Here is a 288,358-nt window from a genome sequence, read left to right on the forward strand (position 1 = left end):
CCCGAGTATAAGCCGAGGGGGGCTTTTTCAGCCTTAAAAAGAGGGCTGAAAAACTAGGCTTATACTCGAGTATATACAGTAATTAAAATGTGTTAAAAACATAGATACACAAAAGATTATCAACAATACAGACAAAAATCAGATGAAAGCTAGGCATGGTCTAGTTTTAGTTTGACAACGTCTTTGGCCTTCTCTGCCAAAGATTTCTGGTCTCTTGCCAAACGACAGCTGCTATCATTCCATAGCATTGACCCATAACAGTTAAAGTGGTGCCAAACTACATTAATTCCACAGTGTAGATGCACCTTGGTCAGACCTCAAGAAGTAAACAAAAACTGGATTTCTTCCCCTAAAACCAGACTTTGCATCTGTTATTCATTAACCCTTTCTCTCCTGGAAAAAAAAGACCTCCCAATGCAGAGAAATCACATTCCTTGCCTTTGCCCAGTTGAGCAACTGCATTCAGAGCCCCAAGACGGATCTTTGTGCTTATTTTTATAAATATTTAGTAACATTTGGGACGGAAACATCCCTTGGAGCTCTTTTCTAAAAGACAAGTGGAGTCCAGAGTTTGCCATTCGAAGAAAAAAAAAAGAAGCAAAATGGTAAGAAAAATATTTTGGACACCTCTATGTGCCTACATGAATTTTAAATTGGTGATTGGATAAACTTGATGCCATTTAAACATCCACGGTTCAATGGTAGAGAGTCCTGGGAGTTGTAGTTTGACAAGGTTTTTTGCCTTCTCCATCAAAGCATAGCATTGGATGGGCATCTTTTAGGTGTGCTTTAGTTGTGTCTTCCTTAATGACAAAACAGGGTAGGGCTAGATGACCCTTGGGGTCTCTAAAAACTGCTATGACTCTATAACTTTGAGTTGCTGAGATTAGACCTCTTAAACATTAGCAAGAAACTCTTCAATATAATGGCTTTTTGAGATGTGAATAATTACCTTGGAGGTTGGTGTTTATAGGTATCATATCATCATAAGGCAAAATATGAAAATTTCATGCAATAAAATTTGAAAAATGTTCTGTTCCTGGTTTGAAAGTTTTATTTCTGGGTTGTTGTATGTCTTTCGGGCTGTGTGGCCATGTTCCAGAAGCATTCTCTCCTGACGTTTCGCCCACATCTATGGCAGGCATCCTCAGAGGTTGTGAGTTTTATTTCTGTTTAATTGTGTAGTACTGACTTCGAAAGTACCAGTAGTTGTTAGACTCCAGAAACTTTGTTTTTGAGGCTGCCACAATATAGGTTGAATTGGTTGAGGCTTGATGAAATTCAATGCAAAACTACAGCAAAATATGCTGCACAATATTTAGGAAAACAACATTTTTGCAGTTTAATAAACTTTTTCCATGTTTTTACGATAGAACCAATTGGGAAATGACATTTACAACCCAGGAACAAAATTCAGGTAATTTTTTTTTCCATGTCAGGAACAACTTGAGAAACTGCAAGTCGCTTCTGCTGTGGGAGAGTTGGCTGTCTGCAAGGACCTTGCCCAGGATGTTTTATTATCCTGTGGAAGGCTTCTCTCATGTCATTGCATGGGAAGCTGGAGCTGACACATGGGAGCTCACCCTGCTCCCTAGTTTCGAACTGCCAACCTTTCGGTCAGCAGTCCTGTTGGCACAAGGTCTAACTCATTTCGCCATCCATTGTATAACATAGTGTAATGGATGTTTGAGATGTGAATATTTTGTTGCAAAGAATAGGAAGATGTATTGGATCATCACAATGCAAAATATAAGAGTTGCCAACACAGTGTGCAATACACAACTCACAAAGACAAGGAAGAAATTGATTTTGGGTGAATTAGTGCCTGTCACTGGGTTTTTGGAGGCTGAGAGAGTGTGACCCACCCAAGACCACCCAATGGGTTTCCATAACTGAGCAGGGATTCAAATATCCTCGTCTCTGGAGTTGTACCCAAAAGCTCCAACTACCACCTCGTGCTGACTTTGAAGCATGTCTTACCTGTGCATATTATTGTATGGTTGTTTTGCATTGCATCAATTGTTCCAATGACAATATTTAATGTATGCAGCAATACTCCTTGGTTGTCATTTTTAGGGACATCCAGTGCTGAGATCCTCTGGGATCCTACAGGCATCTCCGAGCTGCTGTAGTCATAGAATCACAGAATTCTAGAATTGGAAGGGACCTCCAAAGGCCATCCAGTCCAACCCTATTCTGTAATGAAACAACACACAGGGATGGCTATCTGTCAGGACAACTTGGATTGTGAGTTTCTTGCATTGAAGGAGGAAGTTGGACTGGTTTGGCCAAGGAGTTCCTTCCATCTCTTGTGGAATTGGAGTCTCCTTCTCTGGAGGTCTAGATGGCCATCTGTCAAGATAACTTGGATTGTGTGTTCCTGCAGGGCAGAAGCGGGGATGGGACTAAATGGCCATTGGGGTTCCCTCCAATATGATTATATTTCTTTCCATTAATTGGTATCTGTGGTTATGTCAGTACTCATTTATTTGGTCATGAAGGCGATGTCCAAAGTATTATGAAGCATGTAGCTTAATTTGATTAAAGGAATGGATTATATTAAAACAAAATAGATTATTAACCTTGGAAGGCCGTGAGCTTAGATTGGGATGGCACGATTATATTTGGTACAATAAAAGGAAAACTGAATATATATATTTTTTGTAATCATTATGTAAGAGCTTCATTGATAAAAGTTTGGGAGAAATACAAAGATAGATTTTATAATAAAACGCCACTATGGATTTTACCAATAGAATCAAAACATTAGAGGGAACTAAGCACCGAAAATTGGCTAACATATCAACAAATATTAAAAAAGACAACAGAGAATTAATAATCAAAACACACGCAGAAATCAAACATAAAGACATAACTTGGTATCAATATTACCAAAGAATTTGTTTAAAAAAAGGAATGGACTTTATGACAGATCTGTCTTTTCTATAAAAATTACTATTAAAAATAGAGAGCTGGAAGAACAAAAAACAACAAAGAAACCAACAAAAAAGATTGGGAAGTCAACCAATTTATTATATATTTTTTTCATTTTTCATTTTTTTCCGTCTTTTTTCTTGTTTTCTCTTCTTTCTCTCTCTTTTTTTTTTTGCTCTTTTCTTTCTATAAGAATAATTGTTCTCCCACTTCCGATGTACAACAGCAAAACAAATAAAAATTATTTACAAAAAACAAAACAAAAACAAAGTTGGGAATCCCGAAGTGCCCTCACCTTCTCAGGATGAATAGATTTGCCAAACAACCGTGGTCCCTGTGATAATCTAGAGAGATTTTCTTCTCTTGTGTTCTTCATGTTCCAGGTTCACGGCCAAAGCGGAGTCCGGTTCCAGAACTGGGCCAAGACCTATGGCTGCTCTCCAGAATTATATTTCCAGCCGACAACCGTCGACGAGATCAAAGAGGTCAGTTTCCAATTAGTGTGGTCTTTCTTGTTGGGCAAGTATAATAATAATAAATTTATTACTATTATTATTATTTTATTGTATGACACAGCAAACAAGATAGACATGCTGGATTTTGTATCACAAAATCACAAGTCGAACTCTTCCCAAGTGTCTAGGACTGTGTGATGTATTTTCGGATGATGCGTGCAGATCCCAGCAGGGTGGCCTTTTGCAGTTGTCAGATCGTAATTTTGTCAATGTCTACTGTTTCCAAATGCCGGCTGAGATCTTTTGGCACGGCACCCAATGTGCCCATCACCACCGGGACCACCTGCACTGGTTTCTCCCAGAGTCTTTGAAGTTCAATCTTGAGGTCCTGATAGCGGCTGAGTTTTTCCTGTTGTTTTTCGTCAATGCGACTGTCACCTGGGATGTCGACATCAATGATCCAAACCTTTTTCTTTTCCACAACTGTGATGTCTGGTGTGTTGTGTTCCAGAACTTTGTCAGTCTGGATTCGGAAGTCTCACAGTATTTTTGCGTGTTCATTTTCCAATACTTTTGCAGGTTTGTGATCCCACCAGTTCTTTCCTGCTGTGAGGTGGTACTTGAGGCATAAGTTCCAATGAATCATTTGGGCCACACAGTTGTGCCTCTGTTTGCAGTCTGTCTGTGCGATTTTCTTACAGCAGCTGAGGATATGATCAATGGTTTTGTCGGTTTCCTTGCACAGTTTGCATTTTGGGTCATCAGTTGATTTTTCGATCTTGGCCTTGATTGCCTTTGTCCTGATGTCTTGCTCCTGGGCTGCAAGGATCAGGCCTTCTGTCTCCTTCTTCAGGGTCCCATTCGTGAGCCAGAGCCAGGTCTTCTCCTTGTCAGCTTTTCCTTCAATTTTGTCAAGGAACTTTATATGCAATGTTTTGTTGTGCCAGTTGTCAGCTCTAGTTTGTAGTGTGGTTTTCTTGTACTGATTTTTTGTCTGCTGTGCTTTGAGGAGTTTCTGATTTTTGACTTCAATCAAAGCAGGTTTATTATTATTATTATTATTATTATTATTATTATTATTATTATTATTATTATTTACCCACTTCTCTGCTCGAGGTGGTTTACAACATAGCTAAAAGCATAGAATCATAAGCATTATACAGAATACACATCTTAAAATGTATTCCTACGAAATATACACATTAAAATGAACAGAATAAAGATTAAAATATATTGAACACAAGACATGAGTTTACAATTCCTAGTTAAAACTGACTGGGCAGGCCTGCTGGTGGAGATAGGTATTCAGATGTGTTTTAACTGGCATCACTGTGGGCTCCACCAACTCCAAGAAAATCAGAAATTTGTTGCTTTCTAAAAGTTTTAAAGGAAATTTGCACTTCCCAGATGTTTCCACAAACATGCATACACGCCAACCATTCACAGATAAAAATCGGGACACAGGTGACCAAGCAGTCTCACAAAAGTAATGGCAAAAGTAATTAATGAGGAAAAAATGCAAACCATGAGAGGCTACAACAAGGATTTGTTTTTGCCAGGAAAGAGCAAGATTCTTCTTTCTCCTTTCTTCCTTGGCAAATTTGCACTTACAACTCCGGCCCCATCTACACTGCCATATGATGGAATTTGAAACTGCACTGTATGGTCAGAGTAGATTAGTATAATGCCATTAATGCGGTTAAGCTGCGAGATACAAGTCTATGCTGATCATATAATGTACTTTCAAACTGCATTATATGGCAGTGTAGATGGGGCCTGAGTTTGCTGAAACGGCAGTCTGGGGACAGAAGGAGGAATATAGGAGGAGGAGAGGTGATAGCAGATTGACTAGAATTGTCCCTACCCAATGTGGATTGCTCCTGAAATGGGGTGTTTGGGAAAGGGTTCAAGGAGTGCCAAAAACATCCCTGAAAGTATGCAGACCCCAGATTGCCCTTTGCGTGCTCTGATCTCAGCTTTGTCCAAATCCGTGTGATTGCAGATCTTGGCCCTGGCCCGCCAGAGGAGCAAGAGGGTGAAAGTGGTGGGAGGCGGACACTCTCCTTCGGACGTGGCCTGCACAGAAGACTTCATGGTCCACCTGGGAAGGATGAACAAGGTCCTCAAGGTACCAAGAGCAAACGTCTTGGGTGCGAAAAGCACCGTAGTTCAGAGTAAGAACCTGTTAGTGATGAAGGTGTATTGGTAAAATATAATACTTGTATTGGAAACTATATATTGAATGTAATCATGTTAAGAAATAGAAATAGGAAAATATGTAATCACCAGCAGATTGTGTGCCTATAACCAAAAATACACTCTGCTCAGCAAAACAGATCTCTCCCCATAAGAAAGACCAAAGTTCACTCTGAGTGCCAGGGACATATGTTAAGTGTCAACAAGAATAGATAAGCTAATGGACAAAAGACAAATTAAGGCTTTTTGGGATGTCAAGATAAGACCTGGCGCCATGAGGGGAGTGCTAATGGCCCTCTGATAGCTAAGAGAAGGGGGAATTCCTTAATTAATGAGAACCCCTAAAAGCTGAGATGAGAATTCCAGAGATAAGGCTAATGGAGGGTCAGGGGTCTTGAAGTAGTCTATATTTTAGGAAAATGCAAAGATAGCTTTGTAGTTAAGTGCTGAGTAAGACTTTTTTGACACTAATTGGTGATGGATAATACCTGTATGACGTAGATAGAGGCAGACCAAAATAGTATATAAGGATCTGTGTTCCTTTGTCTGGGTACCTTCGCTTTCCTGATTACAGGGGAAGGCATTTTCTATATTGCTTATTCTCACTGGCCACTGAGATTAAACGTCATTTTTTCTACAGCCACCGGAACTCTCTTTGTCTCATTGCCTCAAACCTTTGTCTGCCATTTCATTAGCACTCACTATCCAGTTTTGGAAGATGTATCACTTGAGAATTGATTCATAGAATCGTAGAACTGGAAGAGACTGCTACGGTTTTTGTGTTATGTAGTGAAATGTTTAATTCATTGTTGCTGTGTAAGTGTGTGTATTCGCTCCGGTAAGCATTCCAGCAGTCAAGAGGTTAATTGCAGAGAGCCCTGATTTATGGCTAGAAGGGCAAAGGATCAAGACTCGCTTCATCTGAGTGGATGTTCCTGCTTCATGCCTAAGAGAAGATTACTGTTCCTGGATCTTTGAAATCTTTTGGCCTTTGTTCTTTGGGATCTCTCGTCTACTATTTTGGCTTATGGAGTTGTGGATTCTTATGGCTTATGAACTATTGGATTTCTATTAACTTCTTTACCGCCTACTTTGATTTATATCTGCTTTTGCTCAATAAAACTACAAAAGACTTTCTCCTGTATGTGACTGGGTGTCTATAGCAAGGTGAACTATTCTGAGGTGCTACAGGTTGCTTGCTACCTAGGGGAATCTTTGGTTGGTCAGCTTCAAAGCCTGGCCGCCTTCTACTGAAGGGACCATAATTGTCTTACACTACCAAGGTAAATCCTTTGTTGGTCTGGTTGAATTGCACTGAACAGTCTTGCAGCTTCAGTGCCTAGCTGTGCTATATCTGGGGGAATTCTTGTGTGGTGAGCTGGAGTATCACCTTCAATCAAAGAGCCCCTTTGAAGCCTGGCTATTTCCTTTGTAGAGGAATCCTTGTTTGGCCAGCTTGAATTACACTGAATAGTCTTGCCGCTTAAAAGCCTGGCCACTTTCTGCATATGGGCTTGTTTCTTTTCTTTTTTGATGGTTACTCCTTGGACAGTGATTAGTTTTGTGGCCAAATTTGGTGTGATTTCACCCAGTGATTTTGTTGTTTACTCGGTCCTAATTATGCACCTTACATTTATATATATATACTAGCTGTGCCCGGCCACGCGTTGCTGTGGCGAAGTCTGGTGGTATGGGAAATAAAGTATTGAGGAATTGGTGGTAGTTAAGGTCAAGGGTAAAGGTTTTCCCCTGATGTTAAGTCCAGTCGTGTCTGACTCTGGAGGTTGGTGCTCATCTCCATTTCTAAGCCGAAGAGCCGGCGTTGTCCGCAGACTCCTCCAAGGTCATGTGGGATGACTACATGGAGCGGCGTTACCTTCCCGCCGGAGCAGTACCTATTGATGCACTCACATTTGCATGTTTTCAAACTTCTGGGTTGGCAGAAGCTGGGGCTAACAGTGGGGGCTCTCTCCGCTCCCCCAATTCAAACCTGTGGCCTTTCGGTCCAGAAGTTCAGCAGCTCAGCGCTTTAACACGCTGCGCCATCAGGGGATATTATTTCCTAAAGGTTGTGAATATACAATATTTCTGATTGGTTGTTGTATAATATGATGTTTTGTTGCTTAATTTGTATAACGATTACCTAATTTGATGTTTAATTGGCTTTTCCTGAATCCCTTCTTATTATCCAACATATTCACTTATCCTGCCGGCCAGTTTACGTTGTATAAGTGAGACTCTACTGTATATTTCTAATCTTAAATTATCTGCTTAGAACTGGATTATATGAGGCTCCTTCTTCACAGCTGTATAAAATGCACACTGAAGTGGATTATATGGTAGTGTGGAGTCAAGATAATCCAGAGCAAAGCAGATAATATAAGATTATAAATGGGTTATATAGCTGTGTGGAAGGGCCTTGAGTCTACACTGCCATATAATCCAGTGCAAATTAGATAATCTGTGGAAGAAGTATAAGTGAGGCCTAAATCTGCCTGTCCCCTAACTGAAATCTGGCTGTCCCTTGGTTGCTAGGCAACCAAGTGGGCAGAGATTAGCCCTCTAAACTGGCAGCAATTGGATAAAAAAAATTATTGCTCTCCCTCTAATTAGGACTTTATTTTTCTTTTCTTTTTGTTGTATCAACCTTGAGGCGTGGATGATGGGTTGTGTTGTCAAATTTTGAGGTTGGGGGGCCTGTACTTTTGTTGTTTTGTGAATTGCCGTGATGCCATCACTCTTTTATATATATAGATATATATATATATATATATATGGCTGGAGTTGCACTTAATGTACTTGTTCTGACTTAGAAACAAATCCAACTTAAGAGCAAACCTACAGAACTTCTCTTGTTCATAACTTAGCTGCTGCCTGTATAAAGAATTGCAAAGAATTTGCAGGTTGTCCTTGATGAGGATGGTGGTTTACAACAGTCCGTGTCCTCTAAGGGCCATCTAAACTATCCTTTGTCTCTTCCAGGTGGACAAAGAGAAGAAGCAGGTGACGGTGGAGGCAGGGATTCTGCTCTCGGATCTGAATGTGGAGCTGAGCAACCATGGCTTGGCGTTGCCCATGTGAGTACAATGCAAGATCTCTGGATGTAGTCAAGTTCTGAGGATGCATCTACACCAGGTTTGAGCAAACTTGGGCCCTCCAGGTGTTTTGGACTCCAACTCCCACCATTCCTAACAGCCGGTAGGCTGTTAGGAATGGTGGGAGTTGGAGTCCAAAACACCTGGAGGGCCCAAGTTAGCCCAAGTTTGCCCCAGACCCATATATCTCCCCATAAAATGCAGATTGAATCCTTCACCTGGATTGCACTCTTCTTCTTTTTTTTTTTGTAGCTGTGGCTGCAAATGAGTCTTTTTTTAGAATCGAATGCAAATTCCTCTAAGGGCCTGACACGGAGATAAAAGGAGATATTTAATCACAGAAAGACTTAATAAGATTGACTTTTAGCTTAGAATATTTTTTGGGTTCAGGCTGAGGTTATCCTCAAACAATTACAAGCCTCCGAGCGAACACCGGACCTGCCTTTTCAATGGGATTGGGGCTGAAATTGGGGAGAGGAAGCACCATGGAGTCTAGCGGAGTCTCCTTCTCTGGAAGTTTTTAAACAAAGACTAGATGGGCATCTGTCGGGAGGGCTTTGATTGTGTCTTCCCTTGTGGCAAAAGGAGGTTGGACTAGATGGCCTTTGGGGATCCCTTCTATTTTTGGTGCTATTTAGACTTCTTGGGAGTCCAGTGTCATATCCTTCTACGAAAGTTTTTAAAAGGAGTTTGGAGTTCACCAGGCATGGGCAAACTGTTAATGTGGGATTTGTGTATTAGTAGTGTTTAAATGAAATTTGTGTCTGGCATGTATTGCATATAGGTTGCATCATCCAGAGTATGCTATAGTCTGTAAAGAGTTAATGACTGAGAAGCTGTGTTGACCTTGATGAGTGGCTGAAACCTGGGGAGTATCCAGACTCAAGTGTGTTTGTACATTACTGATTGAGTCAGTTGAGATCTTGCTCTGTTCTGAGTTTGTGTCTGCCTAGAGTGAAAGCCAAGCCTGTGTTCGTCTGCAATTCTGTTTTGTCTTGTACAGTAAAGCTTTGTATATATTTTTTAACATCGTTTCTGACGTCTCTTCGTTCTGCGCTCCATTGACAACATACAACTGCTGCTACGCTGCGAATTACTCTGACACAAACTTCGGCCCTCCAGGTGTTTTGATAATGTTTGATAAGATACAAGGCAGTAGGGAAAGCGTAAGACCCTATAACACAGGCATGGGCGCCTTCAGAAACCACATAGTTTGCCTACCGGTTGAACCGCTCCTGGCATCAGGCATGGGCAAACTTGGGCTCTCCGGGTGTTTTGGACCTCAATTCCTAACAGCCTACCAGCTGTTAGGTATGGTTGGAGTTGAAGTCCAAAACACCTGGAGGGCCGAAGTTTGCCCATGCCTGACTTAGGTTATGACTTCCACACCAAGAAGCCTGTTGATCGAACTGCCGGCATGTTTTTCAAGGGCACCTTTTACCTCCCCGCTAGAGCAGTACCCATTTATATACTCATGTTGCAATTTTCGAACTGCTAGGTAGGCAGAAGCTAGGTTGATGGCAGGAGCTCACCCCGCCCGCAGCTTGAACTGTCAGCCTTCTGGTCGGCAAAATATTTAGCTGACAATTAACCTGCTGTGCTAGCCACGGTCCCAGGTGGATGTTAGTTACGTTTTATTTTATCTGACCATCTCATTCATTAATTTCACATTGTTTTAAATTTTATTATGCTTAAGCTGTTGTTTTATTATTAGACTGTTGTATGCTGTCTGTTGGTATTGAATGTTTACCATGTGTAAACCACACTGATTCCCCATGGGAGATAGAGCGGTATATAAATAAAGTTTTTTTGTTGTTGTTGTTGTCGCCTTCATAATAGCAACCCTTATTGATCAGCATCTGTTTTATTGGGTTCAGCCTAGGAGCCGTTTCGGACGTCGCGGCTGCCGGGGTCATTGGAACGGGCACACACAACACCGGCATCCGCCATGGCATCTTCTCTACTCAGGTTATTATTATTATTATTATTATTATTATGTTTATGTTTATGTTTATGTTTATTATTATGTTTATTTATACTCCGCTTTTTCTCTCCACAAGGAGACTCAAAGCAGCTTGTTGTAAGACTCCGAATGGTCCCAAATCATAGGAGAATTCGAGGCACAACAGCTACTAGTTATAGGCTGAACATACTTTTCAATTATTTATTTTATTATTTATTTTATTTTGTAATTAATTTGAGACAAATACAAAACCTGCATACAAACGTACAAATGAACAAAGTTAGAAATACTTTTTCACAAATAAAAAAAATATTATTCGAAACATAAAAAAACAAGAACTACAAAGCATAATCTATGTTACTTAATCTAAGGTCTTTACATTATCTATTTGATGGTTATATTCTCTCAGTTTTCTATTCTCATTACATGAAAAATATATTCTCTCAGTTCTCTATTCTCACTACATGAAAAAGAACCATTGATACATCGGGTTGCTGTGAGTTTTCTGGGCTGTATGGCCATGTTCCAGAGGCATTGTCTCCTGACGTTTCACCCTCATCTATGGCAGGCATTTTCAGAGGTTGTGAGGTTCTGCAAGTACGCTCATTTTCATAAGCAAATCTCCTTGTGTTGAGTCTTTCCATCTTTGGGCAGAGATCATTCTAAGACTCCTCATTGTATTGCTAGGGAACCCAAGGACCATTTAGTGCAATGCCTTGCAGGAAGGCACAATCCAAGCCCTCCCAACAGATGACCATCCATCCAGTCTAAAGACCCCCAGAGAGGGAGGCTCCACTACCATCCATTCTATTGTGATGGAAAGTTCATAGATTTCTAAAATCAAAAGAAACTCCCAATCAAGTACCCTTCTTCCATGGAAGAATCCACAATCCAAGCCTTCCTGACAGATGGCCACCCAGCCTCTGCTTAAAATCCCCCAGAGAAGGAGGCTCTAGCATATTCCAAGGCATGATATTCCTTTGCCAAACACCTCTTGCCATCAGGAAGTTCTTCCAAATGTTTTGTTGGAATCTCTTTTCATCCAGTTTGAATCCAGTAAGAGCTGCTGGACGATTAAAATGACTTATTTGGAGGTGGGTCATCTCTTCTTCTTCACAGAAGTTGGATGGACCTCTTTCAGGAGTGGTTTAGTTGTGCCTTCCTGAAAGCTGGACTGGGTGGCTTTTAAGGTCCGTACAGTTCATAAGATTCTGCCAATCCTCAAGATCTATAACCTCAAGATCTATAAGAGTCTATGAATCTTGGTGATTGAAGGGACCCCCAAAGGCTATCCAGTCCAACCCTATTCTGCCATAAATATAGTCTAGCGATTAAGTCCCAAAATCTAGCTATCAAGAAACTCTTCCAGATGAAACTGAGAAGATAGTGGGACAGAGGGAAGATCTTGACAGCAGGGTGCGAGTGTGGGTGGGTTTCTTCAAAACCATCGATCAACAGCTCCGGATCAGCACCCTGATGAATTGGTGAACTTCTGCCCTCACCAATTCCTCTCCAATGTCGGACTGCTGCTCTCGTTCTGAGTAGCAGTACAGACTCACAGACATCTGCAGTCTGAAGTTCAAACACTTATTTAATATTTACAAAGCATATTTACAAACAGCAAAAGCCATCGCTGGAAGCAGGCATTCTTCGTTTGCCTCTCGGCTCGGCACACACAATCCAACTGATAAGAAACACATTCCTCAGTTCATGAGTTCCGGCCAGACAGTTCAAAACAGACACTGGGCCAGGCTGTGGTGCAGGCTGTTGAGCAGCTGCAATAAATCACTCTGACCATGAGGTCATGAGTTCGAGGCCAGCCCGTGGCGGGGTGAGCACCCATCAATTAAAAAAAAAATAGCCCCTGCTCGTTGCTGACCTGGCAACCCGAAAGATAGTTACATCTATCAAGTAGGAAATAAGGTACCACTTATAAAAAAAGTGGGGAGGCAAGTTTAACTAATTTACGACCTGGAATGAGGGAGTGCCATCAGAGTGGATGATGAAGCAGCTGCTCCCCCCTGTGGCCAGAATCGAACATCCCCTCAGGAGAAGGTTAAATTGCCTCTGCGTCTGTCTGTCTCTGTCTCTGTTTGATGTGTTGATGGGCATTGAATGTTTGCCCTGTGTGTGTATAATGTGATCCGCCCTGAGTCCCGTTCGGGGTGAGAAAGAAGGGTGGAATATAAATACTGTAAATAAAAATAAATAAATAAACTGTACCCCATATTTTGTGGGCAATCACTCAAGCAGTCTAGCGATTAACTCCTGCACTGCTGAAATGCTTTGCTGGAAGCACAGTTGCAAAACACCAAACAGTTTAACTTGATATAACATTTCAACCTCAAAACATAAACACACACTAACAGATCTAACAGGGTGATAAACATACGTTTCACCCTTGGTTTCTAAATCCTTGGCTAATGTTTGCTTTCCAAGCAAGAAGGAACCTTTCTCCACTTGTTGCCGATGCAACTTTGATTTAGCGGAGAGAGAGAGAATTACTGTTGTCCTTCATAGTACAGAGTTAGCTTGAGGCAGGACTTTTAAAATGCACGGCTCACGCTTCCCGATCCCAAAAGGAGTAATTCCCTAAAAAATATTTTCAAAAGAAGGAATGAAAACAGATTTGTCGCCTGAGCGAAGTTGATGGCGAGGGAAGAAGGAAAAGAACGACCCAGATGGCAATTTGACAGAGAGCAGGACTGTTGGAAGCCGTGCCTAGATTGAATGTGACAAGGAAAGCATTTTTTTGAAAAATATAAGCATAAATATTTGTCTTGCTCAAAGCATTCAGAGGGAATATGTGTCCCTAAATATGGGGGGAAATATAGTCTTTTATATCACTAGTTTGATCTCTGAACTTCTTGGTAGCCCTGGTTTGCATTAAAAATAGTTCAAAAAAATGAAAGTTTAAGGCTTGCAGCAACACCATAATTAAAATTCTAAAAGATATATTGTCATGAATACTTTTTAAAACAGAGGTTCTTTTTACTGCAATTTCAGTGTGAGAGGGTATATCTGAACTTTTACACTTTTAACATCTGGACAGTAAATAAAGAACAACACTCTGAAAATAAGGGTATTCCAGACAGGACATGGAGCCCTCGGTGGCGCAGTGTGTTAAAGCGCTGAGCTGCTGAACTTGCAGACCGAAAGGTCCCAGGTTCAAACCCAGGGAGCGGAGTGAGCTCCCGCTGTTAGCTCCAGCTTCTGCCAACCTAGCAGTTCGAAAACATGCAAATGTGAGTAGATCAATATGTACCGCTCTGGTGGGAAGATAACAGCATTCCATGCAGTCATGATGCCAGCCACATGACCTTGGAGGTGTCTATGGACAACACCGGCTCTTTGGCTTTGAAATGGAGATGAGCACCAACCCCCAGAGTCAGACATGACTGGACTTAACGTCAGTGGAAACCTTCACCTTTACCTTAATAGACAGGAAACAACCAGAGCCAGCTAACACCTCCCAACAAAGGATTCCCCCAGGGAGGAAACAACCACGCTTTGAAGCTATAAGCCCATTCAGTGCTAATCAAGGTGACTAATTCTCCTGGGGGAGAAGAGCAGTATATAAATTAAATAAATAAATAAATACAACATTCATACTTGCCTCCACAAACAAAAACTCACTTAGGATGATACCACAGCAACACGTGGCCGGACACAGCTAGTACATCAGATATTTCATTAGAGTATCTCGGTTTTTAAAAGATGTCCAAAGACTCCAGAGAAGGAGATTCCATTGGACTTCCAAGTATTCTACTAGAATCGGAAGGGACCCCCAAAGGCCATCCATTCCAACCTTTTTCCGTGCAGAAAGACATAATCCAAACCATCCGGACAGATGCCTATCCAACTTTTGCATAAACATTTCCAGAGAAATAGACTGCGCCAGACTCCCAGGGAGCATATTCCCTTTTGAATAGTTCTTACCATTGGGGAATCTTTCCTAAGGTTTAGGTCAAATCTCTTTCCTGCAATGTGAACCTATCCAGAGCACATCCTGAGAACATCATCACATGTTTGAAAGTCTATTGAGGAACAATAGGGTTGACCATTTCCGCTCCCTTGGCAGCCATCTCTCCACAAAAGTCAACATCGACACTGAAATACAACACCGCCTGAGCTCTGCGAGTGCAGCATTTTTCCAAATGAAACAGAGTGTTTGATGATTGGGACATCCTGTCAGGACCCAGGCTGCAGAGCACCAATAACCATACGCAGAGGCCAGAATCTATCTAATATCTTTATTAAAGAAATATATAAAGTCAATAAAAACAAGTGTGGGATATAGTTCAGAAGTAGACCTTTCAGGAAAGGTCAAATATAGTCCAGAAAAACAATGTCCAATATATGATATTAAAGTCCAAAGTTATAATCCACTTCACCGAAACACACACTATTTGGCAAGCAATAGTGTGGGGAACTGTCCATAGTCTTTGAGGCTTAAGGTAAATCCGAATCAAGGGAAACAAGGCTGGAATCCGAGAAGCAGGGTCCGTGGTTTAAAACGCAAGGCAAGGCAAAACTTGAGACTTGGCAAGGTCCAACTTGAAACAAGGCAATCGTGGAACAAGAACTGAGTCCATAGAAATCCGTGGAACAAGGCAGGGCTGGGAACTTGATTCAGGAGCTGGGAACTGGAGTACGTAGTCTACACACGATCTCACTCCTCGAGCTGACGAATTGACTCCGCAAGGAATCCTTTGTGGCCAACATCTATATAGGATCTTGTTTTCCCGCCAAAGCACACTTTCTCTGGGGAACAAGAACCGAAACCTATACTGTCCAGATGCAGGACTCCTTAAACTTTCCCAAGGGAAACAGACTTAATCATCTAATTGTCTGGCAGCTATCCTGGCACTCCTGCGAGTCGCCTCGCGATTGCTTCTATCTTGATTATAATAAAGGCGGCGAGAAAATGGGGGAGATTTCGGCTCAAGGCTTGTTTGGCTGTCTTCTTGTGGGCAAACATCTTGCAGCTGCAAGGGCTCCAAATCTGGCAGAAACGGTGGGAAACCCAAGCTTTCCTCTTCATCTGTCACAACAGTACTAGGAACGGGACTACATGGCCCATGAGACATCACACATCCGTAGAGAGACCAAGGTGCTTGTTTATAAAGCCATTGTCCTCCCAACCCTGCTCTACGCCTGCGAAACGTGGACGGTCCACAGATATCACACCAAACTCCTGGAGCATTTCCATCAGCATTGCCTCAGGAAAATCCTGCAAATCTCTTGGGAAGACAGGCAGACAAATGTCAGCATGCTTGAGGAAGCAAAGACCACCAGCATTGAAGCGATGCTCCTACGCCATCAACTCCGCTGGATTGAATGCCACGTTGTCCGAATGCCCAAAAATCACCGTCTCCCAAAGCAGTTGCTCTACTCCGAACTCAAGAACGGGAAACATAATGTTGGTGGGCAGGAAAAGAGATGGAAAGATGGGCTTAAAGCCAACCTTAAAAACTGTGGCAGAGACACCGAGAACTGGGAAGCCCTGGCCCTTGAGCGCTCTAATTGGAGGTCAGCTGTGATCAGCAGTGCTGCGGAGTTCGAAGAGGCACGAACGGAGGGCTTAAGGGAGAAACGTGCCAAGAGGAAGGAGCGTCAAGCTAACCCTGACTGGGACCGCCTTCCACCTGGAAACCGATGTCCTCACTGCGGGAGAATATGCGGGTCAAGAATAGGTCTCTCCAGCCACCTGCGGACACACCTCCAAGACAATAGAGATGGAAGACAATTGTCCTCAAACTACGAGGGATCGCTATGTTCAGCTTGGAAAAGAGAAGACTAATATAGATCTACCTTTAAATATTTCAAAGCCTTCCTTTCATGAAGAAGATGGGAAAAGCTTGTTTTCTGCAGCTCTAGAGACTCGGACACACTGGAGCAATGGATTTGCATTAGACGATATTCCACCTAAACATAAGGGAAGAACATTTTGATTGTAAGAGTTAATGGGTTTTCGTAGAAGTGAGTGGAGACTCCTTCTCTGGAGCCTTTGAAACAGAGGCTGGGTGGCCATCTCTGCCACTGTCACTGTGTTGTTGTATGTTTTCCGGGCTGTATGGCCATGTTCCAGAAGTATTCTCTCCTGACGTTTCACCCACATCTATGGCAGGCATCCTCAAAGGTTGTGAAGTATGGAGAAACTAAGCAAGGAAGGTTTATATAGATCTGTGGAAAGTCCAGGGTGAGAGAAGAACTTAGAGCATAATATACATAATAATGTTAACAATAATACAAATACAGTAAAGTCTCACTTATCCAACATAAACGGGCTGGCAGAATGTTGGATAAGCGAATATGTTGGATGATAAGGAGGCATTAAGGAAAAGCCTATTAAACATCAAATTAGGTTATGATTTTACAAATGAAGCACCAAAACATCATGTTAGACAACAAATTTGGCAGAAAAAGTAGTTCAATACGCAGTAATGCTATGTAGTAATTACTGTATTTATGAATTTAGCACCAAAATATCACGATATATTGAAAACCTTGACTACAAAAATGTGTTGGATAATACAGAACGTTGGATAAGCGAGTGTTGGATAAGTGAGACTCTACTGTAATAATACAACTGATGACCAAATTCAGTCAGCTGTAGTGGCACACAGTCATAACTTACAGAGTAATAACTTACAGAGTAGTAACTTACAGAGTATAAAGATTTATAGACTGCAATCATCCGGATTTAAATGCTACACAGAGCAGTTTTCAGTATAAAACATATATCAGACATATATCAACCAGACTCCAACTAAAATTTGTTAGCGACACAGTATGTGTACATTCAGTCTCTCCAAAATGGTATGTAATATGCTGTGAAACTAAATATATCAGTGTACAAATCAATTGGCTCAAACCTGGCTTAAAGTCAAAACAAATCAAAGTCTCTGTAGTCTTGGAGCAATTCTATAGGACTCCTCAGGATGTAAATGCAGTCAATTAGCCGTAGCTTCAGTTTGTTGACAATAAATTCAGTTTTTCAGAGATAAGCTTCCAAATAGGTGTTGCAGTCGTTTGCAGTTCCCAGCCAGGAAGCCCGGTCAAATAGATGTTATTTTAGAGTGGCTGGCTGTGAGCCGAAGTAAGTCGTTTACATAAGCTGTTTACTACTGGTTTCCAGGTTTACTCCAGTTTCAGTTAACTCTTCAACCCTTTATTTGAGCCAATTGATTTGTACACTGATATATTTAGTTTCACAGCATATTACATACCATTTTGGAGAGACTGAATGTACACATACTGTGTCACTAACAAATTTTAGTTGGAGTCTTGTTGATATATGTCTGATATATGTTTTATACTGAAAACTGCTCTGTGTAGCATTTACATCCGGATGTTTGCAGTCTATAAATCTTTATACTCTGTAAGTTACTACTCTGTAAGTTATGACTGTGTGCCACTAAAGCTGACTGAATTTGGTCATCAGTTGTATTATTATTTGTATTATTGTTAACATTATTATGTATATGATGCTCTAATATACATATTGTGTTCTATGCTTTGAATCATATTTCTCAGATATTGTTTAGAATAGACAGCTGTGTTTAGTTATTATTATATAATGCCTGGTTGATTCATGTCTGGAACACTCTGAACAAAGGATGCCCCCAGGCAGGAAGAAGCCGGGAGATGAAGCTATTCAATGCTAATTAAGGCATCTGAGGATGCCTGCCATAGATGTGGGTGAAACATCAAGAGAGATTCTTTTGGAACATGGCAATACAGCCCGGAAAACATACAACAACCCTGTGATCCTGGCCATGAAAGCCTTCGACAACACATTGCTGTCACTGTGTCTTTCTGCATGGCAGAAGGGGCTTGGACTAGATGGCCTTTGGAGCCCCTTCCAACTCTGGGATTCTGTCTATTCGTGATGTAGGTCTTTAAGCAGAGGCTGGATGGATACCTGTTGGGAGGGCTTAGATTGTGTCTTTCTGCATGGCAGAAGAGGGTTGGACTGGATGGCCCTTGGAGTTCCTTCCAACTTTCTAATACTATTTATTTATTTATTTATTTATTTATTTTCCAATATTTATATCCCACCCTTCTCACCCGAAGGGACTCAGGGCGGCTTACAACACTGGCACAATTAGGTGCCTATACAAAATCAATCAACAATACATAAAATCTGTTAAAAACTATTAAATACAGTTGGGCCGGGCTGTGGCGCAGTTGGCTAGTAACTAGCTGCAATAAATCACTACTGACCGAGAGGTCATGAGTTCGAAGCCTGGATCGGGTTAAGCCTCCGACCATTAAATAGCCTGGCTTGCTGTTGACCTATGCAGTCCTGAAAGACAGTTGCATCTGTCAAGTAGGGAAATTTAGGTACGCTTTATGCGGGAGGCTAATTTAACTAATTTACAACACCATAAAAACTGCCAGCAAAACACGAGGAAAGGAATGAGGAAGTACAGCCACTAGTGGACAGTGAAGCAACAGCTCCCCCTGTGGCCAGAATCGTGAAGCTGGAAAAAAATGTTAAATGCCTCTGTGTCTGTCTATATATGTTGTTTGTCTGTTGGCACTGAATGTTTGCCATATATGTGTTCATTGTAATCCGCCCTGAGTCGGATTACAGGTGGAATGTAAATACTTTAAATAAATAAATTAATTAAATGCAGTATAAAATTACAGAATCTAAATTTTAAAAATACGTATGCTCAGATCCATTCGTCTGAAAACCTCATGCTTTATCTATAAGTCAGTCTGTATTATAGTTATATTGTTCCATGGATCAGGAGGCATCTGCCCTTGAAAACTACAGTTTATATGGAAAATTACCAGTCTGGCTCCTCCACAGAAGTGGGAATCATGTGGAAGTGTATTTAGTCACACAATTGATGATAAGATGATAAAACTGCTGTCACATTAGCAGTCATAACTTCACAGCTATGGCACAAACAAGAGTTTTACATACTTTCTATGATGTGTTGACAGGAATGCGAGACAGTTTTGTTCTGGGACCCACACGGAATACATCACGTTAACCTAGATCAATGATGGGCAACCTTTTGCGCTTGGTGTGTCATAATTCACCAAAAAACCTAGCATAACTTGGGTGGTGTGTCACTTCGAGAAAAAAACCCCATAATTTCGCAATATATATAGTTTAAATAACAAAAATATATAATTGTAATATATAACTGTATTCAATAAATCAAAAACTATTTACTGCCATTATTTCCATGTACAACAATCTATGGTACCTCTTGCAGTTTCCACACTGATTTCTCTCTATTCTAGTTTCAATGTAGTCATGAGCAAGGAATATAATAATAATAATAATATAATAGTAATAATATGATAATATACTACAATAATAATAGAATTATATATATATATATATATATATATATATATATATATATATAAATGAGTGATGGCATCACAGCGACCCACAAAACAACAAAACTACAGGCCCCCCAACCGCGAAATTTGACAACACAACCCATCATCCATGCCTCTAGGTTGATACAACAAAAAGAAAAGAAAAATAAAGTCCTACTTAGAGGGAGAGCAATAATTGTTTTTATCCAATTGCTGCCACTTAGAAGGCTAAGCTCCGCCCACTTGGTCTCCTAGCAACCCACTCAGCCCAGTGTTAATAAAAGAATAAACAATAAAATAAATACAAATAATACAATAAAAATAATTAAAGCACTAAAAAATTAATACAATAAAATACTATAACAAAATAACTAAAAATAATACAACAAAATAATAAAATATAATAAATAAAAAAGATAAGTTACAATAAAATTAATAAAAAATACAAATAACATCAAATAAAAATTCCACAACAACTTTTAACCAATACCACCACCACTTTGCCACAGCAATGCATGGCTGGGCACAGCTAGTATATATATAAATGTAATGTGCATAATTCCCATGGAGTAAACTACAAAACTACTGGACCAAATCACACCAAATTTGGCCACAAAAGACATAGTCATCCAATCAATCTGCATGCGGCAGCGTGTCAGCAAAAATGGCTAGGCGTGTCAGTGCTGACACGCGTGTCATAGGTTGGCCATCACTGACCTAGATTAAGGTTACATCTACACTATAGAAGTAATGCAGTTTGACAAAACTTAAACAATTATGGCTCAATGCTATGGAATCCTGGAAGTTGTAGTTTCCCTTCTCTTTGAGTTTCTTTGAGTCTCCTTTGTAGAGAGGAAAGGAAGGTTGTTGTGTGTTTTCTGGGCTGTATGGCCATGTTCCGGAAGCATTCTCTCCTGACATTTCGCCCACATCTATGGCAGGCACCTCTGAGGTTGTGAGGTATATGGAGAAACTAAGCAAGGAAGGTTTATATAGATCTGTGTAAAGTCCAGTGTGAGAGAAGAACTCTTTTTCAGTTGTAGGCCAGTATGAATATTGTAGTTAATCACCTTAATTAGCATTGTGTAGCTTCGCCTCCTGGCTTCTTCCTGACTGGGGGCATCCTTTGTTCAGAGTCGTTAGCTGCCCCTGGTTGATTCATTTCTGGAACACTCTGAATAAAGGATGCCCCCAGGCAGGAAGAAGCCAGGAGGTGAAGCTATTCAATGCTAATTGAGGTGATTAACTACAGCATTCACACTGGCCTCCAACTGACAAGAGTTCTCCTTTCACCCTGGACTTTCCAAAGATATATGTAAACCTCACTTGCTTAGTTTCCAACAAACCTCACAACTTCTGAGGATGCCTGCCATAGATGTGGGTGAAACGTCAGGAGAGAATGCTTCTGGAACATGGCTATACAGCCGGAAAACACCCAACAACCCTGTGATCCCGGCCATGAAAGCCTACGACAACACAAAAGGTAGATTATAAACAAATATCATTATAATAATTATTTGCAAAAGTGTGATTGTGCCCCATTAAACTACAACTCCCAATTTCCCATAGGATTGAACAACAACAGTTAAAAGTGTTGTTGTATGTCTTTCGGGCTGTGTGGCCATGTTCCAGAAGCATTCTCTCCTGACGTTTCGCCCACATCTATGGCAGGCATCCTCAGAGGTTGTGAGGTATGGAGAAAACTAAGCAAAGAGGTTAATATATATCTGTGGAAAGTCTAGGGTGAGAGAGGTCAGTATGAATGTTGTGTAGTTAATCACTTAAATTAGCATTGAAAAGCTTATCTGCTGTCTTCTTCCTGCCTCTGGGGCATCCTTTGTTTAGAGTCGTTAACTGCCCTTGGTTGATTCATGTCTGGAAATCCTCTGTTTTCAGAGTATTGCTTTTTATTTACTGTTCTGATTTTTGAGTTTTGTAATACTGGTAGCCAGATTTTGTTCATTTTCATGGTTTCTTCCTTTCTGTTGAAGTTGTCCACATGCTTGTGGATTTCAATGGCTTCTCTGTGTAGTCTGACATGATAGTTGTTAGAATGGTCCAGCATTTTTGTGTTCTCAAATAGTATTCTGTGTCCAGGCTGGTTCATCAAATGCTCTGCTCTGGTTGAATTAGTCTGCAGTGCCTTTCATGTTCTTTGACTCTTGTTTGGGCAATGCTGCGTTTGGTGGTCCCTATGTAGACTTGTCCACAGCTGCATGGTATCTGGTAGACTCCTGCAGAAGAGAGAGGATCCCTCTTGTCCTTCGCTGACCGTAGCATTTGTTGGATTTTCTTTGTGGGTCTGTAGATAGTTTGTAGGTTGTGCTTCTTCATCAGCTTCCCTATGCGGTCAGTAGTTCCCTTGATGTATGGTAAGGACACCTTTCCTCTGGGTGGATCTTTGTCTTGACTCTCCTGGCTTGTTCTTGGCCTTGCAGCTCTTCTGATGTCTGTGGTGGAGTATCCAGTTAAAAGTGCTGTCAAACCATCTCCGCTGTAGAGTTAATGCAGTTTGACATCATATTAGACACAATATTATCCCAAGTGAGGTCTGGCCAATGCAGAATGGAGTTGGACTATGACTTTCCTCAATGGAAAGGAACTACCACATCAGATGGTTCCTTTAAAGTTCAGATTAAAAACCAGAGCGGACAGTCCGAACCAATTGGGGTTCAGAAGCGACTGGTGCATCCCTTTGATTCCTAGGCACTTTCGGTGGCCCAGGCTGGCCTTTTCTATCCTCAACGCTCTGGATTGATTCTCTTTCATTTAGGTATTTTATGGACTTGATTTTGACAGCGGCTCATGCATTTCGAGCCATTCGGGATGGGCATCCAAGCTGCCTTCTTCCTCTTTTGTCTGGCTATTGATCCCCTGCTCCTTTTGATTAGCTTTCTCTCTCTTTCTCTTGCAGTTCCCTCTCTTTTACTGCCTTCCTTTGTCATTTCTGATCATTCTCCCATTCCTTTGTGCCTCGAAGAGGATCCATCCCTCACCTTGAAAGGCAGCTAATCCATCCCACCAGCCAAGGCGGAGATGATATTAATCACATCGTAAATAATTACCGGATTGTCCCATCTAAGTACACCCACCACAGATCCAATATACAAAAACCTCACATTTCGACGTTGACGAGATCTTAGACAGATAACGCTAAAGACCTTGCAAAACTATAATTCCCAGGATTGGATAGCATTAGGCCACGTTAGTGGAAGTGAAGTCAAACCTAAGTATTTTCCCAATGCAGTTGCATCCATATCCTATGTTTGGATATGCATATTATAAATTATTATGCTTTATTTTATTTAATAAAAGAACATTCCTAAAATAAAAAGTGATACAACAGAGCATAGGATAATTCTGCCTGAAATGCAGGCATTTATATTCTACCATCTAAGGAAATACATTAAAAAAGTATTCTTAATGTACTAAAAAGCAAAAATATACTATTCTAGGAGTAAGAACATGATTTATTACTAGCCTTAATGAAATATAGACTTATCATAAATGCACGTTATATTATTCTTCTATATCTCTCTGCTAACCAAATGATGACATACTGCTTGGAAATCCTGACTATTTGTAGTATTATTATTATTATTATTATTATTATTATTATTATTATTATTATTATATTTTCCAACTGTTGTACTGGAACAACAATGATTGTTTAGTTTAACTTTAACAGTTTTTGGCAGTTCTTTGTTGGAATATTACTAATGTCAGCTGCTTCTAACCTAGCGATTTTACTCGAAGTGTTTCATGCCAGTGCTAATGCTTTTTTGCTTTTGCTTTTTGGTGTGTTTCTTTGCCAAGTACTTTTGCATTTTTATATCGCCATTTGTTCAGATTTATTTATTTTATTTTTTATATAAATATGGACACTTTAGCTTTGTTTTTGGTTTTTGGTTTTTTCTCTCTCCCTTTTTTGATCCTTTTTTAATTGCAGTTTTCCTACTTTCTATGCAATCAAATGTTCTCACTCTTTTGATGTTAATTTACTCTATCTTATAAGGTAAAACTTTGATTAAAATATTTTAAAAAATGACATAAAATTAAATCTGATGAAAAATTCATGTTGGGTTGTGTTACACGAATATGATGCAAAATGTGTAGACTATACAGTAGTCCTCTGTAATGTAATCTTCGTCATATTTTTAAAAGTTGACGTGATGGAAAAAAATAATACATATTTAAAATAAAAAAGAAGATAAAATAAATAAATAAATATCCTATGTTTGGGTGTCAGTACAGTTGTGTGCCTTTCAGAACACCATTGTGTACATTGCAGCTTGGTGGATTATTTCAAAAAGGAAAAAAATCATTTCAAAATGTAAATCAGTAACAACAACAGCATCAGTTTAGCAGACCAGAAGCTTCTTGAGCACAGCGATAGAGCAAATGAGCTTCAGCAATTACAGGAGCAGAAGAGTCAAGCTTTAAAGGTTACAAAAGACTTGACTCAAAAGAACTACATTTATATAGAGGAAGGTTAGGGTCTAGCTATCTAGCTATTAGGCATGTCCTATCGATGAAAAAAATGTTTCAATTGTCATTTCTAAAGTAGGGGGTGCTTTGATATAGAAAGTATTTCCGATCTTTTCACTCCGAAATTTCAGATATTTCCAAAAATTCGTAATGATTCTAAATGTTTCTAAAATGGTGGATGCGCATGCGCAATTGCCAAAAAAAAAAAAGGAACCTGGGGGGGGGGACTTTTACAGGGCTCTCCTGCCCTCATTTCTTGAGCTATCCTCATCAAATTTGCAATGCCCTTGCAAGTTGTGCAAAGATACTTTGAAAACTAGAAATTCCCTTGCTATATTTGTAAGCAAGAAAGACACTGGAAATCAATGGTGTCTCTGGCTATGTGATCCCACAAGCCTCAACCCAATGCCTTCAATTAGAAATGGACCAGTGACCACCACGCCAAGCAATGCCCTGGCAAGGAGTGCAAAGATACTTTGAAAACTAGAAATTCCCTTGCTAAGAGAAAGAACCAGCAACAAAACCCTAACCCTTTCTCCAAACCCCTCTGTGGGAACAGCCAGACCGGGCCCCTTCACCCTCTCTCTCCCTCCAGACACGAGGCTTGCTTGCTCTCCGTTTGCAGACCACCACCCTCTCCACGCAAAGCCCAGCCCACAATGGCTCGCCCGGGCTACACAACGGGCTTTCATGGCAATCGTCCTCGTGGACGCAGAGGACCCTAGCCCCCACCTTTGCATCCATCGTGGAAGCTTCTGATTGGCCCTGGAGTGGCAGCCATGTTAGGCTGCGCTAAGCTCCCATTCAAGGTAGATTGCAGAAACAAAAATATTTTTTAAAAATATATTTTTAAAAAATTGGGGGGGGGGGGGGGGGGGGAATTAACGAAACATTAAGAGACAATTAGAGAATGGGCCAATGATGGTTCAAAATATATTGCCGGTTGCGCCATGAGACAACATATCAGAATGCGTCTCAAAAAGCGAGAACAATCTGATATCAATCCGATATAAGATTCAAAACGATTTTTTGGACATACCTACTAGCTATCTTTCTCTCTCTCTAGAGACGTCTTGTCTGAGACACTTGGAAAGTGTCTGATGTGTGATGCAATACAAAAGCCAGCACAGTGATCTTGTTTGTTGTGTATCAAATAATAATACTAATAAATAAAAAAATAAAACTACATCACACAGTCCTAAACACTTGGGAAGTGTTTGACTTGTGATTTTGTGATACAAAATCCAGCATATACATCTCGTTTGCTGTGTCATACTGTGTTTTTATGTCATAATAATAATAATAATAATAATCATAATAATCCCTTCTTTCTCACTCATTCCTTCTCTTTCTTTCTCTCTGTCTCTTTCCCTCTCTGTGTATGTCTCTTCTTTCTCTCTGATTCCTTCTCTCCCTCTTGCTTCCTTCCTTCCTTCCTTCCTTCCTTCCTTCCTTCCTTCCTTCCTTCCTTCCTTCCTTCCTTCCTTCCTTCCTTCTCTGAATCTCCGTCAGTACTCTCTCACACACACACTCATTCTCTCTCTTTCTCTTCTGCTCTCTGTTTCTTTTTCTTTCTTTCTCTGAATCTCTTTCATTTTCTCTCACCCCCCCCCTTCTCTCTATCTCTTTCTCTTTGACTTTTTCTCTCTGTGTCTCTTTTTCCCTCTCTGTGTATCTCATTCTTTCTCTCTGGCTCCTTCTCTCTCTCTTTCTTTCTTGCTTTCTCTGAATCTCTTTTGTTCTCTCTTATTCCTTCTCTCTCTTTTTCTTTCACTCTTCTTAATACTTCTCTGTGTCACTTCTTCTCTTTCTATTCCACTCTTTCTATCTCTCTCTGCCTCTTTCTTTCTTTCTTTCTTTCTTTCTTTCTTTCTTTCTTTCTTTCTTTCTTTCTTTCTTTCTTTCTGTATCTCTATTTTTTTCTCTCACTCCTCTCTTTCTTTCTCTGTTATCATGCTCTCACCCTTTATCTCCCCCTCTCACTTTCTCTCAATAACTCCTCTCTCTTTGTTCTTCCTCCTTCTCTCTATTTCTTTCTTTCTTTCTTTCTTTCTTTCTTTCTTTCTTTCTTTCTTTCTTTCTTCTCTCTGTCTCTTTCTCTCTCATTCCTTTTCTCTCTTTGTCTTTTGTTCTTTCCCTTTATTTCTTTCTCTTCCTTCCTTCCTTTCTTTCTTTCTTTCTTTCTTTCTTTCTTTCTTCTCTCTGTCTCTTTCTCTCTCATTCCTTCTCTCTCTTTGTCTTTTGTTCTTTCCCTCTATTTCTTTCTCTCACTCTTGTTTTCTTCTCTTCTTTCTTCCTTCCTTCCTTCCTTCCTTCCTTCCTTCCTTCCTTCCTTCCTTCCTTCCTTCCTTCCTTCCTTCCTTTCCCAGAATGAGAAAAAGACTCCCAGTTCTGTCCATTGCAATGTAGGGAAAAAACAAAAACTGCCTCTCTCTTTCAGTTTCTTTCTTTCTTTCTTTCTTTCTTTCTTTCTTTTCTTTTCTTTTCTTTTCTTTTCCCACAATGGAAAAAAGAGTCTTGGGTCTGTCTGTTGCAATGTAAATAGACAGACAGGTAATGGCAAACTTTGGATGCTTGATTTTCTTGCTGTCATCCTTCTTTCCTCCCTTCCTCCCTTCCTCCCTCCCTCCCTCCCTTCCTCCCTTCCTTCCTTCCTTCCTTCCTTCCTTCCTTCCTTTCCCAGAATGAAAAAGGAGTCTCACTTCTATCCCTTGCAATGTCCATAAGTGTGCAGGGAAAGGACAAATGCTCTGCTGCAATTTTTCTCCCTTTCCAGTGTGATTTCCCCAGAGCTTGCCTTCTCCTCCAGACCTCTTTGACCCAAGGAAATTATCTATTTGGAGAACATGTTCCAAAGCCGCAACCCTTTGAAGAAGAAAAAGGCCTTGGAGCTCGTCATTCTCCCTTGTCTTCTCTTTCCCAGGCGAGAAAGGAAATACAATGGGAGTTATTATTGTTATATTTATTTAGACCCTACTTTATCTCTCCCGAATGGGACTCAAAGTTATGGCAGCTCTTAAGGCAACTCTCTCTGGCTTTTTTTTAATCATTGAGCAAATTTAATATATTGTGTTGTCAAAGGCTTTCATATATGGGTTGTTGTGAGTTTTTCAGGCTGTATGGCCATGTTCCAGAAGCACTCTCTCCTGACGTTTCACCCACATCTATGGCAAGCATCCTCAGAGGTTGAGGGATCTGTTGAAAACTAGGCAAGTGGGGTTTATATACCTGTGGAATAATGTCCAGGGTTGGAGGAAGAACTCTTGTCTGTTGGAGGCAAGTATGAATGTTGTTGTTGTTGTTGTTGTTGTTGTTGTTGTTGTTATTATCAATTTTATTGGGAATAAAAGAAAGAAAGGAAGGAAGGAAGGAAGGAAGGAAGGAAGGAAGGAAGGAAGGAAGGAAGGAAGGAAGAGGAAAGTAGGGAAAAAGATAAAGAGAAGAAAGAAAAAAGAAAGAAAAATTTAAAAATACAAAAAATGCAAAAATAAAAAATTGGAGAATAATAATAATAATAATGTTGTTGTTGTTGTTGTTGTTGTTGTTGTTACTTCCTTCTTAGTAATGGTAATTAAATTTTTGTTCTAATGAAAACACTTCAACCTTTCATCTGTTTATCATTTTAAAGTCCCTTTCTTGATCTCGCAGGTGGTCTTTGTTGTCTTTTCCATTTTTCAAATTAAAATCTTTGTTTTATTTTCTTTTAGCCAGTCCTTGAAGAGAGTCCAATCTGTCATTATGATAGTCTTTCCTTGAGATTTATATACTAATGTTATTCATAATATCCACCATTTTCTCTATCCAATCCTCTTTTATTATTATCATTAGCGACATTTATATTCCACCCAAAGGGGACTCAGGGCGGCTTACAAGTTATATGTATATACAATATATTATACTATTAGCATGCTACAGTATAAGCATTAAACATGTACTATACGACTATATTGCAATATTATTAGTAACATTACATGTAATATATAATATATAATATATAATTAGAATCATAGAATCATAGAATAGTAGAGTTGGAAGAGACCACATGGGCCATCCAGTCCAACCCCTTGCTAAGAAGCAGGAAATCGCATTCAAAGCACCCCCGACAGATGGCCATCCAGCCTCTGCTTAAAAGCCTCCAAAGAAGGAGCCTCCACCACAGCCCGGGGGAGAGAGTTCCACTGTCGAACAGCCCTTCTCACAGTGAGGAAGTTCTTCCTGATGTTCAGGTGGAATCTCCTTTCCTGTAGTTTGAAGCCATTGTTCCGTGTCCTAGTCTGCAGGGCAGCAGAAAACAAGCTTGCTCCCTCTTCCCTATGACTTCCCTTCACGTATTTGTACATGGCTATCATGTCTCCTCTCAGCCTTCTCTTCTGCAGGCTAAACATGCCCAGCTCTTTAAGCCGCTCCTCATAGGGCTTGTTCTCCAGACCCTTCATCATTTTAGTCGCCCTCCTCTGGACGCTTTCCAGCTTGTCAACATCTCCCTTCAACTGTGGTGCCCAGAATTGGACACAGTGTGATTCCAGGTGTGGTCTGACCAAGGCAGAATAGAAAGAGGGGGAGCATAACTTCCCTGGATCTAGACGCTATTCCCCTATTGATGCAGGCCACAATCCCATTGGCTTCTTTAGCTGCCGCATCACATTGTTGGCTCATGTTTAACTTGTTGTCCACGAGGACTCCAAGGTCTTTTTCGCACACACTGCTGTCAAGCCAGGCATCGTCCCCCATTCTGTATCTTTGATTTCCATTTTTTCTGCCGAAGTGAAGTATCTTGCATTTGTCCCTGTTGAACTTCATTTTGTTAGTTTTGGCCCATCTCTCTAGTCTGTCAAGATCGTTTTGAATTCTGCTCCTGTCTTCTGGAGTGTTAGCTATCCCTCCCAGTTTGGTGTCGTCTGCAAACTTGATGATCGTGCCTTCTAACCCTTCGTCTAAGTCGTTAATAAAGATGTTGAACAGAACCGGGCCCAGGACGGAGCCCTGCGGCACTCCACTTGTCACTTCTTTCCATGATGAAGACGACGCATTGGTGAGCACCCTTTGGGTTCGTTCGCTTAGCCAATTACAGATCCACCTAACCGTAGTTTTGTCTAGCCCACATTTTACTAGTTTGTTTGCCAGAAGGTCGTGGGGGACTTTGTCGAAGGCCTTACTGAAATCCAGGTATGCTACATCCACAGCATTCCCTGTATCGACCCAACTCGTAACTCTATCGAAAAAAGAGATCAGATTAGTCTGGCATGACTTGTTTTTGGTAAATCCGTGTTGACTATTAGCAATGACCGCATTTGTTTCTAAGTGTTCGCAGACCACTTCCTTAATGATCTTTTCCAGAATTTTGCCTGGTATTGATGTGAGGCTGACCGGACGGTAATTGTTTGGGTCGTTCTTTTTTCCCTTCTTGAAGATAGGGACCACATTCGCCCTCCTCCAATCTGCTGGGACTTCTCCCGTTCTCCAAGAACTCTCGAAGATAATTGCCAGTGGTTCTGAAATAACTTCCGCTAGTTCCTTCAGTACTCTTGGGTGTAGCTGATCTGGCCCTGGGGACTTGAATTCGTTTAGAGAGGCCAGGTGTTCCTGGACAACTTGTTTCCCTATTTGGGGTTGGATTTCCCCCAATCCTTCGTCCATTCCATGTTGCTGAGGTTGAAGATGGCTTTCTTTTTCTGAGAAGACCGAGGCAAAGAAGGCATTAAGTAGTTCTGCCTTTTCCCTGTCCCCTGTCGCCATCACCCCATCTTCTCCTTGCAATGGCCCTATCGCCTCCTTTTTCTTCCTTTTTCTACCAACGTAAGCAAAAAAGCCTTTTTTGTTGTTTTTTATGTCCCTGGCAAGCCTGAGCTCATTTTGCGGTTTAGCCTTGCGAACCTTTTCCCTACAGGTGTTGGCTATATGTTTGAATTCTTCTTTGGTGATTTCTCCCCTTTTCCACTTCTTGTGCATGTCACTTTTGAACTTTAGCTCAGTTAGAAGTTCTTTGGACATCCATTCTGGCTTCTTTGCACTTGTCTTATTTTTCTTCTTTGTTGGCACTGTTTGCATTTGCGCCTTGAGTATTTCACTTTTGAAAAACTCCCATCCATCCTTAACTCCCTTGTTTTTTAATATCGGCGTCCATGGAATGCCGCTCAGTAATTCCTTCATTTTTTGGAAGTCAGCTCTCTTAAAGTCCAGAATGCGTGTTTGACTTGTCTTAGTTTCAGCATTCCTTTGTATCACAAACTGCAGGAGCACATGGTCACTTGCCCCTAAGGATCCAACCACTTCAACTGTATTGATCAGGTCTTCCACATTTGTTAAGATTAGATCAAGAGTTGCTGATCCCCTTGTTGCCTCTTCTACCTTCTGGACCATAAAATTATCTGCAAGGCAAGTGAGGAATTTGTTGGACTTTGTACTCTTGGCTGAGTTTGTTTTCCAGCAGATATCGGGATAATTGAAATCGCCCATGACTACTATATCTCTTCTTTGTGCCTGTTTGGTCAGCTGTTGACAGAAGGCTTCATCAAGTCCTTCATCCTGACTCGGAGGTCTGTAGTAGACACCCACAACAAGATCTTTTTGAGTCCCGGTTCCCTTGATTCTTATCCAGATGCTTTCAAGCTGGTTTCCCGGATTACAGTCTTGCATTTCTTCTGCAACGTAACTTTTTTTGACATATAAAGCTACTCCCCCTCCTCTCCCCTTTGTTCTATTTCTGTGAAAGAGGTTATAGCCCTCAATGGTTAAATTCCAGTGATGGGAGTCATCCCACCAGGTTTCAGTGATGCCTATGACATCGTAATTATAAAGTGTATTATTATTATATTTTATTACATTATAATATTATCAATATTATATGTACATACAATCTCAATATATGAAAATGTAATATGCATAATTAGGACTGAGTTAACAACAAAACCACTGGGCCAAATCACACCAAATTTGGCCAGAATACTCATCACTTTCCAAGCAGTAACCTTTCACCTTCAAAGCCTGGCTGCTTCATACCCAGGGGATTCCATTGTTACCCAACTTGATTACCATTGAATAGCCTTGCAGCTTCAAAGCCTGGCTGCTTCATACCTAGGGGACTCCATTGTTGGCCAATTTGATTACCATTGAATAGCCTTGCAGCTTCAAAGCCTGGCTGCTTTATACCTAAGGGAATTTTTTCTAGGCTACAAAGAAAACCCCACTTAGAACTACACCACAGCAACACATGGCCGGGCACAGCTAGTATATTATATAATTAGTATAACATAATATTAGTATGTTATTGGCCACCCTGATTAGCACTAAATGGCCTTGCAGATTCAAAGCCTCAGGTAGACAAGAGTTCTTTCTTTTTCCCATCCTGGACATCATTCCACAGATGTATAAACCTCACTTACCTAGTTTCCAACAGACCTCACAACCTCTGAGGATGCCTGCCGTAGATGTGGGAGAAATGTCAGGAGAGAATGCTTCTGGGACATGGCCAGACAGCCTTGGAAAACTCACAGCAACCCAAATTTAATATATTATTTTTAATGTTGCGTATTTTAATAGATTTTTTAAGAACATATTCTAAACCAAACAGAAAACCAAAAAATGTATTGATGAGAGAACAGGTATGGGCAAATTTGGGCCCTCCTTCTATGTGTTTTGGACTTCAACTCCCACCATTCCTGGCCTCAGGCCCCTTCCTTTTCCCCCTCAGCCGCTTAAGCGGCTGAGGGGGAAAAGGAAAGGGCCTGAGGCCAGGAATGGTGGGAGTTGAAGTCCAAAACACCTGGAAGGAGGGCCTAAGTTTGCCCATGCCTCCATAAGAATGAATGGTAGAGTGAAAGGTGGCTCTCTGGTGACACCTGCTGGACAGAAGCATGTGAGCAGGGGAAATATGAGCATTGTTTTCAAAGAACTGTGTCTCTGTGTTGCACATGATTTGCATTTTTGGGTTTTTTAATTGCAAATTTGGTAACCAACAAATACATGAAAAAGAACTCCAATATTATTAGAGTCATAGAATTGGAAGTCCCATCTGTCCAATCTGCTTCTGCCATTCAGAAAGATGCAATCAAAGCCCTCCCAAGAGATGGCCATCCCGCCTCAAGGACACGATTGGACTCTGAACCAGACAGGTGTCACCTTTCCTATATCTGAGCATTTCTTGTTTCCTTCCGTGATGTCTTTGCATCGTAATAGGTTGTATCCTTGACCCTCTTGACGGCTTCTGGGGAAATCCTGGAGTGCTCGGAAACTACGAATCCCGAGCTCTACCAGGCCGCCTGCGTCCACCTGGGCTGTTTGGGCATCCTCCTCACCATCACCTTCCAGTGCGTCCCGGAGTTTTACCTGCAAGAGACCACCTTCCCGTCGACGCTGAAGGAGGTAGGCTTCCAACACCAGCATCCACACTGGTGAATTAATGCAGTTTTATCCCAGTTTAACTGACATAGATATTGAACAGCATTTGGAATGGCACACACTTTAGCACTCTGTGCACATATGTAGTTCTGAACTTAATATGTCCCTTGTATAATGACTAAATGTATTGTTATGCAATTGATTCCGGTCACAGGGGGAGCTGCCGCTTCATCATCCACTTTGACGCCGAGTCCTTGATAGATGCTTCCTCATTCCAAACGCTGCTGGATGATTTTTATGGCGTCGTAAATTAGTTAAATTAGCCTCCCCGCATAAGTGGTCCCTAAATTTTCCTACTTGACAGATGCAACTATCTTTCAGGTTGCTTAGGTCAACAACGAGCAGGGCTATTTTTTATTTTTATTTTTTTATTTATTATTTAAACTTATATGCCGCCACTCCCCTAGGGCTCGGGGCGGCTTACAAGAAAGGCTAAAATCTAACAATTTAAAAACATCTTTAAAATATCTTTAAAAATAATAATACAGTAGAGTCTCACTTATCCAACATTCACTTATCCAACGTTCTGTATTATCCAACGCATTTTTGTAGTCAATGTTTTCAATATATCATGATATTTTGGTACGAAATTCGTAAATACAGTAATTACTATGTAGCATTACTGCATATTGAACTACTTTTTCTGCCAAATTTGTTGTATAACATGATGTTTTGGTGCTTAATTTGTAAAATCATAACCTAATTTGATGTTTAATAGACTTGTCCTTAATCTCTCCTTATTATCCAACATATTTGCTTATCCAACATTCTGCCGGCCTGTTTATGTTGGATAAGTGAGACTCTACTGTAATTTTAAAAAATCTTAAAAACACTCCCCCAGGGCTCGGAGTGGCTTATAAAAACACCTAAAATTGAAGCAATTTAAAAACAGCAATAGCGGAGATCAAAAGCCTGCCATTTTAATGGTCGGATGCTCACTCCGGCACGGGCTGGCCTCGAACTTGTGACCTCTTGGTCAGAGTGATTTATTGCTGCTGGCTACTAACCAGCCTGCGCCACAGCCTGGCCCTATGTGTTGTCGAGAGCTTTCATGGCCAGAATCACTGGGTTGCTATGGGTTTTTCGGGCTGTCTGGCTATGTTCCAGCAGCATTCCTCCCTGAAGTTTCACCTGCATCTGTGGCTAATTGCATCTTCATAGGTTCTATTGCTTGTGAGACCAATGGAATGTTTATATATCTGTGGAATATTGTCCATGGTGGGAGAAAGCACCCTTGTCTGTTTAAAGCAAATGTGAATGTTGCAATTGGCAAGCTTGATTAGCATTGAGTAGCTTTACAGCTGCAAAGTCAATCAGTAAGGGTATCCGCATAGAGGTAACCTGGCGGTTGTTGTCTGGAGGCATCCTCTGTTTGGGAGGTGTGAACTGGCACTTGCTGTCTGGAATTCTGTTTCTGAGTGGTGTTCATTACTTACTGTCTTGATTTTGGTGTTTTTTAAATACTGGTAACCAGATCTTGTTCAAAGGAGAAAACCAAGAAAATGAACAAAATCTGGTTACCAGTATCAACACCAGAATCAAGAGAGTAAATAATGAACATCATTCAGAAACAGGAGAACTCCAGACAACAAAGAATCAGGCTAGTTAACACCTGGATAAATAGATGGATAAACTTAGAGAGATTAGATAAATAGATAGATGATATAGAGATTATACACACACAGAGGAAGGATAAATGAATGGATAGATAGATGATGATAGAGATATATACATGCATGGATAGATAGATAGATAGATAGATAGATAGATAGATAGATAGATAGATGATACATGGAGAGAGAAGGATGAATGGACAGATAGATATACACTTATAGATACCTAGATCTATACACTTATAGATACTTCATCTTGTTGATGGGAAGCTTCCTATCAGAGTGGAAATCATCTATTGGACGGACGGCAAGCTATTTAACCTCAGCAGACTGAAAGCCAAAACCAAGGTCACCACAACATCTGTTATAGAACTTCAATATGCTGGTGACAACGTAGTCTGTGCACATTCAGAAGAAGACCTACAAGCCACTCTAAACACCTTTGCAGAAGCATACGAGAAGCTCGGCTTCTCACTGAACATCGAGAAAACCAAAGTGTTCTTCCAACAGGCACCAGCCAATCCCTCTGCAAGGCCAGGAATACAATTTAACGGTGTAACATTAGAAAACGTTGACCATTTCCGCTCCCTTGGCAGCCACCTCTCCACAAAAGTCAACATCGACACTGAAATACAACACCGCCTGAGCTCTGCGAGTGCAGCATTTTTCCGTATGAAGCAGAGAGTGTTTGATGACCGGGACATCTGTAGAGAGACCAAGGTGCTTGTTTATGAATCTATTCCCCTCCCAACCCTGCTCTACGCCTGCGAAACGTGGACGATCTACAGACGTCACACCCAACATCCTGGAGCATTTCCATCAGAGTTGCCTCAGAAAAATCCTGCAAATCTCTCGGGAAGACAGGCGGACAAATGCCAGCGTGCTGGAAGAAGCAAAGACCACCAGCATTGAAGCGATGCTCCTACACCATCAACTTTGCTGGACTGGCCACGTTGTCCGAATGCCTGATCACCGTCTCCCAAAGCAGTTACTATATTCCCAACTCAAGAACGGGAAACGTAATGTTGGTGGGCAGGAAAAGAGGTGGAAAAATGGGCTTAAAGCCAACCTTAAAAACTGTGGCATAGACACTGAGAACTGGGAAGCCCTGGCCCTTGAGCGCTCTTACTGGAGGTCAGCTGTGACCAGCAGTGCTGCGGAGTTCGAAGAGGCACGAACGGGAGAAACGTGCCAAGAGGAAGGCGTGTCAAACCAACCCTGACTGGGACCGCCTTCCACCCGGAAACCGATGTCCTCACTGCAGGAGAACATGCAGATCAAGAATAGGTTGTTAGGATGAGAGTATAGCGGAACCAGCAGCGTCCAGTTAACACCATGTGTAAAGAAACTCACACCAGGCAGAGGAATTGAAAGAACAAGGGAACTTTACTCTTGCGTGTTGAGTTGAAATATAAAACAGTTCTGTAATCGTACGATGTTCATGTAGTTGCATAAGATCAATAACTAGTCAATCAGCATTCAATATATCCAGCATAGCATATTCAAACTGCTACTTGACCGTAGCTAGAGAGCCTGTCTTTTCTGTGCTCTCCCTGGAAGCCCAGATTCTCAACTGAACAAAAAACCAAGCCATCTGCCAGCAAACCGATACATTGTTTGAGGCGTGGCTTGCCTCTGCAAAAGCTTAGCTCCCTTTTTAAAGAGATCTTTTGCAAACAACTTTGCAAGGATTTCTTTACACACACACACATAGCAATTTGGTGCAATATAGGTCTCTTCAGCCACCTACACATCCACCACAAGAAACTAGGATCGCCTAAGTAAGTAAGTAAGTAGATAGATAGAGATATAGGTGTAAAAAGAGAGAAATGATAGATACATATAGAGATACAAATAAGGAGCTAGAAGGATAGATGGTGCATGTATGTATAATTACATACATACATATGAATTCCACTTGACTTGACCTTGTTGGGGGAGATGTGTGCCTTGTGTATAACGCAGCGGTATTTGTATTTTCCTTGTCTTGGCATCTCTGTTCTATCAGCGCTCGTTTTGAGAGCATCTCTTGGCAGGACAGAAGAGGCTCCTGGACCCCTTCAGCCAGAATGAAATTGCAATTACTTAATGAGTCTTCTTCCCCACACAATGACGGAGACACACACACACACCCTCTTGTGCATCTCATTTGCTAGGAAATCTTTTAAGCTGAAGAGTTTAACTAGGAAGATTAAGCTGCTCGCAGGGAGCCTCTGTGCTTTGGAAACAGATTCTTCTGTCCCTACTGTATGCATATGGAGGTTTTTTTTTTGGCTCTCTCTGCCCTGGAATTTTTAAGCTATTGATTCATCAAGCAGAAAGTTGGATTTTCCAAACTGTCGATAAAGGGAGTCTCATATTTGGAACAGAATATCCAAGTGTAAAAACAGAGTTTTAATCCTTGCTGTTGGAGCCATGGATTCAAACTAAAAGAAAAGAGATTCCACGTAAATAATTATGGGGAAAACCTTCCTGATACTACAGTGGTTCTCAATCTTCCCAATGCCGTGACTCCTTAATACAATTCCTCATGTTGTGGTGATGGACCTCCAACCATAAAATTATTTTTGTTTCTTCTTCCTAACTGTAATTTTGCTACTGTTATGAATCGTAATGTAAATATCTGGTATGCAGGATGTATTTTTATTCACTGGACCACATTTGGCACAAATACCCAATACGCCCAAATTTGAATACTAGTGGGTTGGGGGGGGGGGATTGATTTTGTTATTTGGGAGTTGTAGTTACTGGAATGTATAGTTCACTTACAATCAGAGAGCATTCTGAACTCAACCAATGATGGAACTGAACCAAACTTGGCACACAAAACTCCCACGACCAACAGAAAATACTGGAAGGGTTTGGTGGGTTTGGGAGTTATAGTTCACCTACAACCAGAGAGCACAGTGGACTCCAAACAATGATCTGGACCAAACTTGGTACGAATACTCAATATGTCCAAATGTGAACACTGATGGAATTTGGGGGAAATAGGACTTCACATATGGAGTTGTATTTGCTGGGATTTATAGTTCACCTACAATCAAAGGGCCCCTTGAACTCCATCAATGATAGAATTGGGCCAAACTTCCCACACAGAACCCCCATGACCATCAAAAATACTGGAGGGATTTGGGGTCTAAGACCATCAGAAATATGTGTTTTCTGTTGGTCTTTGCTGACCCCTCTGAAACCCCCCTCGTGACCCCCCCCCCCCCCCGCCCCGGGGGTCCCGACCCCCTGGTTGAGAAACACTGTGATCATAAGAGCAATTCAATAGTGGCATTGGCTGCTAATTGTGGATCCCTGCCTGGCAAAAGGAGGATGGATTGGATGCCCTCTGGAGACCCCTTCTAAATATGCTTCTATATAGACTTCTTGGGAGTACAATGGCATCTCCTTCTTTTGAGATTTTTGAAAGGATTTGGGATGGCCATCTGTTGGGAAGGCTTGGATTGTGGATAGAAATGGCAGAGGGGTGAACTAGATGGCCTTTGGGAATCCCTTCTGACTGGTGCTATATAGATTCTTGGGTGTCCAGTGGCACTTCTTTTTCTGAACATTTTGAAACAGAAGCTGGATGGCCATTTTATTTGTTTACAGTATTTCTATTCCGCCCTTCTTTCTCACCCTGAAGGGGACTCAGGGCGGATTACAATGCACATATATCATCATATAAACAACATACAGTATAGACACACACAGAGGCAATTTAACATTTCCAGCTTCATGAGGGTATGCTCGATTCCGGCCACAGGGGGAGCTGTTGCTTCACCGTCCACGAGTGACACCGAGTGCAGTACTTCCTCATTCCTCTTTGTGTGCTGCTGGCAGTTTTATAGTGCTGTAAATTAGTTAAATTAACCTCCTGCATAAAGCGTATCTAAATATCCTAGTTAACTGTCTTTTGGGCTGCTTAGGTAAACAGCAAGCCGGGCTATTTAATGGTTGGGGGCTTAACCCAACCCAGGTTTCAAACTCATGACCTCTTGGTCAGTAGTGATTTATTGCAGCTGGCTACTAACCAGCTGCGCCACAGCCCAGCCATCTGTTAGGAGGGCTTGGATTGTGTCTTCTTGTGTGGTACAGGTGGATCAGACTGGATGGCCTTTGGGGGTCCCTTCCCAACCTAGTATTCTATGATTCTGGGACAAGTTTGAAACATCCATTCTGTGGATGAACATTACTCCTAATCAGAGTAGAATCACTGGATGAATTGGCTTAAATGACATGTTGTAACACCTCTAGGCTGCGCGAACACTGGAAATCAACTCGAAGGCCAATAAACCATCTTATATCTTTATTAAAGAAATAAAAGAAACAAACAAAATTAAGCAGAGTATATAGTCCAGCTATTGTCCTTTGAGAAAAGGTGAAATATAATCCAATAAGATGAAATTCAATGTCCAGTATTAGAGTTCAAAGTTTTAAATCCATTAACCGAAACACACTCAAACTCTCAGGCAGTTTGAGTGGGGAAATGAGCAAAGTCTTCCAGGGAAGTTCTTGGAATAAATGTCCAAAGCAAGGTTTCAAGGCAAGGCAAGGTTGTTCGTGGTAGATCTACGTCCACACTTGGCAAAGAAAGAACTCCCGTTCTTCTCAAGAGTAAGCGCGCCGGCAGGCCGCTGGGAAGCTCAGGAACAAGAGTCGAAGTATGCTATCCAACAGTCACGTTGACTCCGCGACGGGTAACCTGTGCACAGAACTTTTATGGAAGTTCAAGAGCTCCCCGAAACAGGTGCTTGACTCCCCATTTTCCCAAGAGAATGAACTGGTAACAACAACCTGCCAGATGTCAGCCTCCCTTAATCTTCCCAAGGGAATAGGCTCAGTTTGTGGATTCAAACACAATCACTCCAGCCTCCCTTAATCTTCCCAAGAGAACAGGCTCAGTTTGTAGATTCAAACACAATCACTCCATTCTGCTAATCTAGCACTCCTGCAGAGATTCTGCCTCCGAGACCTATCTGTTTGAAAAGCAAGTCTCCTATCAAACACTGAGTTCTTCGGAGAATCTGGGAGAGTTGCCTCTGGCTCAAGGCCGGTCTTAATTGGATTTGGCACAAAATCAACCTACGGCATCTGGAAAGGGAGAGAGACTTGCTGGGCTGGGAAAAACTCCTCAGCCGCTTGATCCGTAATGGCTGTGGGGTCAGGGGCCGAAGGTACCTGAGACATCACACATGTTGACTCACCATTTGATGGTTGTTTCAATGCATCTACTTTAAGGATAGCATTCCACTATTGGAGAAAGATGTAAGCCTATTGAAAGATTTACAATCCATATAGATTTACAGTCTGGAAACGTATTGAAAGATCTCAACATATGCATTCATAGCAATGAGCTGATGAATATGCCCCGTGCATATGTTCCAACTTTAAAAGAAATGCAAATGGTGCTTGTGTCAATCTCTGAAATTGATCCTGCATTTTGCATGGCTTCCTTTACAGTTTGGAGTAGAACCCAGAACAAATTCACTATCTTTCTTCCCTTTGTCTGTAAAAATCATAGCAAAAAAAGGTTCAAAATTAAAAGATGAAATCCCTCCATCGGCAGGAAAGTCAGGATCTTCTGAACAAAGTGCAACGGCCTCCTTGTCAGATGGCTCTCTTTGCTCAATTACCTCCAGCCTTGTTCTTTGCTGCGCCAGGAAAACACGGAACACGCCGTAACATCCTCGCTCGGCTGGAGATAATTTTGGAAGCTTTTTTTTTGACACAGGAACCTTTTGTCGGTCGGACAGATGCTATTGTCAGTGTACACACTCCCTGCAGCAAAGCCAAAGGCAGCCATTCGTCCCAATGACAGTGATGAATTGAGTCTGCCTTGCAACCGACCTCAAGGGTTACTTTAAAAAGTATTTTATTGCATTTATTAAAGTCTAATTACAAAGGAAACAGCACCGTGTGGCAGTTTGAATGTTAGAGCAGGATGGTGGTGAATCTCAAATTCCTGACAAACTTTCCTCATGGCACATTTCTCCCTTTCACCCTCCATTCATGTCTATTCGAATTCCACAGCACTGCTGGTCACAGCTGACCTCCAGTTAGAGTGCTCAAGGGCCAGGGCTTCCCAATTCTCTCGTTTTTAAGATTGGCTTTAAGCCCATCTTTAAATCTCTGTTTTCATATGTGGAGTCTTGTTGGGATTTTATGCCAATATTTATCCGTTTTATGAAGGCATTGAATATATGCTGTTGTTTGTTGGAATCCGCCCTGAGTCTGTTCGGGGAGATAGGGCAGAAGTTTATTGTTACTATTATTATTATTATTATTATTATTATTATTATTATTAAGAGAAAGACATAGTAGGAAACAGCAAACGAGATATATATTCTGGATTTTGTATAAAAAAAAAGACATAGTATGACACATCAAATGAGATATATATGCTGGAATTCATATCACAACATCACAAGTCAAAAACTTCCCTAGTGTTTAGGACTGTGTGATGTATTATTATTATTATTTTATTATGACACAGCAGACAAGATAGATATGCTGGATTTCGTTTCACAAAACCACAAGTCGAACACTTCCCAAGTGTCTAGGACTGTGTGATGTTTTTTCGGATGATGCATACAGATCCCAGCAGGGTGGCCTTTTGCAGTTGGCAGATCGTAATTTTGTCAGTGTCTATTGTTTCCAAATGCCAGCTGAGATCTTTTGGCACGGCACCCAGTGTGCCCATCACCACCGGGACCACCTGCACTGGTTTCTGCCAGAGTCTTTGAAGTTCAGTCTTGAGGTCCTGATAGCGGCTGAGTGTTTCCTGTTGTTTTTCGTCAATGCGACTGTCACCTGGGATGGCAACATCAATGATCCAAACCTTTTTATTTTCCACAACTGTGATGTCTGTGATGTATTCCAGAACTTTGTCAGCCTGGATTCGGAAGTCCCACAGTATCTTTGTGTGCTCATTTTCCAATACTTTTGCAGGTTTGTAATCCCACCAGTTCTTTGCTGCTGGCAGGTGGTACTTGAGGCATAAGTTCCAATGGATCATTTGGGACACATAGTTGTGCCTCTGTTTGTAGTCTGTCTGTACGATTTTCTTACAGCAGCTGAGGATATGATCAATGGTTTCGTCAGCTTCCTTGCACACTCTGCATTTTGGGTCACAGGCTGATTTTTTGATTTTGGCCTTAATTGCCTTTGTCCTGATGTCTTGTTCCTGGGCTGCAAGGATCAGGCCTTCCGTCTCCTTCTTCAGGGTCCCATTCGTGAGCCATAGCCAGGTCTTCTCCTTTATCAGCTTTTCCTTCAATTTTGTCAAGGAACTTTCCATGCAATGTTTTGTTGTGCCAGCTGACAGCTCTAGTTTGTAGTGCGGTTTTCTTGTACTGGTTTTTTGTCCGCTGTGCTTTGAGAAGTTTCTGATTTTTTACTTCAATCAAAGCAGGTTCTTCACTGTGCTTTACATATTCTGCCAGGGCATGTTCTTCTTCTTCGACTGCTTGTTTTACTTGTAAGAGTCCTCTGCCCCCTGATCTTCTAGGCAGATATAGCCGGTCAACATCACTGTGAGGATGAAGTCGAACACTTCCCAAGTGTTTAGGACTGTGTGATTTATTATTATTATTATTATTATTATTATTATTATTATTATTATTATTCTATCAGTATACAAAGATACTCATGACCATAGTAAGACCAGATGCACAGAGATCATGGCAAGATATCTAAGACGGCAGAGAGCAAAGACATAGCAAAGAGGAAGTTCACACGCAAGCCACTCACATTCATCCCTCCAGGGATCACAGGATATTTACTTATTTATTTATTTGCGCCACTATTACCCCGCCTTTCTCAACCCCGAAGGGGACTCAAGGCGGCTTTACAACATAGGCAACAACTCAATGCCTTTCAAAAACAGTGTACAACAAAACCATTTAAAATGAGAGTTATAAAATACAATTAAAACCATTAAAAGCATTTAACACAATACAAACATAATAATTCATGAGCTCCAAAAGCAGAGTCCGGGGCGTTCCGGTAGTCAGTTGCACATCTTTCATATCTGTTATTGCACCGGATTTCCAAAGGCTTGGTCACAAAGCCACGTCTTCACTTTTTTATGAAAAGTCAAGAGGGAGTGGGCTGATCTGATCTCCCTGGGGAGGGGGTTCCACACTACTGAGAAGGCCCTGTCTCTCGTCCCTGTCAATCACACCTGCAAAGAAGGCGGGAGTAAGAGCAGGGCCTCCCTGGACAATCTTAGACTCCGAGATGGTTCATAGAGTGAGATACATTCGGACAGGTAATGACTCAGCTGTTCTTCTAGGATCACATCTCTACTTTCTTAACCCTTTCAGTGGACTGTGCTGTGAACACATGTCTATTAGAACTGTATTTTTCCACACTGGAGGTACGAGGGTTGAATGAAAAGTAATGCCTCCACCTTCGTAACTCCTCAACAGATGACAGTCCTGGTCTGCGGCAGGTCCTGGCTTGTTCAGTAGACTCTCCTCTGCAGTTCCATTTGGCAGGAAGCCTTAGCATTGAACAGTTGTGTTGTTAAAGTGCCAAGTATGGAACCCTGCGCAGATGGTCTGTCAATGCGACTTAAGCAACGTGAAGTCATTGAATTCTTGACAGCAGAAGGTGTCACCCCAAAGGAGATTCATCAGAGAATGCAAGCTATTTATGGGGATTGTGTTGATGTGAGTCCTGTGCGTCATTGGATGAATAAGTTTAAAGATGTTGAGGTGGGAACATCTGACTTGCATGACAAAAAAAGAGTTGGACGTCCTGTGACAGCAACCACCGAGTTTCACAAGCAAAAGGTTGACAGATTGATTCAGGATGATCATCTTATTACTCAGAGATAAATTTCAAGTATCGTTGGCATTTCACAAGAACGTGTGGGTCACATTATTGCTTTGCTTGACTATCGGAAGATCTGTGCACGATGGGTCCTGTGAGACGCCGGTTGCAGAAACAGAGTGTCGACTTCTTCCGTGACGGCTTCAGAAAACTTGTTGATCATTGGCAGAAATCTATCCAATTGTCTGGTGATTATGTGGAAAAGTGAATAGTGGTAGTTAAAGAGCACATTCTAAGGATTATTTCTGCGTTTGATTTATTAAAATTTTCCCATCCAAACCCAAGTAACGAAGGTGGAGGCATTACTTTTCATTCAACCCTCATGCATGCAGTGCATTTCTATTTAATACAGCATTTTTCTACTGGGCAAAGCATTGATGATGCGGCGGCTGAAAAAACCCAATGTGATTCTAGGCGGCATCCTTAGGAATAGAGTGTCCAGATGGAGGGAAGTCCTATTCTCACTCTCTTCTGCTGTGGTCAGACTGGAATGACCCCGTGTCCGGTCACCCATTTTCAGAAGGTGACCAAAATGGTCAAAGGCCTAGAAGCCAAGCCCCATTGTTCTGTGTTTTCACTTTTCCCTTTGGCCCCTTCCTGCCGGGTGCGCAATTCCCTTGATCGCATTATGCGTCTCATTGCTCCTGGTTATGCACATGAATTCTAGGAACGGTTTATTCAAACCGATGTTCCTTTCTCAGCTGAGCTCCACTGGCCGCTTGCTCTCTCAGTTGCCTCTCTGCGGACTTACATATTTTCCTTCTTCTCCATTTGCTATGCCCAATTTGGGCTTGTTAGTGCTCCTCTCCCTTTCGCCTGGAGCGCATCACGACGAGGATAACAATGAGAAGCGTTTTGGCTTCATTCTTCACTTGATACAAGCGTCCTCTGTCCTGCGATGGAAAAAGAATGAAAGAAAGCAGCAATCAGCTCGCTATGAAAACCAAACAGATTCACTGAGATATTAATGGGTTTCACTTCCCATAGCAGAGAAGACGAAACTTTCTTGGGTTCTTTCTGTGCCAAACACATTATTGCTATGCAGGCATGGGCAAACTTGGGCCCTCCAGGTGTTTTGGACTTCAACTCCCACAATTCCTAACAGGCGGTAGGCTGTTAGGAATTGTGGGAGTTGAAGTCCAAAACACCTGGAGGGCCCAAGTTTGCCCATGTCTGGTGCCAGGGGCGGTTCAACCGGTAGGCAAACTACGCGGTTGCTGAAAGCGCCCATGCCTGCGTTATAGGTTCTTCCGCTTTCCCTGCTGCCTTGTATCTTATCAAACATTGTTGTTCTTTTGCTTGAGTCACATTGTCTTATGATATGGCCATGGTATGACAGCCTCCATTCTGAATTTTGGCTTCTGGAGAGAATTCAGGCTTGCTTTGCTCTATTGATATGCATTTTGGCAGCCCAGGGCAGGGTGTTGTCGAAGGCTTTCATGGCTGGGATCACAGGCTTGTTATGTGTTTTCCAGGCTGTATTTATTTATTTATTTAGTTACAGCATTTATATTCCGTCCCTCTCACCCCGAAGGGGACTCAGGGTGGATCACATTACACACATCAGGCAAACATTCAATGCCTTTTTAACATAGGACAAAGACAAACAACTAACATAGCTCCGAGCGGGCCTCGAACTTATGACCTCCTGGTCAGTGATTCATTGCTCTCCCGTCTGCGCCACAGCCTCGGGCTGTGTATGGCCATGTATGGCCATGTTCCAGAAGCATTCTCTCCTGACGTTTTGCCCACATCTATGGCAGGAATTCTCAGAGGCTGTGAGGCTCAATGCCAGTGTTGGCCCCATTTTAGGAGGCAACCCCTGGCAGTGAGACCAGGGAGAAACCTGTTGGCAGAAACCCAGGCAAATAATCCACCTGAGCTGCCCATTGTGAGTGAGTCCCTGCTATGGCGAGCATTCAGATTAGGCCCAATTGAAATCAGCCAGAAAGCAAGGAGAGAAGGTGATTTTCAGCCAAGGAAGATTTTATTATCTTCAGATAAGATGCTAGCTAGTGATACATTCACAAAGTAGATACCATACAGAATACAGTTTCATAGCCCTTATAATACATAGGCTGCAGCCAAGCTTTTAATTCTGACCAGTCACAGCCACTGGCCAGCGTGGGCTGGGAACAAAGGATGATTAAGTGTCGATAAATGGGGTTGCTTTTACTGAACAGGAAAAATAACAAAGTGATTGAGGGCGTCTCTGGCCCTACCCAGGAATGCTATTGTCTTATGAGATGAACATGGCATGGCCTCTTAATAGGGCTGGGCCTGCGATTCCAGACCCCAGAGAAACAAAACATCATATATTAATACAATCATGCAAAAATGACAGAGGATGGGTTTGGCTGTAGACATGCAGATTTCCTTCCGATGCAAGAGGTCCCGTTCATCAAAGGCGCAGGTAGTGAAATTGATTCTTCCCCAGAGGGCAGGGAGAGGTGATTGTCCTGCCCGGGTAAGCTATTGTGTTACAATGTCCAGATGAAGTCCAAGAGATGGGTGAGGCTGGAAATTGATGAGGAAATTCCAAGCTTGGTTTCTTTCCCTCAGGCTATGCAATTGTGTGGGATGCAAGACATCTTTGGGTTCAGGAACAAGGTTTCCCCCAAAGGGAAGGAATGGGGATCTCAGGAGCATAAAACATTAGGTTAACACAACATATAGACAAAATAGGAACACATAGGAAAAAACATGGAGCATTTAGGGCAAATTATATACATGAGAGACATAGTTTTCCAAAGTACCTTTAACAAGCCAGGCTTCCCAGAGGAAAAAGGGGAGGGAAGGCAGGCAGATGGGAAGAAAAGGAGAAAAGGAAAAAAAGTGAGGAAGAAAAAGGGAAAGGAAGGAAAAGAGAAAGAAAGGAAGGAAAGGAGGGGGAAGGAGGAAGGAAAAAAGAGAAAAAAAGGAGACTTCAGTGAGTGGGGACCTGGCCCAGGTAAAGTGGGGACCTGGCCCAGGTAAACTAGACATCCCAAGTGTCAGCTTATGTTGGAAACAACAACCTTCTTCAAGCCTCCACTAGTTAATTGTTCTGTATATAATTCAGATTGCTTACTGTAGTGTATATGTGTGTATTGGTATGCGGTTTTCCTTAACTCTATGTTATGGGAGGGGCTGTAGACCATGTGATCAGATCTGGGATTCTTCAGGACTCAGACTGCATTTTAGAAACTGTATGCTTTCAGACGTCAGTAGAAACAGTACAGTTTAGAAATCAGTAGAAACTGAATGCTTTAGAGAACAGAGACTCTATTAAACTCTCAGAACAGAGAGATGCTTTGGACTTTGGACTGTTGATTATAAGAAAGATGTCCTGTGTTATCTGCACAGAGAAACTACTTCAAATCCTATCTGTAACTGGACTGATGAGCAAAGTCCCCGTATGCTGAATACATGAAGTTTGTGAGTAAACCAACCATGGGCCCTTCCCACACAGCCCTATATCCCAGAATATCAAGGCGGAAAATCCCACATTATCCGAGTGTAGACTGAAGTTTGGAAGGCCATTTAATGCTAATGAAGGTGACTAATTGCAACATTCACACTGGCCTCCAACAGACAAGAGTTCTTCCCCCCACCCAGGAACCTCCACAGATATATAAACCTTCCTTGCTTAGTTTTCTCCATACCTCACAACCTCTGAGGATGCCTGCCATAGATGTGGGTGAAACGTCAGGAGAGAATGCTTCTGGAACATGGCCAGACAGCCCGGAAAACATACAACAACCCATTCTGCAGAGATTTCTTCCAGTGCCACATTTCAATAACTTTGCTCTCTACTTTCTTCACTCTCCAACTTTCCCAAACATTGATATTTCTCACTTTTCTATGTAATGGTACACTTGAGGACTTAGTTTTCATAGCAAACTTCCCAAGTCTTAGCTTGACCGTAGTTCCCAATTTAATGAGTTATTTTTGACGTTGTTTGTGGACTGAGCCAAGGCATTCATGGCTGGATGGACTCCATTAAGGAAGCCGCAATTGTCCGAAGTCAATCTGTCTAATGGCGACAATATGAAGGAGAAACCCCAAAGTCCCCTGCAGTTCTGCTCAGATCTTGCAGATCCTGTCATTGTGCATAGATGTTTTAAATATTATTCCCTACACATTCAGATATTTTTGACAAACGGACTCGCTAAAACAGATGCTGTTGTATAACCGTCACTTATTTCCAGAGTATACGCTTTTGGAGAATTACGATCTTTGGAAAGGCATCACCTTGTTAGAAAGGATAATCTATTGGAAAAAATGATGCCATAACCTTTTGGGAAATGGAAATCACACAACTTTGGGAAAATTAGGAATCTCCCTGAGAACAGTCAAAAACTCGCTTAAGTCAACCTTCTCCTTTAGTGGTAAATATTCACTAGTGTTCATGCAAGGCAATTATTTATTATTTATTTCTATTTATTTACAGTATTTACATTCTGTCCTTCTCTCTCACCCTGAAGGAGACTCAGGACAGATTACAATGCACATATACATGGCAAACATTCAGTGCCATTATTAGACATACAACATACAGACAGGCAATAGAGGCAATTTAACATTTTCCAGCTTCTGGCTTCACGAGGGTGTGCTCAGTACCTCCTCTTTGCTCTTCGCACGTTGGGATTTTTATAGTGTCGTAAATTAAGTTAAATTAGCCTCCCCTCATTAAGTAGTACCTAGAATTCTCTACTCGCAGCTGCAACTGTTTTCGAGCTGCTTAGGTGGGCAGCAAGCTAGGCTATTAAGGGTTGGGAGCTTAATCCCAACCCGGGCTTCGAACCAATGACCTTTTGGTCAGTAGTGATTTATTGCTGCTGGCTACTAACCAGCTGCACCACAGCCCGGCCTTCAGGTTTCTCAGCTGTTAAACTGATATACCTAGATATCTCTTTGTTAGGAACAAAGATATGCCAATGCACAAAACATATATACATATACATGCAGAGTTTCAGAATTGTTCTTTCAGTTGCCGAAAGACATCTCCTCTTCCTTAAAACATCTTGATTTCAATCATGCTGTCAAGAGACCAAAAATAAGTCGACTTCTTTAAAAATAACATAGTTGGTTTACTTACAAACTTCATATATTCAGCAGAAAAGTACTTTGCAGATCATTCCAGTTACAGATAGGATTTAAAGTAGTTTCTCTGTGCAGATAGCACAGGGCATCTTTCTTATAATCAACAGTCCAAATCCAAAGCATCTATCCGGTCTTAGAGTCTAATAGAGTCTCTGTTCTCTAAAGCATGACTTCTAAAAGCATACTGTTTCTAAAGTGGAGTCTGAGTCCTGAACAATCCCAGATCTGATCACATGGTCTGTAGCCCTTCCCACAACATAGAGTTAAGGAAAACTACATACCAATAGACACATATACAATACAGTAAGCACAGCTGGTTAGTAACCAGCTGGTTAGTAACCAACTGCAATAAATCAATACTGATCAAGAGATGATGAGTTCGAAACCAGTCCGGGTCAGAGTGAGCTCCCGACCATTAAAATAATCTAGCTTGCTGTTGACCTATGCAGCCCGAAAGACAGTTGCATCTGTCGAGTAGGAAATTTAGGTACCGCTTTATGCGGGGAAGCTAATTTAACTAATTTACGACACCATAAAACCTTCCAGCAGCGTGCAGAAGAAGGAGGAAGTATCAAGGACTCGGTGTCACAAGTGGACGGTAAAGCAGCAGCTCTCCCTGTGGCTGGAATCTAGAATACCCTAATAAAGCTGTAAGCTGGAATATTAATGTTGCACCCCAAAGGTACAAGAGCACTCTGAAAACCACACTGAGGCCAGATGTTCAAGCAAAGCAGTTTATTGAGGGTTATATATGTGTGTATATGTGTGTAAGCAAACAGCGGAAAGAGTCAATAGAGCAAGTAGTCCATAATATAATGTCCACAATAGTTCAAAAGACAGTTCTTCAAAGTCTTTCAAAGTTGTAATCCACAAACGGAATGACAACTGTAATCAACCTGGAGGGTATTCCTTGAAAACCAGGGAAACAAGAGTAACAAGACGAGGTATACTCAAGAGTCACAAGGCACGAACTCCAACAGGGTATTCTGGAAACGGCACGGGAACAAGGCAAGGATCAAGAGATAGGAACGGAGATGCTTTTCCCAAGAATGGCAATGTTGACACCGCAGCGAAAACAAGGAGCGAGGTTCCTTTAAGGAAACCTCAAGGCTACCGCTCAATGAGATCCAGGACAATCATAGCTTCACATGGGAAAGTTTATTAATTACAGCTCTTGAGAGCCAAACGTTTACTTCTTCTCAGCACTTCTCTTTGACTCCTATCCTGTGAGATAGCTTGTCTCCGATCAAAAGACACATCCTCCCCTACATCAACTCCACCTGGTGAATCCAGCCTTGAGTTAACATCGGAATGTTCCCCAATTAGCGGTTCCTCTGGAAGCACAACTTCAGGCACCTGCAAAGTCATTGGGCTCTGATCCAAACCCTGGAGAGGCTCAAAATCCAAATCAGCCTCTGAGTCCCACTCGGTCTCCTGTGGAGGGCCAGATCCTGATGGCTGAGCTATAACAGTTAAATTGCCTCTATGTCTGTCTATATTTCGTATGTCTAATGGCATTGCATGTTTGCCATGTATATGTCCTTATTATCCGCCCTGAGTCCCCTTCGGGGTGAGAAGGGCAGAATATAAATACTGTAAATAACAAATATGAATTATATACATAACAAATAACTAGTGGAGGCTTGAAGAAGGTTTCTATTTCCAACAGAAGCTGACATTCCATCTTCTCAAGGGAAGATCTCATCCTCAACATTGCACTTCTCTTCCTGGCACTGAGCTTCTCTTTTCCTCTAAATCTAGAGGTTATGGACCATGGTGCTTGATAATAAAAAAAATCTTGGGACGGAGAAAGCCATTAGACTTGAAGCCTTGGCCAAATTGCCACTTTAATTCACACTCCAGGATCCTGGACCAGTCTTTTTGCATTTCGAGGTTGGATCCAGAAAATGGAAAAGAAGCCAAAGTGGTTCAATGACTCACCTTTCCCTTAAGAGAGCATTGTCAGGGAGGGGAGGGGGCGGCCAGAAACCTCTTTTAAAACTTATCCACAGCTTTGACTTTCACCTTCAAAGAAAGAAAGGAGCTGCGCCCCATTACACTATATAACACAATATTTGTTCCTGGATTATAAATGTCATTTCTTAATTGGTTCTATCATAAAAAAACATGGGGAAAGTTTATTAAACTGCCCTGAAGCACATTTTGCTATAGTTTTTTTCAAGGAATCTCAACCCATTCAACCTTGTTTGGGATAGCCACCAAAACAAAGTTTCTTGAGTAAAACAACTACAGTAGAGTCTCACTTATCCAACACTCGCTTATCCAAGGTTCTGGGTTATCTAAGCCATTTTTGTAGTCAATATTTTCAATATATCGTGATATTTTGGTGCTAAATTCGTAAATACAGTAATTACTACATAGCATTACTGCGTATTGAACTACTTTTTTCTGTCAAATGTGTTGTATAACATGATGTTTTGGTGCTTAATCTGTAAAATCATAACCTAATTTGATGTTTAATAGGCTTTTCCTTAATCCCTCCTTATTATCCAACATATTCGCTTATCCTAGCTTCTGCCGGCCCGTTTAGCTTGGATACGTGAGACTCTACTGTACTTTCAATGTCAGTACTGCACAGTTAAGCAGAAAGTAACATTTCAAAACCAGGAACAGATTCTTTAAAATTTTGTTACATAGTGTATGTTAAATTTGTTACATAGCCCCCAGTGGTGCAGTGGGTTAAACCGCTGAGCTGCTGAACTTGCTGACCAAAAGGTCAGTGGTTCGAATTTGAAGAGCGGGGTGAGCTCCCGCTGTTAGCCCCAGCTTCTGCCAACCTAGCAGTTCAAAAACATGCAAGTGTGAGTAGATCAATAGGTACCGCTCTGGCAGGAAGGTAACAGTACTCCATGCAGTCATGCCGGCCACATGACCTTGGAGGTGTCTATGGACAACGCCGGCTCTTCGGCTTAGAAATGGAGATGAACACCAACCCCCAGAGTCAGACAGGACTGGACTTAATCTCAGGGGGAAACCTTTACCTTTACCTAGTGTTATTACAGAGAGCCTCTGCCTTGATTCTTCCATTTATTCTCTTTAGGAAGCTTCTTACCTCTCAAGTGTTCCACCTTTTAAAAGCACATTACCTTTGCAATAGAAGAATCTAGGGTTGTTGTATGTGTTCTGGGCTGTATGGCCATGTTCCAGAAGCATTCTCTCCTGACGTTTTGCCCACATCTATGGCAGGCATCCTCAGAGGTTGTGAGGTATCTGGAGAAACTAAGCAAGGAAGGTTTATATATCTGTGGAAGGTCCTGGGTGGCAAAAAGAACTCTTGTCTGTTGGAGGCCAGTGTGAATGTTGTAATTAATCACCGTGATTAGCATTGAATAGCCTTCCAAGCTTCACCTCCCGGCCTGGGGGAATCCTTTGTTCAGAAGAATTCCAGACATGAGTCAATCAGGGGCAGCTAACGACTCTGAACAAAGGATTCCCATCGAAGTATCTAGCATTTTCCACTCTTCCAGTTGGATTGGGACAGTCACCCTTTCGATCTGAACAAAGGCTAGACCTGTGGTAGAGGTCAATCAACACCAACGTGAGTCAAGAGTGTGATGTGGAAGCTTAAAAGGCCAATGTAATTCTATATGAATTATGAGCCTAGTGCTTAGATCTAGGGAGGTCATAGTCCCACTCTCTTCTGCTTTGGTCAGACCTCACCTGGAATAACAACACTATGTTCAGCTCTGGACAATGGAGCCATGGATTCAGATTGCAGGGAAAGAGATTCCACCTCAACATTAGGAAGAACTTCTTGAAAGTTAGAGCTGTTTGATGGTGGAATATCCCTCATCAGAGTCCGGTGGAGTCTCCTTCCCTGGAGGTTTTTAAGCAGAGGTTGGATGGCCATCTGTTGGGAGGGCTCAGATTGTGTCTTCCTGCCTGGCAGAAGGAGGTTGGACTGGATAGCCTTTGGGGAGCCCTTTCAACTCTAGTATTCTATGATGCTAAGAAGGAGCAAGACTCAAAGATTAAGACCTGTGACAAGCTGTTGAAGTTATTTTGGAGAGTTTCAAGTTCTGTAAGAGATAGGGCTGTAAACAGATCCATTTTTCAAAACGGGCTCCAGCAGTTTTGGTGTTACGGTCGGCTGTGATGGCACAGGCTCCACCACTATTTTTTCCCTGGCCACAACAGACAAAGTGGCTGCCGAAAACGGTTGCTTTTGGTTTCTTTCAGCTACACGTGGCGCGCCGAGAGGCTTCACAATAGTCCTGTCTGTTGAGCCAATCAGAACAGAAAAAGCCCATGATTTGGTTTTAGCCAAGCTGGGCTTCCATGTTTCTGTTGTGAGCTGGCTTCTGAAAGAGACAGATTGGTGATCTAAATTCAACATCACTGCTCACAGATCTGCATGGCTTGGCTTACTTTTTGACTCAAATAGCAATAAATAAACAGTTTACTTTCTACACACTTAAGAAACTGCCACGGATGGTGCCCTTCACACGAGGTTGTTGATGGCAAATGAATCCAGAAAGAGTGGTTTCTTAAGCCTGATGCCTTTAACCCTGGTCTTATTGAAGGATATAAGGAGAAAGGATGCCAGAAAGGGTGGTTTCTTAAGCCTGATGCCTTTAACCCAGGTCTTATTAAAAGCTATAAGGAGAAAGGATCCCAGAAAGAATGGTTTCTTAAGCCTCATGCCTTTAACCCAGTTCTTTGGCACCAGAGGAAGACTGTGCCTTCAAACATAGGCCATTTGGACTGGGGCTGAGGATTGCTCCGGCATTCACAGCCATTGAGAAAGAGGGACCTGGAAAAGCTTGTCAGCTGCAAAGCTCCTTGGACTCAAGACAACCATGCCTTGAGATGCTTTTGAATACTGCAGCTCAGATATGACACCCGTTTCTCTTTGAAGAAGGGAAATGCCTTGTCGGTTGATCCTGAGTGTCGGTGGGCCCTTTCCCCGTCTCCAGCCGTTGTGTTGCCAGACCCAGCAAAGCGGAAAGCAACGAGCCAGCAAGGAGGCCCTTGAAATATTCATGAAGAGCAATCCCATTTCCGCAGCTGCGGTGGGGAAGTGGCATTAGAGAGGAGGCCTGGTCCTTGTCTTTGGCTGTGATTCATCTTTATCTTGCTCTCCTCTCTCTCTTTGGAGGAAAGAGGATGGAGGAAACGTCCCTCTCGGGTGCTCTTGCTGTTGCTGTCGCCCTTCCTTAAATCCACAATGAGGTGCCGTTGCCTGTTTCGTGGAAGCTCCAGGAGCAATTCCCCGCATGAGCAGAAATGTTTTATTCCTAAAAGCCTTTTCTTTTAAATGCCATTATATATCACAAGAGGGGAAAACCACCTGCAGACAGATGTGTAGCCTAAGTTTGCAGGGAAATTGTAAGGAAAGCTAAAGCTCCGACTGAGCTGGCTAAGCAAGCATGGAGAGACATCAGTATACATCAAAAGAGAGTGTTAGTCTACTCTGTATTCAACAAAAGAGACTGAAACAGAATGCTTAAAAAACAGACTGTTTGAACTTACCTGTATCTAAACACATGAAGTTTTGCAAGTACTGTAGAGTCTCACTTATCCAACATAAACGGGCCGGCAGAACGTTGGATAAGCGAATATGTTGGATAATAAGGAGGGATTAAGGAAACACCTATTAAACATCAAATTAGGTTATGATTTTACAAATTAAGCAGCAAAACATCATGTTATACAACAAATTTGACAGAAAAAGTAGTTCAATACACAGTAATGCTATGTAGTAATTACTGCATTTACGAATTTAGCACCAAAATATCACGATGTATTGAAAACATTGACTACAAAAATGCGTTGGATAATCTAGAACGTTGGAGAAGTGAGTGTTGGATAAGTGAGACTCTACTGTAAATCAACTATGTTAACTTTTAACTAAGACTACTTTTTTTGTCTCTTGAGAGCATGATTTAAAAGCAATATACTTTATGGGAAAGTAGATGTTTATTTTTGGGCAACTGAAATAACGCTTCTGAAGATCTGCTATATATTTTATGCGTTGGCATATTTTTGTTCCTAACAGTTCAAAGAGAAAGCCATGGATATCAGTCTAACAACTGAGAAACCTAAATGGCCTTGCATAAATACTAGTGGATATTTTATTTACCACCAAGGAGAAGGTTGACTCAAGTGAGTTTTTAACTCTTCTCAGAAAGATCATATTTTACAAAAAGTTTATGATTATTCCAAACCATGTGAATGCCAACTGATCTCTAAAAGGGTCATGCTTCCAAATGGCTATGGAGATTCTGGTTTTCCAAAAGGTTATGGCCTCTAAAAAGTCATGCCTTTCCAAAACAAATGAAGTTTTGCACAGCCCTAGTGGTTAGCAATAACAATGCTGATGGAGCCATTTGGGCACCTGTCATATCCAAAATGGCTCAACTTCGGTTGTTGTATTTTGGCCTTATTATGAAAAGACAAAACTCACTAGAAAGCATAATACAATACTTGGGAAGAACAGTTGAGGATGGCACCAGAGGAAGACTCTGTGTCTTCAAACATAGGCCATTTGGACTGAGGCTGAGGATTGCTCTGGCATTCACAGCCATTGAGAAAGAGGGACCTGGAAAAGCTTCTCAGCTGCAAAGCTCCTTGGACTCAAGACAACCAGAGACTGTAATGTATATTTTCCTTTACCCCTTTGAAACTTCCAGCTTATTGCCTTAAAGGGATAACCTTTTGAAACAATAAAACCAGTTTTGAGTTATCTACAGTGTTTTGATCCTTGGGAGTTCCAGCTTCCCTAAAGGAGGGCAAAAAGCAGAACAGTTGAGGATGATGAGACTTGAAGGTCTCTCATTCCTGGGTTGTCACAAGTCAACTTGATCTCAGTAAACAAACAACTCTGCACTTGGTAAGGACAAACCACAGATAATTTCACAATCCAAGAGACATTCAAATATTATAGGACCCATCCCTTGTTCAAGATTTATAGCCATTTCTGCAGTGATATCCTCTTTTCAATTATTCTTCCCTGAATATTCATAAGCATGGGTTCCCTTTAAATCATCCGTAGTGGATAAATGCACCATAAATTTCGAACGGACGGGCTGTTTTATTAGATCCCTTCACAATTAATCCTGCGTAGTGACTTCATCTTTCTCTCGGAAGTCTGTAAGACTTTGTCGCTCTCTTTTCTCTGCTCTTTCCGAGTGGCTCAGCCATTTGTAACCCTAATCCAGTTTCTGTTGAACAAGGGCCATCCGTTAGCTCTGATTGAACCAAGCGCCATTATTCTTGGCATCTTTAAACATTGTTCTATGAGGACATAGAACGTGGCTGGTTTTATAAATAAGCCTTGTAAATAAGGGATGTCAGCAGTGAGGACGGCAGACTGCTTTGTTTTCATTTCACATGACTTCAGGAACTTGCAATTCCTACAGGCAGTACAATTCAGATCAAATCAGATAATTTGCATTCAGAAACTGGATTATATGGAAATGTAGATCGAGCGTAAGAGTGTAGGGAAGTCAACAGGGATTGCAAAACTCCAGTTTCTAGGTTTTACTAGGCTGTTGCAAGCAACGGGAGTCTGTTTTCCTGTCAACCAGGATGCAGCAGACTGACATTTCCATCCCTGATTTCCCTAATTTTAGACTACTCAGACATTTTTATTGACTTCTTTAGGACAAAAATAACCCCTAAGTCAATGATGGGCAACCTTTTGCATTTGGTGTGTCAAAATTCACCAAAAAATCTAGCATGACTTGGGTGGTGTGTCACTTTGAGAAAAAAACCATAATTTCTCAATATGTATAGTTTAAATAACAAAAATATATAATTGTAATATATAACTGTATTCAATAAATAAAAAACTATTTACTACCATTATTTACATGTACAACAATCTGTAGTACCTCTTGCAGTTTCCACGCTGATTTATTTCTATTGTAGTTTCAATGTAGTCATGAATAATGAATAATATAATAATAATATAATAGTAATAATATAATAATAATACACTACAATAATAATAGAATAATAATAGAATGATTATATATATATACACAGTATTTATATTCTGCCCTTCTCACCCCGAAGGGGACTCAGGGCGGATTACAATGAACACATATATGGCAAACATTCAATGCCAACAGACAAACAACATACATTAGACAGACTCAGAGGCATTTTTAACATTTTTCCAGCTTCACGATTCCGGCCACAGGGGGAGCTGTTGCTTCACCGTCCAGTAGTGGCTGTACTTCCTCATTCCTTTCCTCGTGTTTTGCTGGCAGTTTTATGATGTTGTAAATTAGCCTCCTGCATAAAATGTCCCTAAATTTCCCTAATTGACAGATGCAACTGTTTTTCGGGGCTGCATAGGTCAACAGCAAGCCGGGGCTATTAATGGTCAGAGGCTTAACCCGACCCGGGCTTCGAACTCATGACCTCTCAGACAGTAGTGATTTATAGCAGCTGGTTACTAGCCAGCTGCGCCACAGCTGGCTATATATATATATATATATATATATATATATAAATGTAATGTGCATAATTCCCATGGAGTAAACAACAAAACCACTGGACCAAATCACACCAAATTTGGCCATAGACATAGTCATCCAATCAATCTGCATGCGGCAGCGTGTCAACAAAAATGGCTAGGCGTGTCAGTGCTGACACGTGTGTCATAGGTTGGCCATCACTGCCCTAAGTAGTGGTTCAGAATCAGAGACTGGAAAGTCACGTTTAAAATCTGTTCACCACCACTGTTTATTATAGAGCATGAAATGTAGTCCATTGCCATTGCTCTTTCTACTGTGGATTGCAACCTTATTGTTCTCCAGATATTGCTGATCTATAACTCCAACAAGGAATTGTTAGATAGAAATGGGACAGCATTGTACACATATAAGGCAAACATTCAATGCCATAGACACATAGAACAAAGACAGAGACAGACGCAGAGGCAATTCAACCTTCTCCTGAGGGGATGTTCGATTCTGGCCACAGGGGGGAGCAGCTGCTTCATCATCCACTCTGACGGCACTTCCTCATTCCAACATCGTAAATTAGTTAAATTTGCCTCCCCACTTTATAAGTGGTACCTTATTTCCTACTTGATAGATGCAACTATCTTTTGGGCTGCTAGGTCAGCAACGAGCAGGGGCTATTTTTTATTTTTAATTGACGAGTGCTCACCCCGCCACGGGCTGGCCTCGAACTCATGACCTCATGGTCAGAGTGATTTATTGCAACAGGCTGCTCACCAGCCTGTGCCACAGCCCGGAACTAGGATTCCAGTTCTGCTCTCTTCTGAAATGGACCGGGCTAACCTAATATTTCCAGCTCTGAGTGGAAGCCATAGTAGCCTCCAAAGTTTATATAGAGACCCCGATCTCACTTTACATGTGTATCTATGTGAGAGATATCTCCTATCCAAAACCTAACAGCACCGAGCAAAGCTTCTGCAATTATTATTATTAATTATTATTATTATTATTATTATTATTATTTTATTTTTGTACCCCGCCTCCATCCCCCGCAGGGACTCGGCGCAGCTAACATGGGGCCAAGCCCAAATTACCACAATAAAGCAAGATAAAATGCATTCAGAGCAAAAAAACAAGCATAGTCAACATTACAATTACACAAAATTACACCATTTTAGACCAAAAAGCATGCACTCTGGCCATTTAGATTCTTCTTGTGTTGTTCTGGGGGTTTGTTTCCAAACCGCAAAAAGCGATCCCTGCTCCAAGTCTGTCTCCAAGTCTGACAAGGAGCGAAAGAAGAAGAGAAATCTTCTGAGCTCATTAGGAGATAAAGCAGCCTACCTGGCGCGTGGGAGAGGGAACAGAAGGGAAGATTTCCTTTTAATCATCCTTATTACCAGACCTCTTCTTGGCAGCCAACATTTGTCGTACTAATAGTCCTCAGTGACACAAAGCATTCAATACGGATTCCTTTGTTCTCCCACGCTGTTTTTTATTTCCGTCTCAAAGTGACCTCCCTTTCCTCCATCAGCGGCTTAGCTTACTTTTTCCTCCTAAAAATTAGAAACTATTTAGCAGGGCCCCAAATGTTGGATATGTGTTGATACTGGGTTATCAAATCCACGCTCCCATCTGTCTTCTCCAAAGCAAACCAGAAAGATAGTTGTGTTAAAAGGGGAAAGGCAATGGAGGTATTCCAGGCTCACTGGGCATCACTTACACCTTTGTAAGTGATGCCCAACTTTGTTTTTGTGGCTTCCACAAACTAGGTTGAATTGGTTGAGATTCGATGAGACATTCATAGACAAACTATAGCAAAATGTGCTGCAAGATGTCCCACAAAAACCAAGTTTTTGCAGTTTAATAAACTTTCCCCATATTTTTATGATACACCCAATTAGGAAATGACATTTATTAAACTGCAAAAACTTGGACATCTTGCAGCACATTTTGCTATAGCTTGTCAATGAATGTCTCATCGAGTCTCAACCAATTCAACCTAGTTTGTGGAAGCCACAAAAACAAAGTTTCTGGAGGATACCAACTTACTTACTTAGGCGATCCCTCGTAGTTCGAGGATGATGGTCTTCCAGTTGTGGGGTCCTGTGGGTGGGTTCTTAGGTGGCTGAAGAGACCTATTCTTGATCTGCATGTTCTCCCACAGTGAGGACGTCGGTTTCCAGGTGGAAGGCGGTCCCGGTCAGGGTTGGCTTGACGGGCCTTCCTCTTGGCACGTTTCTCCTTTAAGCTCTCCATTCGTGCCTCTTTGAACTCCACAGCACTGCTGGTCACAGCTGACCTCCAATTAGAGCGCTCAAGGGCCAGAGCTTCCCAGTTCTCAGTGTCTATGCCACAGTTTTTAAGGTTGGCTTTGAGCCCATCTTTCAATCTCTTTTCCTGCCCACCAACATTTCGTTTCCCGTTCTTGTGTTCGGAGTAGAGGAGCTGCTTTGGGAGACGGTGATCGGGCATTCGGACAACGTGGCCAGTCCAGCAGAGTTGATGGCAAAGGAGCATCACTTCAATGCTGGTGGTCTTTGCTTCCTCAAGCACGCTGACATTTGTCCGCCTGTCTTCCCAAGAGATTTGCAGGATTTTCCTGAGGCAACACTGATGGAAATGCTCCAGGAGTTTGGTGTGATGTCTGTAGACAGTCCACGTTTCGCAGGTGTAGAGCAGGGTTGGGAGGGCAATGGCTTTGTAAACAAGCACCTTGGTCTCTCTACGGATGTCCCGATCATCAAACACTCTGCTTCATTTGGAAAAATGCTGCACTTGCAGAGCTCAGGCGGTGTTGTATTTCAGTTTCAATGTTGACTTTTGTGGAGAGGTGGCTGCCAAGGTAGCAGAAATGGTCAACATTTTCTAACGTTACACCATTAAGCTGTATTCCTGGCCTTGCAGACGGATTAGCTGGTGACTGCTGGAAGAGCACTTTGGTTTTCTCGATGTTCAATGAGAGGCCGAGCTTCTTGTATGCTTCTGCAAAGGTGTTTAGAGTATACCAACTACTTTCAAAGGAAGGACCTGTTGTACCTCAGTGCTGGTCCACCTTGCTCTTAACACGCACTCCACCAAAGCAGACTTGATTTAAACAGTTTATTGGTAAAAGGTAGCGAAATCTGACTAAAAGGCAATAAAAGAAAGCAATAATCCAAATGCAAAAGCAGTCAGTAAAATAGAATTCAAAGTCTCAAATATAGCAAATCAGTCCTGAAAACAAGGCAGCATAATCTTCAAAACATAATCCAAAATACAAGATCCAGGCATGAACAAAGGCAAGAATATTTTTCCATGAGCATAACAAGACAGGAACTCTTCCTCCAAAGCCAACGTTGCTTCGTCTGAAATGTTTCCCTACTTTTCCCCTATTTAACCGTTCATACAAGACATAAAAGCATTCCTTTGTCCTTGGGTTCCCACACATTTACCACCTATCCTAAGAGAACATTTGAGACAAACTTTTAACCTTAACCTTGTATCCCTATCTAAAAAAGACTCCTCTGAATCACTGCCAGAAGCACCTGGCAATTGTTGATTTTCTGAATCCAGTTGATGTTCTGAATCCTGTGAAAAGTCACCATTATCACAGGCTTCTGCTTCACTGCTAGTCTGCGGCCTCTCTAACAATTCAGACTCAAAGCCTTTCACATTTCCATCTTCAGCATTTCCATGGTCAGCCTGCATAAACCCAAATCCCGCTTCATCATCAGACTGAACCACAACAGGACCACACAATTAAACAGGAAATAACACTTTCAAACCAGGAACAGAAAATGTTTCAAATTTTGTTACATAGTTCTACTCTCCAGCTCCTTCCATGCGAGATGCCTCTTTGTAAGCGTTTTGGACCCTTCTTCTGGGGTTAAACCCAGGACGTTTGCAAGAAGATTCAGCCAAAGAAGGACAGAGAAATGGCTCAGGGACCCAATGAGATATGTTGTTGTATTATCCAGAAGGCTGCAAGGTTGATAAATAGCCAAGAGAGCAGACATGATTTAAACAGCTCCGTCTTATTAATGAGTCCATCTTAGGCCGAGGAAGTCAACAACAATATCAGCCACATAAAGAATGACAACATCTCGGAATGAAATAACTCAGCGGCCTCTGTCCGTGCTCTTCCACCCAATAAATGGAGTTGGGGAGCCAGAACATTACGGTCATTATTTTGTAAAAGTGAGTATTGCCGAACTTTGAGTCTCAGCACGAAGTCCATGCTTGGTGATAGAACCAGGATCCCGTTTCATCAAGATGAAGCTCATTCACCCCATTGATTCCTGTCTGTGACCTATTGGAGCTGGGATTATGGTGCTAGAGAATTCATGGCTGTGTTAGTGAATGGTCAGTATGTTTTGGACAGCACTAACGGAGCAGAATCCTATTTAATGTCTTGTGGACTGATAGATCTATTTAAATATTTGAAACAATGTCCCGTTGAGGAAAGGAGAAAAAGGAGTCTTCCTTAGATAGAGACACAAGGTTAAGGTTAAGGGTTCGTCCCAGGCGTTCTATGAGAATCGCTAGTAAACGTGTGGGAACCCAAGGTCAGAGGAATGCTTTCTTAGCTTGTAAGCATGGTTAAATAGGGTGAAACAGGGAAAGATTTCAGACAAAGCAACGTTGATTTTGAGTAGCTTAATTCCCGTCTTGTCTCTGCTCATGGAAATGGATTCTTGTTTTGTTCATGCCTAGATTCTGTGTTTGGATTGTATTTTGGAGTTCACGCTGCCTTGTTTTTCAGGACTGATTTGCTATATTAGAGACTTTGAACTATTTTCTATATTCTGCAGATTGCCTTTGCAATTGGATTACTGCTTTCTTTACTGCTTTTTATTAAGACTTTGCTATCTTTTATCAATAAACTGTAAAAACCAAGTTTGTAGTGGTAGGGTGTGTGTTAAGAGCAAGGTGAACCAGCGCTGAGGTGCAACAGATCTGTCAATTCAAACTGCAAGAGAAAAGATTTATGTTTCAACGTTAGGAAGAATTTTTTTGACTGCAAGACCTGCTTTGGCTGGTGGTTTGCTCTCCTTCTTTTAAACTTTGAAACAGACACTGAATCTGGAGGGCTTGGATTGTGTCTTCCTGGCAAAAGGGGGTTGGACTGGATGGCCTTTGGGGTCCCTTCTAACCCAAACACTCTCTGATTCTCATCACCTGAACTGCAAGTGTTCTCAACACACATCCGGCCAACTTTGCCCCAGGAACAGAAATGTGAGAAACTGCCTTATAACTATGAAAACTCTTTTTCTCTCTCTCTTGGTTGTTGTTCTTCCCAGGTCCTGGACAATTTGGAGAGCCACCTGCAGAAGTCAGAATACTTCCGCTTCCTTTGGTTCCCTCACAGTGAGAATGTCAGTGTCATCTACCAAGATCATACCAACAAGGTGAATCCACGACTTCGCAGCCAAGGAAAGGAAGTCTGTTGGCAGAGCCAGAGGGAGGCAGGCTATAACCCTGCGTCAATTGAAATAACTGTTCGATTTATTAATTTTACAAGTTAAGAACTGAGGCTGGTGGAGTGGCTTCAACAAGCACTGCCACCGATTCACTTTGGGTTCTGCAAAATGTAGGGAATTTGGAGGCAGAAGACTTGTTTTTGTTCTTGTTATTGGGCGCATCCACACTGAATGCATGCCATGGCTCAGTGCTATGGAAACTTGAGTGTTGTAGCTTTGCAAGGTCTTGATCCTTTTCTGTGCAAGGGTGCACTGAAAGCACATTGAAAGCATGCTATGACTCAGTATATGAAAACTTGGGAGTTGTAGTTTTGCAAGGTCTTGATCCTTTTCTGCGCACAGGTGCACAGATTGCATGCTGAGTGCACATTTAATGCATGTCATGGCTCAATATTATGGAAACTTGGGTGTTATAGTTTTGCAAGGTCTTGATCCTTTTCTGCGCACAGGTGCACAGATTGCATGCTGAATGCATGCCGTGGCTCAATGCTATGGAAACTTGGGAGTTGTAGTTTTGCAAGGCCTCAATCTTCTTCTGTGCAAGGATGCACAGATTGCATGCTGAATGCACATTGAATGCATACCGTGCCTCAATGCTATGGAAACATGGGAGTTATAGTTTTGCAAGGTCTCAATTCTTTTCTGTGCTAGTGTACTGGTGTTGTTGCCTTCCCCAAACCACAAAGAGTGGTGGGTAATAAATGAAGTGTTGTTGTTGTTGTTGTTGTTATAGACAAACTACAGCTCTCAGGATCCCGAAGCATTGAGCTATGGCAGTTCAAGTGGCATCAAACTGCATTCATTCAACAGTGGAGATGCAACTGTTGTTATCTTTATCTCTATACTGCCTTCCTCCCAGGTTGGGATGAAGGAGGCTTAGAAAATTAAAATGATCATAATGCAGTGCCAAGCAATGCACAAAGGCAACTCCAAAATAGAATTAAACTATTACCAATTGAAAATATTGAAAAAACTCCCATTGGAGATGATGGACTTTGTTGAGCCTGGAAGACCCCTAAATCTGCTCAGAGGTTGGGGGGTTAATATCTGACCTGTATCTCTTTGGTGTCTCTTTCCAGCCGCCCTGCTCTTCTGCAAATTGGTTTTGGGACTATGCCATTGGGTATTACCTGTTGGAGTTCCTTCTGTGGATCAGGTGAGTTTGTGTGTATTTATCTTCTCCCAACATTGAGACTTTGGGTGGCTTGCCATGCGAAAAAGACAAATACATGCAAAAACCTGCAATGGTTTGAGTGTACAGTACTTGAAATTCTGTCCCACACTATAAATGTATTATTATTATTATTATTATTATTATTATTATTATTATTATTATTATCCCATCTTTCTCCCAAAATTGAGAATTCAGGTGGCTAAAAATGCAGAAAAGAACAATACATACAAAAACAAGCGAAGGTGCACTTCATACCCGAGATATCAAATTTATTCTGTAATATTAGTAGGCCCCATCTCATATTATTATTACTATTATTGTAATTATTATTATTATTATTAGTCATCATCATATTTTGTATCCTATCCTTCCCCCAAAATTGAGGTTTCAGGTGACATATCATGCGAAAAAGTCAATACGTGCAAAAACATGCATTGGTTTGAATGCATTTGATATCCCTTTCAAACTATAACCATATTGTTGTTGTTGATGATGATGTTGTTATCTTATCTTTCTTCCAAAATTGAGAATTCAGATAGCTTGCAATTTGGAAAAAAAATCCAATAAGTGGAACAGTGTGATGGCACGAAACAATTCACGTTAAAAAAATTTAAACTCAAGATTAAAAGCTATAGTTTGGAATACAGTAGAGTCTCACTTATCCAACATTCGCTTATCCAATGTTCTGGATTAACCAACGCATTTTTGTAGTCAATGTTTTCAATACATTGTGATATTTTGGTGCTAAATTCATAAATACAGTCATTACTACATAGCATTAGTGCATATTGAACTACTTTTTCTGTCAAATTTGTTGTATAACATGATGTTTTGGTGCTTAATTTGTAAAATCATAACCTAACTTGATGTTTAATAGGCATCTCCTTAATCTCTCCTTATTATCCAACATATTTGCTTAGCCAACATTCTGCCGGCCTGTTTATGTTGGATAAGTGAGACTCTACTGTATATAGCTCTCCAGGTCTTAATGGACTGCAATACCCATCATGCATAAGCATTGACTATTCTTGCTAGGGCTGATGGGAGTTGCAGCTCAATAACTTCTGAAAAGCTGGATAATTTTCTACCCATACTTTTGAACCACATTTGAACACACATTTCCTTCCAATATAAAACCAAGATCAGAATAGATATCTGGTCCTGTGCTGCTATCTAGTGGACAGTGAGTGAATAGAACCACTGGGAGTTGTGTTGTGTTGTTTGTATAAAAGGGCATGCAAGTCTGCTAGTTGTTTGTGTCAGATTGTAATAGGTTTCTGATCCAGAATCCAAAATCTTCCAGTTTTGTTTAATGTCACTGGATTTCTATGGCTGAAATGGTATTGAAATACTAATCTCTGATAGTAGTTTGTGTCAGATTGTAATAAATTTCTGATCCAGAATGCAGAATCTTACTTATTTATTTACAACATTTATATTCCGCCCTTCTCTTCCTGAAGGGGACTCAGGGTGGATCACAATGCACATATACATGGCAAACATTCAACGCATTTAGACATACGATATATATAGACAGACTCAGAGGCAATTGAATATTTTCCAGCTTCCTGCTTCATGAGGGTATTCTCGATTCCGGCCACAGTGGGAGCTGCCACTTCATCCACTTGTGACACCGAGTCCTTGATGGAGTACTTCCTCATACTTTCCACACGCTGCTGGAGGTTTTTATGGTGTCGTAAATTAGTTAAATTAGCCTCCCCGCATAAAGCGGCACCTAAATTTTCTACTCGACAGATGCAACTGTCTTTCTAGCTGCTTAGGTCAACATCGAGCTATGTTATTAATGGTTGGGAGCTCAATTCTGTTGGTGTACTTTTGGTGTAAGGGTGAAATGATGAATCAAGTGTTTTTTTACTGTTTGCAACTGTGTATACTGGACATGTTTTTCCAGCAATTTAAGTGTTAATAGCAGGCCAGTTTTGAGTGATAGCCTGCAAGAGCCAATAGGTCGTGACTTCCAGTCTGAGAGGATGTTTTGTCATTCTGCTGTGGAATGTGCTGTTATCGGCAGAGTGTGTGCTTCACTGATCAGCAAGGAGAGAGCATATCTCCTATGAGCGATGGACTTTACAACTTGTAAATAACTTTTGTATATAAAGTCTAAGAACCGCTGCGTTCAGCTGATTAACAACTGTGGTGTCATTTGTCGGTGCTGCTTATCAGGATGGGCAAGCAGTCTGACTGAGGATGTATTGGTGAGAGGTCTGGATCACCAATAAATCAAAGTTGTGCGGAGCTGATGATTTTTTAAAACCCACCCTGACAAATCCGATCGGGCTGCTTTCGAACTCATGACCTCTTAACCAGTAGTGATTTATTGCAGCTGGCTACTAACCAGCTGCGCCACAGCCTGGCCCAGCTTTGTGTATTGTCACTTGATTGCTATGGCTGAACAGGTATTGACACTCTTATCTCAGAAAATCCTGGTACAAGCTCAAATCATTGCACCATACTGGCTTCATCGGTTTGCGTTAGTAATTTGCAAAAAAGGGGTTCTGAAGTCTAGAAAACACAAAATAATCCTGTTTGCTAGCATTCTTCCCAGGATCTCAGTTTCCCACCTCACCCTGTTTTCCTCCTTTTCCTTTAGCACATTCCTCCCATGCCTGGTCGGCTGGCTCAACCGCTTCTTCTTCTGGCTCCTCTTCACTGGCAAAGTGGAAAACGTCAACCTGAGCTACAAGATCTTCAACTACGAGTGCCGTTTCAAGCAGCATGTCCAAGACTGGGCTATTCCCATGTAAGACGCCAAGAGCAGAGCAGAATGCAAGGCAGGCATGGGCCAACTTTGGCCCTCCTCCAGGTGTTTTGGACTCCAACTCCCACAATTCCTAACAGCCTACCGGCTGTTAGGAATTGTGGGAGTTGGAGTCCAAAACACCTGGAGGAAAGCCAAAGTTGGCCCATGCCTGGTGTAGATACACTCCACCATTGCCTCTGTTTGATAGTATCTTTATGGCTCAAACGGCTAAATCTTTCGCAGCGAGAAAACAAAGGAGGCCCTTCTGGAGCTGAAGGAGGTCCTGGAGAGCAACCCCAAAATCGTGGCCCATTACCCAGTGGAAGTACGCTTCACCCGGGGTGACAACATCCTGCTGAGCCCTTGCTTCCAGAGAGACAGCTGCTACATGAACATCATCATGTATAGGTATTTATTTATTTATTTGCAGTATTTATATTCCGCCCTTCTTTCTCACCCCAAAGGGGACTCAGGGTGGATTACAATGCACATAGATATGGCAAACATGTCAGTGTTTTTTGGTGTTAGTGTGTGAAATGTTAAATCAAATTGTTGCTGTTGGATTGTGCCTATGTGTTCCGGCAAGCTTTCCAGCAGCACAGGAGTTAATTACATGCCAGCCCTGATTGATTGCCTGCAGGGCCAATGGGTCAAGACTTCTGTTTCAACTGCCATGAACTGTGGAATGTTGGGAGTTGCCTTGCTAGCACTGATAGGAGACTCGGCTTGCTGAGAGGACACGCCATGCTTTGCCCTTGCCGGGGAACATGTGTCCTGATAGCGATGGTGTTTAGAGTTGTATATAGTCTGTAAATAAAAGTATAGTACCACTGGGATCAGCAGATAATTTACGACTGAGGTGTCGTTTTGTTGGTGCCACTTTGCTGATGTTTAAGTGGTCTGACTGGTGAGAAGAAGGTGAGAAACCTGACCCATAAATTAAGTCAGGGTGGCGATTAACACCTGACAAAACATTCAATGCCACCAGACAAACAACATACAGTATAGACACACACAGAGGCAATTTAACATTTCCAGCTCAATTCCAGTCACAGCGGAAGCTGTTGCTTTACCATCCACTAGTGACATCGAGTATTGTACTTCCTCATTCCTTTCCACGTGCTGCTGGCAGTTTTATGGTGCTGTAAATTAGTTAAATTAGCCTCCGCATAAAGCACACCTAAATTTCCTACTTGACAGATGCAGCTGTCTTTCGGGCTGCTTAGGTAAACAGCAAGCTGGGCTATTTAATGGTCAGGGGCTTAACCCGACCCGGGCTTCAAACTCATGACCTCTCAGTCAGTAGTGATTTATTGCAGCTGGTTACTAGCCAGCTGCACCACAGCCTGGCCCTAGGTATGGATCAGGTGGCCCAGAGGGAGGTGTTTATACAATCCTAGAGTTGGAAAGGACCCCCAAAGGTCACCCAGTCCACCCTCTTCTGTGACGCAGGAGTGGAAAAGCCTGACTGATGGGTATCCAGTTCAATACACTGGACTCCTAGCAGCATCTGACACTATCAAGAAGTTCTTCTTAATGTTTAAGTAGAACTTCATTTCCTCTTCTTGTCCTTCAAATGTCCCTCACGTGCTCTCAGTAGTGTTATGCAAGGGACAGAAGTTATTTATCCATCTCAATGTGTCTTCTTTGTCCTCCTTTAGACCCTATGGGAAAGATGTGCCTCGCCTCGACTACTGGTTGGCCTATGAGGGCATCATGAAGAAGGTTGGAGGCAGGCCACACTGGGCAAAGGCAAGTCCTTCAAATAGAAATCAATGTTTTTATTTAGATGTTGTTGCTGTTGTTAGTTGGTGTGGTGTAGTGCAATGCTCAAACCACCATGCTGCACTGTTTGTTTGCTTTAGGACCTGTATTTAGTAAGGCACTAAAGATCCCTGGTTCAGAACTATAAATCTCCCTCCCTAGACTGCAAATCCCAGATTCCACAGTATTCCTGTGTCACTTCAAGTGGAATCTACAGATGTAGAACTAATGTTTCCTGAGAATTTGATCTTGTGGTGAATGATATTAATCCATGATAGTACAGTAGAGTCTCACTTATCCAAGCCTCTGGATAATCCAAGCCATTTTTGTAGTCAATGTTTTCAATATATTGTGCTATTTTGGTGCTAAATTCGTAAATACAGTAATTACAACATAACACTACTGCGTATTGAACTACTTTTTCTGTCAAATTTGTTGTATAACATGATGTTTTGGTGCTTAATTTGTAAAATCATGACCTAATTTGATGTTTAATAGGCTTTTCCTTAATCCCTCCTTATTATCCAAGATATTCGCTTATCCAAGCTTCTGCTGGCCCGTTTAGCTTGGATAAGTGAGACTCTACTGTAGTTGTTCCGCAGCCTGATGGGATTTAATGATGATAAAAATATCACCTATGAATCTGCAGTATTTAATTACACTGTCTGCAATGTCTGATTAAGGATGAAGTTGCATTCTAAATTATCCATGAATAGATGGGCTCCCCGTCTATTTTATTTACTTGGAAGTAACATTTCTGATGAAATTTGAAATAATTTTTCTCTATCACAATATCAATTAGGTCTATCAAAAATGTATAGGAGGGTGATAACTTTTTTATTCAAAGTGAGGAGAGGAAGAAGGGGAAAGAGAAAGAGAGGAAGGAAATCTAAATGACATATTCAAGAAATGGATCAAAAAATTAAGAGAGCATGTTTTTCCAGAAATTTACATTTGACTTCAGAGGACAAATAACATCAAGCTGTCATTTTGATCTGTTTTCAAACCTTTTAGCGTGAGCTGTCACTTTCTTCTCCATAGGACAAAGTTCCCCATCTGCCTCTCCAGCTTTCCAAAGATAGATGAGAAACCTTCTTCCTATGTGCAGTTGTTCTAAACATGTTTCTGCATGCGTAAAACTAATTAGTTTTTTAACACAGCACCTGGGAACCTTCATTGATGAGCAAGGAGAGGAACGCAACCAATGGTGATGCTTGCACCATTTGCCCATTAATTAAGATTGTTCAGGGCAGCTTCGTTTGCCCTGCAGCTGCATGAGATCTTCCTCCCTCTCTTTCACACATGTGCGTTCCAGAGACACATATGAGGAACCCTTTCTTATCTCAAAAAGAAATCCTATGGAACTTCTGCTATTGCAAATCAGTGTCGTGTAGTGATGTGGACTAGGACTCTGGAAATCAGAGTTCAAATCCAAGTTGTCTCTGATTTATGCCAACTCTAAAGTGAACCTATCACTAGGTTTTCTGGAGATGAGAGAGTTTGACTTGCTCAAAATCACCCAGTGGGTTTCTGTGGCTAACGGGGAAACCAAAGCCTTGTCCCCAGAGCCACAGTACTATGTGACACGATTTGTTTTCCTGGGTTATAAATATCATTTCCTATCATAAAAACATGGAAAAGGTTATTAAACTGCAAAAACTTTGTTCTTGCAGGGCATCTTGTAGCACACTTTGCAATAGTTTTTCAATGAGTATTTCAGAATCTCAACCAATTCAATATAGTTTGTGCCAGCCACAAAAACAAAATTCCTGGAGTAGAATAATTACTTCAAATTAAGGAATGCACAATTAAACAAGAAATAACACTTTCAAACCAGGGACAGGAACATTTTTCAAATTTTGTTACATAGTGTAGTGCTGCCTTTTTAATGATTTTGACCTATATATATTAGAGGCTGCTGGAGAGTACTATAAAGATACTAGCTGTGCCCGGCCACGTGTTGCTGTGGCGAAGTATGGTGGTATGGGAAATAAAGTATTGAGGAATTGGTGGTAGTTAAGGTAAAGGGTAAAAGTTTTTCCCTGACATTAAGTCCCCTTCTATGAGTCCCCTTCTACACAACTGGATAAAATGCACACTGAAGTGGATTATACGGCAGTGTGGAGTCAAGATAATCCAGTTGAAAGCAGATAATATAAAATTATAAATGGGTTACATAGCTGTGTGGAAGAGTCTTGAGTCTACACTGCCATATAATCCAGTTAAAATCAGATAATCTGTATTTTACAGGCAGTGTGGAAGAGGCTTAAGTGGGGCCTAACTCTGCCTGTCCCCTGGGGTGAGTGGGTTGCTAGGAGACCAAGCTTAGCCTTCTAACTGGCAGCAATTGGATAAAAACAATTATTCCTCTCCCTCTAATTAGGACTTTATTTTTCTTTACTTTTTGTTGTATGAACCTAGAGGCATGGATGAGGGGTTGTGCTGCCAAGTTTAGTGTTTCTGGGATGTGTAGTTTTGTTGTTTTGTCCTAGGCCGAAATTTTATTATTCTTTTATATATATAGATGTGGCCTTTCAAGATATTAACATACTGCAATTTCCATTAACCCCAGTCGATAATAAGAATGAATAAAATTTCACAGTTCCACATCCTAAGGGTCGTACATTCCCGAAACCTGGTCTTTGTTAAGTTGTGAGTCCCAATAGATCTACTGAATAATTGAAACTATTTTGAGTCTGGTTTAAGAGGGAAATAATAATAATAATAATAATAATAATAATAATAATAATAATAATAATAATAATGTCATCAACATCATCATCAGGATTTATTTTCACGTCCACTTACCATCCAACAATAGATTTGGTACTTAAGCAAAGTCTATTTCCACTTTCTGACCATTGATTGAGGGTATATCAAGACCAGGCGTAGGTCAACTTCAGTTCTCAAGGTGTTTTGGACTTCCTAACAGCCTGCTGTTGACATCCAAAACATCTGGAGAGCTGAGGTTGGCCCATGTCTGGTCTACATGCATCCACCGTGGTTCTTTTTTTGGTAGGACATGGTCTGTGGATGGATGATTCAGGGAGATAGAAGGTAACCACCCTAACATTGTGTCTTTTGCCGCCAGGCCCACACATGTGTCCGGAGAGACTTTGAGCAGATGTACCCCAGCTTCCCGAAGTTCTGCGCCATCCGGGAGAAGCTCGACCCCAGAGGGATGTTCTTGAACACCTATCTGGAGAAGGTCTTCTACTGAGTGATGGGAAGAAGAAAGCAGCCAAGGAATGGAGACATCTGTCACATGGAAGACTCCAATGGTTATTTAGATATCACTTGGAGGAATGGAAACAAGTACTGGCCAGTTTACCTCCTCATTCACTTGTGTAAACCCAAATTATAGAACTGAGGTGGGTCTGAAAACCAATGAAAGACTTCGTGAAAAACTAGAACGTGTTTATGGAGGCAATTGTTTGGGCTGTGGTTCTTAGGAATTCTAATAGGTCTATTGAGTCAGATCTGTGATGGTAAAATAGTATAGATGACTTTTCATATCCATGGATCCGACCCACCACAGGTCAAAAATATTTGGGGAAAAACGTCAAAAAGCAAATCTAGGTTTTGCCTATACTATAGTGTTATAGTGTTATAGTTAGTGTTTGCTGTTTTAGCTAGGGTTTTAATATTGTGTTTTAATTTTAGTTCAGTTTTAATCATATATATTGTACCTTCCTATATGTGTATCTCTTCCCTTTTCTCTGTCGCTTCCTGTTTTTCTCTGCTGTAGTTGAGAATGATATTGCGTTAAAATCAATCAATCAATAAACTTTTTCCAATCCAGAAATTCTCTGCAGACTGGCAGCCAATGGCTTGGTGACCGACCCTGATGCAGGAACCACTCCTTTGGATTGCATTGCAATAGAATGTGTATCAATAGACTCCTTCCATCACTTCTACTTTCCTAGACACAAAGACCTGCTGTGCATTAATGCAGGGATGCATTGAAGGCATCTGGCCACATGGAGGCACACAACTCCCAACACACACACGTGTACAATACCCCAACCCATCCAAAAGCAAGTCTATGCAGCAGAATAATGCAACTTTAAAAAGAGAGTTTTGGAAAGCATTCAGCATATTGTCATTTCTGAACTGCTCGGAAGGCACAAAGCTGCCCAATGTCCTGAAGTAGAAGGCACTGTTTTATATAGAGGAGCAGAATCACAAAATTCGTGGAAAAACAATTCATATAGGTTAAAGGTTTTCCCCTGCCATTAAGTCAAGTCGTGTCCAACTCTGGGGGTTGGTGCTTATCTCCATTTCTAAGCAAAAGAGCCGGCGTTGTCCGTAGACATTCCCAAGGTCATGTGGCCACTGGCATGACTGCATGGAGTTCCGTTATCTTCCCGCTGGAGTGGTACCTATTGATCTACTTGCATTTGCATGTTTTCGAACTGCTCGGTTGGCAGAAGCTGGGGCTAACAGCATGCGCTCACTCTGCTCCCCGGATTCGAACCTGCGACCTTTCGGTCTGCAAGTTCAGCGGCTCAGTGCTTTAACACGCTGCACCACCAGGGGCTCCAATTCCTATATAAATAAAATGCAAATATTTAAACACAGGTTGTGGTGATGGACTATATGGCATTGAGGTCCCTTCCGACAATAATCAGCCTCCCAATTTACGGTTTTGATTTTTGCAGATCTGACTGTTAATGGATTTGATTGAAAATGTTTTTTCTGGCTCTTTCAGTATGACTGGAGGACTCAAGATATCTAGAGAGAATACATCTCTGGGAATGTCTAGGTTTTCTAAGATTGTCTTCAGATGGCATGGATTTCGTCTCTAGACTTGGGTCCCATCCCCATGATACTCGTTATTTGAGCTGTACAGTCACCCTTTGGTATCCACAGATTAGAGACAAGGAAGGGAAAGGTGACTGACCAAATATAGGAAAGAGCCAGAGAATTGTAAGGGGGAGATGTAAAACCCATCAGTGTGATCCTGACTCAGGCAAATTTGGAAAGACAATTGTGTTTATTCATGTCGTATGAAATGTTCTTGTTTACCATATACCCAAAATGAAAAAAAGCATTTCCCTGCTCTTCTTATTCCACATTCAAACTAGATCCCTCCAATAACAAACTATTGTTCTTCTGTGCCTTCCTGTGTTTCTGATTTATGACAATTCTATAAGGTAAACGGGGTTTTCTTAGGTTTGTTCAGAGGCAAGTTGCCTTTGTCTTCCTCTGAGACCGAGGCTCCTTCTACACTGCTGAAGTGAAATGGATTATATGGGAAGTAGACTGATATAATCATAATAATGTGGATTATTTGATAATCTGGGTTATATATGACAGTGTAGAAGGGGCCTAAGAGGGTTTTCACAGCTAAGAAGGGACTCAAACCCGGAATCATAGTCCAATGCTCAAACCACTACACCAGGCTGACTCCTATATCATACTCATAAGTTTGGGTTCCAAATCCTACAATCACTAAACAGCCCTATTGGCCACAGGGAGACTTACTTTGGAGTAGACATTGATAGCATCACATTATGAGAATCTTTGTAAGTTTCACAACAATCCTGTGAGGCTGGGGCCACCTCTTGCAATTTACATCTGAAAGCTTGTGACTTGTCCAAGGCCAAGTGGTAATAAGTTCTTAAGTGAGCAAAGGTTTAAGTCCAGGCTGTCCTTTTCGTCCGTCGTACTGGAAACAAAGACATGATCAATGTGTGGTGTCCATGGTTAATTTGACTTACGGCGGTCCTATGAATGAGAGGCCTCCAAGTCATCAATTCTTAACAGGAGAAGCTGCCTTTCGGCCACAAACATTGCATGATCCTTTTCTTTTGGGAGTTCTTTCAACGGTGATGCTGAGAAGATGGAGGAAGCCTTTCTCTGTTGTCTTGTTCCACATCAGACCCATGTCCGGACAGCGGGATCTCCCAGGGCTGGCTCTCAAAGAGGGGCGAGGCTGGAACAGGGTAAAAGATAGAACACTTAGACCCCATCTTTTGGAAAACCAGAATCTCTATAACCTTTTTGGAGAAAAAATGGCATTCACAATCATTTGAAAATCATAACCTTTTGCAAAGGTATGATTTTTCAGAGAAGAACCAAAAAACTTGTTCATGTTAAATCTTCTCTTCAGTGGCATATATGTACTTCTGCAAGGCAATTTGGTTTCCAGTTGTTAGACTGATAACCTAGTTGTCTCTGATCTGCTAGGAATAGAGATTATGCCAATACACAAAATAGAACAGTTCTTCAGAAGTGTTTTTTCAGTTGCCCAAAAACATATCTACTCTCCCATAAAAATAAAGTAGACTTCATTAAAAGTAACACATTTGGTTTACTCACAACCTTCACGTGTTCAGCATACAGGTACATAACCTGTCAATCCAGTTACAGATAGGTTTGAAGTAATCTCTGTGCAAATACCACAGGCACCTTTCTTACAATCAACAGCAACATGAGTTGCTCTTAATAGTCCAATGTCTCATGGCAACTCTGCCTTCTAAAATGGAGTCTGAGCTCTGAGCAGTCCCAGATCTGATCATGTGGTCTGCAGCCCCTCCCACAACCTCAAGAAACATAGAGTAAAGGGAAAGCTGCATACTAAAACATACATATACAATACAGTAAGCAAACAGAATCATATACAAAACAAATTACTAATGAGGTCTTGAAGAAGGTTGCTATTTCAAACACCATCTATACCACTGTTATAATGCAGATTGAACAGCATTATATGGTCAGTGTAGAGCAGGCATGGATGAACTTTGGCTCTCCAGGAGTTTTGGACTTCAACTCCCACAATCCCTAACAGCCTACCGGCTGTTAGGAATTGTGGGAGTTGAAGTCCAAAACCCCTGGAGAGCCAAAGTTAGACCACGCCTGTATTAGAGAATGCATGAAGTAACTCTTCCACTGATCATTACACTGAAATGATGTTGGATTTGGGCAGTGGGCCGTCTACTAACTCGGTGAGCTCCGGCTGGTCCGGACAAAGGCCTTCTTTCCTCTCTCGCTCAGCTTTGGGACTGGTCCCCAAACCGGCCCCGGCCGTATCCCAGCATTCCACTGGGCGCTCCGGGCGAGGGCCTTGGCCGTTGCTTTGGCCAAAGGGTAGCCGGTTGGCTCAAAGGTGGCCCAGGTGGGGCGGGAGGGAGTTTTCGGCTGCGATCTGAGATCAACAGAGAGGGACATCTAGGAAGGAAGACAGGAGAGCATAAATCCAAAGAAACCAAAGTAACATACAACTGCACTTTTGTGTTATGGCATTACATGACAGCATGCTATAAATGCTCTTCCACCATTAAGAAAACCAGACATACGAGTATCCCTGGCTAGAACTGTATTGGTTAACTCTATTAGGTGTATCTCTGCAAGGTGGGCTCTTTGAGCCCAGGGAAGTCTTGTAACTGTGCTATAATGCAAATCCCATCAGCCACAGCTAAATCTGGGATAATGGGAGTTGTAGTACAGCAGGTTTAGAAAGCTCAAGATTGGAAAAATGAATGGGTGCATACTGATAGGGAAGGATTTGGCTTCTTCATGTTGGAGGCTTGTTCAGTCCCAGTTGTATCTGGAAATAAGTAAAGCTGGACCAAAACTATACTGCCATATAATGTGGTTTGAAATGGCCTTATATGGCCAGTGCTGACTCTTAAAACGCAATTTAACTGCATTGAACTACACAATAAAAGTTTACACTGATCATCCAGCTTCAATCAGTCCCACCATCTACTAAATAAAGTTGCAATGGAAGACCTTGGCCTCCACCACACTGTCATATAAAATCCAGATAATCTGCTTTGGACTGGATTATATGGCTGAGTGGACTCATATAATTCAGTTCAAAGTAGATAATGTGGATTACTGTCTATGTTTTTAAGTTTTTTTTAACTTTTGTAAGGTGTGCATATTGTGATTTTATTGTGTTACTGTTTTTATGGATGTAATACTGTTTTGGTCTTGTCCCAGTGTAAGCTGCCCTGAGTCTTTCGGGAGATGGAGTGGGGTATAAATAAAGTATTATTATTATTTTATTGACACAAAGTCAGAGTATGACACAGCAAACGAGATATATATCCTGGATTTTGTATCACAAAATCACAGGTCAAACACTTCCCAAGTGTTTAGGACTGTGTGATGTATTTTTGGACGATGCGTGCAGATCCCAGTAAGGTGGCCTTTTGCAGTTTTTTTTTTCCGAGTCAGGAGCAACCGGAGTTGCTTCTGGAATGAGAGAATTGGCCGTCTGCAAGGACGTTGCCCAGGGGACGCCCGGATGTTTTGATGTTTTGCCATCCTTATGGGAGGCTTCTCTCATGTCCCCGCATGGAGCTGGAGCTCATCCGCGCTCTCCCCGGGTGGGATTCGAACCTGGCAGCCTTCAGGTCAGCAGCCCAACCTTCAAGTCACAAGGCTTTTATCCTCTAGACCACCGGAGGCTCCTGCCTTTTGCAGTTGACCGATCATAATTTTGTCAATGTGTATTGTTTCCAAATGCTGGCAGAGATTTATTATAAATACTGTATATAAATAATAATAATAATAATTATTATTATTATTATTATTATTATTATTATTATTATTATTATTTGCTTCGATAATCTGGACTATATGGCAGGGTAGAAGGGGCCTGAGTCTACACTGCCATATAATCCAGTCCAACGCAGATAATCTGGATTTTATATGGCAGTGTAGAAGGGGCCAAAATGAACACCAGAAAAAGCAGAAACAGTTAAGTACTTGCTGTGAACCCCACCGCGAAGCAATAAAACCGGATGACAAAGAATTAATTAATGATGACATGACTTGCGGCAATGGAATATTAAGCTGCCTCCATCGCTCTGTGAAACATTCCCAACGCAGAATCTGAATCACAGAAATGATTGCTGCAAAAGACAGTGTTTACATTTCGTCCTCCAGCTGATAAGAGGAGAAGATACACAATGTCAAAGTCAGGGCGTAGTTCCACTTAGTTTGAAAGCAAGCCATGCTGTGATTGGCAGGGGATGACAAGGCAGACAAGCAGGTGAGCATGAGAGGGCTTAAGATGTCAGGGAGGCCGGTGCTGTGGCATGACAGGATGATGGGACATTATGGCAGCAGGCAGAATGCAACCCCAACCCAACCCCAATCTGCCCCTCAGGTGTGGGCTTAGCACACAAAGGACTGAAGACAGCCAATGCTCCATCCAGCTTCCTCTACCTGGTTCCTACATTCCTGCATTCTTGGCGCCACAGCCCCGGGCTGCTGCAGGAGAGGGGAGCAAAACATTGTTAAATCCCAACGCCTGGGGAGGCTGGCGTCTGCCAAACATGACAGGAACAACAGGCATTGGATGCAGCCGGTCCCTTCCGCCTTCAAAACATCACAAGCCAAGCCAGAGGCACAGTGGAGACACGGGAACTGACAGAAATATACTTAAGATGTGCACACTAACAGAAATGGACAAGTGAACACTTTTGTTGACGACTAAATCACTGGACACATTCTTAGAAGAATAGGAGAGCTTTCTCTCAATATACATCTGAGGGAGAGGAAAAGAATTTATGTACAAGTTTGGAGGTATAAACTATTGGGATTTTCAATTGTAAATGTGAAAACAAGCAGAAGTAATTCCCTTCCCAGATATAACGTAGAAGTAAAAAATATTAAACTCAAGAGAAACCAACAAAGGGGAACAGGAAATCCTCTTTTAAAACTAATTTATGTATGTATGTATGCATGTATGTATGTATGCTTTAGAGCAGGGGTCCTCAAACTTTTTAAGTGAAGGGCTGATTCACAGTCCCTCAGACTGTTAGGGGGCCGGACTATGATGAAATAGTCCAAAATTAAGATTGTTGTTATTGTGTGCCTTCAAGTCATTTCAGACTTAGGTCAACCCTAAGTCTAAGGTTTAGGACAGAGACCAGGTCAATGACCTTGGAGGGCTTCATCCAGCCCATGGGTCTTAGTTTGGAGACCCCTGATCTAGACGATCTCATAAGACCATAGGTAAGCAAAGAGACCTCCAAAGAACATCTAGATGGTCTCATAAGAACATAGGTAAGGAAAGGGACCCTCAAAGGCCATCTAGATGATCTCATCAGTTCATCAGAAGACCATAGATAAGGAAAGGAACCCTCAAAAACCATCTAGATGGTTTCATAAGACCATAGAGAAGGAAAGGGCCCCCAAAGGCCATCTAGACAATCTCATAAAACCATAGGTATGGTTTGAGATGACCCTCAAAGGTCATCTAGATGGTCTCATAGGACCATAGGTAAGGAAAGTGACCTCCAAAAGCCATCTAGATGGTCTCATAAGGCTGTAGCTAAGCAAAGAGACCTTCAAAGATTATCTAGACAATCTCATAAGACCATAAGTAAGCAAAAAGACCTCCAAAGACCAGGTAGACTTAGTTCAACCCTAAGTCTGAAGTTTAGGACAGGGGCCAGGTCAATGACCTTGGAGGGCCGCATCCGGCCCCCGGGCCTTAGTTTGGGGACCACTGCTTTAGAGTAACAATTAGAGTAGAGGTGTATGTTGGTATGAGACGTTGTATAGTTACATAATTGTTGTTCAAATATATTATGAGTACTCATGATGCATATATACAAGCAAAAGACATATGCACAATATATTTTATGTGTTTGTGGTTGTTTTCTGTTAAAAAGTTGAATAAAAAATTAAAAATGGAGACTTGTAAAGGCACTATAAAAACAAAAGCCTAGCCAGAGCCAAATGCTCCTGTGGAATCCAATGGGGATATAGGGCAGCGCGTTTGGGATGACTATTGGAAGAATATTCTACGTCAGGAGAGAATGCTTCTGGAACATGGCCATACGGCCTGGAAGACTCACAGCAACCCAGTGATTCCAGCCATGATAGCCTTCGACAACACATTGGAAGAAAAAGCTGTCACAAACTCTTCACTGTAAGCCAGAAAGGAGCCTTTCCCCCACCCCTCCAAAAAGGTTAAAACATTCCTCCTACATTGCTGAATGGATAAAACTACCTGTAACATATCACCAAACATATGCCCAGAGGAGGCTGACCAGTACAGTCCCAAATCTGGGAGCTATGAATCCCACTGAGGAGCAACTTAAAGAGCTGGGTATATATAAGAGTAGGTTGAAAAGGGACATCTGTACCAATTTGAGTTTGTGACTTAAGTTTAGAAGGTTGACAGATATGACAATACTTGCCAAGGACTTGGCTTTCCGGAGTTTGTACGTTCCACTGTTTGGTCTCCTTTTCTTCTGAAAGGCTGCGAGGCTGAGGTCTGGGGTCAGCCCCCCTCCTTTCTTTCTGCTGCAAGTCAAAAGAAAAGATTATATATTGGTTTAATCATATATATATATATATATATATATACACACACACACACACACACACACACACACACACACACACATGCACAATGGAGGACCTTCTCACAGCGACACCAGAGTTGCCAGCTTCTGGTCAAAGGAAATTTAGTATAATGCCAAGTTTTTAACTTATTTTGTGGTTTTTCTGTACATTATGACTGTATTCTCAATTTGCTTCTGACACTATCTATCTATCTATCTATCTATATCCCATCTTTCTCCCGAAATGGAACCTGACGAGGTCAGAGTGCACATTAAAACAAAATACAAAGGCACAATTTATGTTACAAATATTTTATAAGAATTAATTATGCAAACTTTGCGTGGTCATCCACTAACAGCTTGGCACATTTGGCCTGTCTGATGTGAAAGACCCCACCAGAAACAGGGAAAGGCAGCATCATGGTGGCACCACAACTAATGTTTGTTAGTGTTGCACTGAGGATGGCAATAGCAAGTACTATTGGTATATCTTTTGTTTTGGATTGTTTCATCATGGGCAATTTATTTATTTATTTATTTGCAGTATTTATATTCCGCCCTTCTCACACCGAAGGGGACTCAGGGGGGATCACATTGTACACATATAAGGCAAACATTCAATGCCATATAACATAGAACAGAGACAGATGCAATTTAAACCTTCTCCAGCTTCCAGCTTCCCGAGGGTATGCTTGATTCTAGCCACAGGGGGAGCAGCTGCTTCATCATCCACTGCGACGGCAACTTCCTCATTCCAACGGCGGCTGGATGATTTTTATGGTGTCGTATATAAGTACATATAAGTGGTACCTAAATTTCCTACTTGATAAATGCAACTATCTTTCAAGTTGCTTAGGTCAGCAACGAGCGGGGGCTATATATATATATATGGGTGCTCACCCTGACACGGGCTGGCCTTGAACTCATGACCTCTTTGTCAGAGTGCTTTATTGCAGCTGGCTGCTAACCAGTCTGCGCCACAGCCCGGCCCCTTTTGGGGTAAAAAGCCCATGATGAGGAAATCCAAAACAAAACAAGAGATAGTGCCAGAAGATCGAATGCTCATGTATTTCTGTAGGGTAGGACTGATATTTCTGTATCCCCCAGGTGGGATGAGGAGCTGGGATGAGCACTGAAACCGAGCAGAAGGACAAACAAACAATAAAGGCCCCTTCTATACTGCTATATAATCCAAATTATCAAAGCAGATAATCCACATTATCCGCTTTGAACTGGATTATATGAGTCTGCACTGCCATATAATCCAATTCAAAGAAGAAAATCTGGATTTTATATGACAGTGTAGAAGGGGCCAAAGAGTAACTTCAGCCACAGGATCCACCAGCACTGATTTGAGTTTCGCCTACTCACAACACTGGTTAAAACATACAAAGTTTATTCTAAGCATCACTATTTTATAGCACACTACTTCTGCAGACTAAGGGCCCTTCCACATAGCCATATAATCCAGGATATCAAGGCAGAAAATCCCACAATATCTGCTTTGAACTGGGTTATTTGAGTCCACACTGCCATATATTCTAGTTCAAAGCAGAACATGTGGGATTTTATTCAGACCCTTCTACACTGCCCTATATCTCAAGATCTAACCCCAGATTATCTCATTTGAACTGTATTATATGAATATAGACTACCAGATAATCTGGGATCAGATCCTGGGATACAGGGCAGTGTAGATCCAGTTCTAGTCATCTTTATCTGAGGTCTATGTGTCAGCACAGCATGTAGTCAGAGCTCTTTTATTGTTTAAGAGGATGTCCTCAGGTTCTGGTGCTATATATAGACATAACATCTGGTTGATGGCCCTGGGCCCATAATACTGCAATTGCAGCATTTCTAACACAGCACATACAACAGAGCTCAACAAACAATGCAGGCCATGGGGAGATGTCAGCTACTGTCAAAATGGAGTTGTTCAGGCTTGATAAAACAGTTCAGCATATAGCTCAGTTTTTAATTCTTATTTTCACCAACATCCCATGGCTCTCAATTAATTACTAGGACTGGCTTGTTCAGTCAGTTTGACCTATAAATATTAAAATCAGATTCTATGTTTACTGTGTTTTAACTTTTAACATGTGTATGCTTTAATTGTGCCTCTATGAATGTATTTTATCTATGTCAGAGAGATGGATAATAAGTTGTTGTTTTGTTGTTATTACTATTATACAGCAGAAGACAACCAGGGCCCCTTCCACACAGCTGTATAAAATCCACATTGAACTGGATTATATGGCAGTGTGGACTCAGATAACCCAATTCAAAGCAGATATTGGATTTTCTGCCTTGATATTTTGGGTTATATGGCTGTGTGGAGGGGCCCTTGGTGGCCATAGGTTGAAGTCAAGTTGAAAGCAACTAACAACAATCCAGCATAGCAAACAAAGAAGAAGAAGAAAAGGAAAAGACATTGGGAGCAGAACCAGAAACAAGAGTTTTTAACTCATTTCATAATGCAACCTGACACCCCTTCCACACAGCTGAATAAAATCCCACATTATCTGCGTTGAACTGGAATATATGGCAGTGTGGACTCAGATAACCCAATTCAAAGCAGATACTGTGGGATTTTCTGCCTCGATATTCTGGGATATAGGGCTTTGTGCAAGGGTTCTGAATGTGCTATTAATTAGAAAAGAACAGAATTTGAACAGGTTACTAAGGGCCCGTCCACACAGCCATATAACCAGGTATGTCAAGGCAGTTAATCCACAATATCTGCTTTGAACTGGGTTATCTGAGTCCATACTGCCATATAATCCAATTCAATGTGGATTTTATACAGCTGTGTGGAAGGGGCTTTAGGCATCTAAAATCCAGATTATCTGCTTTGAACTGGATTATTTGGCAGTGTAGACTCAAGATAATCCAGTTCAAAGCATGGATAAATTATGTGGATAATTTTGATAATCTGGATTATCTGGCAGTGTAGAAGAAGTCTTACTCACAGCCTCAAATCCCAAATATACAAAAACAGAGCAAACAGTGAATAGTAGGCTTGCCCAGTGCTGTTCTTTGGGATGAATAAGGCAGCGCTGCCATCACCTGCCCCAGGAACAAGGCAACCATCAAGCACAGCAATTGTGCTATTTAATTCTGTTTGACAAAAAAAGGAGATGGTAATTCGGGTGTGCCTTACGCTTGTCTCGCTTGCTCAATGGGATCAAAGTTGTCCAAGTAATTGAACCTGACGGTGTCTGTCGGATGCTTATCTGAGGAGCGCCATGGAGGGAGCTCCTTCCTCTCCTTTCCTGCCTTCTTTCCTAAGAGAGACACAGCCTGGAGAGCCGAAAACAAGGAGGGCTTGGCCTCTGGGGTCTCTTGCACCACTGGTTGAACATCCGCCACCACAAAATCCTCTTTGGGTGGGACCTAAAGCGGTGGGAGAAAGACACATAAGAATAGAAAGGAATGCTGTGGCAATTCCTTCCTTCTTGCTTGCTTGGGCAAGACCTTTTCTCTATGGTCTCCATAGAGACACAATGAAAGCACTCCTGACAGATGGCCATCCAGCCTGTGTTTAAAGACCTCCTGAGAAGGGCACTTCACCACATTCCCAGGCAGCAGTGCATTCTTCTGGCAAACAGCTCTGACGCTCTCAGGAAGTCCTTCCTAATGTTAAAATGGAGTCTCTGTCAAATTTCCAGTCAAATATCCTGTCAAATATTTAAACATGGATCTCATGTCCCCTCTTAAACTAATAATGTTGTGTATGAAACTTAAACTGGCCAACTGGGGCCACAAAACTGCCACAAAAGCCACTCTGAGTCCCCTTAGGGAGATGAGGTGGGGTACAAATAAATTATTAATATATTATTATACAACATTGAATGACACAGCAAACAAGATAGTGTCATGATCTCCAATCCTTGACATCTCTGGTCGGCTGACAAGGAACAGATGCCAGCCATAAAACAGGCTGGCCATAAAACCTCAATTACCCTCTGGTATGTGGGAGCCCCTATATATGTGGGCCAAAAGAAGGTTCTGGCATTCGGTACAATAAAAATCTGTTGGAATCTATCAGCGTGTCTTGGTGTTCTTTCCTGTGGAAGACTGACCCACAGCACAGCTGGGAGAAGAGAATCCGACAGATAGATATGCTGGATTTCGTATCACAAAATCACAAGTCAAACACTTCCCAAGTATCTAGGACTGTGTGGTGTATTTTCGGATGATGCACGCAGATCCCAGTCAGGTGGCCTTTTGCAGTTAGCAGATCGTAATTTTGTCAATGTCTGTTGTTTCCAAATGCCAGCTGAGATCTTTTGGCACGGCACCCAATTATTATTATTATTATTATTATTATTATTATTATTAACTGGGAAACTGCACGTAGTGTAGCTCATGGGCCACACTCTTTTCATCCCTTTTCAAGTATCAAATTTTTTTGCTCCAAGGACCAGTAATGGCTCTCCAGGGTTGTAGGTAACAATCATATTCTACATCAGGTAAAAAATTCTGGGCACTGCAATTAAAGGGAGATGTTGACAAGCTGGAAGATGTCCAGAGGAAGGCGACTAAAATGATCAAGGGTCTAGAGAACAAGCCCTATGAGGAGCGGCTTAAAGAGCTGGGCATGTTTAGCTTGCCAAAGAGAAGGCTGAGAGGAGACATGATAGCCATGTTTAAATACGTGAGGGAGGAGGGAGCAAGCTTGTTTTCTGGAGACTAGGAAGTGAAACAATGGCTTTAAACTACAGGAAAGGAGATTCCACGTGAATATTAGGAAGACCTTCATCACTGTGAGAGCTGTTCGGCAGTGGATCTCTCTGCGCTGGAGTCTGGTGGAGGCTCCTTCTTTGGAGGCTTTTAAGCAGAGGCTGGATGGCCATCTGTCGGGAGTGCTTTGAATGTGATTTCCTGCTTCTTGGCAAGGGGTTGGACTGGATGGCCCATGAGGTCTCTTCCAACTCTGATTCTATAATTCTATAATTCGAAGTGTTTACAAAACCAAAATATTCCCTGTAACAAAGAAAAAACTGTGTGTTGTTGCACATGAAAAAATACACATACATGTAGTCACCACACAAAGTATCTGTTTTTATCCGTCTTATGGAATATGCTGCCTCAGAGTGTGGTGGGTCCTTCTCCATGTTTTTAAGCAGAGGCTGGATGGCCATCTGTCTGGAAGGCTTTGATTGTGTATTCATGCCTGGGAGAAGGGGGCTGGATTCGATGGCCCTTGTGGTCTCTTCCTACTCCATGATTCTATAATCTCAAGAAGCTTCTCCACCCCGGGAACAATTAGAGGTACCTTATGCCGGACGACCTGGAGCGCTTCCACATTCTCAATATAGTTCCTCTTCCAGATCCCTTGCTCAAAGGGCGACGGGGAGAAGTTGATGTACCACCCAAAACGCAGACATTTTGGTATCCAGATCTGATCCAGCTCTGTCAAGGATTTCCAGTGCCAGCTAACCTGAGAAAACCAGAGGCATCAGTCAAAGAACAAGCAGGATACAGAACACAGGTGAAAACACAATATAGGTTGAGTATTCCTTATCCAAACTCTGGGGACCAGAAGTCTTTTGTATTTCTGAGATGCGATATCTTGGAGATGGGACACAAGTCTAAAGACAAAACCCAAGTATGTTTCATAAACATCTTGTCGACACAGCCTGAAGGTAATTTTATGCACACTATTTTAATAATGTTGTGCATGAAACTAAGTTTGTGTACACTGAACCATCAGAAAGCAGAAGTGTCCCATGTAGACAATTATGGAGCATTTCCGATTTCGGAATTCGTGTTTCCCTGAAAATAAGACAGTGTCTTATATTAATTTTTGCTCCCAAAGATGTGCTAGATCTTATTTTCAGGGGATGCCTTATTTTTCCACAAAAAATAGTTCATATTTCTTGTTGAACCCAAAAAAATTGAACATTTATTATATAATGTTTAGTAGTTGTCATCACAAACCAGCATGACCAGACAAACTGAATACTATCAAGAATTTCTTGTTACTACCATTATTTCCATGTACAACAATCTATAGTACGTACATGTACCGATCCTGCATGCTCTGGTGTTCTTTTCGGAGGTCATGCTTCCAAACAAAAACTGTGCTAGGTCTTACTTTTGGGGGAAGCCTTATATTTAGCAATTCAACAAAACCTCTACCAGGTCTTATTTTCACGGGATGCCTTATTTTCAGGGAAACAGGGTAGATACTCAACCTGTATTCAGAGTACTACGCAGTTTATAACACAGTAGGCAACAGCAAAGGAGTTTAATGTTTACTTTAATCTGCCTTCTTTTGTCTAGTCCATAACTAGACAAAAGAAGGCAGATTGAAGTAAACATTAACAGAGAGAAAGCCCCCCATTTGGCACAGTGGTTTGAGTGTTTTGAGGACTCTAAGAAACCAAGCTGTGAATCCATGTTCAGTCATGGAAACCTACTGAATGACTCTGGGCAAAATATTTAAACATATAGCTATCATGTCTCCTATAAGCCTTCATTTTCTCCAAGATAAACATATCTAGCTCCCTAAGCCATTCCTACGGAGGAGGAGTTGTTTAAAGCTACGGACAATGCGGTGGCTGTTGCCCGTTTCTGGTCTAAAACTATTTAGTTGTTTGTGATTTCCTCTATTTTTTTTTCTTCATCATTTTTAAATGTATTTGTTATGCAATGCTTTTCACATGAAATAAATAAAGCCATTCCTTACAGGGCTTAGTTTCCAAACCTTTGTTTATTATTGTCACATTCGTCTGGACCTCTTCCTGCTTGTTAATATTTTTCTTGAATTGCGATGCCCAGAACTGGACACAGTATTTCAGGTGAGGTCTGACCCGCCAAAGTAGAGTGGTACTATTACTGTATATATTCGAGTATAAGCCTAGTTTTTCAGCCCTTTTTTAGAACTGAAAAAAACCTCCTCGGCTTATACTCGGGTGAGGTTCCTGGTGGGCTTATATTCAGGTCAGCTTACACTCAAGTATATAAGGAATATTTATTATTTTTCTCTATTATTATTGGTATTGAAACATTTATTATTTTACTCTATTAATTATTATTATTATTACATTTATTATTTTACTCTATTGTTACTTTTACATTTATTTTACTCTATTTTTATTATTATTAATAAATTTATTATTTTACTGCATTGATTATTATTATTATTATTACATTTATTATTTCACTCTATGATTATTAAAAGAATACATGAGCACATTTACATTGAAGAAGATGAAAATAATGATTTAATAAATTACAGTTTGATGTAAAGATTCAAAAACATTTAAACTGGGCCCGGGCTGTGGCGCAGGCTGGAAGGGCAGCCAGCTGCAACCAGCTGCAATGAATCACTCTGACCAGGAGGTCATGAGTTCGAGGCCCGCTCGGAGCCTGTGTTTGTCTTGTCTTTGTTCTATGTTAAAAGGCATTGAATGTTTGCCTATATGTGTAATGTGATCCACCCTGAGTCCCCTTCGGGGGAGAAGGGTGGAATATAAATGCTGCAAATAAATAAATAAATAAATAAATAAATAAATAAACTACTGATGCCTCAATTAATGTAATTTTATTGGTATCTCAGCTTATACTGGAGTCAATGTTTTCCCAGTTTTTTGTGGTAAAATTAGGTGCCTCGGCTTATATTCGGGTCGGCTTATAATCGAGTATATAAGGTACTTTCCTCAGCCCAGACACTATGCTCCTTCTCTGAAGGTTTTGAAAAAGAAGCTGGATGGCCATCTGTCAGGAGTGTTTCGATTGTGTCCTCCTGCCTGGCAAGAAGAAGTAGGACTGGATGGCCTTCAGGGGTCCTTTCCAATTCTAGTGAAATATAGAATGCTTAGAAAAGTGATGGGGTCTCCTACTCTGGACGTTTTTGAAAGGAAACTATGTAGATGGCCATCTGTCAGGAAGGATTGGATTATGTCTTCCCCTCTAGCAAGAAGAGCTTGGACTGTATGGTCCTGAGAGGAGAGTCTCCTCTAATATGATACTAGGCAAAACCTATCCAAGCTCTGCTGTGCTCCGTTCCACCAACCAATCCAGCCGCTCGCTGAGCTTTACCTGGGCACATCGGGAGAGACTCCAGGGGTCCAAGAAGGAAAAGATGTAGAGGGACAAGGCCCTGGGAAGCTTGGCGGTAAAATCCAGCGCTTCGACCGGCATCCGCTCCTGCAGGTGCTTGAAGCAGAACTTGAGCTGCGAGGGGGAGCAGCGCTCTAGGAAATCACCTAAGACCCTCCGCCTCTGAACGTCCGTCCACTTGTCGAACTGGGAAAGTAAAGGTGGAGACATAGGAGAGGTGGGTTGGAGGCACCTTTGGATGGTTCCCCAGAGAGGTGGGTTTCCTGACCCCAAAATATTTTGAAGACAACAACAATAATGCTAGGAAAATACTCTACTACTCTCCCACAATTCCTAACAGCCAGTAAGCTGGGTTGCTGTGAGTTTTCCAGGCTGTATGGCCATGTTCCAGAAGAATTCTCTCCTGATGTTTCGTCCATATCTATGGCAGGCATCCTCAGACGTTGTGAATTGTTGGAAAATAGGCAAGTGGGGTTTATATGTCTGTGGAAGGTCCAGGGTGGGAGAAAGAACTCTTGTCTGTTGGAGGTAGATGTGAGTGTTGCAATTGGCCAGCTTGATTAGTATTGAATAGCCTGGCAGCTTCACAGCCTGTCTGTTTTCTGCCTGAGGGATTCCTTTGTTGGGAGGTGTTAGCTGGCCCTGATTGTTTCATGTCTGGAATTCCTCTGTTTTCAGAGTGTTCTTCTTTCTCCTATCCTGGACCTTCCACTCAGGCATGTAGCTTCAGCCCCCCCCCCCCCCCCCGAAATTCTCAGGGCGGTCCACGAGAAGGCCTTACATTTATTATTTAAACTGTTATGTCTATTCATATCATGATCTGATCCCCATGCTCAATATATCCCATATGCATGGGGGTATTGGGATAACGATACAAAAGGTTTACTAGGGTAGATCCTGTCTCACCCAGACCAAAATCCTGGCTACCCTACTGCTACGACGGTACTTTTGGTTCATTGGGTGTTAAAAGAACACAAAGGTCCCCCAAAAGGCAATGGAGACTCTCTAGAGCAGGCATGGGCAAATTTAGGCCCTCCAGGTGTTTTGGACTTCAACTCTCACAATTCCTAACAGCCGGTAGGCTGTTAGGAATTGTGGGAGTTGAAGTCCAAAACACCTGGAGAGCCTAAGTTTGTTCATGACTGCTTTAGACCAGGGTTTCCAAGCTGGGGAACTCTAGAGTTCTGCAAAAACTTTGTAGGGGTTTCATGAAAAACCTTTAAAAATCTCTATCTATAGTTCATGCCAGAATAGGAAGATCTTACTGACAATCAATGTAGCTCCGCTTTAAAAATGAAATTTTTTAAAGGTCCACGAGAAGGCCTTACATTTATTATTTAAACTGTTATGTCTATTCATATCATGATCTGATCCCCATGCTCAATATATCCCATATGCATGGGGGTATTGGGATAACGATACAAAAGGTTTACTAGGGTAGATCCTGTCTCACCCAGACCAAAATCCTGGCTACCCTACTGCTACGACGGTACTTTTGGTTCATTGGGTGTTAAAAGAACACAAAGGTCCCCCAAAAGGCAATGGAGACTCTCTAGAGCAGGCATGGGCAAATTTAGGCCCTCCAGGTGTTTTGGACTTCAACTCTCACAATTCCTAACAGCCGGTAGGCTGTTAGGAATTGTGGGAGTTGAAGTCCAAAACACCTGGAGAGCCTAAGTTTGTTCATGACTGCTTTAGACCAGGGTTTCCAAGCTGGGGAACTCTAGAGTTCTGCAAAAACTTTGTAGGGGTTTCATGAAAAACCTTTAAAAATCTCTATCTATCTATAGTTCATGCCAGAATAGGAAGATCTTACTGACAATCAATGTAGCTCCGCTTTAAAAATGAAATTTGAATCTGTGCCACTAAATAGCCTTTGGGTAGGACTAATAGACGTATAGCTTTCAGTAGCTGGAAACGCTAATCAAATTGATTAATTACAACATTCACACTGGCCTCCAACAGACAAGAGTTCTTTCCCCGCCCAGGATCTTCCACGGATATATAAACTTTCCTTGCTTAGTTTCTCCATATACCTCACAACCTCTGAGGATGCCTGCCATAGATGTGGGCGAAACGTCAGGAGAGAATACTTCTGGAACATGGCCAGACAGCCCGGAAAACACACAACGATCCCACTATCCAGACTCTACTCCCCTTTGTGTCCACCTATTGATGTGAATCAAACTTTTCAGGTTATGTTTAAACCAAAAACAATTTTAGGAGTAAATTGGATGCTGCCCTGGATTTACATATGCAGCTGTGAGATGTAAAACCTCATTTCCAAAACCATTGTAAGTACAAAAAGGGAAGTACTTCATTCATCGCTTTGAGTGTGAGTGAAACCAATATTTTCCTGGCCCAAAATAAAGAGTTGCAGTTATATCCAATATTTTCTTTCACAACTACAGCATCAAGATTCTCTGGAAGATAATTCTAAGCAATTCACAAAACTACACGTTTCAGGACTCTACGCATTTTCTAAGACCTCCAGTGTGATTCTATGATATGCTTCCACCATCAACTGACCATAAAATTGCCCTGGAAGACCTAAGATGCTAGGGAGGTATTCTCTCTAAGCATTTTCTAAGTCCACCAGCATAACTCTATGGTCAAATTATATTCATTATAATTATCTAGGGTTTCAGTTTTAATATTTTCCCAGTAAGTCCAGATATGGGAACCATACTATATGTGGAATAATTTGCCCACAAATAGAAGACTTATTTCTAAATATATCTTTCAAGGGGCTAATTTTCTATGTCAATGGTACAAATGACGAACACTTTTAATGAGGCATTTCTCAGCATGGACCAGTCTGAATCAAGTACAGGAGGCTTTGTGCACTTCAATTGAAGTACAATTAAAAGAGATTAAGGGGGGAACATAATTAACAAAAAGATTATTACCCATTTTCCTAACAAGTTTCTTCTCTCTTCAAATACCTAAGAAAACAATCAGGAAGAAATAGTTTTAAAAAGAGAATCAACAAGGAAAGATTGAACAGCCTGTTAGAAATTACTCATGTACATATATTGTCAAAGGCTTTCATGGCTGGAATCACAGGGCTGTTGTGTATTTTCCAGGCTGTATGGTCATGTTCCAGAAGTATTCTCTCCTGACGTTTTATCCACATCTATGGTACCTCACAACCTCTGAGGATGCCTGCCATAGATGTGGGCGAAACGTCAGGAGAGAATACTTCTGGAACATGGCCATACAGCCCGGAAAATACACAACAACCACTCATGTAAATCACCACCACCACCACCACAACCATCATCATCTACATCATCTGCAGTACTGATATCTACAATTTCATTTATCCACCTCTAACTCCAGGAAATGTGGAAACATGGCTGTATTTCCTCTCCTCCACTGTGTATATTCCTATGCTTACCTACAGTCTTCTTGTAGGAGAGAGAGATGTTTTTGTTACAAGGAGATGGCAAATGTCCCAGAGTGACAGAATTACAACTCTCCCCTGTTAATGTATTTGCATTTTGTTTTTCAAAGTGCACCTCACGGGCTTTAATCATAAAAGCAAGCAATGTTTGCTTTCCAATCTCTTGCATATCCATCAGGGTAGTGACATGATCCATTTGGAAACTAAAGCTTGTTTGCTAATCCCTTATAAAATCATCATTGTTGATATAACCACCCCAAAGTTTCATTTCAACTTTTCTTGGACAGAAAACAGAAGGTAAAGGAAAGATGAGGAAGGAGAAAACTAGGGCTAGGCATATATAAACTGACCGAATTTGCAAAAAGACATTTTTTTAAAGTCGGAATATGAGTTGAAAATACATGTTTGTGTACAGCTAATGCAGCAAAGTCTTGTGGTCACAGAACAAGAAATGGTAAATATTTTATCTTTCCAGTCTTGGAGTACAGATTTTTGCAATGCAAAAGCATGTAGGTCCAACTACATTGGACAATGTAATTGCACAATGCAGGGATATAATTTTATTTTAAAAATGTTTAGATAATATCCTTCATTGTGGACTCTGAGACCCCTTCTACACTGCCTATAATCCAAATTATCAAATCAGATAATCCATATTATCTGATTTGGATTGGATTATGAGTCTACACTGCCTTATAATCCAGTTCAAAGCAGATAATCTGGCAGTTTAGAAGGGTGCATAGTTGCATGAGATATGCTTTCATTGCAGCAAAAAAAATAACAAATACCAAAGATGTTTTAAATATATAATTAGTACAGTGTGTTGGAATAAATCTAGTAGGAAAAGAGAATGACCATGAAACAGGTGGACTGGCTCCATAAAGAAAAATTATCTGCATTACATTGACATCTTGTAGGTGAAATAAACAATCTCTATGTGTCTATGGATGTAAGTAGGTAGGCATGTTTGTCTGTTTGTATGCAAAAGGCTGTTGCTAGGTGAAGTGGCCCACTGAAGATACTGGATTGGCTGTTGTTAGGTGAAGTGGCTCTCTGTCATGTCACTGGGAAAGGAAGGTGATATGTGTTGAGAATTGAAGAGCTGTCAAGCTCTAATCACCCTCTTTATGAGGTAAATTCCCATTAAAATAGCAGAGAAGAATGCAGCGGTGAGACTTACGCGGTGTGAGTTTTGGAAGGCCTCTGTGTCTTCAGGAAGGCAAAGGAATGCAAAGTTAGCTTTAAAGTTTAAAAGCATTTATTGAGGTAAAAAGAAATACATTGATGGATAGAAAAGGTTTGGAGCTAATTAGCTAATTTAATCTGATCTAATACACATAGACGGATCAAAATAACAAAGGTATAGATAGCTACATCTTGACTAGTAGAGCGGACAAAGTGCGTCCTCTCTCTGGAACAAAGCAGGAAGCAGGAATGGTGACCAAGCCTTGTGGGTCACTTCTTCTCTAGGGCCATAAACATTCCAAAGGCCAAATTGGGAAGTTACGTCAACCCTAGGAAAGATCACATTTCTAAAGCAACAAAGGAGTGGGTTGACCTAAACAGGACATGAGGGAGGAAACAATAGTGAAGACTAATCAAAGCATACATGGAACTGGGGAAGGTGTCCCTAACTCTTTTCTAGGCTTCCTATCTAACCATAGAGACTTAAGCAGTACAGGATGACATTTTTCCAACAATATGTGTATTAAGAGGAGGGAGGGAAGGAGGTGAAAAAGAAGGGAAGCAAGGAAAGTAGAAGGAGAAAGGAGAATGTAGGCAGGCAGCGGCCCTTCCAACACCCAGGCAAAGCCAAAGATAGGTGCATGTCATACATCTAACATGTTAGGAAACCTCATGTTTTTTGAGCGAAGGAAACTGGATAAGGAAATGACCAATGCTTTATGCAACAATGGCACGAGTGGGCAAGTATGGAAGGCCGCCAGAAGGATCCTATTCCCCATGGCACTAGAAGAATCAAAATCTTTACCCCCCCCCCCCCCCAATGCTTTCTATAAAATATAGGACATTTTATCATGTTTTGGGAAAGTTTCTGGATGACTTTGGGCAAAAGAAAGTGAGCAGAAGTTACTTCCTAGTCATTTCCTGGTTCTTAATTGGTTGGGAGGCATATAATGTGATGGAAATGACCCACATGCTCCCCAAAGGCCGTTTGGGAGAATTTCAGGGCAAAATTATGCATTTGAAAAATTTTGCAACATGGGAGAAATGCCTTCCACGTGCTCTATATGGCATTTTTGAGCATTCTGAAACAAAATTATTAATTTTCTACCCATAAAGGGACCTGGGCCCACAAAAACAGCCTCGAGAGGCAAAATGTGGCCTATGGGTGGTCCTTAGCCAAGCCCAACATTGTGGAATACTCACTTTATCATTCATGAGCTGGTGATTTAGCGGTGTCCATGTGCTCATCTTGGTTTGCATCTTGGGGCCCTCCAGGTATTTCGGAGGTGCAAATGCCATTCTTCTTCCTGCAGAAGGCGACACAGATTGTATCAAGTTAGCTTTGCAAGTCATAGAATCGTAGAGTTGGAAGAGACCTCACGGGCCATCCAGTCCAACCCCCTGCAAGAAGCAGGAAAATGTCATTCAAAGCACCCCCGACAGATGGCCATCCAGCTTCTGCTTAAAAGCATCCAAAGAAGGAGCCTCCACCACAGTCTGGGGCAGAGAGTTCCACTGCCGAACAGCTCTCATAGTGAGGAAGTTCTTCCTAATGTTCAGGTGGAATCTCCTTTCCTGTAGTTTGAAGCCATTGTTCCGTGTCCTAGTCTGCAGGGCAGCAGAAAACAAGCTTGCTCCCTCCTCCCTATGACTTCCCCTTACATATTTGTATATGGCTATCATGTCTCCTCTCAACCTTCTCTTCTGCAGGCTAAACATGCCCAGCTCTTTAAGCCACTCCTCATAAGTCATAGGTCATTTTGATGCATTGCTACAAACATGAAAGCTGTATAAGAAACAGAAATATTAATCCTGAATCCTCAAAATATTTGGGGTTCATTTCCACTGGCCAAGAAAGTATCTGGCACATGTTTCTGGAGCTTGATGGCACCATCCCAGAAGGAGCAGGGACAATGCTTGCAGCTTTCGCCTGGCTTTGCTAGTTGCCTTTTGGGCCAAAAAAGGTTTGGCAGTGAAATTAGAGAGAAAACACGCAATTCACAACTTCTACCTTCAGGTTTTTTTCTAAGAATTTTAAGGTTAACTCCTTCTTCTCCTTTTATGTATTTATTTACCATATTTACACCCTGTCTTTCTCAACCCAGGGGGAAGGGGGGGGGGGGCTCAAGGCAGCTTTACAACAGGCAGTAATTTGATGCCATACACACATATATCAAATAAACAATTACAATTAAAACCAATAATTAAAAACATCAATTAAAATCATGCCATCTGAACCATAATCCAGAGCCGTTTCATTTGTCAATCACATTTTTTCATAGTTACATATTGCACTGCTCTAATTACTTGTCCCAAATCCATGTCTTGGTTTTTTTTTCTGAAGGTCAGGAGAGAGGAGGCAGATCTGATCTCACTAGGGAGGGAGTTCCATAGCCAACGGGCCACCATTGATAAGGCTCCGTCTCTTGTCCCCACCAATCACGCCTGCAAATGAGGTGGGACTGAGAGAAGAGCCTCTCCAAATGATCTTAATCTCCAAGGTGGTTCATAGAGGGAGATACATTTGGGCACATACATAGAGGGAGATACATAATCTGGGCCGGAAATGTTTAGGACTTTATAGGCTAAAGCCAGCACTTTAAATTGTGCTCAGTAGCAAACTGGCAGCCAGTGGAGCTGGTGTAACAGAGGGGTTGTGTGCTCCCTGTACCCCACTCCGGTGAGAAATCTGGCTGCGGCCCATTGGACCATTTGAAGGTTCCAAACAGTATTCAAGGCAACCCTACGTAGAGCACATTGCAGTAATATCTTTGGGATGTATCCTGAGCGTGGACTACCATGGCCAAGTATAACTTCCCAAGGTACAGGCGCAACTGGTGCACAAGTATTAATTTTGTAAAAGCCCCCCTAGCTACTGCCAAAATCTGGGGTTCCAGGCTCAGTGATGAATCCAGGAGAACTAATCTGCAAACCCGCGCTTTCAAGGGGAGTGTGACCCCATCCAGCACAGGCTGTAACCCTATTCCCTGTTCAGCCTTGCAACTGACCAGGAGGACCTCTGTCTTGTCTGGATTCAATTTCAATTTGTTTGCCCTCATGCAGACTGTCATAGGACCAAGCACCAATTCAGGACCTGGACCTAGCAGTAGTTGGAAAGAAGTAATAGAGTCCTTGTCCTTGTCCTTCTCTTTCTTTTTTTTTTGCAATATAGTTTTTATTTATTTCTTAAAGATAAGGATACACCGAAAGTGGGGGAACAGACTAGATAGTGGAGAATAGTAGGAAAAGAGAGTAAGTGAAGGAGGGACAGAGAAAGAAAAATGACAATAGGATTATATAGGATTATATTATATTCTTTCATTTATTCTAGCCTCCATCTTTTTATTTGTTTTTATATGCAAGACAGATCTATCATGAAGTTCATTCTTCTTTCTCTTAAGAAGTTTATGACTTTTGTCCAATCTGTTTTATTCTTCCCTTCTCTTATCTTTTGTGTCCGTATATCTGTTGTGACTGCGCCTTCGGGGATTATGGTTGATGGTGATGGGATTCGAAGAGGAAGAAAAAACCCTCGTGATGAGGGTTCACTGGAGGAGTTGCGCAGGAAGCGACTTAGAGAGCTATATGGGGGGTCTTCTGAGGAAGATTCAGATGGGGAGTTTGGGGAAATGGATGCTGAAGAACAGGTGGTGGCTGGGGAAGTGGGCACTGAATGGGCACAGCCACCAGAGATGTCTGGGGATTTGGGACCTATGGATACTTCTGAACCTGGGGTTTCTGCAGGAGCTGATCCCACTTGGGATGCTTGGAGAAGGGAGGATGGTTCTTTAAGTGTTCATGGGGCTAAGTGTGGGCAGGATGATTGGGACTCCGACGAATTGCTAGGTACTCCGGATCCACGAGCTCTAGCTGTGTGGAGTTCGGACTCTGAGTAGATTTGGGACACCTGGTGTTTAGGTGTGAGTGTTTGGTCACCCAGGAGGAAGGGGAATAAAATGGGAATGTTTGGCCATTGCACTTTGCGTGTGGCAAGGTGTTGCTGAGGCGCCATTGGGATCTCTGTGTTTCCGTGAAGACTGGACTTGAATTATGATTCGGATCTGCTGATACCATCTGGCTTGGCTCTCGCTGTGTCTTATCGTGGACCTGGTTTGGATGACTGCACCCTCTTCGGACTTTGGATTGAATTTGACCTGGCTTCTGTCTACGCTCTCTGACTGACGACTACTCCCGGCTTCTGAATACTGGTTTGCCTTTCGGAATTTGCTGCTGCCTCCCAACCTGACCTTGGATTCTCCTGACGACGGCTATTCATCATCCCTTTGAAGCTTTGGCTTTATCTGCACCGTGGAAGCAGTTTACTGCTCTTCTAGTTTGTTTGTTTTCAAGCCAGTTTGCTGTTTTTCTTTTGGGAACTGTCCCTTTAACTCTGCAGAGCCGGCTGTCTGTTTGCAGAAACGGTTTGAAGCCAAAATAGGCTTTTGCACTTTCTGTTATACTCTGCAGCTTTTGGAAGGTTTCAAGCCTTCGTTTATTTTGCATATTTCCTTGCAGTCAACTCTATTTGTTTCTCCAAAGCTGAATTGAAGCGTCTTTAGTTTTTATTGAATGCCAGCATGGGAAAACAGCGTGGCTTGTTTTTGAGTTATTTTTGTCTAAACTACTCTTGAAACACTGATAAGTGAAGTGTTTCAAGGATACTTTCTGTGTTTATGTTATTTTTGGCTTTTCGGAATAAACTCTATTTTGTTTGTTAACTGGCGTCTGACTCTTGACAATATCCATGTGCATAATATCTATTATTTTAATCAGCCAATCTTTAGCATTTGGGACTTCTTCCTTTTTCCATATTTTTGTTAAAGTCAATCTTGCTTTCTTATATGCCCAAAGGCCAGGACAATGACAGTTAGAACATGGAAGATAATGAGAAAAAATAGAGAAGATACAGAAGGAGAAGGTGGAGAAGGAAAATAGAAGACAAAATGAAAATGGAGAAGAAAAGGAAGATAAAATGGAGGCGGAGAAGAGGAGGAGGAGGAGGAGATAAAAATGGATGGGAACACAAAGCCAGAGGAGGAATAGAAAGAAGCAAAATGGAGTGGGGAAGGAGAAGTGCTAAAATAAAGAAGCAGGAAGAGAAGAGAAAGAGAAGAGAGAAGATAAAACCCTTAGGCAGAAAAGAAGAAGAAGTGAAAAGGAAACGCTAAAACTCAAGAAGAAGGAGAAAGATAAAATGGAGGAGGAAGCAGAGGAGGGTGGATATAAAATGAAAGAAGTGGGTGAAGAGAAAGATGAAAGAAGGAGCAGTGGAGGAGGAGATGATGACAACAACATTTGAAAAGGTGAAGAAACAGGGGCATCAAAGATGACCTAAAGTTCTTCTTCTATTATCAAATAAGTACTTCTGTGAAACAAGTTAGAAAGACGGGAAGGTGAGTGGGTATTCCATCTCTGCCTTCTCCGTGGGAGAAGGGACATCTGCGAAGAGATGAAGATGACAGAGGGAGCCAGAGTGCTCAGTCAAAAAAAGAAGAACTAATTGGCCTTATTTCCAAAAGATGGAATAAGGTTTTATAAGTGTTGTTGCACACATTACAGGGCAACACATCTTGCTTTGCCACCTGTATTCTGTATTCTCAGTGGAAAACTAGCCAATCTCAGTGCATAATCTTGTGTGCATAATGTGCTAAACTTTCTTGTAGCTTTCCCCCACAAACATCTGCTTGATATCTGACAGTTTTATGGGTGAAAATCTTTAGAAACAGGTAGAGGTGTGGATACACCTTAAATTGCCTCTAAAACACTCAATACGACTATTAAGCAACTGTTCAAACACTCACTGTGTTTGCTTTATAACTTTCATGATTGCTTTATGGCTCTTCTGGCTGAGAGGCAGGTTGTAACAAAAGGGAAAGTAACTTAAAGGGACATAGCAGAGATAATTACCCAGACACACCTACAAATCCCAAAACACACATGTGAACACACACAACAAAAATCAACCTTCCAAAACAGACATTTATTTTGCTACAAAATACAGTCTGGTTGTTAATTCTGGCAGTTATAGAACTTCAAACCACTTTAACAACTCTGGCTAAATCCTATGAAATCCCAAGGTCTACAACTGGTGAAAGTGTAGAACGCTCTGGCTGATATGTTTCAATACAATTGACCCTCCATTATTTGTGGCTCTTGCAGACCTGATGATCTGTGGAGTTGGTTAACATGTTCTCTCTAGTTCTCTGGCATAATCTCTGGCCGGGCTGTGGCGCAGGCTGTTGAGCAACCAGCTGCAACAAATCACTCTGACCAAGAGGTCATGAGTTCGAGGCCAGCTCAGAGCCCCATGTTTGTCTCTGTCTTAGTTCTATGTTAAGGCATTGAATGTTTGCCTTATATGTGTAATGTGATCCGCCCTGAATCCCCTTCGGGGTGAGAAGGGCAGAATATAAATACTGTAAATAAATAGATGATAATAATAATAATAATAATAATAATAATAATAATAATAATAATAATGTCAACTTCCAACAGAAGTTGACTATAGAGTTATGCTGGAGGGCTTAGAGAAGGCCTGGGCAAACTTCGGCCCTCCAGGTGTTTTGGACTCCAACTCCCACAATTCCTAACAGCCAATTCGCCAGAAAATTCTAACTATAGTTATCTGAAACTATGGTTAGGTATGATATTTGAACTCAGCTGCTGAAATAAACTAGAATGAGACCTGATTTGCTTTTACAGGATTGCCCCTTTCTTTTCCTAAAGGCACACTGTAGCGAGGGGGCGGTTTTAGGGGTTCAACCCCCCCCCCCGAAATTTTTCAGGTTATAAAAAAACCTGGTTTACTCATGAATTTTAACTGGTTAACCAAATCCCCATGCTAAGTCTATGAGACGCAAAACATTAAGAGTCCCTCCAGGCACTATTTCAAGCAGATATTGACAGGTTTGTAGCAGGGAGAAGTGTGTGCTAGGGGTTCAACCCCCCCCCCCCCCCCGAAATTTTCAAAACCCCTCCCGAAATTTTTTTCTGGCTACGGTCCTGACTGTATGTGTGTTTCTTTAGGTTGATTCACTATTAGACAATCTAAAAAATAAGAGAACAGAACTGGGTTTGCTGATCTAAATGGATGTGACTGCACAGCTCAGTCGGTAAATGCCATTCCCAAACAGAGCTCAGCCAGCAAATGTCATTGTAAATGAGTCACAAGGATGATTTCAAAGTAATTATAGCATATCCCCTGCAGAGGAACCTTTGTACAAGTCACTTGATCTCTTTCACACGAATAGAAGGTACGACTCACAGATACAGAGAATCACAGAATCATACAAACATAGAAGAGACCCCCAGGACCATCCAGTCAAACCCCATTCTGTCATGCATGTGAACATACAAGGTGATAGATGGCCATTCAGCCTCTGCTTTAAAAACTTCAGAGTGTTGAGAATCATCCTGGACTACTCAAGTCTAAATGTAGTTAGATAGATGATAGAGTTAGATTGAGGGAATCCTTTCCCTTTTTCCAAAGCATGCCTTGATAGGCTTTACTGTGTTTACGTCACATCCCTTACTTTGAAGTTAGTAGAAATGTGAATCTTTAGGGACACTAACTTCCCATTGGTCAGAATGTGGCCCCAATAAACTGGACCATGAGGTTGGAACCATTTTGGTTCTCTCTTCTCCCTTTGTTCTTCTAGCTAACAAGAAGCATCTCACCATCTCTCCTGGCAAGATGTAACTATTTAGATGTTTGTTATTTTTCCTTTCTTATTTTTCCTTAGAAACCAGTCTAGAGTAGACTAGACAGCTCCCAAGCCTTTCTATCTACACTGGAGTTCTTTTTACCTGAATAAATACTTTTTGAACTTTTATTGAGACTCTGCAGTCCATTGCAATCCTAAATAGACAAAGGCTTCTCTTTGCTCGCCCCGTGCAAGTAATTGTTGCATTTGAAAGCTTTGCTTTTGCTACTCTGCTGATTCTGGTGGAATCTCCCCCAGAGAGGATTAAATTGAGTTTAACCGCTCAGAGATTACCACAACACAGAGAAGGAGGTTCCACTTCACTCCAGGGCAATAGCATACCCCATTGTCAAACAGCTCTTTCCATCAGAAAATTCTTTGCAATGTTTAGGTGGAATCCCTTTTCTTGCAGTTTGAATCCGCTGCTCTGTGCCTTTCCGCTCTCTGACTCCTATCCCAGAGTGTGCCTAGATACCTTCATTTATATTCCAAAATGCCAGCTAGAGTATTCACTAATTTGGATGAAAAATGAAAGGTAATTGAGGTATTTCAGGAAAGTGACGAGTTCTGGAGAGTTTGGACAGGTTCTTCTGCATATTTTATGCATTTGGATATGATCTGCAGGGGGGGAAATCACCTAAAAATCAGAGTTGGAAGAGATCTCAAGGGGCATCCAATCCAGCTCCCTTCTACCAATAATAATAATAATTTATTTGTTTGACCAGTCATATGACCATTTCAAAGTGCAACATAAATAAAAACAAGGCAAAAAGGATGGGAAGACAGGCAGCTGACCATCTGTTTGCCGACAAAATCTTATTTTCCTGATTCTTCTTTCAGGAAATGTGCTCTTTTCTTGATAGCTTTCAGGATAAAAAGGCTTACTCTAATTATGGTGGATCTTTCTTGTCCTTGCAAGAGGACTGTCAGAAGATCATTTCTGTTGGGGGACCTAAAATTAGATAGTAATGGATGTAAATAACTGTGTCGAAGTTCGGCATATGCTGGGCAGTCAATCAAAAAATGTTCGATATCTTCCACTATTTGATCTCCCCAGACACAAAATCTCTCATTTCTTGGAATGTTACAGTAGCGACCAGTTTGCATCATAATACCGAGTTGTTCAAACCTGGCCCTGGTATATATTCTTCTTAAGGGTAACGGAACTGGAATAGTCAAATAGTGTTCTAAATTAGTATTCATTTTGTGGGAGGCTAAAAACTTTGTGGCAGAAGACCTACCTATACTTGCTAGGTCCAATTGAGCATAGATATCATGAGTGCGTTGCATAAGCACTTGTTTTGCCCTAGGTCCTAGATCATTCAAAAATTGTAAAGGAAGGCCAATTTTAGCCATCTCATTGTTTAAGGCCACTACCCATGATGACTTGTGGGCACGCTGGTCTTAATCCTCTAAACATAGGTTAGGAAGTCTACTGGAATTCATCTGATTTACCTTTGACCAGTAATTGAATTGTCTCATTAAAATTTGAGCTTTTACTAGGAGCATTCTTAGCTCTGCCCTTACAGCAGCCATCAGTGTTGTTCTGGAAAGTCCCAGGAGAATGCGAAGCTGCTTAACTTGGAAGGCTTCGATCTCGGCCAAATTGGTGTGCCCCCCTCCCTTCTACCAGCCAGAAAGACATAATCTCCTGACAGATGGCCATCCAACCCTCCAAGGAAGGAAACTTCATCACTCTTACCGCCCAATGTTTAGGTGGAATCTCTCGCCATGTAATTCAAACTAATCACTCTAGGTTTTAAGTCTCTGGAGCGATAGAAAACAAGCTGGCTCCATCTTTAGTACAGCATCCTTTCCAATAGAAACATGGTTATCATGTTCCCCACTTAACGTTCCTCTCTCCAGGCTAAGCATACTCAGTTCCCTAATTTGCTCCTCAGAGGGATTCAACATTTCTGAACCTTGGGCCATTTTAGTCACCCTTCTCTGGACACCTTCCAGCTTGTCAATGTCCTTCTTGAATTGCCCAGGACTAGACATAGGATTATTCCAGGTAAGGTCTGACCAAAGCAGAGGAGAGTGATATTATTTCTTCCTTCAATCTAGAGACACTATACTCTTTGCCTCAATCTAAATTGGGGGGGGGGGGGGGGGGGAGAAAAGCTTGCCACAATATATTTTTTTCTACTCTTGACCATGGTACAAGATTTTGATTATGAGTCTACCATCACTCCAAATATATCCTGATGAAACAGCAAGATTTCTCTAGGCAGCTAGGTCAACTGTAAGGTTGCTGACATAATTTAAAAACATTTAAGAAAGGTTATCAGACCGTAATGCTCGTATCATATTAACTAAGGACATTAGATTGATTTCTCAAGATTGTGTTAATCTAGATTTAACCCTCCAAGAAATGTTAAGACGGGGCCTCTCACTGATGCCGACCTGCTCTATTAGTGGTTTATGCCAACACAATCAACGTAAAATGTGAGGAGGCATTGTTTGCCCAAAATTTAACATGAGCACGCTTTAGCTAGTGATGATAATCCATATGTTGACAATAAGCAGAATGGGTTTAGTGATTCTACTAATGAGAAAACTAAAATCTAAATGAACTGGATGCTAATTACTGATTGTGTGGCAGTTATCCAGGAACTCCTTCTTGACTGTAAGGGCACAGACAGAAATTGACTTTATTCCATGACGCCACAATGGCATGCCATTCACACAATCAGACAATTTATCGGCACTGTGACCATCGATTTTGCACTGCTGAAACTGTCAAATTACTGGAATGCTTTGGCAATCCAAGATGCTGTGGCCACAATTCCAGTTGAGCAGCATAACTCTGCCTCTCCATTTATTAAAAATCTTTTAAAGAAATGTGGCAGGTCCTATAAACTAGTATTTTTGTAAAAAAATTAATGTTTTTTTTAACTGCAAAGGGGAGAGTGGCAGAATGTCAATGGATTGTGTACAGTGTAGTGCTGTTGTAGCCCAGCTTCTATCTGAGCTGTCAGATGAGCCTGAGGTTGGCCTCATTCAGCCTGTGATTATCCCTGCACCTGCCTTGCCAGAGGACTCTGGGTTTGGGCCTGAGTGGATTCTGGGACCAGAGACAGAATGGTTGCAAGCAGGCGGTTTGAATCACATTCCTTACAGCAGTCAAGATCAGATCTCCAGGTGCCAGATGGACATTCTAGTTTGGATGTAGGACTGATAAAGTGGAGAGGGAGAATGAGCTTCACAGGAGGAGAGCAATAACTCAGTTGAGAAAAGAAAAGGAGTGTATTAGGAGGAGTAGGCGTCTGCTTTTGAAACAAAATAATGAGCTACCTTCTCACGGTATGGGACCTTGAATTTCCCATAATTTTCGTTGCTTTCTCTGACACAGTCAGTGGTGGTAACGTTGCAAATTCAAGAAGGAAGATCTTTGCTTCATGCGCATTTCTGCAGCCTTGTATCTTGTTTCAAGTTCCAGTCCTGTGTTTCCAGTTGATTTTACAGTTTGGATTTCTGTTCCAGCGAAGACCTTTGCCTTGTGTTCCAGCCGAGACTCTTGTTTTGTGTTCCAGCTTGGACTCTGTACCTTGGACCAAATTTGGAGTTTTGTTCCTGCATTCCAGTTACCTTCCTGTATTTCCAGTTTGATTCATGCCTTGGATTAATCCTTGAAATTCTTGCTTGGACTATCAGCAATATCTTTCTAGGGACTTACTTTGATATTCAGTTTGGACTATGGTCTTTGAGTGATTTTATAGACTCTTGCTTCAAGATTATCAGGTACAGTAGAGTCTCACTTATCCAAGCTAAACGGGCCCGCAGAAGCTTGGATAAGTGAATATCTTGGATAATAAGGAGGGATTAAGGAAAAGCCTATTAAACATCAAATTAGGTTATGATTTTACAAATTAAACACCAAAACATCATGTTTTACAACAAATTTGACAGAAAAAGCAGTTCAATACAAAGTAATGTTATGTTGTAATTACTGTATTTACGAATTTAGCACCAAAATATCACGATATATTGAAAACATTGACTACAAAAATGGCTTGGATAATCCAGAAACTTGGATAACCGAGGCTTGGATAAGTGAGACTCTACTGTACTTTGTTCTTGTAGATTTAAATCCATTTTATTGACTCTGAACTTTAATTTGCTATTGCTTGCATATAATCTTCAATAAACGGCTTGCTTGCTTATATTCTGGGGCTCTAGTCTGGTTTTGACCTGCCTATGCAGTTTAGGAGTGAAACAAGTGCGATAAGTACCTATCCCCTGCTATTGATGGGCAAAAGCTTCGCCAGGAGCAATTTTTCTGCTCAATGTGTCTATAGTTGCTTGATTCCTCTCTCTGCTTTTAAGAACAATATTTCTTCACCTCCACAATATATGGACACCACATGATCTATAGGAATTTTCAAGAATTGTAGTTCTAGGCTCGGGAGTTGCACTTGCAAGTACATTTAATACCCTCGGATGCAGTTTATCTAGCTCTGGAGATATGAATTTATTTAAAGTAACCAAGTGTTCCCATATCACCACTTTATCTGTTTGGGCTGGAGCTCTCTCGCTGCACCATTTATTCTCCTTTTCTTTAGGTGAGTAGTCCTTCCGAGGGAAGAGCCATTAGCAATTTCCCATCATCTCCACACAATAAACTTGAGGTTTGCTCATTCTTTTATTTTCCTCAGAATGTTCATTTCTTAACTCTTTCCTTCTTACAAGTCTGAATTCCTTTTGAGCTTAAGCATTTGTAGGCCTTCTTCCTACAAATCCTGGCTACTTGTATCTAATATTCATTACTTGTCTGCATCTTTTCTCATAATTTATACATGAACATTTCAATTTACCATATTTCCTCAAGTCTAGTTTGCCACTGAATCTAATGCACACCTCTATTTTCAAAACAAGGACCCAAAAAAGGGGGACTGTTCCAGTATTTGCTGCCGAATGTAATGCATAGTGGCCCAAAATGCACTCTTTCATTTGGCCGTTACAGCCACTTCCTGCTTAGAATTCCTGCTTTAAAAACAAGTGTTAGAACACCAAAGCTTCCAGCAATGGAAAATAAAACCTTGGGATGCACCAAAGCCGTGAATGAATCCACTTTCACTGCCTTCTCTGCCAAAGAATCTGATGCCTCGCCAAATTACAACTTCGAGGATCCCATAACTTTGAGCCATAGCCATTAAATTAGAGATGACATCCTCAAAGTGGAGCTTCAGGTAACCGTGCCCTGGGTGAAAACGTCCGATTTAACTGCATTCCTAAATGCCACATTTAATAATTGAGGCACCTCCTGGTTTCAGGAATGTCTATTAATTTATATATGACTTCCACAGTCATCTTGGTTATTTCCCATGCACTCTGTATCTCTAGAACCATCTGAAGCCAAAGGCCACCACCCTTAATGCTTTTTCCTGCCATTTACTGGATGTTACCCCAGCTTCCTGCTCACTGATGCTATTCGACGGAAAGGACCATCTAGTCTACACATATGAATGCCAAGGCTGAATCTGATCTGCCATGTCCTTTTATGTGGCCCTTCAGATGCTGGATTACAACTTATGTATAGGCTATTACTACATTATTATATTAAATTAACAATTATTATAATTATAATATTCCATGAACCCTTATTATAATTATTATATTATATGAACCCTTATTATAATTATTTTATTAAACCAACAATTATTATAATTATTATATTACATGAACACTTATCATAAGTATTATATTAAATGAACCTTTATAATTATTTTATTAAATCAACAATTATTATAATTATCATATTAAATTAACAGCTGTTATTATCATTATATTAAATTAACAATTACAATTATCCTGTTAAATTAACACTTATTATAATTATTTTATTAAATGAACCCTTATTATAATTATTTTATAAATATTATTATAAATATTATAGTAAATGAACAATTATTACAATTATTATATCAAATTAACAATTAAAGGTAAAGGCTTTCCCCTGACATTAAGTCTAGTCATGTCTGACTCTGGTGATTGGTGCTCATCTCCATTTCTAAGCCGAAGAGCCAGTGTTGTCCAGAGACAGGCATGTAGCCGGGGGGGGGGGGGGGGGGGCTCGAGGGGCTTCAGCCCCCCCCCCCAAATTCTCAGGGTGGTCCACAAGAAGGCCTTACATTTATTATGGGGGCCGGGCTGTGGCACAGGCTGGTAAAGCAGCCTGCTGCAATAAATCACTCTGACCAGGTTGTCATGAGTTCGAGGCCAGCCCGTGGCGGGTTGAGCACCCGTCAATTAAAAATAAAAAAATAGCCCCTGCTCGTTGCTGACCTAGCAACCCGAAAGATAGTTGCATCTATCAAGTAGGAGATAAGGTACCACTTATAAAAAGTGGGGAGGCAAATTTAACTAATTTACAACGTTGGAATGAGGAAGTGCAGTCAGAGTGAATGATGAAGCAGCTGCTCCCCCTGTGGCCAGAATCGAACATCCCCTCAGGAGAAGGTTAAATTGCCTCTGCGTCTGTCTGTCTTTGTCTCGGTTCTATGTATATGGGCATTGAATGTTTGCCCTGTGTGTGTATAATGTGATCCAGCCTGAGTCCCCTTCGGGGTGAGAAGGGCGGAATATAAATGCTGTAAATAAATAATTATTTGAACTTATGTTTATTCATATCATGATCTGATCACCATGCTCAATATATCCCATATGCATGGGGGTATTGGGATAACGATACAAAAGGTTCGCTAGGGTAGAGTCTCTCACGCTCAGACTCAGCCCCCCTGCCCCCCGAACCAAAATCCCAGCCTCCTCCGAATCTAAATCCTGGCTACGGGCCTGTCCAGAGACGTCTCCAAAGTCATGTGGCCAGCATGACTGCATGGAGCGCCGTTGCCTTCCTGCCGCGGTGGTACTTATTGATCTACTCACATTTGCAAGTTTTCGAACTGTTAGGTTGACAGAAGTTGGAGCTAACAGTGGGAGCTCACCCCGCTCCCTGGATTCGATCCGCCGACCTTTCAGCCAGCAAGTTCAGCAGGTCAATGGTTTAACCCACTGCACAACTGAGGGCTCATTATATTATATAATAATAATAATAATAATAATAATTGTCATCATCATCATCATTATAATCATATTAAATTGTTATAATCATTATATTACATTAACAATTATTATAATTATTATATTAAATGAAACAATGATTATAATTATTAAATCAAGTCGCTTTGAGTCCCTTTGGGGAGATAAAGCAAGAAACACATAAATATTATAATAACAATAATTTGTTTTTTATTTATTTACCGTACTTGTACTTGTACCCCTTCTCGTACTGTACTTATTTACTGTACTTTATTTACCGTACTTGTACCCCTTCTCACTCCAAAGGGGACTCAGAGCGGCCTTACAAGAGGCAGCAATTTGATGCCTTATCTAACTAACAATAATAAAATAAATGTATACATTAAAAACCAAAAATGTAAAAAACAAACATAAAAAACAATTATTAAAATCACACAGTCCGAAATCAAGGCTATACATATTCCATCTTCTCTTATTTCACGGCACTTCTACACAACGGCTGAGCTTCTCGGTGGCGCAAAGGATTAAACCCTTGTGCTGGCAGGACTGCTGATTTGAAGGTTGGGTTGCTGACCTGACAGTTGCCAGTTTGAATCTGGGATGAGCTCCTTCTGCCAGCTCCAGCTCCTCATGCAGGGACATGAGAGAACCCTCCCACAAGGATGGTAAAAACATCAAAACATCTGGGCATCCCCTGGGCAACATCCTTGCAGATGGCCAATTCTCTCACACCAGAAGTGACTTGCTGTTTCTTAAGTCACTCCGGACACACACACACACACAAACCCCAAAGGCTTGGTCCCAGAGCCATGTCTTCAATTCCAATAACAACAATAATAGTAACAATGTGCAAAACAGAGCTGCCATTCCCAAATTCTAGGCCTTCAAGAGTTTTGGACTCCAACTCCCAGAAGCCTCAGCAGTCTTGGCTAATGAGGAGGGATTGTAGGAAATGAAGTCCATACACCTTAAAGCCCAGAAATGGGGCGGGGGGTGAATGACATAGAATAAATAACAACTACCACAACAAATTAGTCCTTATCATTAATAAAAAGGCCTCACCTCTTCTAGGAACACTGAGCTGCTTCGTGTTGGCCCCTCAATCGTCTTAGGAAGGCCTCCTCTTAGTCTCCATCAGCCTCTGCAGTGTGTGGATTCCGTTCACCATGGAAACCGTTGCCTAGCGACCGAGGCGACAGCGGCGCTGGCCCAATCGGACGGCCTCTTCCCCCGTGGCTCCTCCCCTTCCCCTTGCGTATCCTACCTAGCAACCGTAAAGGCGGCGAAATCCGATTGGCTGCGCTCCTTTCTGCCTTCCACCCGCGCGCGCAAAGTGGGCGGGGCCTTGAGGGAGTGGGCGGGGCTTGGCTCCACTACTGCCCGTCACTCCCTCATTGCTTTGAGGCGGTGGCGAGGAGACGCACCTGCACGTCGTTTCTCCCTCAGGTAAGGCCTTTTTGGTAGGCCTCAAATAAAAGGGGGGTAATTAGGCCATTATTTCAAGGGTGTATATATATATATATATATATATATATATATATATATGAGAATGGGATATATATGAATATATATATATATATATATATGAGAGATATGTATATGATATATATGTCTGCGTGTAGCCTTTAATAGAGAATAGTATCTGTGAGGATAATTTAAAGGCCATAGCAAGATATATATATATATGTGTGTGTGTGTGTGTTATAGTAGTAATTTATATATTTTTTATGTTATTTATTTATATTTTATTTTATATATATATATATATATACACACACACACACAGTAATATATAAATTATTTATTTATTATGGTATATTTACTATATATCTAATAGTAATCATTTGTATTTCTATAAGTATGAATATTTACATGTATAGTAGAGTCTCACTTATTCAAGCTAAACGGGCCGGCAGAAGCTTGGATAAGCGAATATCTTGGATAATAAGGAGGGATTAAGGAAAAGCCTATTAAACATCAAATTAGGTTATGATTTTACAAATGAAGCACCAAAACATCATGTTATACAACAAATTTGACAGAAAAAGTAGTTCAATATGCAGTAATGCTATGTAGTAATTACTGTATTTACGAATTTAGCACCAAAATATCACAATGCATTGAAAACATTGACTACAGAAATGGTTTGGATAATCCAGAAGCATGGATAAATGAGTCTTGGATATGTGAGACTCTACTGTATAATATAATATATGTATGTGTGTTATAATAGTAATAGTAGTAATTTATATTTATTTATATTTTATGTATGTATTTATTCATATTATGGTATATTTGTTATACATGTTATAGTAATCATTAGTATTTCTATATATATATATATATATATATATATAATATGTTTACATTTATAATATAATGTGTGTTATAGTCGTAATTTACATTCATTTATATTTTATGTAATTATATATATCATATTTATGATATATTTATATGTGTAATAGTGATCATTTGCATTTCTATAAATATATAATTTATATTTGCATTTATAATATATGCGTGTTATAGTAATTTATATTTATATGTTATGTATGTATATATTCATATTTAAGGTATATTTATATATGTAATAGTAATACTTTGTATTTCTATAAATGTATACATTATATTTACATTTATTATATATGTTATAGTAGTAATTAATATTTATTCATATTATTCATTTATATTTTATGTAATTATATATATACTTATGGTATATTTATATATATAATAATCATTATTAATATAAATATATACATTGTATTTACATTTATAAATTATAACTTATTGTTGAGACTGAGTGTGCTGGTTGGGGTTTTATGTATTTTAATATATTTTCAGTGATTTCTATGGTTTGAACTATTTATATATTATACCCTTATGTTTAATTCTAATTAAATGTTTATATGTTTTCGGTTTTAAATTTTTCATTCTTTTCTTGTAAGTGTTAGCCATTTTTAGTCTCTTTTAAGAGAGAAAAGGCAATATATATATATATATATATATATATATATATATATATAGGAAAATGCCTGCACTCATTTTACAATTTTCAATAGAGATTATTTGAAGGATATGTGAATGCATTTACACTGGTTTATATATGTGTTATTGTGAGAATTGATATTTTATACATAGCAATAGTTATATTTGTATTTTTCAAACATTTAAATATTATTAATAATACATAGCATAAATATAATTATAAATTATTACTATAGATAAATTTAAATATATCATAAAGCATCTTGGAATCTTTGGAGAGAGGAAAGCGGGATATAAATAAATACAATAATAATATATCCCCTTTACCAGCTGATAATACTAATGGTGATTATTTGAAGAGCATTAAAAACACTTATATTGTTTTATATGTTATTATTAGAAATAATATGATAGGAGGCTTTAGTTTTATCCCATCTTTCTCCCATTATAGGGACACAAGGCGGCTAACAGCAAACATGATAGAATTAAAATTGAAAACAGAAAAGTAATTAAAAGATGCATATATATTTTTTTAAAAGATTACATCTTTTGTGTCATGGGACATGAAAATATTAAAATACAATTGAAAATATACTTAATGTCACAGCTCCTCCAGAATATAACAATATTATATAAAATGTATTAATATTAATAGAATTAAATAAATATTGCTATATTACATAGGATTGCCCAAAAGGCAAATAATAATATTTTATATATGAATTTATATTTTATATGTAGCAATAATTTATATTTATGATATATATATATATATATATATATATACACACACACACACACACACACACATATACATACACATACACAATATGGTAATAATTTGATTTATTCCATTACAAATAATAGAGTTTAATTAGTTTTAGTTATTAATGGTTTTACGTAATATTTAACAATTTGTTTTGACTATTTTATGTTTAATTCTATTTTAATGTTAGATGTTGAGAATTTTATATTGTAATTTGTACTGTTTTTAGAGTTGCAAACTACTTTGAAACTTGTTTAAGAGAAGAAGAAAAACTATCAGTAACAATAATAATTGAAAAAAAATTACAAAATAATTACAGATAGTTACAAAATGATTTAATCAGGCACAAACTGCATCTTAAATGACAGATATGGTGCAAATGGGCTGTCCCTGCTCAACTGTGCCGCGGTCACATTGTCCAAGCGCGGAGTTGAAAGCCTCACAACTTTCTTTTGTTATTTTGTGACACTTTTCTAATCCCTTTAAGGGGTTTTTTTTGGGGGGGGGGAATTAACATGTATACTCCTGAAATATAAAAACTTAAAAGAGTATATACATTTTGAGGAGCGCTCTGTATTTGAGACTTGCATTCCCATTTTAAGTAACTGGGTGAAAATAAGGAGGATATTGAGAAAGGAGGTCCTTATTCAAAAGGATAGTTGCAAGGTGTAGCTCATCATACCCTTTTAAACCATTTGAACCAGCTTTAATCTCTCTCTTTAAATTGACAAATCTTTTTTTAGCTTCTTTAGAAGGATATTTTTGTTATTTTTACATTGTTCTGAGTTTGTCAGAGTGGTTTTGTTGTACGCTCTTCCTGAGATCACTGGATAGATGGTGGGATATAAATAAATAAAATAAATAAAAATATTGTTATGAGTGGAAATGAACATATGTGTAAAGAGGGAAGACTTACATTGCCTGGAAAATATATGAGGTTCAGAGGTTTCCTTCTTGCCTCATGACCTACATAAAATGAATGTTTTTTAAAGTTACTTTATATTTCAGTATAAAAAGAATGGAGAGAAAAGAAGTCTGCTTGTGGCATCTTTAAACTGGCACATTTTTTTTGTGTGGATGATACATTGATGGAGTACAATATTCAGGCCTCAGGGGTATGTTTTTGTGTATGTGCATTTCCATAGCTCTATATCTGGAGGGTAAATCAGTTGTGGTAGACTGGTATTTTATTTCCAGTTGGAAATAGTGGCTAATAATGTTATTTTAATCAATTGATTTTATGTTTGTTTATGTTTTTGTGGCACCAACCCCGGAGGTGTTAAATCAATGAGCAGAATTTGTGCTTACTGCAAGTGTGTGTGTGTTTTATTTGCATGTGTATCTGTATTCACAAATATACATATAGGTGAGTTAAAAACAAATCCCAGTTCTGACATGTTTGCTGTGGATACCACAAGAATTCAGTTAATCACCAATACAGCTATCTAGCTATATATGTATATACACATATACATAAGATATACATACATAGAGAGAGAAATGGTGAAAGAAATGGTGAAAGTAGGTGATGATATTATGTATTATCCTCTAGGCTGAGACCATGCAGTATTAAAGACTGAAGTTTGTGGGTTCACAAATCCTCCCTTCCATCAGAGGGGACCACAGTTTCAAACAATGACAAGCAACATGTATTGCCGTTGAAAGCTAAAACTTTATTAGTAACGTATGTGTTTGACCTTGAACTGCACCCTGCCTCTTCCCCATTAAACAAGTAAAATAAAATAATTCTCTTTTCAAAATGACTCAGTTTTATCTCCCTCTAATGCCCATTCTCCCCACATGCATCAAAACAAAAAGAGTAAATAATGTGTCTTTTGTTTCACCAACAAGATGTGGTTCATGGAGAAAAAAAATCATGGTTGATTCATACCTTTAAGGGGTGTTATTGTTTTGGAATACATTTTCCATATGCTGCTTTCTTTTTTTAAAAGTTGTTTTTAAACTTTTTAAAACTTATTTTAAAAGGGAAGTCTCAAACGTTTAAATTCGATTTTAGTTGTTTAACTCAGAGTGTTTTCATCTACTGTGCATTGTCTGGGAGGCCCTAATGGCTTAAAAGAAGAGATAAAAAATGTATTACATAAATAATAGAAGAGAGGTGGAGTGGTGCTCCTAGCCTAAAATAACAGGAGAAGAGGATCGATGGAGACCCTTGATTTGTTTCTTGTCTTCTGCTTTCGGATTTCCCTTCTGACCGATTGTTGTTGCAAGGGAGATGCTGGGTTAGGTGGATCAAGCAGAGCAGCCTGTCGAATTCCCATGACTTTTTAATACTTTTCTGCACAGGAAGCAATATTATTTGAAAATACGATAATATGAACTTATTGTTGTTTGCCTTTAAGTTATTTTCAATTCATAGCAGCCCTAGGGCAACCCTACCACCCCCACCCCACCTCTTATCAAATTTATTCAAATGAGGGCCTTTCTTTGTGGCTTACTTAGAAAGAAGAACTGGCCCAATGAACCCATTGGATTTCCATGGTCAATGGAGATTTGAACCTTAGTTGTAGTCTAACACTCAAACCACTGCACCATGTTGGTTCGCAAAAGAATTAAGACTTTAACTCTGCAGAAAGCCAACTTGCACTGCACTGACTCACTCTCTGCTTTGGAGAGGTTTGGGAGCAAAATTTGTTTTGATCAGCCTTGCATTTTCCTGGTTCACTGCACCCACGCAGAATAATAAAAACCAGTAAAGATATATTAAATATACAGCATAGAATGAAGACGGTGGTTGGCATTGTTCTTGGAGATCGAATGCATCTGAGCACAGGAGGCAGCACTAAACGAAATCCAGGAGAATCTTTTTGTTTGTTTCTTGGAGGGGTGTGTTTATGCCTGTGTGTGTTGTGTCAGCAATGTTGGTGAAGGCTTCTCCTCACTTCAGTGCATGGATGGCTGCATAAGGAGTGAATCTCCTTCACTGCGCATGAGGTAGGCATTTCTCTGAAAATGAGATGGTGGGAGAATTCTCCGCCATGTCAGCAAAAATAATTTAATCAGGGTTTTTTCCTTCTCGTTTATATGGTTTTGGGGTGAAGGATGCCTAGCTTTCGCAGTGCCTGCAAAAGAATACGCTTTCTCCCCTTTCTGTGCTTCTCTCCCGCCTTCCTTCTTTCTTTTTCTCCTTGGAATTAAGACCAGGACTAGAAGAATAGAACAAGTCTGCAGTTTTTCTTTCACCGCTCCCTCCCTGTATGCAGTAGATTTCAGTTGGAAAAAGCCTGGACCTATAGGGGTAAGAAGAGAGCTTAAAAACTGTGATATAGGACCATTCCCTCCTTTATGATCTCTGAAATAGAATCAGGTTATTTCTCTTTTTTTTAGTGCTCAACCCATAATTGGAGTAATTACTACAAATGATACTTTGCCTTTGAGCTACAGAAATGCTGCAATGCTTACAGACTGAGTGGGCACATCTTTACGAGAATTTCATCCAGATTCATTCTAGAGACTTAAGTTATTATTGCCATCGATCTGTGAGTCATGTGGCTTCATCAGAAAAAATTATTTTTGTGAAATATGCTTGCAAATGTCTTAGGGAAATAATTAGCCTGAATTTAGTTTATGATTCACATCTGTACTGGTGAGGTTTTTTATTTGAGTTACTATATGTTATATGATTAAATTGTTGATAAGGCAAAGCTTTATATTTAACCTTAAATAAAATAAAGTATTACTGTATTATTATTACTATTATTATTACTACTTTGTGGGAGTTTTATTTATCGTGTCAGAAGCAAATTGAGAATACAGCTATAATGTATAAAAAGCCACAACAAATTTAAAAACTTAGCATTATACAAAATTTTCTTTGACCAGAAGCTGACCACTTGGAGTGCCTTTGGTGTCACTGTGCATGTGGCAGGGCTCAGACTACATTGTAGTAAGTGGTCTGTGGTTTGCTCCTCTCCACACTCCTATCACTTTAAGGATACCTTCTGTACTTCAGTTCTTGAGAATTACCAACATCTTTTGATTGTAATTAAGAGTTATGTGTGATCAGGTTCAATTCAAGCATTTGTTGTTGGATTTCTTCCATTTCTTCCATTCTGCTACCACAAACCTTATTCTTTTTTTTAGAGATTTTTCTTCTTCCCTATGCTGAATTGCTCAGATTATTAATAATACTCAGATAGTGTTTGACAGTAGCCAAACACTTACTGCACTATTTTGATTTCTTCCTGAATCAGCTTTTTGGACTTGTCCAAAGCTGTGGTGCTACTTATATTAACCCTGTTCATCTCTGCTTTGTAACTATACAGCTTTCACTCTAGAGTAGCTATATAGGAGGTTGTCAAAGAACAGTTGTCAAACCATAAATCACAGGCTGTCTAGAAAAAAAGAACAGAGAAAGTAGTAAAGTTCAAAAAACTTCAAGCCTCGTAAATCTCAAGCCATGATGAGCAATTGCAGCTTCAGACCACACATTTAGAATGATGGAAAGCATTGTGGTCTTGCATATATTTCTAGAATGCAGACATGATAGGCAGAAAGTTATTTGGTTGTAGATTTTTGTATTTTTGCACCGCTTTTCTGCCAAGTCACCCTCTGCAGTTTTGGGTTTGAAACGGCATTTTATTATCTAGATGCATAATATATTCCTAGGATTGCCAGCTTTCTGCACATGGTGGAAGCAGACAGGGTCAGAGCCAAAAATAGTAAAGTACAGCCCTTTTCTTTTTCTGTTTTCTCCACAGTTTTCCATCCTTGTTGTTATCTGACCCTAAGACAGACCTATAATGGGTTTTCTTGTTGAGAGGGACGGTTGCCATTGCCTTCCTCTGTTGCTGAGCCAGTGTGACTTACATTGAAGTAATCCCTCCTCCTTCTCACCACGCTTTGCTCTCCTCAATGAAATTCAAAGGGGCCGGGCTTGTAATTTGGTGAGGCACAAGCACACTTTGGCAAGGAAGGTTATAGACCTTGTCAAACTATAACTCCCATGATTCTATGGCATTAAGCCATGGCAGTTAAAGTAGTTTCAAACTGTATTAATGCTGCTGTGTACATTCTCTTTTGTGGAAAGAAAAAGCAGGGTATAAAAAAAACATAAACATAATAATAACAACAACAACCATAACAACAATAATATGCACCCTCAATGTAGACTAACGCTGGGGAAGAAACACGTGGCTCAAGGGAGGAGCAAAGAGAAGGAGATAAGGGCATTTCCCTCACAAATAAGATTTTCTACTTCCTTGTGAAAATTTCCTCCAACCCTCCCAATTTCTAGTATCACAGGGATGTTTAAAATGGTATTCATAAATGCTCAGATGAAGTTTTAAAATAACGTGGTCCAAAAAACAGAAATGTATTTATTGGGAGGGAAAAGACCTTCATTTTGTGTCCCTCTGTAGGTTACCCTTTTGAGCTTGCAGAAATCCGAGCTGTTCACTTTCAGGGCGTTTCGAAATTAAATGGGCTGTGAGCATTGCAGGTGTTCAGCATCCTAGGCTGGAGGTCAGCACTTTAGCCAGGGGTCAACACACATCATGTTGGCTTACTAACCAAGTCGTCTTTGCTCTTCCTGTGTCCCGTGGCAAGCGCAGAGCTTGGAGATTTGTCCCTTCCTCTTGCATTAAGGTCTGGAAAAGAAAAGGCTAGAGAGACTCCTGCTGTTCTTTTCTTTTCAGCTCAAATTCCTTTCTTTATCCAGATACTGGCTGTAATTCCATGCGGCAAATTGCAGGAGACTGTTAGTGAAGATTGGAAGGGGGCGGGAATCTAAAAGGAATAATGTTGGAATGGAGAATAGTTCTTTCAGTTTTGTTTATTTTCCTTGGAATACTGGGGGAAAGGATTTTGAAATACTTGTTTCTAGGTTGAGGAATAAAACATCTAAGATAAGGTGTTCATAGATTTATCATCTTCATTACTGGTTGTGTATCCCTTGTGCAAAATTTTTGAGACTAAGTGTTTTTGGGTTTCAGATTTTAAAAAAGTTTTGGAATATATGTATTTGCATACATGTACCCTAGGGGTAGGTCCAAAGTCTAAACGCAAAATTAATTTTTGTTTCATGTGCTCCTTATGCACACAGAATCATTGAATCCATTGCATCCTAGTCTCCAGAGAAGCAGAAAACAAACTTGCCCCCTCCTTAATGTGACATCTTTTCAAAATATTTAAACATGGCTATCATGTACCTTCTCAACCTTCCCTTCTCCAGGCTAAACATACCTAGGTCTCTAAGCCAATCCTCATAGGAATTCATGGTTTCTGTACCTTTGACCATTTCTCTGGAAAAGTTCCAGCTTGTCCATATCCTTTCTTTAATTGTATTGCCCAGAGCTGATCAGGTGTGATCTGACTAAAACCTGACATAGCCTGAAGGTAATTTGTACAATATTTTTAACAGTTTTGTGCATGAAGCAAGGATTGTGAATATTGAACCATTGGAAAGTTTAAAATGTCATATCTTAGATACACACATTTTGGATTCTGGAATATTTTGGAATTCTGGATAAGGGATGCTCAACAAGAAGACAAGGCTTTTCCTTGTTGCCCCACAGAGAAGGACCAGATTTAATGGTTTGCAGTTACGGGTAGATTTTGATAGAACATTAGACTGAACTTCTTGAAAATAAAACCTGTTTGATAGTGGAGCCAATGGTCCTTAAGAGATAGTGGGGTCTCCCTCTTCAAAAAGAAACTAAACAGATACCTAGATTGTGACTTCCTGCACAGCTGAAAGGGATCTGAACTGGATAGCCCAGTGGGCAGGATTCTGTCTTATTAAAATGCTTTCCTCATGCCTACAGAAATTTAGTGATGTACAGAGCCAATGATGATATTGCCCCCAAAAGAATGTTCCCATGAATTCATCCCTTAATCCCAAATTTATATCATTTGGAGGTGTAGTTTAGGCATCCAAAAAGGGTATGGTAGAATTAAAAAATCATTAACAGTAAGGTTTCATGAACTTATTAGAACCATAGACAAGGAAACCTTTTCAAATATGTACATTTTGCATGTTGCAGTACATCTCCCACTGTGTGCAAATATTCATCCTCAGCTTTGACAGGTTGAGTGCTCCATCAGAGAAAAGCAAGTTTAGTTTTGAAAATAACATTTTTGGAGGATTGTCTAGTGGACAGTTCCTCTATAGGTATGCAGAGAAATCATGGCGGAATAAACATTACTTAATGTTCACATCATAAAGGCTGGATGACTTGCATTATGTGCATTTATCTCCTAGTCACAACCCCCGGTGGTGCAATGGGGTAAACACTTGTGCTGGCAGGACTGCTGACTTGAAGATTGGGTTGCTGACCTGAAGGTTGCCTGTTCGAATCGAACTCAGGGAAAGCACCAATGACCTCCCTCTGTCAGCTCCAGCTTCCCATGCGGGGACGTGAGAGAAACCTCCCATAAGGATGGTAAAACATCAAACATCTGGGTGTACCCTTGGCAATATCCTTGCAGACAGCCAATTCTCTCACACCAGAAGCGACTTGCAGTTTCTCAAGATGCTCTTGACACAAATCAAAAATCTCCTAGTCAGTATTATTTACATACATAATATACAGTCAACCCTCCTCTGCATCCACAGATTCCGTGATCCACAGCTTGAAAATATTTTTTTCTTAACTACAAAAAGCAAACCTTATATTTGCCATTTTATAGTTCTATGATGATTTATGCCCCCAGCTTTCTGGCCCCTACCTCAATATTTGTTTCTGCCACACAAGGGAAAATTGTCTTTCTCTACTGTGAAAGTCTTAAAATGAAGGTCTTAAAATGTGAAGGCCTTTCTACTGAACTAAAATCAAACACTAGAAGTTCAAAAGACTTTCGTTTTGTAGTTCCATAATATTTCTGTTAAAGGAATGCAAACATGTGCTGTCTGTATTGTGTTTAAGAACCAGATTTTAAATTTTAGCCTCAGTAGTTGATCTTCACACTCTCAGCATCTTCTATGTAGTGTATGCATAAAGGATGGATCAGTTTTGCGCATTCATGAGCACTTACCTTCTTGACACACTTCTTCCATTATGCCCCTATTGCGCTAATAAGAGTTCTTACAATTCAAGCATGGTTGAAACCTTCTACAAAAAACCTTGGGAACAGCTGTATGACTTCACACACTCATAATATGAAGAATCTTGTGCAAAATATCAGTTTTAGCATTTGCTGGGTTTGTGAAAATGCCATGGAAATTGTCACTTGCAGACAGTTCGAAATATACCAATTGGTACTGCATTTTCTTTCAATGTTAGTATTATTTTCTCCACTAAATTGGGGGTGGAAATCATGCCCTATGTCTATATACTGCTTGTCAGTTTTAATTGTAACTTTGCTGTGGTGTAAAGGCTTATGAATAACAAGAAAACACTTGTTATCTGTTAATTTAAAAGTTAGGTATATTGTGCCAAATTACAGTTGTCAAAAAAAAGTCGGTCTTCTGGATTCCAAGTAAGGGCAACGATATAAGCAGCCTGAGCTACTGTTGAGGGATGGAAGCCTTAATCGATTTAATGTTAGATCTAATCAACTAAATCTTTAATCTTAGCTTAGAATTTGTCCCTGCCCCTTGTAATCATTGGGCTTGATGCCATGCAGACGGCACAGCTGTGCCAACCAGACAGCACAGCTGTGCCAAGTACCTGCTTTCTATGCCAGATTTGTTTTCTAGGATGAAAGTAATACATAGCTTTCCTTCTTGGAAGAAAAAGTCTGAGTTTGGGGAAAAATAGTATCAAACATGAGATCTGTGAGCACTAGGGGTCCATCTACATTGCAGATTTAATGCATTTGACACCACTTGAGTTGCTATATCTTGATGCTGTGCAATTCTGGGAGTTGTAGTGTGGTGAGGCACTGGCAGTCTTCGGTAGAGAAGACTGAAGACCTTGTAAACTACAACTTCCACAATACCATAGCATTGGGGCATAGCACTTCAAATGGCATCCAACTTCACTTGTGATACAGTGTACATGCACCATAGGATTTTTGCTTTTCACTTTAGAGGAATCATAACCAATTGCAGCTTTTAATGTCAGAGGAAACTAATTGGAAAATGCGGTTTCTCTGATCGTCATCCAGAAACCATCACTTCGAATACAGCACATTTGATCCATACGTGGAATTTTATGGCTGTTGTTTATGTTGGCTTTAAGTTATCTCCGGGTTCAAAGACAGTGTTCTGAATGTCAATTGCTATCTTGTTTGTTGACTTTGAATGGGTATTTGATAGGATGTTGAACTTGTTTGGCAGGAACCAATGGAAACTACATGTGATAGGATCCATAGGGTACCTCTGTAAAACTGGCCTTACATGGTTTAATACTGAGTGACCTTGAGCTAGTGATTTACCATATATACTCGAGTATAAGCTGACCCGAATATAAGCCGAGGCACCTAATTTTACCACAAAAACTGGGAAAACTTATTGATTCGAGTATAAGACGAGGGTGGGAAATGCAGCAGCTATGGGTCAAATTCAAAAATAAAAATAGATATTTAAAAAAATTGCATTATTTGAGGCATCAGTAGGTCACATGTTTTTGAATATTTATATAAAACTGTAATTTAAGATAATGATAAGACTTTAATAAGATAAGACTGTCTAACTCTGAATACCTATATACTCAAATTAAGCCGACCTGAATAGAAGCCAGCCAGGACCCTCACTCGAGTATAAGCCGAGGGGAGCTTTTTCAGCCCTAAAAAAGGGCTGAAAAACTAGGCTTATACTCGAGTACATACAGTAATTTCAAAAGCTTTGTATCTGCTTATTGTAATTGTATTTTAATTGATTTGTTTTGATACTTGTAAATGTGTATATATTTTAAAAAAAATATTTACCTTTTGTCTGTTTAATTGTTTGGCTTTTTCAATTTAAATGGCTTTTGGTCTCAATTTTTATGGGAAAAGTGGGGTAAAAATAACAACAGCCAAGATCTACACAGGGATACATTCACTAAATCCTTGTTGGAATTTAAAACACATTTGAAGACCTATCTCTTCCAGTGGGCCTACTCAGCAGGCCAGCTTTAATCATGAATGTTAAATTGCCTCTTATGTTTAATCTTTTTAATATGTAATATGTATTTAGTAGAAATATGTTTTAATATGTGTATTTTATAGAATGTTTTAGATTATATGTTTTAGTGATGTTATAACCCACTTTGAGCCACAAGCAAATGTGGGTAAGAAATAATAATAATAATAATAATAATAATAAATCTTTATTTAAATCTCGCTTTTCTCCCTAAATGGGACCCAAAGGGGCTTACAACATTATAAAAGACAAGACAAAACAATATACATATGTAAAACAATCTATAAAAACAAATTTACAATAAGAAATAAACATTTTTAAAAACATTTGTCTAATACAGTTGACAAATTGTGTACTGTACAATTCAACCCTTGCACTTAATAACAACATTGTGCAAATATGCTTCTGCCTGTAGTGTTCATTTAACAGTGCACATCTGTATGTGTAGTATGTGCCAGTGTTTGCAGTGGCAATACATGTGCAGCTGCATTTACCCAGCTTTTAACTGAATGTTGAACTAATTCTATAGAAGAACATACTGGGATCAGAAGTATTTTATATTGCGGATTTTAAATTTTATTTTGTGGAATGCTTTTGTATAGATAGAGATATCCTGGAGATGGGACCCAAGTTTGAACACAAAATTCATTTATGTTTCATATACACCTTATACTATACATATCCCGAAGATGATTTAATGCACAGTCTTTTAATGTTCTGCATGAAACACATTTTCTGTAATTTGAATTATGAGAAAGCAAAGTTATCACTCTGTCAGTCACCCATGTGGAAAATTTTGGTGTGTTTTGAGATTCTGAATAAGAGATAATCAACCTGTACCTTTGCAGAACTGAATCGAAATGGGGGATGCTTCACTCAGGGTTGGGATGGTTCAATAGTAAGTTTTATTATTCATAAACTCCTACAAATTGATAGCAATAAAATGTAATAACTCTTTTATGATCTTACCTTTAGGCTGCTTAATCAAAGAAGACGGCAGTTGTCAACATGGGCTCTGTTTGGGAATGTGGTTAGTCAATCGCTGTCATGATCTAACACCACATGAATGATAATATGAAACAAAGAGCCAAGATGAAGTACCTTACTTTTGGGAGCACAAGCATTCTGTTGGACAATGTTAAATTCTAACAATGCTAAGAGTTGCTCTATCTCTGAAGGACCTTAGGATGAGAACTTGAAATGCAAGTACAAATATCTAGCAGTGTTCACAAAATCTCATGATCACTGCAGAAGAATGGCAGCAAACTGGGTGATGCAGTTCATTTGGCCTTTGGCTGTTCTCGTCGGATGCACCAGTGGCCACAGCTTGTTTTCGTGTGAACCGATAATCTTGAGGATGTGCCAGGATCTACCTTACAATAGCACATTTATGCCTAACCTGTTGAACCATTATGACCAGCAAACAGCAGCACTAGCAATGGAGGTAAACATTTACATTTTCCTGTAAAATGAACATGATATATGGCGTTGTTTGAATTCCTGCCAATGCTGGTTATCTCTGGGAAAAATGCAATATAGTTTATTGTTTTTTTTTTACTGTATCTGCTTGAAATAATAAAATATAGATGTGCCTTCAAGTGTTTCAGGGTAACAAACACATCTTACAAAGGAAGCCTTTCCAAAAGTTGAAGGAGAAGAGATATGAAATCTACCTGCTGGGGGAAGCATATGTTGTTATAATCCTGTAGGATTCCATATTGGTTTGCACAGGAGTATTTTCTGTGTAAGATGCATGCTACTTTCTTGCGCCTTTGAAAATTCCTTAAATCATTGTGAATGTTCTTTGTATGCTGTGGATAAACAGGGCTGTCACAATTTATGAGACCAGTGTATCTCCAGACAGATTAAATGGCAGATTTGTGTTTGGAAAAAACCCAATAAAATTGAAATGAGGTGGTAGTTTGTCCAACATGTTTAGAACTCAAAAATTTTCTGAAGGGCGGTTGAGCAGTGAATCCATAGTCTGTTGTGAATACAGAGGAGGACTGAAATACTTGTGTGTTTGTGTGTGTGTGCATACATACACACTCACTCACACACATAGGTTAAATATCCATTATCTCAAATGCTGGGGCGAGAAGTGTTCAGATTATGGATTATATATATGGATATGCATAGTGAGATATCTAAACACTAAATTAATTTATATTTCATATGCATCTTATATATAAATGTCCCCCCCCCCCCCAAACTAACTTCTCTTAGGAAAAATGAGCCTCAAGAGAAGTCCAGGCAAACTTGAGTTACATTACAATCAAATTATTTTGTAGGAGGAGGATACTCAGCAATCATAATAGAATTTGCATCCAGGGCTGAAATACTTCTTACATTTTTGTTGTTGTTGTTGTGTACTTTCCAAGTTGTTTCCAAAGTATGACAGCCCCAAAGTAGACATGTCTCGGGGGTTTCTTAGCAAGGTTTGTTCGGGGTGGCTTGTCCTCACCTTCCTCTGAAGCTGAGAGAGTCTCACTTGTCCAAGGTTGCCCAGTGGGTTGCCATGGCCAGACTAGCAAATGAATACAAGTCTCCCAGTGTCCTAGTCCAACCCTTAAAACCACTGTATCACACTGACTTGGTGGCAAATATTATTTTTCCTTTGACACAACTACACCCTGCAATGAGGCAGATTCCCTTTGGGAGAGGCAGGTCTATCTCTACTTTTCCATTCATTTTGACCAATGCACATGGATTACCACTTGAGAGAGCAATAGTTTTTTTTTAAGTCTCCAAATTACTATCATCAAGTTGGTACAAAGTACCTTGTTACTTACAGAGGTGATGCTTGTTTTATGTCCTAATATTTGATTAAATTGTTCTGCATTGTGGGAATTGGAAGTCTAAAACACTTGGAGGGCTGAAGTTTGCCCATGCCTGGTTTAAGCAGAACAACTAGTTGCTGTCCAACATGAATCAGTATTATAAAGATAGGTATCGCCATACAAAATAGAAATTTATGCCTGGAATCCTTTTGGGAACATAGTGTATTCTTTTGACCATTGTGAAATGAGTATATTCAGTTCATGGATTTTTGTTTTTGTTTAAAGAATTGCATTTTTATATAAAACACAGGTGTTTTGCTTTAAGAACATATGTATTCATTTTTTTCAGCACTGTGTTTTAATGTATGTAGGCTGGTTTTGTTTTTTAGGGTCATTGGGCAGATGGCTTAATATTGTGGCTAATTCCAGTGTCTAAGACAAGCTTAACAAGGAGATTACTGTCTTTCAAAATGCACACCCCAATTTTAAGTAGGTTGGTGGACCCCCTTTCTTAAAACAAAGAGTTGGTAATATCCTTAAGTTTGTTGAAAAGACAGGTAAGACTGCCTTCTACACTGCCGTGCAATCCAGATTATCAAAGTAGGTAATCCACGTTTTCTGCTTTGAACTGGATTATATGACTCTACACTGCCATATCCCGTTCAAAGCAGATACCGTAATCTGGATTTTATATGGCAGCGTAGATGGGGCCTAACTGTCCCGGAAGTATCTTGGAAGCATTTCTACCAAAGCTTGAATAAACGGGACTGTCATCTTGAAGAGTTCCTTCCCAATCTTATATTTGTTTGTTAATGAGAAAATGTCAGATACAGTAGAGTCTCGCTTATCCAATCTTCGCTTATCCAATGTTCTGTATTATCCAACACAGTCTGCCTTTTAGCAATCAATGTTTTTGTAGTCAATATTTTCAATACATTGTGATGTTTTGGTGCTAAATTCGTAAATACAGTAATTATTACATAATGTTACTGTTTTTCTGTCAATTTGTTGTTTTTAAATTAATTTTTATTTAAATACATTAACAACTTACAGTGAAACAAAACACACAAACACTGAACATTTTACAAAATATAACCCCACCACCAAGGCCTGAACAAGTATCCTTTCCTTTACCAAAAGATTTATAAGTCAGCCGTTAAACAAATGTCATATCCAAAATTCCTGACCAACAAGGTTGTATTGTTTTCCTTTTTCACTTTCCTAGAACATATTTAACAAAAACTGACCAGTATAAATCAAAATCATATCTATTAGTTTCCCCCCGAACACCCTCATTTCCATTGATGATTTATCATTTAAGGCTACATTCAATACCTCCCCATACCATGGTTTCAGTGTGAGATTGGTTACTGTCAATTTGTTGTAAAACATGATGTTTTGGTGTTTAATTTGTAAAATAATAACATAATTTGACATTAAATAGGCTTTTCCTTAATCCTTCCTTATTATCCAACATTTTTGGTTATTCAATGCCAGCCCGTTTATGCTGGATAAGTGAGACCCTACTGTATCTGCAAAATGAATAATGAATAATTCTAATTTTCTATTACACTACAGATATTGTAGTTATAAACTGACCTACAGTAGAGTCTCACTTATCCAACATAAACGGGCCAGCAGAATGTTGGATAAGCGAATATGTTGGATAATAAGAAGAGATTAAGGAAAAGCCTATTAAACACCAAATTAGGTTATGATTTTACACATTAAGCACCAAAACATCATGTTATACAACAAATTGGACAGAAAAAGAAATTCAATACGCATTAATGCTATGTAGTAATTACTGTATTTATGAATTTAGCACCAAAATATCACAATGTATTGAAAACATTGACTACAAAAATGCATTGGATAATCCAGAACGTTGGATAAGCGAGTGTTGGATAAGTGAGACTCTACTGTATTTTTAATAGCATGTTACCTAAGTCTTCCAGCATGACTATGGTTGGATTCACTGAACATTGGCCATAGAATTGCACTGGATGACCTAGTAATTCCTAGGGAGATGGTCTCCCTAGAAATGTCTAGGTTCTCTGGTTTGACAGGCAGAAATTGGCCACAAGAGAACTAGAGATTCCCAGACAGGTGTTCTCTCTAGCAATATCTAAGGTTCTCTAGCATGACCAGAGGACGTTGACTATAGATTCCCACTGGAGGACCTACCATGTTTCCCTGAAAATAAGACACTGTCTGATATTAATTTTTGCTCCCAAAGATGTGCTGGGTCTTATTTTCAGGGGATGTCTTATTTTTCTATGAAGAAGAATTCACATGTATTGTTGAACAAAAATGAACATTTATTATATACTGTACAGTAGTTGTCATCACAAACCAACATAACCAGACAAACTGTGAATCCTATCAAGAATTTCTTGTTACTACCATTATTTCCATGTACAACTGGTATGTACATTTACCAATCCTGCATGCTCTGGTGTTCTGTTTTGCAGACGCTGGGCATGCTTCAAAACAAAAACTTTGCTAGGTCTTTCTTTTGGGGGAGGCCTTATATTTAGCAATTCAGCAAAACTTCTACTAGGTCTTATTTTTCAGGGATTTCTTATTTTAGGGGAAACAGGGTAGAGCACGCTTTCTAGGCTGTATGTCGCAACACATTAATGTGTCGGCTGCAATGTGTAGGTGTGTTGAAAAACCTCTTGGGTTTATGTGAAACAGGCAATGCATTGTATATTTTAAAAAAATATAAATGAAAAGTTTTCTTGAGTTATGTTTCTCCTCTCCCCATACATTTAGTTATTATTTTAAAAATTATGTTATCTGTATCTCTTATAAGGGTTTAGTTTATCTTCCGGTTTGTTCGTAATGACTGTGTCACGAATTGATGCCCATCTGAAACGTGTGCCATCAATATTTAATATTTGGAAAGCTCTGACCTAGAGATTTCTAGAAACGACATTTTAATCAAATCCACAAATGTTGAAAGACGTGTATATGTAGCAGAGGTGCCACTTCCTTTGTGCAGTAGCTCAGGCTTAGCTCCCCAATTAAAAATATATATACAAAAATTTAAAATAACCAACATGGCGGGGCATAGATGGTGGAGGCCGAATCTTTGTATCCTTGTGTGTTCCCTTGCCCCTTTGCCTCTGTTTCCCATATCATGATCCCGGTGGTGATATCCGGGAGGCCCTTCCTCTGTTCCGCCAAGCACGGTTCCTATGGATACCAGCCCTTTGTGTTGGGAGACAAAGGTGGCCATTCTGATTCTCAGGAGCCCTTTGACTCCCTCTCTCCCCTTTTCACACTCCTCACTTGCTCGGCTGGCTGTGCTAGGAAGCCTGTGGGTGCAGGGTTCCCATGGCAATGGGGGACGTCTATAAGGAGGGGCCGGTTGTGAGCAAGGAAAACATACATACACAACATGCACAATTGCCTTAATTTGAATGTCAACGTAGGCACTTCAGGAACCTATGATTTCTCTGTGTCAAGCAATTGTTTCATGTCTGTCCAATTTATTTTTATTTTTAATTATTTTATGCAATAGAAATGTTTGCATCATGGGCAGCACGCAACACATTGCAGGTTAAAGAAGGGAATTCAACTCACTTTGCAGAGCACAATTGGGACACTTACCTTAGTGTTATGCAGCATCCTTCATTGAGCAGTTGTAAGTTTTAGATTACAATCTGTGGATCTGTTGCTGCTTGCCTCTTTGTGGAGAAGGTTTCATCTGAATTTTTAGAATCTACACATCAGCTGGAGAAAACAGGGGGAAAGGCGTAGGTGGGTGCTGGAGAAGAAAGAAACCTCAAGTTGCCTGTCGACTTTATGTTGAGCCCATAAATTTCAGAAGGTTTTGTTAGGCAAGGAATCCTTAAAGGTGGTTTTACCAGTTTCTTCTTCTGAAATAGAGCCCATAACACTTAAGATTTATTGGGCATATGTGCAGGTATCATTGTTGCTTTCAAATCACTTTGTTATTTAGGACTGAAATAGTAGTCCTAGTAGCTCCCCAGGTAAGACACAAATCTGGGATGAGACCTGAAACTGATAAGGAAGACAAATAGACTACAATCATTAATGTTGTCCAAAGGAACTACCAAGCCCAGCCCTGCTTTCTACTCACAGCACTATTCCAGATAGACTGAATTTATTCTATGCATCAGCAGTTTATAAAATGTCAGAGTTATGCAAAGGCAAAATGCGTATGATTAATATCTAATGCATACACGGTATTCCCTATCTGAAGTCTGTGATCAGAATTGATTCAGAGATTGTTTGTTTATGAGGATATTCTCAGAGTCTTACATGGTATATAACTCTTAACTTATGGTTGTTTACTCTGGGCACATAATATCGTCGTTACAGCCTTTCTAGCAAAGCATAAATGACAGAGCTCAGCAAACCAAGCCATGGGGAGATGTCAGCCATTGTCAAAATGGAGTTGGTCAGCATCAAACAGATCAGCATAGTTCAATCTATATTTGATGCCAAGAGTTTCTGACATATGACTCCTCTATCACAGGGATAAAATCGTCTTCATTGTCTGATGCCAGTGTTGTAAAAGTCACCTTTCTACCATAAAATGACAGTGAATTGACACACACGGAAATCTTCAAAAGTGAAAAATCACCTTTTCGATAACAATCAGGAACTACTTAAAAACAGATATTTTTTTCCAAAACTAACATGATCTTTTACCCACTTCCGATCTGGGTTCTCAAAAGATCACAGGAGCAGGAAATTGGTCCCAAGAGCCATTGCATTCACTATAACCTCGATGCAAAAGATAGTGGAGAAAGAACAATCACATACATTTATTTAAGGTTATGAGACTTCATGGCCCTATTGGAAAGCAAGCAAAAAATTGGGTACAGCATTCCCAACAGAACTCTAAACTGTTTTCATTCAAAAAATATAAATAATTGGTTACCTAACACAATTCTGTTTTAAAAAGCAGGCACCCTATTATAAAGCAAAACGGGTGTGACTTTCATCCAGTCACAAATTGTAATAGAGATTGTTAGTTAAAATTTAAAGAGGATAGCTGATGATCTTTCAAACACATAATTTTCCTTCTTGCTGCCTTTTGGAGCAGTGCTTCAGATTGCATGAAGTTTTGAGTCCCAATTTGAGAGAAATAAAGGAAGAAGGTGTAGTTTGGCTTTTCCCCTCTGCCCAAACAGTCTAGCCTCCTTATCCATGGACTAAAAGTCCATGGTTTCACTTACCTATGCCCAAAAACTACCACCCAGCAACTGTTTATGTGTCTTTCTAGGTCTTCCTGTGTAAATCTATGGCATGCTTCCCGCCCAAATATAGATTATAATATGGGATTTACTATTATCCACAGTTTCAAGAATCCACAGGAGTCGGGGAATATATCCCTGACATATTTGAGAGGGCGGGGTTATTGCCCTGTACTCATTACTTGATGTATGTTTTTTCTTCCCCACATCCAGCATTGTATGGGTGTGGGGAAGAAGCATACATCAGAGTTCTTAGCATCAGAGAGAACACTTCTTGTATACTATGGATGCTTCAGGAAATCCTCGTCTTCTATCTAGAATAATGAACATGGGGCTAAAAACTGAAACTGTTAAACAGGGCACCAAGCCTGCCATAACAATCCCTGGCTGCTGGTGCACTCACTTCTCAGGACAACTGAAGCCCCAGGGTCTGTCAGAATGAAACGGATCACAAATGCACCAAAGAAATAGTTTATTGATTACATAGAGAAATTAAGCAGGATGCAGCAATGAAGCCCGAGGCAAAGGCCAAATGAGCTCATGTTCTGTCAGCTGATCAAAGCCGCTCTTCATCTCAGCTGGTCTTTACCAGGGACCTCACTATAGACGCTGTTCCAATGAACCAGGTTTTACCCTGCTCAGAACAAGGCTGAAATTTCCTCATCACTAAATGTGTTGGAAGTGAAGAAGTATCAACAATTGCATATAGAGCAGTAGTGATATAGGTCACCTGTGGTGCATGCCTGCTGCCTTGTTTTCACCTCTGTTTCTTACATCTGTGCAGCTCAAGGTGCTTTGCTTCATTCCTGCATGTAGAGGTCACTTTTCTCTTTTCCAAAAGTTTTTAGTATGATTTATTGCCCTTTGCTTGGGAAAGGAGCACCATGAGGTGCCTCTCTGCTTCAAGATGTATTACACACATGAGAGTCAGCATTAAGACTTCCCCACCAAAGTTTGCTAACTTTCTTCTGTCTGTCTACTCTTATATCCGAGATGTATTACGAACTATAATAAAATTAAGTTTTTGCCTTTTTTTAACTTTACCAGAACATCCTTCATTTTTCATCTCCTGGTCTCTACCATGTTTTAGATCCCAAATATCCCTACAAAACATCGCTTCTCCCTTGTTTTGGAAGGGGCCAACACCTTCAGAGGCAAACGGGAAGAGGATTGGTCCATCCTGACAAAGGAACAGTTTGCCAGACATTCCAAGGAGGAAACGTTCTTTTCTATCACTGCAGTGTGAGCTGATTTTGCACAGCGTGCTAAAGAAGCCGCAGCTACTGAAAGATGCATTAGGATAATTATTTACCGCATGTCTATTTGAGTAACTGGTAAATGCATAGTCACTGTGTTATGCATCCCTTAAACATAAAAACATATACATTTGGGCTCTTGTTATCCAGCAAGATTCCGTTCCAAGACCCTCTGTAGATATCAAAACCCATGGGTGTTCAAGTCTCATTATATGGTAAAATGATGTCCCTTATGTGAAATGGATAACTGCTCAAATCACTGTTGGAGAAAGCCTGAGGATTTGTTAAATGATAGGAGGCTACATTGCACAAATCCTCAACATAGCAAAAGAAGGTGGGGGGGGGGGGGGGGGAATTTCAGTATTAACCGTGGTTGGTAGAATCCATAGATACCAAACCCAGGGATATGGCCGGCTGTATTGGGTGATTATAAGCCCTATCTATTCTCCTTCCAACTTTTCTCCAGATCTTAATATTCTGTTATTCTAAATTTCATGTACCTACACTTGTCAGTGGTTATTCACTTGGAAGTCCATGTGACAGGTGAAATGTCATCAGGTAAATCACCATATTCTCTTCCAGATTGAAGGCTCCTTAAGAACTTGCCTGAAGCAACCCAGGGCATCTAGAAAAATGTTCCCCAAATTTGGTTCTCAAGATCTTGTAGGGCTGGTAAAATCACCAGCGGTAATAAGATCTACCGACTGAAAGCTGGCTAGTTTAAAGCCCAGTCGGGGTGAGCATTTGACCGGCAAGCCCAGCTCACTGTTTACCTAAGCCGTTCGAAAACACCTTAGAGCTGTAAATAGAGAAATTGGGTACTGCTAATTAGCAGGGGAGATATTTAAGACACCATAAAGAACAAGACCAGAAATACAATGACCAAAAGGAAGGTGGAAGGAGGAAGTCCTGATGGCTCTTCGTCATAGAGAGTGGAGCAGCAACCCCAAACTCAACCTCCAAGGCATTGAAACTGGACTTTGAGACAACATACCTCCTTCTGTCTGTTCTGTCCTGTCTGTCCAAATAGCATTGAATATTTGCCATGTATGTGTACTGTGATCCTCCCTGAGTCCCCTTGGGGTGATAGGGTGGAATATAAATAATGTGCTATTATTATCGTTGCCCATGACCTCCCTTGGCCAATGGTCTACAGTTATGGGAAGTATAATCTTACAACTGATAAATCAGAATTAGGGACTCTGTAATGCAATTAATGTTAATACAAGATTGTATTCCAGGGACTCTCCAAGGAGCAGAGCTTGGAAGAGTTCCTATTTTGAAGACTGCTTTGTGGTTATTAAGGGATTTGTTCAGAAAGTGGGGCGACCACTTTCTTTTTTCCAGCCTAGAAGCAAGCAAAATTGCAAATGTAGAGCACAGTTTTGCTAGTGGGAGCATAAACCAATCATCCTACATGCCTCTCCCTTCCCAAGGGAAGCTAAATGGTAAAATGTCTTTCAGTCTGTAGGTAATGGCCAATTCCACATTTGCATACGCTAATAGCATCTGTTCATTTTCTACCACTGGGAATACTGACAATCCTTGTTATTACTGCCAGTGTGCCTCTGCCTCTCACAGCTTGCTATGTCTAGACAGTTTGGAGATTGGGTGTGGGGACCTGTGTTATTGCATCTCATTCATAGAGTTAGAAGAGACTTTTTGGGTTGAACTATCTGCCCATCCAAACTACAGGATATTCTGCCACTACTACTTTGCACTTTATGGACTACTTTTACTGAGAAACTACCTCTCACATTTTGATATATTCAGCACTTTGGCCCAGATCCTTGTTTTAGTCTCCTGTTTTTAACATTTTATGCTGTATGTTGATTTTTATGATGTTTTATTGATATTGATGTTTTACTGTTGGAATAACTGTTTTATCGTTTTATTGCTGTGTCTCGGACTCGGTCCCCATGTAAGCCGCTCCGAGTCCCCACTGGGGAGATGGGGCGGGGTATAAAAATAAAGTTGTTGTTATTATTATTATTATTATTATTATTATTATTATTATTATTATTATTATTTGGGGGTCTCTTCTGCCCGGCAGGAATATACAATCAAAAGACTCCTGAACTTTGGTTCAAAACCTCCAAAGAAGGAGACTCCACCACAGTCCCAGGCAGCAGCGCTTTCTGTTATTGAACAATTCTTTATTTCACGCCCTTCCTCCAAAAGGTTCAAAATGTTGGAAGTAAAGAAGCATCAACATTTGTATGCAGAACAGTTGGGACAGAGGAACCCTGCTGTGCATGTCTGCTGTTTTGGTTTCATCTGTTTCCTATATCTGTGTAGCTCAAGGTGCTTTTATTCCTACCTATACGGAGAGGTCACTTTCCCTTTCTTCCCAGAAGTCTTGTGTGTGCTTTATTGCTCTTTGTTTTGAGAAGGGAGGGGCATGAGGTTGATCTGCCTCAAGAGGCCTGACACACAGACATGGAAGTCATCATTATGGACTGTTCTACCAAAGTTAGGCAACTTCCTTTTGTCTGCCTGTTCTTTTATCTTAGATGTATTACCTGCAACAGAAGAAGTAAGGGTTTTCCTTTTAAAAAACATTTTTCACCTATTAGAGCGTATCCTGTGTTGTTTCTGTCCTGTTTCCTACCATCACTTCATACATAGCGCTGGCTTCACTACACTCTAATGTGCTATAGGTAAAGGTAATGGTTTTCCCCTGACATTAAGTCTAGTCGTGTCCGATTCGGGGTTGGTGCTCATTTCCATTTCTAAGCTGAAGAGCCAGTATTTTCCGTAGACACCTCCAAGGTCATGTAGCCGGTATGACTGCATGGAGCACTGTTACCTTCCCGCCGGAGCAGTTCCTATTGATCTACTCACATTTGCATGTTTACAAAGTGCTGGGTTGGCAGAAGCTGGGGCTAACAGTGGGAGCTCATCCCGCTTCCCAGATTCGAACTGCTGACCTTTAGGTCAGCAAGATCAGCAGCTCAATGGTTTAACCCGCTGCTATAGATCCAAATATTCCTACACGGAATGATGTTTGCTGGCTTATCGCCCCAGTGGCGAAGTGCGTTAAAGCACTGAGCTGGAGACCGAAAGGTTCCAGATTCAAACCCCGGGAGCGGCGTGAGCAGCCTCTGTTAGCTCCAGCTCCTGCAAACCTAGCAGTTCGAAAACATGCCAATGTGAGTAGATCAATAGGTACTGCTCCGGCGGGAAGGTAACAGCGCTCAATTCAGTCATGCTGGCCACATGACCTTGGAGGTGTCTACGGACAACGCCGGCTCTTCGGCTTAGAAATGGAGATGAGCACCAACCCCAAGAGTCAGACATGACTGGACTTAACGTCAGGGGAAACCTTTCCTTTTTTATGGTTCATTCTTGCAACACCACTGTGTGGCAGGATGATAGTAAGGAGATAGTAGTTTGCTCAATGCCACCCCTCTCTGTTTCTTAGCTGAGAGGGGATTTGAAATCCTAACTGAAAATACGTATGTACTGGTTTCCCAATCCTAAGCAGCAAGCCTTGCCAGCCTTGTGATTGGTGAAGAATGTTGGGAGTTGCAGTTCAATCACATCTGGAAGGTTGTGCTTTATGTACAGCATTATGTTTACTATCTCTCTGCATAATTGTATTATACAATGGCCTCTTGCTATCTACTTAGGTTTGGTTCCAGACCTCCTGTGGATATCCAAAAGCATGGACGAGCAAGTCCCAGTATATATAATGGCATTGCAAAATGGTGTCCCTTGTAAAAAAATGGTAAAAGATCGTATTTTTTAACATTTTAAGGTAATGGATGATTGCCAAATTTGTGGATAAAGAGAACTGACTGCATCTGTCTTAAAGCCAAATGTGACGCATCTCCACAAGGATGTATATTTGTTTTGCTCTCGTCTTGAACTCTTTCTTCTCATCTTTGATATCGCAAAGGATCTCTGCCTTTAGGATCTTCAGTCTAAAAACTGAATATTTCAGCTGCTTAATGCCTAGTTTAGCCTGAAGGTGATTTTTGATGTATGCTATATCAACAAGGAAGGGCTGAATACTCATTTCCTATTGAAAGGCCTTTCAGTCTATGGAGACCTAAGCATTTTAGCTGTCCCGACATGCACAACTGAATTAATTATACTCAAACTGAAAGTACTGAATTGGGGTGAGTGTATGTGGGTTTTTTTATATATATAGTAATAGAAAGAGACTGCTGAGATGACTTGAAAACTTATAGGTAAAAGGAGATTTGTAGTGCAAGTTGATGTAGTGTTTCCTTTTCTCACTGATTATGAATTAATACTTATGGATTGAAGTATTTCAGTAATTCAGAAGTACTTAACTCTGAAGAGAGAGGCAAAATACCTTTTTGAATGCCTGGGCTGGAAGATCGAAGTGGCAGTCCTTCTACTTCTTCATGGGCCATATCATAAACCATAATTTTGGCACTAAACCCAACTTTAGACTATTACGCAGGCAAACAATTTTTGTCTTGGTTTTTAGGACTGTTATTTGGTTCAGAAAATTGCATTGGATAGACTTAATTAGCTCTGGTTTCTTAGATAGGGATATCATTTTTTGTGGGTGAATAGATGGCAACTTGTAGATGTCGTATGTTTGGTATCCCAAAAAAACTGGAACTGATAGGGGAAGACTGGTGCTATTTTTGGAATCAGCAGGTCAAATATACCTGGGATCAGGGCTAATATTTGAGGCACCAAAATGTGTTGGCCAAGATTATCACACTGCAATGTTATAGCACTATTCGTCCACTTGAATGGACTATGACTGTATCTCATGGAATTTGGGGGTTTGAGATTTATTGAGATCAAGAAGTAGTTGAAATTTGTACATCTCCCTTTTTTAATTGGATTCCATTGGATGTTTTGCTCGCATTTAAAGTGGAATAGTAATGTTATAACAGCATAGTGTGCTAGGGAGCTAAGTCTATGCAACCTAATGCTTCTAGCCTTGTTTCTAGGAGTCTTTAAGCTGCAACAAGAACCCTTTGCATATATATGGCAGTAAGAGCATTAAGCTAAAACACATAGGGTTTTTTGGCCCTGCCTTCCACTGGAATGTGTGCACACACCCTGACTTTGTCTGAATTTGAATGTGGCCCTCCAGCTGAAAAGGGTTCCTCACCTGGCCTCAATGTTGCGTTATCATTCTTGGAGCAAAACGGGGAATGCTGAACATGTTATGTAGAGCTGAGTCCATAACTACAAGCCCACCAAGGTTGAAAGTAATGTATGATGTCATACTAGACAAATATTTGTATTGGCATTCTGTGCAGTCTATTATCAGAGAAATCTTTATTATAATCTGATCTATTTTCCTTCCAAAACTGGAGGAGAGTGCTAAGATTTTAGATTGTGGTAGCCACCCAGCTTGTTCCAGAAGGTAGCAATTGGCTGACTGAATAATTGGTGTCCTGGAGGTAATTTCTTTTTGTTTTTCTTTATAGCCATTCCACCCAATGGTGAACCTTGAATGTTCCCGGGAGTTTCGACCGTTCCTGTGTGCTCTCTATGCGCCGGTCTGCATGGAGTATGGCAGAGTCACCCTTCCCTGCCGCAGGATTTGCCAGAGAGCCTACAATGACTGTTCAAAACTCATGGAGATGTTTGGTGTGTCCTGGCCAGAAGATATGGAATGCAGCAAGTGAGCACTGTCTCTTTCTCTCTGTGTTTATGAGATCATTTACAGTTTTTATAGACCACAAGGGCAGTCCAGTCCAGTCCAACCCCCTGCCATGCAGGACATAATCGAACCCTCCTGACAGATAACCCTTGATCTTGCTTCCTGTTTAAAAGTCCTTTAGGGAGATAAAGCAGGATATAAATAATTATAATAATTATTATAAAAGCCTCCAGAGAAGGAGGCTTCACCATACTCCCAGGCAGTATATTGCACAGTTGAACAGTCCTTACTGCAAGAATTTTCTTCCTAATGTTTTGGTGGAATCTCTTTTCCTGCAATTTGAATCCATTTATTCACTGTCCTAGTCTCCAGAGCAGCAGAAAGCAAATCTGTCTCCTCCTCAATGGGACATCTTTTCAAATATTTAAACATGGCTCTCATGTCCCTTCTCAATTTTAGTGCTTGCCAAGACTCCTTTATTCTTCAGATTTAGCATTGTACCCTATTTAATTTTCTCTCCCAGTTCTGTCATTCTCTCTCTACATAGATTGACAACAAAATACACTAAGACCCCTGTAACCACAGAATCCCCAGCCATGGTTTTACTTCACACCTGGGATCTCTCTATGTGTCTCTAGGAATCTGCTAGGTCATAGCATTATAGAGTTCAAAATGCCATTCATTCCAACTCACTACATCATCCAACATTATTCTATGATATGACACCCCCCCCCACCCCCATATTGGCGGACTTAGCAAATTTCTAAAGAAGCTATCTCTCTAGGAATCACTAGGTCCTCCAATACAACTCTGTGTTATGCTAGGACTAAAAGTCAGGTTGTTTAATGGCATTCAATCATATCCATAGTTTCAGGTAACTGCAGCCCATTGGGAAATCTATCTCCTGCAGATCCAGGGATTTTACTATTGGTAAAATATTTCTTTCATAAGCTTTTATTCAGAAGACGACATAGTCAAAAAGCAATAACAATACAAAAAATCAGTTTTTATCTTTGAATGCTCAAACTACGCAGCTAACTAGCTACTACAACAAACTACAGAACAAAATGAGAAAGAAACATCTAATAGGGATACATTTCTGGCTTTTGTTGCATTTTAAATTGAAGATGTAGGCCAACATGGCCTGTGGAGCAAGGCAGATGGCAAATGGGGGGTTGGTTGGTTTGGTTTTGCTTGGGCTATTTCCAGCACACTAAAGACAACTTTATTTAAGAGCTTGTCAAAATATGAAAATCACATTTCATATCATACCAGAATACAAGCTCCTTTTAAGCCTGTTTCCAACCTGCACACACCCACATGCTTCTTTTTGTTAAAAAAGAAGTGAGTTTGGATAAGCAATGAATGGTTGTTTTGGCTTTAAACCAGCTGGGTACAAAACCGAATCTGCATTGATTGATTTTACATCTTTTGTGTGCTCTTAGGAAAAGGAATATGCCAAGTGAAGTCTTCAGGCATACAAAACACACAGACAAAAGATACCCAGGCCAACTGAGACACACAGGCTAGAAAGGCATTATAAGGCTTTAGTGAGGAAGGGAAATCAGTCAACCACAAGGACAAAGTTGCTTTGCTTTGAATTTCTTTCCTTTTTGCATTCCAAAGCAATGAGAAAACTAAACTAAGAGAAAAATTATAATTTGTGTTTAAAAGCTCAATAAAATTAGCCAGAATAATTCCACAGAAGACTGGGTAACTGTGCTCTTTTTGTCACTAAACTAAAGTAGTCTTTGCCATCAGATTTAAACACAGCTCTAGGGGCTTTGTTAGTCTGTTATGGTTATAAATCAAGTATGGGCAAACTTCGGCACTCCAGGTGTTTCTGACTGATTTTACAAATTAAGCACCAAAACATCATGTTATACAACAAATTTGACAGAAAAAGTAGTTCATTACACATTAATGCTATGTAGTAATTACTGTATATATGAATTTAGCACCAAAATATCACAATGCATTGAAAACATTGACTACAAAAATGCGTTGGATAATCCAGAACGTTGGATAAGTGAGACTCTACTGTATTTCTGCCTGGCAGAAGAAGGCTGAACTGAATGGCTTTTGAAGTCTCTTCCAATTCTATGATTCTGCAAAAAGGGAGGGCCCATCTGAGGCATTTTGTTCTCCTTTCAAACACTTCTTAAAGTGAAGAAATGCTTCCTAGTGTTTATGTGGAATCTCTTTACCTGTCATTTAAATCCCTTGTGCTTGTCTCAGAAGTAGCAGAAAACAAGCTTGCTCTACCTTCTCCATGACATTTCTTCAGATGTTTCAACGTGATTGTCAATCAGTCCTCCATCTTCTTTTCTCCAAGATAGACATATCATTCCCCAAGTATGGTTTCCAGACCTTTGATCATTTCAGTCACCCTGATGAGAATAACCGAAGTTCATATTCCAAAGATGTATCTATGTTAGCTTGTTTTAGTGAAAATTGCAGAGAACTGAATTGCATCTATGCATTAATTATCACATAAGCTTTCCTTGTCTAGGAAAACTCTGTGAAATGTGTGAGGTTGCCATAATTCAACAGATGACTTGAAGGCACATTCTCACTTGCAAGCTTTTGTTACTGATCCCCTTGGTCTTGGAAGCTAAGCAGGGTAAGCTCTGGTTGGAACTTGGGTAGGAAATTGCCAGCGACTACCAGGTGCTGTAGGCTATATTTCAAAGGAAGGAACGGACAAAAGTATGTCTGAGGATTTCTTGCATAAAGAAACCCTCTGTAATTTATTTATTTGCAGCATTTATATTCCGCCCTTCTCACCCCAAAGGGGACTCAGGGCGAATCACATTACACATATAGGCAAACATTCAATGCCTTTTAACATAGAACAAAGACAAGACAAACATAGGCTCCGAGCGGGCCTCGAACTCATGACCTCCTGGTCATAGTGATTCATTGTAGTGATTCATTGCAGCTGCTCTCCAGCCTGCGCCACAGCCCGAGCTCAATGCATTTCAGAAGAAACAGCCTTCTTCAAATTTAAATAAGTGACAAAATAAAAAGGAAACAAAAAAGATACAACTCATTTACAGTTATTAGAATAATGATTTAAACCATGATTACTTAATTACTTTATACTATGAAGAAACCAATTCATATTAAGTCAACAGGTGAATTCACCATAAGTCAACAGGTGACTGGAAGGTACACATACATGCAAACACATACATTATGTATAAGTAGCCTAAATACCCTAAAGTCACCAGATTCCATGTGTTCTTGGAAGCCAAGCATAGTCAGCTGTGGTTAATACTTGGGTGGGAAACCACCAGTGAGGATCTACTTCAGAGGAGGGGACTGGCCAAACCATCTCTGAGTATTCCTTACCTATGAAAACCCAATGATATTTGTGGCATCACCATGGGTCAACAGGAGACTTGAGGGGACTTGTATCTAAATTGTTAGTCTTGTTATTCATGAAGTTAGCCAAAGTTGTACAAGTCTCTAAATAAAAATTGCTTGTTGGTGGAAGTAGGAAACACTGAAACTCCAGAGTTTGCAGCAGGAGAAGCACTTATATGACCTTCTCTGTATTGTTGCAGTTTCCATCATTCTGCACTCTTGGCTTTTCTGGCTAGGGCTACAGGGGGTTGCAGTCAAACAACATCTGGAAGGCTTCAAAATCTCAGCCCTAGTTTGGAAGATTTTTAAAACATAGAGCCAAGAGCTTAGCAACATTTCTTCCTCAAAATTCAGCATTTCATGGTATCTGCAAGGCTATTCCTGTCCTAGGAGCTGAGGTCAAGGGAAAACTCAAGATTCTTTTGGTTCCAGAAATATACCAAGACCATGTAAAAATGTCTCCAACAAGGTGTCTGTTGCTGTTGTAGGTTCCCAGATTGTGATGAGCCTTACCCTCGCCTGGTAGATCTCAATGTGGTCGGGGAATCCACCGAAGAAGCTCCAGTGGCAGTGCAAAGAGACTATGGTTTTTGGTGCCCCCGAGAGCTGAAAATAGACCCGGACCTGGGCTACACCTTCCTCCGGGTCCGAGACTGCTCCCCTCCTTGTCCAAACATGTATTTTCGGCGCGAGGAGCTCGCCTTTGCGAGATACTTCATTGGCGTCATCTCCATCGTCTGCCTCTCAGCCACCTTGTTTACCTTTTTGACATTCCTGATTGATGTCACGAGATTTCGCTACCCAGAGAGGCCCATCATCTTCTACGCCGTCTGTTACATGATGGTCTCGCTCATCTTCTTCATAGGCTTCCTGCTGGAGGACCGGGTGGCCTGCAATGCCTCCAGCCCCACCACCTACAAGGCCTCCACTGTCACCCAGGGCTCCCACAACAAGGCCTGCACCATGCTTTTCATGGTGCTGTACTTCTTCACTATGGCCGGCAGCGTCTGGTGGGTGATCCTCACCATCACCTGGTTCTTGGCCGCTGTCCCCAAGTGGGGTAGTGAGGCCATTGAGAAGAAGGCCTTGCTTTTCCACACCAGCGCCTGGGGTATCCCTGGCACCCTCACCATCATTCTTCTGGCTATGAACAAAATTGAGGGGGACAACATCAGCGGGGTTTGCTTTGTGGGCCTCTACGACGTGGACGCCCTGAGATACTTTGTCCTGGCCCCGCTCTGCCTCTATGTCGTGGTGGGCGTCTCGCTGCTCCTTGCCGGCATCATCTCCCTAAATCGGGTCCGGATCGAAATCCCTCTGGAGAAGGAGAACCAGGACAAACTGGTGAAGTTCATGATCCGGATTGGCGTCTTCAGCGTCCTCTACCTAGTGCCCCTCTTGGTTGTCATCGGCTGCTATTTCTACGAACAGGCTTACCGGGGCGTGTGGGAGACGACGTGGATCCAAGAACGGTGCAAGGAGTATCACATCCCCTGCCCTTACCAGGTGAGTGGGCATCTCCATTTCTCAAAAGTAGCTACACATCATGTATATAACAGATATGGGCAAACTTCAGCCTTCTAGATGTTTTGGACGTAAGACTCCCACAATTTCTAGCACCTATAGGCTGTTAGAAATTGTGAGAGTTGAAGTACAAAACACCTGGAGAGCCCTAGTTTGCTTGTACCTAGTTTGCTTGTATAGACTCATGTATAAGTCAAGGGCATGTTTGGGGGCCAAAATTATGGATTTGTATATAACCTGTGGATACGTCTAGGGTAATTTCACAAAGAAGGAAAACCAACCATAATTTCCCCACCTAGGAATTTCAAAAGACCAGAAACTGTGTCATGGTGGAAAGAGTAAAAAGATGTTGTCGCTTCTTTTAAGGTAAAGATAAAGGTTTCCCCTGATGTTAAGTCCAGTCATGTCCAACTCTGGGGGTTGGTGCTCATCTACATTTCTAAGCCGAAGAGCCGGCGTTGTCCGTAGACACCTCCAAGGTCATGTGGCCGGCATGACTGCATGGAACGCCGTTACCTTCCTGCCGGAGTGGTACCTATTGATCTACTCACATTGGCATGTTTTCGAACTGCTAGGTTGGCAGAAGCTGGAGCTTCTTTTACATTCATCTAAATTGCATTAATCTTTTGTTTTTTATCACTCTTCTCAAAAAAAGGGGATGGTTCCTTTTTTGGTAAGACTTAAGGTACAGTACTCACATTGATCCTTGGATGAGTCGACCCATTTGAGGTTGATTTTTTATTACAATTTCTAGACCAAACCATGACTATATACTGGTAGTTCATTTCCATCAACATGAAACTAAATACCGGTTGTGTCTAAAAGCCTGGCACCATTCCCTGGATATGCACTGCAGCGACATAATTCTATTGACAAGTAGACAAAAAGCCAGTATAAAAAATGAAAGATGACACAGAGAATGCAAGTCCTTGAAATTGTAACCTTCAAATAAAATGGGAGCCATCAGTATCTTTTAGTGCATAAACTGATGTAAAAAAGCCCAATGGATAAGAAACTGGAGGGTTTTAAAAATGTATTATGTATTAATAATTTATAAAGCATCTGACTGCCATGAACAGGCTAAATCTAGTTCAGAAAACAAAAACCTTCATATAAGCTCGGTTCATATTCTACATGTTAATCTAAATATATACTATAATACTGTATAAGTCAACCTTTCCACATTCTCAGAGGTTAGAGGCGCAGGACCTCTGCAAAAGTACAATAATTGTGAATGAAAAAAAATCACTTTTTTAACTCAAAATAATACCTACTTTTCTAAGAATCTGTAGATCCCTCAGCCCTACTCTGTGGTCAACTATTGCTGGATATTGACCATATAATTGTGCTGGAATACCTAAATCTTTAGAAAAATGTTCCCTTTAGGATGCTGATCACAGAAGACCTAGAAATTCCTAGGGAGAACATATTAATTAAATCCACAAATGATCTAACCCATAAAAGTGAAACATGCAAATGTAGAAGGCCAAATATATTTCCTTGTAATAAAATATATATGGGACTGATCAGTAACTCCCTTAGAGCTAGGATTTCTGAACCTCAGAGTAGGATCAAGCATCATTGCAGGGATATTCCTTTGTATGACAGTTTCTATATGCATCAGTTTAGGATTTTGTGCTGTGGATGTAGTACAAATTGGAAAGGGGACACAAATCAGTGAGAATGCTGGGGTGAATATTGGAAAATCAAGGAGGAAGAATGGCATCATGAATTGATCATATTGCAGCATTTTATTGCTAGTCTTCGTGATTTTTATAATGCTTGAGTGGAAGGTAATGCTCATGGAAGATTGGTTTAAGATGCTTCTACACTGCTATGTAATTCAGATTATCAAAGCAGATAATCCACATTATTTGCTTTGAAGTGGATTATATGCGTCTATACTGTCATATAAACCAGTTCAAAGCAGATAATTTTATTTTCTGTGGCAGTGTAGAAGCGGCCTGAGCCTCACTCTGCCAAAGCAATAACTGCTAGTAGGTGAGGGGCAATTATATGGGAAGTCTTCCCTTTCCCCTTTAATATTGCTTTCCAGAGTGATTGATTGATTTGTGGTGTTTCTTTGTCACATTTTAGCTCACCAGGATTTTCAAGGCATTGTGCAACACATAAAAAGGGATAAAGGCAATCAAGAAGCAGATAAAAAGAATCATTGCCCGAATTCAGACTGCAGTAAAAGAGATTCCACTGAAATATTAGGGAAAATGTCCTGACAGTGGAATAGGCTGCTGCTTTAGAAGTCTCCTTTGAGTCTATATGGCCATTTGTCAGGAGGGCTTGGATTAGATATGGCAGGATGGAGTTAGACTGGATGTCCTTGAAGGTCTATTCCAATTCTTCAATTCTATGTTTCTTAAACTGCCCAAGCACAATAAGGCCTTAGGAAAGAAACAGTGTGGTCCTGGCTTCAGCCTGGGAATGGACAAGTCTGCATTAAAAGTGTCTTGTGTGCATTTTGAGGATGTCATATTTTATTGATTTCAATCTTAAAGGAAGCAATGAGTTAAGTGTCTGAAAACCGTACAGTTTCCAGGTAGTTCTGCAAATAGGGTTGTGGTAATGCAGCGGGCCTCAGGGAATCCCTGCTCCCGGAAGCACATTTCTCCACTTTTTGTTCTCCTGCCATTTCACCTGTTCAGGGTTTAAACTCTTTGCGGTCTTCCTTCCCAGCTTGCTCAGGGATAATGTGATTAACATCTTTCCAATTACCGGGAAATGCCAGGAAATGCCAGATTTCTTTCAGTACTGTTAATGGTGGGTGCGGCGAATATGCCTGGCTGTGTAACAATAGACAGAATGGCTCTTTACCAGACTTGGAACAGGGAAGATACATCTCCGGGCATCTTTTGAAAGGAACAGATTAATTACAGTTATTGGGTTACTGAAAGCATAATAGAGGGAACACAAATGAGGCTGGGTAGTTAAAAGAGAAATGAGGGAAACAGACGTGAAACCTGCCAAGTTGCACGTTTTAATGCCAGGATGGGAAGGGCCTTGTTTACTAGCAACACACGTAATGCCCTTGGGACCCTTTGTTCACCCACTCAGGGCAATTTTATAGAATCATAGAGTTGGAAGAGACCTCAAGGGCCATCCAGTCCAACCCCCTTCTGCCAGGTGGAAAAAGTACAATCAAAGCACGCTTGCAAGATGTTCATCCAACCCCTGCTTTAAAACCTCAAAAGAAGAAGCTTCTGATGGACTCCCAGGCGTCATATTCCATGCCAAACAGTTCTTTCCATCAGGAAGTTCTTCCTAAGGTTTAGGTGGAATCTTTCTTCCTGCACTTTGAATCCATGGCTCTATTGTGCCCTAGTACCCAGAGCGACGTTCTTTGAAATATTTACACATGGCCCTCAAATTTTGAGAGCCAGCCTGGTGCAGTGAGGGAGTGTTGGGCTACAACTTTGAGGGACTAGGACAATGATGGGCAGCCTTTTGCATTTGGTGTGTCAAAATTCACCAAAAAAACCTAGCATGACTTGGATGATGTGTCACTTCAAGAAAAAAACCATAATTTCACAATATATATAGTTTAAATAACAAAAATATATAATTGTAATATATAGGTAAAGGTAAAGGTTTCCCCTGATGTTAAGTCCAGTCATGCCTGACTCTGGGGGTTGGTGCTCATCTCCATTTCTAAGCCAAAGAGCTGGCGTTGTCCGTAGACACCTCCAAGGTCATGTGGCCGGCATGACTGTATGGAGCGACGTTGTAATATATAACTGTATTTAATAAATAAAAAGCTATTTACCCAATTATTTCCATGTACAACAATCTATGGTACCTCTTGCAGTTTCCACACTGATTTCCCTCTTGTAGTTTCAATGTAGTCATGAATAATGAATATAATAATAATAATAATAATAATAATAATAATAATAATAGTAATAATATAATAATATACTACAATAATAATGGAATAATAATATAATGATATTTATATATATATATATTTATAAATGTAATGTGCATAATTCCCATGGAGTAAACAACAAAACCACTGGACCAAATCATACCAAATTTGGCCACAAAAGACATTAGTCATCCAATCAATCTGCATGCGGCAGTGTGTCAGCAAAAATGGCTAGGTGTGTCAGTGCTGACACGCGTGTCATAGGTTGGCCATCACTGGACTAGGAACATCTGAGGCCATATAAAATCCAGATTATCTGCTTTGGACTACATTATATTAGTCTAAGGGAAAGGGAAAGGTTTCCCCTGACGTTAAGTCCAGTCAGTCATGTCCGACTCTGGGGATTGGTGCTCATCTCAATTTCTAAGCCAAAGAGCTGGCGTTGTCCGCAGATGCCTCCAAGGTCATGTGGCCAACATGACTGCATGGAGCGCCGTTACCTTCCTGCCGGAGCGGTACCTATTTATCTACTCACATTTGCATGTTTTCAAACTGCTAGGTTGGCAGAAGCTGGGGCTAACAGCGGGCACTCATTCTGCTCCCCAGATTCGAACCTGCAACCTTTTGGTCCGCAAGTTCAGCAGCTCAGCGCTTTAACACACTGTGCCACCGGAGGCCCTATATTAGTCTACACTGCTTTATAATCCTGTTCAAAGCAAATAATCTAGATTTTGTATATCAGTGTAGAAGGGGCCTGGGTTAATAATAATAAATACTAATAAACTTTATTTATACCCTGCCATAATCTCCCAGAGGGACTTGGGCGGCTCACAAAGCCCTGAAAGGTACAAACATGCAAAATACAAAAAATGCAGAAACAATAATGCATAAACAATAACAACCAACATAAACATCACAAAACTCCCCTGGTTAAGATCAGTAACATACAAAAATAGCTGCAGGTATCTGCTTGGCCATGCAGACCTGATGGGTTTGCAAGCCTCTCTCTCTCAGCCTCAGAGGAAAGGAACATACAGTGCCAAGAAAACCCAGGTCACTTCTCCCTTGTTCTGAAAAGCCCTTAGTGCATTATTGCTCTTTGCATTTGAGAAGGGAGCATCATGAGGTTTCTCCCTGCCTCAAGATGCCTATCACAGAGCTATGAGAATCAGCATTAGGGACTCTTCCACCAAAGTTAGGCTACTCTCTTTTTGTCTTTTACATCTTTTATCTTGAGATGTATTGCCTGCAACAGTAAAAGTATTTACTTTCTAAAACTTACCAGAGCATCCTGCATATTTTTTCTCCTGTTTCCTACCATAAACACACATATTGCATTGCCTATGCTGTGCTTTATTCTGCCGTAGATACAAAATATTTGTACGATTGGTGTGAAGCTCACAGTATTGTCCATAAGTAGCTGTACGGGCTGGGACTGACATTAAGGGGATTGCATTTTGCCCATATCTGACACAGTCTTCCAAATGTTTCTAGATGTTGGATGCCAAAAATAAAAAAAAACTCTTTCCACCCAGCGCTGACCTCAAATTCATGGGGCTGTATTTCTGTGATAGGCAGAACCAAAGGCATAAAGATAGAACCACATACACTAGTATAATTTAGACCAGGGGTCCTCAAACTTTTAAAGCAGAGGGCCGGTCCACAATCCTTCAGACTGTTGAGGGGCCGAATTATCATTTGAAAAAAAAAATGAACAAATTCCTATGCACACTGCACATATCTTATTTGTAGTGCAAAACAACAACAATAACAATGAAAGACCAATACAATATTTAAAAATGAAAATAATTTTAACCAACATAAACCTATCAGGATTTCAATAGGAAGTGTGGGCCTGCTTCTGGCCAATGAGATAGTCAGGTTAATTAGGATTATTGTTGTGTGTCTTCAAGTCATTTCAGACTTTGGGCGAGCCTAAGTCCAAAGTTATTTTTTATTCATTTACTACATTTATTTACTACATTTATATCCCACCCTTCTCACCCTGAAGGGAACGCAGAGCAGCTGTATGTACATAAAATATATTGTATTATTAGCATAGCACAATATTAGCATTATATATTACAATATTGAACTATACCACTATACTGTAATATATGTAATATATAACATATAATTAATATTATTATATGGTATTATTATTAGTATTATATGGTATAAAATGATAATATTATTATCAATATCATATGTATATACAATATATTATATTATTAAAACTGATATAAAAATATTATATTATAAATGAGGGCAGGGCCAGGTAAATGACCTTGGAGGGCCGCATCCGGTCCCCGGGCCTTAGTTTGGGGACCCCTGATTTAGACCTTTGATAACTATGGGTGCATTTATATTATAGAACTGATGCAGTCTTACACTATTTTAAATGCCATGGCTCGATGCCGTGGATCTTGGGGTGTTGTAGTTGTACAGGATCTTTAGCCTCCCCTGCCTCTCCAAACTACAACTCCCAGGATCCCATAGCATTGAGCCGTGGTGGCTAAAGTGTTGTCAAATGACATTGATTTTACAGAGTAGATGCATCCTTATTCTTAGAGGCATTTGAATCCTTTTCTGAAGTAGGAAGGGTATTCCTACTATGTAATCCTGGGAATGGTAGTTGTACAATGTCTTGAGGAGTCTCTACTTAAAAGGGTTGAGGCCTCACCACACTACAAATCCAAAATCCCATAGCATTGAATAAAGGCAGTTAAAGTGGTGCCAAACTGCATTAACTTTACAGTGTAGATTTAACACTATGTTTGCTATGGAAAGGGCTGTTTGAAAACAGCCTTCTTTCTGCAGAGCTTCCTCATCAGTAGCCAGTTCAATTTATTCCTTCTGCGAAAAGGCTGCTTAGGAAAGTGTTTATGCGGAGTGGGTAATTTCTCTTTCACCAAAAGTGCAGCAATGCTGGTGTTTATTCTTAGAAGGCTATTTCCAGAGAACCACTTTGCTATTTTCCCACGTATCCAGAGGCAGCCCTCGCTCTAAGCAGTGGCTGGAAGTAATTTCTTATATAAGAACAAGAGCAAGGAGTCTCTTCTCTGGAAACTGACATATATGAACATCAGGGAGTGATGAGTAAAGGACCTCCACATTTGCTGGGCTAGAGGTGCAGTCTCACTGGAAAGTGGGAAAACTCTGCAAAATGTTTTTAGTAGAGTGAATACCCCCCTAGGAATCTCTACATCTTCCAGTGCAACTCTGTGAACAATTAATTCTATGGACTCTGTGGATGTAATTCACCTGGCTTTGGAGATTTGAATTCATTTTGAGTAGCTAGATATTCCTGTACTTCCTCTTTACCTGTTCTGTGCTTCTCTTTAGTACACTTCTATATATCAACTCCTGGGAATTGTGGAGTGCAATTGCATTCATGTACTCACTGGACCTTAATTGGCAGCTGATTGTGCAGGATTTTGGATTAGGTCAGTCTTAGGTCTGGTCTATCGTGGCCTTTCTGGTGCCTTTCAGCCAATCACAGAAATGGTCCTGGTTGTCATTCTTCAAACCCCCCTATAGCAGTGGTTTTCAACCTGTGGATCCCCAGGTATTTTGGACTCTCAACTCCCAGAAATCCATGCCAGTTTACCAGCTGTTAGGATTTCTGGGAGTTGAAGGCCAAAACATCTGGGAACACACAGGTTGAGAACCTCTGCCCTATAGAATGAAATTGCATCAGACAGAAAGCTCACTCTACATTTGCTCTGCTCTAGAAGTTTCCAAATTCTATTCTGCAGAAACTTAGGGCTCCTCAAAAGCAGTGGTTCCCAACTTGTGGGTCCCCAGATGTTTTGACCTTCAACTCGTAAACTGGCTGGGATTTCTGGAGGTGGTAGGCCAAAACACCTGGAGGCCCAAAGATTGGGAACCACTGCCCAAAAGCGTCAAAGGGGTTTTGCCAAAAATCTCAAAAATCAGATTTAGAATATATTTAAAAATAAAACCACATGATAGGCACTTCCCAGACACCTTCAGAATCATTGAGCAGGTGCAAAACTCATTTGTCTATCAAAACTCACATATTGTTTGTGCCAGAGTATGATGACCCTTTTGAAATTCAGTGCACTTCTGCTTTAAAAACCAAAATTGAGTCTGTGCCACTAAATGACTTTCAGGTGAGACTGATAAGACACATAGCTGTCAGTGACCAGAAAGGCTATCTGAGCTCTGCTCCCCGTCATGTCCACCTATTGATGTGGATCAGACATTTCAGCTTATGTTTACAACAAAAACAAATTTAGGAGTAAGTTGGGTGCCATCCTGAATTTTTGTATTCAGCGGTCGGACATGAAGCCCACTATTTTAAGTACGAAAGTGAAGGAAGCACATTCATCACTTTAGATGTGACTCCAATATTTTCCTGTACCAAAATAAAGGTATGTGGCTGTATTTAAAATGTTTTCTATTTACTGCCATACCTACTACATTATAAAAAATACATTTAGGCAATAGGAGTAGATGTCAGAAGGAAGAAGGAATCAGAATGCCTAGTAAAAAAAAAAATAGGGATAGGAAGAAGGTCCCGTGGATAAAGTATATCCCGAAGGATTATGTTAGCGAAAAAGTTTGGGAACCACTGCTGTGGTCTGTTATTCTAGTTTAAATCTTGCTTGTAGTACTAGGAAAAGAAGCCACAGTGGGGAGCTCTAACATTCCCCTCAATTAGTCCCCGCAGTCTTCCACCATTTCTCCTGTCCTTCTTTTCCTGTGTTCAATTAAGGGAGAGAGAGGAGGAGAGAGACTAACAACAGCATGTGCATGCAGCCCTTCTCTCCCTTCATATCAAGTGGGGTCAACCGTCACTGCATTGTCTGGCCCCCACTTGGCATTGCTCAAATGTCCTTGCCGCCACTTTCTGCCTCAGAGCAGCCAGAGATGCTGATGCGATCTGATGGGCGCGATAAACGCCTCTCTGTTCAACTGCCCGGAAAGCTTCCTAGGTGGCATCTCTGCTTGCAAAACGGGTGGGTGAGGGAGGATTCGGCTCCACTCCATTTCAGGCACAGAGCTGAAGCTGGACCAGGGCTTGCGGTGGTAGAAAAATGCTTCAATAGGTCGAAAGCTGAGAGTGCACACATTTGCAGGGGACACCAAATTGGGAGGGATCACAAATACCCCAGAGGACAGGATTGGGACACAAAATGACCTTCAACAATTAGAGATCTGGGCCAAATTTTTTTTTTTTTCTGGGCGAAATCTAATAAAATTAATTTCAACGGGGAGAAGTGTACCGCACAACATTTCAGCAATAAAAATTAAATGCACAGAGATAGGATGGATGACACTGAGCCTGAAAACAATATATGCAAGAGACACATATCTATAGACTCATAGAATCATAGAATAGTAGAGTTGGAAGAGACCTCATGGGCCATCCAGTCCAACCCCCTGCCAAGAAGCAGGAAATCGCATTCAAAGCACCCCCGACAGATGGCCATCCAGCCTCTGCTTAAAAGCCTCCAAGGAAGGAGCCTCCACCACAGCCCGGGGGAGAGAGTTCCACTGTCGAACAGCCCTCATAGTGAGGAAGTTCTTCCTGATGTTCAGGTGGAATCTCCTTTCCTGTAGTTTGAAGCCATTGTTCCGTGTCCTAGTCTGCAAGGCAGCAGAAAACAAGCTTGCTCCCTCCTCCCTATGACTGTTGCAGGCTACAACCACCACTCACCAGGCAATTTTATTGAAGCGTGCTATATTTTTTATTTTCAGGATTGTCCCTTTGTTGTTTACCTTCCAGTCATTTCCAATGTATGCCAACCCTAGGTTGCACCTATCGGGGATTTTTCATAGCAGTATTTGTTCAGAGGAAGTTTTCCATTATCTTCATCTGAGCCAGAAAGTATATGACTTACTCAAAGTCAGCCTATGGGTTTCCATGGCTAAGGAGGTATTGAACCCTGGCCTTCAGAATCCTAGTCCAACACTCAAACCACTACATTACAGCAGTGGTTCTCAACCTGTGGGTCCCCAGATGTTTTTGGCCTTCAACTCCCAGCAATCCTAACGGCTGGTAAACTAGCTGGGATTTCTGGGAGTTGTGGGCCAAAACACCTGGGGACCCACAGGTTGAGAACCACTCCATTACAGGGAAGCTATCAAAATAATTGCTATGAAATCCGAGACAATGAAATAGCAGTACATACAGTAAAGTATTTACCATAGTAAATACCAAAAAGTGAAACAACATGTTGTCAACTGTTATACACAAGGGTGTTATACAGTACTTAAACATATGAGTCAGTTTAATCTAAAAATGAATATGCAAAAGTAATCTAGAAGTCTTAGTTAGATCTATTTATTTATTTACAGTATTTATATTCCGCCCTTCTCACCCCGAAGGGGACTCAGGGCAGATCACATTACACATATAAGGCAAACATTCAATGCCTTAACATAGAACAAAGACAAGACAAACGCGGGGCTCCGAGCTGGCCTCGAACTCATGACCTCTTGGTCAGAGTGATTTGTTGCAGCTGGCTGTAGCTGGTTGCTCAACAGCCTGCGCCACAGCCCAGCCCCCAAGGCTGAACATGGGGCAACAGTGTGATGTGGCAGCTGAAAAAACCAATATGATTATCAGTTGCATCGATCGGAGTCTAGTGTCTAGATTGAGAGATGTTATAGCCCCAATCTCTTCTGCTTTGGTTAGAACTCACCTGGAATAATCCAGTGTCCAGTTCTGGGCAAAGGCCACCCCGAGTCCTCATGGGGAGATGGGGCAGGATATAAATAAAGTTTGTTTGTTTGTTTGATTGATTGATTGATTGATTGATTGATTGATTGAAAGAGAGGGACAAGCTAGAAAGCATTCATTGATGGGCAACCATGATGGTTAAAGATCTGGAAACCATGAATCCCTCTGAGAAGCAGCTTTGGGAGTTGGGTATGTTTAACATGGAGAAGAGAAGATAAAAAGAAGGGACATATTTGACAGGCTATCACATTGAGGAGGGGACAAGGCTTGGTTTTGCTACTCCAGAGACTAGAATACAGTGAAACAATTGATTCAAGAGATTCCACCTAAGCATTTGGATTTTTTTTTGTGTGATGGTAAGAGTAGAATATGCTGCCTTGGAGGGTAGTGGGATCTCCTTTTCTGGAGGTTTTTGATCAGAGACTGGATGGCCATCTGTCAGGAAGGCTTTGATTGTGTTTCCTTTACTGGCAAAATGGGTTTGGGCTGGATTGCCCTGAAAGTCTCTTCTAAATCTAGGATTCAATGATTCTACTCTAGTAAGATTTGTAGCATGCAGCCTTTCAGATAGGGCAACTTCTAGTATCAACCCTTAATAACATTACCTCCTTGTTTGAATGGTTTTATTGTCTTGCTTACTTGTATAGGAAATATTTAGGGAACATGAGAAATCTTGTTTTAAAATCAGCCTTACTGGTACGGCTTGAAAACCTCCGTGGTTTAAGATGGGTCCTATACACTAAATCTCACCCTAGAGAGGAGAAACCACAGGATGCCTGTGATTTTTGCCTTTTCTCAAAGCAATTATTTCCAGTGATATGAACAGGAAAAGACTCACTGGACAATTTGTCTTACGTTTGGTCTTGACTTTTTTCTTTCTTTTTCTCTCTTTCTGTTTCCCCAGGTCACTCAGATGAGTCGACCAGACTTGATCCTGTTCCTGATGAAATATCTCATGGCTCTCATTGTGGGGATCCCATCCGTCTTCTGGGTCGGAAGCAAAAAGACCTGCTTTGAGTGGGCCAGCTTCTTCCATGGACGCAGGAAAAAAGAGTGAGTCCTGGTACCTATATCATAGCAAGTCGAGAGTGGGAACCATTAAAATGTAACACTCCATTGAGCTGTACCTTCTTCACTCAAATAAATGTAAGCAAATTCTGTATCTTCTGGTTGGCCTGATAAATGCAAAAATTCGGTTAGTTTAGCTTTCAGAGTCTACTTCATCAGGTGAAGTTGGTGTAAAACCATACAGGGGAAAGAAAAGTTTGTTATTAGTGTTACAGGCCTGAATCTTGCTTTTTTGAGATCTATTGAAGATCACGGTGGGCAGATATTTCAATCCATGCCCTCACCATAGACATCAGATGTGGAAGGAATAAAATAATATAAAATTACGTTTCTTCATATGCAGCCTTCTTTGAGCTCCCATTCTTTCTCAAACAAGAGGTCACAGGTCCCATTGTGGGCAGAAGGTGGTGATATCTCAGGAACTTCTGATGCTAAGCTGGAGATACACTTTGTTTTTTCTAATGGTACAAAGCTGGAGGCTGTTTCCTTAGTAATGCATTGCCTGGTAACTATCCTCCCTCCCACTTTTGCTTTTGGCAGCCTGTTTTCCTGAAAGCACAGCACAAAAGCTCTTGTCTTATTTAGGTGTGAGTTGCATAGATGCTAAGGGGAGAAATTTCTTCTTTATTCATGAAAATATTGATATCCTGCCCTATATCCAAGGCTCTTGTAAGGTGTCATAGACTCATAGAATCATTGTTGAAACCCTATTCCGCCATGCAGGAAGACACAACCCGAGCACTCCTAACAGATAGACATCCTTCCTCGGCCATTTGGTGTTTGTTTGCCTGCTTGTTTATTAAATACTTTGACCCCCAACCTATATCCAAGTATTTTAAGAGGCACCAAATGGTTTAGGACACCAAGGAGGGATTAGCTTTTGCATCTGTGGCTGTAATCATTTCAGAAATAGAATAATAAAATCTAAGAATTGGAAGACACCATCCAAGCCCTCCCGATAGATGGCCATCCAGTCTCCGCTTAAAAACCTCAATGGAGAAGGTTCCATTGGACTCTTAGGCGGCAGTAGATTTCCCTGCCAAACAGAGCTTATAATCGGGAAGTTCTTCATAATGTTTGAGTGGAATCTATTTTCCTGCAATTGGAATTCATTGCTCCATTGTGTCCCATCTATCAGCTGAGGTGGCAATACTTTAGGGGTCCAATTTAGGGCTTCTTGTTGGTCTCTAATGGTAGGAGTACTCTTTTAAAGACTGAGGCAGTGCCTAGCTTACCTCCACAAGGATAAGGTTATACAGTAGAGTCTCACTTATCCAACATAAACTGGCCGACAGAACGTTGGATAAGTGAAAATGTTGGATAATAAGGAGAGATTAAGGAAAAGCCTATTAAATGTCAAATTACGTTATGTAGTAATTTCTGCATTTACAAATTTAGCACCAAAACATTGCAACGAATTGAAAACATCCACTACAAAAACATTGGCTACTAACAAATAGATCACAAATAAAGATAGAATTGCATGAAATGAACTTACAGTAACAACATTATCAGAAGTTAAATCCGTAAAAGGTTCAGTCCTTGCTGCCTAGAGAAACAGCTGTGGATCCAGGCAGGAAGCAGACTGCATTGGATAATCCAGAATATTGGATAAGCAAAGGTTGGATAAGTGAGACTCTACTGTATCTGATGCAAGCAGCGCAGCCAGTGCAGTACAGTGATTGGAGTGTTGGACTCTAGAGACCAGGGTTCAAATCCCAGCTTAGCCATGGAAACCCACTGCATGACTTTGGGCAAGTCCTCAGGGGAATGCCATGTCAAACCCCCTCAGAATAAATCTTAGCAAGAAGTCCCATGACAGGGTTGCTTAAAGTTCACCATAACTGGAAAATGACTTAAAGGCACACAATTATAACTTTAGTGATTGGTGCTCTTTATTTTTTACCTAGTTTTGGCTTCCAGATGTTATTGAACAACTCCCATCGCTTTTGATTATCTGCCATGCAACCCAACCGCATTGTGGCTCTGAGATTAAGAAAAGATTAAAGGACATTTTAACCTCAGACATCATATTCGCAAACCTTGTGTCTAAATCCAAACTCACTCACTCTCCTGACAAAACAGAATAAACTGGCAGCCTTCCAGATGCTATTATATCATAACTCCCATCATGTGTGGTTGTGATATCTAATGAGGAGGAATACAGGAGTTCTAGTCCAGCATCTGGAGGGACACATAAAATGACCTGGCAGACCTTTGTTTGACACATGTGGTATATGATAAGAACAAAAGCCTTTTAATTCAGCTCGTGTTTTCCATAGGCCGTTCTCAAATTATCCTGCCCAACATCTTCACACTTCCCTGTGCTGCTGATTGCCTTTTGGGCATTAACAGTGACTAAACCCCATTTTTTCTCCTCCAGTGTTGTGAACGAGAGCCGGCAAGTCCTTCAGGAGCCTGACTTTGCCCAGTCGCTCTTGAGGGATCCCAACACGCCCATCATCCGCAAATCCCGGGGCACGTCCACCCAAGGGACCTCAACCCACGCTTCCTCGACCCAGCTGGCCATGATGGACGACCAACGGAGCAAAGCGGGCAGTGTCCACAGCAAAGTCAGCAGCTACCACGGCAGCCTGCACCGGTCACGGGATGGCAGGTGAGGAGGTCAGAGCCTTATGCCCCCAATAAGTAGGCAGGACAGGGCATGTTGACCTGTTAAAATAGATGTCAGCGCACCCACCCACAGATCAGTGCCCTCCAAAGGGTTTAGACATGCAGACCTCATGATCCCAGTTTCATATGGCAGATTCTGAGAGCTTTAGACCAAACTGTCCAGAGAAGTCTGGTGTAGTAGGATTGCTTCTAATGTAAGTCTGCCCTCAACATTTGCAGGCATTGAGGGCAAGAGAATCCTCATAAATATGGGCCTGCTTTTTTCAGTGGGAGAACACCTCTAATAATAATAAAATAATAATAATAATAATAAAATAATAATAAAATAATAATAATAATAATAATAATAATAATAATAATAATAATAATAATAATAATAATAATAATAATAGACTTTATTTATATTCCACTCTATCTCCCTGAGGGGTCTCAGGGTGGATTACAGAACACAGATACGGTAAACATTCATTGTCATTATACAATTAACAAGGACAGGCAATACATAAGTGAAGGTAAAGGCTTTTCTATTTCTGGCATTTGGAGGCTGTTCTTGACTCGGGAGAATACTGTTGCTCTATCTTCCATTCCAAGGAGCTTTATCGTCCTTAGACGTCCTTCCGATCGAATCACCAGCATGTCCTTATGGGCGCCTTTTATTACCTTGCCACTTAAGCGGTACTTACCTTTTCACATATCTGTTTTCGATCTGCTGGGTGGGCAGGGTGATGGCAGGTGCTCACCCCAACCCAGGCTTGAATTGCCTACATTTTGATCAGCAGGAATTTCTGCAGCTAGCGGCTTAGCCTGCTGTGCTAAGCTAAATTTAGTCATTTTTTAGGTCTCCAGCACAATTTTACAGTCAACCTCTGCCTAAGAATCAAATCGGAAGACTCAGAAATGCCCAGAGAAGTGTTCTCTCAGGTAAATGTTGAAGTTGTTGAGGTTTTATAGAGGACAGTTTTTTTTTTCAACTCCAGCAATGGAGGCGGAGATAAATACAGCAATTTGCAAATAATCAAGTCTGCAAGCACTGAGCCCACAAACGTGAAGGTCCAACTAGGCTGAAGAATGTTAACTAGGGATTCATTTGGTGGAATGCAACAACTTCAGTAGGCACAGAGAGAGTGCTATCTTTAAGCCTTGCATCCAATTTATATATACAGTTGGCCCTCCGCATTTGCTAGGGTTAGGGACACAGGAACCTGTGAAAATTAAAACACACACACGTACAAATAAAGAAACTGCTGTTCTCATTGTGTTTCTTGACTATTGGTATTATATACATCTCAATAAACACTTAAAAAAAAACCTTTTCAAACATGAGAGAACATTTATCCAGGAATTTCTATATCTTTGTGTTCAGGCACTGAATGTTTGCCTTTTATGTTTGGAATCCATCCTGGGTCCCTCCGGGGAGATAGGATGGAATAGAAATAAAGTTGTTGTTGTTGGTGGTGGTGGTGTTGGTGTTACTACTGCATGACTCTGTGTTCAACTTCCACTGAAATCTGAGCATAGAGTCACACTGAATGAATGAATGAATTGTTTATTGTACTAGCCATAGGCCATGACATCAATAATATACAACCTTTATAAACACTTTCCAATATAAACATTAAAACTTATTCAAAAATTAAAACTAGCTCTTTAAAATTATGATAGCAGCAACATAACAATGACAGTGTCTGATTTGTATCATCCCAAACCATCACCATTTCCAGAGTCACACTGAAGGACCTAGAGCTTCAGACAAATCTGCAAATAATCAAATCCTAAAGAAGTCAAAACTGCAAATGTGGAGGGCAGACTGTAGACTTTTGGGAGGACAGACTGGGGACAAATAGAGATGTGGAGTTGGAAGAGGTGTGAGAGGTAGTTCAGTTTATGTAGAAAATCCATAATTAAAGCATCCTTGGGAGATGGCCATCCAGCCACTGCTTCAGAGCCCCCAATGAAAGAGAGCCTCTTCCTTCTGAGAGTCTATTCTGTAGAGTGCATGCAGTGGTTAGAGATATTGACATAAGGGGCAAATAGGCCAGTCTGTAGCTTGGAGAAAGAAACTAAGCTTTATTGTAGTAACTCTATTCTAAAATAAGAAAGTCACTCAGGATCTTGATCCAACCCAAGCCTAGGCAAACTTCTGCCTACCAGGTGTTTTGGACTTCAATTCCCACAATTTCTAACAGCCTGGAAAACTCACAACAGGGGTCCCCAAACTTTTAAAACAGAGGGCCAGTTCACGATTCTTCGGACCGTTGGAGGGCCGGACTATAGTTGGCCACCGAGCAATAATAATAATTAATAATAATAATAACAACAACAACAACAACAACAATAATAATAAAGAGGGTTGGAAGAGACTCCTTGGGCTATTGAATCCAATCCCCTTCTGCCTTTGGGCACCAAAAGCACAAGCAAAGCACCCCTGACAGATGGCCACCCAGCATCAATGTTAATAATAAAAATAAAAATAATAAATAATGGTTGTAAGAGAAGAAGAGACCTCTTGGGTCATTTAGCCTAATGCCCTTCTGCCCTTGTGCCGTGGGGGCCGGATAAATAGCTTCGATGGGCCGCATCCGGCCCCCGGGCCTTCGTTTGGGGACCCCTGACTCACAACAACCCAGCCAGTAGGCTGTTAGGAATTGTGGGGGTTGAAGTCCAAAACACCTGGAGCGCCGAAGTTTGGCCATGCCTGATACAGTTGCTGCTTTGGGAGACAGTGGTTGGGCTTTTCCAGCACGTTTGACTGTCAGAGAGTTCTTCTCCTCCTCTGAAAGATGCCCTTTGAATCCACCAGTTCAAGCCCTCCCCTTGGGAGCAGCTGGAAAAACCTTGCTCCTTCTCCTGCCAAGGGTTGTAGAGGGCTGTGTGAGTATTTGTGCTGTGCTGCCTTACTGCCTGGCTTACTGAAGCCGCCGAGTCTTTATGAATTAGGTATACCCCCTGCAGTTACCGAGGGATCGAAGACCGGCTACCTCACGGCAGCATGTCCCGGCTGACAGACCACTCCCGCCACAGCAGCTCCCACCGCCTCAACGACCAGTCGCGCCACGGCAGCGCCAGGGACCTCAGCGGCAACCCCACCACCCACATCACACACGGCACCAGCATGAACCGGGTGATCGAAGAGGACGGCACCAGCGCTTGATCCACACCTCTGGTCTCTTCCTCCTCCTTCCCGATTTTAAAGGAGCGGTGCTCGTTTTGTGTGCAAACCACAGAGCTCCGCGTTCTCCCTCTTTATCAGGTATTAACTCTGTACAACGGAACTTGGATGCTGCCTTGTTTTTTTCCTCCATTAGCCAGCAGTTTCTCAGAGAAATTACGTCTCAGTCGAGATGCTTCGCGATCAAGTCTGCAAGCTGACTGCTGACGGTACTACATTATGGACTCTTCGAGATGACTTTATTTATTTGGCAGTGTTTACCCCCATTCCTCCTTTATTGCTTGAGAAAAAAATTGAATTTCTTAGGTTATTATTTTTCAAATAGTTCTGTATACGTTGACCTCATGCATAAGTCGAGGACAGATTTGGAGGCCAACATGATGGATTTTGATAGGAGCCGTGGATAAGAGCATTCCATGAAGAAGGGAAAGCACCTGTGCCATCTCATGGGGCTATATGCCATTTACCTGCCCAGGTATTTAAAAAGGCCAGAAGTGGCACTATGGCAGAGAGAGCAGAGGGGTCGGTGCTTCTTTTAGATTCTCCCAGGAAGGACTAAGTTCTCACCTTTTGCCGTTCTACTCAAAGAAGGTGGTGATTCCTTTCTTGATAAGAGTCAAGGTACATTATTTACATTGACCCAGGGATAAGTTGCCCTGGGTTTAAGAACATTTCTACACTTATTCAGGGGTATACAAGTAATATCCCTATGCTTCTATAAAAAGCATACCATACAAAATCTATCAAAGCAGAAAACTGGCTTTTGTTTTGGGAAAGGAAAAAAATCCTGTTTTCCCTCTTTGTCTCAGATTAGGTAATCAACTAGTTACTCTTTCCCCTGCAGCACAGAGGATGGGCTGCATATCTTTCTTTTCTTTGGAAAATCTATACAAAGGACGTCTGTAAGGAATCAGCGGGAGATTTTAAGTAGTAGTTCCACTGGAAAGGCAACAAGCTGAAAGTTAATGAGGAAAGGGGCGCCGCGGAAGAGTGTTGGTTTTGTAATTGAAATCTCTAGTCTTGGTTGCAGGGAAAGCCTGAGAGATTGGTGTGTAGCTTCTTATAGGTGAGCGATTAGAGAAATGTCCCCTTTACCTACTTGTTTACAGGGGTGCTTTGTTTTCATTTTTGTAGCCAGCAAAGGAAGGAAAGCGGTGTAGGACAACAATCCCAATGCCTCCCCAAACTCCTCGGATGCAAAAGGAAAGGGCTCCTCAGCATAGCAACCTTTTTTGTCATCCTTCTGAATATCATGGAAGTGCCCCCATTCCTGACCCCTTTCAGCTTCGGCGCCCTGCTGTATCTAGGGCATTCTCTGGAGGAAAGAGTTAGTGACAGCCACTAACCCGCAGCAGAGGCCGGGGTGGCATTTGGAGAGGGGAAGGGCAAGGGGATCCATTAGTCCATTTGAGAAACTGTTGGCCTGTTTAATGAAGCCTCTTTGCCAAGACCTGCAAGCAGCCCTTAATGAGGAAAGGTTAAATTTCCCCCCATCGCTCCATTCCCCAGGGCAAGTAGCGGAACAAATATGGTGTCATCATTCATGTGGTTTGCTCGAAAGGGTTTGAAATGGGGTCACAGTCAGGGGAGCAGGGATTTTCTTTTTGGGGGAGTACTAGTACAGTAGAGTCTCACTTATCCAACATAAACGGGCCAGCAGAACATTGGATAAGCGAAAATGTTGGATAATAAGGAGGGATTAAGGAAAAGTCTATTAAACATTCATTCATTCATTTCCGATATTTCTACCCCGCCCTTCTCCCCGAGGGGACTCGGGGCAGCTTACACAACTGGCAGGATCACTGCCAGTATATCATCTATCTATATATATATAAAAGAGTGATGGCATCAGGGCAGCGGACAAAACAACAAAACTACAGGCCCCCCAACCTCAAAATTTGACAACACAACCCATCATCCACGGCTCTAGGTTGATACAACAAAAAGAAAAGAAAAATAAAGTCCTAATTAGAGGGAGAGGAATAATTGTTTTTATCCAATTGCTGCCAATTAGAGAAGTCTAAGCTCCACCCACTTGGTCTCCTAGCAACTGACTCAGCCCAGGGGACAGGCAGAGTTAGGCTTCACTTAGGCCACTTGCACAGATTATCTAAAGCCCCAGCTTCTACCAACCCAGAAGTTCGAAAACATGCAAATGAGAGTAGATAAATAGGTACTGCTCTGGCAAGAAGGTAATGGCGCTCCATGCAGTCATGCCGGCCACATGACCTTGGAGGTGTCTATGGACAACGGCGGCTCTTCGGCTTAGAAATGGAGATGAGCCCCAACCCCCAGAGTCAGACACGACTGGACTTAATGTCAGGGGAAAACCTTTACCCTGTACCTTAACTACCACCAATACCTCAATACTTTATTTCCCATACCACCATACTTTGCCACAGCAACGCGTGGCCGGGCACAGCTATAATACAATAAAACAATAAAACAGTTAAAATAGTTAAATAACATAATAAAATACAATATATAAAAGATTTGACACAGTGCAACATCAAATTATGTTATGATTTCACAAATTAAGCACCAAAACATACAACAAATGGATAGGAAAAGCAGTTCAGTACATGATAACATAATAACAGTAATAATAATAATTACTGTTTTTATGAATTTAGCACCAAAATTTTGCAATTTATTGAAAAATTGACTACAAAAACATTGACTACTAAAAGGCAAACTCTGTTGGATAATACAGAACCTTGGATAGGAGGAGCTTGGATAAGCGAGACTCTACTTCTTTGGAAATGAAATCATTATTTGACTTTGGGGATGCTATAGGCAAAAGTAATGCACGCATTTCAGGGACAGAGGATAAGTGGCATGCAATTCCTTTCATTGTGGTAATTTGAGAGGCCATTGTTTTCTGAGCACTCTGAAAACTGGAAGGAAACTGCAATGATTGAAATTCTCAAAATGATGACATAGTCCCATGCGACTAAGAGGACTATGACCTTATGTGTAGTCGAAGGCTTTCATGGCCGGAATCACAGGGTTGTTGTGTGTTTTCCAAGCTGTATGACCATGTTCCAAAAGTATTCTCTCCTGACGTTTCGCCCACATTTATGGCAGGCATCTTCAGAGGTGGCAGGCATTCTCATATACCTCACAACCTCTGAGGATGCCTGCCATAGATGTGGGCGAAACGTCAGGAGAGAATACTTCTGGAACATGGAAAACACACAACAACCCTATGACCTTATGCTTCACTCTGAGCATTTCAGATTTCTTTAGAAAGTTTTTGTATTAGTTTAAGGCAATGCAAGGAGATGTGCCCAAATAGCTGACTGCATGTCAAGACTATCTCAGGCATGGGCAAACTTCATCCCTCCAGGTATTTTGGACTTCAACTCCCACAATTCCTAACTGGCTACCAGCTGTTAGGAATTGTGGGAGTTGATGTCCAAAACACCTGGAGGGATGATTTTTTTCCATGCCTAGGATGTATAGTTCTCTACTTGACTCTTGTTTCAAAGCAGGGTGATTTAAGGTTGTAATGTACTGTTTAGTAATTTGGGGATAGGATTGGTAAGCGGCGACATTGAATAGGACCAGGTTTCAGGTCTAATGAGGCTTTGTCCTCATTCACTTATATGAATGGTATGCAAATGAGTAACTCAAATATGCAAATGTTCATCCCCTCCATGAAACCATCGCCCACACGCATCGCTTTATGGCAGTAAACTTGACTCTTCTAAGGCAGCTATTGGTATTTGTAGAAGTCTTGCTCTAAGGAAGCAATCAATGGTTTGTGCTTGAACCTACCTCACCTCCTGCTCTGAAAATACTGCTGGGAAATGTACATTTTTCCTTGTTTTTGTTGTTCATCTCTCCTTCAATGTACTGTGACCAGAACAACTAGCAGGCACTGGAAATGGTTGTGCTTTTGCTTAACGAATGGAGACAAACCTGCTGTTTCTTCTCTGCAGAGATTCAAGAAGGGTGGGGGAGTCATCGGTAGGGGATGAGATATTTTTAAAAATTGGATGTAGAATATGATGGTGAAGTTCTGAGCCATTTTAATTATTGCTATTATTGTTAATTATATTTATATCCCAGGACTTGTTTCTCCTAGTACTTGAGGTAACATAGACATTTTTAAAAAAAGAATACGACATACATTAGATGTAACTAGGGTTATGGTTGGCCCTCCATATTCACAAGGTTTAAGGGTGCAGGACCCCCACAAAAGTGGGAAAATGCTATCTTTTAACTTAAGGCAACACCTCTCTAGGGATCTCTAAGCCCTCTATGGTCAATTTCCACCTGAGGCTACCATAGAGTTGCACTGGAGGACCTAGATATTCCTATAGAAACCATATTAATCAAATCCACGAAAGTTACTATAGATTTGTATCTTGAGCAGGTTCTCCAAGTGCTTCTTCAATCTAGAAATTACTTGTACAAATGTAATTAACAGCACTTCTGTTTTGTTATGTAAATAGCAGCTATGGAAGATTCCCTCTGTCCTATTCCTGATCTGAACAGTCTCCAAAGATATCAAAAATAGTTTCATATGTGGAAATTCATAAAAACACAGAGTTGGAAGAGGCTGCAAGGGCCATTTAGTCCAACCGCTGCCATGCAAATTGGAAATAGCCCTGCTGACTAGGGATTCTGGGAGCCGCAATGGAAGCAAAACATCATTTCCTCTAAACTCTTGAGATAATTATTTTCTTTCCAGGACTGTGGCAGCGGAAGAAAGAAATACACTTTCTCTCCCTACCTCTAATGATCATCCCGCATGGCTGCGCCTTCTTTCCCCCGGCTCCCAACTCCATGGCAGAAATGTGCTTAGTAATTCAGTTAATACAGCTAAGCTCAGGTTCGGCCCGAAGGCAGTAAGACTATTAAGTGTCTAGGAGATTTTTCCTTCCACTTCGGCTCTGCAGACCTGTCTCCAGACTTCGCCTAAAGCAAAAAGTAGAGGCAAAAGGGGAGGTTCCCACTCAAGCAAAACGTCTGCCAGATTTGGAAGAAAACTAATTCAGAATTTCAATCAGACTAGCATAGCTATATAGGGTTCCTCTTGTTGCCCTCATCTCCATTTCAGATCCACACAGTTATGCAGAAGCAGGGCATTTTTCCTAATGTGCATTTGGAGAGGAAATTCCTGGGAATGGCATTTGGAGGCCTCCTTCATATTGGACAATAGTCACACTTTGTCACGGTTGCACCAACAGGATCCTGGGATTTGTAGCTGAGTGAAGCATTAATAATTTAAAAAAATTATTTATTATAAAAACCATTACACGCTCGCATTACGAGTAATATACACATTACAACAGCTACCCCAGCGCGCCCATGCAGCCTGCCCTACAACTTAGAATACGGCTTTCTGTCCACCCAGATAAGGACATAAGTACAAATTAGTCTTCTTTCTTGTTTAATTATAGAGTTGGCTCTCTGCATTTGTGGGGCAAGGGGCACAGGAAACGTGAAATAAAAATGCTATTATGTTACAGTAGAGTCTCACTTATCCAACATAAACGTGCCGGCAGAACGTTGGATAAGCGAATATGTTAGATAATAAGGAGGAATTAAGGAAAAGCCTATTAAACATCAAAATAGGTTATGATTTTACAAATTAAGCACCAAAACATCATGCTATACAACAAATTTGACAGAAAAAGTAGTTCAATACGCAGTAATGTTATGTTGTAATTACTGTATTTACGAATTTAGCACCAAAATATCACAATGTATTGAAAACATTGACTACAAAAATGTGTTGGATAATCCAGAACATTGGATAAGCGAGTGTTAGATAAGTGAGACTCTACTGTATTTTATTTGAGAAATATCTAAGTCTTTTCAACACAACTGTATGGTCAATTTCCACTGGAAGCAGAACACAGAATTGCTCCTGACGACCGAGAGATTCCCAGAAAGGTATTCTCTCTAGAAATGTCTAGATCAGGTATGGGCAAACTTTGGCCACAGGCTGTTAGGAATTGTGGGAGTTAGAGTCCAAATCACTCGGAGGGCCAAAGTTTGCCCATGCCTGGTCTAGATCCTCCAGCATAACTGGAGGAAGCTGACCATAGAGACACACTAAAGAACCTAGAGATCCCTAGAAGAAAACATTTTGAATCAAATCTATGAATAACTAAATCTACAAATGTGGAGTGTCAACTACAGTAGAATCTCACTTATCCAACATAAACAGGCCGGCAGAACGTTGGATAAGCGAATATGTTGGATAATAAGGAGAGATTAAGGAGAAGCCTATTAAACATCAAATTAGGTTATGATTTTACAAATTAAGCACCAAAACATCATGTTATACAACAAATTTGACAGAAAAATTAGTTCAATACACAGTAATGCTATGTAGTAATTACTGTATTTACGAATTTAGCACCAAAATATCACGATGTATTGAAAACATTGACTACAAAAATGCGTTGGATCATCCAGAACGTTGGATAAGAGAATGTTGGATAAGTGAGATTCTACTGTATATAACATGTCACCTTCCTAGCCAATAGCCATTTCTAGAGAACCTCATGTACAAATCCCACAAGGCTTGACTTAATGTCTGTTTTCTTCATAAAAGTTTAGAAATGGTTTCCAGTTATTGAAAAAGATTTCACTCATATTATTGACAGTTTATTCATTTCAATACCTTCAATATTGAATTATCAGTAGTAGGTAACTTTTCCCTTTTTTGCATATAAGTCTTGACATTCAAAACACTCCTGACAGCCTTTGCTTTAAAGCCTCCAAAGAAGGAGCCTCTACCACACTCCAAGGCAGAGAGTTCCACTGCTGAACAACTCTCACAGTGAGGAAGTTCTTCCTAATATTCAGGTGGAATCTCCTTTCCTGTAGTTTGAAGCCATTGTCCAGGGCGGCAGAAAACAAGCTTGCTCCTTCCTCCCTCTGACTTCTTCTCACATATTTATACATCATGTCTCCTCTCAGCCTTCTCTTCTGCAGGCTAAACCTGCCCAGCTCTTTCAGCCGCTCTTCATAGGGCTTGTTCTCCAGACCCTTGATCCTTTGCCCTCCTCTGGGCACATTCCAGCCTAGAGTCAACATCTCCCTTCGATTGCGGTACCCAGAATGGTACACAGTGTGATTCCAGGTAAAGTGGTCTGACCAAGGCAGAATAGAATAGAGAGGGAGCATAACTTCCCTGGATTTTGGCACTAGACCCCTATTCCAATTCCATTGGCTTGTTTTATACCCTTTCGTACCATCTTATATTTATGTTGAAATTTGTGTTTGACAGTGTTATGTCTACATACTTCTTTCTTCACTGCCTGTTTGCCTGATATTACCTGCAATTTAATCTTAACTTCTCTCTCCGATGCTTCATCAATGTCTGTCTTAACTTATTTATTTCAAGTCCAAATTTTTCTAGCACAAGCATGGGCCAACTTGGACCCTCCAGGTGTTTTGGACTTCAACTCCCACCATTCCTAACAGCCTCATGCCCCTTACTTTTCCTAGCATAGTCAGTCACCCATCAGCCTTACTAGCATATTTAGTAAGCCTTGCTATGGGGTCTTCAATCGTTATTAATAAATCATCCACGAATGCACTTAATTCAGCTTTTAACTTTCTGCATTGTCGAAGGCTTTCTGTTTTAACTTTTTCTTTTCTTATTGCTCTCAGTAAACTTAACTTAGTTATGGCTCTCAGTAAAACTTGAAATGCTGAAATGAATCGTAGAAGTCCTTCCTTTCAGTCGGTTTTACTACACGAAGTCCTTGGTTTATGGGAGTTGTACTGTACAGGAAAAAACCTTTATCCAGTCTAGGACCTTAATGAACTAGCAGGTTGTTGTTGTTTTTTCAAAAGCAGCTATTTATGATGAATGCAAGCTATCTCTCTTTTTTGTACTACAGTAGAGTCTCACTTATCTAACATAAACGGGCCGGCAGAACGTTGGATAAGCGAAAATGTTGGATAATAAGGAGGGATTAAACATCAAATTATATTATGATTTTACAAATTAAGAACCACAACGTCATGTTTTACAACAAATTGATAGAAAAAGCAGTTCAATACACGGTAACGTTATGTAGTAATTACTGTATTTACGGCTTTAGCACCAACACATTGCAATGTATTGAAAACATTGACTACTAAAAGGCAGACTGCGTTGGATAATACAGAACGCTGAAGGTTGGATAAGTGAGACTCTACTGTAATTAGATTCTCTGCCTCTCTTGGTTCTCTTTAGGAAAACTGTTCCAAAACAGTTTGCCTCTGCTTGACTTGGTTGCTAAGCCTTTGCCGATATTGTTTGGGAAGTCGTTTTTAATACTGCCTTGCTATCTTGATTTGAAACAAAGTGGGGAATACTCTTTTTTCTAATGTATAGCAGACACTCTTTTATTCCTAGCATGGAGCCTGCTCTCCCCGCCGCTGACCAGTCGGTTCAACTTGCACTAAAAACTCCTTGTACATTTTTATCCCTTGTTTTACAGTGAGTGCGCCAGTATCCCATTCAGTTTTGTGGTTTTTTAGCACCTTAACTGTGAGTGTACAATTTAGCATTGGTTAAGCATTTTATTTCGGGCTATGTTGTTGTTTTTTTTAAAAAAGAAGAGCTGACCATTAGGAATTTTTAATAAAACGGCCGAAATGAAAGTTAATCCGTCTTCTCTTTGTGTGTTGGCAACGTGAAGAGTTACAAGAAGAGTAAGCTACAGAAACACAGCTTTTTCAAACTTGCAATACAAGTCTATGACAGGCATGGGTCAGCTTGGGCCCTCCAGGTGTTTTGGACTTCAACTCCCACAATTCCCAACAGCCGGTAGGCTACTCTAAGGCTACTCTATCCAAGCACAAGTTCTTGTTTGTTCCATTGAGAATGGCTTCCTGCAAATTTGAAAGTGCGCATCATTGAAGGTCGGTCTTGAGTCCAAATTATTTACATGTTGACCAAAGGCTATCCAATCCAACTCCATGCTAACAAGCAGGAAGACACAACCAAAACATTCCTGACAGATGACAATCCAGACTGTTTAAAAACCTCCAAAGGACCTTTAGACTAATTGACTTCTAGCTGGATGGTAATCTGTTGGGAGGGCTTGGTCTTCCTATCTTGGAGAAGCAGGTGGGACTGGATTTTATTTTATTTATTACATCATTTCTACCCCGCCCTTCTCACCCCTCAGGGGACTCAGGGCGGCTTACAACATGAACATATACATTAAAACAATTTATATCACATTTAAAAATCCATTTAGATTAAAAATTACATTAAAATTGAAGGCTTACATTTAAAAAACCTACATAGTTATACATATAAATATACATTCAGGCTCCTGGTGGTGGCACAGTGTGTTAAAGCGCTGAGCTGGTGAACTTGCAGACCGAAAGGTCCCAGGTTCAAATCCCGGGAGCGGAATGAGCGCCCGCTGTTAGCCCCAGCTTCTACCAACCTAGCAGTTTGAAAACAGGCCAATGTGAGTAGATCAATAGGTACCGCTCCGGCGGGAAGGTAACGGCACTCCATGCAGTCATGCCAATGGCCACATGACCTTGGAGGTGTCTATGGACAACGCCGGCTCTTTGGCTTAGAAATGGAGATGAGCACCAACCCCAAGAGTCGGTCACGACTGGACTTAACGTCAGGGGAAAACCTTTACCTTTACCCTATACATTCAGGCGCATTTCAAGTCCAAGTGGGGGTAATCAGTGAGTCGTATAATTATCGTATCTCATTTCTACTGCTACTCTTGCTCAAAGGCCTGGTCCCATAACCACATTTTCGTTCTTTTTTGGAGGAGGGAGGGAGCCTGTCTGATTTCATTTGGGAGGGTGTTCCACAAGCTTTTAGGGGTCCTATTTTAACTCTATGATTCCATGACTAAGCCTGAAGCAAAGGCAGGCTACAGAAAAAGTGAATGGCCTGAAGATTTCATTCATTGCCTACCAAGACTTCAGTCCTAAAAAGTCCTAGTGTTGCCCTCTGCTGGATGCAAGAAGAAAGAAGACCCCTGGCTCCAGAAGGTCCTGAATCTTTGCTCCCCCCTCTTTGAAGTCAGTTCTTGTTGGCCACAAAGGACAATAGTTTCCACAATTGGCAGAAGTTTATTTCTATTTTCCTCTGCTTTCTTATTTCCTTTATCATCATGATGACTTACATCAAGACCTTTTCTACTGTGAATTAGCAAGAGGTTTTCAGCCAAGCACAAGCTGTCCTGATGGTACTGTTTTTTGGTGTCTATTGATGACTTCTATTGCATCTTTTCATTGCATCAATGGTTTAGCCACCAATGCACCAAACTTCTGATGAGCACCCATTTTCTCCTTTCTCAAAACACCACACTACTTACAGAGCATAAGCATACCTTGTACATGCAATGGGTAGGCTAACCAGGGGGATCCACTAAACCAGGGGTCCCCAAACTTTTGAAACGGGGCCAGTTCACGATCCTTCGGACTGTTGGAGGGCCGGACTATAGTTGGACACCGAGCAATAAATAATAATAATAATAATAATAATAATAATAATAATAATAATAATAATAAAGAGGGTTGGAAGAGACCCTTTGGGCCATTGAGTCCAATCCCCTTCTGCCCTTATGCACTGAAAGCACAAGTAAAGCACCCCTGACAGATGGCCACCCAGCCTCAATGTTAATAATAATAATAATAATAATAATAATAATAATAATAATAGGGTTGGAAGAGACCCCTTGGGCCATTTAGTCCAACCCCCTTCTGCCTCTGTGCACCAAAAGCACAAACAAAGCATCCCTGACAGATGGCCACCCAGCCTCAATGTTAATAATAATAACAACAACAACACAGGGTTTTGGAACACAATACTCCTGACCTCACAATCGGGTTAAAAACAAAGTATGGATTGTCGATGTTGCAATCCAAGGTGACAGCAGGATTGAGGAGAAACAACTGGAAAAGCTGACACGATATGAGGATTTAAAGATCGAATTACAAAGACTCTGGCACAAGCCAGTCAAGGTGGTCCCAGTGGTGATCGGCACACTGGGTGCAGTGCCTAAAGGCCTTGGCCTGCACTTAAACACAATCGGTGCTGACAAAATTACCACCTGCCAGCTGCAGAAGGCCACCTTACTGGGATCTGCACGCATTATTCGCCGATACACCATAGCCAGGGGTCCCCAAACTTTTTAAGCAGAGGGCCGGTCCACAATCTTTCAGACTGTTGAGGGGCCAAATTATCATTTGAAAAAAAATATACAAATTCCTATGCATACTGCACATGTCTTATTTGTAGTGGAGCAACAACAACAACAAAAGAAACAAAAGAACAATAAATTATTTAAAAATGAAAACAATTTTAACCAACATAAACCTATTAGGATTTCAATGGAAAGTGTGGGTCTGCTACTGGCCAATGAGATAGTCAAGCTAATTAGGATTGTTGTTGTTGTGTGCCTTCAAGTCATGTCAGACTTTGGCCGAGCCTAAGTCTAAAATTATTTATTTACTGCATTTATTTACTACATTTATACCCCACCCTTCTCACCCCGAAGGGGACTCAGAGCAGCTGTATGTACATACATTATATTATATTATTAGCATAAAACAATATCAGCATTATATATTACTATATTGAACTATACCACTATACTATTATATAATATGTAATATATAACATATAATTAATATTATTATATGGTATTACTATTAGTATTATATTGTATAACATAAGATTATTATCAATATTATATGTATATACAATATATTATTAAAACTGATATAAAAATATTATATTATAAAACTGAGGGCGGGGGCCAGGTAAATGACCTTGGAGGGCCGCATCCGGCCCCCGGGCCTTAGTTTGGGGACCCCTGCATCACACAGTCCTAGACACTTGGGGAGTGTCCGGAATATGATCCAGTACAACAGCCAGCAGAGTGTCTGCTGTGGACTCATCTTGTTGTATTTCAAATAATAATAACAATAATAATAATAATAATAATAATAATAATAATAATAATAATAATTACAGCTGGACAACATCAAGCATGAACATGTGAAAACTGTGGTCAGCAAAGAATACACACAAAGGGTCAGAAAAATTCTCAAAAGCAAGCTCAATGGAGGCAACACCATCAAGGCCATAAACACCTGGGCCATACTTGTCATAAGATATACTGCTGGCATCATAAACTGGACACAGATGGAACTGGACAATTTGGACAGAAAAACAAGAAAACTCATGACCATTCATCATTCCCTGCACCCTCGCAGTGATGTTGACCGGCTATATCTGCCTAGAAGATCAGGGGGCAGAGGACTCTTACAAGTAAAACAAGCAGTCAAAGAAGAAGAACATGCCCTGGCAGAATATGTCAAGCAAAGTGAAGAACCTGCTTTGATTGAAGTCAAAAATCAGAAACTCCTCAAAACACAACAGACAAAAAACCAGTACAAGAAAACTGCACTACAAACTAGAGCTGACAGCTGGCACAACAAAACACTGCATGGAAAGTTCCTTGACAAAATTGAAGGAAAAGCTGATAAGGAGAAGACCTGGCTCTGGCTCACGAATGGGACCCTGAAGAAGGAGACAGAAGGCCTGATCCTTGCAGCCCAGGAGCAAGACATCAGGACAAAGGCAATTAAGGCCAAGATTGAAAAATCAGCTGATGACCCAAAATGCAGACTGTGCAAGGAAACCGACGAAACCATTGATCATATCCTCAGCTGCTGTAAGAAAATCGCACAGACAGACTACAAACAGAGGCACAACTATGTGGCCCAAATGATCCATTGGAACTTATGCCTCAAGTACCACCTGCCAGCAGCAAAGAACTGGTGGGATCACAAACCAGCAAAGGTCGTGGAAAATGAACACGCAAAGATACTGTGGGACTTCCGAATCCAGACTGACAAAGTTCTGGAACACAACACACCAGACATGACAGTTGTGGAAAAGAACAAGGTTTGGATCATTGATGTTGCCATCCCAGGTGACAGTCGCATTGACGAAAAACAACAGGAAAAACTCAGCCGCTACCAGGACCTCAAGATTGAACTGCAAAGACTCTGGCAGAAACCAGTGCAGGTGGTCCCGGTGGTGATGGGCACATTGGGTGCCGTGCCAAAAGATCTCAGGTGGCATTTGGAAACAATAGACATTGACAAAATTACGATCTGCCAACTACAAAAGGCCACCCTGCTGGGATCTGCACGCATCATCTGAAAATACATCACACAGTCCTAGACACTTGGGAAGTGTTCGACTTGTGGTTTTGTGAAACGAAATCCAGCATGTCTATCTTGTTTGCTGTGTCATACAACGTCGTTGTGTCAATAATAATAATAATAATAATAATAATAATAATAATAATAAGGGTTGTAAGAGAAGAAGAGACCATTGGGTCATTTAGCACATCCCTCTTCTGCCCTTGTGCCGTGGGGGCCGGATAAATGGCTTTGATGGGCCGCATCCGGCCCCCGGGCCTTAGTTTGGGGACCCCTGCGCTAAACCATTTGGGTTGAAATCTTAGATGCCCCTTGTTATCCACGGGACATACATATCCTGGCAACGTAATTGAGCTTTCACTTGGTCATCAGAAACAGTCTTGTTCATATAAAGTCCAAGGTCTAACAATGGCACAGCTTCTTCTCTTTGCTCCTGTTCCATTGCTTCGTTGGCAGGGCTTGGATGGCTGCTATTGCCAGATAAATTGGTAGAAAGGTAGGTACTGACAGTGTGAATAATCCAAATTTGGTTGCAGTTCTGGAGGGACTCTGATGTTTCCATAGACTTGGCAGCGAGATTCAGGTAACCAGTTAAAATTCATGAGTAAACCCAGTTTTTTTTAACCTGAAAAATTTCAGGGGTGGTTTGTACCCCTAAACAGCCCTCTTGGCTACAGTCTTGCTTGGAGACATCTCAGAGTTGCTCACAGTAACATCATGCATACACCCAAAGAGGCTAAATTGACATCTGTATATACCACTCCTCTTAAAAGTTTAAAAAGTTTATTTATTTTATTTATTTATAACCCGCTTCATCTCTCCATACAGAAACTCAAAGTGGCTCAGTCAAAACATTACAACTTGAAATATACAGATACACAACAATAAAACAGTATAGCATTATATGTTATTATCAGTAGCAATTATATTTAATATATTCGTATTACTATATTGCAATATTATTATTATTATACGTATATTATTATATTGTATTATTATTAGTATTGTATTATATTATACCAGGCATGGGCAAACTTAGGCCCTCCAGAGGTTTTGGACTTCAACTCTCACAATTCCTAACAGCCTACCAGCTGTTATAATAATATTTATTATTGGGGTTGTTGTATGTTTTTTGGGCTGTCTGGCCATGTTCCAGAAGTATTTTCTCCTGACGTTCTGCCCACATCTATGGCAGGCATCCTCAGAGGCTGTGAGGCATGGATAAACTAGGCAAGGAAAGGAAAAATATATATAAAAAATATAATAAAAATATTTATTATTATTTATTTACTTTATTTATATCCCTCCTTTCTCTACCCCGAGGGGGAATCAAGGCGGCTTACAAACTGCACTTGTACAGTGCTTGCGCATAAAATCATAAACTTGAAATAAATTAGATTAAAATTGATACGTACATAAAAGCAAAATTAAAATACATTCCAACGTTAAGACAATATATTATTAGCAAAACACAATAATATAGTACAGTAGAGTCTCACTTATCCAAGCTAAACGGGCCGGCAGAAGCTTGGATAAGTGAATAGCTTGGATAATAAGGAGGGATTAAGGAAAAGCCTATTAAACATCAAATTAGGTTATGATTTTACAAATTAGGCACCCAAACATCATGTTATACAACAAATTTGACAGAAAAAGTAGTTCAATATGAAATAATGCTATGTAGTAATTACTGTATTTACGAACTTAGCACCAAAATATCATGATGTATTGAAAACATTGACTACAAAAATGCGTTGGATAATCCAGAACGTTGGATAAGCGAGACTCTACTGTATATCAGAAGTTGTAGTACTATATAATATATTATATTACAACATTAAAGTCGTATTTTTTAAACGTAGTAATGTATGTATTAATGATGGATTGAGAAAGAGCATGCGGAAATTCACGTTAGAGATGAATAAAATCCTTCCATTCACAAGTTAACGCATTCACACGTGCAGAAGCGTACACGCGTCCCACTACTATGAAAAAGCAGCCTTGGGATTCCAGTAGGAGGCAGAGCAGCCAAGCGCATGCGCAGTCCGCAGCGTTCGAGCGGGCGGAGCCAGTGCTGACTCTGAAGCCTCTGCACCAATCCCGGCGCTCCCTGTGTTGCTTTACGGCAGCATGGCAACACATCGGCCTCACCGCTTCCGCCCTTACGTGTTTACGACAGCGTGGTGAAAATATAGAAGGAGGTTGTTGCTGCTCAGGAGACGAAGAAGGGCTTAAAAGAGTTTTCACCATGAAGCAGAAGAAGAAGGGTCAGTTCATGTCTATATGTTTATGCTCTTACGGATTTAATCTGAATTGTTTTTCATGCTAATGATTGGGTTGCTGTGAGTCCTCCGGGCTTTATGGCCATGTTCCAGAAGCATTCTCTCCTGACGTTTCGCCCATATCTAATGGCAGGCATCCTCAGAGTTTATATATGGGACTTATATATCTGTGGAATAATGTCCAGGGTGGGAGAAAGAACTCTTGTCTGTATAATGTTGCAATTGGCCAGCTTGATTAGCATTCAGTGGCCTTGCAGATTCAAAGCCTGGCTACTTTCAGCCTGGGGGAATCCTTGGTTGGGAGGTGTTAGCTGGCTCTGATTGTTTCCTGTCTGGCATCCCCCTGTTTTCAGAGTTCTTTATTTACTGTCCTGATTTTTAAAAAATACTGGTAGCCAAATTGTGTTCATTTTCATTATTATTATTATTATTATTATTATTATTAACAGCATTTCTCATCCGAGGGAACTCAAGGCGGCTTACAATAATAGGCAAGAATTCAATGCCTGACACAATACATTAAAACAACAGTTCATATAAAACAATAACATAACATATCCTCTCACCTCTGCAGGAGTCTATTGTACACCGTACAGCTGTGGACAAGTCTACTTAGGGACTCAGGGCGGCTTCCAAAATAATATGGCAAACATTCAGCGTTGATACAAACATACAAATTCACAAACAATAAAAGTAAAACAGACTATCAAATGAAACATATAGTATAAAATTATATCATATAAGACAAAATTGCACAGATTTTTTTTCATGTCAGGAGCAACTTGAGAAACTGCAGGTCACTTCTGGTGTGAGAGAATTGGCCATTTGCAAGGTGCTTGACCACGGGTTGGGATTACTGTCTATTTTTTAAGTTAATTTAACTTTTGTAAGATGTGTTATTATATTGTGATTTTATTGTGTTGCTGTTTTTATTGATATAATACTGTTTTGGGCTTGTCCAGTGTAAGCCATCCCGAGTCCTTCGGGAGATGGAGCGGGGTATAAATAAAGTTTTATTATTTTATTATGTCACAGCAAACAAGACATATATGCTGGATTTCGTATCACAAAATCACAAGTCGAACACTTCCCAAGTGTCTAGGACTGTGTGATGTATTTTTGGATGATGCGCACAGATCCCAGCAGGGTGGCCTTTTGCAGTTGGCAGATCGTAATTTTGTCAATGTCTATTGTTTCCAATTGCCGGCTGAGATCTTTTGGCACGGCACCCAGTGTGCCCATCACTACCGGGACCACCTGCACTGGTTTCTGCCAGAGTCTTTGAAGTTCAATCTTGAGGTCCTGATAGCGGCTGAGTTTTTCCTGTTGTTTTTCGTCAATGCGACTGTCACCTGGGATGGCAACATCAATGATCCAAACCTTTTTCTTTTCCACAACTGTGATGTCTGGTGTGTTGTGTTCCAGAACTTTGTCAGTTTGGATCCGGAAGTCCCACAGTCTCTTTGCGTGCTCATTTTCCAATACTTTTGCAGGTTTGTGATCCCACCAGTTCTTTACTGCTGAGAGATGGTACTTGAGGCATAAGTTCCAATGAAACATTTGGGCCACATAGTTGTATTATTATTATTATTATTATTATTATTGTTATTATTACTGTTATTATTATTATTGCAAGGACGTTGCCCAGGAGACACCTGGATGTTTGATGTTTTACCATCCTGTCAGAGCCTTTTCTCATGTCCATACATGGGAAGCTGGAGCTCACAGACATGAGCTCACCCCAGTCCTCGGATTCTAACTGCCAATCTTTCGGTCAGCAGTCCTGCCGGCACAAGGGTTTAACCCATTTCACCACCGGGTGCTCCAGTTGCACAGATTGAAATACATATAAAAATATAAATATGAATCTCCATAATTTAAATTTATTCATTATCAGCATTGTCACAAGGTTAAAGTCAATGGAGTCTACTTTTGTATACACCTAGATAATTTGCACATTTGGAACTTCAGCTGAACCATATTGGCTTCTAAGAAAAGCTAAGTCCTGATTTGCTTTAGGACTTATTTGTCTGTGTTTTTGACAATCCATGGGAGCCACAGAACTCTCTCTCCTTCAGCACCATATTACAAAGGAGTTGATTCTCTGCAAGAAAGATTACTTTTGGCAAAATAACTTCTACATCCTGACCTTCCCATTTGCATCTTAGCAACAGCCCATTTGTACTTACTGTTTTCACCCATCTTTGTTGGGATGATGTGTGTTATGTATGGATTTTATTTTGTTCTATTGTAATGACCTGGGCTTGGCCCCATGTTAGCCGTCCCGAGTCCGTTCGGGGAGATGGAGGCGGGGTACAAAAATAAAGCTGTTATTATTATTATTAATTGAGGAGCACGTCCCAATTTTGTGCAGACTCTGGACCAGCCTTTCCTTGTGTTTCAGGGGACCTCAGTCGGGCCGAGCTGATGATGATGACCATTGCTGATGTCATCAAGCAGTTAATTGAGGCGCACGAACAAGGCAAAGATGTCAACTTAAACAAGTAAGTACAGTAGAGTCTCACTTATCCAACATAAACGGGCCAGCAGAATGTTGGATAAGTGAATATGTTGGATAATAAGGAGGCATTAAGGAAAAGCCTATTAAACATCAAATTAGGTTATGATTTTACAAATGAAGCACCAAAACATCATGTTAGACAACAAATTTGGCAGAAAAAGTAGTTCAATACGCAGTAATGCTATGTAGTAATTACTGTATTTATGAATTTAGCACCAAAATATCATAATATATTGAAAACATTGACTACAAAAATGTGTTGGATAATCCAGAACGTTGGATAAGCGAGTGTTGGATAAGTGAGACTCTACTGTAATACCTTATCCACCTCTTATCTGTTTTCCCAGATTCATCCAAATATGTTCCCCTGCTTTTTGATGGTTTGATTATGACTGTTTTTAACTATAGCCATGCATTCAAGTGACTTAAATTCACCTGGTTTTTAAAAATTGAATTATTATTATTATTATTATTATTATTATTATTATTATTATTTATTAGCGACATTTATATCCTGCCCTTCTCACCCCGAAGTCAACTCTTTGTATTGGAGGAGGTTAAGGGCACAGAACATCTCTGACAGTGAAAAACTAGCAAATAAAGAAATAGCTATTTTTATCAAAGACAACAATTCTCTATTAGTGTTTACATCTAACGGCATGACAAGTTGGTTGACTTCCTCTGAAAGCTGGCCATAGAATCACACTGGAGCACCTAGATGTTCTTAGAGCGAACATTTCAGTCAAGTATGCGAATAATCAAATCTGCAAAAGTCAAACGTGGAAGAACGGCTATAAGAATAATTAAAACGAAAACATTCCAAGCTACATCACAAACCCTCTCCTGAATGTTGTCGAAGGCTTTCATGGCCGGGATCACAGGGTTGTTGTATGTCTTTCGGGCTGTGTGGCCATGTTCCAGAAGTCTTCTCTCCTGATGTTTCGCCCACATCTATGGCAGGCATCCACAGAGGTTATGAGGCATGGATAAACTAGGCAAGGAAGGTAAATATATATCTGTGGAGAGTCCAGGGTGTGACAAGAGTTCTTTGTCAGTTGGAAGCCAGTGCTAATGTTTCAGTTAATCACCCTAATTAGCATTGGAAAGGTTTGTCTCTTGCCGGGGGGGGGGATCCTTTGTTCAGAGTCATTAGCTGTCCTTGGGGCTCCTCTGCTCTCAGACTGTTGCTTCCTTGCCTAGTTTATCCATGCCTCACAATCTCTGAGGATGCCTGCCATAGATGTGGGCGAAACGTCAGGAGAGAATACTTCTGGAACATGGCCACGCAGCCCAAAAGACATACAACAACCCTCTCCTGAATGTTGCCATACTGCAATCCCTGTTATTCCCAGCTGACATAGACAAGAGTGGAAGCAATAGAAGGTGTAGGGTTGTCGGACACCCAGAGACTTCCTTCTTCCCCATCTATGCCATGCAGCTACCAGTTAAATTGCCCTATGTTTCCATTTCAGGATCAAAACCAAGACGGCTTCCAAATACGGGCTTTCTGCCCAGCCTCGCCTGGTGGACATCATTGCCGCTGTGCCTCCGCAGTACCGCCGTGTGCTGGTTCCCAAGCTGAAGGCCAAGCCCATCCGGACAGCAAGCGGGGTAAGTCTTTGTTGGATTCCCCTTCCTTGGAGATATTTGAACAGAGGGCGATTGGCCATTTCTCAGGAGTGCTTTGCTGTTACTTCATGGAAGAAGGGGGTTAAATTAGTTGTTCTCTTGGGTCCCTTCCTATGTTATGAGTCAATAAATAATAATAATGATAATAATAATAATAACCCCCAACCCCCCCCCCCTCCCCCCCCGCACTACAAACTAGAGCTGACAGCTGGCACAACAAAACATTGCATGGAAAATTCCTTGACAAAATTGAAGGAAAAGCTGATAAGGAGAAGACCTGGCTCTGGCTCACAAATGGGACCCTGAAGAAGGAGACAGAAGGCCTGATCCTTGCAGCCCAGGAGCAAGACATCAGGACAAAGGCAATTAAGGCCAAGATCGAAAAATCAGCTGATGACCCAAAATGCAGACTCTGCAAGGAAACCGACGAAACCATGGATTATATCCTCAGCTGCTGTAAGAAAATCACACAGACAGACTACAAACAGAGGCACAACTATGTGGCCCAAAGGATTCATTGGAACTTATGCCTCAAGTACCACCTCCCAGCATCAAAGAACTGGTGGGATCACAAACCTGCAAAAGTATTGGAAAATGAACATGCAAAGATACTGTGGGACTTCCGAATCCAGACTGACAAAGTTCTGGAACACAACACACCAGACATCACAGTTGTGGAAAAGAAAAAGGTTTGGATCATTGATGTTGCCATCCCAGGTGACAGTGGCATTGACGAAAAGCAACAGGAAAAACTCAGCCGCTACCAGGACCTCAAGATTGAACTGCAAAGACTCTGGCAGAAACCAGTGCAGGTGGTCCCAGTGGTTATGGGCACATGCCGTGCCAAAAGATCTCAGCCGGCATTTGGAAACAATAGACATTGACAAAATCACGATCTGCCAACTGCAAAAGGCCACCCTACTGGGATCTGCGCGCATCATCTGAAAATACATCACACAGTCCTAGACACTTGGGAAGTGTTCGACTTGTGATTTTGTGATACGAAATCCAGCATATCGATCTTGTTTGCTGTGTCATAATAAAATAATAATAATAATAATAATAATAATAATAATAATAATAATAATAATAATAATAATGGAGCCTCCGGGGCTGAGTGTGTTAAAGCGCTGAGCTGCTGAACTTGCAGACTGAAAGGTCCCAGGTTCAAATCTGGGGAGCGGAGTGAGCACCCACTGTTTGCTCCAACTTCCGCCAACCTAGCAGTTCGAAAACATGCAAATGTGAGTAGATCAATAGGTACCGCTCCAACGGGAAGGTAACGGCATTCCATGTAGTCATGCTAGCCACATGACCTTGGAGGTCTCTATGGACAATGCCGGCTCTTTGGCTTAGAAATGGAGATGAGCACCAACCCTCAGAGTCGGACACGACTGGACTGTTGTCAAGTGAAGTATGACAAAAGTTCAACAGTATCCAAAGTTTCTTCTACACCTTCCCTGTCCTTGAAATGCCTTGATTGAGTGAATTTGCCTTTTGTGGTGCCGTGTTGTGTAGAATGACATCTCTGTGATGCTTTTTTTTTCAGATTGCTGTTGTGGCTGTCATGTGTAAACCACATAGGTGTCCGCACATCAACTTTACAGGAAACATATGTGTGTAAGTACGAGACAATGTTGAAACCTTTATGTCCTGGGCTGGCAGCTAGACTTGATCTCTTTCCAGGACATTAAAGTGCTTCCCAGAATATAAATTATTATGGACATAAAATATAACTGGTATGAAAATGTACACAACAGGAATTTATATAATAAATTAAAAATATAGCATTACTATTACTAAATTAAAAATATAGCATTACTATTGCAATCATGATATCATAGCATGGTGTAGTGATTTGAGGGTTGGACTATGGCCTTATCTGTCGTATAATACAGTTAAACTGCTTTATAACAGTCTACACCAGGCATGGGCAAACTTGGGCCCTCCAGGTGTTTTGGACTTCAACTCCCACCATTCCTAACAGCCTACCGGCTGTTAGGAATGGTGGGAGTTGAAGTCCAAAACACCTGGAGGGCCCAAGTTTGCCCATGCCTGGTCTACACTGACCATATAATAGATGAAGCCTACAACATTGGAGACCTGGTAGTAAATGGAAACCATGGAAACCTCACTGGGTAACCTTGGGCAAGCCATGTTCTCTCAGCCTCAAAGCAAGCCAAAAATAACTCACCCTTAAATTGTGATGCTCAGAACCATACACAGGATGCAGATGAGGTCTGACCAGAGCAGAATAGAGAAGTACTATTTCTTCCCTTGATCAAGAACCTTTTAAAACAAGACTAGTAAAAGACTAGGAGCATATTAAACATTTGGCACTTAAAATAAAATATTTTAAAGCCAGATAAAGCAATTTAGAACAAGGGAAACCTTGGGTAAATCAGTTAAGACTGGAAGTCTTTAATGAAATGTTTTGACTTTTTAGTAGAATGATACTACTGTGTTTCCCCGAAAATAAGACAGTGTCTTATATTAATTTTTGCTCCCAAAGATGCTCTAGGTCTTATTTTCAGGGGATGTCTTATTTTTCCATGAAGAAGAATTCACATTTATTGTTGAACAAAAAAATGAACATTTATTATATACTGTACAGTAGTTGTCATCACAAACCAGCATAACCATACACACTGTGAATTATATCAAGAATTTCTTGTTACTACCATTATTTTCATGTAGAACAATCTATGGTAAGTACATTTACCAAACTCTGGCATTCTGTTCGGCGGGCATGCTTCCAAACACAAACTTTGCTAGGTCTTACTTTCAAGGGAGGCCTTATACTTAGCAATTCAGAAAAACCTCTACTCGGTCTTATTTTCTGAGGATGTCTTATTTTAGGGGAAACAGGGTAGTGGCCTCTCCACTTTTATGGGGAGTGATGAGGGTCTTTTCCCATGACAGTTGAAAAACCACAAATCTATATAAAACTCACTTAAATCAATATGTTTGCAATGGTTTTCATTCCATAGTCACTTCCATTGCATTTTAACAACTTTTTAACTTTCTGTAGTTTTGCTGATTTTCCCCCTTTTAATCTTGTAAGCCATAATTAAATCTTGGCTTTAGAAAAAAGGTAGAAAGTGGGTTCAGAGAAAGGCAACAAGGGAGATACAGAGATGGGAAGAAAGATTAAGGAGTTGGGCATGTTCAGCCCATTGAAGAGAATACTGAGAGGGGACATGATTGTACACTTTAAATACCTCAAGGATTGTCCCAGAAAAAAGGAGTTGTACTTGCTAACTCATGAGGCCTCTTCCAACTTTATGGAAAAGCATGATATAAATAAAGCAATGCAGTATAACACAGAAGAAGAATATACGAGGTCTGGAAGGGGGTGTCTGCTGCCTCCCCTGTATTTCTGTGCCACCCTGTGATTTGCTTTTCTCTTTTTAAAATGCAGATACTGTCCGGGAGGTCCTGATTCTGACTTCGAGTATTCAACCCAATCGTATACTGGATACGAGGTACTTTTCTGACCGTTCTCTTAGGCATATTTTAGGGAAACTGCTGAGCAGCAAGCTTTTGGAACTACAGGTTGAGGTTCCTTTATCCGAAATGGTTGGGACCAAAAGTGTTGTGGAGTTTTGGGGATTTCAGAATATATTTATATCTATATATATATAAAAGTCAAAGTATGTGTGTTGATTGATTAATTAGTTAATTGGTTCCACAAAGGCTCCTCCATGTCTTGATGGGTCTGGACCAAACGTGGCACCTATATTTATATAGGTAAAGGTAAAGCTTTTCCCCTGACATTAAGTCTAGTCATGTCCGACTCTGGGGGTTGGCGCTTATCTCAATTTCTAAGCTGAAGAGCCAGTGTTGTCCGTAGACACCTCCAAGGTCATGTGGCTGGCATGACTGCATGAAGTGCTGTTACCTTCCCACCGGAGTGGTACTTATTGATCTACTCACATTTGCATGTTTTTGAACTGCTAGGTCGGCAGAAGCTGGGGCTAACAGCAGGAGCTCACCCTGCTTCCCAAATTTGAATCACTGACCTTTTGGTCAGAAAGCTCAGTGGTTTAACCCGCTGCACCACTGGGTGCTCCATATATAGGATATATATAGTAAAGGTAAAGGTTTCCCCTGACGTTAAGTCCAGTCATGTCTGACTCAGGGGGTTGGTGCTCATCTCCATTTCTAAGCTGAAGAGCCGGCGTTGTCCGTAGACACCTCCAAGGACATGTGGCCGGCATGACTGCATGGAACACCGTAATATATATAGTAATATATATAGTAATATATATATATATATTACTATATACCGTGTTTCCCCGAAAATAAGACAGTGTCTTATATTATATTTTACTCCCAAAGATGTGCTAGGTCTTATTTTCAGGGGATATCTTATTTTTCCATGAAGAAGAATTCACATTTATTGTTGAACAAAAAAAATGAACATTTATTCTATACTGTACAGTAGTTGTCATCACAAACCAACATAACTAAACCAGACAAACGGTGACTGCTGTCAAGAAGTTCTTGTTACTACCATTATTTCCATATACAACTGGTATGTACATTTACCAATCCGGCATACTATGGTGTTTTGTTTGGCGGGCGCTGGGCATGCTTCCAAACAAAAGCTTTGCTAGGTCTTACTTTCGGGGGAGGCCTTATATTTAGCAATTCAGCAAAAACTCTACTAGGTCTTATTTTTTGGGGATGTCTTATTTTCGGGGAAACAGGGTATATATAGTAATGTGTGTGTGTGTATATACACACACACAAACACATGCTGCGGAACCTAGAGAAGTGCTGTCTCTAGAAATCTCTTGGTCTTCTGGTGTAATTCTGTGGTCAGCTTCCAGCAGAAATTGACCATAGAGCTATGCTGGAAGTTCTAGAAATTGTGTGTTTGTGCCTTGTGCTTGTAATCCCAGAAACAAAAAGTCAGATTGACCACTAGATGGAGACTTACCTTCGATAAAACTGAAATAGCATTTCTAGAAATCAGTATGGTCTGAGCAGCTTTGTTGGCCATGAACCTAGAGTCAGCCCTCCACATTTGCTGGGGTTTGAAAAACCGTGAATAAAGACATTGCTAATTTTTCTAACGGAGAGAATGTCTTTCTAGGAATCTCTAGATTTCTAGCATTTTCTACTTCTGCTGGAAAACTCCCATAGAATTGCATCAGAGGACCTTGAGATTCTGAGAGCATTTTAATCAAATACGTGAATGATCAGATCTATCAAAGACAAAACCTCAAATAGGGAGGGGAGGCTGTAAGTCCAAAATAGGCATCATGTTGACATGTTTATGAACCAAGCTATCACCATGATGGTATCCCAAGGAATCACACGGTAATAAGGATTTAATATTTGAAATGAGTTGTTCTGACCTTATTCTTTCTGGAGGAACCCTTGGGGGGAAATTAAATGACAAGGAATCTCTACATGAAAATTGTTATATTTACTGCTCAAAAAAGTGTGTGTTTAAAAATGATTTGGATGCCTCACGGGTTGCAAAGCTATGATTTGGAAGCTGTTCTGGATTTCAGTCTGGGAGGAAGGTGACATAAAAATGGAACAATAAAGAAAGGAATGAAACTTGATTTCTGTGAATAGGAGACATTAATGAAATGTGACAAGTATGTGTCATGTTGGAATTAATTCTCCACTTATTTCATAAATTAAATGTATGCCCCACTTTTCTATCCTGTGGGATTCAAAGGAGCTAACACTGCTTTTTTTTAGAGGGGGGGGGGGGGAATTGACCTGAGGTGATGGGAGTTGTAGTTCACCCACATCCGGAGAGCACTGTGAACCCCATCAATAATAGATCCAGACCAAACCTGGCACATAGAACTGTCATGGCCAACTTTATGTACTAGCAGAGCTTGGGAGGCAATGGCAGAGGATGATGGGAGTTGTAGTTCATCCCTATCCAGATACTACTGTGAACAGATCTGGACCAAACTTGGCATATAGAACCACCATGACCAACTTTTCAGAATTGGTGAGGTTTAGCAGGAATTTGCTTAGGATGATGGGAGTTGTAGTTCACCGACATCCTTATGCACTTTCTAACAGGACTATTAACAAAATCCAAAAACAAACAATGACTGTTTCTAATATTTATCTCTGCAAGAGACCTAACCCGAGCAACCTAAGACCTAACCTAAGCTTGGATTGAAATAAAACAATTAAACCTATTTGTAAAGAGAAGTGTTAAAAATCAACCTACCGTATATACTCGAGTATAAGCCAACCCGAATATAAGCCGAGGCACCTAATTTTACCACAAAAAAACTGGGAAAACATTGACTCCAGTATAAGCCGAGAGTGGTAAATTTCAGAAATAAAAACAGATACCAATAAAATTACATTAATTGAAGCATCAGTAGGTTAAATGTTTTTGAATATTTACATAAAGCTCTAATTTAAGATAAGATTGTCCAACTCTGATTAAATCATTATTCTCATCTTCTTCAATGTAGATGTGCTTATGTATCCTTTTAATAATAACAGAGTTATTATTATTAATATTGGAGCCTCCGGTGGCCTAGGGGATAAAAGCCTCGTGACTTGAAGGTTGGGTTGCTGACCTGAAAGCTGCCAGGTTCGAATCCCACCCGGAGAGAGCGCGGATGAGCTCCCTCTATCAGCTCCAGCTCCATGCGGGACATGAGAGAAGCCTCCCACAAGGATGGTAAAACATCAAAACATCCAGGCGTCCCCTGTGCAACGTCCTTGCAGACGGCCAATTCTCTCACTCCAGAAGCAACTCCAGTTGCTCCTGACACGAAAATAATAACAACAACAACAACAGAGTAAAATAATACATGTAATTATTATTATTATTATTACAGGAAAAATAATACATGCAGTAATAAATAGAGTAAAATAATAAATATAATAATAAGATCAGTGAAAAAATGTATTAATAATAATAATAATAGAGTAAAATAAATGCAATAGTAGCAACAATAATAGAGAAAAATAATAAATTTAATAATACCAATAATAATGGAGAAAAATAATAAATGTGCCATATATTCTCGAGTATAAGCTGACCCAAATATAAGCCAACCAGGACCCTCACCTGAGTATAAGCTGAGGGGGGCGTTTTCAGTCTTAAAAAAAGGGCTGAAAAACTAGGTTTATACTGGAGTATATACAGTACTCACATGCAAATGTGAGTAGATCAGTAGGTACCGCTCCGGTGGGAAGGTAATGGTGCTCCATGCAGTCATGACCTTGGAGGTGTCTACGGACAACGCCGGCTCTTCGGCTTAGAAATGGAGATGAGCACCAACCCCCAGAGTCAGACATGAATGGACTTAACGTCAGGGGAAAACCTTTACCTTTACCTTATATACAGTACTTAACAAAAAATATCCAGTATTGAGCAAAAACCCACTATCTGTATTTAGATTACAGGAGGATAAATATATATAGTTTGTGAGGCTGGTTTTTTTTTCATTGGCCTGACTCTTTCTTAGTGTGCTGAGGAATATGTGCCCTCTGAACCTCATGTCCTTCCTTTGATGTCTGTTTTGTATACTTTAATATGTATTTTATAGAAATGCAGTTTTGATATGATCTTTTATAAAAAAAAAATATATTTGTTGAATGTTTGCAATGTTTGTGTTTTTTTATTGTGTTGTAACCCGCCTCAAGCTGCAGGGAGAGGAGGGTAAGAAATAGTATTATTATTATTGTAATTTTCTTTATTGATTGCTTGCCTCCTTCCTGTAGCCAACGTCAATGAGGGCCATTCGAGCCAGATATGACCCCTACCTCCAGACCAGGCACCGCGTTGAACAGGTAATGTTTTGCTGTCACAAGATAATTATAATGATGTTTGTTAAATCTGAAATTGAGGAATGTATTAAAGCTGCAGATGGTTGAATCCGTGGATGCAAAATCAGTGGATATGGAGGGAGAACTGTATATACCTCTCAATGCCAAGTACTTTTGAGCTGCTATGCAAACATGGTTCCATTGAGTCCATTTTGGACTTCCAACAGCCTCAGGCCCCTTCCTTTTTCCGCTCAGCCGCTTAAGCAGCTGAGGCTGTTAGGAATGGTGGGAGTTGAAGTTCAAAACACTTGGAGGACCTAGGTTTGCCCATGCCTGGTCTAGACTATATTCCTGCTGATACAACCTAGAGTCATGTTGGCTTTTTATACTACCGCATCACTCTGTTGCCTCATGTTCAACTTACGGTCTCCTACGACTCCTAGATCCCTTTCTCCTGGACTATTTCCAAGTCAGGTGTCATCCATCCAGGGGCCAGGTTGTGGCACAGCTGGCTAGTAACCAGCTGCTATAAATCACTACTGACCGAGAGGTCATGAGTTCGAAGCCCGGGTCGGGTTAAGCCTCCGACCATAAAAAAAAAAAAATAGCCCCGGCTTGCTGTTGACCTAGCAGCCCCAAAAGACAGTTGCATCTGTCAAGTAGGGAAAATTTAGGTACGCTTTATGCGGGAGGCTAATTTAACTAATCTACAACACCATAAAACTGCTCATGAGGAAAAGAAGAGGAAGAACAGCCACCAATGGACGGTGAAGCAACAGCTCCCCCTGTGGCCGGAATCGTGAAGCTGGAAAGATGTTAAAAATGCCTCTGTGTCTGTCTAAAACTGAATGTTGTTTGTCTGTTGGCATTGAATGTTTGCCATATATGTGTTCATTGTAATCCGCCCTGAGTCCCCTTCGGGGTGAGAAGGGCGGAATATAAATACTATAAATAAATAAATAAATCAGATATCTGCGCATTTTGTTTTGGCCTGGTTCTGTAATCTGTGATGGTCGTTTTGGATCCTGATCCAAAAGGCTTGAGTACTATACTTTCTGATTTTATTTTATTTCCATCCTTGCAGCTGAAGCAGCTGGGCCACAGTGTGGACAAAGTGGAGTTCATTGTGATGGGCGGGACGTTCATGGCCCTTGCGGAAGAGTACAGGGATTACTTTATCCGGAATTTGCACGATGCGCTCTCCGGTCACACTTCGAACAGCGTGGCAGAGGCAGTCCGGTAGGTTGAAGAATTATGTTTTTATACTCTGTGTGTTGGTTAGCTTTTCTCGCACCAGGCTTCTGTGTGAACTGGGCAATGTGTCCATTTAAAACTTTGAATTCGTTGTCGGAGGCTTTCATAGCCGGAATCACTGGGTTGCTGTGAGTTTTCCGGGCTGTATAGCCTTGTCCAGAAGCATTCTTTCCTGACGTTTCTCCTGCATCTTTGGCAGACATCCTCAGAAGTTGTGAGGTCTGTTGGAAAGTTGTCAAGTGGGGTTTATATATTTGTGGAATGTTCAAGGTGGGAGAAAGAACTTTTGTTTGTTTGAGATAGGCATGCATGTTTCAGTCGGCCACCTTGATTCGCATTGAATACCCTTTCAGCTTCAAGGTCTGTCTGCTTACTGCCGGGGGAAATCCTTTGTTGGGAGGAGTTAGCTGGCCCTGATTGATTCATGTCTGGAATTCCTCTGTTTTATGAGTGGTGTTCTTTATTTACTGTCCTGATTTTAGAGTTTTTTTTAATACTGGGAGCCAGATTTTGTTCATTTTCATGAAACACAGCATTGCCCAAACACGAATCAAGGAACATGAAGGGCACTGCAGACGAACTCAACCAGAGAAGTCATAGCAGAGCACCTGATAAACCAACTTGGGCACAGCATGTTATTGGAGAATACAGAAATGCTGGACCACTTTGACACAACCACCATGTCAGGCTACACAGAGAAGCCATTGAAATACACAAGCATGTGGACAATTTCAACAGATGGGAGGAAACCATGAAAATGAACAAAATCTGGTGACCAGTATTAAAAAAACTTGACTAGTTTCCGACATACCTCACAACCTCTGAGCGTGCCTGCCATAGATGTGGTCGAAACATCAGGAAAGAATGCTTCTGGAACATGGCCATACAGCCTGGAAAACTCACAGAAATCCAACTTTGAATTTCTTGATTTTTTTCCTGGCTGTTTCAAGATGCAGAATCGTGTATTATTATGTTTATTCCTTATGTCTTTATTTTTATGTGTATCCTCATTTGATGTTTTCCGAAATAAGCATTCATGAATATTATGGTAACCTGATATAAAAGAGAGCAGAGCTTTTATGCAACTAATGGCAGTAAAAGAGAAGTTTAGGGCAAATGGAAAATAAGTTAGAAAATACAGGTTTATTGCTAAAGGCATTGAAAGCAAGGGAGAAAATGTCAAATGTAAGAAGACTAGAAGACAATCCAAAAATTAATGTGGGATTGTTTTAAAATAAGGATTGACTTGATTTTATTTAATTTCTGTGAGATGAGATGGTTGGGAAATAGCCTAACTATTAGTGTTTGTACTGTGGATTGGCATTTATATATTGGTAGTGATTTGAAGGATAGTCATTTTGTATATTTTTGAAGGTATATACTCTGGATGCATCCTTCACTGGTCACATAAGGATTACAAATATCTATACTTATGTGCACTTTGTTGTTGTTTGCATAACAATGGAATTCTATAAAATTCTGATGCTTGGAATAAACTCTTGACCGGAGCTTTGAGTAGGTTCAATGGAAGGTAGTGATTGGTAGTTAATTTGGCCAAAGTTATTTCTTCTTATCTATTTGCCTTCCTGATCAGTTTCTGAGCTCATCCCATCTTCTCATTCCAGAGCTATTATTTCAGTTCTATCCTACATTAGGGTATTGCAAATGATATTTTAATATTTATTTCTGTTGTTAGAGAAGTGTAAAAGTATACTCATTACTCATCTGAAATTTATCGGGGAGGAAAGACTTTTGGACAAATAATGTCATAACCTTTTGGGAAAATTGACATCTCCATAACCTTTTGGAAAACGGCATTCATAACCATTTGGGAAAACTCTTGAGTCAACCTTCTCCTTCCTGTGGTAAATATTCACTAACATTCATGCAAGGCAATTAGCTTTCTCAGCTGTTAAACTTATATACCTAGATATGTCTTTGAACTGTTAGGGACAAAGATATACCAATGCATAAAAACATACACAGTATATATAGCAGAGTTTGAGAAGTATTCTTTCAGTTGCCTTAAAAAACTACTCTCCCTTAAAACATCTTAGTTTCAATCATGCTCTCAAGAGACCAAAAATAAGTAGACTTCTTTAAAAGTAACATAGTTGGTTTATTCACAAACTTCATGTATTCAGCATACAGGTACTTTGCATATCAGTCCAGTTACAGATAGGATTTGAAGTAGTTTCCCTGTGCAGATAACACAAGATATCTTTCTTATAATCTTAATATTCCCTAGTCTAAAGCATATCTCCGTTCCGAGAGTCTAATAGAGTCTCTGTCTCGTCTGAAAGTCCAATAGAGTCTGAGTCCTGAACAGTCCCAGTTCTAATCACATGGTCTGCAGCCCTCTCAAACATAGAGTTAAGGAAAACTCCATAACAGTATACACACATAATGCAGTAAGTAATCTGAATTATATGCAAACAAATAACTAGTGGAAGCTTGAAGAAGGTTGCTGTTTCCAACAAAGACCAAACCACTGAAGAAAGTAGATGGGGCATATCTGCAAAAGAAATTGTTGGGTCAGGGATGGTGCATTTTGAAGAGTTCTGGAACAACTCGCTTGTGAAATTGCTGATCTTCAGACCAAAAACATACCACTTTCCATACAAATTCCAACAGATTTGGAAGAGGCTCTACAGTAGAGTCTCACTTATCCAACATAAACAGGCCGGCAGAAGCTTGGATAAGCGAATATCTTGGATAATAAGGAGGGATTAAGGAAAAGCCTATTAAACATCAAATTAGGTTATGATTTTACAAATTAAGCACCAAAACATCACATTGTACAACAAATTTAACAGAAAAAGTAGTTCAAAACGCAGTAATACTATGTAGTAATTACTGTATTTACGAATTTAGCACCAAAATATCACGATGTATTGAAAATATTGACTACAAAAATGCGTTGGATAATCCAGAATGTTGGATAAGCGAGTGTTGGATAAGTGAGACTCTACTGTACCACTTTTCAGGAAACATGTCCAGTGCGAAGTGTAGTTTTTGGGAGAAAAGTTAGATACAAATAAAGTGAGCAACAATAGGGAATCAAGAAAACAAACATATCACAATGACTGAATGAATATTTTTTGTTTACATTGCTTCATGGCCAGCCTTAAAACATAAAGTAAAATCTAAATATGTTTAGGCATTAAAACACAGCTTTCAAAAGGCAAGTTAAGAAACAGCGTTAAGTACGAGACTTAAAACAGCATTGAATATTTGTATGTTTAAATAGCAATTATACAAACTGAGATAAAATAATAAAACTTGTTAAGACTGTAACAGCATCCTGCGCCGATGAGCTATTGCTGCTGCACAAAAGCTAGCAACTTTGGCAGCAATTTCAGAAGATTGGTCAGGCAATAAACCTTTCAGGTCTCCCTGGCAAACTTTGTAAAATTGGATTAATAAAATATTGCCGAAGGCCTCGGTAGAAAGAGCAGTGCCGTAAAACATGTGCCTCAGTTTCTACTGCCTCAGCCTCACATGGACATAGGCTCGCACAGCATGGTACCTTGTTATATCATCCCGCCAGTACTGCAGAAGGGAGCATATTGAATTTAGCAAAAAGAATGCCTTCCTTTATTTTGGAATAATCAGATTGCTTAGGTGTATTTATTTATCGTGTCAGAAACAAATTGAGGATACAGTTATAATGTATTTAAAAACACAAAGTTTTAAAATTTGACAATATATTAGATTTCCTTTGACCAGAATCTGGCTGTTTGGAGTGCCTCTGGTGTCACTGTAAGAAGGTCCTCCATTGTGCATGTGGCAGGGCTCAGGCTGCATTAACATCTGTGGTTTGTGGTCTGTGGTTTGCTCTTCTCCGGACCCGAATGTCGTGGACTCGACTTTGTAGCCCCATTTATTAAAGTTGGCTTTGCATCTCGTGGTGCCCAGAGTGCAGTCTGTTCAGCGCTTTCCAAGTCACTCAGTCTTCTGTGTGCCCAGGAGGGAGTCTCTCATCTCATCTCTTATCAGCTACTGATTAAGTTTCTGGGTTTTAGCCTGCCACTTTTGGACTCTTGCTTGCTGAGGTGTTCCTGCAATTATCTTTGTGGATCTTAAGAAGCTGTTTCTTGATTTAAGGCATTGGCTTTCTGTCTGATATCCGAACAGATGATAGGCAGGAGATGTTAATGCCTTTGCGAGGCATTGGCATTGTTTAGGTACTCTGCAGGAAGAAGAATCCTCCCATCATCTTTGAAAACTGGAAGAATGGAAACTGCATTTAAGTAGTTTTGCAACACAGTATCCCAGATAACGTGTTGTCGAAGGCTTTCATGGCCGGGATCACAGGGTTGTTGTATGTCTTTCGGGCTGTGTGACCATGTTCCAGAAGTATTCTCTCCTGACATTTCGCCCACATCTATGGCAGGCATCCTCAGAGGGTGTGAGGTATACCTCTGTGGATGCCTGCCATAGATGTGGGCGAAATGTCAGGAGAGAATACTTCTGGAACATGGTCACACAGCCTGAAAGACATACAACAACCCTGCTATCCCAGATAAGCTGCTGTACATATTCACGGATACAGTAGAGTCTTGCTTATCCAACGTAAACGGGCCGGCAGAACATTGGATAAGCGAATATGTTGGATAATAAGGAGACATTAAGGAAAAGCCTATTAAACATCAAATTAGGTTATGATTGTACAAATGAAGCACCAAAACATCATGTTATACAACAAATTTGACAGAAAAAGTAGTTCAAGACACAGTAATGCTAAGTAGTAATTACTGTATTTACGAATTTAGCACCAAAATATCACAATATATTGAAAACACTGACTACAAAAATGCATTGGATAATCCAGAACGTTGGATAAGCGAGTGTTGGATAAGTGAGACTCTACTGTAATTCCTTCAATAGAGATTTCTAGAGAGAAGTTCTCCAAAGCAGATGGAAGTTTAATCCTTGGGTTTGTGCAACTCTTCTCCTCTGGAGGGCAGCAAACACAAAAAAAAAACATTATGTGAAATTATCCTTTTCCCCCTTCACATTCTCTTTGCTGATGGGTTGCCAGCTTGAGTTTACTGTTTCACATTTTGCTTCTTCCCTGGTGTGGGATGGCATGCGTGAGTCATCGTGATGTTGGAAAGCATGCAGGGAAAGTATTGTTTCTGTGAGTAATGCACTCCTTGGGCGGTGTGTCGTGGTCCTTTTCCAGCCAGTAGGACAGCAGCCCCTACAAGGAAGAGTTTGGAAAAGTTCTCTTCTTAAAAAATGCAATTTCATTAATACTTCATCCAGCATATGGTTAGTAAAGAACAAATACCAAGCTGGGTTGCTGTGAGTTTTCCGTCCTGTATGGCCATGTTCCAGAAGCATTCTCTCCTGACGTTTTGCCTACACGTATGGCAGGCATCCCCAGAGGTTGTGACGTCTGTTGGAATCTAGGCAAGTGGGGTTTATATATCTGTAGAATTATGTCCAGGGTGGGAGAAAGAACTCTTGTCTGTGTGAATTTTGCAATTGGCCGCCGTGATTAGCATTAATGACCTTTCAGCTTCAAAGCCTGGCTGCTTCCTGCCTGTGGGAATCCTTTGTTAATAAACAACACTAAGAAAACAGGAGAATTCCAGGCAGTAAACAATCAGGGCCAGTTAACACCTACCAACAAAGGATTCCCCAGTCTCAAGTCACTCCTGACACCAAAAAACATATACAGTAGAGTCTCGCTTACCCAACATAAACAGGCTGGCAGAATGTTGGATAAGCGAAAATGTTGGATAATAAGGAGGGATTAAGGAAAAGCCTATTAAACATCAAATTATGTTATGATTTTACAAATTAAGCAGCAAAACATCATGTTTTACAACAGATCAACAGAAAAAGCAGTTCAATACACAGTAACATTATGTAGTAATTACTGTATTTACTAATTTAGCAACAAAACATTGCATTGTATTGCAAACATTGGCTACAAAAACATTAAAAGGCAGACAGTGTTGGATAATACAGAACGTTGGATAAGCAAAGTTTGGATAAGCAAGACTCTACTGTATATTTATTTATACCCTGCTTTATCTCCCCAAAGGGGACTCAAAGCTGCTTGACATAAAAGCATTAGTATACAATTTAAAATACACAAATAAACAAACATTAAAATAGAATTAAACACAAACAGCACAAAAAAATCACAGTTAAAATCCATTGGAACAGTTTAAAACCACAGCACCCCCTGACTAGTTCTTAAACACCTTCTTCTTTAAAAGCCTGCCTGAATAAAAAGATTTTAGCCTATAACACTTTAGAAGTAAATGCACCAAAAATCTGCCATCCATTGCTGTAAGAAAATACCCTCTTGAATATTATTTTCTCCATTAACGGAACAAATTCTTCCATTCCCCAGATCTTTCCTCTTCTTTCCACAAAGTGTATCTTTTCCTTTTTACTCCTACCTGTTGAAAAATTGCACCATTTGCTTGATTAAATCATCTTTATTCTTTCCCAGCACTTCAATCGATCCGCTTAACCACCGGATTAAAAGTTTCTACCTTGCTTTCTACAAAAATTCAAAGCCTTAAGTAATTTGAATGAATCCTCTCTTGGCACAGATTTGGGGGCTATAATAGTGGGACTATGGCATGAAAATATGAATAGTATCTGAGGACAGAGATTTTGTGATTTGAAAGAATGCTGAAGCCACCTTTGCTTTTCTGAAAACAGGTTCTGGCATCTGAACCTTCAAGAACCAATGTCCTGAAGTTGTCCATAGCTATTTTGTGGTGATTTAATCCAGTCCTGGGATGGGACACCATTTGTATCCAGACTAAAAAATCATCAACCCTTCAAGAAAATTAGCATTTAGAAACAGCTGGATTCAGTTTGTGTCATACAGCCATGTAACTTCTCTTACGAATATGAAAGGAAAACCAATAAAGCTTTGGGCTTCTCGTATGCTTTTGGCACACTTTAGGGCAATGATGGGCAACCTTTTGCACTTGGTGTGTCAAAATTCACCAGAAAACCTAGCATGACTTGGGTAGTGTGTCACTTCGAGAAAAAAAACCCCCATAATTTCACAATACATCTAGTTTAAATAACAAAAATGTATAATTGTAATATATAACTGTATTTAATAAATCAAAAACTATTTACTACCATTATTTCCATGTACAACAATTTATGGTACCTCTTGCAATTTCAACGTTGATTTCTCTCTATTGTAGTTTCAATGTAGTCATGAATAATGAATAATATAATAATAATATAATAGTAATAACATAATAATATACTACAATAATAATAGAATAATAATAGAATGATTTTATATGTGTGTATGTGTAATGCGCATAATTCCCATGGAGTAAACAACAAAACCACTGGACCAAAGCACACCAAATTTGACCACAAAAGACATTAGTCATCCAATCAATCTGCATGCGGCAGCATGTCAGCAAAAATGGCTAGGCGTGTCAGTGCTGACACGCGTGTCATAGGTTGGCCATCACTGCTTTAGGGTTTAGATCCAGAACCCTCCATGAGTACCAAAATCTTTGGATACTCAAGTCCCATTGCACCATGCTACAAAATTTGAAAATGTTTCTGTTCCTGGTTTGAAAGTGTTATTCAAACCAGGAACCAAGTGGTGGCTTCTCAGCTCCAGGGATTCTTGGATGAAACTGATGATCTTGATCCCTCACAGTTTGGTTTTAGGCCTGGTCACAGAATGGAGACAGTTTTGGTCGCCTTGGTGGATGACCTTCGCAGAGGACTAGACCGTGGGAGTATGTCCCTGCTGTTTCGCTTTTGATACCATTGACCATGGTATCCTTCTGGGTTGGCTTTCTAGAGTGGGTCTTAGGGGCACAATGACTCCACTTCTTCTTGGAGCATCATGCCCAGATGGTGATGCTGGGAGACACCTGCTCAAATCCCTGGTCATTGACCTGTGGGGTCCCACAAGGTTCTATTCTTCTCCCATGCTTTTCAACATCTACATAAAACCGCTGGGAGAGGTTATCCGGAGTTTTGGAGTTGGGTACCATCTCTCCACAGATGACACACAACTCTACTACTCTTTTCCACCTAATTCCAAGGAAGCTCCCTGGATCCTGGACCAGTGTTTGACTGCTGTGGTGGACTGGATGAAGGCCAGCAAGCTGAGGCTTTTTTTTTTAATTTTTATTAAAAGTTGTCATTCTACTTATACAACAAAAGAGTGGGAACAATATTTATAGGAAAGTTAGAAAAATAGAAAAAGAATAGAAAGATAAAAGGAAAAAGGGGAAAAGAAAAAAAAAGTTTGTGAGCTTCCGTTCAACCCTTATTCCTGTTCATATTTCTTTGATCTACTTCTTTTCAGTTCTCTCCCGTTTGTTTAATAAAGGTCTTTGTTTTCATATCTTTCTTCAGGGATTGTACTTCTAAGTTCATATATTCTTCAAAGACTGACCAATCGGTCGTCTTTACTCCCTTGCCAGTGTTTCTTCCCCCCAGTAGGAATGTTAGCTGGTCCATATCTTTTATTTGCCATACTTTGTTTAACCAATCTTCTCTGTCCGGTATCTTCTCCATCTTCCACATCTTTGCGAAGACCATTCTCACCGCCATTGATAAAAATATAACTAATTTTTCTTTCTTAATATCCTGAAAAATGTCTTTGTCCAAAATACCCAAAAGATAAATTTCTGGTTTAATAGGATAATTAATTTTTTAATTTTTCTGACTTTCCCTATGCACCATATTCTGACTTAATCCTGACAAGAGAGAGGTCCTTCTGGTCAGTTGCAAGGGTGATCGGAGTACAAGGTGGCAACCTGTGCTGGAAGGGGTTATACTCCCCCTGAGGACACAAGTCCACAGTGTTGTGGTAATCTCTGAGCAGTTAGACTCAATTTAAGCCTCTCTGGGGGAGATTCCACCAAAATGCAGCAGAGTAGCAAAAGCAAAAGCTTTCAAATGCAACAGTTACTTACACGGGGTGAGCAAAGAGAAGCCTTTGACCATTTAGTGCATCTTTAGGAGCAAAAATTAATATAAGACACTGTCTTATTTTCAGGGAAATGTGGTAGGAATAGTATGATTTTGTCCGATGAGCTTTAATGGATGTTGTTGTTTCTATGCTTATGTTACTGCTTATATGTCTATGTACTCTTGTTTATATGCAGCACTTGAAGTGCTTCTGACGGAGTATTATTATTATTATTATTATTATTATTATTATTATTAATAATAATAATAATAATTCCTGTTTAATTGTGCAGTACTAACTTTGAAAGTAATTGTTCTACTCCAGAAACTTTGTTTTTGTGGCTGAAGGTAGTACTATTATCTCCTTCAGTCTATATGAAAAAAAAAGCCATTCAAAACTTTTCATTGTACCGCTCACAGCAAAGTTTTTGCCATTTAATAAACCTTTTCCTCTGTTTTTTTTATGACAGAACCAATTAGGAAATGGCATTTATAAATCAGGAACAAAAATCCGTGTTATATAGTGTTATGTCTTTTTAGCGGTGTTGTAACCTGCCTCGGGTCACAAGGAGAGGTTGGGTGATAAATAAAATTATTATTATATTGTATGACACAGCAAACGAGATAGACATGCTGGATTTCATATCACAAAATCACAAGTCAAACACTTCCCAAGCGTTTAGGACTGTGTGATGTATTTTCAAATGATGCACGTAGATCCCAGTAGGGTGGCCTTTTGCAGTTGACAGATTGTAATTTTGTCAATGTCTATTGTTTCCAAATGACGGCTGAGATCTTTTGGCACGGCACCCAGTCTGCCCATCACCACCGGGACCACTTGCACTGGTTTCTGCCAGAGTCTTTGAAGTTCAGTCTTGAGGTCCTGATAGCGGCTGAGTTTTTCCTGTTGCTTTTCGTCAGTGCGACTGTCACCTGGGATGACGACATCAATGATCCAAACCTTTTTATTTTCCACAACTGTGATGTCTGGTGTGTTGTGTTCCAGAACTTTGTCAGTCTGGATTCGGAAGTCCTACAGTATCTTTGCATGCTCATTTTCCAATACTTTTGCAGGTTTGTGATCCCACCAGTTCTTTGCTGCTGGGAGGTGGTACTTGAGGCATAAGTTCCAATGAATCATTTGGGCCACATAGTTGTGCCTCTGTTTGTAGTCTGTCTGTGCGATTTTCTTACAGCAGCTGAGGATATGATCCATGGTTTCGTCGGTTTCCTTACACAGTCTGCATTTTGGGTCATCAGCTGATTTTTCAGTCTTGGCCTGAATTGCCTTTGTCTTGCTCCTGGGCTGCAAGGATCAGGCCTTCTGTCTCCTTCTTCAGGGTCCCATTCGTGAGCCAGAGCCAGGTCTTCTCCTTATCAGCTTTTCCTTCAATTTTGTCAAGGAACTTTCCATGCAATGTTTTGTTGTGCCAGCTGTCAGCTCTAGTTTGTAGTGTGGTTTTCTTGTACTGGTTTTTTGTCTGCTGTGCTTTGAGGAGTTTCTGATTTTTGACTTCAATCAAAGCAGGTTCTTCACTTTGCTTGACATATTCTGCCAGGGCATGTTCTTCTTCTTTGACTGCTTGCTTTACTTGTAAGAGTCCTCTGCCCCCTGATCTTCTAGGCAGATATAGCCGGTCAACATCACTGTGAGGGTGCAGGGAATGATGAATGGTCATGTGTTTTATTGTTTTGTTTTTTATTATTATTATTATTATTATTATTATTATTATTATTATTATTATTATTATTATTAGAGTCCCCCTTCAGGAGAGATAAAGTGGGGTTTAAATAAATTTAACAACAACAACAACAACAACAACAACAACAACAACAACAACAACAACACTATAACATCGTATATTTCTTCCTGTTGTAATTCATTTTGTTAAGTCTTGTTTCAGTTCTCTCTTTCATCTGTTAAGGCCAGTTTGGATTCTGACTTTATCCTTAGGGTATTAGTTATCCCTCAAGATATGCTGTAGTTTGTGCTCTGCCCAAGGAGTGAGTAATGACAACTCCATGTGTTCTGATTTGCAGCACACGCAATGCAGGACCTCAGCTGTTGATTGTCCTGTTGACACTTTGTGCGACCGTTGCCTCATTTCCTTCAAAGCCTTATTCTTGCCCGTATTGGGGCTCCATGGAGAAAGTTCCAATCTTTGCATCCAGGCGTGGCCAAGCAGGTCCGTTTCTGAGCCGCAAGGGATTTTCCTTTTGCAAGGCATGTTTGACTAAGGCTGACGAGAAGTTTTAATTTTATCTCCCGAGAACACAAAGCCGCGTAGGGGATTTCAGCCCATTTCCTATCAAACAAGGATGTGGAATTAGAGATAAGGCGGAGGCCGTCCTTTCCGTAGGAGGACAGAGTGGCAGGGAATCGTTATTTCATTGTCTGGTTTGCTTTTGTTCTTGAGAGAAACGCTTTCACCTCCAAGCATCGGGATGCAGGATTCCTTGGGGAAGGTAGAAGAGAGAGGATCTCGGAGTCAGCCCATAGACACACTTGAATTATAGGTGCAATATTTTAATTTTTGGCGGGTGGGGGATCTCTTTATCTTTCTTTCTGACTCATTTAGGGACGGAAGACAAAAGAGGGAGGTGCTAGCCAAAGCCGGTGACTCACGGCCTGAAAATCTGAGCCGAGTCCAAGAAAAGTTTAACTTGCCGTGAAGCCGGTGGTTAACTGTTGGCAGCGAAGGGAGGATGATAAGAGGTTTAATTATGTGCTGTTCGAAAAGACTTAAGAAAATCTAAAGAAATTGGACAAGAAGCGGTCTGGCAGAGGGCAAATCTCCTGGCTTTGCTGAGCTTATCTTTTCAAGGGGGAGAAGATTGGCTTTCCGTTCGACCTGCCAAAAGCTTAGCTCTGACTAAGCTCAACTTCACGTTCGCAGTCCATTCAAGGTTTTTTTTTTTTTAATACAAAAAATTGGGAATCCAAACTTATAAACATCTTGGAGCTTGGCTGCCTTTCAAGGCCCAGCATCGATATTCTTTTGACGCAACCGGTATGCTCTTGGTAGCTTAAAACAATTTTCATTCAGCTAGTTTAACCGTTTTAGTTTTATTGTGGTTTTAAAATGGAAATGAGATGACGCTGCATTGTGACAAGATTCCCTCCGCCTCCGGAAAGAAAGATACTGGGCTTTATCTGTCAGGGGATGATGGGGTGCAGAGTGGATTCCAAAATTCATCATCCTGGTCTCACCTCCTTCTCCAGACTGTATTCCCATGCGGAGAATCAGCACTGGTCAAGAAACACTCCAGCAGGCGAAGAGGTCAGTTGAAAATCAACTGTTGTTAAACTTTATTTACATAACTATTTACAGTTTGCATTTCTTGGCTTCAGAGCATAGCATTCATAGTCCATCTTCAGCGAAAGCTCAAGCCGAACACCACAGATAAGATAAGAAACACATTCCTCTGTTCAGAGGAAGTTCCGACCCCCAAAGGCTGGAAGTCATGCCTGATAGGCCATAGCAATCACAACAGGCTGTCAGTCAAAACTAGCCTGCTGTTAACTATTTCATTACTGAAAAATGCACACTCTTGCTCATCAGCAGTAAACACTTGATTTACATTTCATACAAATACAACCATACTCCAACATTATCTTGTATTTCTGTGTTTCACAAATTATCGATAACTTGGTGCATAGGGGGTAGGATCTGTACTTCTGGCAATAGGGTATAATTTCTTGAGGGAAGTCATAGTTACACTCTGTTCCAATTTGGTCAGACCTCACCTGGGATAATAATCCAGTGTTCAAGAAGTATATGGACAAGTTGTGAAGTGTCCAAAGAAGGGAAACAAAAGTGGTCAAAGGTCTGGAAAGCATGACTCCCTACGAACAGCAGTTTAGAGAGTGTGGTGCAGCAGCTAAAACTCCAAGAAAAGAGATTCAGCCAAAACTTTAGGAAGAACTTAAATGGTGTCAAGAACTGTTCCACAGTGGAATAGATTTCCTTTGGAGGATAGTGAGCTTTTCTTCTATGGGGAGCATTTTAAACAGAGGCTGGATAGTCATCACTTGGGAGGCCAACAATTTTGTAGCAAAAAATGAATGTTCTTTCTCTTTGTTATCTTTCATGCATTTGCAGGGTTATTTCTGATGAATAAAACTCATGTGTTGTCAAAGGGTTGTTGTGTGTGTTCCGGGCTGTCTGGCCATGTTCCAGAATTATTCTCTCCTGACGTTTCATCCACATCTATGGTAGATATCCTCAGAGGTTGTGAGGTATATGGAGAAACTAAGCAAGGAAGGTTTATATATCTGTGGAAGTTCCTGGGTTAGGGAAAGAACTCTTGTCTGTTGGAGGCCAGTGTGAAAAATGAAACTCATTTTTCCTAGAAAGAAAAACTGCAATCTGTGAATATACTAAAAGTATCAGCAGGAAGATGTGGCCAAAATGTTGACATTTGTACCTCTACACTGCCTAGGTTGGCATGGGAGGGCGAGGGTCTCTGAATCAGGACTGTGTCTGAAATAATTTCTTGGTCTATAAAATAGAGGACCAATTGACCTTGTGCAGTTGTTATGGGTGTTGTGACTCAGCCACAGTATAGCCAGAGTGAGGATGAAGAAGGGGATTCTGGGTTTCAGATACATGAGCCAGACGATGGGATGCAGGATGAATTTCAGGATGATGGCATGGGAATACAGGCTGATTCAGAGGCTCGAGAATTGCAGTTTGAGCAGAATGAACTGTTGACCCCAGAAGCCATAGATAACAGCCAGGATGACATTCCCATGGGAATTAATGAGCAAGAGATGTTTCAAGCCCCGGTTCAAGTGCAAGATAACGAGGACCTTGAATTATCTAGGGCGGACCACTTGTTATGGAAGGGAGTTCGACCTCGTAGGAGTGTGAGGCTGGCGGGAAAGAGAGAGGCCTCTTCAAGAAAGAGAAATGCATTTCTGGGGTGCTTTTAAAAGTGTGTGTTTGCAGATAGATCTTCGTCAAAGCAAATTCTCGCTTCATTTGAGTGGATGTTCCTGTCTCATACCTAAGAGAAGTTTTCTGGATCTTTGTAACCTTTGGGTCTTTGTTCTTTGGGATCTATTGTCTACTGTTTTGACTTATGGATTATTGGATTGCTATGGTTTATGGACTAATGGATTTTTATGGCTTATGAACTAATTGGATTCCTATTGACTCTTTTACTACAACTTTGAAAACCTTACAACTGCCTGCTTTGATATATATTTGCTTTTGCTCAATAAAACTACAAAAGACGTTCTCCTGTGTCTGACTGGGTGTCTATAGCAAGGTGAACTATTCTGAGGTGCGATGGATGCGAAGGGGATGGAGTGGGTCCTTCGTCTTTTTTTGCCATTTTTTGAAAGGCAGGCCTCCTTCTAAATATTTGCATCTGGCAAACATTTGTCAGTGCACAGCTGGGAAAACAGAGATAATGAAGATATGAAGTTGCCCAGAGATTAAGCACTGAAATGGAAGGTTGACTTTAAGCTGTTTAACACCTTGATTTATACTAAGAAGAAGAAGGAAGAGGAGGAGGAGGAGGAGAGAAAAGAGAAGAAGGAGGAAGAGGGGAAGGAGAAGAAGGGGAAAGGGGCCATAGTAGCGCAGCAGGTTAAACTACTAACCTGAGGATCGGGAGTTCAAAGCCAATCTCTAGACGCGTATTCATGGGAGTCTTCTTAGAAGGGAATCCCAGGTTGTCCTTTCCCACCTGGGCAGGTGAAAGGGTCAGATCGGGGTACCTGTCGCACCTCAGGCTAAGTTCACCTTGCTATAGATACCCAGTCAGACACACAAGTAGTCTTTTGAGGTTTTTATTAAGCAAAGCAGAATATAAATCAAGCAAGCAATCAAAAGGTAATTCAAAGTTGTAGTGAAAGAGTCAATAGGTCCAATAGATGCACAAAGTATATAAATGTCTAATAATCCAAAAAGGCTAGGTCCATAGGTTCAAACAGCATGGCAAGTACAATAATCCATAAGGCAAAGAATTAGTCCATAGAGACTAAAGAACATGGTCCAAGAATCCAAGATAATCCACAAGGCAAGGTATTAGTCCATAGAGTCCGGAGAACAAGGCCCAAGGATCCAAGAACGCTGGCAAGGTAAAACATCCACACAGATGAAGCGATGAATTGCTCTGACAAAGAATAATCTGTGAAAGCATACTTTAATAACAACTCAGGAATGCATTTCTCTTCCCACAGCTAGACTCTCGTTTGCGTGCTAAATGCTCACTTCTACGGACCTGGGAACCCATCCAAGACAAACGGTCCTCTCTAGATAACTCATTGCTTGTGCTACCGTTATCTTGCACCTGGTCAGGAGCTAAACCGTCACCCTCATTATTTTCCAAGGCTGAAGTTTCTCCCTCATCATTTCTCAAGAGAAGAATGTCAGCCTGACCGTTATCTGTTTCTCCTGGAATCAGCAGTTCATCCTGCTCAAACTTTTTTTTTTTTTTCGTGTCAGGAGCAATTTGAGTCGCTTCTGGAGTGAGAGAATTGGCCGTCTGCAAGGACGTTGCCCAGGGGACGCCCGGATGTTTTTGATGTTTTTACCATCCTTGTGGGAGGCTTGTCTCATGTCCCCGCATGGAGCTGGAGCTGATAGAGGGAGCTCAACCGCACTCTTCCCAGGTGGGATTCGAACCTGGCAGCTTTCAGGTCAGCAACCCAACCTTCAAGTCACTTAGTCCACTACGCCATCTGGGGGCTCCCTGCTCAAACTGAAACTGCATCTCTGAGCTGACTTCAGCCTCAGACTGCTGATCTTGAATCCCAAAACCAGAATCCCCTTCATCTTCATCCTGAATCTGGCCAGCCTGTGGCTGGGATACAACAGTACCCTGGGACTTGGACAAAGACGCAAGGGTTACATGGGAAATCATGCAGGGGAATGGGGAGAGGGGTCCCTGATAGCTAAAAATTTCATAAAAGACATATTAAAAGCAATTCTGAGCTGCGTTGTCGGTGCTCATTCATAAAAGTAAAGACTTCATTCATAAAAAATACCAATCTGAGCCTGTGGAGGTGAATGGGGGCCATTCCAGCAAAATCCAAGATAGCAGTTAGGCATTGAATTAACTCCAGAGTGATTTGAAATTGGTCCGGGGAAAATGAGTGAGTTTGTGGATATTGAGATCTGCGGGTCCCGGTATCCACTGTATTTTCCCGCTTCCGAAGCAACCCGGGATTGCCTCGCTAAAGCCTGCGGAAACCAGCAGCTCTGGGGGGGAAGTTATTAATATTTTTGGTTTAATAGAAACGGCTTGCAAAAGGGCCCATCTTCTGCATCTTCTGTCTTTATTATTTGTTGGTTAATAAGTAGCAGGAGTCAAGTGAGCGTCAATGGAAGAGAAAGCTTAGAGGTTACTTTTCTGCAGCAAAGTGGAAACCATGTATCTCTGTGGGGCAGAGGCAATTTTGGAAGGGAAAAGCCAGGGTTCCTGCAAGCCTGGGGAACTTCTGATGGGAATCAGCTGTAAGTCAGAGTAGTGTGAGTGCAAGGGCCGAGGCGGTCGGCATCATACAGACAACGGACAACTGGGTTCCCTGCTTGAAAATGGAGCAAGAGCACCTCCCCATGGCCAGAGTTGAGCTTCGCCTCCAGACTCCATAGTTGAAAAGGGGAAGCCTTTGCCTTGGTCTGTCTATTGTATGTTGTTGCTGTTATTTATTTGTTCAGTCACTTCAGACTCTTCATGACCTCTGGTGGTGCAGTGGGTTAAACAGCTGAGCTGTTGAACTTGCTGACCGAAAGGTCGGTGCTTCAAATCCGGGGAGCAGGGTGCGCGCCCGCTGTTAGCCCCATCTTCTGCTAACCTATCAGTTCAAAAACATGCCAATGTGAGTAGATAAATAGGCACCGCTCCGGCGGGAAGGTAATGGCGCTCCATGCAGTCATGCCTATGGCCACATGACCTTGGAGGTGTCTACGGACAACGCCGGCTCTTAGGCTGAGAAATGGAGATGAGCAACAACCCCCAGAGTCAAACAAGACTAGACTTAACATCAGGGGGAAACCTTTACCTTTACTTAAATTGACATACTTGGCCATTTGATAGGATATAATAGTCAGTTCCTGGTGATAAAAATGTAACTTTTAGGGGATAGCATCTCTTATAAGAACAGTAAGGAAAGCAAAGTATTGAGCTCTGAACTCTAAATTATGTTGTCATTCTAGAGAAATAAATGACACAAATCTCCCATCTTTCTACAACCACATGGGCACAGTTTATATGTTGGGTATGCCATCATTTCGACCTTTGATTTCAAATGCATTTTTTATCGTGTCAGAAGCGACTTGAGAACATGCTGCAAGTCGCTTCTGATGTGAGATAGAATCATAGAATAGTAGAGTTGGAAGAGACCTCATGGGCCATCCAGTCCAACCCCCTGCCAAGAAGCAGAAATCGCAGGAAATTAGAAGAAGCAGGAAATTAGACAGATAATTGGCTGTCTACAGAGATATTGCCCTGGAGATGCCCAGATATGTTACCATACTGCTGGGAGACTTCTCTCATTTCCCCACAAGCTAGAGCTGGCAGACAGGAGCTTACCCTGTCTTGTGGATTCAAACTGGCAACCTTTAGGTCAGCAACCCAACCTTCAGGTCAGCAGTCCAGCTGGCACAAATGTGTGTGTGTTTTTTTAAACATTTTATTTATAATTTTCATGATACAATAAAAGAGGAGGGAAGCATATATTCAAAAGAAAGGGAAAAGAGAGAAAGAGAAGGTCACACAATATTTAGGAAAGCAAGATGTTAAGAAAGATGTTAAGAAAATTACAGAAAACCAACGAGAACGACTAAATAAGAAAATAAATATAGAAGAAATAGTGAGAGCAATCCAAAGATTACCCAATAATGAAGCCCCTGGGCCAGATGGTCTAACAACTACTTACTATAAAATATTTCAGGACATTCTAAGTAAACCGTTACAAAAGGTAATGAATAAAATTTTGGAAGGGGAAAATGTTCCACAATCCTGGGAGAATGCCAACATAGTCCTAATAACAAAAAATAAATAAATACAGATAACGTTAGAGTTTCAAACTACAGACCAATCTCTCTGTTAAATGTAGATTATAAATTTTTTACTAGCATATTGGCGGAAAGATTGAAGAACATATTGGCCGAAAGAATTTATGAAGACCAATGTGGTTTCCTGCCCAGAAGCTGGCACAAATGTTTAACCCATTGTGCTACCGCCACAATGGGTTAAACCGTTCAAATGCATCTACATTGTAGAATTAATGCAGTTTGATACGGTTTGAGCTGCCATGGCTCAATGCCTTTTCTGGGTCTCCACCTTGTCTCCTTCCAGCAAGCAACTGGATGGAGGAATTGCTAAATTCACATGGAAAGCATGTAGGAAAAATAGGAGAAGCGAAAGTAAGGAGGAGGGAAGAGAATCAGAGGAAAAAAAACAGATTTGTATTTTGTAAGCTTTTTATCAGATCCTCTGACGTCAAGAAGCTTGCAGTTCAATTTGCCTTTATTATGGAGGAGATAAAGAATGAGGAATTTCTCCTATAGAAGCGAGTACAATAAAAGAAGCGGCTGCGCGGCTGCTCAGGTTAATGAGTTAATGACAGCAATGAACAAAGGAGACCAAATTAATACAATGGCCCTGCATTGTCCCTTTGTCTTCTGATGGATATGCAAAGCAAGGAGCGAGAAGGATGCAAAGGAAGAATACGTGTATATATATATCTTTCCGTGCACATACATCAGCCTTGTTGGGGGGAATCAAAACTTTTCTGAAATCATTTAGTGCATTAATATGCTAATTAGGGCTGATAAAAATAATTCCTCGTGTTTTTCTTAACTTAAAATAGTGTTTTCAAAAAATATGACTAAATATCTTTGGAGAATGAAACTTAGCACATCTAGCTTCAGTGAAGCCATCTTTTTCCCATGACAATAACTCCCAAATTTCCCTCCCGAAGAGTAGATTTGTCTTACTTCCTATTGTCTCACCTCCATTTGTAACTGAGTTGTTTGTAAGTAGGATGTTTGCAACTCGGGGACTGCCTGGAGTAAACTCTTCACGTCTAATGCATGCAAGGGGAGAACATTTATTTTGATAGTGTTTGTTTCAATGACAGGCTCACTAATGTCTGACTTATAAAGAAGTATATATATTACAATATAGAATTAATGCAGTTTGGCACCCCTTTAACTGCCACGGCCCAATGCTATGGAACCCTGGGAGTTGTAGTTTTACAAGGCCTAGAGCAGCGTTTCTCAATCGGGGTCGGGACCCCTGGGTGAGGTCACAAGGGGGTGTCAGAGGGGTCCCCAAAGACCATCATAAAACACATACAGTAGAGTCTCACTTATCCAACATAAACGGGCTGCCAGAATGTTGGATAAGCGAATATGTTGGATAATAAGGAGAGATTAAGGAGAAGCCTATTAAACACCAAATTAGGTTATGATTTTACAAATTAAGCACTAAAACATCATGTTATACAACAAATTTGACAGAAAAAGTAGTTCAATAGGCAGTAGTGCTACGTAGTAATTACTGTATTTACGAATTTAGCACCAAAATATAATGATGTATTGAAAACATTGACTACAAACATGTGTTGGATAATCCAGAACGTTGGATAAGCAAGTGTTGGATAAGTGAGACTATTTCTGATGGTCTTAGAAACCCCTTTGGCAGAGAAGGCTGAACATCTCTCTGCCTGTCCTTCTCTTCCTTTTTGGAAACAGAAGCCGAATCGTCCCACCAAAAGCCCTCCTTTTCCTGTGATTGTCAGGCCTCTCAGGCAAGGGGAGGGCTGTTTCTGAGACTCCTAAATGGAGAGGCGAGAGTAGGCATGCTCAGCGCATGACAGTATGGTGAGCATGCGCCGGCAAAGGAAAGCACATGAGTCTGGAGGGAGGGTCACAGAAGCAAGTCCCTTCAAGGCAGGGAGGAAAGCGCCTGCACGATGTGGGACTGAGAGTGGCCCAGCATCAGGAGGAGGAGCAGCAGCAGAAGGAGCTTAGGTACTTTGTAACACTATTTATTAGAAAACAGTCTTTCCTTTTGTTTTTGTTTTTTTAATTAATGCTCCCATTAAGGGTCAAGGTTTTCCCCTGACATTAAGTCCAGTCATGTCCGACTCTGGAGTTGGTGCTCATCTCCATTTCTAAGCCAAAGAGCCGGTGTTGTTTGTAGACACCTCCAAGGTCATGTGGCCGGCATGACTGCATGGAACGCTGTTACCTTCCCACCGGAGTGGTACCTATTGATCTACTCACATTGGCATGTTTTCGAACTTCTAGGCTGGCAGAAGCTGGAGCCAACAGCGGGTGCTCACTCAACTCCCTGGATTCAAACCTGGGACCTTTCAGTCTGCAAGTTCAGCAGTTCAGCGCTTTAACACACTGCACCATTGGGGGGCTCCTAATGCTCCCATTAGAAAATGCATAAGGATGTGGGTGAACTAAAACTCCCAAAATCGTGGATCAGTCCTCCCCAAATCCCACCATTATTCACAGTTGGCCATGTTGGGTCTGTGTGCCAAGTTTGGTTCAGATCCATTATCGTAGGGATCACAGGGTTCTCTGGATGAAGGGAGAAATACAATTACCATCATGCTGGGTCACCCCCCCCCCAAAAAAAAACAAAAAAAAAACTCCACCAATATTCAGAATTGGTTATGTTAAGTATTTGTGTCAAGTTTGGTCCAGATAGTAAGTAACCCCACCTCCATCTCCTCGCAGGGACTCGAGGTGGCTAACATGGGACCAAGCCCAGATAATCACAATAAAACAGAATAAAATACATACATAAAACACAGCAGCAACCAATAATATTAAAATAAAGTAAAACACAGTATACACAATAGCATTTATCAGTTGGGTACACATTGCTCTGTCGATGTAGGTGAACTATAACTCCCAAACTCTGAGGTCAATCCCCTTGAAACCCCATCAGTATTCAAAGTTTGGCATGTTGGGTATGTAAGTTTACTAGTTCAATCACCAATTTGGTACAGAGTACTCTCTGAATGTTGGTGAACTACAACTCCCAGAATTCAAAAACAGCCCCCCCACCCCACCCCAACTCCACCAGCATTCAATATTGGCCATGTAGGTAGTGTTCAAAGTTTGGTGCAGATCCATTATGGGATGAGCTCAGAGTGCTCTTTGATTGTACGTTAACTATAAATCCCAGCAACTAGAACTCCCAAATAACAAAATCAATCCCCCTCAACCCCACTAGTATTCATATTTTGGCATATCGGGTATTTGCCCACAATGCTCTCTGGATATAGGTGAACTACAGCTCCAAAACTCAAGGTCAATGCCCACCAAACCCTTCTGGTATTTTCTGTTGGTCATGGGAGTTCTGTATGCCAATTTTGGTTCAGTTCCATCGTTGGTGGAGTTCAGAATGGTCTTTGATTGTAGGTTAATTACAAGTCCCAGAAACTGTTAATGTGGGATTTTTGTATTGGTAGTGCTTAAATAAAATTTGTGTCTTTCTTGTATTGCATACTGATTGCATCATCCAAAGTGTAACATAGTCTGGAAAGAGTTAATTACTGAGAAGCTGTGATGACCTTGATGTGTGGCTGGAACCAGGGAGTGTCCAGACACAAGTGTGTGTGCATTGCTGATTGCATCAGTTCAGTTCTGAGTCGAGTCCTGTCTGCCTGGAGTGAGAGTCAAGTCCTGTGTTTGTCCATTGTCTACAAGTCTGTCTTGATTATTACTGCTTACAGTAAAACTTGTATATAGTTTTACCATCGTCTCTGATGTCTGTTCGTTCTGCGTTCCACTGATTCCATCCAACTGCTGCTGCGTTGCAAATTACTCTGACAACTATTACAACTATCAAATGACAAAATCAACTCCCCCCACCCCACCAGTATTCAGATTTTGACGTATCGGGTATTTGTGCCAAATTTCATCCAGGAAATGAAAATACATCCTGCATACCAGATATTTACATTAAGATTCATAACAGTACTTACGAAGTAGCAACGAAAATAATTTTATGGTTGGGGGTCACTATAACATGAGTAACTGCATTAAGGGGTTGCGGCATTAGGAAAGTTGAGAACCACTGGCCGAGAGCCTTCTCTCCCAAGTCTTGCTGGTGCTCTTTAATGGGAATCTTCTACTTTTGTTGTCAATCTTACGTTTTAAAGCCATTGTATAAACCAGCCTTTATAACCAAATTGCTGGTTTAATTGTTTTTAATCTCTTTTTAATTATAATGGTGGGTTTTATTTTAGCTGCAATTTCTTGCAATTTGCTTTGGGTCCCATGCTGGCAAGAAGGCGTTTGTTTGTGTCGTGGCTACATCAGCAAGAGCAGGATACCTTCTCCTCCACATTTTGCTTTGTGTTAAATTCCACATGTAGCCAAGCAGAATTTGAGAGACTTGGATTGCAACTCTCATCATCCCCTGGTCAGCATGGTCAGTGCTCATTATGGCTAAGCGATTTGGAGAACTAATGAACTCAGAGAGTACTTTGGGATCAGCTGTGAAAGCAGCATTTAATGGTTTGCAGTGTGTTGCTTGATTGCTGGCTGGACCTTGGAACCTTGTCTTGTGTACCTATTAGAATTTGGATTTCTCCTGGACTACAGCTTTTGACTTCTGGACCGAATCTCATCACTTGGCATTCTAGTCTTTGGCTTTGATTCTGCACTGGATGCTTGGCTTTTCTTTCCTCTTGTTCCTTGGGTTCCATTTCTGCCAAGGACTCATTGGCTTGGCCTTGGACTGTCATACTCTCCGGTCAGTTTCATGGTCAAGGCTCATGACAAGTATAACGTAACGGCGCTCCATGCAGTCATGCCGGCCACATGACCTTGGAGATATCTATGGACAACGCCGGCTCTTCGGCTTAGAAATGGAGATGAGCACCAACTCCCAGAGTTGGTTATGACTGGACTTAACGTCAGGGGAAACCTTTACCTTTACCTATTAAATGTAATATTACTAATAATATTACCATAAAATGATATAGTACAATATAGTAATTTAATGCTTATATTGTGCTATGCTAATAATATATTGTATGTTCATTTGATTTGTAAGCCGCTCTGAGTCCTCTTCGGGGTGAGAAGAGCGGGATATAAATGTAGTAAATAAATAAATAAATAAATAAATATTGTGAAGCAATGGCCAAAAAAGCTAATGCCATTATCTGCTGCATTGATAGCAAAAGAACGCCAAGACCGAGGAAAGTAATTTTGCCATTCAGTTCTGCTTTGGACAGACTTCACCGGGAATAGTACTGTGTTCCCGTTCTGGGAACCAAACTTCAAGTAGGATATTGACAGGCTTAAAAGTGTCCAAAGAAGAATAGTAAAAGGTCTGGAAACCTGTAAATGTTTAGTTTGGAGGAGAGATGAAATGAGAGCCACTGTTCTGCCCCACGCTATCTAACTACTTGGAAGGTGAACTGTTTGCGCAGGAAACAGGTGGAGGATGCTTTGACAAGCAGCCAACAAGGATTTAATAACTGAAAAAAACTTCAACCCCTTTCTCCTCGCAGGTCTAACTGGCACAGTCCTCGGAAGAGAGTTAAAGTTCTTGAGAGAGGGGCTCTGAATGACTTAACTTCTCTGCTGTTTCTTCTCTTGTTGGTGTCTGTCCATCTTTGGAGTAATGCTTGACTTGAACTAACTTTAACTTGAAATGCCTCTGATTTGGCTCCAACATAACTTCATCTGGATGTACTACTTTGTGGACCTTCCTGATCTTCTCCTCTCCTCATTTTACACTTGGTTGGTTCTTCAAAGAACAAGAAGTTTTGCCGGAGGCTCCACCCTTGGTAGGACTCATAAAGTGGCTGGGAAGGGGTGGCTTAAAGGGAAAGAAGCTATCTAGACCAATGGTTCTCAACTTATGGAATTTTATTTCTGCTTCCATTCTGACCATTGCATTGGATAGACCACATCGGCTCTAGATTATTAAATATGTTTTTTTTTGTGGGCAAGTACATGGCGACTATTGGATGATAGATATTCTGTATCAGAAACTTGAGCTGATGTGGTCTATCCAATGCAATTTTCTGAATCAGCACCCCAAATAACCACACCAAATCTAAAGTTGACCAAAAATTATTTGTAACCCTTTTGGTATTAATGTTGGAGAGTGGACCCTGGTCAAAGTGGGCCCTGGTCAAAGTGGGCCCTGGTCAAATAGGTCCCTGGTTAAGTGGGTTCTGGTCAAAAAAAGGCTGGGAACCACTGGTCTAGACTGCTGCCCCCACAAAACTGTACATGAAATTCTAATCTAACTAAAAAAAAACTAAAATAGGGCTGATCAGTGAGAGTCTTTATGGAGATATTATGGAGAGTGTTTGCAGAGATATTTATGGAGATATTGAAAGGTGGACAGCCACCTTTCAATATCTGGACAGATGTCTTATAGAAGATGAAGTGTGCTTGCTATCTAGAACATGAGCCAATGGATCCAAATCTCTTCTGTTGTCTTTTGGAATCCATGATTCCCACCAAATCAAATCTCCAGGAAAAGGGGTGCTGCCTAAAAGTGGGGAAGAACTTCTTTATGGTCAACATTGCTCAAGCAATGGAATGAGCTGCCCATTTTTGGTACACACGTCACCATTTCATAGAAGTCACACAGAGTCCCACAATTCTCTCTAAACCAATGATTCTCAACCTGGGGTCCTCGGATGTTTTTGGCCTACAACTCCCAGAAATCCCAGATAGTTTACCAGCTGTTAGGATTTCTGGGAGTTGAAGGGCAAAAACATCGGAGGACCCACAGGTTGAGAACCACTGCTCTAAACCATCAGTGAACCCATCAGCCTCAGGCTGTACTACAACAGAAGCCAAGATGACAGAACAAAGGCTGTCTTACTTTAGCCGTCCGATAAGAAAAGTTATTAGAAAAGGAAATATTGGAGTGTTGTGGTTTCCAGACTGTATGGCTGTGTTCTAGCATCATTTTCTCTTTTCAGCTGGCATCTTCAGAGGATCCTCTGAAGATGTTAACTACAGATGCCGGCAAAACATCCGGAGAAAATATTGCTCGAACATGACCATACAGCCCAAAAACCACACAATACTCTAGTGATTCCGGCTGTGAAAGCCTTCCATAATACAAAGAAAATAATGCAGGACCGATTACATACGGATAGTTTTTGAGTTTGCAAGACCTGAACAAGGAGGCATTGTAGGTTTCTCATTCATAGGGTTTCCGTAAGTTGAAATAGACTTGATGCCTGTTAAGAAGAACAAATGCCCAAACATGCCTTCGTAATGGATTCAAGTCCCTTTTGCAATTTTCGCCTGTAACCCACAGCAACACCGGGGTGCTTTAGCCAACGCACTTCTGAGGCTTCACTTATTCCATCATTCACATGCTGCACGGCACTGCTTTGAAAAATAGTCACTGCAATGCAGTGCTTGGGCAGCAAGTAAGTGGATCCTTGAATGTAAAAGGAGGAAATATGATTAATGCGTGAATAATAAACATTTCGTATCCCTTTTTTTGAAGCCTAATTGTGTGCTTCCGTCCAAAGTGCTTCTCCTACAACTTCAAAAGTAGGATGATTAGGCAAGATTCAAAGAATATTACCCTTCGCCTCCAGCTGCCTGCTTGCGTTTTGCGATGATGGATTGTACATTAGTCATCGGTGGGGAGCAAGCGGTCCATCACTCATTTTCAGAAAGCAGAAATTCATATGGAACTGCTCTCCACTTTGCGATGTTGGACTTGGGATTGAAAGCTTGAAGAGGAAACTTGCCTGGTTTTTGGGTTCAAGAATGGAACCATAATGAATTGAAGATAGTCCAAATGTCCAGCTTTCAACCTGAAGCAAACATACCATAGAGTTGACCATTTATCGCAAAATCCATCAGGAAGCAACATACAAAAACAATATAGTCAATCAGAGGAAGATACTGGAGAAATACAGATTGAATCTGCCTTATCCAGAAATCCAAAATACTCCAAAATCTTAAATTGCCTGCATGGGCTTCTGATGCTTCAGTGTCTTATCATTATTCTTCTTACTAGCTTAGGTACTCGGTGTTGCCCGGATTATTTGAAAAAGTTAGTTTTTTATTGTACAAAATGCATAAGGTTGTGGGTGAACTACAGCTGACATCATGCCAGGTTAACCCCAAGAAACTCCATCAGTACTTCAAGTTTGTTATGTTGGGCAAGTTTGTTCTAAATGCATCATGGGTGGGATTCAGTGTGCTGTTTGGCTGTAGGATAAACTACAACTCCCACTAGGGTGAGTCAGTCCTCGTAAACCCCTCCAGTAGGTTGAATTAGTCATGGGGGTTTTGTGTGCCAAGTTTGGTCCAGGTCCATCATTGGTGGATGTCACAGTTTCTCTGGTTGTGGGTGAACTACAACTCCCAGAAAGGAAGGTCAGTTTCCCCCAAGCCTCCCTAATAATCAAATTTCGGTATGTGTGCCAAGTTGAGTCCAAATGTATTGTTGTATGGGTTCACAGTGTTGTCTGGATGTAGGTGGACCCAAACAATTACCGTCCAGTCAGCCTCACATCAATACCAGGCAAAATTCTGGAAAAGATCATTAAGGAAGTGGTCTGCGAACACTTAGAAACAAATGCGGTCATTGCTAATAGTCAACACGGATTTACCAAAAACAAGTCATGCCAGACTAATCTGATCTCTTTTTTCGATAGAGTTACGAGTTGGGTCGATACAGGGAATGCTGTGGATGTAGCGTACCTGGATTTCAGTAAGGCCTTCGACAAAGTCCCCCACGACCTTCTGGCAAACAAACTAGTAAAATGTGGGCTAGACAAAACTACGGTTAGGTGGATCTGTAATTGGCTAAGCGAACGAACCCAAAGGGTGATTCTCACCAATGCGTCGTCTTCATCATGGAAAGAAGTGACAAGTGGAGTGCCGCAGGGCTCCGTCCTGGGCCCGGTTCTGTTCAACATCTTTATTAACGACTTAGACGAAGAGTTAGAAGGCACGATCATCAAGTTTGCAGACGACACAAAACTGGGAGGGATAGCTAACACTCCAGAAGACAGGAGCAGAATTCAAAACGATCTTGACAGACTAGAGAGATGGGCCAAAACTAACAAAATGAAGTTCAACAGGGACAAATGCAAGATACTTCACTTCGGCAGAAAAAATGGAAATCAAAGATACAGAATGGGGGACGCCTGGCTTGACAGCAGTGTGTGCGAAAAAGACCTTGGAGTCCTCGAGGACAACAAGTTAAACATGAGCCAACAATGTGATGCGGCTGCTAAAAAAGCCAATGGGATTCTGGCCTGCATCAATAGGGGAATAGCGTCTAGATCCAGGGAAGTTATGCTCCCCCTCTATTCTGCCTTGGTCAGACCACACCTGGAATACTGTGTCCAATTTTGGGCACCGCAGATGAAGGGAGATGTTGACAAGCTGGAAAGCGTCCAGAGGAGGGCGACTAAAATGATGAAGGGTCTGGAGAACAAGCCCTATGAGGAGCGGCTTAAAGAGCTGGGCATGTTTAGCCTGCAGAAGAGAAGGCTGAGAGGAGACATGATCACCATGTACAGATATGTGAGGGGAAGTCATAGGGAGGAGGGAGCAAGCTTGTTTTCTGCTGCCCTGCAGACTAGGACACGGAACAATGGCTTCAAACTACAGGAAAGGAGATTCCACTTGAACATCAGGAAGAACTTCCTCACTGTGAGAGCTGTTCGACAGTGGAACTCTCTCCCCCGGACTGTGGTGGAGGCTCCTTCCTTGGAGGCTTTTAAGCAGAGGCTGGATGGCCATCTGTCGGGGGTGCTTTGAATGCGATTTCCTGCTTCTTAGCAGGGGGTTGGACTAGATGGCCCATGTGGTCTCTTCCAACTCTACTATTCTATGATTCTATGATTCTAGGTGAACTATTTATTTATTTGCTCTATTTCTACCCCGCCTTTCTCTACCCCGAAGGGGACTCAAAGCGGCTTACATGGAGGCAATTAGTCAATGCATTAAAACATATAATACAGATGTTAAAATTAAATTACATTAAAAAATAGACAACTACAGCTCCCCCAAATCAAGGTGAATTTTCCCCAAAGACCTCCAGTATTTTTTGCTGGTCATGGGGGCTCTGTGTGCCAAGTTTGGTCCAATTCCATCTTTCGTGGAGTTCAGCATGCTCATTATTATCATCATTAGGAGCCTCCGGTGGCCTAGGGGATAAAAGCCTCGTGACTTGAAGGTTGGGTTGCTGACCTGAAGGCTGCCAGGTTCAAATCCCATCTGGGGAGAGCGCGGATGAGCTCCCTCTTTCAGCTCCAGCTCCATGCGGAGACATGAGAGAAGCCTCCCACAAGGATGGTAAAACATCAAAACATCTGGGCGTCCCCTGGGCAATGTCCTTGCAGACAGCCAATTCTCTCACTCCAGAAGCAACTTCGGTTGCTCCTGAAACACACACAAAAAAGCATGCTCATTGATTGCAGGTGAAGTATAAATCCCAGTACCTAGAACTCCAAAATGTCCAAGTCAAGTCCCTTCAAAACTCATCAGTATTCAAATTTGGGCACATCGGGTATGCATTCCAAGTTTGGTCCAGATCCATCATTGTTTGGGTTCATAGTGCGCTCTGGATGTCAGTGAACAACAACGCCTTTAAATCCCTCCAGTATGTTTGGTTGGTCATGGGGGTTTTGTGTGCCAAATTAGTTCTAGGTCCATCACTGGTGGTGTTCAGAGTGCTCTTAGCTTGCGGGTAAACTATACATCCCAGTCCCTACAACTTCTATAAATCATGGTAAATTCTCCCCAAACCTCTTTAGTATGTTTAGTTGCTGATCAATTGCTCTGTTTGCTGTGTGCCATAGAAAAGAATAGGAAAGGGTTATGGGAGAGGCAGTGGGCGGGGTCATGCAAATTCCACACTGGGATGTCTGTGGTGGAGGAAAATCAGGAAATCTGGAATGAAACTGAAAGCCTTTACTTGGGTGGTGGGCAGGGTGGTGTTTGTGGAGGACATTTGCAGGGCTCCTGGACATGTTCACGGCACTCGCTATAACCTGCAATGCCATTGGAGGGAGCTATAGCTGTTTGTGGAAATGGGAACTTGTCTGTGTAAGTGGACACCCTAGCCACATACATACGTATTTTCACTTTTATTATGTGTACAGATTATTCAGCAATTTATTACGGTCTATGACCAGAATATATGGAAAAGGGGTTCCCATAAAAGTCAGATAAAAGAACAAGTTAAAAACATGCTATAATAAAAACAAATTAAAAGCAGACTATTAGCAGGGTCAGCTAATAGTAAATAGATTATCAACTTTCTTTCTCTTAAAAATACTCAAAGCAGTAAACAGTGGTAAAAACAAAACAATTTAAAATCTACAGGATGTAAACATTACAATAGAATTAAACTTAGAACTATCTAAAACCAATAATTAAAATCATCAAAACGATTTAAAAGAAATGTACACAAACTTTTATGTGCAAAATTATTATAAAATTATTATCTCCAGGATATTTCATACGTATATGCCAATGTTCCAAAGTCCAAATCAAAAGCACTTCATATTGTGTTTAAGGTACATTATTATAATTGTTCTGCTTTTATCTTTTGGTTGAGACACGAAGCATACAAGAATGTTGTGTCTAAACTTGGGTCCCATGTCCAAGGTAACTCGTTATGTACAAATGTGCAAATACAGTAGAGTCTCACTTATCCAACATTCGCTTAGCCAACATTCTGGATTATCCAACGCAGTCTGCCTTTTAGTAGTCAATGTTTTTGTAGTCAATGTTTTCAATACATTGCGATGTTTTGGTGCTAAATTCGTAAATGCAGTAATTACTATGTAGCATTACTGCATATTGAACTACTTTTTCTGTCAAATTTGTTATTAAACATGATGTTTTGGTGCTTAATTTGTAAAATCATAACCTAATTTGATGTTTAATAGGCTATTCCTTAATTCCTCCTTATTATCTAACATGTTCTCTTATCCAATGTTCTGCTGGCCCGTTTATGTTGGATAAGTGAGACTCTACTGTAGGAGTATTCCAAAATCGGAAAAAAACTGAAATCCCAAACACTTCTGATCATCAAGCATTTAGGGTAAGGCTGATTGAACCTGCGTTAGCCTGTCATCAAGCCATAATGGAAATGCATTGTGAAAAAGCCATTTATGTTGAACCTTTTCTGTACATTTCAGGTTGCTATTGTTATTAGTAGAACGTACCAGTTAGTCAATGGCAGGGGGAAAATGTCCTGGCAGTGTTCAGTTGCATTTACTTGCGATTCCCGAGGGCAATAACATATTATTGTCAGGTTGTTTCTGATTTATGACAACCTGAAGATGAATGTATCACAGGCTTTTCTTGGCAATATTTGTTCAGAAGGGGTTTGTCATTGCTTTTCTGCAAGGTAAAAGGGTGTGATTTGCCCAGTGAGTTTCCAGACCTGAACCGGAATTCAAGACTTGGTTTCCAAGGTCCTATTATTATTATTATGTTTATTTATACTCCGCCTTTTCTTTCCACGAAGGAGACTCAACATGGTTTACATTAAAAGCATTTCAATACAATTGACGTAGCTTTATATAGTTATATATGGTAATAAAAACATTAAAATATAGACCAAGCTGGCTGGTCTATGGCGCAGCTGGCTAGTAACCAGCGGCAATAAATCACTACTGACCAAGAGGTCATGAGTTCGAAGCCTGGGTCGGGTTAAGCCCCCGACCATTAAATAGCCCGGCTTGCTGTTGACCTATGCAGCCCCGAAAGACAGTTGTATCTGTCAAGTAGGGAAATTTAGGTACGCTTTATGCGGGAGGCTAATTTAACTAATTTACAACATCATAAAAACTACCAGCAAAACACAAGGAAAGGAATGAGGAAGTCCAGCTACTAGTGGACAGTGAAGCAACAGCTCCCCCTGTGGCCAGAATCGTGAAGCTGGGAAAAAATGTTAAATGCCTCTGTGTCTGTCTATATATGTTGTTTGTCTGTTGGCATTGAATGTTTGCCATATATGTGTTAATTGTGATCCGCCCTGAGTCCCTTTTGGGGTTAATATAAATACTGTAAATAAATAAGCTGTGTTATTTTACTAGTAAACAGAGCATGTCTCTGAACACCTTGAGATGTGTCTCTTCTTGCTTTTTGGCCTAAATGTGCTCTGAACCCAACTGTTGTAACAAGATTCGTAGCGGATCTATTCTTTAATTCTTTTGCTGAGATCCAACCATGAATTGTCCCAATTAACCATCACTCAAGAATTGGAATCATAATAGAGAATAATAGAGTTGGAAGAGACTATATGGTCCATCTAGCCCAACCCCCTGTATACAGGAAAAGCACAATCAAATTCACCTGTGATTCTCTCTTTTTCCCCTTCTGTCTGCAGCTACTCCGAGCGAAGCCTTACAAAATGCATTGGGATTACAATAGAGACCAGGCCGGATTATTGCTTGAAGCGCCACCTGAGTGACATGCTGTCGTACGGATGCACACGGCTGGAGATTGGGGTGCAGAGCGTCTACGAGGATGTGGCCAGAGATACTAACAGGTGAGGTTTTGCAGAAGGGAGGTAACTGGCTTAGTAGCTTTAAAATGTTTACTAAATTCACAATGCAATTTCAGAATGAATGTCCTTAGTTTAGTCTGGACAGGTTAGAGCTAATCTATCCTCTTGGCAATGCAGGAATTTCAGAACCTGGCAATTTGATTTATTTATATTCTGCCCTTATCACCTCGAAGGGGACTCAGGGCGGATCACAAAACATATACACGGTAAAAATTCAATGCCATTAGACGTACAGGACAGACAACAGATAGAGGTATGTCAGCATTTTTCCAAATTTTGAAGCAGCTTTAAAATCATGGGTCATGAAGGAAGACCCTGAATTTTTCCAAAAGTGTTTTGATACCTGGGTTAAACAATGGCGCAAATGTGTACAAATTGATGGTGACTATGTGGAACGGTGGTTTTGAGTAGAGGATAGTTCAGGCTATGATCTGTAGCAGCTTCTGCTGTTACATGTTCATTCATAAAGTTTTTATGACACAGGAGGCAAAACCTTTTGACCCAACCTCGTACAGTTGTATGTCTCATGTTGATCTTTATTACTTGACTTCATTGGAGTTGTGACATAACCACTTATGGTGAACCTGTGAATTTCACTGGGTTTTCTTTGGCAAGGAATACTCAGAGATGGGTTTGCCAGTTCCTTCCTCTAAAATTCAGCCTATAGCACCTGGGATGCATTGGTGGTCTCCCATCCAAATACTTTGTGAACTCAACCAGCAAGTTCAGCTCCTCTCTCAGGTTTTCTCAATCAACTCAGTAAAACTGATATTGATAAAAGTTATACTTATACTACCATGTTTCCCCCAAAATAAGACAGTGTCTTATATTAATTTTTGCTCCCAAAGATGCACTAAGTCTTATTTTCAGGTGATGTCTTATTTTCCATGAAGAAGAATTCACATTTATTGTTGAACAAAAAAATGAACATTTATTATATACTGTACAGTAGTTGTCATCACAAACCAGCATAACCAGACAAACTGTGAATCTTATCAAGAATTTCTTGTTACTGAAGACTTGGATGTTTTGGCAGGCCCTTGGAGATACAGTCATTAATTAATCCGCCCCAGAAGGTTTTTAATAATCTATCCCGTTTTTATTACGATTTTACCATTTATGTGTTTTAAATGCAATTTTTTTATCCTGTATTTTTGTTTTAATTGATATATTGTATTACTGTTTTATCTTTTTATAGTGTGATTTGTATTATGTTGCCTATGTTTTGTTCTATCTTGTTTGGGCCTCTGCCCCATGTAAGCTGCCCCGAGTCCCCACAGGGAGATGGTGGCGGGGTATAAATAAAGTTTTTTATTATTATTATTATTATTATTATTATTTATCCATGTACAACTATCTATGGTACGTACATTTACCGATCCTGAATGCTCTGGTGTTCTGTTTGGCAGGCGCTGGGCATGCTTCCAAACAAAAACTTTGATAGGTCTTACTTTCAGGGGAGGCCTTATATTTAGCAATTCAGCAAAACCTCTACTAGGTCTTATTTTCTGGGGCTGTCTTATTTTCGGGGAAACAGGGTACTATCTCCTTGGTGCCAAGCTACAACCTTTCTGTTGTCAAAGGCTTTCATGGCCGGGATCACAGGGTTGTTGTATGTTTTCCGGGCTGTATGGCCATGTTCTAGAAGTATTCTCTCCTGACCTTTCGCCCACATAGATGTGGGCAAAACGTCAGGAGAGAATACTTCTAGAACATGGCCATACAGCCCGGAAAACATACAACAACCCTACAACCTTTCTGTTCTCCTTGGAGAGATATGCTCTTAGTTCTTGCGGTTTAGTTTCCCACCGCTCTTCCTGTTGTCCGCCTCGGCTTTTATAATCTGCGTTACATTTTGTAGTGGCGTGCTAGGCATGTGTCTGTCAGACTTCTTATCTGCGCCGGCTTCTAATCCTTTGCAGACTTCATTGTGTCTTTATCTGCAACGGTGCCTAAGGAGGCTTTGTCTGCCAGATACTTAAGGAATCTAATAAATAATCGGAAATAATAAAGCAGCATCGAACGCCGGAAAGGCGTTAGTCATAATGAGCAATGCTAATGCCAGCTTCCCCGGCGGCATCGTCTTCCAAATCCATGGGCCAAAACCCTCGGCGGGGCGATTACGGGCAGGATTAGTTCGGTGGGGCGTGAAGGATAGAATTTGTATTCGTCGGGAGCATCATCGTTCCGACGCGGACTCGGAGATGCGGCGCTGAGGAAAACGGAAGCGATTTGTCCGCCCATCCGAAGTTCCAGAAAAGAGATTGTGTGCCCGATGAAGTGGAAAACGCTTCTTTCTCTCCGATAATCGCCTGCTGACGGGGAGCAAAAAGGATCCTTTGCTGGATAAATCCATTGGGTGTCTGTCAGTGAACCATAGGGAACGTGTTGAATAAGAAGCAGGCAGCCGGTTGCCTGGGCTGAAAATTGGCCCGTGTTGTGCTTTGGTTGGTCAAGTGGCGATGCTGTTTGAGAGAACTGAGTGCAGAGAAAACAGAGGAGAGAGTTCGGACTGGTCAATTTATGGAAGTTTTTGAGATATTCCAAGCGGACTGAGAAGCTGTGGACAACCCTTATACCAGGGGTCCTCAAACTTTTAAAGCAGAGGGCCGGTCCACAATCCTTCAGACTGTTGAGGGGCCGAATTATCATTTGAAAAAAAAAAAAACCCAACAAATTCCTATGCACACTGCACATATCTTATTTGTAGTGCAAAACAACAACAATAACAATGAAAGACCAATGCAGTATTTAAAAATGAAAATAATTTTAACCAACATAAACCTATCAGGATTTCAATAGGAAGTGTGGGCCTGTTTCTGGCCAATGAGATAGTCAGGTTAATTAGGATTGTTGTTGTTGATGTGTGTCTTCAAGTCATTTCAGACTTTGGGTGAGCCTAAGTCCAAAGTTATTTATTTATTCATTTACTACATTTATTTACTACATTTATATCCCACCCTTCTCACCCCGAAGGGAACTCAGAGCAGCTGTATGTACATACAATATATTATATTATTACCATAGCACAATATTAGCATTATACTATATTGAACTATACCACTATATTGTAATATTATATGTAATATATAACATATAATTAATATTATTATATGATATTATTGTTAGTATTGTATTGTATAAAAGGATAATATTATTATCAATATTATATGTATATACAATTTATATTATTTAAACTGATATAAAATTATTATATAAATGAGGGTGGGGGCCAGGTAAATTACCTTGGAGGGCCGCATCCAGCCCCCGGGCCTTAGTTTGGGGACCCCTGCCTTATACAATCAGCTGCCCACATTCACTGGGGTTAGTGGCACAGTACCCCTATGGAAGTGGAAAGATTGCAAATAATGTTATTTTTAACCTGAGAAGACATCTCATAAGATCCTGCATAACAATACAACACAGTTCCGAGTTTTTTAAAATGCTTACAATTTTAGGTTGCTGTGAGTCTTCTGGGCCACAGGACCAACTTAAATACTCTCAGTGTTTGGAGATATTTATTTATTATTTATTTATTTACAGTATTTATATTCCGCCCTTCTTTCTCACCCCGAAGGGGACTCAGGGCGGATCACATTATACACACATAGGGCAAACATTCAATGCCCATAAACACATCAAACGGAGACCGAGACAGACAGACGCAAAGGCAATTTAACCTTCTCCTGAGGGGATGTTCGATTCTGGCCACAAGGGGGAGCAGCTGCTTCATCATCCACTCTGACGGCACTTCCTCATTCCAGGTCATAAATTAGTTAAACTTGCCTCCCCACTTTATAAGCGGTACCTTATTTCCTACTTGATAGATGCAACTATCTTTTGGGTTGCTAGGTTAGCAACAAGCAGGGGCTATTTTTTATTTTTAATTGACAGGTGCCCACCCCGTCACGGGCTGGCCTCGAACTCATGACCTCATGGTCAGAGTGATTTATTGCAGCTGCTCAACAGCCTGTGCCACAGCCCGGCCCCCAAGATATTTGACCTTGGATGTCGGGAGTTATAGTTCACCCACATCCAGCGAACACTGTGAACCCAGACGGTGATGGATCTGGGCGGAACTTGGCATACACACCCAGCATGACCAACTTTGAATACTGGAAGGGTTTGGGGAAAATTGACCCACGCTGTTGGGAGTTGTAGTTCAACCACATCTTTATGCTTTTTCTAATGGGATCATTCATGAAATCCAAAAACAAACAATGACTACTTCCAATATATAACTTTAAAAAAACCATACCTGAGTGTTGCCAGGTATCAAAGCTAATTAATATATAAGAAAGTACCCATGATTCCAAGACAGACCCCATCTTTAGTCTTATTTGTTTACCTGTGACTTTCTTTAATAAAAAGTTAATTTCTCCATATCTTTTATTTCTGAGACTTTTTCCAGCCATTGTTCTTTTGATGGGGTTTCTTTTTGTCTCCATATTTTGGCATAAATCATTCTAGCTGCTGTTGTGAGGTATGTGAATAAGATGTCCTGGTTCTTGTTTAAATTCATGTCTGAATTTGTCATGCCTAATAGGTAAAACTCTGGTTTCTTTTCATATTTTATTTTTAGGATCTTCTGGGATGTTTCATGAATCATATTCCAATATTTTGTTGCTTGTTTGCAGGACCACCACATGTGGTAAAAGCTGCCTTCATGCTTATGGCATTTCCAACATTTGTTATCCGAATTTTTATATATAATACCAATCTTTTTGGGGGTCATGAACCACCTATACATCATTTTCAGCCAGTTTTCTTTTAAGTCAGATGCATAGGTATAATTTAGTTTTATGTTCCAAATTTCTTCCCATTCCTTGAGTTTTATGTTTCTTCCAACGTTCGCAGACCATTTAATCATGCAATTCTTTATGAATTCCGTCTCCGTTGACCATTCTAAGAGTTTATTATATATTCTGGTTATCTCTTTTTTCTCTAATTTTATCAGTTTTTCCCAAAAGTCATTGGGAAAAGTCTTTTTCATTGAATCCATTCTTTTTATCTTTATTATATATTTCTTGTAATTGGTGGTATTGTAGCCATGTAAAACTCTTATACTTATTTGCTAATTCCTCTTGCGATCTCAGTTGTAGCACATCGTCTCTCTTAATTAGACCCAATCTTTAGAAATGCTTATATGGGGGGGGGGGGGAATATAATATCTTAGAATTGAAGACACATGATCTTTGTAGAATGTATACCCCTCTTTTCTCTCAAAGTGAGAACCAAGATGGCAAAGAACAGGAACAAGCAGATATCAACTTCATTATTACTGTTTGGATTTCCTGTTATTGATTATATCAATAGATTCTGTCAATCAACAGTTTTAAATCCCACTTGTTTTTATTCATGACAGCAATTCTGTAGGATCCTAGAGCAAAAGTCTCCATGTACCAGCAATATATAATATATATTCCTTATTGGAATATATTGGGAATATAATTTAATAACATTTTCTCAGTTTGTGTCAAAGCATGTGCCTTGTTTCATTTGGTTATTCTGTGTATTGTTATGAAGCAGTCTTTGCAATATCCTGCAGTAAACCAATAAAAAGTTATATAACATTAAAAAGTGGGTGGGTATTGGAACTAGGATGTGCGTATGGGCCAAAGGAGTTTTTCAATTACCCTAACCCTCTTCTGCCTAGTTGGAAGATATAATCAAAACCATACCGACAGATGGCCATCTGGCCTCTGCTTAAAAAACTCCGTAGAAGGAGACTCCACCCTAAGAATCAGCCCAGGTCAATAGATATAATGCAGTCTGATACCATAGATATAATGCTATGGAATCATGGGAGTAGTCGTTCAGTAGCAAAGAAGTTACAGTTTCCATGTTTAAGTTGTTGTATGATGTTTCTGACAATTAACTGTTTCTGTACATGTGTTGGAAACTGACCTGAGTCCTCTTAAGGAAATGGAGTGGTATATAAATAAAGTTGTTATTATTATTATTATTATTATTATTATTATTATTATTATTATTATTGTATAACACAGCAAACAAGACAGCTATGCTGGATTTCATATCACAAAATCACAAGTTGAACACTTCCCAAGTGTCTAGGACTGTGTGATTTATTATTATTATTATTATTATTATTATTATTATTATTATTATTATTATTATTTTATTATGACACAGCAAACAAGATAGATATAGAATCTGACCAGTGACATCTGACTGGTGGGACACAAAACATTGCACAAAAAGGCACCAAGCAACAATAAGACAGGAATGTGCCTTTCATTACAGTGTACCTCTCCAGAAATCTTTAGGTCATTCATCATGACTTTACTGCCAACTTCCACAAAAGGCCACCCTACTGGGATCTGCATGCATCATCCGAAAATACATCACACAGTCCTAGACACTTGGGAAGTGTTCGACTTGTGATTTTGTGAGACGAAATCCAGCTTCTCTGCCATGTCTACAAACCTTAAACCCATCCTCTCAGTGGATTCTGGGAGTTGGAAATCCAAAAAGTAACCATCTCCAAGCTTTGAGTAGACCATCAATAGATTCCCGAAGGAGGGAGTCCAGGACAGTGACAGTTGCCTCTCCTTTTTGAGCAGCCCCATGAATTTGGGGGTTTATGGGATTTTTTTATTTTTTTTTTACGATTCAGAACTCGTTTCTGTTTATGAGATTGCAGGATAACAGCGTCCGATGGTATTGCAAAAACCCTTGTATGGAAAATATAAACAGGATGGTTGTGAAAAGAAGAATGTTATCTATGGATCCACATTGCAAGGAAGAGAATGGGGGAGTGTCTCAGTTTATGTTGTGCGTGTGTATATGTCTATGCCTTCAATTCCCCTGTCAACCTGTGAATTTTATAGGGTTTTCTTAGGCAAGGAATACTCAGAGGTGATTTTCCTTCCTCTATAATTAAGCTTGTATTCGTTAATATCTCTCATCTAAACACTGACCAGGGTTGGCTCTGCTTAGCGTTCAAATTGTAGGAAAAGAGATTCCACCTAAACATTAGGAAGGACTTAGACAGAATCTGGTTCTTTTAGGGTATATCTGACCTTCTAGAGATGTAATTGTTAGTGTTTTTGTTGTTATGGAGTGAAATGTGTAATCTATTGTTGCTATGGAATTGTGTGCATTCGTTCTGGCAAGCATTCCAGCAGTCCAGAGGTTAATTGCAGCAGCCATTGATTGATTGCTGGAAGGCCAAATGGACAGAGACTTCCATGTGTGCTACCTGACAGGAAGATACATCACAGACTGGAATGCAAAGGGAGGTGCTTCTGTGCTCAGAGAGAACGGACTTTGAGAGAGGGAGAGACGGACATGCAACATGTGTCCGGATAGTTTTGGAGTTTAGCATTGCAAATATTGTAAATATAGCCTTCAGAGCCGCTGAGTTTCAGCAGATATAAATCAACGAAGGTGTCGTGTTTTGTCGGTGCTGCTTTTGCCGTTTGCAAAGTGGTCTGACAGGATGAGCAGAGGTGGGACCTGGCTCATCCATCAAATTGGGGTCGGCGATTCCCTGACAGTAATGCCTTATATTTACCCTCTTTGAAATAAGAGGCCAACCTATAGGGACCAAAGCTTTTAGTATTGAAAACCATTGTACCTCCCTTTTTACACAGAATTGTCTTATCACTGGTACTATTACTGAGTTGCTCAGAGTCTCTCATCTTGGTATCAGTCACTGGTTTTAGCCTGCCACTTTGGACTCTCGCTTGCTGAGGTGTTTCTGCGAGTATCTCTGTAGATCTTAGAAAGCTGTTGCTTGATTTAAGGCATTGGCTTGCTGGCCGATATCCGGACAGAGGATGGGCCGGAGATGTCACTGCCTTTGAAAAGCATATATCCATGAACCTAGCAGAATTTGTGCCATAATAAATGAAGTGCTGAGACTGGCGAAAAAGAAAGAAGAAAGACGAAGACCTGTGTATGGCTCACCAATGGGACCCTGAAGAAGGAGACAAAAGGCCTGATTCTTGCAGCCCAGGAGCAAGCCATCAGAACAAAGGCCATTAAGGCCAAGATTGAAAAATCAGCCGATGACCCAAAATGCAGACTGTGCAAGGAAGTTGATGGAACTTTTTTTTGCTTCCATACCTTAGCAAGAACGAGTCTTGCCGCAGTCCCTATGAGGAATAGTATTTTGTCATGGTTTTTATTAAGCTTTATGTTAGAAATACCCAGCAAGTATGTTTCTGGTAATAAGGGGAAATTTTTTTGTAATATTTTTTGTGTCACTTTATGGATCTTCTTCCAGTAATCTTTAATTCTTTAAAGCAAGTTTAAATCTTTAAAGCAGAAAAAAGTCCCCACTACTGAAGATTGGATCTTAAGATTATTTGACATCATTCAAATGGACAGTCTGACACAAAAACTTAGACATGAAAAGGGAAAAACAGACTGGTCAGGCTTTGGAGACTTTATTAGAAAAAGCGGCTACACCCTTAAAATAGACCTATCCGGTGTATGGGGGGGAAAAGGCATAATATTAGGACGGTTAGATCGGAAGAAAATTGAACATTGGCAACGAACAACAGTCCCCAAAGAAGATCTTGGGAAGTCAAGTTTTCTTTTTTTTCTTCTTTTTCTTCTTTATAATTTTTTTGTTTTTTTAATACACACACACACACACACACACACACTTATTTTCTTTTAACTCTTTTTCTGTTTTCTATGCCTAATTTTCCTTTCTTTTTCAATCTTTCCCTCTTCTTCACTTCACTTCACTTCACTATTTCTGCAACAATGTTTTCCTCGCTTTAATTGTACACTAAAGATAACACAATAAAAATTATATTTTAAAAAAAGGAAGTTGATGGAACTATCCTCAGCTGCTGTAAGAAAAGCACACAGACCAACTACAAACAGAGGCACAACTACGTGGCCCAAATTATTCATTGGAACTTATGTCACAAGTACCACCTCCCAGCAGTAAAGAACTGGTGAGCTCACAAACCTTCAAAGGCAGTGGAAAATGAGCGCACAAAAATACTGTGTCCAGACTGACAAAGTTTTGGAACACAACACACCCCAGACCTCACGGTTGTGGAAAAGAAAAATGATTGGATTATAGATGTCGCCATACCAGGTGACAGTCGAATTGATGAAAAACAACAGGAAAAACTGTTATCAGGACCTCAAGATCAAACGGCAAAGGCTCTGGCATAAACCAGTACAGGTGGTCCCAGTGGTGATTGGCATACTGGGTGCCGTGCCAAAAGATCTCAGCCGGCATTTGGAAACTATAGATATTGACAAAATTACGATATGCCAACTGCAAAAGGCCACCCTACTGGGATCTGCGCGCATCATCCAAAATACATCACACGGTCCTAAATGCTTGGGAAGTGTTTGACTTTATGATACGAAATCCAGCATATAAATCACGTTTGCTATGTCGTTGTGTCAATAATATGCTCCATGAAGAGTAACTCATATTACATAGCTGTCATTCCCTCTACAGTATATTCCCGACTACCCATGTACTCACTTAATTCACTAATTTAAAAAAAAAACATTTATAATTGATTTTCCTTCTTCCATCCCCAACAGACTTCCAAATCGATGAAATAGTTTTCTCACCGTTAAACTTTTTTGCAGTTTCAGTCTCTAACACATCATTCTCATTAAGTTTAATTTTCAAGTATCCTTTCTTTTGCTTCCTTAAAAAAAATAGATTATAAAGGGTTCCCAGCATGTGAACAATTATCTATAGATTTCTCTTTCATCATAATAGGTAACTCATTCGTCTCTGCTATTTCTGTCACCTGTGTCATCCTATCCTATATGTGTATCATCAAATCATACCATTGGAAGGGAACCCCAAAGGCTATCCAATCTAACCTCCTTCAGTAGGAAGACAGTGTAAAGAAGTGTGTGTTTTATTTTGATTTATGGATGACATGTTTGTTTGATTTTTGTTTTAGAAGTCATGTTTGTCTAAGTTTAAAATGGGTAAGTATTGGAGTGACAATACGTGGGGGAAGGTAACCAGCTCAGCATTCTGAGGCAGGTTACCATAGCAATGGGGGCGGAGCCAACCGCCGTTTGGAAAGAAAAAGAGAGAATGTTTTAAACCCAGCTCAGTCTGTGATCTGAGAGTCACAGGGGACAGACTGGTTTCAGGTTTAGGGAAACCAGGGAAGTTTAAAACTCAGTCTGTGATTATTAGTCACAGGAGATAGACTGGTTCCAGGATTAAGGAAACCAGGGAGGCAGACCTCTAGTAGAGCCAGACAAAGCAAGTTGGGTGACTTGTTTAGGGTTATTTATAGAGGCTGTGAAGTAAAGGGAATTAATCCCAGTAGATCCAAGTGATCAGTGTATAAGTTTGGTTCTGAGAGAAGAAAGTATTTTGGAAGTTGGAACACCTCAATATCTATCTATAACAGTTATTTAAGTGCCTTAAAGAAATTATTGAAACCACTAAGCTTTGTACATGAAATAAACTTGTTTTTGTTCTTTAAACCATCTAAGTCTCTGTCACACTCATATTCTAAAATAAGTAACGATACCATCTAAAGTAAATAAGAAGAATTAAAAAGAATAAATTATCCTCTGCCTGACATCTCCATCATTGGTGGCAGCGGTTATAAAATCATCATCCAGACATCTTTACATTTTGGTGGCAACTGTAGGGTGGGATAGTTAAATATATAATAATTAAAAGGATTCCTCCCTACCTCACATCTTCGCAGACAGCATCAAAGCACTCCCAACAGATGGCCCTGCAGCCTCTGTTTCAAATTCTGCAGCGGAGGCTCCACCGGCCTCTGAGGCATATTCCAAACAGTTTGAACCATCAAGCTGATGTTTAGGTGGAATCTGTTTTCCTGCTATTTGAATCCATTTCTGCATTGACTTTTTTAAGCTGCTGCATCTTATTGTTGGCTCATGTTCAGCTTGTGGCCTGCTAAGACTCTTAGATCCCTTTCCATGGACTGTTTTCAAACCAGGTGTCATCGATCCAATATCTGTGCATTTCATTTCTTTTGCTTAAGCGTAGCATCCTGCCTTGCTTCCTGTTGATATTCATTTTGTGAGGCTCAATAATCTGCTAAGGTCATTTTGCAGCAAAGGGGAAATTGAACGTTACCCTACTCCGTCTGCAGTGACAACCTTCAAACCCCGCTGTGTCCTTTTGGTCGCTCCCGTGTTGCTTCTCATTCCAAACCCCAAACTGTAGCAGATGCTGTTTGCATCTTTCCCGAGCTTTTCGGCGAGGCCGTGAAAATGCTTTCGTCGGTTTTGAAACGGAAGCCCTCGGGGAAGTCAGGGCGAGATGGTATGTTTTTTGCTTGCTTTCAGATGGTGGCAAATACCGGAGTCCCAGCTGTTCCGTTTTGGCAAAGGAGGGTTTGGTTTCTCTTCACATTTGTAAACTAAATGGATTCAAGAACAAGTCCCTGCCTTGGGAGACTGGGGAAGGGAAATCAACCCAGAGAGGAAAGCAAGATAAAGGGCAAATAAAAAGTTTAACTATTTAGACTTCAATCTATATATATAAAAGGGTAATGAAATTTCGTCCTAGGACAAAACAACAAAACTACACATCCCAGAAACACTAAACTTGGCAGCACAACCCCTCATCCACGCCTCTACGTTCATACAACAAAAAGAAAAGAAAAATAAAGTCCTAATTAGAGGGAGAGGAATAATTGTTTTTATCCAATTGCTGCCAGTTAGAAGGCTAAGCCCTGCCCACTTGGTCTCCTAGCAACCCACTCAGCACAGGGGACAGCAGAGTTAGGCCTCACTTAGGCCTCTTCCACACTGCCTATAAAATACAGATTATCTGATTTTAACTGGATTATATGGCAGTGTAGACTCAAGGTCCTTTCACACAGCTATATAACCCATTTACAATGGACTTAATGTAAGGTAAAACCTTTACCCTTTACCTTAACTACCACCAATTCCTCAGTACTTTATTTCCCATACCACCATACTTCGCCACAGCAATGCGTGACTGGGCACAGCTAGTTAATTTATAATATACTAGCTGTGTCCGGCGACACATTGCTGTGGCTTATGGGAATCCTTTGTTGGCCAGGTGGAATAGCAGTGAATAGCACTGCAGCCTCAAAGCCTGGCCGTTTTCTTCTTATGGGAATCCTTGTTTGGTGAGCTAGAATACAATGGAATAGGCTTGCTGCTAGGAAGGCTGGGAACTTGCGTTCTAGGGGAATGGTTTTTTGTGCTGCTAGAATTGCAATGAATAGCCTCGCTGCTTCAAAGCCTGACTGCTTGCTACCTCGGGGAATCTTTGGTTGGTCAGCTTCAATAGTACAGAGTAGTATTGCTGCTTCAAAGCCTGGCCGCCTTTTACCAAGGTTAATCCTTTCTTGGTCTGGTTAAATTGCACTGAATAGCCTTGCAGCTTCAGTGCCTGGCTGTGTTATACCTAGGCCAATCTGATTTTTTTGGGGGGGGGGGGGAGGGGGTTGAGTGAAGGACATACCTTGGATGTGTTAGTGCTTTGTGGCCAAATTTGGTGTGATTTGGCCCAGTGGTTTTATTGTTTACTCAGTCCTACAAACGTACAGTACATTTTTATATAGAGAGATTTACCATATTTCTTCAATTCTAGGATGCCGTCAGTAGTAAGACAAACTAATTTCAATACTACCAACAGAACAAAAAGCTTTATCTATTATCCATCCATATATCAGCCTCTCTATCTATCTAGAGTGAAAATGTTTGTATGTATGTGTACGTATATATGTGTTTGTTTGTGGGTGATTTCCAAGATGGCTCTCCCTTCCAGAGATGCCCACCAATGATGAATCATGACCAAACTTGGCACACAGATCATACATGACCAATAGAATATACCAGAAAGATTTGGGTGCCAAACTTGGCACACAAACCCCACAGGACCAACTTAAATGCTCACAGGGTTTGGAGAGATTTGACCTTGGATGTTGGGAGTTATAGTTCACCCACATCCAGAGAGCACTGCGAACCCAGCTGACCATCACAATGCCAGGGCTCTGCCAGTACGCAGGCAGAGCTGAACAAAACAAATACCCAGCTAGTGTCAAACGCTTTAATTAAAGCAGCACTTAGCGTCTGGCTATTTTCATAATCCAAATGTAAAACATAAATATAGCACTCAGCCACAGAATATAAAACAAAGACTGATAGCAAACACCAATGCAGGCTCAAGAAAACACCACAGTCCAAAAAGGTCCAGTCCAGTAGTCAAACGCCAAGAGTTCAAATATTAAAGTCAAAGGATCAAGAGTCTATAACAGGAGTCCCCAAACTAAGGCCCGGGGGCCGGATGCGGCCCTCCAAGGTAATTTACCTGGCCCTCGCCCTCATTTATAATATAATATTTTTATATCCGTTTTAATAATATAATATATTGTATATACATATAATACTGATAATAATATTATCATTTTATACAATACAATACTAACAATATCATATAATAATATTAATTATATGTTATATATTACATATAATATTACAGTATAGTGGTATAGTTCAATATAGTATAATGCCAATATTGTGCTATGCTAATAATATAATATAATGTATGTACATACAGCTGCTCTGAGTTCCTTTCGGGGTGAGAAGGGCGGGATATAAATGTAGTAAATAAATGTAGTAAATGAATAAATAATTAATTTTGGACTTAGGCTCGCCCAAAGTCTGAAATGACTTGAAGACACACAACAACAACAACAATCCTAATTAACCTGACTATCTCATTGGCCAGAAGCAGGCCCACACTTCCTATTGAAATCCTGATAGGTTTATGTTAGTTAAAATTATTTTCATTTTTAAATATTGTATTGTTCTTTCATTGTTATTATTGTTGTTTTGCACTACATATAAGATATGTGCAGTGTGCATAGGAATTGGTTCGGTTTTTCCCCCCAAATGATAATTCGGCCCCTCAACAGTCTGAAGGATTGTGGACCGGCCCTCTGCTTTAAAAGTTTGAGGACCCCTGGTCTATACCATAGTCCAGGGGTCCCCAAACATTTTAAGTGGGGTGCCGGTTCATGGTACCTCAAGATTGTTGAGGGGCCGAATTATCATTTGAAAAAAAAATGAACAAATTCCTATGCACACCGCACATGTCTTATTTGTAGTGCAGAAGAAAAAAAAACCCCCAACAATCATTTATTTATTTATTTGCTACGTTTATACCCCACCCTCTCTCACCCCGAAGGGGACTTAGAGCGGCTTACAAGTTGTATGTACATACAATATATTATATTATTAGCATAGCACAATATTAGCAGCATATATTACTATATTGTACTATACCACTATACCGTAAAATTATTAGTAATATTACATTTAATATATAATATATAATTAATATTATTATATTATACAAAATTATTATATTGTATTATTATTATTATTATTATTATTATTATTATTATTATTATTATTATTATTAGCTGCCCTGAGTTTCCTATTGAGTGAGAAGGGCGGGGTAACAAATAAATAAATAAATATTATATTGTATTACATTATAATATTATCAATATTATATGCATACACAATATATTATATTATTACCATAGCACAATATTAGTAAATAAAAGAACAATATAATACTTAAAAGTAAAAACAATTTTAACCAACATACTATAAACCTGTCAGGATTTCAATTGGAAGTGTGCGCCTGCTTCTGGCCAATGAGATAGTCAAGTTAAGTAGGACTGTTGTTGTTGTGTGCCTTCAAGTCATTTCAGACTTTGGGGGAGCCGAAGTCTAAAACTGAGGGCGGGGGCCAGGTAAATGGCCTTGGAGGGCTGCATCCGGCCCCCGGGCCTTAGTTTGGGGACCCTTGCCATAGTCAATAGCCAGTCCAGAGATTCAAGGTTCCAAGGTTCAAAGAGTTCAAGAGACAGGTCAGGATACTGAGAATCCACAAACTTGGAGTGAAAATCAGTAGCATCCACAGCCAAATAAGACAAATACTTTTGACCCAAAGATCAGTCTCCAGGCTAGCTCCTTATATCCAGTAAAACCCAGCTGCAACCTATCTCTTGCATGCCTCTACCCTTAATTGCTTTCATCTGCTAATTCTTATTTACGGATTACTCTGCCCTTCAGAACTAAGACTTACATTAACCCCTTTCATCATCAACAGATAGGCTTGACACCACCAACCACCATCAACTGTGGAACATGATACATGACACTGACGATGGATCTGGACCTAACGTGGCACACAGACCTTCCCATCCGGGCCACCTTTAAATACAGATTTTTGAGAGATTAGACCCTGGATGTTGGGAGTTATAGTTTACCCACTTCCAAAGGGCACTGTGAACCAAAATAATGATGGATCTGAATGAAATTTGGCACACATACACTGTCATAGACAGAACGCCAGCAAGTAAAACAAAACTCAGTTTATTGAGGTTACAGAACTAAAACGCCCGTAAGGAACAAAGAACAGGGCAAACACTTGACTTCAGTGTGCTAAATAACCAAAAAGCAGCTCAGTTTGAGCTTAAACAGTTCAAAGGGAAAAACCGGGTTGAACAGGAGTATAATCCGGATTAAATCAAAGAGCTTACTTCAGCTTGGCAAACAATGCAAACAAAAGAGAATCAACAGGAGTTGGAATGTAAACAAAAGACTGGCGGCAGATTCCTCTCTGCTACTCAGGAACAGCAGGGGAGTAAACCAGGCTTGTTTACTCCTTCCTGCAGCGAACGAGAGCGTGGTTGTAGTCAAGATTCAGGTTTAGGGTAACGGCAGTCAGCAGGGTCCCAATCCGGTCCAGAAGATCAAAAGCCAAGCGTAGTCGTCAAGGAATCCAAAGGTCACACCGATAGCCAGCAGAAGGGTTAATCCGGAATCGTAGTCAGTCAGTCCAGCGTCAATCCAGTGAAAGTAGATATTGCCCGTCAAAAAGACGACGGAGGTTCAAGCTATCAAGATTAAACACAAGTTGCACAGAGAAAAACCCCACACAGTTCCTCCCGCCGTCAATGCCCCGTCCTTGGTAAACTTACGTATCCAGTAATGAAACACACCCGTCTTCAGGAAATTCCCCAGCAAGAGCCCAAGCGTCCGTCCAGATTACCTTGCCCAACGCAATTAGACATTGGTCCCAAACCCCATTTTATCACAGTTCAAGCTCATCATCGCTGTCAGCTGCCATCCCAATTCCAGACGCCCCAACATCATCATCCTCATCAGAGCTTAAGCACCTTCGACTACGCCCCACAGCATCCCCAGCTGTGGATCCCGCTCCATCCCTCCAACCAGTCCATGGGTCTGATCCTGCAACCCGCCAATCACCTCCCATGCTTTCATTGCCTGTTTCCCCAACACCCAAATCCTCCCTCACACGAGTCCATTCCATATCATCCTCCTCCGAGCTGGCCACCTCTTCCTCCAAACCCTGAGAAAAACCCTCAAATGGGTCCTCATCTGTCGGCTCTGCAAACAAATCCCGGAGCCGTTTCCTTTCACGCTCCTCGAGAGTGTCTGACTCTCGAGGAGTCTTACGACCCCTTCTTTCATTACCGGAGCCCGAAGGCTCAACCATAACATACCCAACATGACCAACTTTGAATACTGGAAAGGTTGGGGGGAATGACTCGGGCTGTTGGGAGTTGTAGTTCACCCACATTTTTGTCCTTTTTCTAGTGGGCTCATTCATGAAATCCAAAAACGAACAATTGCTTCTTCTTATATTTATCATTACAAAAAAACCTTACTTGGATATCGCTGGGTATCAAAGCTAGTTTATATATTATTTATTTATTCATTTACAGCATTTCTACCCCGCCTTTCTCACCCGAGGGGACTCAAGGGGACAAAATCAGGCAAAATTCAATGCCAACAACACAACACAATAAAATAAAACATAGCACATTTAAAACATTTAGGCATTAATCCATAAAAACAGTATACATAAAGTTCTTAAATCCATTTATAAAAAGCACCCATGATTCTAAGATGCACCCCATCTTTAGAGATGCTTACATGAGGAGAAATGATATTTTAGAACTGAAGAAATACAATATTTGTAGAATGTATACCTCTCTTTTTCTCAAAGTGAGAACCAAGATGGCAAAGAACAGGAACAAGCAGATAACAACTTCATTATTACTATATGGATTTCTAGTTATTAACTATATTAAGAGATTCTGTTACTCAATAGTTTTAGATCCCCCTTGTATTAGTTATAAAAGCATCTTCGTAGGATCATAGAGCATAAGTCTCCATGTACCACCTCTCTCTATATAATATATATTCATTCCTTATTGGAATATACTGGGTATATAATTTAATAACATTTTCTCAGTTTGTGTCAAAGCTTGTGCCCCATTTCATTTGCTTATTCTATGTATTGTTATGAAACAGCCTCTTTGCAATATCTTACAGTGAACCATTAAAAAAGTTATATAACATTAAGAGGTTGGTGGGAATTGAAAATAGGATGTAGGGCCAGGCTGTGGCGCAGCTGTTGAGCAGCTGCCTTAAATCACTCTGACCATGAGGTCATGAGTTCGAGGCCAGCCCGTGGCGGGGTGAGCACCCGTCAATTAAAAATAAAAAATAGCCCCTGCTCGTTGCTGACCTAGCAACCCGAAAGATAGTTGCATCTATCAAGTAGGAGATAAGGTACCACTTATAAAGTGGGGAGGCAAGTTTAACTAATTTACGACCTGGAATGAGGAAGTGCCGTCAGTGTGGATGATGAAGCAGCTGCTCCCCCCTGTGGCCAGAATCGAACATCCCCTCAGAAGAACGTTAACTTGCCTCTGCGTGTGTGTCTCTCAGTCTCTGTTTGATGTGTTTATGGGCATTGAATGTTTGCCCTATGTGTGTTATAATGTGATCCGCCCTGAGTCCCCTTCGGGGTGAGAAGGGTGGAATATAAATACTGTAAATAAATAAATAAATAAATAAATAAATAAATGGAACTAAGTGGTTTTTCAGGTAAACTAACCGCATTCTATCAGGCAGGAAGGCACAATGAAAACCCTCCCTGCAGATGGCCATGCAGCCGCTGCTGAAAAACTTCCAGAGAAGGAGACCACCCTCCTGAATCAGCCCAAGCCATTAGATAGACAATAGAGTCTTTATCCAACATAAACCGGCCGGCAGAACGTTGGATAAGCGAAAATTTTGGATAATAAGGAGGGATTAAGGAAAAGCCTATTAAATGTCAAATTATGTTATGATTTTACAAATTAAGCACTTACTATATTTACGAAGTGGCAAAGTACGTTAAAGTGCTTAGCTGCAGAACCTGCAGACCGAAAGGTCCCAGGTTCAAATCCCGGGAGCGGAGTGAGCACCCCCTGTTAGCTCCAGCTTCTGCCAACCTAGCAGTTCAAAAACATGCAAATGTGAGTAGATTAATAGGTACCGCTCCGGTGGCTCTCCATGCAGTCATGCCAGCCACATGACCTTGGAGGTGTCTACGGACAACGCCGGCTCTTTGGCTTAGAAATGGAGATGAGCATCAACCCCCAGAGTCAGACATGACTGGACTGGGGAGAACCTTTACCTTTACCTATATTTACGAATTTAGCACCAAAACATTTGCAATGTATTGAAAACATGTACTACAAAACCATTGTCGACTAAAAGGCAGACTGCGTTGGATAATCCAGAATGTTGGATAAGCAAGACTCTACTGTAATGCAGTTTGACACAATAGATATAATGTTATGGAATCATGAGAGTACAGTAGTGGTATGTTGGGTCACCAGCACTCTAGTAGAAAAGGCTAAAGACTTTATCAAAGTACAGCCTCCAGGATTGCAGAGCATTGAGCTGTGGCAGCTCAAGTGGTATCAAACTGCATTAGTCCTACAGTGTAGAAGCATCCAAAGTTGTAGAGGGAGGGGACCGCATGCACCAACTGGTCCAAAACTTGTCAGTGCAGGATTCTATGTCTAAATCGTTTGCAAAGTAAATCGAAAGTTGTTTTGGAAAATTTGATGACATGGCAGCCAGAAATGATGCAACATTATTTTCCGCACCTCGTGCAAGAGGCACTGATACCAGGCTGAAAATTTCCTCTCTATGCCTCCTTTGAATTGCCCACTTCTGTTCCAACACAAAGATGGGATGTTTGTGCACAGGGTTGTTGTCTACATGTGGATTTGTGAACCATTCTGTCTTTTCCCCCAGGGGCCACACGGTGAAGGCCGTGTGCGAATCCTTCCACTTAGCCAAAGACGCCGGGTTCAAAGTGGTGGCCCACATGATGCCGGATCTGCCCAACATGGGACTGGAAAGGGACATCGACCAGTTTGTGGTAAGAGAAACTCCAAGAATGACTTTCCTTTGTTTCTTTACTGTTGTTGCATCCTCGGTCTCTTACAAGAAGCAATTGCACTGTGTAACACAATTTTTATTTCTGGTTTTTCAGTGTAATTTCCTTATTGGTTCTATCATTAAAACATTGAAAAGGTTTATCGAACTGCAAAAACTTTATTTGCTGGAGGGACATCCTGCAGCACATTTTGCTCTATTTTCCAAAGAATACTGTATCTCATCATAGAGTCTCAATCTATTCAACCTAGTTTGTGGCAGGCACAAAAACGAAGTTTCTGGAGTAGAACATCTACTTCCAAAGTAAGTACCGCACAATTAAACAAGAAATAACACTTTCAAACCAAGAACAGAAAAAAATGAAAATTTTGTTACATAGTGTTGTTATTATTATTATCTGCATTTCATTGATTGTAAGATGCCATAAATTCTAAACTCGCAGCCCAATCTTGAAGCTTCGATTATGGAGGGAATTGTTATTTTCAGTTCTAAGATATAGTCAATTTTGGAGCTCCAAGGAGAAAATAGTTTTTCCTAGACTAGTCTGCCAAATTTTTCAGGGTGAATTTTAAGAATCAAATGGCACGCTGAAATATGTTTAACAAATATTTGTAATAACAATAGATTTTGGTACAGTAGCAACAACAAAAGGGAAACACAGTAAACATAGAGAAAGGGAACAGGTATGGTCCTTAATTCAGTTCTTTGAATTATTATTATTATTATTACGGTATATTATTATTATTATTATTATTATTATTATTATTATTATTATTGACACAAAGACAGAATATGACACAGCAAATGAGATGTATATGCTGGGTTTCGTATCATAGAATCACAAGTCGAACACTTCCCAAGCATTGGTTATTATTATTTTTTATTCATTATTATTATTGTATGACACAGCAAACAAGATAAATATGCTGGATTTCGTTTCACAAAATCACAAGTCGAACACTTCCCAAGTGTCTAGGACTGTGTTGTTGTTGTTGTTGTTGTTGTTGTTGTTGTTGTTGTTGTTATTATTATTATTATTATTATTATTATTATTATTATTATATTTATACCCCACTTTTTCTCTCCACAAGGAAACTAAAATGCAGTAGGCAGGATCTTTCAGCCACTTTATGTTTTGCAGATAACTAGGGCACCTAGACATTGTAGTTTTCCTTTGTTTCCTTTTTCCCTGGTAAATTGGATGTGTGGGTGGATGTTGTTGATGTGGTCCAGGAACTTGCTTAGTTCTTCTTCATGGCTCCAAATGGTGAAAGTATCACTTGGAAATAGGGGATCTCTGGACAGCAAACAATCAAGTGCCAGTTAACACCTCTCAATCTGAGAATGCCTCCAGGCAACAAAGGCCAGGCCACCTCTATGCAGATACCCTCACTGATTGACTTTGCAGCTTCATGGCTACTCAATGCTAATCAAGCTTGCTTATTGCAACATTCACACTGTTGGGAATTGAAGAGCCATTAAGCTCTAATCACCATCTTTATGAGGTAAATTCCCATTAAAATAGCAGAGAAGAATGCAGCAGTGAGACTTGCGCAGTGTGAGTTTTGGAAGGCCTCTGTGTCTTCAGGAAGGCAAAAGAATGCAAAGTTAGCTTTAAAGTTTAAAAGCATTTATTGAGGCAAAAAGAAATCCATTGGTTGATAGAAAGGGTTTGGAGCTAATTAGCTAATCTGATCTGATCTAATACACATAGAGGGATCAAAATAACAAAGCTTTAGATAGCTACATCTTGGATAGTAGGAACGGACAGAGTGCGTCCTCTCTCTGGAACAAAGCAGGAAGAACGAATGGTGACCAAGCCTCGTGGGTCTGTTCTTCTCTAGGGCCATAAACATTCCAAAAGCCAAATTGGAGAAGTTACGTCAAAGCCCTAGGAGAGATCACATTTCTAAAGCATCAAAGAGTGGGGTTGACCTAAACAGGACAAGAGGGAGGAAACAATAGTAAAGCCTAATCAAAGCATGCATGGAACTGGGGAAGGTGTCCCTAACTCTTTTTCTAGGCTTCCTATCTAACCATAGAGACTTAAGCAGTACAGGATGACATTTTTCCAACACACACTTGCTTTAAACAGACAAGAATTCTTTCTCCCACCCTGGAGATTACTCCACGGGTATATATACACTCCACTTGTTTCACTTCCAACAAAACCTCTGAAGATGCCATTAGTCACAGATCCAGGCAAAATGTCAGGAGAGAATGCTACTGGAACATGGCCATACAGCTTGAAAAACTCACAGCAACCCATTGTCCAAGTTGATGTTGATGTTGAATAGCCCTGAAAGGCCCTGGATGGAAGCCTCTTTATGGCTGTCCACCGGTCACTTTGTTGAAATACAAAGAAACTGGGATTACTTTTGGTTCAAGGACTGGGATTGGGAGAGGCCTCTGTACCCGAAAATAGAGGGAGGAGCAATACCGTCATTTTCAATCTCGCAGGGCCCCGTGTGAAGATGGGCCTTCAATTGGGTCCTTCTCTTTGAGCCACTTGGAGAAGCCTCTGCCGCTTCTGGGGTCTTCAGCTGTGGCAGATTGGGCTGATTATCAATCTTCTAATAATAGAACCGATGGCTCGGATGCTCTTTTGTCTTGTTTAAGGCTTCATTTGCTCTATCGTATCTCTCGGAGATAATGAGAATCTAAAGATAGAGCACCTGGGTAATCTCTCTCTATAGAATTGTCAAGCGGATCAATAGCCATATCGGGGACTTTGCTGCTTGATGCGCAGCTTGACGGATGTGCCATCGGGAAAGCGGCAGCTTCGATAATTGCTCCTCGGCGAGGAAAAGTACTTCCGTCCCGTCGCTTTCAAAGTTTATTTTTTAAAAACCTTCTCTCCCTCTGCAGGAGGTGGCCTCAAATGCACACTACAACTCCATAGTGTTGTTGTTCCATTTCAGATGCCATGGCTGCATTTCTGGGGTTGTGGTGAACTCTCCAGCTGAAAGTGTTAGTAGGTCTGCATCTCAAGCAAGGGATCAATTTCAGGACCATTCATATATGTTTTCTTTTTGTATGATCCTGTTTTCCTTTCTTGATATCAATGGTGTCTTGGGCTTCTGGCCAATAGAATCGCCTCTGCTTAAAAACCTCCAGAGAAGGAGACTCCATCAGACTGCCAGGCGACATATTCCATGGTTGAACAGCTGTTGTCATCAGGACGTTCTTCCCAATGTTTAGTTGGAATCTTCTTTCCTGCAATTTGAATCCATTGCTCCATTGTGTTCCAGTCTCTGGAGCAGCAGACATCAAGTTTTCCCCCTTCTACTCAATGGGACATCCTTTCAGATACTTAAACATGGCTATCTTATCCCTTCTTAGCCTTCATTTTCCAAGCTGAACATCCCCAGCCACCCCTTCTGAGTGTTGTAGTTCAGCCTGTGTTACCTATGTTAGTTCCTGATGTCAATGAGCTTTCTGGGCTTATGTCTGATTCTGGGACTGTATCTGATTGCAATGGGAATGATGGTATTGACAGGCTTGCCTTAGAGCCAGAGGCTTCTGCAGAACAGAGACTAAATTCCTGAAAGAGGCCACTTTTCTGAGGAAGATTCTTCAAATACAGATGCAGAGGGCAATAAGCTGGCAGATAGGAGGTGAGACTTTTGTAAACAGAGAGAGAGTTCCCAGCTCCTTCATTGCTCAGTTCGTCTTTGAGAAAAAAGAGCGGATACATTATCTGCTGAGAAAGTGAAACAAAATGTGTTTTTCTCAGAGAAGAAGGTTTATTAAGGCAAAGGGAAAAGCCTGTTACTTCATTGGGGTCAACATTGATGCTTCAAGTCAGTCATGCCTGTTCAAGCTCTAAGTTTCCTATATGGATTTTGATTCATGGTTCTTGTCATGCCAAGTTTTGCTCTTTGAATTCACGCGTGTTCCTTCCTGGTTCCAGTTTACCAAGTTTAAGCCTTATCTTTTGCGATTTGCTCTGCCTTGTGTTTTTGGGTTGTTCAGCCTTGTGATTTATTCCTGTACCTTGGAAGTGGTGGACTATTGTTGATGTTTTGAAGAAACCTTTTGGACTTTACCTTTTAATCCTTTGGCTTTTATATATATTCTTCAATAAACTGCTTGCTGATATATTCAGTTGGTGTGGTATCTTTTGGTCAGAGAGGTGTAGCTCTGGGATACAATCCCAAAGGTTTGAAAGTTGAAGCAAGATTTCTAATCCAAACAGGAAGCATGGGACTTAGACAAGTAAACAAGATACAGTCCCAAGAACAGAACTCCTAACTCGGAGTTCCCAAGATAGGCAGCTTGACACATGAAAATTCAACGCTGTGATCTCCCCACCGAACACTGACTCAATTTCCTTGAGAATCCTTCTTCTTGCCCATGACATTAGACTTTCTCACACCTGGGATCCCTTTGTTTATCTTTCAGCCTCTGGATGGAAACAACAAATTTGTCTCTGTTTCACACTATCCCTTCTGAGCTGTAAACGCTGGGTTATCTGTAACTCTCCTGTCTTCTCCACATTCCTTTCAGAGACAATCCCTGACCGATTCTCATGAGAATTACTGCCTGTTTCCCCAACAACAGATCTACCCAAAACATTCCCATTGTCTCGAAAAACACTTTCGCTTCCCCCCACAGAAACACCAGGCTCAACCAGAAAATCCCTGTCCTCATCCTCAGAGGCTTTACAGGCCAATCGTGGTTGGTGCACTTGGAGGCATTCATTCCAAGAAACCTTGAAAAGCATTGGAAAAGCCTTAATTTGGACACAGGCTGCAGAATGCAATACTTCTTGGAACTTCACGCATTCTATGAAAATACTGCTACTATCCTAGGACCTTGGTGTTGTGACTCAGCTAGAACCTCAGACTCCTCAGATTGACTCTGATGGGGATTATGGGATTCAGGTTCAAAATCAGGTTCAGAATGTCCCTGTTGTAGAAGATGAGGAACAGAGAGTTTTTCCCACAGCCAGGAATGATGTTGATGATACTGAAACTAGCCAGGTGCAAATTGACTCAGAAAAGGAGGACAGTTCTCAGTCTGATAGCAAGCAGGCTGACGCTAACGAGCTGACTGACTTTGATGAAACGGAATCTTTAGATCGAGCTGACCATTTGGAATTCAGGGTTCGAAGGAGTGCAAGGATAGCAAATAAGAAGGAGGTCAGAGGCCAAAGAAATGCTTTCATGCTTGGCAAAGGGTATTAAAGCAGTGTGTTTGGAGACAAACCTTTGTCAAAGCAACTTTCGTTTAACCAAGAAGCAAGCTCTCATTTCCTAGATTATCCTGCAGTCTTTGTGTTCATGTTATTGGGACTTTGTCATGCTTTATTGGGACTTTGTTTTATTCCTTGTGATTTCTTGGATCATTGTTTAAGGCTTTGTTTTGGAACGATCTTTTGGAACTTTACTTTTGCTTTTAAATAACTTTTTATCTTTTATTTTCTAATAAACTACAAAAGACTTCAGCCTAGGTGCAGTCTGGTATATTGAGCAAGGTGAAGCTAGCCTGAGGTGCAACACTTGGGAAGACCCCGATATTCAGAGACGAATTCCAGACACTTGAACCTAATATGCATGTGTTCTGTGTTGTTATGTACAAATAAATACATAACAATAGATAACAACAAATCAATCAATTGAATTAATTCCTAAAATGAAAAGTGAAATAATAAATGAAAATTAGTATCTAGAATCCCCCTGAAGGATCTACAGATTGCGTGAGCATCTCTTGGTCCTCCAATGCAATTCTATGGACAACTATTACATGTTGACCCCAGATATCTTCTGGAGGACTTTCTTTTTTCATGTCAGGAGAAGTGTACTCTGTAGGAACCTCTTCTTGCTCCTCTGTTGCAACATCTGGCAGAAGTAGGCCACCAAGTCACACTGAAGGACCTGTAGAGAGCATACTCTATAAATCCTCAAATATGAAGGACCAACTATAGGGCAAAAGAAGGAGAACCCCATGTTTGCATTTCCTAGGTTTTGCAGTTCGGTTTTGTCCTGACATGGAGTGTGATTCATGGTTCCTCCTCGTTCTTCCCGCAGGTCGCCTCATTCGTCTTGAGCTGTGACAACTGCGCAAGGGGACCTTTGACTGCCTGATGTGGGTCTTGAAGTGCTAGCGGAGTTAAAAACCTCATTAACTCCTCCGAGCAGTTGATTTATGCCGGCTATTAGTCTAATCATTTTATAAACTCCCCAGTTGGAGGTGGAAGGCACTTCAAGACAGGGAGTAGGTCCTCTCTTCCATCTTTGACAAGCCTACGGAAAGGTCTTAGATGTTTTGAAAGGGCAATGAGGATTGCTCCTTATTTAGAAGGGAAATAGGGGAAAATTCAGCAAAATTCTCCCCTGAGGTCTTTCCTTCTGCAGAAAAAATTGATTACCAAATAATTTGCTTTAAAATAATGTTTATACCCTGTTTCCCCTAAAATAAGACATCCCCAGAAAATAAGACCGAGTAGAGGTTTTGCTGAATTGCTAAATATAAGGCCTCCCTCGAAAGTAAGATCTAGCAAAGTTTTTGTTTGGAAGCATGCCTGCCGAACAGAACACTGGAGCATGCAAGATCGGCAAAAGTACGTACCATAGAGTGTTGTACATGGAAATATTGGTAGTAACAAGAAATTCTTGATAGGATTCACAGTTTGTCTGGTTATGCTGGTTTATGATGACAACTATTGTACAGTATATAATAAATGTTCATTTCTTTTTGTTCAACAATAAATGTGAATTCTTCTTCATGGAAAAATAAGACATCCGCTGAAAGTAAGACCTAGCGCATCTTTGGGAGCAAAAATTAATATAAGACACTGTCTTATTTTCGGGGAAACACAGTAGCAAAGGCTTTCAAGAGAGAAAAACAGGGTGATGATGACAGTGACGACTATTAGGATTACCACCTTGCTTTCCTCTCTTTGGAAACCTTTGCTGTAAACTTTTACTCATTACAGAATGTAACAATTCGAAAAATGTCCTGGTTTGAAAGTGTTATTTCCTGTTTAATTGTGCAATACTTACTTTGAAAGTAGTTGTTTTATTCCAGAAACTTCATTTTTTGTGGCTGACGGTAATACTATTATTTCCTTCAGTCAAGGAACATCTTTTGTAATTTTCCTTAATAAAAATATGCAATTTTAACCTTTCAATATGAGGAACTCAACAAAGTTTTTGCAGGGTTGCTGTGAGTTTTCCCAGCTGTCTGGTCATGTTCTAGAAGCATTCTCTCCTGACGTTTCGCCCACATCTATGGCAGGCATCCTCAGAGGTTGTGAAGGCTGCTGAAAATTAGGCAAGCGGGGCTTACCGTATATACTCGAAGATAAGCCGAGTTTTTCAGCCCTTTGTTTGAGCTGAAAAAGCCTCCCTCGGCTTATAATGGGGTCAAGGTCAAACTGGACAGTGGAGTCTGGAGGCCATTGCTTGCAATATATGATATATTTCACTCTTACCCTCCCTTAGCAGTGTGTTTTCAAAAGCTTCCCTTGCTTTTAAACCAAGGGAATGTTTTGAAAAGGGAGAGAAGCCCTTGCAAGTCAGGAAGAAGAAATATATATATCCATTAATCTTATAAAAGCATTTCCCCTGAAATATTTGTTAAACTCTCCTACAGATATATAGGCATTTTATATAGGCATTTGCAATCTCTATGTACTTATATATCTGTATCTATATCTATCTGCATTAATTTTTCCCTCATATGTTTGCAGGTCTTTGCAAATCCTATATACATATAGATCCATGTACCTGTATATCTGTATCCATATATATACATTATTTAACCTACTGATGCTTTGATTAATGTAATTTTATTGGTGTCTATTTTTATTTTGAAATTTACCAGTAGCTGCTTCGTTTCCCACCCTCGGCTTATACTCGGGTCAATAAATTATCCCAGTTTTTTTGTGGTAAAATTAGGTGCCTCGGCTTATATTTGGGTCGGCTTATACTCGAGTATATACGGTATATTCCTGTGGAATAATGTCCAGAGTAGGAGAAAAAACTCTTGTCTGTTAGAGGCAAGTGTGGATGTTGCAATTAGCTACCTTGATTAGCATTGAATAGTCTTGCAGCTTCTATGCCAGGCTGTTGCTGCCTGGGGGATTCCTTTGTCGGGAGGTGTTAGCTGACCCTGATTGTTTCCTGCCTGGAATTCCCCTATCTTCTGAATATTGTTCTTTATTGCTGTCCTGGTTTTAGAGTTTTATTAAATACTAGCTGTGCCCTGCCACGTGTTGCTGTGGCCAATTGGAATTGCAGTGAATAGCCTGGCTGCTTCAAAGCCTGGCTGTTTTCTACATAGGGTATCCTTGCTAGGCCAGGTTGAATGAGATGGAGTAGCCTCGTGGTTTCCTTAGTCTGGCTTTGAAGCTGCAAGGCTGTTCAGTGTTAATCAAGGTGGGCCAGAAAGGGGTTGATATATGTGTGGAATAACGTGCAGTGTGGTAGAAAGAACTGTTGTCTGGTTGAAGCAGGTGTTGCCATGGATCTCCTTGATTAGCATTGAATAGGCATGCAGCTTCAAGGTCTGCCTGGTTAGTACTTGGAAGAATCCTTTACTGGGACGTGTTAGCTGGGTGTGATTATTTAAGTTGTTTAGCATTGAATGGTCTTGTAGCTTCCAAGCCTGGCTGCTTCCTGCGTGAGGGAATCCTTTGTTGGGAGGTGTTAGCTGGGCCTGGTTGTTTCCCAGCTTCTGCTAACCCAGAAGTTCGAAAACATGCAAATGTGACTACATCAATAGGTACTGCTCTAGCGGGAAGGTAACGGCGCTCCATGCAGTCATTCCACATGACCTTGGAGGAGTCTGCGGACAACGCCGGCTCTTCTGCTTAGAAATGGAGATGAGCACCAACCCCCAGTCAGACACGACTGGACTTAATGTCAGGGGAAAACCTTTACCCTTTACCTTAACTACCACCAATTCCTCAATACTTTATTTCCCATACCACCATACTTCACCACAGCAACGCGTGGCCGGGCACAGCTAGTACTTTAATAAAGAGTAAATAAATCCATTGCATTGGGGATGGAGGCTTAAACCTCCCCTTTGTGTGAGCAAGCCTCTCTCCAGGTATTTCAAAATTATAGGGCTAAAATAATATCCCTTTATTTTTGGAGACACCCTGCCATTTCCGACAGGCAGCAGCAGGGTCCTTGATACTGAAAGTGCCTCGCAGGTACATTAGCAAAGACAGGGCAGCAGAAGAAGAAGAGGAAGGCTTCCTGCCTCTTGATTCACTGCTCCCTAAATGCCTGGAATAATCGCTCCAAATTGCAAACAAATTGCAGGCGACGGCACTATGGGCAACTTAATGCATGCTTCTCCCTCCCATCTCCTCCTCCTTTTTATAAATAAGCATCTTGGCAGCACCCCAGGAAATATTTGTATAGTCCTCGTCGCCTACCTTTCGGAGCTCATGCGGTCTTATGTGTGTACATGTGTCTGTGTGCGCGCATAAATGGATGCTGCGTAGGTGTGTGAATCGCTTGGGCTTTTGCTTTCTCCAGGTATTGTCAATATATTGAATCCTAGTGTTGGAAGAGACTCCAGGGCCCACCCAGTTCAACCCGCTTCTGCCAGGCAGGAAGTCCCCATCAAAACCCTCCAGACAGATGACCACCCAGAAATGAGACTCCACTGGAACTCCCAGACAGCAGCAGATTCAGACAGCTCAGATCATTAAGTATCACTAGGCCAATGATGGGCAACCTTTTGCGCTTGGTGTGTCAAAATTCACCACAAAAAAAAAAACCTAGCATGATTTGGGTGGTGTGTCACTTCGAGAAAAAAAAACACCCATAATTTCGCAATATGTATAGTTTAAATAACAAAAAATATAATTGTAATATATAACTGTATTTAATCAATCAAAAACTATTTACTACCATTATTTCAATGTACAACAATCTACGGTACCTCTTGCAGTTTCCACGCTGATTTCTCTCTATTCTAGTTTCAATGTTGTCATGAATAATAAATAATATAATAATAATATACTAGTAATAATATGATAATATACTACAATAATAATAGAATGACACACACACACACACATATATAAATGTAATGTGTATAATTCCCATGGAGTAAACAACAAAACCACTGGACCAAATCACACCAAATTTGGCCACAAAATACATAGTCATCCAATCAATCTGCATGCGGCAGCATGTCAGCAAAAATGGCTAGGCGTGTCAGTGTTGACACGCGTGTCATAGGTTGGCCATCACTGCACTAGGCACTCTGCTGTGGTGGAACTGAAACATAACATGGAATTCATGTGCCAAACTCATGTCAAAAAGATCTTGGAGTCTTAGGCTCCTTCTACACTACCATATAAAATCCATATTATCTGCTTTAAACTGGATTATATGACAGTGTAGAAGGGGCCTTAGTTGAACATGAACCAACAGTGTGATTCAGCAGCTTTAAAAAGCCAGTGGGATTTTGGGCTGCATCAAAAGGAATCTATATAGTGTCTAGATCGAGGGAAGTCATGGTGCCTCTGTATTCTGTTTTGGTTAGACCTCACCTAGAATGCTCTGTCCGATTCTGAGCACTACGATTTAAGAGAGATATTGACAAACTGGAAGGTGTCCAGAGACAGGCAACCAAAATGATCAAACGTCTGGAGACCATGAATCCCTCTGAGGAACGTCTTAAAGAGCTGGGTATGTTTAGCCTCCAGAAGAGAAGGCTGAGAGGAGACACGAGAGCCATATCTACCTATGTAAAAGGATGCCCTAAGGAGGGAGCAGGGTTGTTTTCTCCTGCCCTGGAAACTAGGACTCAATGGAGCAATGGGTTCAAATGATAGGAAAGGAGGTTCCACCTGAACATTAGAACTTTCTAACCAAAAGAAGAGCTGTTCAGCAGTGGAGCTCTGTGGCTCAGACTGTGGTGGAAGCTCCTTCTTTGGAGACTTTAAAACAGAGCCTGGATGGCCATCTGATGGAGGTGTTTTGATTGTGCTTTCCACAATACTATTTCTCCATGAAGTTGCTAATGTCTAAAAGGCTGGAGGACCATCTGTCAGGAGGGCTTTGATTGTGTCTTCCTGCCTGGTAGAAGGGGATTGGACTGGTTAATTTTTCTTACAAAGAGTAAACCTCTCCCTCTTAATGTGTTTTATGAATCATGAACCGATAACACAGGGACAATTTTAAGGAGCCGGGCGATAAACCTTGACGACCTCGCTTTCCATTCTGCTGGCAGATTAATGGTCACCATTACATGGCTGACATTTCAGATGTCTTAAATAATTGCTTGTGGGAAAAGTCAACAGCGTTAATCAAATGGGGCTGTCCCCCAGTCCTATAGTCAATTTGCCACATCCTGAGATGTTGTTGATCCAAGTCAAGGAAGCGCAGGGTGTCTACTTATTTTGAGGGGGGACCTCCATGGACGGCGCAATGGAAACTGTTAGCGTCCAGATGAATGCTTTGGTGAGCCCATGTGCAGCTAAAGAATATGTGTTTCTATACAACAGAATTTCTCAGAGTCCCAAACAAACAGAGGGCCACAGGTTGTGCAGGCCTGCTCTAAAGACATGGACACAATGGAGCAAGAGATTCAATTTGCAGGAAAAGAGATTCCACCTCAACATTAGGAAGAACTTCCTGACAGTAAATGCTGTTTAACAATGAAATAGGCTGCCTCCAAGTATAGTGAAGTCTCTCCTTTTTTGTAGGTTTTTAAGCAGAGGCTGGATGGCCATATTTCAGGAGTGCTTTGTCATGATGAAGAGCCAGAGGGTCAGGGTGCGCCTTGGTGGGTTTCTTCAAAACCATCGATCAGTCATGCTCCGGACCAGCACCCTGATGAATTGGTGAACTTCTGCCCTTACCAATTCCTCCAATGTCAGACTCAAAGACATCTGCAGTCTGAGGTTCAAACATCTGTTTAGTATTTACAGAGATATTTAGAAAGCAGCAAAGTCCATTGCTGGAAGCCGGCATTCTTTGGCTCGGCTCATCTCTCACAGTACAACAACAGATAAGAAAGCACATTCCTTAGTCCGAAGGAAGTTCCGACCTCCAAGGCCGGAAATCATGTCTCATAGGTCACAGCAGGCTGTCAGTCAAACTGGCCTGCTATTAACTGTTTCATAGCTGAAACACACACTTGCAAAACAGCAGAAACACTTGATTTACATTTCATATACACACAACCAAAAATCCAACATGCTTTTGATTGTGTCTCCTTGCCTGGAAGCAGGGGATTGGAGTGGATAGCCTTTGGGGTCTCTTGCAAATCTATGATTTGTATTGTGAAATTAATGTATGTTCTGGATACAAGAGTAACATTGCTTGGCGTCCTGCATCATGCTGACAAAGTGCTAAGCCACAGTGTTGTTATTGCGCTGTGTTAAATATTTCCCTTACAAGCAACCTCCTAGCCCATGGCACCACCAAATACTTTTGTTTTCTATTGTCCTCTTATTTGTGGTTATTGTTGTATGCCTTCAAGTTGTTTCTGATCTATGGTGACGCTACAGCAAACCTATCACAGGGTCAGGATTTTTGTGTAAAGATTTGTTCATTAGAGACTTTCCTCTGAGACTGAGATGTGTGACTTTGATAAGGTGGCCATAAAGTTTTCCATGGCCGCGTGTGGATTTGAATGCTGGTCTCCAAAGTCTTTGAGTGCATCTACACTGTAGAATGAATACATTTTGGCACCACTTTAACTGCCTTGGCTCAATGCTGTGGAAGCCTGGGTGTTGTATTTTGGTGAGGCACCAGCACTCTTTGGCAGCGAAGGCTAAAGATTTTGTAAAACTTCAACTCCCAGTGTCCCAGGATAGCCGAAGGTATCAAATCAGTTTTGGCTAGTGGAACGGGCTCTGTAGTTTTTGGCTCGGCCTGAATCCATACAGAATCTTACCTGGCACAGTACAATCATTCAGGTTGTTCGCAACAGGCGGCAGATTAATTTTGCGCTCCTAATCCACCGACGATGACTTCAGACGCGACAAAACATGGCAGCCCTTATCTCCGAGTGCATTCCTGGCAGGAGAATGAATCTCGGCGCCAAAAGAATGGCACTTCAAAGCCGCAACTGCTTTTGGCTGATTGTCTCCAAGCCCGCGGGGCATCGGATACTCATTCAGCTGCTCACACGCATACAGATGCAATAAATTCTACGAACTTCCCGTGGGGCTCCGTCATTGAAATCTGGAGACAAGACGTTTCCTTTCCTCTGCTTTCCTAATGCAGTCCCACTTGGCATTTTATAAAATCCCTGCAACTTAAAATAGCAGCTCCGTCCCCTTTGTAACCCCAAGGCTGTATGATATTTATACACAGAGAGGGAAACATCTTGAAGATTAGGTGTAAGATGTCTAATGTAAGATGGGGGAATCCAATGAATGCATGCTGTAGCCACCTTCTCAGGATTTATATGAAGTGCAGTTTCTCTTAACTTTTTATTTTAGCCTATAGATTTAAGCGAGAAAAGTCTGTTGACATTGTTGTGTGGCTTCAAGACGTGTGTGACTCAGAATGACACCGTCACAGAGCTTTCTTGGCAAGATTTATTCAAAGGGGATTTGCCTTTCTTTTCCTCTGAGGTTGAGAGAGTGTGACTTGACCAAGGTCAACCTGTGGCTTCAGATACCACTACACCACGCTGACTCCCCATGTTTACAGAATTACAGCTTTCTGAATTCTGAAGAAAGTTCTCATTTGAAGGCATCTGCTGCTTCGGAATGAAGTCCATTGTTACTGGTGGAACTGGAAAGGATTTTGATAGGAAAGCTCTTGTTATCTAATAATAATAATAATAATAATAATAATAATAATAATAATAATAATAACAATAACCTGCTTTGATTGAAGTCAAAAATCAGAAACTTCAAAGCACAGCGGACAAAAAATCAGTACAAGAAAACCGCACTACAAACTAGAGCTGACAGCTGGCACAACAAAACATTGCATGGAAAATTCCTTAACAAAATTGAGAAAAAGCTGATAAGGAGAAGACCTGGCTGTGGCTCACAAATGGGACCCTGAAGAAGGAGACAGAAGGCCTGATCCTTGCAGCCCAGGAGCAAGCCATCAGAACAAAGGCAATTAAGGCCAAGATCGAAAAATCAGCTGATGACCCAAAATGCAGGCTGTGCAAGGAAACCGACGAAACCATTGATCATCTCCTCAGCTGATGTAAGAAAATTGCACAGACAGACTACAAACAGAGGCACAACCATGTGGCCCAAATGATTCATTGGAACTTATGCCTCAAATACCACCTCTCAGCAGTAAAGAACTGGTGGGATCACAAACCTGCAAAAGTATTGGAAAATGAGCATACAAAGATACTGTAGGACCTCCGAATCCAGACTGACAGAGTTCTGGAACACAACACACCAGACATCACAGTTGTGGAGGGGGAAAAGGTTTGGATCATTGATGTTGCCATCCCAGGTGACAGTCGCATTGACGAAAAACAACAGGAAAAACTCAGCCGCTGTCAGGACCTCAAGATTGAACTTCAAAGACTCTGGCAGAAACCAGTGCAGGTGGTCCCGGTGGTGATGGGCACATTGGGTGCCATGCCAAAAGATTTCAGCCGGCATTTGGAAACAATAGACATTGACAAAATTACGATCTGCCAACTTCAAAAGGCCATCCTACTAGGATCTGCGTGCATCATCCGAAAATACATCACACAGTCCTAGACACTTGGGAAGTGTTCGACTTGTGATTTTGTGAAACGATATCCAGCATATCTATCTTGTTTGCTGTGTCATAGAATTTATATACGCTATTCAGTGCAATTTAACCAGACCAACAAAGAATTAACCTTGGTAGAAGGTGGCCAGGCTCTGAAGCAGCGATACTACTCTGTACTATTGAAGCTGGCCAACTAAAAATTCCCCTAGGTAGCAAGCAGCCAGGCTTCCAAGCAGCAAGCCTATTCTGTTGCATTTTAACTCACCAAACAAGGATTCCCACAAGAAGAAAATGGCCAGGCTTTGAGGCTGCAAGCTAGTCACTGCTATTCCAACTGGCCAACAAAGGATTCTCATAAGCCACAGCAACGCATGGCCGGGCACAGCTAGTAATAATACATTTATGCTCCTCTTTATCTCCCCAAAGGGGACTCAAATCAGCTTGAAATAGAAGCATAAGTATACAGTTTAAAATATACAAATATACAAACATGAAAACAGCTAATATATTCAGAGTTTAAATCCATCCAAACATATTCAAAGTTTAAGTGATTAAAGCAAAAACTGAGTTTATCCAATAAAGCTCAGAGAAAACAGAAGGCACATCTAGAGATAATAAAAGATGATGCCGACTGGTGTCCTATACGACGCAACTGGTCCAACATTGTGCTCACTTTCCAAACATTTACGCCTTTCAAAGGTGATATTGTCCTGCTTAAAAGAAATCATGAGCAAGGTGGTCTTATATTGATGATTATGTTTGTATTGTGTAAAAAAAGTAGCTTTGGTTGAGATCTCAAGAGGGAGATTATTGAATTATAACCTTCAGTAACTTCCATTGTTTTTTCTCATGCATGAAGCGACAATATCACAGGCCATTGCTTGTATTTTTAATTGTAATTGTCATTCACATTTTGCTTCTTTTTTTTATCGTGTCAGGAGTGACTTGAGAAACTGCAAGTCGCTTCTGGTGTGAGAGAATTGGCCGTCTACAAGGACGTTGCCCAAGGGACATTGCCTGTGTGTTTTGATGTTTTTACCATCCTTGTGGAAGGCTTCTCTCATGTCCCCGCATGGAGCTGCATTGTAGATATTTGAGTCCAGTATTTCTGGTTCTTTTGTGCAAGACCACCCCATATGGTGAAACATCCCAGCTAAAGGTTTCTGTCCAGATCAGAGCTTTTCCTTACTACTCCACTCTCTTTCTCGGCTGTTCTGCCGATATCTCCAAAGCAGAAACGGGGACAGAGGTGACTAATTCCCCTCGATATTTATCCTGCGACTTCAAGATAATCACCCGCCTGATTGGCGGGGGAAGAGAGGCGGCTGTGTCACTGCCGTTGAGTGACAGGCGCGGATGGAAAATCTCCTGATTCCTGGCACCGAAATGACTAATTTGTCCCAATCATCTCCTGATTATTTATGCCGACGGGTTTACAGGGGCGGGGGTGAATGAGACCCGTTGATGCCATTAACGGTAATCACAGCAGGGAACGTCGCCTTTTTTGTTTCTAAAATAGGCAACGGCTTCTGCTCGTGAGATCAGTCATTTCCCCCTATGAAATACATGCCGCGGCTAGCGACTCATGAGCTGAGAGGGTGTGCAGCTTTCAGGTCTGTGCCTGTGGGATATGGATGTATTTTCAATTGTCCTATCCAAAAGAAAACAGGACTCCCTGGCTCAGAAAACCTGCATTTTCAATAGTGGGTGGCCTGAAGGCTTTGCTTTCTTTGCAGTGAGGTGTCAGGCTCTTGGTATACAGGGTCTTCCATTTCCTTGGCAAGAATAATAGGTACACCTACAAGCAGTATTATTATTATTATTATTATTATTATTATTATTATTATTATTATTATTGTATGACACAGCAAACAAGATAGACATTCTGGATTTCATATCACAAAATCACAAGTTGAACACTTCCCAAGTGTCTAGGACTGTGTGATGTATTTTCAGATGATGTGCGCAGATCCCAGCAGGGTGGCCTTTTGCAGTTGGCAGATCGTAATTTTGTCAATGTCTATTGTTTCCAAATGCCGGCTGAGATCTTTTGGCACGGCACCCAGTGTGCCCATCACCACCGGGACCACCTGCACTGGTTTCTGCCAGAGTCTTTGAAGTTCAGTCTTGAGGTCCTGATAGCGGTTGAGTTTTTCCTGTTGTTTTTCGTCAATGCGACTGTCACCTGGGATGGCAACATCAATGATCCAAACCTTTTTCTTTTCCACAACTGTGATGTCTGGTGTGTTGTGTTCCAGAACTTTGTCAGTCTGGATTCGGAAATCCCACAGTATCTTGGTGTGCTCATTTTCCAATACTTTTGCAGGTTTGTGATCCCACCAGTTCTTTACTGCAGGGAGGTGGTACTTCAGGCATAAGTTCCAATGAATCATTTGGGCCACATAGTTATGCCTCTGTTTGTAGTCTGTCTGTGCAATTTTCTTACAGCAGCTGAGGATATGATCAATGGTTTTGTCGGTTTCCTTGCGCAGTTTGCATTTTGGGTCATCAGTTGATTTTTCATCTTGGCCTTAATTGTCTTTGTTCTGATGTCTTGCTCCTGGGCTGCAAGGATCAGGCCTTCTGTCTCCTTCTTCAGGGTCCCATTCGTGAGCCAGAGCCAGATCTTCTCCTTAATCAGCTTTTCCTTCAATTTTGTCAAGGAACTTTCCATGCCATGTTTTGTTGTGCCAGCTGTCAGCTCTAGTTTGTAGCGTGGTTTTCTTGTACTGGTTTTTTGTCTGCTGTGCTTTGAGCAGTTTCTGATTTTTGACTTCAATCAAAGCAGGTTCTTCACTTTGCTTTACATATTCTGCCAGGGCATGTTCTTCTTCTTTGACTGCTTGTTTTACTTGTAAGAGTCCTCTCCCCCCTGATCTTCTAGGCAGATATAGCCGGTCAACATCACTGCGAGGGTGCAGGGAATGATGAATGGTCATGAGTTTTCTTGTTTTTCTGTCCAAATTGTCCAGTTCCATCTGTGTCCAATTTATAATGCCAGCAGTATATCTTATGACAGGTATGGCCCAGGTGTTTATGGCCTTGATGGTGTTGCCTCCATTGAGCTTGCTTTTGAGAATTTTTCTGACCCTTTGTGTGTATTCTTTGCTGACCACAGTTTTCACATGTTCATGCTTGATGTTGTCCAGCTGTAATATGCCCAGATATTTATAGGCCTCTGGCTGGTGACACTTTATTGTTTGGCCATTGGGCATATTTATGCCCTCACTTTCAATGATTTTTCCCTTCTTCAATGCCACTGTCAAACATTTGTCCAAACCAAACTCCATGTTGATATCAGTGCTAAAAATTATTATTATTATTATTATTATTATTATTATTATTATTATTATTATTATTAAATGTTCGGAATGGTGGGAGTTGAAATCCAAAACACCGGGAGGGCCCAAGTTTGCCCATGCCTGCTATAGACCTTTTAAACCTTCAACTTCCATTATTCTATCTCATTGAGCCATGGCATTTAAAATGGTCAAACAGCTTTCGTTCTATTGTGTAGAGTTTTGCATAGGTTTGCTACCAAATAGTATTGAATCAAGTAAACAATAAATATTGAGTTTGGCAAAATACGGAGGCTTTTTGGAGATATAATGGTTGACTCCTACATGTCAATATTGTCTGATCCCCTTTTAAAGTTAAATGGCCACACATGACACTTTCTAATAATACCCGCCACCTCCCAGATCCATAAGTTGCTGATGGTGTGAAGAAATGGTTCGATTGAGTGTGGGAAGAAAAGCACGGCACAGAATTGGGCTGCAATAATTGAGATGTGTGGGGGACCGGAATGAGCCAAGGCCCTTTGTGCTAATCTCTCCGTTGTGCTTTTCATCCTGCAGGAATTTTTCGAGAACCCTGCCTTCCGCCCGGACGGCATGAAGCTCTACCCGACTCTCGTCATCCGCGGCACGGGGCTTTACGAACTCTGGAAAACGGGGCGGTACAAGAGCTATCCGCCAAGCACGCTGGTGGATCTGGTGGCAAGGATCCTGGCCCTCGTGCCGCCGTGGACACGCGTGTACCGGGTGCAAAGGTAACCTTGGCCGGCATCCTGCATCACGCTTGCAAGGTGCAAAGTTGCACAGGAGTCATGTGTCGATTGTTCTATGCCAAATATCAGTATCACATAATAGATAGTTTTGCTCTCAGCGTGATCTTGAGAAGAAGCAAGCCATACAAACATGTCTGATAGCAAGGCATATGTTTTGTAGACATGCTTATTAGAACCCCTACACACTGGTTTTTTAAAATCGTAAGCCCATCATCATCATCATCATTATTTATTAATTTCTATCCCGCTTTTATCCCGTGGGTGGGATTCAAAGCAGCGTACAACATATTAAATTGATACAATACATCTGACCACAATACATAATCAGTTAAAACATCATGTCCCGATATAAAAACCCAATTAACATATCAAATAAAACAATTTTAAAAACTTACAGCAAGCACCATTTAAAGATACCCATAACCTCCGGCCACTGAAGTTATTTGTCAAGTACAGTAGAGTCTCACTTATCCAACACTCACTTATCCAACGTTCTGGATTATCCAACAAATTTTTGTAGTCAATGTTTTCAATATATCGTGATATTTTGGTGCTAAATTCATAAATACAGTAATTACTACATAGCATTACTGCGTATTGAACTACTTTTTCTGTCAAATTTGTTGTTTAACATGATGTTTTGGTGCTTCATTTGTAAAATCATAACCTAATTTGATGTTTTCCTTAATGCCTCCTTATTATCCAACATATTCGCTTATCCAACATTCTGCCGGCCCGTTTATGTTGGATAAGTGAGACTCTACTGTATTATCAAAATATTAATCAGACTGGCAGTGCCTGTTATCATTCATCTGGGAAGGCCTGGCTCCTCAGAAAGGTTTTAATTTGCGAACGAAAGGCCAGTAAGGATGGGGCGGATCGTACCTCATTAGGGAGGGAGTTCCAGAGCTGCGGGGCCACCACCGAAAAGGCTCTCTCTCTCTCTCTCTCTCTCTCTCTCTCTCTCTCTCTCGTTCCCACCAAACGCGCCTGCAATGGTGGTGGGACCGAGAGAAGGGCCTCTCCTGAGGATCTCAGTGGGTTGGTAAAAGAAGATACAGCTCCTTGAAGGAGGCCATAAAAATATTTCCAGGCTGAAACAAATTGGGCTATTTTCAAGAATCAAGGGGTCTCTCTTTTTTAACAGGAGTGGTTGGATTGCATGGCAAAAGGGATGCCTGGGAGGTCTCTTCCAACTTTATGATCCTACTAGCTTGAGTCCCCAGCATTGCCCAGGTTATTTGGAGAAGTCGATTTTCAATTGTACAAAATGCATAAGTGTCACGCCCAGGCAGCGGAGCACTAAGAGCCAACACACGGAGGCCAAATACAATCTAATCTCTTTATTAAGGAAATATTATAGTAGAATAAAAACAAATAGAAAATGTAGTCCAGCAATAGACCTTTCAGGGAAGGTCAAATATAGTCCAGAAATATATTGTCCAGTATTTAATATTAGAGTTCAAAGTGGTAATCCCAAAACTGAAACACACTCTACTTCCAAGCAGTAGAGTGGGGAAAGCGTCCAAAGTATTTCTAAAGTTCAAAGTAAGTCCAAGGCAGGAACTGGAAACAAGGCTAAATACTTGGCATAAGATGTAAAGCTGGAAACACGACGAGATAGTTCATGAAAACTTGGCAAGGCAAGGCAAGGAAACTGGAGTTGCAGACTTAAAACACAGTCCACACTAGGCTGAAACCGAAGTTAGTCCTGAAGCTGATCTGTTGACTCTGCACGGATTCCTCGGTGCGGGGAACTTTTAAGGAACCTCAATCTTCCTGCAGAGCAGGTGTCCAGAGCTTCCTTTCCCAAGGGAAAGAGAAGCGAAACACAACATCATCCAGATGCGTTCCTCCCTTCAAATTCCCAGGGGAAACTTAGCTAATTATCGTCCTGTCTGAGTGCTAATCTGGTGCTTCTCCTTGTTTGTTCTTTTTGACCCCGACTCGCCGCATAGAACTCTTTTCTCGCGAAGGGGGGGAGAGGCGCTGGGAAAAGCTTGTTCAAGGTCCGTTTTAATGGGCTCTTGGCAAGAATTGTCAACAACAGGCATGTGGAATGACTTCGTCTCCTGCTGAGACGGCAAAAAACCCATGTTGTCGTCATCATGAGCCATAATGGCGCTGGGGTCAGAACTCCGAGGCCCATGGGACATCAAAATAAGGTTGTGGGTGAACTACAACTCACATCATGCCAGGTTAACTCCAAGAAACTCCATCAGTACATAAAGTTTGTTATGTTGGACAAGTTTGCTCTAGATGCATCATTGGTAGGGTTCAGTGTGTTCTCTGGCTGTAGGGTAAACTACAACTCCCACTATGATGAATTAATCACCTCAAACCCCTCCAGTAGGTTGAGTCAGTCATGGGGGTTCTATGTGTCAAGTTTGGACCAGATCCATCATTGGTGGAGGTTACAGTTTCTCTGGTTGTGGGTGAACTACAACTCTCAGAAAGGAAGTCAGTTCATCTCAAACTCCACCAGTATTCAAATGTGGACATATCAGGTATGTGTGCCAAGTTGGGTCCAGATCAATCTGTGTTTGAGTTCACAGTGCTCTCTGGATGTAGGTGAATTACAACTCCCACAAATCAAGGTGAATTTTCCCCAAAATCCTCCAGTATTTTTTTTTCTGATCATGGGGGATCTGTGTGCCAGGTTTGGTCCAATTCCTTCTTTGGTGGAGTTCACAGAGCTCTTAGATTGTAGGGCAACTATACATCCCAGTACCTACAACTCCAAAATGTCCAGGTCAAGTCCCTTCAAAACCCACCAGTATTCAAATGTGGGCATATCGGGTATGCATGCCAAGTTTGGTCCAGATCCATCATTGTTTGGGTTCATAGTGTTCTCTGGATGTAGGTGAACTACAACTCCTATAAATCCTTCCAAAGACCTCCAGTATTTTTTCTTGGTAATGGTTCTGTGTGCCAAGTTATCCAGGTCTATTGTTGGTGGAGTTCAGAGTGCTCTTAGATTGCAGGTGAACTACAAATCCTATAAGTCATGGTAAATTCTCCCCTAACCTATCTAGTATATTAATTGCTGATCAATTCCTCTGTTTCCTGTGTGCCACAGAAAAGAATAGGAAAGGGTTATGGGAGTGGAAGTGGGTGGGGTCATGCAAATTCCACACCAATGAAGACAGAAAGGAATACTGGGATGCCTGTGGTAGAGGAAAAACAGCAAATCTAGGATGAAATGGTCGCTGTATGTAAGCCTTCACTTGGATGGTGGGCAGGATCGTGTTTGTGAAAGACATTGGCAGGGCTCTGGGACATGTTCACGGTGCTCTCTATAACCTGCAATGTCATTGGAAGTAGGGCCCTTGGTGTCTCCTGAATAGTGGGAGCTAGAGCTGTTTGTGGAGAAAGGGGCTTGTCTGTGTAAGTGGACACCCCGGCCACATATACACATACATATTTTCACTTTTATTGCATGTATAAAAGGTAAAGATTTCCCCTGACATTAAGTCCAGTTGTGTCCGACTCTGGGGGTTGATGCTCATCTTCATTTCTAAGCCGAAGAGCCGACATTGTCTGTAGACACCTCCTAGGTCATGTGGCCGGCATGACTGCATGGAACGCTGTTACCTTCCTGCCAAAGCAGTACCTATTGATCTACTCACATTTGCATGTTTTTGAACTGCTAGGTTGGCAGAAGCTGGAGCTAACAGCGGGCGCTCACTCTGCTCCCCGGGTTTGAACCTGGGACCTTTCGGTCTGCAAGTTCAGCAGCTCAGCGCTTTAACACACTGAGCCACCGAAGGCTCCATTGCATATATAGATGAATAAAAATCACAGAAGCCTGTGGCCACATCTACACTACCATATACAGTAGAGTCTCACTTATCCAACATAAACAGGCCGGCAGAATGTTGGATAAGCAAATATGTTGGACAATAAGGAGGGATTAAGGAAAACATCAAGTTAGATTATAATTTTACAAATGAAGCACCAAAACATCATTTTAGACAACAAATTTGACAGAAAAAGTAGTTCAATACACAGTAATGCTATGTAGTAATTACTGTATTTACAAATTTATCACCAAAATATCACAATGTATTGAAAACATTGACTACAAAAATGTGTTGGATAATCCAGAACGTTGGATAAGTGAGACTCTACTGTATGCAGTTTCAAAATGCTGTTTAATTGTATTGAAATGGATTATATGAGCCTGCACTACCAATGAAGTTAAATTGCATTCTGAAACTGCATTTTATGATGGAGACTGAGATCTGGGACCACTTTCTCCAACCATATGGCTGGGCTACTGATCCCCAAATCCTTTGCCTGGGAGAGTTAGGGAGCTTCAGTCTAAAACATCTGGAAGGTTTGAGGTTGGATTTGGAGAACGAGAGAAGGGAATTTGGGGTGTGTGGCTGGCTTTTGAGGGGGGATGTGAGAGTAAATATCCAAACTGCTTACTGGAATTCCCTGCCTCGGGTCCCCAGAGTGCCGAGCTCATTTCCCCGCCTGCTGCTCTCTCCTGCGTCAGTGCTCTCACCCACAAACTCCTCAGAATAATTAGCTCCCCATTAATGTATGCAGTCGGTTAGATGCCAGGCAACATCATCAAGATGTCAGACGAGTTCTTCCGTGATCCGGCCAAGGACTCCCTGGAAGAGAACATAGTTCCTGACACTCGGAAAACCTCACTGCTGAAGAACAACAGTTAGTAGGGATGGCTTGCAATTTGCAATGGGGATGCCCATCAAATAACTCTGGCACCCTGGTTTGCAACCTGAGTTCAATAAAATCTCCTGTATAGTAAGTCAGGTGTCTCTGTAAACCATGGCATGGCACATCTGAGCTGCCCAAAAGCACTTGGGAATAACTGTCCGCTGCAAAATGTATTTTTTAGTTCCCCCCCCCCTTTTTTTTGTATTCCTAATAGTTAGGTCAGTAGTTCCCAACCTGTGCTCCATGGACCACCAGTGGTCCTCAAGAACTAAAATATGGTCTGCAGCCTCACTGTTACTACTACGGATAATAACGCAGCCCAACTAAAAAGAAAATTTTGATATCTTCTTTTTTGGGCCTGTTCCTAGGGTTATTTGTGGTGCTGATTTAAAAAAAACATGCATTGGATAGACCACATCAGCTCTAGATGATTAAATATGGTTTCCTGTGGGTGATGGATGGATGGTATCCTTGAAGTGACTGGCTTGAACTTGAAGGAACTGGGGGAGCTCTGGCGTGGACTGGTCCATGAGGTCACCAAGAGTCAGAAACGACTGAACGAATGAAGAAGAAGAAGTGGGTGAGCAGGTGACGACTACTGGAGGGCATATGTTCTGTATCAGAAACTAGAGCTGATGTGGTCTATCCAGTGCAATTTTCTGGTCCTATTTAACATCTTTATTAATGACTTAGATGAAGGGTTAGAAGGCATGATCATCAAGTTTGCAAACGACACCAAACTGGGAGGGATAGTTAATACTCCAGAAGACAGGAGAAGAATCTGAAACGATCTTGACAGACTAGAGAGATGGGCCAAAACTAACAAAATGAAGTTCAACAGGGACAAATGCAAGATACTTCACTTTGGCAGAAAAAATGAAATACAAAGATACAGAATGGGGGACAATGCCTGGCTAGACAGCAGTACGTGTGAAAAAGATCTTGGAGTCCTTGTGGAGAGGAAGGTGAACATGAGCCAACAATGTGATGCAGCTGCTAAAAAGGCCAATGGGATTCTGGCCTGCATCAATAGGGGTATAGCATCTAGATCCAGGGAAGTCCTGCTCCCCCTCTATTCTGCCTTGGTCAGACCACACCTGGAATACTGTGTCCAATTCTGGGCACCGCAGTTGAAGGGAGATGTTGACAAGCTGGAAAGCGTCCAGAGGAGGGTGACTAAAATGATTAAGGGTCTGGAGAACAAGCCCTATGAGGAGCGGCTTAAAGAGCTGGGCATGTTTAGCCTGCAGAAGAGAAGGCTGAGAGGAGACATGATAGCCATGTACAAATACATGAAGGGAAGTCATAGGGAAGAGGGAGCAAGCTTGTTTTCTGCTGCCCTGCAGACTAGGACACGGAACAATGGCTTCAAACTACAGGAAAGGAGATTCCACCTGAACATCAGGAAGAACTTCCTCACTGTGAGAAGGGCTGTTCGGCAGTGGAACTCTCTCCCCGGGGCCGTGGTGGAGGCTCCTTCCTTGGAGGCTTTTAAGCAGAGGCTGGATGGCCATCTGTCGGGGGTGCTTTGAATGCGATTTCCTGCTTCTTGGTGGGGGTTGGACTGGATAGCCCATGACGTCTCTTTCAACTCTATGATTCTATGAATCTAAAATTCACCAAAAACTGATCCGTAACCCTTTTGGTACTAATTTTGGAAAGTGGTCCCTGGTCAAAGTGGTCCCTGATCAAAAAAGGTTGGGAACCACTGATTTAGGTGGATTCTCTTTTCCTGCAATTTGAATCCATGGTTCCCATTGTGTCCTAATCTCTTGAGCGATAATAAACAAGCCTGCTCCCTCCTCGATGTGGCATCCTTTCAAATATTTAAAGAGGACTCTCATATTCCCTTTTCTCAGCCTTCTTTTTTCCAAGCTAAACATTCCCAGCATCATAAGCTTCTCCTTGTAGGCTTCCTGGAAGATCACCTTCCCCTGAAGACTTCACAGTTTTGCAGTTCATATCCTTCTCAAGTTATGGTGCTTACAACTGGACGCAGTCTAATTCAGATATGGGCAAACTTTTTCCCTCCAGGTGTTTTGGACTTCAACTCCCACAATTCCTAACAGCCGGTAGGCTGTTAGGAATTGTGGGAGTTAAAGTCCAAAACACCTGGAGGGCCAAAGGCATGCTTCAAGCCAACATTATTTGGAAGGCTCAAAGTTATGCTCTCCATGTGTCACTGGGCTGCCGCAAATTCTATCAACCAAAAAAAGCATATGTTGTTCTATCTGAGCCATGACCTTCGTGGTCAACCCAGAAAACTACACAATATTAAATCCCACCTTTATCACCTGCTGCTTTACCAAACAAAGGAAGAATTTCTCATTTATAATTGTCACTGTGGAACCTTTCTAATAACAGCTGGAACTGTTATTAGGGTGTGCGTTGATAAAAGGTGTGTGTTGAAACCAAGCAATTACTGAGTAATTCATCTTACCCTGCTACACGACTTGAACCGAAGTGAACCGTTGTTATGGCCATGTTGGTCAATCTTGAAAATCTCCGATTATTGCAAGAGCAATTGCGGCAAGGGGAAGTTGGAACAGGCTGCCTTTACTACTTAGAGCAAAGCTTTACTGTCAGCTCACCACAGCCGCTCCTGAATGAACACACGAGACTCTCTGTGATATCACCAGAAACTTTTACTGTAGGAAACATGAACATCAAAAAAGCCAAGAATGGGAGGCTCCGGCCAACCATCCTTTATATACCCTCCCCCTCATTTGAAAAGTCTCTTCCCGCTCAGCAAAACCCCGCGCAAATTCCCCGCCAAGTCCAGCAGCCGTTTCTTCTCCGAGTCCTGAGCCGCAGGTGTCTTATCAATGTCAGTGACCCTGAAACTCAGAGCCACATCCAGGCTCTAGTAGCAGGGTTCTGACATGGCGTCCTCCTCCTCTTCGTCCTGGAAGGAAAAGATTAAACACAACTATTGTTCTCCGCTGTCCAGAGTTCCTTTATACTTTTTTAACAGGCTGCAATGGAATACCGGGTGTACCTTTCCTAGGTCCTTGGGTAGCCTCAGCTCATAGGTCACTTCGTTTATTCTTTTTGCTACCCTGAACGGCCCTATATAGCGTGGAGCCAATTTTTTTGATGGGAACCCCAATTTCAGGTTTTTTGTGCTCAGCCAAACCAGATCCCCTTCGCCCAATTTGTCCCCCTCTCGGCGCCTACGATCTGCAAAGAGCTTGTACTTCTTTTGTGTTTCCCGCAATGCCTCCACCACGGTCTGCCACCCTTGCTTAATTTTGGCCGGCCATTCCTTGTCGGTCTGGCCCTCTCCTTCCTTCCACTCGGGTAGCCTGGGGAAAGGTGCCACCTCCTGTCCGTATACTATTTCGAATGGGGCACGACCTGTGGCCGAATGTACGGCCCCGTTAAAAGCCATCTCAGCAAACGGTAGAAGGTCCGCCCAATCATCCTGTCTATAATTGGTGTACATCCTCAAGAATTGGCACAGTGTTTGTTGGGTGCGTTCGACTCCCCCGTTGGTTGCGGGATGAAAAGCCGAGCTCAGGTTCCTTTCTGCTCCTAACAGCTGTAAGAATTTTCCCCAAAATTTTGCAGTAAATTGGACTCCCCGGTCGCTAATTATTTTGTCGGGACACCCATGTAGGCGATATACATGCTTCACATACAAATCAGCAAGTTTTTCAGCTGAGGGGAGTTTTGGCAGGGCCACAAAGTGTGCCTGTTTTGAGAATAGGTCCAATATTGTCCAAATGTATCTGTGGCCTCTGCTGGGGGGTAGTTCGCCTACAAAATCCATGGCCACGCATTCCCATGGCCTCATGGGCTCCACCACCTTCTGCAATAGCCCCTGGGGCTTCCCCGGTGGTGTTTTTCCCTCTGCACATAATTCACACTGCGTGACGTACCCCCTGGCGTCTTTCCTCATTCCGGGCCACCAGCATTGTTTGGCCAACAGTTTAATAGTCCTGGTGGGGCCTAGATGACCCGCACCCTTGTTATCGTGGCACTTCCTTAACATTTCTCGTCTTAAACATTCAGGAATATACAATTTCTTATTTACAAACACCAAATCCCCACACAATTCTCCCTTTTCTTTGTTAGTTTGTAACCATTTGTCCATTCCATACGCTTGCTTCAACTCTTCCTCCCATATTTCTCCTCCCCCCGTGGAAATGGCAGTACGTTTGTTTTCTTTGGCCGCTTGTGCTCGAGTTAGTACTGCCAGGCCCCACTGCTTATCTAGGAACAGGCTCCCTTCAGATTCCTGAATTCCTCCCCCGTGCTGAGGCATCCGAGAGAGAGCGTCAGCGAGTATGTTATGTTTCCCCTGGAAGAATCTGAGTCTGAAATCAAAACGGCTGAAATATTGGGCCCATCTAATTTGCTTCGCTGATAGTTTACGAGGGGATCTCAGATACTGCAAATTTCTATGATCAGTCCACACCTCAAACGGTGTTCCACTTCCTTCCAGAAAGTGTCTCCAGCACTCTAGTGCTTTTAGAATCGCTAAGGCTTCTCTCTCCCAAATCGGCCAGTTTTTTTCTGTATCGCTAAACTTTTTTGACAGATAGCCACATGGCTTCAGGTTTCCCCCCTCGTCTTTCTGCAGCAGAACTGCCCCATATGCCCGGTCTGACGCATCGCAATGTAGTACAAAGGCCTTAGACATATCAGGGTGCTGTAGGACAGGTTCCTCAGTAAAACGCTTTTTAAGGGCTTCGAAAGCTTCCTGGCATTCTATTGTCCATGTCAGTTTGGCCCCTGGGGCCTTCACTTTGGCTGTTTCTCCCCTGCCTTTAGTTTTTAACAAATCCGTTAATGGCAAAGTGAGGCGCGCAAAGTCCTTGATAAATGTTCTATAGAAGTTTGCGAACCCTAGGAAGGATTGCAGCTGCTTCCGTGTTTTGGGGGCTTCCCACCCCCTCACGTCTTCCACCTTCGCAGGGTCCATCGCCACTCCCTGGGAGGAAATCCTATACCCCAGAAAGTCTATCTGGTCTTTATTGAACTCGCACTTGGCAAGCTTCGCATACAGTTTCGCTTCCCTCAACTTTTGTAGGACTTCCCTGACTAGTTCTACGTGTTGCTCCTTAGTTCGAGACATTATCAATATGTCATCTAAAAAAATAAAGACTCCCTTGTACAACAATGGATGCAATACTTCGTTGATTAATTGCATGAACGCGGCCCCTCCCCCGCACAAACCGAAGGGGAGCACACGATAATTGAATAATCCGAATGCGCAGGAGAAGGCCGTCTTCCACCTGTCCTCTGGTTTGATCTGCAATTTATGGTAGGCCTCAATTAAGTCCAATTTAGTGAATATCTGTCCTTCCGATAACTGGGCGATCAAGTCCTTCACTAAGGGTAGGGGGTATTTATTTACAGTACTGATTGCATTTAGGCCCCTGTAGTCAATGCAGAGCCTCAGCGTTTGGTCCTTTTTCCGCCTGAACAACACAGGCGCCCCTAGAGGGGAATTTGAAGGCTCTATGAAACCCCTCGCTAGGTTTTTATCAATGTATTTTCTCAGTTCCTCCTTTTCCCTAGCTGACATCGGGTATATTTTTGCCTTGGGAAGCTCTGCTCCTGGGACTAGCTCTATTTTCACTTCAACTCTCCGCTTCGGTGGGAAATTGTCTGCTTCCTTCTCATCAAACACGTCCACAAAATCCCGATACTCTGAGGGTAATTTATCTGCCAGTTCTGCTATTCTGATAGAGTCTTCCTCCCCCCTTTTCCCTGGCTCCCTCTCAACTTCCTGGCTCCCTTCTTCCAAATTCATCCTGAAGATCATGCTCTTATCCTCCCAGTTGATTTGCGGGTTGGCCTGCCCCAGCCACGGCATGCCTAGTATAACATTATAGCTGGCTATTTGTGATATCACAAATGACACCTTTCCTTCCCAACTCCCTATCTTACACTTTACATCTTCGGCACTGTACTTAGCTAACGATCCCGATGCTGTGGATCCGTCCAACTGCGAAAAAGCTATTGGGGATTCTAGGTTCGTTCTTTCGCATCCCAATCCCTCGGCTAATTCAGGGGAGATGATGTTCCTGGAACATCCACAATCCACAAATGCTTTGCAGGTTGCTTGTTTGCTGCCATTTTCCAGCTGAATGGGGACCACTATCATAGCTTTGTCCTGACTTACCAACCCCCCCGAGTGGTGCCTCATCGGTGGTTCTTCCTCGGCGCGTTTTCCTGCCACGGCTCTTGGTTTGGGCTGGCCTCCGCCTTCCCCTTTTCTCTGCCAGCACTCGGCAGCCCTGTGGCCCAACCGGCCGCACACGAAGCAGCCACTCCTGCTGGCGCTCACGTTCCCTGTCGGCTCCGTTCTCCTCCCGGCTGGGGTTGATCCCTCCTTCCGGCTCCCCTCTTTCATCTGCGGCCGCTGCTGTAGCCCTCCTCGGTGCCTCCTCGCCTGGGCCAGCGATGTCTCGACGCGCCCCGCCAGCTGAATCCATCCGTGCAGTGTGTCAGGCTCATCACGATGCACCGCCCAGGAGAGGATCTCCCGCCTGAGACCCTCTTTGAAGAGTTCTATCTTTGTTACTGCAGACCATTCCGGCACCTTTTCGGCGAGGCATTGGAACTCCTCCGCATACTCAGATACCGACCTCTGCCCCTGGGAGACGGTCTTCAACTTCTCCCTCGCCCGGATCTGCTCCAGTGGATCTCGGAAACGGGTCTCCAGGGCCCCCATAAAGCGTCGGAGTGACCCCAGACATGGGTCGCGCCGCGCGTGCAGCTGAACGTACCAGCTGGCCGCTCCCCTCTTCAACACTGCACCAATGGCCCGTATCCGGCTGGATTCCGTTCTAAAAGTGTGAGCATTGTCCTCCATATAGCCCCTCACCGTGGTCAGGAAAAAATCCAGTTCAGAGGACTCTCCCCCAAACTCGATCCTTAGTTCCTCTCGTCTCGGTAGGGGTCCCTGTGGTGGCAATCCCCAATTCTCCGCCCGTCGCAAGCCCCCTTGCGGACCAGTGGGCCCCGCTGCTGCTTCTCTTGGCCCTGTGCCACGCCCGGCATTCGCCAGGGGCACCAAGGTCTCAGCTGGGAGCGTAGCTGGGATTCTCGGAGGTTTTTCCCCTTCGTCGTCACTCTCCTCCACCCGCGTCAGGCTTGTTTGGGTCTTGGGCCGGGCGCCGGGCTCCTTTCGCATTTCCCTTCCCTTCGGTGCTGGGAGGTCTGCAAAGCCCTGGCTGCTTCCCACGCTCACGTCCCACATTGAGCCAGCCCGAATTTCCCTTCCTCTCTCTGGCTCCGCCAAAAACGCCAGGCGCTCCATCGCCCTCGACATCACTGCCAGGGTGGTCTCCATCGCCGACATCCTCTCCTCCAGGAACACCATCCTTTGTGGGCCTGGGGAAGGTGAACCTTCCTCTCCTCCGGTGCTGTCTCCCCGCACCACTCCACGCCTCTGGGTTACCCCATTTGGCTGGGCATAAGCGGTGGATGACGCCAGGGCCGCCAGCTGGTGGAACTCAGCGTCCGGCTCGGGAGTGGCCCTTTCCGACCTTCCTCCTCCTGCGCCCAAGAGCTCTTCATCCTCCACTTGCATGTTACACCTCACCGCTACAGCGGGATGGTGTCCGTTTTCTTGGCTTAGTGTCAGCTCACCACAGCCGCTCCTGAATGAACACACGAGACTCTCTGTGATATCACCAGAAACTTTTACTGTAGGAAACATGAACATCAAAAAAGCCAAGAATGGGAGGCTCCGGCCAACCATCCTTTATATACCCTCCCCCTCATTTGAAAAGTCTCTTCCCGCTCAGCAAAACCCCGTGCAAATTCCCCGCCAAGTCCAGCAGCCGTTTCTTCTCCGAGTCCTGAGCCGCAGGTGTCTTATCAATGTCAGTGACCCTGAAACTCAGAGCCACATCCAGGCTCTAGTAGCAGGGTTCTGACACTTTACTCTCCCCATACATTTCACAACCTAACGCCCTTCTATACTGTCAGATTACCAAAGCAGATAATACACAGTTTCTGCTTTGAACTGGATTATATGTGTCTACACTGCCATATAATCTAGTTGAAAGCAGATAATCTGGATTTTATATGTCAGTTTAGAAGGGGTCTAAGTGTTTTGCTTGAGTTAAAATCCTGTTCATCCCTTAAAGGAGTTTATATAAACCCAGAGTTGGAAGGGACCCTGTTGTAATCCTTACTTTGTTCTAATGTTGTGAAAACCTAACTTGTTCTGTCACTGTTTAATGTTTGATGATGTCTTTTTTATTATTCCGATGTAGATGCTGGGTATGTTTTTTGGGTTTTATGTGGTTTGGGTTAGTTTGCTCTTTGTTTAGAATTGTATGGCACTGAATGTGTTAAGAGTCAGATGCCAGCCAATATAAACAACTCAGTTAATTGCAAAAGCAACTCAAAGGAGCCTAAGAAACAATCAAAAGAGGCTCAAAAACACTTTCTCTTCAGTGTGAGATGATAATGTCCAAAAAGAACTCGAAAACTCCAAACTCAGGATATAATCTGGATTATCCTGGGAGATAATCCAGATTAAAACAAACTTAGTTGAAAAAGCTGGAAACTCGCTCCACCTGCTGGAGGAAAGCTACCAGCAGTTACCCACAGTGACCAATAGCCACACAATGCCCCAAAACGTAGTTAAAGCTAAACCGCGTTGTAAAGAAGAAGTCGCAGCCGCCACATCCGGTCCGTGTCATTAGGGAGAGTCACAGGCATCGGGTTCCAGTCCAAGTTGTCAGGGAGAAGCCAGAGTCACCGAATTCCAGTCCAAATCGTCAGGGAGAAGTTAGAGTCACCGAATTCCAGTCCAAATCGTCAGGGAGAAGTTAAGAGTCACCGAATTCCAGTCCAAATCGTCAGGGAGAAGTTAGAGTCACTGAATTCCAGTCCAAATCGTCAGGGAGAAGTTAGAGTCACCGAATTCCAGTCCAAATCGTCAGGGAGAAGTCAGCATCACCGAATTCCAGTCCAAGGTAAACACAAAGAGCCAAAGCGATGGAGGAAAGCCGGCAGGTCCCAAAGCAGTCTTCCAAACATGTCTTCTGAAACAGAGATCCTGAAAAGCGCCCAACAAAACACCTTGCCGATTGCAAAGTTACATTAGCAACAAACCTACTTTTATCGACAAGTCCTCCTCCGAACTTGAGCCAGCCAACACCCCATCCACAGCTGGTTGCTGCAAATCCTCATCAGAGCTGGAGTCGCCCAACGCCCCACCTCCAGCTGCTGCCCTTCTACAATCTCTCCAGCCAGACCACCTTCTGTCCAAACCCATAACTCCCCAGGACCCATCTGTATCTTCTCTGTGCCATCCCTCAAATGTACCACTGCTTGTGGGCTCCTCAATAATCTCCCGGATCTCCTGAACCTTAGTCCACTCCATGTCCTCACTCCCAGAGTCTGACATCCCATCCTTCTAACTCCCAGCCCCACAATCCCCTTCAAAACCCTCAAAGGTGTCATCATCAGTGGGTTCCATAAGTATTTCCCGGATTTTCTTCCTTTGTTGCTCCTCATCGGAGTCTTGCTCACGAGTAGTTTTCCTGCCTCTTCTAACACAACTAGTAGTATCTCTACTCGAAGACTCCATCACAACAGAATGTTTGCCGTTGCTTGTTGGAAACAGTCCTGAGTCCCCATGGGGAGATAATAGAGCAAGATATAAATGAAGGTTTTTCATAAAAGGCATGGCCTTTTAGAGACCATAACCTTTTGGAAAACCAGAATCTCCATAACCTTTTGGAGAAAATGGCATTCACAACCATTTGAAAATCATAATCGTTTGTAAAAGTATGATCTTCAAGGGAAGAACCAAAAACTCGTTTGAGTAAAATCTTTACTCCACATGTAGTTATGCAAAGCAATTTGGCTTTCATTTGTTAGACTGATAACCTGGTTGTGTCTGATATGTTAGGAACAGAGATTATACCAATGCACAAAAACAGCCGAGTTTCAGAAGTGTTATTTTTAGTACCCAAAACAGCTACTCCCTCATAAAACATCTTGTTTCAATGTCATGCTCTCAAGAGACAAAAATAAAGTAGACTTTGTTAAAAGTAACATATCTGGTTTACTCACAGCCTTAATGATTTCAGCATACAGGTACATAACTTGTCAATCCAGTTATAGATAGGTTTGAAGTAGTTTCTCTGCGCAGAGCATCTTTCTTATAATCTTAACAGTCCAAATTCAAAAGCAGTGGTTCTCAACCTGGGGTCGCCAGATGTTTTTGGCCTTCAACTCCCAGAAATCCTAACAGCTGGTAAACTGGCTGGTATTTCTGGGAGTTGTAGGCCAAAACATCTGGGGGCCCACAAGTTAAGAACCATTGGTCTAAAGCATATTTGGAGTCTGTTTTCCAATGGAGCCTGAAGTCTAAAATGGAGTCTGAGCTCAGAGTAGTCCCAGATCTGATCATGTGGTCTGCAGCCCCTCCCACAATCTCAAGAAACATAGAATAAAAGGGAAAGCTGCATATCAAAACATACATGTACATTATAGTAAGCAGACAGAATAATATACAAAACAAATTATTAGTGGAGACTTGAAGAAGGATGCTATTTCCATCCTCCTCCTCCTCCTCCTCCTTATGCTAGGCAGGAAGTCATGATCCAAACCCTCCCTACAGATGTCCATCCAGCTTCTTTCAAAACTTGACAACAAGCTTTCTCCCTCCTCAACATGACCTCCTTCCAAATATGTAAACGTGGCTCTCATGGCCTCTTCTCTCAGCCTTCTTTTCTCCAAAGACTGAACAGCTCCCGAAGCCATTCTTCATAGAGCTCTGTCTCCAAACCTTTGATCCTTTTCATTCTAGGCATGGGCAAACTTGGGCCCTCCAGGTGTTTTGGACTTCAACTCCCACAATTCCTAACAGCCGGTAGGCTGTTAGGAATTGTTGGAGTTGAAGTCCAAAACACCTGGAGGGCCCACATTTGTCCATGCCTGCTCTATATGGCAATATGATCTTCCTGGCTCCTTCCCTATGTACGCATATTAAGACAAATTGAAACACTTTAAGACAGGTTAGAAACTCGCTCAAATTGCTTAATATGGTTTTGCTTCTGATTAAATTACTTTTTATTGGTTTAAATTGGATTCGTGAATGCTATTAAGGGACCCATAACACAGCATGCCAGGTTGAAAGCAATCAAGTGGCCAGATTAGGTGGGGTTTTTTTTTCATTTCTTCCCTGAAATCTTGAGAGTGGGATATAAATATGTAAAGAGACAGCATGGTGCAAAGTGATGGAATCAATCTTAAATTGATAATAGAATTGTCCTGGAGGACCTAGGGATTACTAGAGAGCTATGAATTTCTAGGTCCTCCAGCATGGGTCTGTAGTCATCTTCCAGAGCAGTGGTCCCCAGATGTTTTTCTTTCAACTCCCAGAAATCCTAACAGCTGGTAAACTGGCCGGGATTTCTGGGAGTTGTAAGCCGAAACACCCGGGGACCCATAGGTTGAGAACCACTGGACTAGAACATTTTAGTCAAATCCATGAATAATCAAATCCGCAAAACTCAAAGCTGCAAATGCCAGGAGCCAACTAACCTTGTTGTTTGGGTTGCTCATCAAAATGCACTTTCCACTATTATCACCATCATCCCACGTTTTATTTTTTCTCCTCCTCCTCATTCTTCCTCATCTTCTTCCTCTTCTTATCTCACTCTTCTTCTTGAGCTTCTTATATTTTTCTTCTCCTCCTGCTTCTCCTTCTTCTTCATCTTACCTTTCTTCTGCAGCTTTTTTCGTCATCTTCTTATCTTGATCTTTCTTCTTCTTGATCTTCTTGTCTTTCTTCTCCTACTTCTGCTTACTTCTTCTTCTTCTTCTTCTTCTTCTTCTTCTTCTTCTTCTTCTTTGTCTTCTCTTTCTTCTTCTTACCTTTCTTATTCCTAATCTTCTTCTTTCTTCTTCTGAACATGAGGAAGAACTTCCTAAGTGTGAGGGCTGTTCGACAGTGGAACTCTCTGCCCCGGACTGTGGTGGAGGCTCCTTCTTTGGAGGCTTTTAAGCAGAGGCTGGATGGCCATCTGTCAGGGGTGCTTTGAATGGGATTTTTCTCCTTGACAGAAAGGTCTGGATGGCCAAAGAGGTCTCTTCCAATTCTAGGATACTATGATTCTTCTCCTTCTGCTTTTTCTTCTTCATCATCTTCTTATAGTTCTTCTTCATCATCATCTTGTTGTATTTCTCCTCCTGCTTTTTCTTCTTCTTTATCTCCTCCTCCTCTTCCTTCTTTCCACCCTCCTCCGCCTCCTTATTACCATGCATCATCATCATCATCATCATCATCATCATTATTATTATTATTATTTCTACCTTTCTTTAACATATTATGTTTTATATTTGTGTGTTTGATTGTTGCTGATTTTGCATTGTATTTTATTTTGACTGCTTTGTGACATCTTGGAAGCTGCTTTGGGTCCCTTCGCGGGAGAAAAGTGGGATATAAACAAAGAATTATTATTTTTATTATCCGCAAAACTCAAACCTGCAAATGCCAGGAGCCAACTAACCTTGTCGCTTGGGTCGCTCATCAGAATGCACTTGCCATTATTATCACCATCATCCCACTTTTTATTTCTGTAAAAAGAGACCCAAAGTGGCTAATGATAAAACCAGTACAATATATAATTTAAAGCCTAACAAAAACCCATACAAACATTAAAATAGAATTCAACATAAAAAATATTCTAAGTACTACATAGTTAAAAGCATGAAACAAATCTATCAAAATACACAAAATAAAATGGCCAGCCTCTTCCTGAGACACAAGAGGCTACCAGCCGCGGTGACTCACCGAATGGCAAGAGGTTCTAGCTTAGTCCCACACTGTCAGACTATCAAGTGCGCACTGCAATTAGCATGTGGTTCGCCCCGAGCGGGAGCTCGCCCCGAATCAGACGGAACGTCTTGGCCTTTTGAGCGAGAATCAGAAGAGAGATGGTGACACAGCGCAGGAAGCAGAGCAGAATAGACATGGTCCCGGTGAAGAAAGGGTTGTTGGAAAACAGCAACATGGGAGAGAAGCCGGGTGGAATACATGCCTAAGCAAGAGCACTGTGTTGTGTGTAAATCAACCCAGTTGCCACTTTTAGAACGACTGGGCCTCCAGCAAATAAAGGTCAGAATCCAGTTGGCATCATAAGTTTTCTAACAGTTGGAAAGAGCCGTCTAGTCCAATCCATGCCAGTCACGAATGCATCACACTATGTAACAAATCTGCGAACCTCATCTCCTCCAAGGTAAACTCAACCACCTAAACTGGGCTCTACAGGCCAATGGAGACTCCACCATGGACATCAGAAGAGCTGCAAGGCCAAGAGCAAGCCATGAGAGTAAAGACAAAGATCCACCCAGAAGAAAAGTGTTCTTACCATATACATCAAGGGCACCACTGAGAAACACAACCTACAAACTATCTACAGACCTACTAAGAAAATGTAATAAATGCTACGTTCAGCGAAGGACAAGAGAGATCCTCTCTCCTCTGCAGGAGTCTACCGGATACCATGCAGCTGTGGGCATAGGGACAACCAAACACAGCCTTGCCCAAACACGAGTCAAAGAACATGAAAGGCACTGCAGATTAATTCAACCAGAGAAGTCAGCCATAGCAGAGCACTTGATGAACCAGCCTGGATACAGTATATTATTTGAGAACACAAAAATGCTGGACCACTCCAACAACTATCATGTCAGACTACACAGAGAAGCCATTGAAATCCACAAGCATGTGGACAATTTCAACAGAAAGGAGGAAACCATGAAAATGAACAAAATCTGGCTCCCATTATTAAAAAAACTCCAAAATCAGAACAGTACATACGGAGAAGCACTCTGAAAACAGAAGAATTCCAGATAGGAATCAATCAGGAGCAGCTAACAACTCTGAACAAAGGATTCCCCCAGGTCAGGATGTCAACCTGGAAAGGCCATTTAATTCTAACAAAGGTGATTAATTGCAACATTCACACTGGCCTCCAACAGACAAGAGTTCTTCCCCCCACCCAGGATCGTCCACAGATATATAAAGCTTCCATGCTTAGTTTTTCCAATATACCTCACAACCTCCGAGGATGCCTGCCATAGATGTGGCTGAAACGTCAGGAGAGAATACTTCTAGAACATGGCCATACAGCCCGGAAAACATACAACATCTCTTGCAATAAAGATCAGGCAAGTGTTAGCAAGTCTGTGATCTGCGCAGTCCCAAAGTCTGATAGAGTCTATGCTCGTCTCAGAGCAGATTTGTGGTCTGCAGCCCCTCCCACAACTTCTCAGGAAAAACATAGAGCAAAGAAAGAAAGCTGCATACCAAAACATACAGAGGAGGCTTGAAAAAGGTTGTAATTTCCAATATGCAGGAACAAAGTTTTTGCAGTTTAATGAAAATTCCCCATGGTTTTTTAATGATAGATTAATTAGCAAATGACATTTATAACCCAGGAACAAAAACATTGCATAGTGTAATTAAAACACTCCCAATAAATAGCCATCCAACCCTTGCGTAAAGTGTCCACTACTCTCTGAGGCTATACATTTCACTGTTGTATAACTTGTATAGTTACGTTTAATGTGTTATCGAAGGCTTTCATGGCCGGAATGACTGGCTTGCTGTGAGTTTTCCGGGCTGTCTGGCCATGTTCCAGAAGCATTCTCTCCTGACATTTTGCCCACATCTAGGGCAGCCATCCCCAGAGGTTGTGCGGTCTGTTGGAAACTAGGCAAGTGGGGTTTATATACCTGTGGAATAATGTCCAGGGTCGGAGAAAGAACTCTTGTCTGTTGGAGGCAAGTGTGAATGTTGCAATTAATCACCTTGATTAGCATTGAATAACTGTCAGATCCCTGGCTGCTGGGCACCAATAACCATACACAGAGGCCAATCTCTATCTAATATCTTTATTAAGGAAATATATAAAAGCAATAAAAACAAGTGGAGAATATAGTTCAGAAGCAGACCTTTCAAATGAGGTCAAATATAGTCCAAAAATGTATTGTCCAAAAGATGATATTAGAGATCAAAGTTTTAATCCACTTGACCGAAACACACACTTTTGCCAAGCAATAGTGTGGGGAAATGTCAGAGTCTTAGAGTCCAATGAAGCTTGACAACAAGGCTAGAAATAAACTTGATTCTTGGCTAGGTCCGTGACTGGAAACAAGGCAAACGTGAAGCATGAAGCAGGGTCCGTGGTTAAAACGCAAGGCAAGGCAAGGCTTGAAGCTTGATCCGGGAAGCAAGGAACTGGGGTTACGAAGTCCACACACGATCTCTCTCCTGAAGGTGATCAATTGACTCCGCAAAGAATCTCCCGCGCCAAACACCTATATTGGGTCTCGTTTTCCCGCCAACAAGTCTCTTTCCCTAGAGAACAAGAAGCGAAACCCAACTCTGTCCAGATGCAAGACTCCTTAGAATTTCCCAAGGGAAGCAGACCTAATCAGTCTGTTGTTTGGCAGCGATCCGTAAACTCCTCCGTTGGGCCTCTCTAACTCCCCTGTCTCTAGAATAAGATTCTTTCCTGGGAAACGGAGGGGAGTTCTGCCCAAGGCCTGTTTTACTGAATTCTTGAGGGCAAACATCAACATCCGGCAGGTGAAGAGACTCCGGCTCTTGTTGAACCGGCGAAAACCCCATGTTTTCGTCTTCATCTGTCACAATAGTACTAGGAACAGGACTACAAGGCCCATGAGGCATCATAATAACCTTACAGCTTCCACGCTTGGCTGCTTCCTGCCTGGGGGAAATCCTTTGTTTGGAGGTTTTGCTGGCCCTGTTTTCTCCCAACCTCACATGCTGTGAGGATGCCTGCCATAGATGTGGGCAAAACGTCAGGAGAGATTGTCCCAGGAACATGGCCATATAGCTCAGAAAACTCACAGAGTTTTGTTTGCTGTATGAATATCCTTTTTCTTTGTCCTCTTTGGTCTTTTTTTTTTTTTTTTTTTGCTTGCTGAAATGCAATAAAATATATTTTAAGTTCTTCCTAATGTTTTGATGGACTCTCTTTTATAGTGAATTCAGTCTATTGCAGGAAATGTGCTGCTTCCGTCAGAAGCCCTAACACATCTTTTGAAGGAAAAATTAATATAAAACTCTTGTCTTATTTTCATGGAAACAGAGTACAGGCAGTGCCCAAGTTAGGAACAAGATAGGTTCTGTAGGTTTGTTCTTAAATTAAATTTATTTGTAAGTTGGAACAGGTACATTTTTAAGTATAACTCCAGCCAGATATATAGATATATTAGCTTTCCATGGCATAGTGTGTTATTATCATCATCATCATCATCATCATCATCATCATATTCGGGTTGTTGTATGTTTTCCAGGCTGTATGGCCATGTTCCAGAAGTATTCCAGTCATTTCTAAGTCGGATGTTCATAACTGTAGTACATATCGCTGTGTATCATAATTTCAATACATAAGTTGGAAGAGATCGAACAGGACAGCTTTTAACCGGTCAGCAATGTTTAGGCCAATGATGGGCAACCTTTTGCACTTGGTGTGTCAAAATTCACCAAAAAAAACCTAGCATGACTTGGGTGGTGTGCCACTTTGAGAAAAAAAACCCATAATTTCACTATATATATATATATATATATATATATATATATATATATATATATATATATATAGTTTAAATAAAAAATATATATAATTGTAATATATAACTGTATTTAATAAATCAAAAACTATTTACTACCATTATTTCCATGTACAACAATCTATGGTACCTCGTGCAGTTTCCACGCTGATTTCTCTCTATTCTCGTTTCAATGTAGTCATGAATAATGAATAATATAATAATAATATAATAGTAACTAGCTGTGCCTGGCCACACGTTGCTGTGGCAAAGTATGGTGGTATGGGAAATAAAGTATTGAGGAATTGGTGGTAGTTAAGGTAAAGGGTAAAGGTTTTCCCCTGACATTAAGTCCATTATAAATGGGTTATATAGCTGTGTGGAAGGGCCTTGAGTCTACACTGCCATCTAATCCAGTTAAAATCAGATAATCTGTATTTTATAGGCAGTGTGGAAGAGGCCTAAGTGAGGCCTAACTCTGCCTGTCCCCTGGGCTGAGTGGGTTGCTAGGAGACCAAGTGGGCGGAGCTTAGCCTTCTAACTGGCAGCAATTGGATAAAAAACAATTATTCCTCTCCCTCTAATTAGGACTTTATTTTTGTTTTCTTTTTGTTGTATGAACGTAGAGGCATGGATGAGGGGTTGTGCTGCCAAGTTTAGTGTTTCTGGGATGTGTAGTTTTGTTGTTTTGTCCTAGGCCGAAATTTCATTACCCTTTTATATATAGAGACTAGCTGTGCCCGGCCACGCGTTGCTGTGGCAAAGTGGTGGTGGTATTGGTTAAAAATTGTGTATTTTTTATTTGATGTTATTTGTATTTTTTTATAAATTTTATTGTAAGTTATCTTTTTATTATATTTTATTATTTTCTTGTATTATTTTTAGTTATTTTCTGTTATAGTATTTTATTGTATTAATTTTTTAGTGTTTTTAATTATTTTTTAGTGTTTCTTATTATTTTTTATTGGGTTGCTAGGAGACCAAGTTGGAGGAGCTTAGCCTTCTAACTGGCAGCAATTGGATAAAAGCAATTATTCCTCTCTCTCTAATTAGGACTTTATTTTTCTTTTCTTTTTGTTGTATCAACCTAGAGGCGTGGATGATGGGTTCTGTTGTCAAATTTCGAGGTTGGGGGGCCTGTAGTTTTGTTGTTTTGTGGGTCGCCGTGATGCCATCACTCTTTTATATATAGAAATGTAATGTGCATAATTCCCATGGAGTAAACAACAAAACCACTGGACCGAACCACACCAAATTTGGCCACAAAATACATAGTCATCCAATCAATCTGCATGAGGCAGCATGTCAGCAAAAATGGCTAGGCATGTCAGTGCTGACACGCATGTCATAGGTTGGCCATCACTGTTTTAGGCAGATCCTCTTTTTTACTGATCTGCTCAACCCGGATTGCAACCAAGGAAGTTCATATTAGGGTGTGGGAAGAAGAGATTTGGAAGCCTGGATGGAAACTTGATGTGTCCATTTCATTATGAATGTCTTCTCCACCTTTCCAGCAATATAGCCACTTAATATGTGTGTTTGTTTTCTTTGCAGGGATATCCCCATGCCACTGGTCAGTTCCGGAGTGGAGCACGGGAATTTGAGAGAACTAGCTTTGGCCAGGATGAAAGACCTGGGAACGGAGGTATGTACACCATTCCCATGCTTCTGTATCTGGCATGGGCAAACTTGGGCCCTCCAGGTGTTTTGGACTTCAACTCCCACCATTCCTAACAGCCGATAGGCTGTTAGGAATGGTGGGAGTTGAAGTCCAAAACACCTGGAGGGCCCAAGTTTGCCCATGCCTGGAGTAGGACTTTAGAAGGCATCCTTTAGTTTATTCTATCTGTTTTTTCCCCTGGGAAATCTTGTCTTTTATCTTGTATTTCTCTCTCTCTCATTTTCTGTCTCTCCATCCCGCCTCCCACTCAACTTTCAAGCTGCTTAGCTCCAGAGTGGCTTATTACTCAAAATGGACCCTAAAAGCATCAACAAATTTGTAAAAGCAGGTGAAAACATTGCTCATTTGTAGAAATGCAAGATGAAAAAGCTTTCCATTGCATCAAAGAATATATCTATATATATAATTCAGCTACATCTTTGGAGAATGGAAGTGAGCAACGGGCTCATTTTGGTTGATTTTCAGTCCTTTTGTTATGTTGGTGTTGGAAGAACAGTAAGGAAATAAAATAGAGGGAATACATACTGTATATACTCGAGTATAAGCCTAGTTTTTCAGCCCTTTTTTCAGTCTGAAAAAGCCCCCCTCAGCTTATACTCGGGTGAGGGTCCTGGCTTATATTTGGGTCAGCTTATACTCCAGAATATATGGTACATTTATTATTTTTCTCTATTATTATTGGTATTATTACATTTATTATTTTTCTCTATTATTGTTGCTACTATTACATTTATTTTACTCTATTTTTATTATTATTAATACATTTATTATTTTACTGTGATCTTATTATTACATTTACTATTTTACTCTATTTATTATTACATGCATTTTTCCTGTATTTATTATTATTATATGTATTATTTTACTCTATTATTATTAAAAGGATACATAAGGGCATTTACATTGAAGAAGATGAGAATAATGACTGGATCAGAGTTGGACAATCTTATCTTAAATTTGAGTTTTATGTAAATATTCAAAAACATTTAACCTACTGATGCCTCAATTAATGTCATTTTATTGGTATCTATTTTTATTTCTGAAATTTACCACCCTCGGCTTATACTGGAGTCAATGTTTTCCCAGTTCTTTTGGTGCTAAAATTAGGTGCCTCGGCTTATATTCGGGTTGGCTTATACTCGAGTATATACGGTAGCTAGTTTGAGATGCTTTGTTTCCGTCAGGAAAATCACCACACAGTTGACACGACTGCTTTAAAAACACTGAACAATTTTGTTAAAACTTAAATGTTCCTGGTACTTTGGGAGCTATGAAGGAGAGACTTTATAGGCCACATTTTGGGTAAATATGGTCTATTGGCTGCACATTTCCACAACAACGATCTCAGGGTGCATCTACACTGTGGAATGAACGCATTTTGACAGTACTTTAATGGTCATGTTTCAATTCTATAGAGTCCTGGGAGTTGTAGTTTGACAAGCTCCTTCTCCTTCTTGGCCAAAGAAGTCTCCAAAGGAGAAATCCCTGGATTGTATGGTATTGAACCATAGCAGTTAAAGTTGTGCCAAACTGTATCAATTCTACAATGTAGATGCATTCCCCCAGTCTTGCCTGGACCAATGAATATTTGTAGGCAGACTCTAAGAATAAGTCAATGAAAATTCTCCCTGGACATTACTTCTGTGGCAGAGGAAAAGGTAGCAACAGAGAACAGGAATCATATGGAAATAACCAAGGTTTCTACCTCACATAAAATGAAGAGCATTTCAAGTCTTGTCCAAAACTGAGCCATATGGCAATAAAATGAAATAACCAGGTTATAGCTCAGCAAGCAACAGAGGATTTTTCTGATATGTTGAAGGATGAAGGGTTTGATGGGTTTCAAAGTGATGAATCCATCAGTTCTAGCAGAGAATTGCAGACACTTGAGGATGATGTTTTGCATTCCTTTGATCATCCTAGGCAACCAGGGAAAGTGAAACCAGTTCTCTTGGGAAACGGCCTTCAGCTGATGGGGAGTTTTCCCAAGAAGCCAGATTAGGTTTGAGAATGGAGGGGGTGAAAAACAGATTAATTAGATGTTCTGAAAGAATCCGTGAGACCTTGATTCCCAGGTGCGTTTGGCATGAGCTCATGGCTACTTGGTCGGGCTTAAACTAAGCGGTTTTGGCTTAACACCTCTCAGAGGAGACAATGTTGCTAAAGGATGGCTGTCCTGTCTGTATCAGCTTTCAAGTTCATGTTTCAAGTATTCTCAAGTTTCCTGTTCTGCTTCATGCCTTCTTTTCTTTGAAGGGTTTTTACCTTGGAAAAGTTCCTGTTGTCTTTTTCATGGATTTACATTTGAACAGAAAGAAAATCATGTTGAACGTTCTGGAGATCTTTTGACCATTTCATCCAAAACACATCCAGGATCTTTGTTTCTTCATCCTTCACTTAAGATCAGTTGCTGATCCTGAGAAGGCCCTCTTAAGCAGTAAACAAGTTCTGGATACATTCTACATTCATTCTGCAGTGTAGGCACATCCTCCGTCTTCTTTAGACTGAACTTCATAAGTTGCCTTTTTTCTGTTCTTACTAATACACTGCATTTCCCCTCTTTAATTTCCTCATTAAAGCTTTCCTCCCACATTTCAGAGCCACTTAGGAGTTTTGCCACACAACATTTAATTAGCCAGAGCACACCTCTCCAATTCTGTTGCCTTTCCACCATCGTTTGCAATGTTAGCAACTCTTTCAAATCAGATAGTGCCTTTCCTCATGAGATTCAAATGCCTGTTTCCTTCGTTTTTCCCTTCACTCTGTTTTAAATGCCATGTTCACATGCACAAACACACTCACACGTTTTTGGAAATGTATTATAGATGGATCACTGGACGTTTTTATTTTGAAGTCTCCCGTTTTCAAATTATCAGCTCAGGTCGATTCCGACTTAATTTTGAACTCGGGAGGAGGCAAAGCCAATGCTGTGCCTGTCTCTTTCTCTGTGTGATTGTTGTCTTTCTCTCTCGTTTTTTTCGCACTTAGTGCCGCGATGTGAGGACAAGAGAAGTCGGGATACAAGAAATTCATCACAAAGTGAGACCTTATCAGGTAGGTGGCTTATTCCTTCCCAGCGGGGTTCCATACATGTATGTGTGTGTACCATATAAAACATAATGTTTTTGTGAAGACAGAGACACACAGAGAGAAGCACTCATCCAAAGGAAGAAGATACACAAATTACATGAAAGAGAGAAAATGGAGGACGGCTTTAAGATTTTTTTTTTTGCATTTTGCAGACTTAAAATAATAACAACAATGTATTATTATTATTACTACTATTACTACTACTACGAGTATTACTACTACTTCTACAATGTAAACAAATTCCATGAAGGAGAGAAAGTGGTTGATTAAGATTTTTTTTTTTGCATTTTGCAATCTTTAAATAGAATAACAACAACAACAACACTTTATATTCACTTTATATCTATATATATAAAAGAGTGATGGAATCCTGACGACCGCCAAAACAACAAAACTACACATCCCAGAAACACTAAACTTGGCAGCACAACCCCTCATCCATGCCTCTACGTTCATACAACAAAAAGAAAACAAAAATAAAGTCCTAATTAGAGGGAGAGGAATAATTGTTTTTTATCCAATTGCTGCCAGTTAGAAGGCTAAGCTCCGCCCACTTGGTCTCCTAGCAACCCACTCAGCCCAGGGGACAGGCAGAGTTAGGCCTCACTTAGGCCTCTTCCACACTGCCTATAAAATACAGATTATCAGATTTTAACTGGATTAGATGGCAGTGTAGACTCAAGGCCCTTCCACACAGCTATATAACCCATTTATAATCTTATATATTATCTGCTTTAACTGGATTATCTGGACTCCACACCTTTACCCTTTACCTTAACTACCACCAGTTCCTCAATACTTTATTTCCCATACCACCATACTTCGCCACAGCAACGTGTGGCCAGGCACAGCTAGTTACAGTATAAACAGATACAAGGAAACATTCAATGTTAAAATACAATGAGACACAATACAAACAGAGGCAAAGGCTTCTCCTTTCATTTCCGGCTTTGGAAGCAATGCTCATCTCTGGTTCTGGGGGAGGTACTCTTCCCCATTTCCAAGCCAAGGAGCCTGTGTTGTCACCTCCTGGTTGTGTGGCTGGAAAGATTGCTTGGCATGTCTCTTTCCTTTTTCCGCCCAAGTGGTACCTATTGATCTACTCACATTTGCATGACACAGCAAACAAGATAGATATGCTGAATGTCGTATCACAAAATCACAAGTCGAACACTTCCCAAGTGTTTAGGACTATGTGATGTATCTGCGAATAATGCATGCAGATACCAGCAAGGTGGCCTTCTGCAGCTGACAGGTGTGGATTTTGTCAGCACCGATTGTGTTCAAGCGCAGGCCAAGGCCTTTAGGCACTGCACCCAGTTTGCCCATCACCACTGGGACCACCACTGGGACCACCTTGACTGGCTTATGCCAGAGTCTTTGTAGATCTTTAAATCCAGGAGCCCTGGTGGCAAAGTGCGTTAAAGCACTGAGCTGCTGAACTTGCAGACCAAAAGGTCCCAGGTTCAGATCCCGGGAGCGGAGTGAGCGCCCGCTGTTAGCTCCAGCTCCTGCCAACCTAGCAGTTTGAAAACATGCAATGTGAGTAGATCAATAGGTGTGAACGTAATGCGCTCCATGCAGTCATGTCGGCCACATGACCTTGGAGGTGTCTATGGACAACGGCAGCTCTTTGGCTTAGAAATGGAGATGAGCACCAACCCCCAGAGTCAGACATGACTGGACTTAACGTCAGGGGAAACCTTTACCTTAAATCCTCATATCGTATCAGCGTTTCCAGTTGTTTCTCCTCAATCCTGCTGTCCCCTGGCATTGCAACATCAACAATCCATACTTTGTCTTTTAACACAATCGTGAGGTCAGAAGTATTGTGCTCCCAAACCCTGTCTGTCTGAATTCGGAAGTCCCAGAGTAGCTTGACATGCTCTTTCTCTGTAACTTTTTCCGGCTTGTGATCCCACCAGTTCTTTGTCGCAGGCAGATGGTATTTGTGGCACATGTTCTAATGGATCATCTGAGCAATGGTGTTATGTCTCTGCTTGTAGTCTGTCTGTGCGATCTTCTTGCAGCAGCTGAGGATGTGATCTATTATGGGCAAAGCAATTAAAGAGGGATATTGACTGCCCAAGGCAGCTGGAGCACCGAAAACCAGCACAAAGACCAATAACAATATAATATCTTTATTAAAGCAAATAAAGTTCCAAAAGGAATTAAGCAGCAAAGTTGTAGAAGCAATTGACCTTTCAGAAAAGATCAAAGTTAGTCCAATAAGTAAAAGTCTTATGTCCAGTATTAGAGTTTAAAATCCAGAAACCGAAACACACTCGAACTCCGCCTGAGTTTGAGTGGGGAAAAGAGCAAGTAGCAAGAAGAGTTCTCTAGAATAAATGTCCAAAAACAGGGTTTCAGGGCAAGGCAGGAACTAGATGTTCTGGAGCTGAAACGCAGTCCAAACTTGGCAAGGAGGTAGACCAGCGCCTGGTCTACTCAAGAGTAAGCGCACCGTCAGGCTGCTTGGAATCCAGGAGCTGGAGACAATGATGTTTCTCAGTGAGATGTAAAGTTGTCACCGCAAAGGCAAGTTCTCAACACAACACTTTTATTCAAGTTCATAAGCTCCCCCAAACCAGGTGCCTAACTCCCTAAAACTTCCCAAGAGAACTGAGCTTGTTACAGTTATTACACCAGGTGTCTAACTCCCCAATTCTTCCCAAGAGAACTGGGCTTAAACATAGTCACCACGCTCTGCTAATCTGGCGCTTCTCTGGAGGCTCTGTCTGTTTGATCTGTCTGTATATACAAATGCCCTACGATCAAACGCTAAGTTTTCCTGAGAATCTGGGAGAGCTGGCATTGTTTCAAGGGCATCCTTAATTGACTCTGGCTCGGAGATGTCAACATGAGGCATCTAGAAGGGTGTCGAATCTTGCTGACTTGGGAGAAAACCCAAATCTTCTTCATCCTGGTCAAGAAAGGGCACAGGGTCCAGGGCCAAAGGTGCCCTAGGCATCACATTGACAAGCCAGAATGTGTCCTGAGAAGGGAGACCAAAATGATCAAAGGGCTGGAAGCCAAGAATCCCTTTGAGAAGTATCTTAAAGAGCTGTGTCTGTTTATCTTGCAGAAGAGAAGGTTGAGAAGAGCCATGAGAGCCATGTATAATTATGTGGAAGGATGTCATAAGGAAGAGGAAGCAGGCTGGTTTTCTGTGGCCCTGGAAACTAGTACTCAATGGAGTAATGGGTTCAAATCTCAAGAAAGGAGATTTCACCTGAACATTAGGAAGAACTTATTTGAACATTCCTCAGAGTCTGGTAGAGTCTCGTCTTCTGGAGGTTTTTAAGAAAATGCTGGATGGCCACTTGTTTGGAGAACTCAGATGGTGTTTTCCTGCTGGGCAAAAGGAGGTTAGACTGGATGGCCCTTGGTGTCTCCTCCAGTTCTATGATTCTCTGTGATTCAACATGCCTTGCTACTTCTGTGAGGAACATGACAAAGCAAAAGGTGGTAAAAGGGCTTTCTACCTCCTCAATGGGACACCCCTTCCAAGATATAAACCTGTTTCTCATGTCCCGTTCCCTCAGCCTTCTTTTTTCCAGGCTAAATATACATCTTCCTAGAATCATAGAATCATAGAATCATAGAATAGTAGAGTTGGAAGAGACCTCAAGGGCCATCTAGTCCAACCCCCCGCTAAGAAGCAGGAAATCGCATTCAAAGCACCCCCGACAGATGGCCATCCAGCCTCTGCTTAAAAGCCTCCAAAGAAGGAGCCTCCACCACAGTCCGGGGGAGAGAGTTCCACTGCCGAACAGCCCTCACAGTGAGGAAGTTCTTCCTGATGTTCAGGTGGAATCTCCTTTCCTGTAGTTTGAAGCCATTGTTCCGTGTCCTAGTCTGCAGGGCAGCAGAAAATAAGCTTGCTCCCTCCTCCCTATGACTTCCCCTCACATATTTGTACATGGCTATCATGTCTCCTCTCAGCCTTCTCTTCTGCAGGCTAAACATGCCCAGCTCTTTAAGCCGCTCCTCATAGGGCTTGTTCTCCAGACCCTTAATCATTTTAGTTGCCCTCCTCTGGACGCTTTCCAGCTTGTCAGCATCTCCCTTCATCTGCGGTGCCCAAAACTGGACACAGTATTCCAGGTGTGGTCTGACCAAGGCAGAATAGAGGGGGAGCATGACTTCCCTGGATCTAGACGTTATTCCCCTATTGATGCAGGCCAAAATCCCATTGGCTTTTTTAGCTGCCGCATCACATTGTAGGCTCATGTTTAACTTGTTGTCCACGAGGACTCCAAGATCTTTTTCGCACACACTGCTGTCAAGCTGTCCTAAGCTTTTGCTCAGAGGGCTTGGCATGCAGACCTTTAGCCATTCTAGTTGTCCCAGCTGGTCAGTATCCTTGAATTGTGAATCTCAGAACGGGACGCAATATTATTCCCGTTGAGGTCTGACTAAAGCAGAACAAAGTGGACCTCTTAGTATCTACCTCTTAGTGCATCCTTGGTACCTGGTAATTGTTTACTGAACGTTTTCTCAACTCAGAATTCAGCCACTGCCCAAATAGTTTATGCCAGACACTGGAAAGAAAGCATTATTCTATCTGTAAGCGAATGGGCTTCAGTGTGAATCCAATAACAGCGCCTTCGACTCTTATTTGACACTGCTAAGAATCTTATCTCCAGTGAGACAGGCTTTGTAAAATCGTTTCGCGCCCTTCTCTTCCCCATCTAAAGCAATTGTAAAATAGGTTTCCATCACTCTCAAGCTTGAACAGTTTTTATCGCTCCGATTATTGCTGCCCGGTGACTTTCACGGCTCTGTGTTTTCTCTTGGGGGAACAGGTGGAACTCATCCGGAGAGATTACGTGGCCAACAGCGGCTGGGAGACCTTCTTGTCTTATGAGGACCCCGAGCAAGACATCCTGATTGGCCTCCTGCGCCTGCGCAAGTGTTCGGAGGAGACCTTCCGAGCGGAGCTGAAGGCGGGCGTCTCCATCGTCCGGGAGCTCCATGTCTACGGCAGCGTGGTCCCCGTCAGCAGCCGGGACCCTTCCAAATTCCAGCATCAGGTAGTACCGGTGTTGTGTGCCATCAAGTCCTTTCCCACGTCGACCCAAATAGTTTCCTTGGCTGATTCATTTGCCTTTCTCTGAGGCTGAGAGTGTGACTCACCCATAAGCATCCTATAGAACAGTTTGCCCATGCCTGCTGTAGAATGATAGACTCATACAGTCCTCGGGTTGAAAGAGACCCCCAAAGGTCATCGAGTCCTTTTTGTCATGACAGAAGGGCACAATCAAAACCCTCCCAATTTGTTATGTGATTCAGCTCAGGCATGGGCAAGCTTCGGCCCTCCCTCCAGGTGTTTTGGACTTCAACTCAGTTAGGAAATTGTTAAATTGAGACTCACTCACCTCCAGGTCTCAATTTACCTCTCTCCGAGGATCTGGCGATCTGTTTAGTCGCACAGAAATAAATCCAGACTTGCCAGATGTCAACTGAAACCAGCGGCTTATACTTTATTGCAGTTCTGTACAATATTTACATAGTTTGCTGGAGCTTAGCAGTTGTGCATCCGACCTTTTTCAAACACCGCATGGGAAGCACTGTGTCACCTCCCACATTCCACAGCATGATGAATGTCCTGTCATTTATTTATTTACAGTATTTATATTCCGCCCTTCTCACCCCGAAGGGGACTCGGGGCGGATCACATTATGTACATATAGGGCAAACATTCAATGCCCATAAACACATTGAACCAAGACAGAGACAGACAGATGCAGAGGCAATTTAACCTTCTCCTGAGGGGATGTTCGATTCTGGCCACAGGGGGGAGCAGCTGCTTCATCATCCACTCTGATGGCACTTCCTCATTCCAATGTCGTAAATTAGTTAAACTTGCCTCCCCACTTTTATAAGTGGTACTTTATTTCCTACTTGATAGATGCAACTATCTTTCGGGTTGCTAGGTCAGCAATGAGCAGGGGCTATTATTTATTTATTTTTTTAATTGACGGGTGCTCACCCCGTCACGGGCTGGCCTCGAACTCATGACCTCATGGTCAGAGTGATTTATTGCAGCAGGCTGCTCTCCAGCCTGCGCCACATGTTATGTATCATGGAAGTCTTCAACTGTTTCCCTCTAGCCATAACTCTCTACTCTATACATTTAACTCTTGCATTATTGGATTACTGGATTACATGCTGCATTACAGACATGCATTACAGATAGACACACACTGTCAGTTAGCTTTAAACTATAAGTACAAATTTCAAACTACTCCAAAACAATACATTCACAAACTCCCACGATTCCTAACAGCTAGTGGGTGATTATGTCGCTCTTGGCTAGTTGTACTTCTTCGCCATGTTTTCGGCGAATCTGCATGTCTCGTGAATACTTTTCCAGCTGAGGAATCCTCTGTTGAGACTCAGCTACATCCTGCACACGTTTCTAGTCCTCACCAAGGAAATAGAAAGGCAGATGAGTTTGTTGGCAGGGAAAGCCCTTCCCCGTTGTCCTCT

General features: G+C 41.2%; 4 protein-coding genes across 5 annotated transcripts in view; 3 read left to right on the forward strand and 1 right to left on the reverse strand.

Moving 5' to 3' along the window:
• The first annotated feature begins 429 nt into the window (after positions 1-429).
• Positions 430-71,807, forward strand: LOC100564818 (L-gulonolactone oxidase). Its single transcript, XM_062969351.1, has 12 exons — positions 430-605; positions 3,318-3,419; positions 5,392-5,517; positions 8,568-8,662; positions 10,558-10,648; positions 32,658-32,843; positions 62,124-62,231; positions 63,383-63,459; positions 66,089-66,238; positions 66,482-66,646; positions 67,900-67,990; positions 71,094-71,807. Exons 1-12 carry the CDS (start codon positions 603-605, stop codon positions 71,220-71,222), a joined length of 1,323 nt encoding a protein of 440 aa, XP_062825421.1. The 5' UTR covers positions 430-602; the 3' UTR covers positions 71,223-71,807.
• fbxo16 (F-box protein 16) lies at positions 68,819-107,945 on the reverse strand. Its single transcript, XM_062969357.1, is given in 11 exon segments — positions 68,819-73,852; positions 73,855-73,940; positions 74,950-75,175; positions 77,186-77,230; positions 79,171-79,276; positions 82,478-82,710; positions 84,596-84,760; positions 87,367-87,573; positions 90,297-90,332; positions 93,182-93,285; positions 107,785-107,945. Coding segments are annotated over 10 exon segments (1,320 nt in total). The 5' UTR covers positions 93,278-93,285; positions 107,785-107,945; the 3' UTR covers positions 68,819-73,732.
• Positions 107,946-108,068: 123 nt separating this feature from the next.
• On the forward strand, positions 108,069-158,757 carry fzd3 (frizzled class receptor 3). Of its 2 annotated transcripts, none has more exons than XM_008121137.2 (7): positions 108,069-108,168; positions 121,479-121,947; positions 135,200-135,396; positions 139,233-140,250; positions 151,765-151,913; positions 154,312-154,545; positions 157,500-158,757. In XM_008121137.2, exons 2-7 carry the CDS (start codon positions 121,759-121,761, stop codon positions 157,711-157,713), a joined length of 2,001 nt encoding a protein of 666 aa, XP_008119344.1. In that variant the 5' UTR covers positions 108,069-108,168; positions 121,479-121,758; the 3' UTR covers positions 157,714-158,757. The 2 variants fall into 2 exon arrangements, with proteins under 2 accessions (XP_008119344.1, XP_062825413.1); XM_062969343.1 differs by having other exon boundaries at positions 154,312-154,553; positions 157,500-157,625.
• Positions 158,758-173,037: 14,280 nt separating this feature from the next.
• elp3 (elongator acetyltransferase complex subunit 3) overlaps positions 173,038-288,358 on the forward strand; it is a 153,036-nt gene continuing 37,715 nt past the window's right edge. The window contains exons 1-13 of the mRNA XM_003227805.4: positions 173,038-173,174; positions 175,594-175,693; positions 177,183-177,321; positions 178,889-178,959; positions 180,761-180,824; positions 185,065-185,133; positions 186,194-186,348; positions 217,645-217,806; positions 236,959-237,085; positions 255,623-255,816; positions 278,647-278,737; positions 281,762-281,827; positions 286,672-286,899. Coding sequence (XP_003227853.1) covers positions 173,156-173,174; positions 175,594-175,693; positions 177,183-177,321; positions 178,889-178,959; positions 180,761-180,824; positions 185,065-185,133; positions 186,194-186,348; positions 217,645-217,806; positions 236,959-237,085; positions 255,623-255,816; positions 278,647-278,737; positions 281,762-281,827; positions 286,672-286,899 — 1,485 coding nt within the window. The 5' untranslated portion in view covers positions 173,038-173,155. The remainder of the gene's footprint in view (positions 173,175-175,593; positions 175,694-177,182; positions 177,322-178,888; positions 178,960-180,760; positions 180,825-185,064; positions 185,134-186,193; positions 186,349-217,644; positions 217,807-236,958; positions 237,086-255,622; positions 255,817-278,646; positions 278,738-281,761; positions 281,828-286,671; positions 286,900-288,358) is intronic.

This window comes from Anolis carolinensis, chromosome 1, assembly GCF_035594765.1.
Source record: "Anolis carolinensis isolate JA03-04 chromosome 1, rAnoCar3.1.pri, whole genome shotgun sequence".
In the NCBI taxonomy this organism is placed as follows: domain Eukaryota; kingdom Metazoa; phylum Chordata; class Lepidosauria; order Squamata; family Dactyloidae; genus Anolis; species Anolis carolinensis.

Excerpts from the sequence above, each read along its gene's own strand:
- fzd3 (XM_008121137.2), top strand. The coding sequence starts at position 121,759 with ATGGCAGCAAACTGGGTGATGCAGTTCATTTGGCCTTTGGCTGTTCTC. Across the intron at positions 135,397-139,232 it reads GAAGATATGGAATGCAGCAA|GTTCCCAGATTGTGATGAGC; the intron begins GTGAGCACTGTC and ends TTGCTGTTGTAG. Across the intron at positions 151,914-154,311 it reads CATGGACGCAGGAAAAAAGA|TGTTGTGAACGAGAGCCGGC; the intron begins GTGAGTCCTGGT and ends TTTCTCCTCCAG.
- LOC100564818 (XM_062969351.1), top strand. Across the intron at positions 3,420-5,391 it reads CCGTCGACGAGATCAAAGAG|ATCTTGGCCCTGGCCCGCCA; the intron begins GTCAGTTTCCAA and ends GTGTGATTGCAG. Across the intron at positions 10,649-32,657 it reads ATGGCATCTTCTCTACTCAG|GTTGTATCCTTGACCCTCTT; the intron begins GTTATTATTATT and ends GCATCGTAATAG.